General features: G+C 43.4%; 5 protein-coding genes and 2 long non-coding RNA genes across 13 annotated transcripts in view; 4 read left to right on the top strand and 3 right to left on the bottom strand.

Moving 5' to 3' along the window:
• The first annotated feature begins 43,129 nt into the window (after nt 1-43,129).
• Nucleotides 43,130-44,326, top strand: LOC135527005 (suppressor of cytokine signaling 4-like). The gene has a single exon (XM_064955675.1). It carries the CDS (start codon nt 43,130-43,132, stop codon nt 44,324-44,326), a length of 1,197 nt encoding a protein of 398 aa, XP_064811747.1.
• Nucleotides 44,327-84,650: 40,324 nt separating this feature from the next.
• LOC135526134 (GTP cyclohydrolase 1) lies at nt 84,651-141,145 on the top strand. The gene is made up of 6 exons (XM_064954255.1): nt 84,651-85,186; nt 99,778-99,887; nt 112,767-112,822; nt 137,489-137,520; nt 137,894-137,978; nt 138,470-141,145. The coding sequence occupies exons 1-6, from the start codon at nt 84,820-84,822 to the stop codon at nt 138,594-138,596; spliced, it is 777 nt and encodes a 258-aa protein (XP_064810327.1). The 5' UTR covers nt 84,651-84,819; the 3' UTR covers nt 138,597-141,145.
• On the top strand, nt 122,513-123,774 carry LOC135526133 (uncharacterized). Its single transcript, XR_010453250.1, has 2 exons — nt 122,513-123,337; nt 123,442-123,774. It is a non-coding gene; the product is annotated as an uncharacterized LOC135526133 (long non-coding RNA).
• Nucleotides 141,146-142,167: 1,022 nt separating the features above from the next.
• Nucleotides 142,168-223,827, bottom strand: LOC135526132 (protein Smaug homolog 1-like). 5 transcript variants are annotated; one of them, XM_064954249.1, is made up of 15 exons: nt 222,919-223,827; nt 219,422-219,687; nt 219,085-219,334; nt 179,890-180,471; nt 167,897-168,226; nt 166,300-166,410; nt 164,860-164,969; nt 164,262-164,348; nt 162,998-163,244; nt 162,250-162,335; nt 161,935-162,053; nt 156,115-156,322; nt 152,973-153,099; nt 149,769-149,852; nt 142,168-148,028 (listed from the first exon to the last, which is right to left on the bottom strand). In XM_064954249.1, exons 3-15 carry the CDS (start codon nt 219,278-219,280, stop codon nt 148,000-148,002), a joined length of 2,316 nt encoding a protein of 771 aa, XP_064810321.1. In that variant the 5' UTR covers nt 219,281-219,334; nt 219,422-219,687; nt 222,919-223,827; the 3' UTR covers nt 142,168-147,999. The 5 variants fall into 5 exon arrangements, with proteins under 5 accessions (XP_064810321.1, XP_064810323.1, XP_064810324.1 ...); XM_064954251.1 differs by having other exon boundaries at nt 219,085-219,283; XM_064954252.1 differs by lacking the exon at nt 166,300-166,410 and having other exon boundaries at nt 219,085-219,687.
• A 10,349-nt stretch (nt 223,828-234,176) lies between these two features.
• Nucleotides 234,177-241,123, bottom strand: LOC135526131 (uncharacterized). The gene is made up of 2 exons (XR_010453249.1): nt 240,940-241,123; nt 234,177-236,904 (listed from the first exon to the last, which is right to left on the bottom strand). It is a non-coding gene; the product is annotated as an uncharacterized LOC135526131 (long non-coding RNA).
• Nucleotides 241,124-241,475: 352 nt separating this feature from the next.
• Nucleotides 241,476-258,014, top strand: ero1a (endoplasmic reticulum oxidoreductase 1 alpha). The gene is made up of 16 exons (XM_064954248.1): nt 241,476-241,757; nt 247,994-248,113; nt 248,209-248,292; nt 248,790-248,834; nt 250,204-250,274; nt 251,918-251,991; nt 252,268-252,388; nt 252,597-252,643; nt 252,819-252,827; nt 252,930-252,956; nt 253,331-253,423; nt 254,161-254,407; nt 255,096-255,165; nt 255,293-255,379; nt 255,574-255,710; nt 255,888-258,014. Exons 1-16 carry the CDS (start codon nt 241,668-241,670, stop codon nt 255,946-255,948), a joined length of 1,383 nt encoding a protein of 460 aa, XP_064810320.1. The 5' UTR covers nt 241,476-241,667; the 3' UTR covers nt 255,949-258,014.
• A 10,091-nt stretch (nt 258,015-268,105) lies between these two features.
• The window catches only part of LOC135526128 (G protein-coupled receptor 137Ba-like), a 70,549-nt gene continuing 50,296 nt past the window's right edge, over nt 268,106-288,358 (bottom strand). Inside the window, exons 4-7 of one of the 3 annotated variants that reach the window (XM_064954245.1) lie at nt 284,814-284,963; nt 281,866-281,991; nt 272,936-273,060; nt 268,106-271,157 (exon numbers count right to left, since the gene is read on the bottom strand). In XM_064954245.1, the coding sequence (XP_064810317.1) occupies nt 270,908-271,157; nt 272,936-273,060; nt 281,866-281,991; nt 284,814-284,963 (651 nt within the window). In that variant the 3' untranslated portion in view covers nt 268,106-270,907. The remainder of the gene's footprint in view (nt 271,158-272,935; nt 273,061-281,865; nt 281,992-284,813; nt 284,964-288,358) is intronic. The other 2 variants (XM_064954246.1, XM_064954247.1) reach the window with 2 other exon arrangements.

The following is a 288,358-nucleotide window of genomic DNA, read 5'->3' as shown; positions in this document are numbered from 1 at the left end:
GTGAGATCTTGCATGGAGCCCCAGAACAAGGGTGATTGACCGTCATCTTAAACTTCTTCCATTTTCTAATAATTGCGCCAACAGTTGTTGCCTTCTCACCAAGCTGCTTGCCTAATGTCCTGTAGCCCATCCCAGCCTTGTGCAGGTCTACAATTTTATCCCTGATGTCCTTACACAGCTCTCTGGTCTTGGCCATTGTGGAGAAGTTGGAGTCTGTTTGGTTGAGTGTGTGGACAGGTGTCTTTAATACAGGTAACGAGTGGAGAACAGGTGTAGTTAATACAGGTAATGAGTGGAGAACAGGAGGGTTTCTTAAAGAAAAACTAACAGGTCTGTGAGAAGAATTCTTACTGGTTAGTAGGCGATCAAATACTTATGCCATGCAATAAAATACAAATTAATTACTTAAAAATCATACAATGTGATTTTCTAGATTTTTGTTTTAGATTCCGTCTCCCACAGTTCAAGTGTACCTATGATAAAAATTACAGACCTCTACATGCCTAAGTAGGAAAACCTGCAAAATCGGCAGTGTATCAGATACTGGTTTTCCCCACTGTAGGTACTACATAATGCCAGACAAAGAAAAACAAAATGGTCAAACATTTATGTTTTTTGATTGGAGTGACTGTATAATATAGTGCAATTGGGCAGGTCTGTGCAAGTTCTGTAATAAATACATCACATAAGTGGACTTGCAGTGGTTACTCAAGGAGAACTTTGGGTAGCATTGCACTACAGAATAGGCTGTCTCTTATGGTGTGGACAATTATTTTTTTATGATATTGGGAAAAATGAATTCTCAAAAACATTTAACAGCTACAATTATTGTAAGCCTGTAGTCGGTAAATAGTTGTTACAACTGAAGACTTTGGGTGGAGAATCAGGACATGCATCCAGATTTGCTCCCAGACAGCAAATCGTGTGGAGAGACGGCAGGAGAGTAGAATAAAACAAATAATTGTCAGGAGAAGGTAAGGAAAGTGTATTTAAAGACAAAGTAATTCATAATTAGACTGATATACCCTCGGCTATATTAGCCACGATTTACCGTTCTTTGTGCAGCTTCAAATGTCGAAGAAAGTTGGAAATTGTTGCGCCTCCGTCTAATTTTCTTCCCGCATGTTGCAATCCATTTTCTGTTGATACAGAGTCATCTTTATATCCGAAAATAATAATTTTGGGTATCATCTTTCCAAGGGCTCCATCTGAATTCACCCGCCGACGTTCCTCTGCACTGCCAGGCACAGCTTTTTCTCAGCTGGCACAATTGGATTGGCTGCTATCCGATTCAAACTGTAATCCGGTAAATGAAGAGTTGATGCGCCACACACTTTTTTTAATAGCATCAGTTTTAATATTTGGGCTTGGGGAGGGCATCAAGTCAGGTTGAGTCAAAAGGCTCTAGTCCAAGTTAAGTCACAAGTTATTGGTGTTAAAGTCAAAGTCGAGTTGCAAGTCATCGTATTTGTGACTCGAGTCCGACTCGAGTCCAAGTCATGTGAGGAGTCCACACCTCTGCTAATCACTGATCATAATCTTGATGTGATTGGCCTGACTGAAACATGGCTTAAGTCTGATGAATTTACTGTTTTAAATGAGGCCTCACCTCCTGGTTACACTAGTGACCATATCCCCCGCGCATCCCGCAAAAGGAGGAGGTGCTGCTAACATTTACGATAGCAAATTTACAAATAAATAAAAATGACTGCGTTCCTGAAGACAAACAATGTATATGAAACGCTTCAGTCTGGTTTTAGACCCCATCATAGCATCATAGCACTGAGACTGCAATTGTGAAGGTGGTAAATGAGTCTGTTACATCTGGAGTATTTCTCCTGTCTCATCCTGTGTCCTGTGTGAATTTAATCTCTCTCCCCTATGACCATGTCTCAGGACTACCTGACCTGATGACTCCTTGCTTTCCCCAGTCCACCTAGTCGTGTAGCTGCTCCAGTTTAAACTATTTTGCTTGCGGCTATTGAACCGTGACCTGTTCACTGGACGTGCTACCTTGTCCCAGACCTGCTGTTTTCAACTCTCTAGAGACAGCAGGAGTGGTAGAGATACTCTGAATGATCAGCTATGACAAGCCAACTGACATTTACTCCCGAGGTGCTGACCTGTTGCACCATCTATAACCACTGATTATTATGATTTGACCCTGCTGGTCATCTATGAACTTTTTAACATCTTGGCCATGTTCTGTTGTAATCTCCACCTGGCACAGCCAGAAGAGGACTGGCCTCCTCTCATAGCCTGGTTCTTCTCTAGGTTTCTTCCTAGGTTCCGGCCATCCTAGGGAGTTTTTCCTAGCTACCGTGCTTCTTCACCTGCATTGCTTGCGGTTTGGTGTTTTAGGCTGGCTTTCTGTCCAGCACTTTGTGACAGTATGATATAAGAAGGACTTTATAAATAAATTTGATTGATATCTTACACACTGTCAAATGTAACGGAGTGTGTTAAATGGTTGTTGTTCATACAAGGACACGTACATAGCTGGACATGACCGCCTCAATGACCAAATAGCCATTGAGGTGAGAAATGTAGCCTCACCAACTGCAAACACACCTCCATAAACATTCTTGTGTAAGCGGAAGTTGGTTGGATGATGATTATATGGTTTCCTCTGTACCAAATATTGTTATTGGGGGGAGTAGGTTGCTCATTTCACTGCTAAATGCACCAGGCCTTTGCTGACAAGGAACTGAAATACCATAACCTCATATCACACTTGGACAGCCTTGGATATACAGTACCAGTCAACATTTTGTACACACCTACTCATTTAAGGGTTTTTCCTTTATTTATTTTTTCATTGTAGAATAATAGTGAAGACATCAAAACTATGAAATAACCCTTACACATGTAGTGGAATCATGTCGTAACCAAAAAAGTGTTTAACAAATCAAAATATATTTTATATTTGAGATTCTTCAAAGTGGCCCTTTACCTTGAAGACAGCGTTGCACGCTCTTGGCACTCTCTCAACCAGCTTCATGAGGTAGTCACCTGGAATGCATTTCAATTAACAGGTGAGCCTTGTTAAAAGTTCATTTGTGGAATTTCTTTCCTTCTTAATGCATTTGAGCCAATCAGTTGTGACAAGGTGGGGGTGGAATACAGAAGATAGTCCTAGTTGGTAAAATACCAAGTCCATATTATGGCAAGAACTGCTCAAATAAGCAAAGAAAAAGGACAGTCCATCATGAAGGTCAGTCAAGTTTCCTCAAGTGCAGTTGCAAAAACCAAGTGCTATTATGAAACTGGTTCTCATGAGGACCATCACAGGAAAGGAAGACCTAGAGTTACCTCTGCTGCAGAGCATAAGTTCATTGGAGTTAACTGCACCTCAGATTGCAGCCCAAATAAATGCTTCACAGAGTTCAAATAACAGACACATCTCAACATCAACTGTTCAGAGGAGACTGCATGAATCAGGCCTTTGTGGTCAAATTCCTGCAAAGAAACCACTACCAAAGGACACCAATAAGAAGAAGAGATTTGCTTGGGCCAAGAAACACGAGCAATGGACATTAGACCGGTAGAAATCTGTCCATTGTTCTGAAGAGTCCAAAGTTGAGGTTTTTGGTTCCAACCGCTATGTCTCTGTGAGACGCAGAGTAGGTGAACGGATGATCTCCACACGTGTGCTGCTTTTCCTTCACTCGGTCCAACTCATCCCAAACCATCTCAATTGGGTTGAGTTTGGGTGATAATGGAGGCCAGGTCATCTGATGCAGCATTCCATTACTCTCCTTATTGGTCAAATAGCCCTAACACAGCCTGAAGTTACGATTGGGCATTGTCCTGTTGAAAAACAAATGATAGTCCCACTAAGCGCAAACTGTGATGGTGACACGGTCAGTGATTTATTTAGAATTCAAGGCACACTTAACCAGCATGTCTACCACAATATTCTGCAGCGATACGCCATTCCATCTGGTTTGCGCTTAGTGGGACTAACATTTGTTTTTCAACAGGACAATGACCCAACCCCCCTCCAGGCTGTGTAAGGGCTATTTGACCAAGAAGGAGAGTGATGGAATGCTGCATTAGATGGCCTCCATAATCACCCGACATCAACCCAATTGAGATGGTTGGGGATGAGTTGGACCGAGTGAAGGAAAAGCAGCATGTGTGGAGATCATCCGTTCACCTACTCTGCGTCTCACAGAGACATAGCGGTTGGAACCAAAAACCTCAACTTTGGACTCTTCAGAACAATGGACAGATTTCTACCGGAGGGAAGGAAAAGCAGCCACCAAGTGGTCAGCATACAGTGTGTGGGAACTCCTTCTAAACTATTGGAAAAGTATTCCTCATGAAGCTGGATGAGAGAATGCCAAGAGTGTGCAAAGCTGTCATCAAGGCAAAGAAAGGCTGGCTACTTTGAAGAATCTAAAATATTTTATGATTTGTATAACACTTTTTTGGTTACAACATGACTCCCGTGGTCATGTGGTTTGGTAAGAAGAATGCCTCTCTCCCCACCGGTGTGATTACCACCTGAGGGTTTAGAGCTTGAGGTAGTCACCTCATACAAGTACTTGGACAGAGTACCATCTAGCCATACTCCCTTCTCTCAGCACATATCAAAACTGCAGTCTAAGGTTATATCTTGGTTTTCTCTATCGTAAATGCTCCTCTTTCACCCCAGCTGCCAAACTAACCCTGATTCAGATGACTATCCTACCCATGCTAGACGAAAGAGACGTACAGTGCCTTGCGAAAGTATTCGGCCCCCTTGAACTTTGCGACCTATTGCCACATTTCAGGCTTCAAACATAAAGATATAAAACTGTATTTTTTTGTGAAGAATCAACAAGTGGGACACAATCATGAAGTGGAACGACATGTATTGGATATTTCAAACTTTTTTAACAAATCAAAAACTGAAAAATTGGGCGTGCAAAGTTATTCAGCCCCTTTACTTTCAGTGCAGCAAACTCTCTCCAGAAGTTCAGTGGGGATCTCTGAATGATCCAATGTTGACCTAAATGACTAATGATGATAAATACAATCCACCTGTGTGTAATCAAGTCTCCGTATAAATGCACCTGCACTGTGATAGTCTCAGAGGTTCGTTAAAAGCGCAGAGAGCATCATGAAGAACAAGGAACACACCAGGCAGGTCCGAGATACTGTTGTGAAGAAGTTTAAAGCCGGATTTGGATACAAAAAGATTTCCCAAGCTTTAAACATCCCAAGGAGCACTGTGCAAGCGATAATATTGAAATGGAAGGAGTATCAGACCACTGAAAATCTACCAAGACCTGGCCGTCCTTCTAAACTTTCAGCTCATACAAGGAGAAGACTGATCAGAGATGCAGCCAAGAGGCCCATGATCACTCTGGATGAACTGCAGAGATCTACAGCTGAGGTGGGAGACTCTGTCAATAGGACAACAATCATTCGTATATTGCACAAATCTGGCCTTTATGGAAGAGTGGCAAGAAGAAAGCCATTTCTTAAAGATATCCATAAAAAGTGTCGTTTAAAGTTTGCCACAAGCCACCTGGGAGACACACCAAACATGTGGAAGAAGGTGCTCTGGTCAGATGAAACCAAAATTGAACTTTTTGGCAACAATGCAAATGTTATGATTGGCGTAAAAGCAACACAGCTCATCACCCTGAACACACCATACCCACTGTCAAACATGGTGGTGGCAGCATCATGGTTTGGGCCTGCTTTTCTTCAGCAGGGACAGGGAAGATGGTTAAAATTGATGGGAAGATGGATGGAGCCAAATACAGTACCATTCTGGAAGAAAACCTGATGGAGTCTGCAAAAGACCTGAGACTGGGACGGAGATTGATCCAAAACATAAAGCAAAATCTACAATGGAATGGTTCAAAAATAAACATATCCAGGTGTTAGAATGGCCAAGTCAAAGTCCAGACCTGAATCCAATTGAGAATCTGTGGAAAGAACTGAAAACTGCTGTTCACAAATGCTCTCCATCCAACCTCACTGAGCTCGAGCTGTTTTGCAAGGAGGAATGGGAAAAAATGTCAGTCTCTCGATGTGCAAAACTGATAGAGACATACCCCAAGCGACTTACAGCTGTAATCGCAGCAAAAGGTGGCGCTACAAAGTATTAACTTAAAGGGGCTGAATAATTTTGCACACCCAATTTTTCAGTTTTTGATTTGTTAAAAAAGTTTGAAATATCCAATAAATGTCATTCCACTTCATGTTTGTGTCCCACTTGTTGTTGATTCTTCACAAAAAAATACAGTTTTATATCTTTATGTTTGAAGCCTGAAATGTGGCAAAAGGTCGCAAAGTTCAAGGGGGCCGAATACTTTCGCAAGGCACTGTAATTTATACCAATAAAGGTGCTTGAGCAGCTAGATTTTCTCTGCCATTCAGCCATGCTACCAATGCTCCTTATAGGACACATCACTGCACTCTATACTCTTCTGTAAACTGGTAATCTCCGTATACCTGTTGCAAGACCCACTGGTTGATGCTTATTCATAAAACCTTTTTAGGCCTCACTCCCCCCTATCTGACATGTGGAAGAATCACGTGTAAAAATGTACACTAAGTAATTAGAACGCTTGAATGTTATACTTTCAAACGCATTAAATTGTGCCACTGCACACGTTTTGAACGCTGGTGTAGTAACTGGCACAATTTCATGCGTTTGAAAGTACGACCAAAGAGTTGTAATAAATAAACCAAGATAGACCTGTCGTTTCCAATGGGAATACATGAGTCATAGTGGGAAGAACAAGCGAGGAGGTGGGCACAAGCTCGCGAGATCATATTGGCATGTTCTAGCCTACATCTGCATATTTCCGTTAGAGAACGCCTACTCTGTGAAGTGAACGTGTGCAATTACTCAATTCGCCTTTGCACTCCTTCTAAACAACGTCATTTAAAAAAATTAAAAATAAACATATTTAGCAAAGGGTCAAGTCTACAAAACTTAGTCCACTCTGTTCATAGCAGATTCTAGTTTTGGGAACAAAAAACTGTATTGAGATAAAAATGTTCCATCAACGAGAAACCGTGCAGAATCTCGGTCAGAATCCATCTCCTTCCCTCTTCTCCCACTGCTGGCCAGTGGACTTCGTCTTGGAAATGCCAAGCAGATGCTTCAAATGTATACATCCGGTGAAAGATCTGTGGTACCACGTTCTAGCCCCTCCCACATCAATTTCCATGAGTTTCACTTTTGTTTGACTTCCGGCCTGTCGCGATGAATTGCTTACTTTGTGCACGAGATGTTGCTAAATATGGATCAAATTGTAAAAATGTGTAAATGCATTCACATAATTTAGGTTGAAGGTTGAACCAATGCAATATATATTTTATTGGCTTGCTAAATGAACTGCTTTTCCTGAAAATGTCTCTGATAAAGTTGTTAGTTGTTCTTATGCAATATCCAGGACATGTTACAGCCATAACATCATAATCAAGTAGTCAAGCATCTTTAGATCAGCGAGGAGGAGGAGGAAAACCCATAGAACAATAAGTACTAGTTAGTTATTATATCAGATATATATATATATTGGCTTGCTAAATGTGTTGCCTTTACTGAAAATATCTGATAAAGCTATACTCTGAAAAAAAGGTGCTATCTAGAACCTAAAAGGGTTCTTCGGCTATCCCCATAGAAAAACCTTTTGAACAACTTGTTGGTTCCGGGTAGAACCCTTTTGGTTCCAAGTAGAACCAATTTGTAGAGCCAAGCTTAATGCTATTAGAAACTGTTTACCAATGTAATTACAACAGTAAACATGTAATATTGACTCATACACGTGGTATACGTTCTGATATACCATGGCTTTCAGCCAATCAGCATTCAAGGCTTATAAACCATTATATAATTTCTTTATCTATTTTTACGGAGTCGCTATCTGTCTCATGTTGTAATGATCATCAGCATGAACAAGATTGAATTCTGTTGAATTGTCAACTGGACTAAATTCTTAGTACGAAGATGGTGCTGTTCAGAATGACAAGTTTACAACTGTTGGTGTTCACAGGAATCTCCAAATGCTAAGATTAAGGAGCGGGAGGAAAACAGACAGCTTCTTTCTATCACACCTTCACCAAGTCATACAATGTTTGCTTCATGAAAAATCTTCTGAAATAAATACAGAGATATTTTTGTTCATTCTGTTTCTAATGTTTATGCTGGATGTGAGTAATTTAGCACGTCTATAGTATAAGGTATTGTTTTGAAATGTTTATTAAATATCTATTCAGTCAACTCATTATTTTATTTCACCTGTTGTGACTAGGGGGCAGTATTTTCATTTTTGAAAAAAAAAAACGTTCCCATAGTAAACAGGATATTTTGTCAGGACAAGATGCTAGAAAATGCATATGGACAGCTTAGGATAGAAAACACTCCAACGTTTCCAAAACTGTAAAAATATTGTCTGTGAGTATAACAGAACTGATGTTGCTCCCCTTGGTGGCCGGGGTGGAGGTCAGGCCCCCTCTCTGGGAGTGTAGCTGCCCCTACTGGGTCGGCCCCAGCACTCTCCGGCCCTCTCCCCCAATTTCCTGCTGCAGGGAGCAGGCTGGATGTAGTGGCGTCCCCTGGTGGCCACAGGCAGTGGTTGGCCCCAAACAAGCATTCTAATCACCTGAAAATGCACCCTGGACAGGTGTAAAGAACACATGTAAAAATGACCAAACAAGTTTTTGTAAATGCACTCTGGACCATGGCGGAGTTAGTGCCTACAAAAAGAGGTCATTACTACTTCGCTCTATAGCTTAGACAAGGATCTGGCTGGATGTAAGGGGTCTGGCCCCCCTCCCTGGGTGAGTCTTAGCCCTCCCTGGCCCCCTCCCCCATGTCCCTGGGGAAAGGAGCTGGATGTAGTGTCGCCCCCTCTTCAGGGCATCGGCATCTATAAAAAAGAAAGGAAATGACCTGTAAGTATAATGTAAAACAACATTTTATAGGTTGAATGATGCGTTTCCAACGGATCCCATTCCTCACTTGAATCCCATGTAAAGTGATGTGCGTGACAATATGTCGTCTTGTTTGTCTCCCTACCAGCAGACTCGGTTTCTCTGATGGACTGTCTCCACCTTCCACCACCGTGCGCCAAATACTCAAAATGTGAATCTTTAAGGCTGACACCCTGAGCCGGTGTGACTGGACAGTAAAGGAGTCAGTCTCAAATGTGAAAACTGTTCAAGGGTGTGTAGACTTTCACTAGGCTCTGTATACCGATTGCTTCTTGAAGAAAGGTTATACATGCTTGTTGAGCTGAGTTTAACTGTTGTTCCGCATCAGAACAAAACATAGGCATGTTTAACTGAAAACAAACACTGTATAGCGACAAAACATTGTATAGCGACAAAACATGGTTCAAATAATTTTTATATAATGGATGGCCATTATTGCATCCATACCGCCCATATATTTATGGTCAGTGCTAACTGGGATCCTTGGGACGTCCTTACCCTAAACCATAACCCTAACCGTAACAAAATCCCTTACCTAACCTTAAACATTTTAAATGTCCACTTCAATGGGGTAGGGACGTCCAAAGGAACTGGAATAGCACGGACCATATGTTTTTATTATCTGAGAGCTGTAGCCATGAATACTGGGCAGGGGACACAAAATAAGAGAGACATGTGTGAGAGACAGACAGTGGCCTGACCATAGAATTATAGAATATTATTATGACATAGCCTGACAATAGGTCACAGAAAATAACTATTTTCTGAGGGAAATTAATCTGAGGCCTTTGCGGCCCCAAGTTGCCCATCCCTGACCCAGAGTCCTGAAATGTTGTGCATAGTTCCCTCTTCTCACAAGGAACACATTTGCTTCAAGGAACCACAAGGTCTGCCATTATGTATTTTCCATTTAGCATTTTCTTTTTAAACATTTAAAATATATCTCCTCTGGAACCACAGGGCCAATCTGGATGAAACTTGATACTTGGCATCTATGGACCAAGGTCTTTCAATGCAATATTTTTCAGACTAGTATGTCAGACAACTGACCAATGGGGACGTGGTCTGGCACATAAATGCATATTTGTAATGTAACCAAACGTGGTACACATGTTCCAAACCCTATCCAGACTCAACACATGCAAACACATTCAGATTGACCATACGGTGGCGCTCTTGATCTGTTTGACTCAGTGTTGAAATTGAAAACCTCTGTGGTTATTGTTTTGTGTTATTTTGATGTTCTTCCTTATTGTGTGGTGTCAAAATCTGACTGAATTGTTGTAACTTCTTTTGCTATTTTTTTCTCCTGTTATTCAAAAGGTGCTGTCAGGACAAACACTTTAACATGCAAGGCTACAGATGGAGAGAGACGTTTTAAGGTGGCTGAAGCTTGCAACAGAGACGGAGGAATAAAGGAGAGGACCGAACACAGCAAGGAAAGGGCAGATAGACCCAGAGAGACATAGATACATGTAAAGGATAAACACTGACTTGTAACTTATCTGGAAATCATGGATGACTTGGTACTGCCCGAGAGTATTAGTTGCAGATAATGTACAGAGCAGAGGTGTTTATCCCGCTTATACCACTGTTGCCAAAGAAAACAAGCACACATTTACTGGTCAACATTTTCATTGCAATGAAGTAAATTCATACCATTTCATCCTTCCACTATACCTGGTTGTTAGTGTCTATTGGTTAGGTTGCTAGAAAAGCAGACTTGTTGTTCATTCTATTTGTTTGATAGCTCTGCAGGCTGGTTAAGTTCTTATCCCTAGCTTCCTAGCTAGCATGCTCTACCATACCTTGGCTGAGATAGTCTTGAATCACATCGTTGTGTCAGTCATACAGAGTAACATTGTTTCTGAATTTTCTTTTTTACATAATTGGATAATAGCTTCACTTGTTCTTCTCGTCATGGAAGCCTTACTTCATATTATTCTGATATTTTTCAGTGTGAATACCAATAGATTCAGTTTCCCCAAACAAGAATGTGGGAGTTGTTGAGAAAGGTTTTCTTCTATTGGTTCTACAGACAGATTAGTCTTCTCTTCTCAGCAGTAGATGTTCCAAACGGTACATTTTCCCCACGATTGTATTTTGAAATTTGCAAAATGCAAACAGACAGCTGCAACAAACCCTTCTATGAATTATAATTTGTCTATGGCCATACTGCAACAAGCTGTAGGCCTATATGTGGTGTGCCTGCTGGCCGCCTGTCTCTCCACCCACTCATTCCAATACGTTCTGCAGTGTATGATGCGTCAAAGAGTGGCATATGGCATCTAAACCATTTTATATTGATATACCATTGTAGCTTATGTATCCTTGGTGTTAGAGATCAGACTTTAGAGCCTGCGGTATATCATCCACTACTATATAATGGTTTCTAAAGAAATCACTAAAATAAAGATCCTTTCAAAAATATTTTCTGTATCTGGGCATTGGTGTCCTGACTATGTTTCCGTGTCACCCAGGTCCAAGGCTGCTGTGTAAGCGGCAGCATGGACACACAGTTACTGGAAATTCTCTAATCTCCTCCTATTGATTTTTCGGGAGCCTTCTGAACATTTACAGGAATAAAAGAGACACACAACCCTTTTAAAAAAAATGATTTTTCACGAGAGGTCAGGAGAAAGGAGGAGGATGTGAGGAGGCAGATACTGTAAATCCACGATGGGGAGGGGGGGGGGGGGAATCAAAGATGGGAAAGGCCCTCTGATTCCCAGTCTCTGGAGTTGTTATTGACGGCACTGGATCGGATGGGCAATGTGTTAGGCCAAGGAAGGATATGTGCAAGTGCTACTAGTCTAGTGGTTAGTGCTGGGCCAGTAACCAAAAGGTTGCTGGATTGAATCCCCGAGCTGACAAGGTAAAAATCTGTCGTTCTGCCCCTGATGGTGGTGAGGGTAGGCAACAACATCTCCACCCCGCTGATCCTCAACACTGGGGCCCCACAAGGGTGCGTTCTGAGCCCTCTCCTGTACTCCCTGTTCACCCACGACTGCGCGGCCACGCACGCCTCCAACTCAATCATCAAGTTTGCGGACGACACAACAGTGGTAGGCTTGATTACCAACAACAACGAGACGGCCTACAGGGAGGAGGTGAGGGCCCTCAGAGTGTGGTGTCAGGACAATAACCTCACACTCAACGTCAACAAAACTAAGAAGATAATTGTGGACTTCAGGAAACAGCAGAGGGAACACCCCCCTATCCACATCGATGGAACAGTAGTGGAGAGGGTAGTAAGTTTTAAGTTCCTCGACATACACATCACAGACAAACTGAATTGGTCCACTCACACAGACAGCATCGTGAAGAAGGCGCAGCAGCGCCTCTTCAACCTCAGGAGGCTGAAGAAATTCGGCTTGTCACCAAAAGCACTCACAAACTTCTACAGATGCACAATCGAGAGCATCCTGGCAGGCTGTATCACCGCCTGGTACGGCAACTGCTCCGCCCACAACCGTAAGGCTCTCCAGAGGGTAGTAAGGTCTGCACAACGCATCACCGGGGGCAAACTACCTGCCCTCCAGGACACCTACACCACCCGATGTTACAGGAAGGCCATAAAGATCATCAAGGACAACACCCACCCGAGCCACTGCCTGTTCACCCCGCTATCATCCAGAAGGCGAGGTCAGTACAGGTGCATCAAAGCGGGGACCGAGAGACTGAAAAACAGCTTCTATCTCAAGGCCATCAGACTGTTAAACAGAACCACTAACATTGAGTGGCTGCTGCCAACACACTGACTCAACTCCAGCCACTTTAATAATGGGAATTGATGGGAAATTATGTAAAATATATCACTAGCCACTTTAAAAAATGCTACCTAATATAATGTTTACATACCCTACATTATTCATCTCATATGTATACGTATATACTGTAATCTATATCATCTACTGCATCCTTATGTAATACATGTATCACTAGCCACTTTAACTATGCCACTTTGTTTACATACTCATCTCATATGTATATACTGTACTCGATACCATCTACTGTATCTTGCCTATGCGGCTCTGCACCATCACTCATTCATATCTTTATGTACATATTCTTTATCCCCTTACATTGTGTATAAGAAATTAGTTTTGGAATTGTTAGTTAGATTACTTGTTGGTTATTACTGCATTGTCGGAACTAGAAGCACAAGCATTTCGCTACACTCGCATTAACATCTGCTAACCATGTGTATGTGACAAATAAAATTTGATTTGATTTGAACAAGGCAATTAACCCACTGTTCCCCGGGCGCTGAAGATGTGGATGTTGATTATGGCAGCCCCCTGCATCTCTCTGATTCAGAGGGGTTGGGTTAAATGCAGAAGACACATTTCAGTAGAATGAATTCAGTTGTACAACTGACTAGGCTTTCCCCTAGATCTGCATTTTTGAGCTTGAGGATCTTTGGAAAAGTATAGTTTAGATGACTGATGGAGGCGCTGTGTTGAAGCCACCGTACCTCCATCTTGGCTCTCCCCCACCATTGTAAAAAATATTTTGGAAACTTTAGAAATGCATTTATTAATGTCTACATTTGTTTTTGCCACATTTATTATATTACAGACACCTTAATGCATAATTTTAAATTATGTTAGCTAAACATAAAAATATTTCCCTTAAAGTATAATTTTTGGAGGACTACTACTGAGTAGTGCCAATCTGGCCGACCGGTGGCTTCAAAGCCTCTCAATTGCCAATATATTTTAAGTTAGGTTTAATTTTTAAGGAAAAGTTATTCACCAAATAAAACAAGTGATAAACAACTATACAGATAAACATAAATAATACAATTAAAAACGGTGTGCTGGTGTGATTGGAAGCCCAAGGGCGTATATGAAAACCACACCACAAAAAACGATATACATTACATAAGTCAAAAAATCTAAAGGTGTGTTAAAAGGGATAACAAAACCTACTAATTATAAATGTATACATTAATTGATCAGAAATCACACACAAAAAGATACTGTTTATATTTGTTTTGTTGAAATGTGAGTGTGTGAGAGTTAGGCTATATGAAGGAGATTACTGAGTAGTTTGGTTCATCAGGCTGCCTCCAGTCTTCACTTGACGATATTGGTTTTGACAATGTGAAGATAAGAATTCCAGAGTATTGTGAGGTGCGGCAGTGGGGAGGAAATGAAGAGGGGGATACCTACTGTAGTCAGTTGTACGACTGAATGTATTCAACTGAAATGTGTCTTCCGTATTTAACCCAACCCCTCTGAATCAGAGAGGTGCGGGGGGAGGCTGCCTTAAAGGTGAAGGTTATCGCAGTGTCTTGCGTTACATTACATAGATGGATTTCAGAATTAACCTGGAAGAATCCATTGAAGAGTTTAGGTAAACTGTCTGGGAGCTATGAGTATTTGTAGATGAAAGTGCATAATTGGGGTACCTTCATTTCGTAAATAGGCAAGATAATGAGTTACGTAAACAAAGGTGCAGATGGAGCCAGATCATTAGAGGAGGTGGCTAGTCTTGCAAATGTATTTTGTATGATGAGTAATTTGTGTAGGTAGGAGGCTTATGAACTGGCCGAGACAATATTACAGTAAATGAGATATGGGTACATTAAGCAAATTTCATCACGTTGCTGCAGACAAATTCAATATGATCTTTCCAGGATGACTTTTCATTAATCAGAACTCAGAGGAATCGAGTTCATGTGACCATTTCTAGGTAAGTCAGCTAAGAACAAATAGTTATTTACAATGACACCTCCAGGCTATGTATGGGCTATTTTACTAAGAAAGAGAGTGATGGAGTGCTGCATCAGATTACCTGTCCTCCACAATCCATAAAACCTCAACCAAATTGAGATGGTTTGGGATGAGTCGGACCGCAGAGTGAAGGAAAAGCAACCAACAAGTGCTCAGCATATGTGGGAACACAATCAAGACTGTTGGAAAAGCATTTCCATTTGAAAAATAAAATAAAAACCTTTGAATGAGTAGGTGTTCTAAAACATTTGACTGGTAGTGTAGGTTAGAGGCTCAGTCATCGAGGAAAACACTGATTTTACCAAAAAGCACCAATCTCATCAGGACCTGCTGCTGATATCTTTAAGTTACCAATTACCTCCATCACCAGGAGGATCAAACTGAAGGAAAGAAGGGAAATGTCCCTTAAATGTAATCCAAAGGATTTCCATCAGTTGTCTCTATTTTCTTTGACAGAGGAACCCACATTCACAAAAAAAGCTATTAAATTCACATGAAATAACATCAGGATCACTATAGGTCTTATTTCCAACAATACATTGAGATGGGATAGTTGTAGATGCCTTTTTCTTATTCAACAGTTGACTGATGATTTTCCACGTTGACTTTATATTATTGAAGGATTCTTGGAATTTGTTAGTAAAATATATTTTTGGGGATATCTGAAGTAGGTGAGTCAATTTGTTCTTGTACTTTTTGTAATCAACATCTTAAAGCGCTCACAATTACTTTAGTTAAATATTCTACATTTAATGCTACTAATCATTCCCATCTGTTCATTTCCAGCTGTCAAGTGTCAAATTGGAAAGTGGTTAGAAATGTTAGTATAAAGTATACCTGTATTAGCCACATTTTTCAAAGAATTTGTACACATATGATCAATAAGGGTGTCAGATGAACTGGTCACTCTGTGGGCTTATATATGAGGGAATACAGATGAACTGGTCACTCTGTGGGCTTATAGATGACGGGATACAGATGAACTGGTCACTCTGTGGGCTTATAGATGAGGGAATACAGATGAACTGGTCACTCTGTGGGCTTATAGATGACGGGATACGGATGAACTGGTCACTCTGTGGGCTTATATATGAGGGAATACAGATGAACTGGTCACTCTGTGGGCTTATAGATGACAGGATACAGATGAACTGGTCACTCTGTGGGCTTATAGATGACGGGGTACAGATGAACTGGTCACTCTGTGGGCTTATAGATGACGGGATACGGATGAACTGGTCACTCTGTGGGCTTATAGATGAGGGAATACAGATGAACTGGTCACTCTGTGGGCTTATAGATGACAGGATACAGATGAACTGGTCACTCTGTGGGCTTATAGATGACGGGATACAGATGAACTGGTCACTCTGTGGGCTTATAGATGAGGGGATACAGATGAACTGGTCACTCTGTGGGCTTATAGATGACGGGATACAGATGAACTGGTCACTCTGTGGGCTTATAGATGACGGGATACAGATGAACTGGTCACTCTGTGGGCTTATAGATGACGGGATACAGAGGAACTGGTCACTCTGTGGGCTTATAGATGACGGGATACAGATGAACTGGTCACTCTGTGGGCTTATAGATGACGGGATACAGATGAACTGGTCACTCTGTGGGCTTATAGATGACGGGATACAGATGAACTGGTCACTCTGTGGGCTTATAGATGACGGAAATGCAGATAGCTGGGAGTATAAAGTATTCAGAAAGTCATATGTCAGTGAGTAGTTCTCACTTTTAAATAAGTTTGTCGTAATCACCCAATAGAAAACACATTTGATCTTCATTATTAATCAAATCCAAGGTTGATGCAAGGATATCAATGAAACTATCAATGTCAGAATCGGATGGCCGATAGATGGATCCAATTACAACTTTTTGACCACAAATTTTTTTTATATCAAAAGGGATTCAACATCAATGTTATCAGATGTAAGTGCGAGGTCCTCTCTTAGAAATAATTGAAACTGTAAAAGGACAATCCTCCTCCCACTCTTGATGTTCTACAGTGGTGAACAGCATTGTAAGGAGACATCATAAAGCAAGGTAGACTCTTCAGTCAACCATGTTTCTGAATGGACAACAATGGAAAATTCATGTTTGAGGGAAGACCGATAATGAACAAGGTGGTCATGATTTTTAGGAAGATTCTGAACATTCAAACGAAAGGTAAAAAAAAATAAGCATGTCTTGGAATTAAACTGCTATACACAGGTTGTTAAAATTCTTTACATTGTAGTATTCACAAGTGATAGAATTATCTCTGGTAAATTTCAGGAAATTTGAATCTGTATCAACACAATCATTGTATTCATAGTTCTCTTCCTTAATATCTAATGGTTTAAAGGCATACTCAGGAAGTAGGGGTTCTGAGGGTGATGCAGCACCCCCTGAAAAATCAGATTTTTATTTATATTTAAAAAGAATATTAATTGCATTATTTATTTGTATTTTATTTTACGAAAGTAGTGCACTGGGCATTTTCTAGTATAAACGGACCGATATAGAAGTCTGTAGTACGGACAAAAGTACATTTTCAGTATCTCTGCTTTGGGAAAAAAGGTAGTTGTTTAATTAATAGATGGAATTGTAAGAGTTGTTTCTCTGTGATTGTCATTCTAATGAAATTCAGAAATAACAAAAGCCTGTCCTCAAACATTTACATCAAAAGGTGCAAAGTTATGTCCATCATCATGAAGAAAAACAATGCACAGTAATTGAGTACATTAAGACATCAAGTGGTTTGAAATAATGTGATGTGATGATGTGGCACAGTTGGTAGAGCATGGCAGTTGCATTGCTAGGGTTGTGGGTTCAATTCCCACGGGGGACCAGGATTCTTACTTTGAAGAATATAAAATATATTTTGAATCGTTTAACACTTTTGGTTACTACATGATTTCATGTGTTATTTCATAGTATTGATTGTCTTCACTATTATTCTACAATGTAGAAAATAGTAAAAATAAAGAAAAACCCTTGAATGAGAAGGTGTGTCCAAACTTTTGACTGGTACTGTGTACATATATCACAGGAGGATGGTGGCAACTTAATTGGGGAAGACGGGCTCGAGGTAATGGTTGGAGCGAAATAATCTCAGCAAAAAAAGAAACGTCCCTTTTTCAGGACCCTGTCTTTCAAAGATAATTAGTAAAAATCCAAATAACTTCACAGATCTTCATTGTAAAGGGTTTAAACACTGTTTCCCATGCTTGTTCAAATCAAAATCAAATCAAATGTATTTGTCACATACACATGGTTAGCAGATGTTAATGCGAGTGTTGCGAAATGCTTGTGCTTCTAGTTCTGACAATGCAGTAATAACCAACGAGTAATCTAACCTAACAATTCCAAAACTACTACCTTATACACACACAAGTGTAAAGGGATAAAGAATATGTACATAAAGATATATGAATGTGTGATGGTACAGAATGGCATAGGCAAGATGCAGTAGATGGTATCGAGTACAGTATATACATATGAAATTAGTAATGTAGGGTATGTAAACAAAGTGGCAGAGTTAAAGTGGCTAGTGATACATGTATTACATGAAGATGCAGTAGATGATATAGAGTACAGTATATACATATGAGATGAGTAATGTAGGGTATGTAAACATTATATTAAGTAGCATTGTTTAAATTGGCTAGTGATCCTCACTGAACTTCTGGAGAGAGTTTTCTGCACTGAAAGTAAAGGGGCTGAATAATTTTGCACGCCCAATTTTTCAGTTTTTGCTTTGTTAAAAAAGTTTGAAATATCCAATAAATGTCGTTCCACTTCATGATTGTGTCCCACTTGTTGTTGATTCTTCACAAAAAAAATACAGTTTTATATCTTTATGTTTGAAGCCTGAAATGTGTCAGAAGGTCGCAAAGTTCAAGGGGGGCGAATAATATTATTTTCCCATCAATTTCCATCAATTTCCATTATTAAAGTGGCTGGGGTTGAGTCAGTGTGTTGGCAGCAGCCACTCAATGTTAGTGGTGGCTGTTTAACAGTCTGATGGCCTTGAGATAGAAGCTGTTTTTCAGTCTCTCGGTCCCTGCTTTGATGCACCTGTACTGACCTCGCCTTCTGGATGATAGCGGGATGAACAGGCAGTGGCTCGGGTGGTTGTTGTCCTTGGATGATCTTTATGGCCTTCCTGTGACATTGGGTGGTGTAGGTGTCCTGGAGGGCAGGTAGTTTGTGTAGTTTGCGTTGTGCAGACATCACTACCCTCTGTAGAGCCTTACGGTTGTGGGCGGAGCAGTTGCCGTACCAGGCGGTGATACAGCCCAACAGGATGCTCTCAATTGTGCATCTGTAGAAGTTTGTGAGTGCTTTTGGTGACAAGCCAAATTTCGTATACTACCCTCTGCTGTTTCCTGAAGTCCACAATCATCTCCTTTGTTTTGTTGATGTTGAGTGTGAAGTTATTTTCCTGACACCACACTCCGAGGGCCCTCACCTCCTCCCTGTAGGCCATCTCGTCGTTGTTGGTAATCAAGCCTACCACTGTAGTGTCGTCTGCAAACTTGATGAATGAGTTGGAGGCGTGCATGGCCACGCAGTCGTGGGTGAACAGGGAGTACAGGAGAGGGCTCAGAACGCACCCTTGTGGGGCCCCAGTGTTGAGGATCAGTGGGGATCAACATCTCCATGTTGTTACCTACCCTCACCACCTGGGGGCAGGCCCGTCAGGAAGTCCATTACCCAGTTGCACAGGGCGGGGTCTCGAGCTTGATGACGAGTTTGGAGGGTACTATATGGTGTTAAATGCTGAGTTGTCGTCGAAGAAACTGCATTCTCACATAGGTATTCCTCTTGTCCAGATGGGTTAGGGCAGTGTGTAGTGTGGTTGCAATTGCGCCGTTTGTGGACCTATTTGGGCGGTAAGAAAATTGGAGTGGGTCTAGGGTATCAGGTAGGGTGGAGGTGATATGGTCCTTGACTAGTCTATCAAAGTACTTCATGGTGTCGGAAGCGAGTGCTACGGGGCGGTAGTCGTTTAGCTCAGTTATCTTAGCTTTCTTGGGAACAGGGACAATGGTGGCCCTCTTGAAGCATGTGGGAACATCAGACTGGGATAAGGATTGATTGAATATGTCCGTAAACACACCAGCCAGCTGGTCTGCGCGTGCTCTGAGGACGCGGCTGGGGATGCCTTCTGGGCCTGCAGCCTTGCGAGGGTTAACACGTTTAAATGTAAACATACCTTAGGTCAGTTAGGGTCACCACTTTATTTTAAGAATGTGAAATGTCAGAATAATAGTAGAGAGAATTATTTATTTCAGCTTTTATTTCTTTCATCACAGAAGTTTAAATACACTCAATTAGTATTTGGTAGCAGTGCCTTTAAATTGATTCACTTGGGTCTAACATTTCAGGTTGCCTTCCACAGGCTTCCCACAATAAGTTGGGTGAATTTTGGCCCATTACGCCTGACATAGCTGGTGTAACTGAGTCAGGTTTGTTGGCATCCTTGCTCGCACACGCTTTTTCAGTTCTGCCCACACATCTTCTATAGGCTCGAGGTCAGGGCTTTGTGATGGCCACTCCAACACCTTAACTTTGTTGTCCTTAAGCCATTTTGCCACAACTTTGGAAATATGCTTGGGGTCATTGTCCATTTGGTAGACCAATTTGCGTCCAAGCTTCCTGACTGATGTCTTGAGATGTTGCTTCAATATATCCCCATAATTTTCCTACCTCCATGATGCCATCAATTTTGTGAAGTGCACCAGTCCCTCCGGGAGCAAAGCACCCCCACAGCATGATGCTGCCACCCCCGTGCTACAAAAAGTATGATCTTTGTCCCCATGTGCAGTTGCAAACCGTAGTCTGGCTTTTTCTTCCTTGCTGAGCGGCCTTTCAGGTTATGTCAAGATACAGTGGGGAGAACAAGTATTTGATACACTGCTGATTTTGCAGGTTTTCCTATTTACAAAGCATGTAGAGGTCTGTAATTTTTATCATAGGTACACTTCAACTGTGAGATACGGAATCTAAAACAAAAATACAGAAAATCATATTGTATAATTTTTAAGTAATTAATTAGCATTTTATTGCATGACATAAGTATTTGATACATCAGAAAAGCAGAACTTAATATTTGGTACAGAAACCTTTGTTTGCAATTACAGAGATCATACGTTTCCTGTAGTTCTTGACCAGGTTTGCATACACTGCAGCAGGGACTTTGGCCCACTCCTCCATACAGACCTTCTCCTGATCCTTCAGGGTTCGGGGCTGTCGCTGGGAAATACAGACTTTCAGCTCCCTCCAAAGATTTTCTATTGGGTTCAGGTCTGGAGACTGGCTAAGCCACTCCAGGACCTTGAGATGCTTCTTACGGAGCCACTCCTTAGTTGCCCTGGCTGTGTTTCGGGTCGACCCATCTTCAATGCTCTTACTGAGGGAGGGAGGTTGTTGGCCAAGATCTCGCGATACATGGCCCCATCCATCCTCCCCTCAATATGGTGCAGTTGTCCTGTCCCCTTTGCAGAAAAGCATCCCCAAAGAATGATGTTTCCACCTCTATGCATCACGGTGGTTGGGGTGGTGATCTTGGGGTTGTACTCATCCTTCTTCCTCCAAACACAGCGAGTGGAGTTTAGACCAAAAAGCTATATTTTTGTCTCATCAGACCACATGACCTTCTCCCATTCCTCCTCTGGATCATCCAGATGGTCATTGGCAAACTTCAGACGGACCTGGACATGCACTGGCTTGAGCCGGGGGACCTTGCGTGCACTGAAGAATTTTAACCCATGACGGCGTAGTGTGTTACTAATGGTTTTCTTTGAGACTGTGGTCCTAGCCCTCTTCAGGTCATTGACCAGGTCCTGCCGTGTAGTTCTGGGCTGATCCCTCACCTTCCTCATGATCATTGATGCCCCACGAGGTGAGATCTTGCATGGAGCCCCAGACCGAGGGTGATTGACCGTCATCTTGAACTTCTTCCATTTTCTAATAACAGTTGTTGCCTTCTCACCGAGCTGCTTGCCTATTGTCCTGTAGCCCATCCCAGCCTTGTGCAGGTCCACAATTTTATCCCTGATGTCCTTACACAGCTCTCTGGTCTTGGCCATTGTGGAGAGGTTGGAGTCTGTTTGATTGAGTGTGTGGACAGGTGTCTTTTATACAGGTAACGAGTTCAAACAGGTGCAGTTAATACAGGTAATAAGTGGTTAAAGAAAAACTAACAGGTCTGTAAGAGCCGGAATTCTTACTGGTTGGTAGGTGATCAAATACTTATGTCATGCAATAAAATGCAAATGAATTACTTAAAAATCATACAATGTGATTTTTTGGATTTTTGTTTTAGATTCCGTCTCTCACAGTTGAGGTGTACCTATGATAAAAATTACAGACCTCTACATGCTTTGAAAGTAGGAAAACTGGCAAAATCCACAGTGTATCAAATACTTGTTCTCCACACTGTATGTCTCGTTTTACTGTGGATATAGATACTTCGTACTGGTTTCCTCCAGCATCTTCACAAGATCCTTTGCTGTTGTTCTGGGATTGATTTTCACTTTTTCTCTAGGAGACAGAACAAATCTCCTTCTTGAACGGTATGACAGCTGCGTGGTCCTATGGTGTTTATACTTGCGTACTATTGCTTGTACAGATGTATGTGGTACCTTCAGGCGTTTGGAAATTGCTCCCAAGGATGAACCAGACTTGTGAAAGTCTACAATTTTTCTTCTGAGGTCTTGGCTGATTTCTTTTGATTTTCACATGTCGTCAGAAATAAGAAATAAAAGCTGAAATAAATCACTCTCTACTACTATTCTGACATTTCACATCCTTAAACTAAAGTGGTGATCCTAATGGACCTAAGACAGGGCATTTTACTAGGATTAAATGTCAGGAATTGTGAAAAACTGAGTTTAAATGTACTTGGTTAAAGTGTATGTAAACTTCCGACTTAAACTGTACATCCACAGGTACACCTGCAATTGACTCAAATTATGTCAATTAGCCTATCAGAAGCTTCTAAAGCAACAACATAATTTTCTGGAATTTTCCAAGCTGTTTAAAGGCAGTCAACTTAGTGTATGTAAACTTCTGACCCACTGGAATTGTGATACAGTGAATTATAAGTGAAATAATCTGTCTATAAACTATTGTTGGAAAAATGACTTGTGTCATGCTCAAAGTAGATATCTTAACCGACTTGTTTGTTTACAAGAAATTTGTGGAGTGGTTGAAAAACCAGTTTTAATGACTGAAACCTAAGTGTATTGTCACGCCCTGGCCATAGTTTACTTTGTATGTTTCTATGTTTTGATTGGTCAGGGTGTGATCTGAGTGGGCATTCTATGTTGGATGTCTTGTTTGTCTATTTCTGTGTTTGGCCTGATATGGTTCTCAATCAGGGGCAGGTTTTAGTCATTGTCTCTGATTGGGAACCATATTTAGGTAGCCTGGGTTTCACTGTGTGTTTGTGGGTGATTGTTCCTGTCTCTGTGTTTTGCACCAGATAGGGCTGTTTTCGGTTTTCGTAGGTTTATTATTTTGTTATTTTATCGTGTATAGTTTCCGTATTTAATAAAATGAATCAAAACTACTCTGCATTTTGGTCTGCTCCTCCTTCCCACAACGAAAGCCTTGACAGAATCACTCACCACAACAGGACCAAGCGGCGTGGTAACAGGCAACAGCAGGAGCAACAAAAGAAGGAATGGACATGGGAGGACGAATTAGACGGAGAAGGACCCTGGGCTCAGCCTGGAGAATATCGCCGTCCCAAGGAAGAACTGGAGGTGGTGAAAGCGGAGAGGCGCCGGTATGAGGAGGCCGCACGGTGAAGCGGATGGAAGCCCGAGAGTCAGCCCCAAAAATTTCTTGGGGGGGCTCAGGGAGAGTGTGGTAGAGTCAGGAGTAAGACCTGAGCTCACTCTCCCTGTTTATCGTGAGGAGCCAAGGAGGAGACCAGAACCAGAGCCGGTGTTGGAGGTGAGCGAAACAGAGACTGTGAAGGAGTTAATGGGGAAATTGGAGGAGAGAGTAATGAGGGAGTTGCTTTGTTGGTGCTTTAAATATGGAATTCACCCAATGGAGCGTGTCGGGGATTTGATGGCACCTGGGTCAGCGCTCCATACTCGTCTTGAGGTGCGTGCTAGTCGGCTGGTGAAGTTGGTGCCAGCCTCACGAACCAGGCCTCATGTGCACCTCCCTAGCCTTGCATGTCCTGTGCCAGCACTGCTCTCAAGATCTCCAGTACGCCTTCACGGTCTAGCCCATCCTGTGCCACCTCCACACACCAGCCCTCCGATGGCAGCTCCCTGCACCAGGCTTCCAGTGCATGTCCTTGGCCCAGTACCACCAGTGCCAGCACCACGCATCAGGTCTACAGTGTGCTTCGCCTCTCCAGCGCTGCTGGAGCCTTCCTCCTCTCCTGCGCTGCCGGAGTCTCCCGCCTGTTCAGCGCTGCCCGAGCCTTTCTCCTCTCCTGCGCTGCTGGAGTCTCCCGCCTGTTCAGCGCAGTCAGAGCCTTCCTCCTCTCCTGCGCTGCTGGAGTCTCCCGCCTGTTTAGCGCTGCCAGAGCCTTCCGCCTCTACAGCGTTGCCGGAGTCTCCTGCCTGTTTAGCGCAGCCAGAGCTGCCAGCCTGCATGGATCAGCCAGTGCTGTCAGTCTGCATGGAGCAGCCAGTGCTGTCAGTCTGCATGGAGCAGCCGGAGCTGTCAGTCTGCATGGAGCAGCCGGAGCTGCCAGTCTGCATGGAGCAGCCGGAGCTGCCAGTCTGCATGGAGCTGCCAGTCTGCATGGAGCTGCCAGTCTGCATGGAGCTGCTAGACTGCATGGAGCTGTCAGTCTGCAAGGAGCTGCCAGTGCTGTCAGTCTGCATGGAGCAGCCAGTGCTGTCAGTCTGCATGGAGCAGCCGGAGATGTCAGTCTGCATGGAGCAGCCGGAGCTGCCAGTCTGCATGCAGCAGCCGGAGCTGCCAGTCTGCATGGAGCTGCCAGTCTGCATGGAGCTGCCAGTCTGCATGAAGCTGCTAGACTGCATGGAGCTGTCAGTCTGCAAGGAGCTGCCAGTCTGCAAGGAGCTGCCAGAGCTGCCAGTCTGCATGGAGCAGCCAGCTGCCAGTCTGCAAGAAGCAGCCAGAGCTGCCAATCTGCATGGAGCAGCCAGAGCCATCAGTCTGCCAGGTTCCGCCAGTCAGCCAGACTCTTCCAGATCCGCCAGTCAGCCAGACTCTTCCAGATCCGCCAGTCAGCCAGACTCTTCCAGATCCGCCAGTCAGCCAGACTCTTCCAGATCCGCCAGTCAACCAGACTCTTCCAGATCCGCCAGTCAACCAGACTTTTCCAGATCCGCCAGTCAACCAGACTCTTCCAGATCCGCCAGTCAACCAGACTCTTCCAGATCCGCCAGTCAACCAGACTCTTCCAGATCCGCCAGACAACCAGACTCTTCCATATCCGCCAGACTCTTCCATATCCGCCAGACTCTTCCAGATCCGCCAGTCAGCCAGACTCTTCCAGATCCGCCAGATCCGCCAGACTCTTCCAGATCCGCCAGTCAGCCAGACTCTTCCAGATCTGCCAGTCAGCCAGGATCTTCCAGATCCGCCAGTCAGGAAGACTCTTCCAGATCCGCCAGTCAGCCAGACTCTTCCAGATCCGCCAGTCAGCCAGACTCTTCCAGATCCGCCAGTCAGCCAGACTCTTCCAGATCCGCCAGTCAACCAGACTCTTCCAGATCTGCCAGTCAGCCAGGATCTGCCAGAGCCTTTCTCCTCTCCTGCGCTGCCAGGGTCTCCCGCCTGTCCGGCACTGCTGCCGGGGTCTCCCGCCTGTCCGGCGCTGCTGCCGGAGTCTGAAGAGCCCCTCTGTCTTGAGCTGCCCCTCTGTCCCGAGCTGCCCCTCTGTCCCGTGTTGTTAAGTAGGGTTGCCGTGGCTGGGAGGTCACGGAAGCGGACAAGGTGGGGGAAGACTGCGGTGAAGTGGGGGCCACGTCCAGCACCAGAGCCGCCACCGCGGACAGATGCCCACCCAGACCCTCCCCGATAGGTTCAGGTTTTGCGGTCGGAGTCCGCACCTTGGGGGGGGGGGTACTGTCACGCCCTGGCCATAGTTTACTTTGTATGTTTCTATGTTTTGATTGGTCAGGGTGTGATCTGAGTGGGCATTCTATGTTGGATGTCTTCTTTGTCTATTTCTGTGTTTGGCCTGATATGGTTCTCAATCAGGGGCAGGTGTTAGTCATTGTCTCTGATTGGGAACCATATTTAGGTAGCCTGGGTTTCACTGTGTTTGTGGGTGATTGTTCCTGTCTCTGTGTTTTGCACCAGATAGGGCTGTGTTCGGTTTTCGTAGGTTTGTTATTTTGTTAGTTTATCGTGTATAGTTTCCGTATTTAATAAAATGAATCAAAACTACTCTGCATCTTGGTCCGCTCCTCCTTCCCACAACGAAAGCCGTGACATGTATGTAAACTTCCGACTTCAACTGTATTTCTAGCAGACCTGGGTTCAAATAGGGCTTGTCTGCTTTCAAATATTTACAGTAAGTTATGCTTTATTTAACATGCACAGCACAATGGAACCTCTGGAATAGTTCCAAAAGTGCAAATCATGACCATTTGACACTCAATCAACCGCTTAAAGTGTTTTTGTCACGACTTCCACCGAAGTCGGTCCCTCTCCTTGATCGGGCGGCGTTCGGCGGTCAGCGTCACCGGCCTTCTAGCCATTGCCAATCCACTCTTCATTTTCCATTTGTTTTGTCCTCGTCTTACACACCTGGTTTAATTCCTCCAATTACTTGTTCATTATTTAACCCTCTGTTCCCCCATGTTTTTTTTGTGAGTGATTGTTTTTTTGTAATACGGCCCGCTATTGTGGGCTCGAATTATTGCGTTGTATTTGTGAATATTTGAGAGAATTACGTTTACTCATATCTGCTGTCCTGCGCCTGACTCCTCTACACCAGCTACACACAGGCAATACTACAATTTTGAAAGAAACCAAATATAGTTTGTGATCCCAGGTCTTTCTCTCAATATACGGTATGGTCTTACACTAATTTAAAGTCATTGAGGATAGCGCGAAAACGTCAGACTGTGTCAAAGCATTTGTGGTTCTCCTTTGTGAGAGCAAGCAGGACTCGACAGGTGTTGTCCGGTACATTCGGCCACCCCAGCTAATAGAGAATCCCTGCTGAGACATTGAAGCCAATCACAGGTATGACATTCCTGGGTTCAAACACAGGCCTAATTGAATTCCAGGAAATACATTCTAGGAAGCAAAGGAAATAACATCTTGTTTGCGTGATAGTGTCGGCCATTGGAACATTGCCACATTCTTAGCTGCACAATAAACTGGTGAACTGTAAAGCAAGTGAACTGCAACGCAAGAGTCAGGAATTCACTGAATGACACCAACCACTCCACAATCAATCTCTTGAACAGAACACTATCCCTAAAAAAATACTGTATTATTAGACAAGACACTGCTCAAACAATGACTCATCATGCACAGTCCTCCTAACCATAGCATTATAATGACTCCTAACAACTAACAGTGCATCATGTCAGTCCGACCATTTATGCCATAACACTGTCGAGAGCATCTTGGTTGCAAAAAGCAGTGGCTGCAGTTTGGCCCCTGCTGTGACAGATAAGAGCAAAAAGAGAGAGAGAGAGGGATACAGAGAGAGAGGCAGAGCGAGCTGAGCCAAGATCAATGCAGCCAGAGACTTCCTCTCTGATTCAATTTAGCTCTCAGTGCAATTCACAAGGCAAGGCCAAACACTGCCTATCCCCTACTTCCTCCCTCTCACTCCTTCTCCCCATTGCCTCATGAATGGCAGCCCAGTGATAACATCACCACGCAGAGTAGTAGTGCATGTGAATTGTGAATGGAAAGGTACGTTAGGGACTGTGGTTGAAACAGACATCTCGGATTCTGCAACATTTTACAGGTTTACTTTACCCACATAATGCATTATTATGTGGTTATAATGCATTGTAAGAATGTTCACAAGTATGCATTATAATGTGATTTTATAATCTCATAATGATCCTGACTAAATAATAGCCAACTAAAGTCTGTTTAAAATTTGCTACAACTAACTATAAGACAGGAGGGAGGTGTTAGAAAACTTCAGAAGAGGCAAAAGCTAAAGGCTCATGAAATAAAACCTCTTATAAATCCCTCCCTCCCTCCCCATTCATCTACTCAGGCACATCAATTATTTATAGAGGTCGTTGTTAGTTGTGCTGTTCATCCGAATCAGATCGATTCCACTGTAATATGGGAGCCCCCCTGTCCCTGGTCTGGTCCCTGTGCTACACTGCTATGATGAACTGTGCCCGCTTAGTGGGCATAGTAATGGGCATACTGGGTTTCCACTTTCCAAACAACTTCCTGAGCAAAGCTATTGTATCCTGGTGAGATGAAGAGATACAGCCATGTTTTACACGCCTGGCGAATTGCATTAACACTTAAGCTGATTCACACTAGTGGAAAGTGGATATATCATTTAATTATTCTGTTTTGCTATTGTTTTATGTATCCAGGAAATGGTGCACCGCAAAAATATTTAGACATACTATAGTGCCTTTTCAGTCTGGGACCCCTAAGCCATATGATAAAAACATGCAGTAACATTCTGCAGTACAATATGTTCATTCCTCTCTTTCTTCCATCTATCAAACACATTTTAATGCATGCTGTCAATTAAAATATAGTTCATGTCCTCATGGTCTCTGGTTCGTGTTACTAGAATCAATCCAAACATTTTGATCAAATAATTATTCATTTCTTATGAGACATGGCAGACCTTTTGAGACTGTCGAAGAATCGTGACACAGACAGCGTATTAAGAACAGAGCGATATACATTCTCAAATTCCTTGACAGTGACACGACCTATATCGGCATTTTTTCGTGTTCTATTATGTTCATCGCTTCCTGTTTCAGTCACAGGGTCTTCCCGCTCTGCCACATCCCCCGTTGTGTTGTGCTGATCTCCAGTGTCACCTTGACGGGGCTTGTGTATGTGTGCGTGTGTGTCTGTCTATCTGTCTGTCTATGTTTCATGATTACCTACTCATGGTGTGATTGTGATAACATACAGGAAGTCAAGTCCTTTTGTTCACCTGACCTACAATACCTCACAATCAAATGCCACCCGTATTACCTCCCAAGAAAATTATCTTCGGTTATAATCACAACCGTGTATATTCCCACTCAAGCCAATATCACGACGGCACTCAAAGAACTTCACTGGACTTTATGCAAACTGCAACCACATATCATGAGGCTGCATTTATTGTAGTTGGGGATTTTAACAAAGCAAATTTGAGAAAAACGCTACCGAAGTGCTATCAACACATTGACTGTGGTTCTCGCGCAGCTCAAACACTCGACCACTGCTGTCGGCAAATCTGATCACAACTCCATTTTGCTCCTCGCTTCTTTACAGGCAGAAACTCAAACAGGAAGTACCTGTGCTAAGGACTATTCAACGCTGGTCTGACCAATCGGAATCCACGCTTCAAGATTGTTTTGATCACGCAGACTGGGATATGTTCCGGGTAGCCTCCGAGAATAACATTGACGAATACACTGATACGGCGACTGAGTTTATCAGGAAGTGTATAGGCGATGTCGTGCCCACTGTGACTAGTAAAACCTATCCTAACCAGAAACCGTGGATAGATGTCAGCATTCGCGCAAAACTGAAAGAGCTTTTAACCATGGCAAGGTGACTGGGAATATGGCCGAATACAAACAGTGTAGTTATTCCCCCCTTAATGCAATCAAACAGGCAAAACGTCAGTATAGAGATTCAATTCAATGGCTCAGACACGTATGTGGCAAGGTCCACAGACAATCATGGACAACAAAAGGAAAACCAGCCACGTCACGGTCACCAACGTCTTGCTTCTGGACAAGCTAAACACATTCTTCGCCACTTTGAGGATAACACAGTGCCACCGATGTGGCCCTCTACTAAGGACTGTGGGCTCTCCTTCTCTATGGCCGACATGAGTAAAACATTTAAGAGTGTTAACCCTCGCAAGGCTACCGACCCAGACGGCATTCCTAGCCGTGTCCTCACAGCATGTGCAGACCAGCTGGCTGGAGTGTTTACGGACACATTCAATCTCTCCCTATCCCAGTCTGCTGTCCCCACATGCTTCAAGATGTCCACCATTGTTCCTGTTCCTAAGAAAGCAAAGGTAACTGAACTAAATTACTATCGCCCTGTAGCACTCACTTCTGTCATCATCATGTGCTTTGAGAGACTAGTCAAGGATCATATCACCTCTACCTTACCGGACACCCTAGACCCACTTCAATTTGCTTACTGCCCCAATAGATCCACAGACAATGCAATCGTCATCGTACTGCACACTTCCCTATCCTATCTGGACAAGAGGAATACCTACGTAAGAATGCTGTTAATTGACTATAGCTCAGCATTCAACACCGTAGTACCCTCCAAGCTCATCATTAAGCTCGAAGCCCAGGGTCTGAACCCCGCCCTGTGCAACTGGGTCCTGGACTTCTTTTCGGGCCGCCCCCAGGTGGTGAAGGTAGGAAACAACACCTCCACTTCGCTGATCCTGGGGCCCTACAGGGATAGGTGCTCAGCCCCTTCCTATATACTTCCCGTTCACCCATGACCCATGATTTAATCATCAAGTTTGCAGACGACACAACAGTAGTAGGCCTGATTACCAACAATGATGAGACAGCCTACAGGGAGGAGGTGAGGGCACTGAGAGTGTGGTGCCAGGATAATAGCCTCTCACCCAACGTCAACAAAACAAAGGAGTTGATCGTGGACTTCAGGAATTAGCAGAGGGAGCACCCCCCTATCCACATCGACGGTACCACAGTGGAGAAGGTGGAAAGTGTCAAGTTCCTCGGCGCAACAGCGCCTCTTCAACCTCAGGAGACTGAAGAAATTTGTCTTGGCACCTAAAACCCTTAAACTTTACAGATGCACAATTGAGAGCATCGGGTCAGGCAGTATTACAACCTGGTACGGCAAATGCACCGCCCACAACCGCAGGGCTCTCCAGAGGGTGGTGCAGTCTGCCCAACGCATCACAGGGGGCAAACTAACTGCCCTCCAGGACATCTACAGCACCCGATGTCACAGGAAGGCCAAAAAGCTCATCAAGGACAACAACCAGTCTGTTCACCCCGCTATTTGTATTTGCCAAGGCAGCTGCTACTCATCCTGGGGTCCAAACACACCAAAGCACCCACATTACATATAAAACAAAAGATAAAACAGTGGACTATGTTTGTACTGAATGAGCTAAAGATAAAACAGTACATCACATAACATCCCTACACCACCACATGTCCACAACACAAAATGTTCAATACCACCATACAACAATATCACAATGTGTGCGTATGCATGTGTCTGTACCTTTGTGTGTGTCTCTTCACAGTTCCCGTTGTTCCATGAAGTGTATTTTTGTGTATTTTTTAAATTCTGCTATCATCAAGAAGGCGAGGTCAGTACAGGTGCATCAAAGCTGGGACCGAAAGACTGAAAAACAGCTTCTATCTCAAGGTCATCGGACTGTTAAATAGCCATCACTAGCACATTAGAGGCTACTGCCCTATAGACATAGACTTGAAATCATCATTGGCCACTTTAATAATGGAACACTAGTCACTTTAATAACGTTTACATATTTGTCATTACTCATCTCATATGTATATACTGTATTCTATTATATTCTACTGTATCTTAGTCTATGCCGCTCTGACATTGCTCGCCCAAATATTTATGTACTCTTAATTCCATTCCTCTACTATAGATTTGTGTGCATTGTTCTGAAATTGTCAGATATTACTTGTTATATATTACTGCACTGTTGGAGATACTGTAAAAACACAACCATTTCGCTGCACCCACAATAACATCTGCTGAACACGTGTATGTGAAAAATAAAATTTGATTTGATTAGAGTGTACCTGTGTGCTTGTGTGTGTGTGTGCGTGTGTGTATAACTGGGGATGTAGTGTGTGGTTCAATCAACACCGGTAGTGCTGCTACCCCCACACACACACACTATTGAGCTGTTTCAATTGATGGGGGTCAGTACAGAGGACTAAGTCAAGCCTTTCCATCAGTGGGAGGGGTGGAGGAGAACAAATATTTCAGAGGAACCGGGTGGTAAAGGTTGTATGGGTGTGGTTAAGGGTGTGTGAGTCTGATGTAGCTATGAATGGTATCAAAATATAATGCTAAAATAAAACCTTTAACTTGACAAATGCCAGGCATCCTCATGATTGAATGAACTGCTGTGAAAAGACTACCAGGGAAGAGCATCATATTCAACAGACTTCCTGAAATAGGACAAAAAGGATAAGTGTCATGGCCATATAAGGAGGACACATGAGAGGAGTCATCCTAGTAGTTCATCATCACTGATCATTTGACTCAGTAACCAACTACTAACTGGTTTGATTACTAATTTGCTCGGTTGGTGGTCAGCTGAAATCTACGCCCCCCAGTGCGTAATTAATTGAACATTTTTTACTACTTGAAGAGATGTATTACTCTATGTGGACTTCATAACGACGCTCATCAAATATTAACCTGCTGTTTCATAGCAGGAGTGTCACACACACACACACACACACACACACACACACACACACACACACACACACACACACACACACACACACACACACACACACACACACACACACACACACACACACACACACACACACACACACACACACACGAGTATTTGGATACTCAATGGTTCCACTTTAATGAATAATACATACAGTACAATATGTCATCCTCTGCTTAATAGGCAGGACCTCTTGTTAAACATGGACATGACATCACCTCATTAATGACAACAAAGGAAGGGCACTTATTGTATTAGTCCCTTTTAACCCTTTAAGTCCAGCAGGATGTCCAGCCTTCAAATGCTTCTTTTGATATCTGATACCACAAGTTTCGTGGACTAACAGTGGGAAAACTGGGAATGCCATATGGATCACACGCACAGACCTGCATTCAAATACTATTGACATCTTTCAATGTTTGCCATTTTGCGACTTTTGTATTGGTTCCATTGCAACAGGCAAGCTTAATCAAGCACAGATAAAGTATTTGAAATGTTTTCAGATAGTATATGAACCCAAGTCTGTGTAGTAGCAGAGGTTTCTATGTCAAAATGACTTGTCTTCTAACTTGGAGCCACTCGAAAATCGAAGCTTACAAACCTGTCGGAAGACTCTTATTGATTATTCAATCAATAAATCATGTGCTCGATGCAATCTAAAAGCCAGGCCGTTTCCTGTCTAACTAGATTGAAAGGATAAACAGACAGAGGCTATTATTGTTGCCTAATTATCTTGAGGATGTCGGTAATGTGTGGGTGGGCTTACCATCAGGTGGCATTGAGAACAATATTGGCCTACAGTAATCTCTTTAAAGGTAATTATTTAAATATATTTATATTTTTTACATTTAACCTTTATTTAACTAGGCAAGTCAGTTAAGAACAAATTCTTATTTACAATGACGGCCTACACTGGCCGACGCTGGGCCAATTGTGCGCCGCCCTATAATGAATGAGTGTCAGTTTATTTAAATGATCATAAACCAATCATAAACCGATTCTAAGATACCAGATTGGACCTTTAAATATAATGGTCTATATAGGCCTAATGCACACAGGCTCTGCTTTCTGAAATAAATAGGCTAGATTAATCAAATTCAAGGCGAAATTCAATCACTTAAAAATATCATCAGCAGTGTCGGGCAGGAAACATAGGACTATCAAGTAAAATAATAGCATATTGGTTGTGCGTCTTTACACTTATGCGCTGTAGTCTATTACACGCCTACTATATGCTACTGAGTAGAAGATGCAACTTTCTCACTCTCACAACCATCCCCGACAAATGAGGAAACGATCAAATCCCAAGAGGATTTGTCTATAAAGAGAGCGGAACTAGTCTACACATGAGATGGGGTCTGGACAGAAGACCGAATGCAAATGGCAAGACTATAATAGAATTTGGCAACATGGACATGGAGATTACGTTGTCTCTCTAAAACGATTTTTAAAAGGTAAGACCATCTCTAGACAAAAGTAATCAAAAGTTAAATGATTTGTAAGATTTAGAAATAAAACGAGGTGTCGGCAACTCAATGTTATTTTAAACAATATAAAACAAGGTTTCCATTTCTTTTTTTTGTGGCTATAGGCTAACGCTTTTCAGAGCAAATTACTTTATACATTGTACAACTGTATAGTAAGTGTAATTTTTTATAATTGATTTGATATAAATCTGTGGGGCACTCACTCTCAAACATCATGACTTGTCTTGACTCTGAAATTACACTGCCTTTGTCTGGTCCTCCCCTTATACATTCTAGGGCAGTGGTCACTAACCTTTTCTGAGTCTAGATCACTTTCGCAGTCAAAAAGTAAGCTGAAATCTACTGCTCAGATTTTTTGTGTGTTTTTTTTTACATTAACCTGACAAACAGTTTTGTAGGAATGAGGTTTGGGCAGTTGGCCTAATACATTATCACAACATATTGGCTATATGATTGGCCTGCCAATATTGTTAATCAGACCATATTATATTTAAAAACTCGAGCTTTGATAACACAATTCATCAGTTGGTTTAGCACTTGTGGAGCATGAATTTCAATAATTAGCTTTTTTTATTTTACTGGACTGATGGTACCTGCATCTGACAGTCAACGAGGTCAAATCACGAAGTCAGTGATCTTCAGGACGAAAAATCGGAGCTCTAGAAAGATGCCCGAGTTTCCGACTTGGAGTTGATGACTGTTGGATGACTGTTCAAAACGATTTTTCTCAACCGCCTCTCACCGTCCATGCTCTCTCCTTCCTTTCCTCCGGTGAGACTGACCAGAGAGAGGGGACACCGTCTTCCACCTGATGGCGAAGCTCGAGTCACACCGCATCTGCGTCATGCACAAATTCATGTTGTTCCTATGACCAGAGAAAGTTAAATATTTCTTAATATTAGCTGCTAATAATAATAAAAACGCAGGGCTATCGATACTTGGCTACTCATTCATTGCGGCTGCAGGCCGAGCAGAAGTACGGAAAAGCGAGTTTTGTAAAAGTGTTGAATAAAAATAGTGACAGTGCTAAATATAAACTGAAACATGAACTCATTCATAAAAACTGCAGCTCTTTGCTGTATTCGTTGACAGTCTCTCCGTGCTCATGGTTTTACAAGTTATTAAATATTACGTAGGCTAGTAGCCTACTTGGCTGTGGCCAGGGTCATGGAAGCTCGGTAGCCACTAGCCACGGTGATTTGAGCTATCCGATTGAGCAGCGCTGTAAGATGCACTCGATTTAGTCACAGAATTGCCGGTTCGCCGGGTAGGCAGAGTTTGTCTCAAGTGCATCTACTGTTATAAACTCAACACGATGTCAATAAAGGAGAGCAAGCCTTTATCATTCGTTGGCTTTTCTACATAAATATTTGGTGATCGACTTGGAATGCCTTGAAGATCGAACGGTTTGCGACCCCTGTGCTAGGGCATACTTAGGTAGAAGGCAAGAGTAGCAATAGTATGTCTTCCCAAACTGATTATTTTAAAAAAAGAAAATATATATATACTTAAATATATTATTTCAGTATTTAGAAGTATGTATGTGATAAATATACTTTAGTATATTTAAATGATCTAAATTGGAAGAATTTGAAATACATTTAATGCATTTAATGTCAACTTTAATGGTGTTTTATTAGCATTTAAGTATATTAAATGTATTTACAATTATCTAAATTGGGACACTTTTTTCTTCAATCAATCAATCAATCATTCAATCAAATATATTTAAAAAGCCTTTTTTACATCAGCAGATGTCACAAAGTGCTTATACAGAAAGCCAGCCTAAAACCCCAACCTGCAAGCAATGCATTGTGACATCATTGCATTGCATCATTGCATTGTGGCTAGGAAAAACTGCCTAGAAAGGCTGGAAGGAACCTATGAAGGAACCTAGGAAAGAACCTAGGAAGGAACCAGGCTCTAAGGGATGGCCAGTCTTCTTCTGTTGTCTGGGGTGGTGATTATAAAACCTATAAGATTATAAGTACCTGGCCATTAAGGCCAGATTGTTCTTCAAGATGTTCAAATGTTTATAGACGACCAGCAGGGTCAAACAATAACCACAGTGGTTGTGAAGGGTCCAACAGGTCCACACATCAGGATTAAATGTCAGTTGGCTTTTCATAGCCGAGCATTCAGACAAAGTTTTTTATAACTAAACCAAGATAGACCACAGCTTGACATGAAAAGCCAACTGTTTTTATTTTTTATTTCACCTTTATTTAACCAGGTAGGCCAGTTGAGAACAAGTTCTCATTTACAACTGGGACCTGGCCAAGATAAAGCAAAACAGTGTGACACAAACAACAGAGTTACACATGGGATAAAAACAACTTACAGTCAGTCACACAATAGAAAAGTCAATACAGGGTGTGCAAATGTAGTAAGATTAGGGAGGTAAGGCAATGAATAGGCCATAGTGGCGAAATAATTACAATTTAGCAATTAAACACTGGAGCGATAGATGTGCAGAAGATGAATCTGCAAGTAGAGATTCTGGGGTGCAATAGACCAAAAAAATAAATAACAATATGGGGACGAGGTAGTTGTGTGGGCTATTTATAGATAGTGTACAGAACTATTTTCTATTTCTGACGCAGATCACGCTGAAAGTCCTGCCTCTCCCATCTCCCCATTGGTAGAAGCAGGTATTCACGTGCCATCTCCTCATTGGTTATACCAATGTGGATGATTGAAAGACAAACTGTTTTGCCTGCTGTCTTGGTAATACTATGAAAGTTTAGATGGCAATCACCATATAAATTCAAAGATGAAAAAGCCTGGAAGGAGGAGAGATGACTAGAAACGATTCGGTTGTCTGTTTTATGTGTGGATTAATTGGCAGAGTAGAGGAGCTTGTGCATTTCAGGTAAAATAACAACTCAATGTTTATATCCCAGGTCAAATTAGCTAGCAACAGCAAGCTAGCTAAATAGGACAAATGAGCTAGCAAGTGCAAGCTAACTAGCTACATTGCCATACATGTTTAATGCTTTTCGACCTGTCCCCAAATTAATGTAATTGGTTCAGAGTTTGTTTTGATATTTTAAACTGCATGTCGTGATCGCGTTTGGTGTAGGGGGACAAAATAAATGTGTGCACGATGGAGCACGCGCGCAGCCGGTTTGGGTTCCGTGTTAGACCCGACGATGTATTTCTATGTACGACTTTAGCTAGCCGTTGCCATGACATCACAGATAGAATAATGAGACAGATATTTCACCGGATGTATAAATGTGAAGCATCCGCTTGGCGTTTCCACTCACTCCCAAATATGGTAGTGGGAGGAAGCCCACAATACAGTTTTCTGTTCCCAAAACTATCATATGTTATGAACAAAATGGACTAAGTTTTATAGACTTTGCCCTTTGCAACAAAAACAAATTAAATCACGTTGTTTAGACAGAGTGCAAAGGCTAATTAATTTATTGCACACGCACACTTACTCCACAGAGAAGGCATTCCCCAACGGAAATATGCATGCTTGAACGGGTCAATATGATCTCGCTTGCTCATGCGTGGAAATGCCCATCTCCATGCTTGGAAATGGCAACTATGACTCATTTGTTCCCATTGGAAACGACAGGCTGTGGTCTATCTTGGTTTAGTTATAAAAATATTTATAAAATATTTGATGACATCGCCTACAAGTGTGATCGAGGATTTCTATTGGAGAAGCAGTTTTAGCCTATCTTAATACTGTACTGTATTTGATCATATTATAAGTCAAAACTTAATCTGCAGAAAAGGATGCTGGGTAATGCAAAAAAAATTGTACACACTTTTAAGGAAGTATACTTAGAATATTAGATCTACATGAGTGCAAGTCTCACCATGGCACGGACCGTGGCGATACGTTGGCACATGAGAATTATTAGATAATGGCAAATATTTGTCAATTTTTGCATTCTATCCATGCTGGCTTTTGTGGGCTACATGAGACATGAAACAGATAGGTGGGAGGGGATACTGGCTTCGCCAATTTATTAATGTGCAATTTGCCTAAATGGATAATGGAAACACTTCACTACTTCATTTTTATTCGACACTAGGTTTTTGCAACAAAAACATTTTCTTACTTTCAGCTGTTTTAATTGGCAAAAGACAGTGAAAACTAACCGTAGTAGTCAAAAAATCACTGTACAAGCTAACGGGATCATAGCTAATAGGAATTCAGAAACTACTTTGAAACACATTATTGGCACTGAAACTATACTTATAGTGTAATTGATCACTCACAAAGCAGAGTTTAAAAAAAATTTAATCTATGTTTCAATTTAATTACAACGCCAAGTGTATTTGTAATTAAAATACTAAATTACAATTAAGTAGACTTTCAAGTGTAATGTGTTTAAAGGTCAACTGCCCCTTAGAACCAACTTATCTGGTTTTAAACAGCCTATGTGGCATTGATATTTGAACCTTTATTTAACTAGGCAAGTCAGTTAATTAAGAACAAATTCTTATTTACAATGACAGCCTACACCACCTAAACCCGGACGAAACTGGGCCAATTGTGGGATTCCCTATGGGATTCCCGATCACAGCCAGTTGTGATACAGTCTGGATTCAAACCAAGGTGTCTGTAGTGACACTTCTAGCACTGAGATGCAGTGCCTTAGACGGCTGTGCAACTCAGGAGCCCATGCCATATGTGCCAGAAACATTCATTCCAGTATCAACATTTACTACAATGCATAAATAGGATAATTTTGGTCATAAAGTCAGTCTTAGCTAACACTGAGTCTTCTATTTGAGTTAGTCATGATTTACTGGAGGGTTGTGTATAGATTAAGATCATGCCAACTTGCCAAGTGCCCAGTAACACGAGCTGCACTGATTGCCCTCTATCAGCTGCACCCGCTCTATCCAATAGCAGTCAGAACCTCCAGACCTTCCCATTACACAGAGCCTCAGACTTGTTTACACAATACAACACATTACAAGTGGAGTGGCCACTTGCTGATGTGTTTGATAGTGTATTACTCAATCCACCACTCTTTCGGGTAACATTAGAATTGAGAAGATCAGAGCATACTTGTATCCGAACTGCAACCCAAGCGACCTGTTTTGTAATATGATTTACTATAAAACACTGCTAGACAGACACACACTCTGGTAACAGATAGTGAGAAAGTTGTAAAAAACAAAACAGCACCAAAGCAATACATGTTGCCACTTGTCAGTGACTTGATAAACTCATTGTGGCCTGGCTGCTCAATGTGCCTGCTAGCTTGTGTCCATAGCCACAAGATGTAGGGATGCTGAAGGTGCTGCAGCACCCCCTTAAAAATCGGAATAATAATTTAAAAAATATATTTTTTAAATCAAATGTAGTGCACCGGGCCTTTAATAGTCCTGTATCAGGGACCAATATAGCCATTTACATTTACATTTAAGTCATTTAGCAGACGCTCTTATCCAGAGCGACTTACAAATTGCCAGCGGACAAACATATTTGTCCAGCTCCAACGATAATCTTATTCTCCATTTCTTTTAACCAATCATCAGTCATCTAAGTCAGTGACGTACAAGTTGAGTGACATTTTATGTATGCATGCTGAAAGTCAGGAGTTAATTTGTTCTCTGTTCTATGTATTTGGTCAAACACAATCCTCTCCATCAGTTTACTAAGAACAGGCAGCAAACTGATTGGGTGGCTGTTAGAGCCAGCAAAAGGATGCTTTACTATTTTTAGGCAGTGGAATTACTTTAGCTTCCTTCCACGCCTGTGGACACTCACTCCTTTAGACTTTGGTTAAATATATAGCAAATAGGGGTGGCAATTCAGTCTGCTAACATTCTCATTATACCATGGAATTGTTGAATACTTGTTTCTGATTGGCTTGAAGGGCATTCTAGAGTGTGCACTATATTTGCACGGTAGAATTCAATGGCTATAGTTCATGTTCCATGTCTCAGCTGCTTTTGAAAGCAAAAGTCGAATTGAAAACATTATTGGCGTTGTTGAATTTTCATAACGGGAAACTAGGACTGATGGTTTGGTTAGCTAAACTACCAAGTCTGTTTGTTTGGTTATCACGGCAACTACTGTAGCTAACTAGTACACTTGCTAGCTACTTCGGTGTATGTTGAACAAATTTGTACAGGTAGGTAGGGGTAAGGTGACTATGCATAGATGGGGGGGGGGTCATTGTAAATAATCCTGTGTAAATAAATAATCCTGTAGTCCCCCCAGGAGGGGACTAAGCACACACCCCTGAGGGGCCCCGTGTTGAGGATCAGCGAGGCAGATTTGTTGTTGCCTACTCTTACCACCTGGGTCCTACCCATCAGAAAGTTCAGGATCCAGTTGCAGAAGGAAGTGTTTAGTCCCAGGGTCCTTAGCTTAGTGATGAGCTTTGAGGGCACTGTGATGTTGAGAGTTGAGCTGTAGTCAATTAACAGTATTCTCATATACAGTTGAAGTCGGAATTTTACATACACTTAGGTTGGAATCATTAAAACTAATTTTTCAACCACTAAAGAAATTTCTTGTTAACAAACTATAGTTTTGGCAAGTCGGTTAGGACATCTACTTTGTGCATAACACAAGTAATTTTTCCAACAATTGTTTACAGACAGATTATTTCACTTATAATTCACTGTATCACAATTCCAGTGGGTCAGATGTTTACATACACTAAGTTGACTGTGCCTTTAAACAGCTTGGACATTTCCAGAAAATGTCATGGCTTTAGAAGCTTCTGATAGGCTAATTGACATCTTTTGAGTCAATTGGCGGTGTACCTCTGGATGTATTTCAAGGCCTAACATCAAACTCAGTGCCTCTTTGCTTGACATCATGGGAAAATCAAAAGAAATCAGCCAAGACCTCAGAAAAAAAATTGTAATACCGCCACAAGTCTGGTTTATCCTTGGGAGCAATTTCCAAACACTTGAAGGTACCACGTTCATCTGTACAAACAATAGTACGCAAGTATAAACACCATGGGTCCACACAGCCGTCACACCGCTCAGGAAGGAGAACGTACTTTGGTGTGAAAAGTGCGAAAATGGACAATGACCCCAAGAATACTTCCAAAGTTGTGGCAAAATGGCTTAAGGACAACAAAGTCAAGGTATTGGAGTGGCCATCACAAAGCCTTGACCTCAACCCTATAGAGAATTTGTGGGCAGAACTGAAAAAACGTGTGTGAGCAAGGAGGCCTACAAACCTGACTAAGTTACACCAGCTCTGTCAGGAGCAATGGGCCAAAATTCACCCAGTTTATTGTGGGAAGCTTGTGGAAGGCTACCTGAAACGTTTGACGCAAGTTAAACAATTATAAGGCAATGCTACCAAATACTAATTGCGTGTATTCTGACCTACTGGGAACTTCTGAACCACTGGGAGTGTGATGAAAGAAATACAAGCTGAAATAAGTAATTCTCTCTACTATTATTCTGACATTTCACATTCTTAAAATAAAGTGGTGATCCTAACTGACCCAAGACAGGGATTTTTTACAAGGATTAAATGTCAGGAATTGTGAAAAATGTATTTGGCTAAGGTGTACGTAAACGTCCGACTTCAACTGTAAGTGTTCCTTTTGTCCAGGTGGGAAAGGGCAGTGTGGAGTGTAATTGAGATTGCATCATCTGTTGGGTCTTTATGCAAATTGGAGTGGGTTTCCGGGATGATGGTGTTGATGTGAGCCATGACCAGACTTTCATGGCTGCTGACGGTAGCTACGGGGCGGTAGTCATTTAGGCCGGTTACCTTCACTTTCTTGGGCACAGGGACTATGGTGGTCTGTTTTAAAAATGTTGGTATGACAAACTCAGACAGGGAGAGGTTGAAAATTGTAATTGTAATTTACAGTTCAAGTTGGAAGTTTACATACACCTTTGCCAAATACATACTGGAATTGTGATACAGTGAATTGTGTGAAATATCTGTGTGTAAACAATTGTTGGAAAAATTACTTGTAACATGCACAAAGTAGATGTCCTAAATTACTTGCCAAAACTATAGTTTGTTAACAAGAAATTTGTGGAGTGGTTGAAAAACGAGTTTAAATGACTCCAACCGAAGTGTATGTAAACTTCCGACTTCAACTGTAACTTGCCTGGTAGGCTTGTGTCAATGGGCAGCTCTCGGCTGTGCTTCCCTTTGTAGTCCCTAATAACTTTGCAAGCCCTGACACATCCGACGAGCGTTGGAGCCGGTGCCGTAGGATTCAATCTTCGTACTGTATTGACGCTCTGCCTGTTTGTTGGTTAGTCTGAGGGCATAGCAGGATTTCTTATAAGCGTCCAGATTAGTGTCCTGCTCCTTGAAAGCGGCAACTCTAACCTTGCGGATGTTGCCTGTAACCCATGGCTTTTGGTTGGTATACGTACGTACGGTCAATGTGGGAACGTCGTCGTCAATGCACTTATTGATGAAGCCGGTGACTGAGGTGGTATACTCCTCAATGCCATTGGATGAATCCCAGAACATATTCCAGCCTGTGCTATTAGAACAGTCTTGTAGCGTAGCATCCCCATCATCTGACCACTTCCGCATTGAGCGAGTCACTGGTACTTCCTGCTTTAGTTTTTGCTTTTAAGCAGGAATCAGGAGGATGGAATTATGGTCAGATTTTCCAAATGGAGGGCGAGGGAGAGCTTTGTACGCGTCTCTGTGTGTAGAGTAAAGATGGTCTAGAGATTATTTTCCTCTGATTGCACATGTGACATGCTGGTAGAAATTAGGTAAAATTAATTTAGGTTTGCCTGCATTAAAGTCCCCGTTCACTTACAGTTCGTTTCTTAACAGGTGTATGTTTGTCAACAATTGGAGCAAAGCTCTGCAGCATTTGTGAATATTTGATCAGTACAAGTGGATGTCACAGATAGAACACTATTGGTATGCACTCTAGTAGGTTGCGTGATAGCCTGGGTGATATTACAGGCATTAGTCACAGTTAGAAGCAACCTCTTGAGAGGAAAGCTAGTTGTTAACCAGTCAATCTTCAGGTCACCCAGAAAATAGACCTTTCTGTTACCATCAGACACCTTATCAAGCATTGCACACTTGTTAGCACTTGGTGGCCTATAGCAGCACTCCAAAAGAAGAGGCTTTAGATGAGGCAGGTGCACCTGCAACCACAACACCTCAAAAACATTTGACATGAGATCCTCTCTAAACTTTAGAGGAATATCTAATCTAACATAATAAACTTTCTACCTGTACTGTTTGAAATTGGATTTCAAAGCTTTTGTTGATAACCATCCCATTGTTTCATCAGTGAATGTTACTTTATCCACATATTGACTTGGTTCTCTGTCTATTAATGTAGCACAGAGCTGTATGAAGAAGAGGGAAGGCCATGTCTGAGAAGAAATCCCGAAGTTCGGACATCTGTCCCAAATGCGGCATCCGCAGCTGGAGTGCCGATGGCTACGTGTGGAGCTGCAAGAAACGCTCCCGGAGTTCTCGAAACGATCCGGGCCTTCGGGGTCCGGAGGGGGTAGGGCCGATGGAGGAGCAAGGAGCGCGTTCCACCTCATGTCCGCGGAGACGGAGAGAGAGGAAGTGTAGCTGTACCGTAATGGGGGAAGTCGACATAGATGTCCACGGTCGGAAAGTCCTTTCTAGGCGCTCTCTCCGGCAGAAGTTCCAGGATGCAGTGGGTCAGTGTTTCCCTCTCCGCACTGACCATCGCCACCACCACCACGGCTGCCCAACGGGAGCCTACCAGGGGGCCTTTTCTGTGCTCCTCTGGTCCAAGCGTCCGATCCATGTCACGGAGCTCATGCATGACAAGTGCCCCTTCTCGTCCAAGTCAGAGCTGGCCCACTGCTGGCACCTCATCAAGAAGCATGCCACCCACCCCAGCGCCATTGTAGGCCTAGAGGTTGCCCAAGCCGCCAAGGCTGCACAGGCTGCTGGCAAAGAACCAGTCCTGTCCACTTCCACATCCCCGCCTTCGACACCTCTTTCATGGGAGGGCATCTGCTTGAGTAGGCCCCTGAGCCTTGAGGACTGGGACCTCTCCCATCCTCATGGCAGAGCAGCCTATGGTGGCAGCCATACAGATTACATCCTCGTCCCTGACCTACTGCAGATCAACAACAGCCCATGTTACTGGGGCGTTCTGGACCGCTTCCAGGCAGAGGAGCTCCTGGAAGGCCAGCCCGAGGGCACCTTCCTCCTCCGTGACTCGGCCCAGGACAAGTTCCTCTTCTCCGTCAGCTTCCGTCGCTATAGCCGCTCCCTCCATGCGCGTATCGAGCAGAACGGCAAGCGCTTCAGCTTCGATGGCCGTGATCCGTGCATGTACCGGGACCCGAGCGTGACGGGCCTGCTCCGGCACTACAGCGACCCAGCCACATGCCTCTTCTTCGAGCCCCTCCTGTCCCGCCCTCTGGCCCGGACCTTCCCATTCACCCTGCAGCACCTGTGTCGCGCAGTGATCTGTAGCTGCACTACGTACCAGGGCATCAAGATCCTTCCACTGCCTCATCAGCTCAGGGACTATCTTAGGCAGTACCACTACAAGTGCAATGGGGCTTGTGCAGTGTAAAACAATGACAATTTCTGACTTCATAATTATAGTCCCATGGGTTACTACTCTTCAATATTGACCATGTTTCATTGGTTTTTAGAGACTTGTGAAGACCCTGACCGCTACAGTGCCTTCAGAAAGTATTCACACCCATAGACTTTTTACACTTTTGTTGTGCTAAAATTGAGATTTTGTGTCACTGGCCTACACACAATATCAAGTAATGTCAAAGTGGAATTATGTTTTTAGAAATGTTTACAAATGAATTAAAAATGAAAAGCTGAAATGTCTTGAGTCAATAAGTATTCAACCCCTGGCAAGCCTAAATAAGTTCAGGAGAAACAATTTGCTTAACAACTCACATAATAAGTTCCATGGACTCACTGTGTGTGGTAATAGTGTTTAACATGATTTTTGAATGACTACCTCATCTCTGTACCCCACACATACAGTACAATTATCTTTAAGGTCCCTCAGTCGAGCAGTACATTTCAAACACAAATTCAACCACAAAGACCAGGGAGATTTTCCAATGCCTTGCAAAGAAGGGCACCTATTGGTAGATGGGTAAAAAAAAGCAGACATTGAATATCCCTTTGAGCAGTAAGAAATTCTTAATTAAACTTTGGATGGTGTATCAATACATCCAGTCACTACGAAGATACAGGCATCCTTCCTAACCTAGTTACCGGAGAGGAAGGAAACCGCTCAGGTATTTCACCATGTGGCCAATAGTGACTTTAAAACAGTTACAGAGTTTAATGGCTGTGATAGGAGAAAACTGAGGATGGATCAACAATATTGTAGTTACTCCACAATACTAACCTAAATGACAGAGTGAAATGTAGGAAGCCTGTAAAGAATAAAAATGTTCCAAAACATGCATCCTGTTTGCAACAAGGCACTAAAGTAAAACTGCACAAAATGTGGTAAAGCAATTAACTTTATGTCCTGAATAAAAAGTGTTATGTTTGGGGAAAACCCAACACAACACATCACTGAGTACCACTCTTCATATTTTCAAGCATGGTCATGGTTAAATCGTGTTATCGGCAAGGAGTAGGGATTTTCTTACCAAGATGACATTGAATGTTCCTATGTGGCCTAGTTACAGTTTTGGCTTAAATCGTCTTGAAAATCTATGGCAAGACTTGAAAATGGCTGTCTAACAATGAACAACAACCACTTTGACAGAGCTTGACGAATGTTAAAGATAAAATAAAAGTATTCTACAATCCAGGTGTACAAAGCTCTTAGAGACGTACCCAGAAAGACTTACAGCTTTAATAGCTGCCAATGGTGATTCAAACATGTATTGACTCAGGGTGTGAATACCTCTGTAAATTTGATATTTTAGGATTTGATTGCATGTTACAGTGAATGATTGTAGTCGTAAGTATTGTAAATGCTATGAGGAACTGCGTATCTGGTTTGAAAGCGATCTCTTCTAGATAATGTAGCCTAACTTCCCGATACAATAATTCTTGCCTCCTCACAGTGACTGCTGTAGATGTGGAGTATGATAACACACAGAAACACTTTAGTGTATTTTATTATGTACATTTACACATATAATGCAATATGTGAGGACTGTTTATAAAAGTAGTTTCATGGCCTAAATGTGGTCCTCGTTTTTATACAGAACTTCCATTTTCAGGCTCATTGCTGGAGGATGCAGAGGGATGCAGTCTTATCTGACGCCACAAGATGGCGATATAAATGCACTGTTCATACTCAAGGTATGGTTTACTCATGCATTGCAAGTGGGTTAAGGCATCCTAATCATACAATACCGTACTTTACAGTCTCTCTTAGTACAGCATATTGATGACCGGTATTCACCTCCTGGTATTCGTGTCTTAGTGGCTGACACAGTTTAGTTTCTAAAGTCTGTCTGTCTTGGTTGACACAACATTTCATGTTGTTTTTCAGCCCCAGCATAGTACATACAATGGATACTGTTTCATATTAGCCCTGTATAGAGAGCACGAATACCCCAGTGATATATTGAGTCATGGTCTTCATAATATTGCTTCCTCAAAATGCTAAAATTGTCAACCACCGAAGCAGCCTTTATTTAATATCAGTCACTGCATGGATACTGCAGGCTACTTCTCAATACAAACAATCAATGCTCCATCATCATACCTATTTTTTGTGACATTCTATTTTGCAGAACTAACTCTTTTTGTTTTCCCAAGTTGAGAACCTGTTGTCACATCAACAAAACGAATATCCTCGGTCTTGTAGAAAAGCACTTCTGTCTTCACACTTAATCATGCCCTTACCTCTTTCACTGATCTCTAAGACAATTTAATGGTTTGGAAATATTTGCCTTTCAAGTGTGGGGAAACAATTCCTAGTGCTCTCTACAAATGGCACCTTTAAATGTTATCTCTATCCAGAGATTTGGAAAGATAAGAAATAAATGGTACTGTATATTCTCCCTCTCTATCCTAATTCATGTCATTTGTTTATTTAGGGGTAATTTATCTTACACACTCTTAAGTGTTGTAGTTCTGCAACTGAAGGTTGATGGGAGATTAAACAGTAGTAGTATAGTAGACTATTGTTCAAAGCTGATCAACATGTGATGCATGAAATAGTTAGGGGTAGCATCCCTATTTTCCACCCTTATCCCTAAGCACACTTCCCGCCAGGGATTTAACAATGGTGGAAACTCCCTCCAGCCAATACTTATACAAATCTAGGGTTGCTACCCAATCCAGCTGGTCATTCATTCTATCGGTTCCATTGCTAGACACGCGACTCAGTTGTTCAGACTTTTTGTTCTGTATCTATAGACGCGACCCAGTCATTCATTCTAAATTTTCCATTGCCATACTGGCTACCAACGTTCTTATCCCTTGCTTGCTAGCTAGCCAACTACGGCTAACTTAGTCTATGTTTTCTTCCATGCACTGTGCTCTCCCCAAGGCCAAACAATCAACACTTCTTATTATTAGTTCAATGGATTGTGGTCAGTAACCCCATATGAGGTTATTGTGTAGGTAGGCCTACTGTTACAATACTATTTAACATAATCTATCAGCAAGTAGCCAAGCCTGCAATTACAAGAAAATATATTAAGCAAATCAATGAAGCCAATAGTGGGTTCAGCTATATTGTTATTGAAACAATGTAGGCTTGATGACCTTTTTAACCAATAAGAAAGATGTCAAATGACTTAGTCTAAAATGTGTATTTGCTTCAGTAGGCTAAGTGACTGAAATGCATCAGAAAGGTATTGGACATTTCAGGGAAGCTCATCAGGCTATAGGCCTAATGTGTGTGTGTGTGTGTGTGTGTGTGTGTGTGTGTGTGTGTGTGTGTGTGTGTGTGTGTGTGTGTGTGTGTGTGTGTGTGTGTGTGTGTGTGTGTGTGTGTGTGTGTGAAGAAGAAATGCATTCCTTTCAATTGCTAAAATGATCATAAGCACTCAGCTCAATTTAGCAAACATTTTCCAAACTAATTGTACTCAAATATCCAAACGGAGATTCAGTGAAAACAAAAATCTGACAATGGTTGATTTATCAAGACACGTTTCCATGCTCTTCTGAAAGCTGCACAATGACGCTGTCCTAATCAAAACGGTGCTGGAATTATCAGTTGACCACACATGGCAATTGCTTTTATTATTATTTTTTTATTATTTATTATGACCTGTGTTGTAGTGGGGGTTTTTTTGCCTACCGGAGCAACATTTTTTATTGTTATTATGTCATCATTTCTGAATGAAAGTTGGTACCGACATGTTTCCTTATGTATAAAATCTTTTTAGAATATACACTACCGATCAAAAGTTTGGGGTCAGTTAGAAATGTTTTTGAAAGAAAAGCATTTTTTTGTCCTTAAAATAACATCAAATTGACAGGAATATGTACAGTGTAGACATTGTTAATGTATTAAAAAAAAATATATTTTTTAACCTTTATTTAACTAGACAAGTCAGTTAAGAACAAATTCTTATTTTCAATGACGGCCTAGAAACAGTGGGTTAACTACCTGTTCAGGGGCAGAACAACAGATTTATACCTTGTCAGCTCAGGGGTTTGAACTTGCAACCTTCCGGTTACTAGTCCAACACTCTAACCACTAGGCTACCCTGCCGCCCATGACGATTGTAGCTGGAAACCGGAAGATTTTTTTATGGAATATCTACATAGGCGTACAGAGGCCCTTTATCAGCAACCATCACTCCTGTGTTCCAATGGCATGTTGTGTTAGCTAATCCAAGTTTATCATTTCAAAAGGCTAATTGATCATTAGAAAACCCTTTTGCAATTATGTTAGCACAGCTGAAAACTGTTGTTCTGATTAAAGAAGCAATAAAACTGGCCTTCTTTAGACTAGTTGAGTATGTGGAGCATCAGCATTTGTGGGTTTGATTACAGGCTCAAAATGGCCAGAAACAAATAACTTTCCTCTGAAACTCATCAGTCTATTCTTGTTCTGAGAAATTAAGGCTATTCCATGTGAGAAATTGCCAAGAAACTGAAGATCTCGTGCAACGCTGTGTGCTACTCCCTTCACAGAACAGCTCAAACTGGCTCAATCCAGAATAGAAAGAGGAGTGGGAGGCCCCGTTGCACAACTGAGCAAGAGGACAATTACATTAGAGTGTCTAGTTTGAGAAACAGACGCCTCGAAGTCCTCAGCTGACAGCTTCATTAAGTAGTACCTGCAAAACACCAGTCTCAACGTCAACAGTGAAGAGGCGACTCCAGGATGCTGGCCTTCTAGGCAGAGTTGCAAAGAAAAAGCCATATCTCAGACTGGACAATAAAAATAAAACATTAAGATGGGCAAAAGAGCATAGACACTGGACAGAGGAACTCTGCCTAGAAGGCCAGCATCCCGGAGTCGCCTCTTCACTGTCACCTTGCGCACAGATCGTGCATGCTGCGACGGACGCAGAGACGTCAGGAACTACAGTAGGCCACCAAAAGCGTTGTTGCACAAAGGCCAGGGTCCAACGGGAGCCTGGGTGGCAGGCGAGCTTGGAGGAGTGGGCCTACTCCAGGACCGAAGAGCGGACAGCGTCAGGAACAAATATCTGGTTTTCTTGGTACCCTACCCCCAGGGTTCGGCTGGGAAATCTGCACCGTATGAACCTGCTTCCATATTCCCCAGCTGAGTGCCATCGCCAGGTACGAGGTGGGGAGGATGGTCTCGGGTTCCGGGGGTGTAGCCGCAGGGCTATAGCGGCGTGACGGAGCATCCGGCTTGACATTCTTGGATCCCAGTCAGTATGAGAGGGAGAAGTTGAAACGGGTGAAAAGCAGGGCCAACCTAGCTTGCTTGGAATTGAGATGCTTGGTGGTGCAGAGATATTCCAGGTTCTTGTGGTCTGTTCACACAATGAACAGATGTTCAAATCAAATCAAATCAAATTGTATTTGTCACACACACATGGTTAGCAGATGTTAATGCGAGTGTAGCGAAATGCTCGTGCCTCTCTTTCCGACAATGCAGTAATAACCAACAAGTAATCTAACTAACAATTCCAAAACTACTGTCTTATACACACAAGTGTAAGGGGATAAAGAATATGTACATAAAGATATATGAATGAGTGATGGTACAGAGCAGCATAGGCAAGATACAGTAGCTGGTATCGAGTACAGTATATACATATGAGATGAGTATGTAAACAAAGTGGCAGAGTTAAAGTGGCTAGTGATACATGTATTACATAAAGATGCAGTAGATGATATAGAGTACAGTATATACGTATACATATGAGATGAATAATGTAGGGTATGTAAACATTATATTAGGTAGCATTGTTTAAAGTGGCTAGTGATATATTTTACATAATTTCACATCAATTCCCATTATTAAAGTGGCTGGAGTTGAGTCAGTGTGTGTTGGCAGCAGCCACTCAATGTTAGTGGTTGCTGTTTAACAGTCTGATGGCCTTGAGATAGAAGTTGTTTTTCAGTCTCTCGGTCCCAGCTTTGATGCACCTGTACTGACCTCGCCATATGGATGATAGCGGGGTGAACAGGCAGTGGCTCGGGTGGTTGTTGTCCTTGATGATCTTTATGGCCTTCCTGTAACATCGGGTGGTGTAGGTGTCCTGGAGGGCAGGTAGTTTGCCCCCGGTGATGCATTGTGCAGACCTCACTACCCTCTGGAGAGCCTTACGGTTGTGGGCGGAGCAGTTGCCGTACCAGGCGGTGATACAGCCCGCCAGCATGCTCTCGATTGTGCATCTGTAGAAGTTTGTGAGTGCTTTTGGTGACAAGCCGAATTTCCTCAGCCTCCTAGGGTTGAAGAGGCGCGGCTGCGCCTTCTTCACGATGCTGTCTGTGTGGGTGGACCAATTCAGTTTGTCTGTGATGTGTACGCCGAGGAACTTAAAACTTACTACCCTCTCCACTACTGTTCCATCGATGTGGATAGAGGGGTGTTCCCTCTGCTGTTTCCTGAAGTCCACAATCATCTCCTTCGTTTTGACGCTGAGTGTGAGGTTATTTTCCTGACACCACACTCCGAGGGCCCTCACCTCCTACCTGTAGGCCGTTTCGTCGTTGTTGGTATTCAAGCCTACCACTGTTGTGTCGTCCGCAAACTTGATGATTGAGTTGTAGGCGTGCGTGGCCATGCAGTCGTGGGTGAAGAGGGAGTATAGGAGAGGGCTCAGAGCGCATCCTTGTGGGGCCCCAGTGCTGAGGATCAGCGGGGTGGAGATGTTGTTGCCTACCCGCACCACCTGGGGGCGGCCCGTCATGATGTCCAGCACCCAGTTGCACAGGGCGGGGTCGAGACCCAGGGTCTCAAGCTTGATGACGAGCTTGGAGGGTGCAATGGTGTTTAATGCCGAGCTGTAGTCGATGAACAGCATTCTCACATAGGTATTCCTCTTGTCCAGATGGGTTAGGGCAGTTTGCAGTGTGGTTGAGATTGCATCGTCTGTGGACCTATTTGGGTGGTAAGCAAATTGGAGTGGGTCTAGGGTGTCAGGTAGGGTGGAGGTGATATGGTCCTTGACTAGTCTATCAAAGCACTTCATGATGACGGAAGTGAGTGCTACGGGGCTGTAGTCGTTTAGCTCAGTTACCTTAGCTTCCTTGGGAACAGGAACAATGGTGGCCCTCTTGAAGCATGTGGGAACAGCAGACTGGGATAGGGATTGATTGAATATGTCCGTAAACACACCAGTCAGCTGGTCTGCGCATGCTCCGAGGGCACGGCTGGGGATGCCGTCTGGGCCTGCAGCCTTGCGAGGGTGAACACGTTTAAATGTTTTACTCACCTCGGTTGCAGTGAAGGAGAGTCCGCATGTTTTGGTTGCAGGCCGTGTCAGTGGCACTGTATTGTCCTCAAAGCGGGCAAAAAAGTTATTTAGTCTGCCTGGGTCAAGACATCCTGGTCCGTGACGGGGCTGGTTTTCTTTTTGTAATCCGTGATTGACTGTAGACCCTGCCACATACCTCTTGTGTCTGAGCCGTTGAATTGAGATTCTACTTTGTCTCTATACTGACGCTTAGCTTGTTTGATTGCCTTGCGGAGGGAAATGCTACACTGTTTGTATTCGGTCATGTTTCCGGTCACCTTGCCCTGATTAAAAGCAGTGGTTCGCGCTTTCAGTTTCACGCGAATGCTACCATCAATCCACGGTTTCTGGTTTGGGAATGTTTTAATCGTTGCTATGGGAACGACATCTTCAACGCACGTTCTAATGAACTCGCACACCGAATCAGCGTATTCGTCAATGTTGTTGTCTGACGCAATACGAACCATATCCCAGTCCACGTGATGGAAGCAGTCTTGGAGTGTGGAATCAGATTGGTCAGACCAGCATTGGACAGACCTCAGCGTGGTAGCTTCTTGGTTTAGTTTCTGTCTGTAGGCAGGGATCAACAAAGAGGAGTCGTGGTCAGCTTTTCCGAAAGGAGGGTGGGGCAGGGCCTTATATGCATAGCGGAAGTTAGATTAGCAATAATCCAAGGTTTTGCCAGCCCTGGTTGCGCAATCGATATGCTGATACAATTTAGGGAGTCTTGTTTTCAGATTAGCCTTGTTAAAATCCCCAGCTACAATGAATGCAGCCTCAGGATGTGTGGATTCCAGTTTGCAAAGAGTCAAATAAAGATTGTTCAGAGCCATCGATGTGTCTGCTTGTGGGGGAATATATACGGCTGTGATTATAATAGAAGAGAATTCCCTTGGTAGATAAGGCGGTCGACATTTGATTGTGAGGAATTCTAAATCATGTGAACAGAAGGATTTGAGTTCTTGTATGTTTTTGTGATTACATACCCTAAGGGAACATTTCGACATTTTCCGTATGGTTAGTGAGAAAGTCCATATTGCAAATGTACCGTCCCTTACTAGACGTCCGAAAAAAAATTAACATTCGGGGACGGCGTCGGGCCGAGCGGCAGGGCCAGACCTACCGGGAAGTCATCAAATGAACTTTGTCGGACATTCGGTTTTCGTTTTATAAAATAATCAAATTTTGGTCATTTTTCCGCTATGCCGGAAAATCCCACAAGAGGGCATAAGCAATCATACTGCAATTTGACAAAACATCACGAATCACGACGGGCCATATCTCGAAAACTGAAAATATTTCGAAGCCGAAACTTGGTGAGCATAGGTTTGGCATAATGGGCAGTTGGCCCCAAACAAGATGGCGTCTAGGCCTCAACGGTTTTTGAGTTATGGCCATTTTTCTGGGATTAAAGGTCCAAAATGAAAATAGAGAAATTATTTTTTCACTTCACGTCAAAGTCAAGGAGCCTCCGGTGTCAATAAAAAAAAAAATCAGCCATTTATCTATCGTCATTTAAGAGAAATCGTACGATGACAGATTTGTGATGTTCAAATATAGGTGTTTTTTTTTCAACAGTTACAGATCCAGTTGCAGGGTGTTCATACGAATATTTTTAAAGTGTGCTGCGGAGCTCTGCGAGATTTCTGTGATTTTCTATGATTTTCTGAAATAACACACACTCACTAAACCCTCCGTAAATAACTCAGTTCTTAACGTAGACTTAAAACTCAGGATTCTGTAAAGGCATACCCCAATGAGGATATGAGTTTATTTATAGCTTCCTGTGCCAACAGGAAGTGCCTTAAATGGTGTCATAGTGGCTGTATCCAAGGGTTAAAAAGGTCAGATCTTTTCAAAACTTCATATGTGATTAGGCAACCCTCCTGAACTGTAAAATCAGTCATTTCTCCCAACAGATGTCAAAGAAAAGCTCTCACACACACACACACAGCAAGGATGGAGTGACAAAGCGCGGTGTTTAAAGACACAGAGAGCAGGCAATGGCATAAACATAATCCCAAGGCCGTGCCGAGTTCAACGAGATATCCCGCTTGACCGTAGCTCGCTCGGTCTAAGCGCAGCGACCATGAGAAAAGTAGGCCCAATATGAAGCCTGCACCAGAACGTCATTTGATTTTGGGTGACAGCGGCGGAACCGTTAGGTTTAGAAGGACAATTCAAACACAGGACTGTTCCTAAGGTCTTCCCGATCTGTGCAAGCCTAACCTTGACCGTGTGACATTAACCCTTCACGGTTAAAAGAAGGTGTTTACATAAAAACAGTTTGCATTAACTTCTCTCCCCATAGGAATACATTGCCTGCTCCACTAAATTCAACCTGGAGTCTATATGGGTTATGAATGCCTTATGAACCTGTCTTCGGTACCAGTCCATCAGGCCACTATAAGGTCTACCTGTGTCGATTCTAGGCTTCCTGGGCCAACCGGAAGTGCTTAAAATCACCCTAAAAGTGTATATCCATACCCTGCCTGCAATTTGATGGAAATAGTGCATTGAACCCTGTGTAAATCAGTCAATTCTTAACGTAAAGACTTAAAACTCAGTATTCTGTAAAAGCATAGACCAATGAGGATGTGTGTTGAGTTATAGCTTCCTGTGTTAACCGGAAGTGCCATAATTGGTGTCTCAGGGGCTGTTTGGAAGGGTTAAAAAAATCAGATCTGTCCAAAACTTCATATGTGTGATTAGGCAACCCCCATGAACTGTAAATCAGTCATTTTTCCCATAAAAATTCAAAGGAAAACTAAATCACACAGATACACAACTTGGATGGAGGGACGTATTGGGGTGCGTAGAGACTGACAGTGCCTCCAATAGTTAGCTTTGTTCGAGCTAAAAAAGAACCGTCAGACCTAGAGTTCCGAAACTTTAGAAACCTGTTCTAGACCTCAGGTCGATAGTGCGTGGTGAGTTAGGTGGCACTAGAAGGTTCTCGGACCGAGAAACAGCCTCGTACATTTGCAATGACTTCAATTCATTTTGACCATTACTAAAATGGCGACATTTAGAAAAGTCTCAGAGACACAAGACTAGGTGCATTGAAACCGGCTCGGTCCATAGACACGGACCCCAACGTTTCTGTCCAATAGCTCATTCAAGGACCCCATAGCAAGGCATGGAAAAAAGTGGATTTTCAGCACCAATTAGGGTTTTACTCGGACACCAAATGACCTATCGAGCCGAAACTCGGGATTCGGGGTCGCCTCAAATAGGACTACACATAATGTCCGAACTGGACCCGCAGCTAGAAAGTAACTATGTGTTTTATGTTTTTTTTATGGTTTGAACCGAAGGCGTTGTGAATTTTGGGCCAGCTCTGAAGTATGTGATACTTGGCTCCTAAATGAGTTGGGAAAAGTGGGTTTGGTGTCAGTTTGTATCAGTTTGGTGTCAGAATGATATCAAATTGACTGATGGACACTGACTTGCTAGTTGACTTTTGTGCATTTGCAACATGTTTAAGCGGAGAGGGACCATCAACAAAATGGCATTCTGAAATCAACACAAAAAATGGCATCACCATAGTGTCCAGACTGTGCCGAGTTCAACGAGACGCCCCGCTTGACCGTAGCTCGCTCGGTCTGAGCGCAGCGACCATGAGAAAAGTAGGCCCAAAATGAAGCCTTCACCACGTCATTTGATTTTGGGTGACAGCGGCGGAACTGTTAGGTTTAGAAGGACAATTCAAACACAGGAATGTTCCTAAGGTCCTCCCGATCTGTGCAAGCCTAACCTTGACCGTGTGACATTAACCCTTCACAGTTAAAAGAAGGTGTTTACATAAAAACAGTTTGCATTAACTTCTCTCCCCATAGGAATACATTGCCTGCTCCCCTAAATTCAACCTGGAGTCTATATGGGCTATGAATTCTGTATGAACCTGTCTTTGGGAACCAGTCCATCAGGCCACTATAAGGTCTACCTGTGTCGATTCTAAGCTTCCTGGACCAACCGGAAGTGGTTAAAATCGCCCTAAAAGTGTATACCCATAACCTGCCTGCAGTTTGATAGACATAGTGCATTCAACCCTGTGTAAATCAGTCAGTTTTTATGGTAAAGACTTAAAACTCAGGATTCTGTAATAGAATACCCCAATGAGGATGTGTGTTGAGTTATAGCTTCCCGTGCCAACCGAAAGTGCCATAATTTGTGTCTCATGGGCTGTTTCGAGGGGTTAAAAAAATCAGATCTTTCCAAAACTTCATATATGTGATTAGGCAACCCCGATGAACTGTAAATCAGTCATTTTCCCATAAAATTTCAAAGGAAAACTAGATCACACACACACACAGCTTGGAAGTAGGGACCCATTGGGGTGCGTAGAGACAAACACTCCCTGCATTAGTTAACCTTGTTGGAACTTTTAAAGAACCGTCAGACCTAGAGTTCCGAAACTTTAGAATCCTGTTCTAGACCTCAGGTCGATAGTGCGTGGTGAGTTACGGCGCTCTAGAAGGTTCTCGGACCGAGAAACAGCCTCGAACATTTGCAATGACTTCAATTCATTTTGACCATTACGAAAATGGCGACATTTAGAAATGTCCCAGAGTCACAAGAGTAGGTGCATTGTGACCGTCTCGGCCCATAGAGACAGAACCCAACGTTTCTGTCCGATAGCTCATTCAAGGACCCCGTAGCAAGTAATTGAAAAAAGTGGATTTTCAGCACCAATTAGGGTTTTACTCGGACACCAAATGACCTATCGAGCCGAAACTTGGGATTTGGGGTCGCCTCAGCTAGGCCTACACATAACACAAGAAATGGACCCGCAGCTAGAACGTAACTACGTGTTTTATGTTTTTTTTATGGTTTAAACCGAAGGCGTTCTGAATTTTGGGCCAGCTCTGAAGTTTGTGATACTTGGCTCCTAAACGAGTTGGGAAAAGTGGGTTTGGTGTCAGTTTGTATCAGTTTGGTGTCAGAATGATATCAAATTGACTGATGGACGGTGACTTGCAGGTGACTCTTGTCCATTTGCAATATGTTTAAGCAGTGAGGTACCATCACCAAAAGTGACATTCTGAAATCAACCCAAACGAGCGATGGAGAGGTACCAGAATCACTGCCCAGCCATCCCGAGTTCATCGGGCCAGTCAATTTGGCATTCCTGCACGATTTTTATAGCATGACAAATTGGTGATGGTGAATGCCCAGTTAACCATATTGCAAATGCACAGTGACTTTGCAAGAGTGAGAAAACATCACCAAATGGACATTCTGAAATCAACCCTAACGAGCGATGGAGAGGTACCAGAATCACTGCCCAGCCATCCCGAGTTCATCGGGCCAGTCAATTTGGCATTCCTGCACGAATTTTCAGTGACTTTGCAAAAGTGAGAAAACATTTGCAATATGTTTTAACAGTGAGGTACCATCACCAAAAGTGACATTCTGAAATCAACCCAAACGAGCGATGGAGAGGTACCAGAATCACTGCCCAGCCATCCCGAGTTCATCGGGCCAGTCAGTTTAGCATTCCTGCACGATTTTTATAGCATGACAAATTCGGGATGGTGAATGCCCATGAAGTTAACCATATTGCAAATGCACAGTGACTTTGCAAAAGTGAGAAAACATAAACAAATGGACATGATGAAATCAACACCACGAGTGATTGAAAGGAACAACAATCACTGCCCGGCCATCCCGAGTTCATCAGGCCAGTCAATTTTGCATTTCTGCAGGATTTTTGAGCATGTCAAATTTCTTATGACATTTGGCCCCCACAAAACATATGCCTTATGCACAAGTAAAAAAAATAAAAAAAATAATGATAATAAAATATGACTAAAGTATGTTGATACAGTTCTTATACGTGTGTAATTGACACAAAATTCTAAAGAATTTCGAAAAACGGTCCAGAAAGCACTTTTTTAGGGGTGTGTGAAGTTTTGTATGAAATTTTGCAATTTTTCACTTTTGACTTCCTATGAAATCATGTTCCAAATGGAGAAAACATATGCCTAAAGCACAAGTAAAAAAAAATAAAAAATTATGATAATAAAATATGACTAAAGTATGTTGATACAGTTCTTATACGTGTGTAATTGACACAAAATTCTAAAGAATTTCGAAAAACGTTCCAGAAAGCACTTTTTTAGGGGTGTGTGAAGTTTTTTATTAAATTTTGCAATTATTGACTTTTGACTTCTGACTTCCTATGAAATCATATTGCAAATGGAGAAAACACATGCAATAATGCGCAGGTAAAAAAAAAAAATTATGATAATAAAATTGGACAAAAGTATATTCATACAGTTCTTACACATGTGTAATTGACAAAAAAAAAGCGAAAGAATTTCGAAAAACGGTCCAGAAAGCACTTTTTTAAGGGGTGATAAGTTTTTGACAAAAAATTCATTCTTTCAAAATTTGGCTTTTGGATGTTGACTTGGGGTCCATTTGCTATATGAAAAACCAAGGTGGAGCGCACACGCCACCTGTTGGATTTTTGAAGTGTTACAACTGGCAATTGCCATATGGCATTTGCAAAACATTTTGCATGAATCAACGCCAATTTGGGTGGTATTGTCCATTGTGTACATGGTTTGTACTATGCCAATGGTTTCCCATTAATTTTTGTCCATTTGAGGGGGGAATTCCCTTACACCACGTCTCGTTAGCCATAACGCATACGCCCCCGCCCTTCTTCTTACCAGAAAGATGTTTGGTTCTGTCGGCGCGATGCGTGGAGAAACCAGCTGGCTGCACCGCCTCCGATAGCGTCTCTCCAGTGAGCCATGTTTCCGTGAAGCAAAGAACGTTACAGTCTCTGATGTCCCTCTGGAATGCTACCCTTGCTCGGATTTCATCAACCTTGTTGTCAAGAGACTGGACATTGGCGAGAAGTATACTAGGGAGTGGGGCACGATGTGCCCGTCTCCGGAGTCTGACCAGAAGACCGCTTCGTTTCCCTCTTTTACGAAGTCGTTTTTTTGGGTCGCCGGCTGGGATCCATTCCGTTGTCCTGGGTGAAAGGCAGAACACAGGATCCGCTTCGCAAAAGTCATATTCTTGGTCGTACTGATGGTGAGTTGACGCTGCTCTTATATTCAATAGTTCTTCTCGACTGTATGTAATGAAACCTAAGATGATCTGGGGTGCTAATGTAAGAAATAACACGTAAAAAAAACAGAAAACTGCATAGTTTCCTAGGAACGCGAAGCGAGGCGGCCATCTCTGTCGGCGACGGAAGTTACTAATGTTCCGCCCCCTCCAGCCAGTGCCGCCACTCTTCCAATGCCATCTTCACTGCAAGAAGCTCACGATTTTCCACATCATAGTTCCTCTCCGTGGCTATGGGAGAAGAAGGTGCAGGGATGTAACTTGAAGTCCAGGGAAGAATGTTGTGCCAGGACAGCCCCCACTCCGACATCCAAAGCATCTGCCTCCACCACAGACTGGTGGGGCAGGTCAGGATGAACCAAGATGGAAGTTGTGGTGAAACGGTGTTCGAGATCCTGGAACTCCCGGGCAACAGCTGGGAGCCATGTGAACGGAAACTTGGGAGAGGTGGGTGCAGACAGGGCGGAAGACAGGGTGCTATATCCCTGGATAAAGCGGCAATAAAAGTTGGCGAATCTCAGGAAACATTGCAGTTGCACTCTTAATGTAGGCTGGAGCTAATCCACCACTGCTCTCACCTTCCCGGAATTCATCTGTACACTCCCTGCAGTGATGATGTAACCCAGGAAGGGGAATTTGCACTTCTCTGGCTTAAAAAAAAAGTATCCGCACCAGGTGATAGGCGTTCTGTAGGTCCAGCTTGGAGAACACGGTGGCCCCCTGGAGCAGCTCGAAGGCCGAGGAGATGTGTGGCAGCGGGTAGTGGTTCTTTACCATGATGTCGTTGAGGCCCCAGTAGTCGATGCACGGGCACAGGGTTTTGTCCTTTGTCCTGCGGGGGAGGAAACCCTGCAGCTAGGGAGTCCTTAATGTAGGACTTAATGTAGGACCTTAGTCTCTGGACCCGACAGAGAGTACAGTTGTCCCCGGGACGGAGTGATGCCTAGGAGAAGGTCTATCCCGCAGTCATAAGGTCTGTGCGGCAGAAGCAAAGTGGCCCAGGCCTTACTGAACACCTGGAGGTCCTGGTACTCTGCGGGAATGGCAGAGCGGTCCGGGGCAACTTCTGAGCCCTCAAGAAAAACTCCCGGAGCAAGCTGTGCTGATCTCAGGCAATGAGCATGTTAGAACGGGCTCCAGCCCATGATGGCACCAGCAGACCAGTCAATAAGGGGATTGTGTCGCTGGAGCCAAGAGAATCCCAATACCACGAGAACTTGAGAAAACTTAATAAGCAGGAATTGGATCGTCTCGCTGTGGTTCTGACATACATAGGTTGATGGGGATGGTATTGTGGGTGACCTAGCCTATAGAGCGTCCATCCTGCGTTCTAACATCCTTGGGAATGGGATGCCCAGCTTGGAGTAGGGATTCCCAGCTCAGACGCCAGGGTAGCGTCCATGAAGCTCTCATCGGTCCCAGAGTCGATGAGTACCCAGAGAGATTTCGACTGGTTCCTCAACAGCAAGATGACATGAAAAGGGTTGTGAGTAAGGGGAGAGGAAAAGTTCTCCATATGGTCCACCAGAGTACTCACTCTTACCGGTGAGCCTGGTCTTTTAGTGGACAGGTGGCCACGAAATGACCAGTAGTCTCGCAATACAGGCAACTCTTCGTGGAAAGCCTGTACAGCCGTTCAGCTGGGGACAGCCTAGCTCTGCCTAGTTGCATCGGCTCGGGATGAGGTGAATTGGCAGACTTAGAAGACTCTCGGGGAACTCGGGTAGCCTCAGGTTCTCTCTGCAACAGAGCCATCAAGGACTTCCGGGATGTCTTGGAGGTGAGATGGAAGCTTTGGGCGGGCAAGTGAAATCGAACCTCCTTTCCTTCCTTCACTCCTGTAGTCACTCATCGATCCGAATGGTCAAGGCGATGAGTGAGTCGAGAACCGTCGGTAGTTCCCGGGCTGCAAGCTCTTCCTTCACTTCCTCCGATACTCCGTGCAGGAACATGTCGAACAGCGCTTCCGGGTTGCAGGCACTCTCAGCTGCCAACGTGCAGAAATCCATCGCATAGTCTGCCACACTGCGTGAGTCTTGCCAAAGCTGGAGTAACTTCCAGGCAGCCTCTCTCCCAGGCATCAGAAACTTTCTTCACCTCCGCCACGAACTCATCCAGACTGAAGCATACGGCCGAATGTTGTACCCATACTGCCGTAGCCCAGGTGAGAGGGTGAAGATATACACTATCTTAGAATCCAAGGGGAAGGAGGAGGGCTGCAGCTCGATGATGAGGGAACACAGAGAGAAACGCTTGACAGGTACCCGACTCTCCATCAAAGCATTCCGGGAGAGGTAAGCAGGGTTCCCGGCCGGGGAGGCTGGGAAGGCGGCACTGCTAACAGCCGGGTTACTGAGGGACTGGGAGGTTACCGTTGTGATAGGCTGCCTAACAGACAACCCGTGGAATTGCTCTAGCAATGTGTTCAACTCTCAGTCATGGTGTTCAGCCAAGGTCTGGAACCCTTCCATAAGACCACGAAGCAACTCCTTGTGCCTTCCAATGGAGGCTCCTTGGGAGGAGATGGCATTGCGGAGCTGGTCCAAGTCATGGCCAGTTCGTACTCTCACATTTCAGGAGAAGACCCAGATGCAGACAGTGTCGAAGTAACAAAAATGTATTACCAGTACAGGGGGCAGGCAAAACGACAGTTTAAGGACAGGTTGAGGTCAGTAATCCAGATCAGAGTCCATAAGGTACAGAACCGCAGGCAGTCTCGGAGTCAGGGCAGCAGGGGTCAATAATCCAGGGTGGTGTGACAAGGTACAGAATGGCATGCAGGCTCAGCGTCTGGGAAGGCAGAATGGTCAAAACCGGGAAAACTAGAAAAAGACAGGAGCAAGGGGAAAACCGCTGGTAGGCTTGACAAACTGGCAACAGACAAACAGAGAACACAGGTATAAATACACTGGGGATAATGGGGAAGATGGGCGACACCAGGAGGGTGTGGAGACAGAAAGACAGGTGAAACAGATCAGGGTGTGACAATTGGAGATTGATTGCATGATTACCGTGCCCATAACCACCCTTAACCACTATGTGAAGTTCATCTTAACTTTATAGGCAGATAAAATACGTTTTCATGCTTTTTTACGTCGTGGTGGTATAACGCGATATCATCCAAGTTTACTTTGATATGATGTTATTATTTCAATATTTGTGCATAAAGGCATTTCCACCGCCAGACACAAGAAGATTCCACCATGTTGAACAAATAAATCCACAGCTCTATGTTATTTTTACCATGATTGAACCAGGTTATTAAGTCATTAACCCCCTAGAGTCGATGTCCGCGCCCCCACAGAAATCTAATTAGCAAAATAAAAACATCTATCAGTTTAAGATAGAGATTATCTGTTTTTTTTTGCATTGGATGGGTCTTACACTTCCGCATCGGCGGTGAAAGGTGACAGAGCTAGTGCGGTGTTTGTCAGACCATGAGACATCCCGAAAATTGGTCCAAAATCGTCTGTAGTGTCCGAACAGTTTGGCCTACGAACTATTACTATTAACTAGTATTTCTGTCTGTAATAAAGCCCCCTTGCGGGGAAAACTATGAAATGACACATGTGGAATCATGTAGTGACCAAAAAAGTGTTAAACAAATCAAAATATAGATTCTTCAAAGTTGCCACCTTTTGCCTTGATAACAGCTTTGTACACTCTTGGCATTCTCTCAACCAGCTTCACCTGGAATGCTTTTCCAACAGTCTTGAAGGAGTTCACACATATGCTGAGCATTGTTGGCTGCTTTTCCTTCACGCTGCGGTCCAACTCATCCCAAACCATGTCAATTGGGTTGAGGTTGGCTGATTGTGGAGGCCAGGTCATCTGATGCAGCACTCCATCACTCTCCTCCTTGGTCAAATAGCCCTTACACAGCCTTTAGGAGTGTTGGGTCATTGTTCTGTTGAAAAACAAATGATAGTTCCACTAAGCACAAACCAGGTGGGATGGCGTATTGCTGCGGAATGCTGTGGTAGCCATGCTGGTTAAGTGTGCTTTGAATTCTAAATAAATCACAGACAGTGTCACTAGTAAACACCCCCACACCATCACACCTCCTCCATGCTTCAGGGTGGGAACCACACATGCAGAGATCATCTGTTCAACCAACTCTGCGTCTCACAAAGACACGGTGGTTGGAACCAAAAATCTCAAATTTGGACTCATCAGACAAAAGGACAGATTTCGACCAGTCTAAAGTCCATTGCTCGTGTTTCTTGGCCCAAGCAAGTTTCTTCTTATTATTGTTGTCCTTTAGTAGTGGTTTCTCTGCTGCAGTACGACCATGAAAGGCCTGATTCTCAGTCTCCTCTGAACAGTTGATGTTGAGATGTGTCTGTTACTTGCTTATTCCAATTATTGATTAACATAGACCTGAGTGTTAGAACTGTTAAGGCCACATGGATTGATGAAGAATTGAAAAACTGCATGGTTGAAAGAGATGGGGCAAAACTAGTGGCTAAGAAGTCTGCCTGCACATCTGACTGGCTGACTTACTGCAAATTGAGAAATGATGTGACTAAACTGAATAAAAAGAAAAAGAAACTGTATTATGAAGCCAAACTCAATGATCTAAAGAATGATGGAAAAAAAAACTTTGGGGTACTTTAAATTAAATTATGGGTAGAAAGACAAAATTAGGCAGGAAATGCCAACAATGAACACTGAGCCATCATATTCATGCATAAAAAATAGTTAATGAAAGAAAAGCATTGCGAGTTTGAATTTTGTGAAGTTAGTGTGCCGGTTCTACGCTTGAAAAAAATGTGTAATAATGTCAAACCTCCTGGCATTGACAACTTAGATGGAAAGCTACTGAGGAAACAAATTTTTTTTTGAAACAGAAAACATCGCTCTCTTCACTGTCATCCTTCTCTTCTTGTTCATCTGCCACCACCCCTTCATTTCTCTCTCTCCTCAGTCAGGTTCATTCCAATTTGTCTGGGAGACCGGGAGTTACAGATGAGATCAAGTCCCCATCAGTCAGCTTCCTTGTATCACTCTCCGTCAATCTCTCGTTCTCTTTCGTCCTTCCATTCACACTCTCTCATTTAAAGTTAACAGGGCTATTCAACTATTGGCTCTCGTCCCTCAACAAATACATTTTTTTATACTACATTGTAGTTAATTGATCAATTAATGTCACATTCTCCTGATGAAATGGAGAGAAAGAAAAACAGCAGGACTGTGGCCCTTGACGGCTAGTAATAGAAAATGAAGAGGTTGTGAATAATTTGATAATTTCTCCATGTCTTTCTCTTCTTACCTCCAGGTGTATCCCATGTAAAGGGTCCAGGTACCCCACACACACCCCAGGCCTGCCGTGGCCATCTTGCCCTTCAAGCTGCCCCTCTGTCAGACCACTACAGAGAAAGGACAGATGGAGGTCAGTAAGGCTAAGGGCCAACATATACAGTACATGTCACGATCGTTGTCGCCGTGGAAGTGACCGGACCAAGGTGCAGCGTGGTGAGCGTTTATTTTTCTTTATTATAAATGTCGCCAACAAAACAAGAAACAACAAAAACGAACGTGAAGCTTACAAGGGCTATACAGGTCACTTACAAAGACAACTACCCACAAAATACAAAAGGAAAAAAGGCTACCTAAGTATGATTCCCAATCAGAGACAACGATGATTGAGAACCATACCCGGCCAAAACATAGAAACACAGAACATAGAGTTTCCCACCCGAGACACACTCTGAGCAACCAAACATAAAGAATAAAAAGATCTCTACGGTCAGGTGCAGACTCCGGCCGCAAACCTGACACTATAGGGGAGGGTTCGGGTGGGCATCTACCTCGGTGGCGGCTCCGGTGCGGGACGCAGTCCCGCTCCACCTCTGGCTCCCCCCACTTTGGTGGCACCTCTGGTGCGGGGAACCTCGTCCGTGCCATGGATCCTCACTGCAGGCTCCGGGCTATGGATCATCACTGGAGGCTTTGTGCTATGGATCATCACTGGAGGCTTTGTGCCATGGATCATCACTGGAGGCTTCGTGCCATGGATCATCACTGGAGGCTTCGGGCCATGGATCATCACTGGAGGCTACGAACGTGGAGCCGGATCCGGTCTCACCAGACTGAGGAGACGTATGGGAAGCCTGGTGCGTGGAGCTGCCACAGGGCTTACCAGGCTGGGGAGACATACTGGAGACCTGGTACGTGGAACCGGAACAGGTCTCACCGGACTGGGGAGATGCCCTGGAAACCTGGTGCGTGGAGCTGCCACAGGGCTTACCAGGCTGAGGAGACATACTGGAGGCCTGGTACGTGGAACCGAACAGGTCTCACCGGACTGGGGAGGTGCACTGGAAGCCTGGTGCGTGGAGCAGGCACCGGATACACTGGGCCGTGGAGGCGCACTGGAGGTCTCAAGCGTAGAACCGGCAGAACTTGTCCTGGCTGGATGGTTACTTTCGCCCGGGAAATGCGGGGCGCTGGCACAGGACGCACTGGGCTGTGCAGACGCACCGGAGACACAGTGCGCAGAGCCGGCGCAGGATATCCTGGGCCGAAGAGACGCACTGGAGGCCAGGCGCCATCCGTCCTGGCTGGATGCCCACTCTAGCCCATCCAATGTGGAAAGCTGGAATGTAACGCACTGGGTTGTGCACGCGCACTGGAGACACCGTGCGCTTTACTGCATAACACGGTGTCTGACCAGTACCACGCTCCGTCAACCTCCCCGCGTGCGGGAGTGGCTTCCCGGTCTTCCTTGCCAGCCTTGAACCCTTGTATAGTAGCCTTTCCTCTAATTCCTCGTATCCTCACCGTTCCGCTCTAGCTGCTTCTATCTGCTCCCACGGCAGGCGATCCTTTCCAGCCAGGATCTCCTCCCACGTCCATGATTCTTTTCCTTCCAGAATGTCTTCCCATGTCCACTCTGTCTGCTCCTCCCAGCCACGCCGCTTGGTCCGTTTGTGGTGGGGAGTACTGTCACGATCGTCGTCGTCGTGGAAATGACCGGACCAAGGTGCAGCGTGGTGAGAGTACATTTTTTAAAACTTTAAACTTTAAACTTTAAACTTTCTGTCCATATAAGACATGTCAATGTCCCGGAAAGTTGGCTGTTGTATAAAACGTCATTTTAGTCACATTAGCGCACATTAGCAACAACCGTCCCGGTTTAGGGACACCCATTCCATAGAGTAACACTATAACTGCTAGGCCTCGCTGGACTCATCTTCAAGGTAATGAGCAGTCATTCTGACTGCAAGATTCAAACAGTGTTATTAGTACATTTTATATATCACAAAGAATATAATTTGGTTGTGCTTGTGAAGGTCTAAGGTATAATTAAAATAAAAATTCTAAGAGAAAAAACATTTGTTTATGTTACTGTAGGTGTACAGTGCATTCAGAAAGTATTCACACCCCTTTACTTTTTCCACCTATTGTTGTGTTAAAGCCTGAATTTATTGAGCTCTTGTGTCACTGGCCTACACACAATACCCCATAATGTCGAAGTGGAATTATTGTTTTTTGAAAACATTTCACCATGAGGCCATTGGTGACTTTGAAACAATAATAGAGTTTAATGGCTGCGATCGGAGAAATCTGAGGATAGATCAACAACATTGTGGTTTCTAACCTAATTGACAGAGTGAAAAGATGAAAGCCTGTACAGAATAGTATTCCAAAACATGCATTCTGTTTGCAACAAGGCACTAAAGTAATACTGCAAAAAATGTGGCAAAGCAATTAACTTTTTATCCTGAAGATAAAGTGTTATGTTTGGTGCAAATCCAACACATTACTGAGTACCACTCTCCATATTTTCATGGCTGCATCATGTTATGGGTATGCTTGTCATCGTTAAGGACTGGGGAGTTTTTCAGGATAAAAAATCAATTAAATGGCAAAATCCCAGACACTGGGAGATGAATTCACCTTTCAGCAGGATAGTAACCTAAAACATAAGGCCAAATCTACACTGGAGTTGCTTACCAAGAATACAGTGAATGTTCCTGAGTGGCATAGTTAGAGTTAAGACTTAAATCTGCTTGAAAATCTATGGCAAAACTTGAAAATGGATTTTGTCACTGGGCTTCCTCTGTCAGATGGCAACACCACCATCCTGACGGTGGTAGATAGGTTCTCCATTGCTACCCATTTCATCCTTCTTCCTAAGTTACCTTCAGCCAAGGAGACGGCCAACTCATGATACAGCACGTCTTCCGAATCCATGGACTCTGATCGACATTGTCTCGGATCGGTGTCCTCAGTTTTCTTCCCGATTCTGGACCCTTACCAGGTCGTCGGCCAGCCTCTCATCTGGGTTTCATCACCAATCCAACGGCCAGTCGGAGTGAGCCAATGAAGACATGGAGACGGCACTCCGGTGTCTCATTGCTAGGAACCCCACAACCTGGAGTCAGCAACTGGTCTGGGTGGAATATGCCAGGAACACTCTCCCCTGCTCGGCCATTGGACTCTCCCCCTTCGAATGCTTCATGGGGTATCAGCTTTCGCTCTTCCCAGAGTAAGAAGTTGAGGTCAACAAACCTTCAGCCCAGATGTTCGTCCGCCGCTGTTGGCGTACCTGGAAAAGAGCTCGGGCAGCTCTTCTCAAGACCATCACCAGGTATCGTCGACAAGCGGGTCACCACCGGACTCCGGCTCCCCGCTATCATATCGGTCAGAGGGTATGGTTGCACACTCGGGACCTGCCCCTCCGGGTGGAATCACACAAACTTTCCCACCATTTCAATGGTCCTTACCCCATTTCTAGAGTCCTTAGTCCCATTGCTGTCCACCTGCTGTTGCCCCGTACCTTCTGTGTTCATCTTACGTTTCATGTGTCCAGGATTAAGCCCTTGTCTCACAGTCTTGTCTTCTGTCTCTAGGCCCATCCCTCCCCCCAAGTCATTGATTGTCAGCCAGCGTACATGGTGAGATGCATCCTGAGGGTTCGACCACGGGGCAGGGGTTTCCAGTACCTGGTTGACTGGGAGGGTTATGGCCCGGAGGAGAGGTGCTGGGTTCCCCTAAAGACACCCTCATCGCCAATTTTCACCGTCAACACCCTGGTAAGCAAGGTATGCGTCCAGGTAGGACGCCAGGTAGTACTGTCACGCCCTGATCTGTTTCACCTGTTTTTGTGATTGTCTCCAACCGCCTCCAGGTGTCACCTGTTTTCCTCATTAGTCCCTGAGTACTTATTCCTGTGTTCCCTGTTTGTCTGTTGCCAGTTTGTCTGGTCAAGTCTGTTTTCGTTCTCCCGGTTTTGACCCGTTCCTGCCTCTACTCTGAACCCGCCTGTCTGACCATTCAGCCTGTCCTGACTTAGAGCCTGCCTACCACCCTGTACCTCCTGGACTGACGTTATGATATTTTGCCTGTCCCCGACCATTCTATTGCCTGCCCCTTGGATTATAATACAGTTGAAAGTCGTAAGTTTACATACACCTTAGCCAAATACATTTATACTCAGTTTTTCACAATTCCTGACATTTAATCCAAGAAAGAAATTCCCTGTCTTAGGTCAGTTAGAAACACCACTTTATTTTAAGAATGTGAAATGTCAGAATAACAGTAGAGAGAATTATTTATTTCAGCTTTTATTTCTTTCATAACATTCCCAGTGGTTCAGAATACACTCAATTAGTATTTGGTAGCATTGCCTTTAAATTGTTTAACTTGGGTCAAACGTTTCAGGTAGCCTTCCACAAGCTTCCCACAATAAGGTGGGTGAATTTTGGCCCATTCCTCCTGACAGAGCTGGTGTAACTGAGTCAGGTTTCTAGGCCTCCTTGCTTGCACACACTTTTTCAGTTCTGTTCACAAATTTTCTATAGGATTGAGGTCAGGGCTTCCAATACATTGACTTTGTTGTCCTTAAGCCATTTTGCCAAGTATGCTTGTGGTTATTGTCCAATTGGAACCCATTTGCGTCCAAGCTTTAACTTCCTGATTGATGTCTTGAGATCTTCAATATATCTACATAACTTCCCCTGCCTCATGATGCCATCTATTTTGTGAAGTGCACCAGTTCCTCCTGCAGCAAAGCACCCCCACAACATGATGCTGCCACTCCTGTGCTTCACGGTTGGGATGGTGTTCTTCGGCTTGCAAGCCTCCCCCTTTTTCCTTCAAACATAACTCAAAAGGCACTCGCACATCTGAGCAATCTTATTTGCAGGTGCATGGCAACAATTGAACAAGATGAAGGAAAAAGGAAACAGCACACACCACACACACTCCTCCAAACATAACGATGGTCATTATGACCAAACAGTTATATTTTTGTTTCATCAGACCAGAGGACATTTCTCCAAAACGTACGATCTTTGTCCCCATGTGCAGTTGCAAACCATAGTCTTGCTTTTTTATGGCGGTTTTGGAGCAGTGGCTTCTTCCTTGCTGAGCGGCCTTTCAGGTTATGTAGATATAGGACTCGTTTTACTGTAGATATACATACATTTGTACCTGTTTCCTCCAGCATCTTCACAAGGTCCTTTGCTGTTGATCTGGGATTGATTGGCACTTTTCGCAACAATGTATGTTCATCTCTAGGAGACAGAACGCGTCTCCTTCCTGAGCGGTATGATGGCTGCGTGGTCCCATGGTGTTTATACTTGCTTACTATTGTTTGTACAGATGAACGTGGTACCTTCAAGGATTTGGAATTTGCTCCCAGGGATGAACCATACTCGTGGAGGTGAACCATTCTCGTGGGGATGAACCATACTCGTGGCATACACTTGGCTGATTTCTTTTGATTTTTCCCATGATGTCAAGCAAAGAGGCACTGAGTTTGAAGGTAGGCCTTGAAATACATCTATAGGTACACCTCCAATTGACTTAAATGAGAAGCTTTAGAATCAGAAGCTTCTATTGCCATGACATCATTTTATGGAATCCAAGCTGTTTAACGGCACAGTCAACTTAGTGTTTGTAAACTTTTGACCGACTGGAATAATGATACAGTGCATTTTAAGTGAAATAATCTGTCTGTAAACAATTGTTGGAAAAATTACTTATGTCATGCACAAAGTAGATGTCCTGACCGACTTGCCAAAACTATAGTTTGTTAACAAGAAATTTGTGGAAAGGTTGAAAAACAAGTTTTCATTGACTCCAACCTAAGTGTATGTAAACTTCCGACTTCAACTGCATGTAAATGATATGTATGTATTTCATTTTAAATTAATTTGCAAACATTTCTAAACATGTTTTCACTGTCATTATGGGGTATTGTGTGTGGATGAGTGAGGAACAACATCTATTTAATCCATTTTGAATTTTGGCTGTAACATCAACAAAATGTGGAGTAAGTCAAGGGGTATGAATAATTTCTGAAGGCAGTGTATGAATTGGTTGAAACTTTCTTAGCAGCTTGTTTGGATTGCAGTAGTATACTTGTTTGAACATTAGAACCAATGCAGTGAGTGTGCACATAGGCATGGCTGACAGGGTTCGTCATGGTCAGTTCCGAAAGAACAGAAAATGAAAATATGTTCTGATTTGACAAATTCAGATACTGAACACCACCCTGATGATATAAATCTATATACACTGACAACTTTAAACGCACCATGTAATGTGTTGGTTTCATGAGCTGAAATAAAAGATCCCCGAAATTGTCCATAAGCACAAAAACCTTATTTCTCTCAAATGTTGTTCACAAATTAGTTGACTTCCCTGTTAGTGAGCATTTCTCCTTTGCGAAGATAATCCATCCACCTGGCAGGTGTGCAATATCAAGAAGCTGATGAAACTGCATGATCATTACACAGTTGCACTTTGTGCTGGGGACAAAAGGCCACTCCAAAATGTGCAGTTTTGTGACACAACCCAATGCCACAGATGTCTCAAGTTTTGAGGGAGAGTGCAATTGGCATGCTGACTGCAGGAATGCCCTCATGAGCGGTTTCCAGATAATTTAATGTTAATTTCTCTAAAATAAGCCGCCTCCGTCATTTTAGAGAATTTGGCAGTACTTCCAACCGGCCACACAATCGCAGAGCACATGTATGGCGTTGTGTGGGCAAGCGGTTTGCTGATGTCAACATCATGAACGGAGTGCCCCATGGTGGCGTTGGGGCTTATTGTATGGGCAGGCATAAGCTACGGACAACGAACACAGTTGCATTTTATCTATCATCCTTTAAAAACAAGAAATGGACAATGACGGGGGTAAGGGGGGATACCTCGTCATTTTTTGCGTCATCATTGCATGCGATCATCATTCTCAAAGCCGCTGTTTTACTTGTAAGATCACTTTAGCACCTCCCTAAAAACCCGATTAAAATTTGGCACAAACCTTCAAATAGGTATGTAATGACACAGCCTGCAAAGTAAACACTTCTAAGGTAAGATAAATAGGGGAGAGTAGGTTAAGTTGAGACACCCTTGTTTCTGGAAAACCACAGACAAAATGTATAATTTGACAAAATATTTAGGAAGATGTCATCATTTCATGGAGCCTATAAAGGAAGAAGCTATGTGGAAAAAGTGGTAAGCAAGTTGGGTCAAGAAATGTCAAATTAATTTAGCTGGACAGGCTTTCAATAATGCTATATAACTCCTGACACCAATGTAGTTAATTAAGGGGTACCCTGACCAGGACTCAGACTGTGGTCCCTGTGACTGTCATTCCAAAACCATTATTAGGGTGTTAGGGGTAAAAAAAAAAAAAAAAGCTTCTCATGAACACAGAACACTTAATTTCATTAGGATAGTACTTACTATTGCTTAGATCTTATTTTCAAGTGATTGGAAAAGGTCAAAAAGGTTGAGGACAGCTCAATGGTAATCCCTTGTCAATAAGGCACCAAATCACTTGTTTGGAAGAATAATAGGACCCGCCTTTAAGAATAATAGTGAAGACATCAGAACTATGAAATAACACATATGGAATCATGTCGTAAACAAAAGCGTTGGCAAAGTAGCCACCCTTTGCCTTGATGACAAGGCAGCTTCATGAGGTAGTCACCTGGAATGCATTTCAAGTAACAGGTGTGCTTTATTAAAAGTTAATTTCTTAATGAAGGAAATAACCTACCTTGTCACAACACAACTGAGACAATCAGCTAGAAAGATGTGTCGGCATCAAGTAATTGTCTCTGGCCCCCTCCCAGTTAGGGGGAGTTATGAGCTCTACAGCAGAGTCTCGGGCCCCCTCCCAGTTAGGGGGAGTGATGAGCTCTACAGCAGTCTCATAACTCAATAGCTGGTTGAAAACTGTTTTCTGCCCCTCCATAAAAGATAGAATTTGTAGATATTTGGCCCTCTTTCTGGGAATCACCCACAAACAGGACCAAGCCTGGCCTGTTGAGGAGTGACGGACTCCATCCTAGCTGGAGGGGTGCTCTCATCTTATCTACAAACATAGACAGGGCTCTAACTCCCCTAGCTCCACAATGAGAGAGTGTGCAGGCCAGGCAGCAGGCTGTTAGCCAGCTTAGTGGAGCCTGCCACTAGCACAGTCAGTGTAGTCAGCTCAGCTATCCCCATTGAGAACGTGTCTGGGCCTCGATCTAGGTTGGGCAAAACTAAACATGGTGGTGTTCGCCTTAGCAATCTCACTGGAGTAAAGAACTCCTCCATTCCTGAAAGAGATTGTGATATCTCACATCTGAAAATATGGCTACTTAATGTTAGATCCCTCACTTCCAGGGCAGTTATATAGTCAATGAACTAATCACTGATCATAATCTTGATGTGATTGGCCTGACTGAAACATGGCTTAAGCCTGATGAATTTACTGTGTTAAATGAGGCCTCACCTCCTGGTTACACTAGTGACCATATCCCCCGCGCATCCCGCAAAAGGCGGAGGTGTTGCTAACATTTACGATAGAAAATTTCAATTTACAAAAAACCCCAGACGTTTTCGTCTTTTGAGCTTCTAGTCATGAAATCTATGCAACCTACTGAATCACTTTATAGCTACTGTTTACAGGCCTCCTGGGCCATATACAGCGTTCCTCACCGTAGTCCCTGAATTCCTATCGGATTTCTTATAAGCACCCTGGTTAGAGTGCTGCTCCTCAAAAGCGGCAGCTCTACCCTTTATTTCAGTGCAGATATTGTCAGTAATCCATGGCTTCTGGTTGGGGTATGTACGTACGGTCACTGTGGGGACGACTTCATCGATGCACTTATTGATGAAGCCAGTGACTGAGGTGGTGTACTCCTCAATGCCATTGGAAGAATCCCAGAACATATTCCAGTCTGTGCTTGCAAAACAGTCCTGTAGCTTAGCATCTGCGTCATCTGACCACTTCTTTATTGACCGAGTCACTGGTGCTTCCTGCTTTAGTTCTGTCTTGTAAGCAGAAATCAGGAGGATAAAATTATGGTCAGATTTGCCAAATGGAGGGCGAGGGAGAGCTTTGTACGCGTCTCTGTGTGTGGAGTAAAGGTGGCATAGAGTTTTTTCCCCCTGGTTTCACATTTAACATGCTGGTAGAAATTAGGTCAAATGGATTTGAGTCTCCCTGCATTTCCCGGCTACTAGGAGCGTCGCCTCTGGATAGGCATTTTCCTGTTTGCTTATGGCCTTATACAGTTCATTGAGTGCAGACTCAGTGCCAGCATGGTTTTGTGGTGGCAAATAGACAGCTATGAAAAATATAGATGAAAACTCTCTTGGTATATCGTGTGGTCTACAGTTTATCAGGAGATACTATACCTCAGGCGAGCAGAACCTTGAGACTTCCTTAATATTCGATTTTGTGCACCAACTGTTGTTTACAAATATACATAGACTGACACCCCTTGTCTTACCGGAGGCAGCTGTTCTATCTTGCCGATGCAGCGTAAAACCCACCAGCTGGATTTGATCCATGTCGTCATTCAGCCACAACGGTGAAACACTAGATATTACAATTTTTAATGTCCCGTTGGTTGGATATTCGTGATCGTAGCTCGCGTCTTTTGTCATCCAATGATTGTACGTTGGTTAATAGGACTGAAGGTAGAGCAGGGGTGGGCAATTCCATTCCTTGAGGGTCTGATTGGTGACACAGTTTTGCCCCAGCCCCAGCTAACACATCGGACTCCAATAATCACCTAATTATGATCTTCAGCATAGAATGCAATTTGATTAGTCAGCTGTGTTTGCTAGGGATGGGGGAAAAGTGACACCAGTCAAGCCAATTGAGGACTGGAGTTGTTCACCCCTGTGGTAGAGGCAGATTACCCACTCGCCGTTGGATCCTTACAAGGCACCCTGACCTACGTCCACGATATCTCCTTCACTTTGTCCTGCGAATGACGGGGATGTTGGCCTTGTCGGGTGTCAGAAGTAAACCCTTCGCGTCCGACTCATTAAACAAAAATCTTTCTCCAGTATGAGGGGAGTAATCACTGTCCTGATATCCAGAAGATCCTTTCGGTCATAAGAGATGGTGGTTACAAATAATGCAACAACAAAAAAACACACAATAGCACAATTGGTTAAGAGCCTGTAAAACGGCAGCCATCTCCTCCGGCACCATCTGATGTTTAGCAACATGCACAACCATGAAGCAAAACAGATGGAGTTGGCTTTGAATCAAAGAATTGTTTATGACATGTTAACTTTATTTCCTCTCCAAGTCTATTGAAAACATAAATACCTTTGCATCATGAGCACTTGTTGCCTCTCATGCATCGTTAGTTGTTGATTAGCTAGCTAGCAAATTTTTGCCTCGACATGACATGACACCTCGAAACAAGACTTGTTATCAATAACAAGCTATAACGATCTGAAATAAAGCCAACGTCGATTCCCCACATGGCTGCTTCTTGTCATTATTGCTAGCTATCTGACCGTCCAGAATCATAACACACGGATGCGTGCGCTTTGTTTTTGTGACCTTGTCAGCTAACCCATCTGTTGGACACCTCAGTAAAGCTGAGGGCCAGTGCTATTTTTACCTTCTGCAAGTCCGTGCAGAGATATTTTGTTTGTGTTGGCCAACGGTCTCTTCCTCTTATGTGCAATAAGTCAAAAGATATTCACCGGGATATATTTTTGTGGTAGATCTGACTGGCTATTGCCTAGTTTGCCTTCAATTTTGGATTCTGCCCTGCCCAACTGCCCTACTGACAATCACGGATATAAAAAATCTAAAAGATAATGATATGTCTAGAGGCACTTTCACAGGCCAGTACTTGGGCATCAGCAGCCATCCCCACCTCCCCTGGCCCCCTGGCCACATACCCGACCCTCTGAAACCCCAGTATATTCTAAACTGATATTAAAAGACTTGCCTTTACCATTGTGATAGAGTAACCTGCGAAAACACACTCTGCATTCACGTCTGTGTTTGTGCCCCTGTGTTGAGCTCCCGTTCGTGACCCTGCACACCCCAAGCCACTTAGCGGAAGGGTGGATGACACTCCACACAGCCTAAAGGAGGGGAAGAAGGGATGAGACAGAAAGGGAGGCTTTATTTGTCTGTTGCTTGGGAACCCAGTGTGTTGTGTTGTGGGCACAGTGCCTTGATCTTATGATAATGATCACTTAAGGGTGTGTGTGTGTGTGTGTGTTTGTGTGTGGTTGTAAATTAGCCAGGAAATATACAGCAGGCGACCTGGGGCACATTTTAAGGCTTGTATTCACTATTCAGTGAGTCGGGTGAAGAATAGTAATTGTAGGTTGTGAGAATGGGGAGATTGGGTCCTGCCGCTCCGCTTGATGACTCATTACAGCTCCATTTACTACAGGGCTAGGTCTCAAATGGCACCCTTTGTCTCTGCCCAGAGAGCAACACAAGGAGAAAAGGCTGCTGAATGAGAAGTGGTCCTGTCTGTCAATAGTGATTACACATAACAGGATGCAATTTAAAACTGCATGGCTGACTCGCTGACCGTGTGTTTGTGCGTTGCGCTTGGTTGTCTTGCTGTGTACAAAACAAATGTCACATTTGGTTTGGAATTAAGTGCCATTTAAGACGGTTTTGTGAAGAGGAATATTGACAATTTTTCTATTGCATCTGTATTATGATTTTCAGATGTTTCCTCCCCTCTTTTTTGTTTAGTCCAGGACAGAGTGGGCGAAAGGACAGTCTGGAGACACGGCAGATCTGAAAAAACGAAAGAGTGGAGAAGCGGAGGACAGCGGACACGAGAACGGACCTTGCGAGGCAGAGAACAGTGCCAAACAGAAAAAGCCTCTAGACACCTCAGCCAACCTCTCATCATTCGCCTTCAACACAAATTAAATATAAGGCTATATCATGGACCGATTTGTACAATTTGCTCCCTATGTCTGTTTAGTTAGGGTCATAGGTCACAGTGAAATTATTCTCATTTGTGAGGTGTTTTCACGTTGTCATTGTGGGGTGTTGTGTGTGGATTGATGAGGAAGGTTTTTTATTTGGTCTGTTTTGGAGTGGGGTTGGGTGCTTTCCGAGTGCATAGCATATATTCATGTCTGTCAAGTTATTGTTTAATGCCAAACGTAATTCAATTGCATTGTTATATCGTGACAGGAAACAATAAAAGCTATAATTACTCCCAAAAATATAATTTGTGGACTGGTGCTGAGTATGAGAACTTTTAAGATGTATTTGGTATAATATGTTATCATAATATGTAGTCTCACAGGTGTCTAGAAATGCTCATTAGAACTGTTTGGTATGCCTGTTATGCAGCCATCGTCGTCGATGTATAATTATTTTTCCGATATATTCCCTGGGGTTGGAGGAATTTCATAGATGACATCAAAGTGAAATATCTCGAGCACTTGAAATAGCTGTGAAAATGTCATCGTTTTTAGCTTGTATTGTTTGTCAACAAAAAAAATGATATATTTACTGTGCTTGTATTGTACATAAAACCAGTCATAAAACCTTTGAGTGTTAATTTCAGTATCATAACAACCTTCATAATGGCCCACCCAATTAGGCTGGCTGTAACATGTGCGCTGGGAGTTGGGAAGCAAGTTCAGGGAGTGAATCATTTAATAAATAAATGAAAACATAATACAAAACAAGAAACACAAACAACGCACAGACATGAAACTCAGTCAATAACACCTGAGGAAAGAACCAAGGGGAGTGACCGATATAGGGAAGATAATCAAGGAGGTGATGGAGTCCATGTGAGTGTCATGAGGCGCAGTTGCGCGAGACGAGGGTGACAGGTGTGCCGGGATTATCAGCAGCCTGATGACCTAGAGGCCAGAGAGGGAGTATACGTGACAGTACCCCCTCCCCGACACGCAGCTCCAGCCACAGGACGCCGTCAAAAGGAACAAACCCAGGGATCAGGAACAGACCGGTCACCCCCTGCTGATGCGCGAAAACCTGTCATGCCAGCTGAGGTACAGGAACCTGTCGAGTCAGCTGAGGCGTGGGAACTTGGCAGATCGGTTGAGGCAGGGGAGCCTGGCAATCTGACTGAGGCAGGAGAACCTGGCGAGCCAGTGGAAGCAGGGGAGCCTGGCGATCCGGCAGAGGCATGAAAGCCCAACGAGCTGGCTGAGTCAGGGGAGCCTGGCAATCCGGGTGAGGCATGAGAGCGTGGCGATCCGGCTGAGGCATGAAAGCCCAATGAGCTGGCTGAGTCAGGGGAGCCTGGCAATCCGGCTGAGGCATGAGAGCCTGTAGCAGTTCCCGGACAAGACGTCATTACTCTAAAATAAATAAAAACACTCCCTGATGCTTCCCTTAGGTGAGGTGTAATTCTGTAATTCTGCTAGGAGTCGGGAAGCAAGTTCAGGGAGTAAATCATTTAATTAATAAATGAAAATATAATATAAAACAAGAAACACGAACAACGCACAGACATGAAACTGAAACAGAGTCAGATGCTGACCTAGAGGCTGGAGACGGAGTATACGTGACACTGGCTGTTGTTTGTATTGTCTCTGACTAATCATAAATGTTCATAACTTCAATAGGAGGTTCCTGGGATCTAATTGGTTATATCACAATATGGTCCCCACTTCCCCACACACATACAGTACTTCAAATTGTATTTGTCACATGCTACAAATACAACAGGTTGTACACTACCATGAAATGCTTACTTCTGAGCCTTTCCCAACAATTTAGAGTTAAAACGTTTTAAAAAATTGCTAATATTAAAAAAAAAATAGTAACAAATAACAACATGCAATAACATACATGTTACTGGAGCATTATTTCAGTGATGCCTGTAGTCATGGTAATAAAACAGAACAAATGACCAATTTGTATTTATTTAATCCTTTTCCTATTTATTAATCCTAATCCTAATTGTTTTCTCGCACTGCTTCTTTAAAACCAGCCATTTTACTGTTTTAAGCCATTCCCAATTCCCCCACCTGGGAAGTGCTTCATGACAGCATCTGTTGGGGGAAAGCAGCAAATATTGACATTTTAGTAATTTAGCAGACAGACTTGTCCAGAGCGACTGACAAATGAAAATGTAAGCACTCACTACTGTAAGATAAAGGGCAGTTAGGGGTTGGGGTCATAAATAAAAAATAAAGTATGGAAAAACTTGTGAAAATTCAGATTCAGTTTAATAAGAAATCCTTGACCTTTAATTCCCTATTTACAATGATTGATTTGTAAATTCAATTAAGGGATAGTTAACTTTTTTAAAGCTTATAGCCAGTCTGCTGGTTCCTTGCTCTGAAAGTAGTCTATGGGCCAGGAGAAACTGCAATCCATGGTTTAGGTTTGCTAAAATAGCCACTATTAACTTGAGGGGATTTTGCCACTAACATTGAACTTTGTCTAATTGCCCCTACCACCCACAGTGGTTTTGTTAGTCATCTGACTATACGTTTTTAAAAAAGTGAACTAACCCTGTTTTGGGGTATTCATTTTTAAAGGGATACTGAGAGTCAGATGAACTCACGAATACCATTTGAATGAATACCAGACTCAGCGTGCAGTTTGGAGATGAATGAAGTCAACATGCCATGAGTCATAATATTATTTTTTAAATATCATGTCAAATCTGTCAAATGCTCATTTACAATCGGTGAACAAAAACCTACTCACCAGTTATTGCGGCCACTTTTTCAGGATCCAATCTTTATTTTTTCTCCTTATCATCTCCTCTTTGCCACCTAGAATTGTTTAAATTAATGAAGTGTCATAAATACTCATCCAAAGTCATAATGACACAGCCAGATATGTACAATTTAGTTAGGTCTGAAGATATGCAAAGCTTTCATCAAGGCAAAGGGTGGCTACTATGAAGAATCTCAAATAACATATTGATTTGTTTAACACTTTTCTTTTTTTGTCTTCACTATTATTCTACAATGTAGAAAATAGTCAAAATAAAGAAAAATCCTGTAATGAGTAGGTGTCCAATCTTTTGACTGGTACAGTACCACAGCCATTGTCGCATAGAATTAGAAGGAGAAGAACGGACATTCCCATCCGAAACAGTGTACCAGCAAGTAACCCCTTTTCACAGGCAACGCATCTCCGACACAATGCCTGTTATCCTTATAGTATGTGCATTCAGAGATGAGACCTCCCAAAAATTATCCAGTGTTATTGGATCTTCTTCAAACTATTGAGCCTGAGAACGCTCCTCACACCCAAGGCAGAGCCCCATACTAGCCATGATCTAAGGGCCTATACCCCTTCTAGTAATTCTAAGGTCTATACGAATCTCTGTATATACACCAATCAGATTGTTTTTCAGCAACGTCGACATCTAAAGCATGGTTTTGCAAACTCGGTTCTGGGGCCCCCTCGCTGGGTGCACCTCCCAAGAGAACTCTCTTCGGTTATAGTCACAGCCGACTATATTCCGCCTGAAGCCGATACCACGACGGACCTCAAGGAACTACACTGGACTTTGTGCAAACTGGAAACCACATCTCCAGAGGCCGCATTGATTGTAGCTGGGGATTTTAACAAGTCAGATTTGAGGAAAATGCTACCGAAGTTCTATCAGATTGCCTGCAGTACTCACGCTTCATAAACTCTCGATCATTGTCACTCTCCTTTCTGGAATGGCTACACGGCACTCCCCCACCCTCCCTTTCATAAATTCATGTCACGACTCCATCCTGCGCCTCCCTTCCCATAGGCAGAAACTTAAAAAAACAGGAAGTACCCATCAGGAGGTGTATAGGGGATGTTCTAATTGACTGTTAAAACTTGCCCAAACCAAAAACCATGGCAACCTTCAGCAAACCTGAGAGTGCAAACCATCGCATTTAACCACAGCAAGGTGACTCAGAATAGGGTCGAATTCAAACAGTGTAGTCATTCACTCCATAAGGCAATCAAACAGGCAAAGCATTAGTACAGAGACTAAGTGGATTCGCAATTCAACGGCTCAGACACGAGACCTATGTGGCAGGGTCTACAGACAATCACAGACTACAAAGGAAAAACCAGCCACGTCGTGGATACCGACGTCTTGCTCCTGGACAAGCTAAATACCTTCTTTGCCCGCTTTGAGTATAACACAGTGCCATCGGCGCAGCCCACTCCCAAGGACTGTGGGCTCTCATTCTCCGTGGCCGACATGACTGTCATACAGAAAATGTTCCCCAGAAAGTTTCCAGACATGAGCCCAGCGCGTGATCGGGAGCACGCCTTTCTTGGTTTCTCCTTTTCTATTGACGAAGCTTTTGTCCTGTTGAAATTTTTATCATTTATGACAAACTACCTGAGGATTGATTTAAACATAGTTTGACATGTTTCTACAAACTTTTATTGTACTTTTTTGGTTTTGTCTGGATGTTGAGAGTGCGCTTTGTGCCTTTGGATTACTGAACTAAAACGCACCAACAAGAGAGGTTTTTGGACAAAGAGGGACATTATCAAACAAAACAAACATTTGTGTAACATGGAATCCTGGGAGTGCCACCAGATGAAGATCAAAGGCAAGTGATTACTTTAATCACCATTTCTGACTTTTGTGAGTCCTCCTTGGCTGGAAAATTTCTGTATGGTGTTTTGAGGCTAGGCGCTGTCCTAACATAATCACATGGTGTGCTTTCGCTGTAAAGCCTTTTTGAAATCTGACACTGGTTGGATTACCAAGAAGTTTCTTTAAAATGGTGTATAATACTTGTATGTTTGAGGAATTTTAATTATGGGATTTCTGTTTAAATTTGGCGCCCTGCAATTTCACTGGCTGTTGTCGAGGTGGGATGCTAGTGTCCCAATGATACCAGAGAGGTTAAGGAGCAACCAGGCATCCTCTGACGGGATGATGTCAATATCTTTCCAGGACACCTGGGCCAGGTCGATTAGAAAGGCCTGCTCGCTGAAGGGTTTTAGGGAGCATTTGACAGTATTGAGGGGTGGTCGTTTGATCGCGGACCCATTATGGATGCAGGCAATGATGCAATGATCGCTGATATCCTGGATGAAGAAAGCAGAGGTGTATTTAGAGGGCAAGTTGGTCAGGATGATATCTAAGCGGGTGCCCATGGTTACAGATTTGGGGTTGTACCTGGTAGGTTCCTTGATAATTTGTGAGATTGAGGGCATCTAGCTTAGATTGTAGGGTGGATGGGGTGTTAAGCATACCTCAGTTTAGGTCACATAACAGTACAAACTCTGAAGATATGTGAATTGATTGACCCCCCCACCCTATGGTGTCCATGGCACAGCTGGGGGCTGGGTCTATAACAAGTGGCAACAGTATCACGGCGAGACCCAAATGCAGACACAGGAGGCAGAGGTTTAGAGTCTTACAATGTTTAATCGAAAGGGGGTAGGTAAGAGAATGGTCGTGGACAGGCCATCTGATCTGGCCAAAAGCAGATCAGAGTCCACTAGGTACAGAGTGGCAGACAGGCTCATGGTCAAGGCAGGTAAAGTCCAGAAACGGGCAATGGTCAAAACCAGGAGGACTAGAAAAAGGAGAATGCAAACAGCAGGAGAACGGGATAACCACTGATTGACTTGGAAATATGCAGAACGAACTGGCACAGAGAAACAGGAAACAGGGATAAATACACTGGGGAAAAAATAACAACACCTGGAGGGGTTGAAGACAATCACAAGGACAGGTGAAACAGATCAGGGCATGACAAACAGTGAGATTCTTGTTTCTGGAAAGGTGGATTATTGAAAGTAGAAGCTCAAATTGTTTGGGCACAGACCTGGATAGGACAGAACTCTGCAGGCTCTCTGCAGTAGATTGCAACTCCGCCCCCTTTGGCAGTTTTATCTTGTCGGAAAATGTTGTAGCTGGGGATGGAAATGTCAGGATTTTTGGTGGCCTTCCTAAGGCAGGGTTCAGAAACTCCGTGGGATGTTCAAAGTTTCAGATATTTCTTTACAACCCAACCCTGATCTGTACTTCTCTACAACTTCGTCCCTGACCTGTTTGGAGGGCTCCTTGGTCTTCATGGTGCCGCTTGCTTGGTGGTGCCTCTTGCTTAGAGGTGTTGCAGACTCTGGGGCCTTTTAGAACAGGTGTATATATATACTGAGATCATGTGACACATCATTTGACACTTAGATTGCACACAGGTGGACTTTATTTAACTAATTATGTGACTTCTGAAGGTAATTGGTTGTACCAGATCTTATTCATGGGCTTCATAGCAAAGGGTGTGAATACATATGCACTCACCACTTTTCCAGTTTTTGTTTTGTAGAATTTTTAGAAACAAGTTATTTTTTTCATTTCACTTCACCAATTTGGATTATTTTGTGCATGTCCATTACATGAAATCGAAATAAAAATCCATTTAAATTACAGGTTGTAACGCAACAAAATAGGAAAAACTCCAAGGGGGATGAATACTTTTGCAAGGCACTGTATATGTTTGCTGATTCAAGTGAGCTAGTGTATTCAAAACCGCTGTGGTATTATTTATGATTTCCTGACTTCACACCTGAATGCCTATACATTAACTTGTATAAAAAAAGAGGATGAAGGGAAGCGCTGCTAAGGTACACAATAGTAGATTTTGGGAAACAGAAGGTGCTGTTTGGTATAAGGGGTAAATTTGTCATCAAAAAGAAAGGAGGACCAATGCAGTCTTAATATGATTAATTAAAATGTCTTTATTTGTATGGCATGTTCAATGGAAACAAAGTTTTAAAACTCTGGCGCGTTTTGGCTGCATGGCTTTTGTCAGGGAGTACAAAGAAATTATAATGCAATATCCTCTTTTGAACAGCTTTTTCCAATCAGACCTGATTTGAAGAGGGGGTGGTTACAGAAGTCATTGGACAATACCTAGGAAGCGATACTATACACATTAAAAAGTGAAGTACTGTAGATATGTTATCAAAAAAGTCAACTCAAAGCTAGAAGCATCAGAACACCTAGAAAGGTAGTTCTAACCTTAAATATGACTGGGAAAAGTGACAAGAATAAAAAAGCAATCTATTCCATAGTATACTAGAACACAACAAACATGGACAACAACAGTCCAAACATAGCTGAGGGCAATAGAGCAAAATGTCCACTAGATGACAGCAAATGGACCTATCACGACCCTTAAACCAGGGTACTTAGTAACCTGTAGTTTGTAAATCCAAAAACGTTCCCTTTGGTTTAGCTGTTGAAGATGGTCCCCTTTTCTAATTGAGACCGGAACATGATCAATACCCATAGCTTGTAGGGAGGCAGGGTTGTCATAGTGTAAGAACTTGTAGTGCCTTGCCATGGGGTAGTCTTCATTGCCTACCTGTATGGCATACTTGTGTTCTGCTAAGCGGTCTTGAAGGCATCTTTGTCCATCCAATGTAGAACACCTTGCACTGTGGACATTCCATGTGACGTACTGACTTCAAACAAGGTTCAGAATGTACACTCAGTTGACCTACACATTGCACACACTTTAGTTTGTCCATTTCCATCTCACGTGTTTTTACATGAATGTATCTAACTGTCTCATTTCAATAGGTCCTTGGTCATGTGACCTACTGACTTCAAACAAGGTTCAAAATGTACACTCAGTGGGCCTACACATCACACACCCTTTGTTTGTCCATTTTCATCTCACACAATTTTACAAGAATTTTCTATATTTTTCAATAGCTCCTTGGTCATGTGACCTACTGACCTCAAGGGTCCGAATGTCCACTGACTACCCTTCTATATTGCATACCCTTTGGTTTGTACCCTTCCCCCGGGATCTGTAACTTGTGGAATAGACACTGGCTGGAATGTACTTTAACCAATCAGCATTCAGGATTAGACCCACCCCTTGTTTAATTGGCATTAGAAACTGTGTGGTTCGAACCCTGAATGATGATTGGCTGCAACATTGTTTTTACTGTTCTAATTATGTTGGTAACCAGTTTATAATAACAATAAGGCACCATGGGGGTTTGTGGTATATGGCCAATATACCACGGCTAAGGGCTGTATCCAGGCATTGCGTCGTGCATGAGAACATCCCTTAGCCATGGTATATTGGCCGTATACCACATCCACTCGTACCTTATTACGTAAATAATAACAGGCTTGTTTTTCAATGGAAATTGGTGGTGTTTTTTGGTCAAATTTGTCCTGTGTTATGTGTTAAATGATGCAATGTGATTGCACACATTTGCATTTAAACATGTCGGGGTATTTTTGCTGGAAAATGTTGGCCCAGTCACTTTTACTTATTCCCAACAACACAGCAATTTCTTCCTACACCTCTGCCTTCGTAAATATATTTATTGATCTGTTGTACAACAGAGCTGCTTGTCACCCTAAAAACACAAATTCGTTTGCACCTTTTGTCAGAGTGCAACAACTAAATTGTGTGGTAGCCTGTGATTCACTGTGGTTTCTTAACTATTAGTCAATTCTGATTATTTTTAGAAAAACACACTGCAATATTGAAATATACACAATTTCCAAAGATTGACGTGTGAATCGTTGACAGTGTTGTTTATTATATGAATACATGATGGCTTATATTTTACTTTGTGAATATCATGGCTACCTGTGGCATGGGAATATGGGAATATTCGGATCCATACAGAATTCGAGCAGTGCATGTTCTCCATCTGTTTACCACTGACAGAACGTGACGTACTCAAAATGCTCGACCAATAGAAATGCACAAGGATTATATATTTATAAAGCCAGTGGGTACTACCAACGTGTGCTTGTTTCAAATAATTTTACACGTTCAGCTGCTGGCAGGGGTACTCGGTAGGTGCGCCCTAAACAAAGCTGAGTTTGCGAGGCGAGAACACTGGAAAGTGCATCTTCCAATACGGAGAAAAGGTGAACGTGAAGGGACCTCTCGTCAATTCTGAACTATGGAGCGCTCAAAACAGAGTCACGACAATCAAGCTGACAGTAGACCGACTACAAACGAAAGTTCTCTAAACGGACACTTTGACGGCTTGGTAAAAAAAGACACCCGGAATGTGGGATGTCAAGGGACGGGGACCGCCGGTGAGTCGAGTTCGCATACAGGGTCGTCAGTCGTGGAAAACTGGAAGCATGAGCGCACCCGAAGTATAGAAGACAACGAGATGAGCTTGCCTAGTCTGGCAGCTGCTTATACCACTATTATCCGGGGACTCGGCGAAGACCCGCAAAGACAGGGACTTCTCAAAACTCCCTGGAGAGCCGCAACTGCGATGCAGTTCTTCACCAAGGGATACCAGGAGAAAATAATAGGTGAGTCAGTTCGGAATGCCCTTTGTCTAAACTAAAATATTGTCAACAATCTTCTATGTTGTCAAAAAAGTGACAACTCACCTTCTAATTTACCTGAGTTTTACATGTGGTATTTAGATTTGGTTACCTACCTCTCATCTAAGACCTATGCAATATGCACATATGACATTTATGGTGCTGATCTGACCATTACCCATCTATATACAGTACCAGTCAAAAGTATGGACACACCTTCTCATTCCTGTGTTTTTCTGTATTTGTACTATTTTCTACATTGTAGAATAATAGTGAAGACATCAAACCTAGGAAATAACACATATGGAATCATGTCGTAACCAATTTAAAAAAAAACAAATAGCCACCCTTTGCCTTGATGGCAGCTTCTCTCAATCAGCTTCATGAATGCATTTCAATTAACAGATGTGCCAAGTTAAAAGTTAATTTGTGGAATGTCTTTCCTTCTTAATGCGTTTGAGCCAATCAGTTGGGGAGGGAGGGATATTATACAGAAGGGAGGGTTATTATACAAAAGATAGCCCTACTGGGTAAAAAACCAAGTCCATATTATGGCAAGAACAGCTTAAATAAGCAAAGAGAATCGACAATCCCATCATTACTTTAAGACATGAAGGTCAGTCAATCCGGAAAATGTCAAGAACTTTGTTTTTGCGACTGCACTTGAAGACATGTTCAGTCAAGTGCTATGATGATGCTGTCTCTCATGAGGACCGCCACAGGAAAGGAAGACCCAGAGTTACCTCTGCTGCAGAGGATAAGTTCATTAGAGTTACCAGCCTCAGAAATTGCAGCCCAAATAAATGCTTCAGAGTTCAAGTAACAACACATCTCAACATCAACTGTTCAGAGGAGACTGCGTGAATCAGGCCTTCATGGTCGAATTGCTGCAAAGAACCCACTACTAAAAGACATCAATAATAATAAGAAGTCACTTGCTTGGACCAAGAAACACGAGCAATGGACATTAGACCGGTGGAAATCTGTCCTTAGGTCTGAGTCCAAATTTGAGATTTTTGGTTCCAACCACCATGTCTTTGTGAGACGTGGAGTAGGTGAACGGATGATCTCCGCATGTGTGGTTTCCACCGTGAAGTATGGAGGAGTAGGTGTGATGGTGTGGAGTAGAGGTCGACCGATTAATCGGAATGGCTGATTAATTAGGGCCGATTTCAAGTTGTCATAACAATCGGAAATCTGTATTTTTGGACTCCGATTTTGCCAATTAAAAAAAAATAGAGGCAAGTCAGTTAAGAACACATTCTTATTTTCAATGACGGCCTAGGAACGGTGGGTTAACTGCCTGTTCAGGGGCAGAATGACAGATTTTTACCTTGTCAGCTCAGGGATTCAATCTTGCAACCTTATGGTTAGCTAGTCAAACGCTCTAACCACCTGCCTCACGAGGAGCCTGCCTGTTACGCGAATGCTGTAAGAAGCCAAGGTAAGTTGCTAGCTAGCATAAACTTATCTTATAAAAAACAATCAATCAATCATAATTACATTTACATTTAAGTCATTTAGCAGACGCTCTTATCCAGAGCGACTTACAAATTGGTGAATTCACCTTCTGACATCCAGTGGAACAGCCACTTTACAATAGTGCATCTAAATCATTTAAGGGGGGGGGGTGAGAAGGATTACTTTATCCTATCCTAGGTATTCCTTGAATCACTAGTTATAACTACACATGGTTGATGATATTAGTAGTTTATCTAGCGTGTCCTGCGTTGCATATAATCGATGCGGTGCTCATTCGCGAAAAAGGGCTTTCTGTTCAGGTTTTCTTCCGTCGAAGGAGAGGAGGACCAAAATGCAGCGTGGTTATTTCGATACATCTTTAATAAAGAATATAACAAACAATATAAAACAATAAACATAACGTGAAAAACTAAACAGCCCTATCTGGTGCAAACAAACACAGAGACAGGAACAATCACCCACAAAACACTCAAAGAATATGGCTGCCTAAATATGGTTCCCAATCAGAGACAATGATAAACACCTACATCTGATTGAGAACCACTCTAGGCAACCATAGACTTACCTAGACAACTCTACTATACAACAATCCCAAAACCTACAAAAACCCCAAGACAAAACACACCACATAAATAACCCATGTCGCACCCTGGCCTGAACCAAAATAATAAAGAAAACACAAAATACTAAGACCAGGGCGTGACAGAACCCCCCCCAAGGTGCGGACTCCCGGCCGCACACCTAAACCTATAGGGGAGGGTCCGGGTGAGCGTCTGTCCACGGTGGCGGCTCCAGCACGGGACGTGGACCCCACTCCAACAAAGTCTTAGTCCTCTTAATTTGCGTCCTTAGATTGGCGACCCTCACCGCCAACCTTGGCCTAGTAAACCTAACCAAGGGCCCCACTGGACTTAGGGGAAGCTCCGGATTGAGGGACAGCTCGGGACTGAGGGGTAGCTCGGGACAGAGGGGTAGCTCGGGACTGAGAGGAAGCTCAGGAAGGTTGATGGCTCTGGCAGATCCTGGCTGACTGGTGGTTCTGGCAGATCCTGGCTGACTGGCGGTTCTGACAGATCCTGGCACCCTTGCGGCTCTGGCAGATCCTGGCTGACTGGCGGTTCTGGCAGATCCTGGCTGACTGGCGGCTCTGGCAGATCCTGGCTGACTGGCGGCTCTGGCAGATCCTGGCTGACTGGCGGATCCTGGCTGAATGGCGGATCCTGGCTGAATGGCGGATCCTGGCTGACTGGCGGATCCTGGCTGAATGGCGGATTCTGGCTGAATGGCGGCTCTGGCTGCTCCATGCTGACTGGTGGCTCTGGCTGCTCCATGCAGACTGGCGGCTCTGGCTGCTCCATGCAGACTGGCGGCTCTGGCTGCTCCATGCAGACTGGCGGCTCTGGCTGCTCCATGTAGACTGGCGGCTCTGGCTGCTTCTTGCAGACTGGCGGCTCTGTCTGCTCCTTGCAGACTGGCGGCTCTGGCTGCTCCTTGCAGACTGGCGGCTCTGGCTGCTCCTTGCAGACTGGCGGCTCTGGCTGCTCCTTGCAGACTGGCGGCTCTGGCTGCTCCTTGCAGACTGGCGGCTCTGGCTGCTCCTTGCAGACTGGCGGCTCTGGCTGCTCCTTGCAGACTGGCGGCTCTGGCTGCTCCTTGCAGACTGGCGGCTCTGGCTGCTCCTTGCAGACTGGCGGCTCTGGCTGCTCCTTGCAGACTGGCGGCTCTGGCTGCTCCTTGCAGACTGGCGGCGCTGGACAGGCGGGAGACTCTGGCAGCGCTGAACAGGCGGAAGAGTCCTGCAGCGCTGTAGAGGAGGAAGGCTCTGGCAGCGCTGGAAAGGCGGGAGACTCCGGCAGCGCTGGCGAGGAGGAAGGCTCCGGCAGCACTGGACAGGAGGAAGGCTCAGGCAGCGCTGGACAGGCGAGGCGCACTGTAGGCCTGATGCGTGGTGCTAGCACTGGTGGTACTGGGCCGAGGACAAGCAGAGGAAGCCTGGTGCGGGGACGTAGTACTGGATAGACCGGACCGTGCAGGCGCACTGGAGCTCTTGAGCACCGAGCCTGCCCAACCTTACCTGGTTGAATGCTCCCGGTCGCCCTGCCAGTGCGGCGAGGTGGAATAGCCCGCACTGGGCTATGCAGGCGAACTGGGGACACCGTGCCCAAGGCTGGTGCCATGTAAGCCGGCCCAAGGAGACGCACTGGAGACCAGATGTGTAGAGCCGGCTTCATGACACTTGGCTCGATGCCCACTCTAGCCCGGCCGATACGAGGAGCTGGTATGTACCGCACTGGGCTATGCGTTTTGTTTTGGAAATTATAGTTTCTGGATTCAACCATATTAATGACCTAAGGCTCGTATTTCTGTGTGTTATTATGTGGAGGGTGCTTTGCTGGTGACACTGTCAGTGATTTATTTAGAGTTCAAGGCACAGTTAATCAGCATCCCAACTTGGGATGGCTTAGTGAGACGATCACTTGTTTTTCAACAGGACAATGACCCAAAACACCTCCAGGCTGTGTAAGTGCTATTTGACCAAGAAGGAGAGTGATGGAGTGCTGCATTAGATGACCTGGCCTCCACAATCAGCCTACCTCAACCCAATTGAGATGGTTTTTGGATGAGTCAGACTGCAGAGTGAAGGAAAAGCAGCCAACAAGTACTCAGCATACAGCATACAAATCTGTCGTTCTGCCCCTGAACAGACAGTTAACCCACTGTTCCTAGGCCGTCATTGAAAATAAGAATTTGTTCTTAACTGACTTGCCTAGTAAAATAAAGGTAAAATAAATAAAAAAATATGTCAGAACTCCTTCAAGATTGTTGGAAAAGCATTCCAGGTGAAGCTGGTTGAGAGAATGCCAAGAGTGTGTAAAGCTGTCATCAAGGCAAAGGGTTTCTACTTTGAATAATCTAAATTATATTTTGATTTATTTAACACCTTTTTGGTTACTACTTGATTCCTTATGTGTTATTTCATGGTGTTGATGCCTTCACAATTATTCTACAATGTGGAAAATAGTAAATATAAAGAAAAACCCTTGAATGAGTAGGTGTGTCCAAACTTTTCGCTGGTACCTTATATAAACACTCACAGGACAACTTTATACATTCAATTAAATGTGTTGTTTTTGTGAAGCTATACAATAATCAGTATTAGAGCTACTGATTCATATTTAGTGCTGAGCTGTACAAAATAGTAAATAATTATTGCCACTGGAGAGACCGCATTCACTGAAATAATAATAATAATAATAAGAAGAAATATTAAATTGACCAATGTGATTTAGGCAGTCAAGTAGAAAAAGAGTACATCAAGAAGGAAGGATGCACAATGTATTATGTTCATCATACATTTATAGACAAGTAACCTAACCCTACTAGAAATATGGTGTTGTATCTCAGATTCTCAATTGATGTACTTTCCCCCGATCCATCTGTAAAATCTCCCTTTCTACACAATACCCCCATCCCTCCATAAATCACGTGCACATCCAGGCTCAACAAATCCCCTGACCAGACCATATTGGTTCTCTTTTCCACGGTTGGGACTGTTTTAGTGGTGGAGCTGGGGATCTGCCCCTCACAATATTAGCACCCCTCACCCTAGCCTCCTCCTCCTCCTCCCCCTCTCATCTGGAGTTGGTTTCATGTGGAGCACTTTGAGGCTCTGTGTATAACATTTTGAGAGAGCGAGACACACACAAGGAATGTGTTAGTTGCTCTCTGGCTCTCCGGAGCATACAGACATGCATCTGGAATTGCTTGAGAATGCTTGGAACCTGCCTGGTTTACATGTATGTACTCAATGTTCTTTCCCCCCAGTTTGAGGTATGTGTGGTTTGGGAACATGAGGGGACGAACCAAACTCTAAACCCTGCAAAAAGTGAAGAGTCATGATGATATAATGTGTGTGTTCAGCACAGACCTCAGTGGTGGTCTTCTCCCCCTTTTTGGATTGGCTCTTATTTTGTACCACCCCTTTGTTTAAACGTGCAATGCGGGACTAGCACATGCCGTGTGTGTGTGCCGTCCGTGTGTATGTGTGTGTGCATATGTGTCTTCAATAGGGACGGGACTATACCAGTATAGCGATACGGGTTAGTATCATGGCAGGGAAACAAAACAGTTGTAATGGGGAAACAAACCTCATTATCTTGTCATCCAGAGTCACATTTATTTGTTTTCCAAGCACTCAATATTTTACATATAGCAGGTTTTTAAAGGAGCGAAGACTTTGGTCTGCTTCTTGTCACTTTTTTTTGTCATTTAATTTTTTTTTGCGATACTGGTATCGTCCCGGCCCTAGTCTTCATGTGTGCTCATATGATTGACTCATTGTGTGCCCAGGGAATACAGGAAGTGAGTTTGAATGATGCAGGACTGGATCTTCTTACTCCAACAGTGGACTCTCACTTAGTCACAGAATTTCCATTAAAATCCCTTTTTGCTGACCAAGACTTTGTCATTTCCATGTCCTAATAAAAACATTCACTCATGTTTGATGTGCAAGACAGACTGTGCCAAAAAGGGTGTGTAAAGGAATGAAAATCAATCCCTATGATGCTCTCTGTTCTTATTGTTTTCATATAGTGCATTATACAGTTTGGTTTATAAGGTCTGGTCATAATGCCCTATGAATCTAGTTGCTAATTCATTGTTTATTTATATGCTATTGGGTAGTTATTAGCACATATGTCATGCATGAAGACGAGCTCGTAAGGTGTTATAAATGTGCTTATAATACATTGTGAAGTGGGTATTCATAGGAAGTGTTACTGTTCATATTTGTATATGATCCTATGCACTTATAATGCATTATGAAGATGGTATTCATGTGTTAGGGTTAATGTTTATGTATGATGCTATCGCTTATAAAGCATTATTTAGGAATTATTCGTAGGAAGTGTTACCGTTCGTGTATGATGCTATCAACACACATGACCTTCCAAGAAAAATCTGAATGACAGATCCTTCAGAACTGCATTTGAACAGAGGCCTGTAAGCAATATGCATGATCTCTCCTTTCACCAAATTAGGAGGTATCCTTCCATGTCGACTCGTCTTTTATAAAGAAAGAAAAGCCCACCCTAGGAGCCGTTCATTGAGATTGATGGAGGAGTGGGAGGATGTGTAATACTGTCATTATCTCAGTCACTTGGGAAGACTGGCCTCAGACTTTAATGTCGTCATTAGGTGTTGAAGGAGCAGGGGGATGGGGGTTGAGAGAGAGTGGGGGACGAGGGAGAGAAAGGGATAGAGAGGAGAGAGCAAAGACTGGGAAAGGGAGAGACTGTGAAATGGGTAGGGAGAGGAGAGAAGAGGATGAGCGTGAGAGAGCTGAGTATGAGCCAACACGGCCACCAGCCCTCTCAATCCCTCTGCCTGACATTGAACAATTTGAGGTGTAACCATAGAGACTCATTGTGTGTATGAGGTTGTTTGTGTTGGTGTCATAATGTTTGTGATTGTGTGTGTTTGTCTGAGATGACTTGGGGAGATGCTGATTTGATTTTCTGTTTTTTTCCTGTGTGTGTGTGTGTGTGTGTGTGTGTGTGTGCATCAGAATAGTGGTGGCTGCATCATGTTATGCTTATAATTGTTAAGGACTGGAGAGTTTTTCAGGATACAAAATCAATATAATGGAGCTAAGCACAGGCAAAATCCTAGAGGAAAACCTGGTTCAATCTGGTTTCCACCAGGCACTGGGAGATGAATTCACCTTTCAGCAGGACTATAACCGAAAGGACAAATCTACACTGGAGTGGCTTACAAAGAAGACAGTGAACGATCCTGAGTGGCCGAGTTAGAATTTTGACTTAAATCTACTTGAAAATCTATGGCAAGACCTGAAAATGGTTGTCTAGCAATCATCAACAACACATTTGACAGAGCTTGAAGAATGGTAATAAAATAATCAGCATATGTTCCACAATCCAGGTGTAGAAAGCTCTTTGAGACTTAGAGAAAGACTCACAGCTGTCATTGCTGCCAAAGGTGCTTCTACACAGTATTGACGGGGGTATGAATACTTATGTAAATGAGATATTTCTGTATTTCATGTTCAATAAATTTGCAAAAATGTTTAAAAATATATATATTTTCACTTTGTCGTTATGGGGTATTGTGTGTAGATGGGTGAGATTTTCTATTTATTTAAACCATTTTGAATTCAGGCTGTAACACAAAAAAATGTAAAATAAGTCAAGGTATATGAATACTTTCTGAAGGCATAGTCTAAACATGCATAGTCCGTCATCTAAACTTGGTTAGATGGTGATGACTGACTTATCACACCCTACGACGTATGGAGAAGCTATTACCTTTTAATTTTGTTGTTGTTAGCCATGATTTCATCATCATGGCACCCAAACCTGGCAGCTGCTGCTCATTCAGGCAACAAGACGACAACACTGCAATAACCCCGCAGGGCCAGAAGCAACAAGTCAGATAGTTGGCTTACCACAGAAACGTTCCTCCCACCCCAACCTCCGTAGATGGGCGGCCAGGAAATTAAAAACCTCAGTCAGGGAGAAAGGAGGGCGCGTCCCCACAAACCGATATAACCGTTAGATTTGAACAATTATATGAGCTCCGCTACGAGGGAAAACAAAACAAAGATTGGTAGGCCTATATGGGGTCGTGACTCGAGACATAATTACAGTGTTTGCCAGAGAGAAACAACAGGCATACATTGCCTTGAAAATGTATTTGCCCCCTTTCTGATGTTCTCTATTTTTGCATATTTCTGACACTGAATGTTATCAGATCTTCAACCAAAACCTAATATTAGATAATTGGAACCCGTGTGAACAAATAAGACAATGTTGAGATTTATTTAAATGATGTAACACCAAATGCCACTGTGTGAAAAAGCAATTGTCCCCTTGTCACGATCGTCGTAAGAAGCGGACCAAAATGCAGCTTGGTATGTGTTCATGATGATACTTTAAAGAAAGCACCAAATACAAAACAATAAACAAATAACGACCGTGAAGCTATAATAAGAACTGTGCTGACACAAGCAACTAACATAGACATCCACCCGCAACCCACAATGACAAAACAGGCTACCTAAATATGGTTCCCAATCAGAGACAACGACTAACACCTGCCTCTGATTGAGAACCATATCAGGCCAAACACAGAAACAGACAAACTAGACATACATCATAGAATGCCCACTCAGATCACACCCTGACCAAACAAAACCTATAAACATACAAAGCAAACTAAGGTCATGGCGTGACAGTACCCCCCCCCCCCCTCCAAGGGGCGGACTCCGGCCGCAAAACCTGAACCTATAGGGGAGGGTCTGGGTGGGCATCTGTCCGTGGTGGCGGCTCTGGCGCTTGACCCCACTCCATCACAGTCTTAGTCCACTTCTGTGGCCTCCTAGGAACGGCGACCCTCGCCACCGACCTTGGACTGGCAACCCTACTAAAGGGCCCCACTGGACTGAGGGGCAGCTCCGGACTGAGGAGCAGCTCTGGACTGGCTGACGGCTCTGGCAGGTCCTGGCTGACTGACGGCTCTGGCAGGTCCTGGCTGACTGACTGCTCTGGCAGGTCCTGGCTGACTGACGGCTCTGGCAGGTCCTGGCGGCTCAGGACAGACTGGCGGCTCTAGCAGCTCAGGACAGACGGGCGGCTCTAGCAGCTCTGGACAGACGGGCGGCTCTAGCAGCTCTGGACAGACGGGAGACTCTAGCAGCTCTGGACAGACGGGAGACTCTAGCAGCTCTGGACAGACGGGAGACTCTAGAAGCTCTGGACAGACTGGAGACTAGCAGCTCTGGACAGATGGGAGACTCTGGCAGCTCTGGACAGACGGGAGATTCTGGCAGCTCTGGACAGACGGGAGACTCTGGCAGCTCTGGACAGATGGGAGACTCTAGCAGCTCTGGACAGATGGGAGAGACTGGCAGTTCTGGACAGACGGGAGACTCTGGCAGCTCTGGACAGACGGGAGACTCTAGCAGCTCTGGACAGATGGGAGACTCTTGCAGCGCTGGAGAGGAGGAAGGCTCTGGCAGCACTGGAGAGGAGGAAGCACCTGTAGGCAGAAGACGGAGAGACAGCCTGGTGCGGGGGGGCTGCCACCGGAGGGCTGGTGCGTGGAGGTGGCACTGGATAGACCGGACCGTGCAGGCACACTGGAGCTCTTGAGCACCGAGCCTGCCCAACCTTACCTGGTTGAATGCTCCCCGTAGCCCGACCAGTGCGGCGAGGTGGAATAGGACGCACTGGGCTGTGCTGGTGAACCGGGGACACCATGCGTAAGGCTGGCTATGCACCCGCACCGGGGACACCGTGCGCTCCACAGCATAACACTGTGCCTGCCCGGTCTCTCTGGCTCTCCGGTAAGCACAGGAAGTTGGCGCAGGTCTCCTACCTGGCTTCGCCACACTCCCTGTGTGCCCCCCAATACATTTTTGGGGATGCCTCTCGGGCTTCCTACCGCACCGCCGTACTGACTCCATTCGCCGGTATCCCTCCTCACACTCCAGAGAATCCCAGGCGGGCTCCTGTCTACCTGTCTATCCCCTCCCAAGTAGTGACACAGTCCAGATCTCGCTCCCATGTACAGAAATCCTGACATCGCTGCTGCTGCTGCTGCCCATTACCACGCCGCTTGGTCCTTTTGTGGTGGGTGATTCTGTCACGATCGTAGTAAGAAGCGGACCAAAATGCATCGTGGTATGGGTTCATGATGATACTTTAATTAAAGAAAGCACTGAACACTGAATACAAAACAATAAACGAATAACGGCCGTGAAGCTATAATAAGAACTGTGCTGACACAAGCAACTAACATAGACAATCACCCACAACCCACAATGACAACGACTAACACCTGCCTCTGATTGAGAACCATATCAGGCCAAACACAGAAACAGACAAACTAGACATACAACATAGAATGCCCACTCAGATCACACCCTGACCAAACAAAACCTGTAAACATACAAATCAAACTAAGGTCAGGGCGTGACACCCCTTACACTCAATAACTGGTTGTGCCACCTTTAGCTGCAATGACTGCAACCAAACGCTTCCTGTAGTTGTTGATCAGTCTCTCACATCCCTGTGGAGGAATTTTGGCCCACTCTTCCATGCAACACTGCTTTCACTCAGCGACATTTGTGGGTTTTTGAGCATGAACCACTCGTTTCAGGAAGTCCAACATCTCAGTTGGATTTAGATCTAGACATTGACTTGGCCATACCAGAACCTTGAATTTGTTGCTTTTCAGCCATTGTAATTTAGACTTTCTTGTGTGTTTTGGTCATTGTCTTGCTGCATGTCCCAGCTGGCGTCAGCTTCAGCTCACGGATGGATGGTCTGACATTCTCCCTGGATGGTGTTGGAAGTGGTGTTGGAGGGCCAATAGGAGGTAATCTTATCTCTGATAAAGAAGAAAACATTTTTTAAATCCCAATGCCCCAGGATATTACCCTGTGTATGGTGCCGTTTTTCGGATGGGATGTTAAACGGATGTCCTAACTCTCTGTGGTCACTAAAGATCCCATGGCACTTGTAGGGGTGTTAACCCCGGTGTCATGGCTTAATTCCCAATCTGGCCCTTATACCATCATGGCCACCTAATCATCCCCAGCTTTCAAATCTCTTATTCCCCAACATGGGTACAATTGGGGGTTTTGCCTTGTGAAAGCCTAACACTGTAAGACCGTATTTTATAACTTCGCCAGTCATCTTGGCAGTAGAACAAGCTTTCAAATCATTCCCACCTGATCCTGATTGCGATTTATAATAGACCGTTTTGGATTGCGTAATTGTGTGATTGCATGGGTTGTGTTCCAAATGAAACAACTACAAGTGTAGTTGCTCTAGTTCCTCAATAGCACAGCTAGGATAGTTCAAAATAAGTATATTTTATAGTTGAAGACTTTTCTTTGACTCACACTTTGGAGAGGTGTGTGGCCACTTGGGGACACCAGTTAGTCCTCTCACTCAAACCCTTGTAAAGGTTTTGGTCTTCTGTTGCACCTACTCCACATCTTCCAGGAATAGTCTTATCATAGTACTGAATATATCCAGAGTATTTTCAGATTTCTTTATCAACAAATGCTTCAAAAAGTACATTAAATGTAAAATGCACATAAAATCAACAGTGTAATGTTTGGATTCAGTCTTGTCAGGTGAACTGTTTTTGTACTCACTTTTTGGTCTAATAATTCCCCATTATCTCCAAACTGTTCCCTTTTCAAATGCTACCATGGTTATGCATATGCTTTTCATATTTCTTCTGTAAGAACAATTTCAATTTAGCCCTATCCATATGGGCCAATTCCCACGAGTGTAAAGGGTTAAAGAAGTTCTTCGGGGCTATACGCTGACTGAAAAATAGAGGTGGACACAAAGATATTAAGGAGCACAATAAAAAAAATATTTGCAATATTCATTTCTTAATTTTTCTAGGCACCACTGGTGCTCCTAAACTAAAATTCCAGGTCGCATATTAAAATATCTAGGAACATATGCGAGTAAAATGGTCATACTGTAGAGCTCTGTTCTGCATGGAAGTGTGGGCCAAAATTCTTCCACAGTGATGTGAGAGACTGAGTAACAACTTCAGGAAGCGTTTGATTGCAGTCATTGCACCTACAGATGTCGGATCTTAACTTCATCACTCTTTTGTCACAGAGAATTTTCTTGCTGCATCAGGAAATTTCCTGAAAAAGAGCAGTTATTTTTTTCTCTATGCGGGGGGCTGTTGAGTAATTGGGATCGGGGCTTGCTATCCAAATAATTTTGTCTCTCGGTCACTCAAATGGTAGGCAATACTGTATGTCCTATTTCTGCAACATTCAAATGTATAAGTAAGATTATTGATTTTTATTTTAGCGTGTATTGATGGTTTAACGAGACATCAGCTGGTGATAATATAATGTTATTAATGTCCCTTGTTATTTGATTATATTCCAATTGGCTAAATTCGGTAGTCTACCCCGATGAAGGGTGAAAGGTGTGAAAACTGATAATAGGCATCTGTGTACCCATGGCTGAGTTGATGAGCTGATTTGGTCCCTCAGTTGATTGACAGATTTAGGCCTACTGTAAAACAAACTCGCCCCCCCCCCCCAGTGTGGATGCTCGTCCACATTTGATAGTTAGGCTACAGTATGTATAATTTGTCAATATAGTTTTGGTCTTTGGCGTGATTGAAAGCCGGCTGCGGGGCCAGATGGATTACCAGGATGTGTGCTCTGGGCATGTGCTGACAAATTGGCAGGTGTCTTCACTGACATTTTCAACATGTCCCTGATTGAGTCTGTAATACCAACATGCTTCAAGCAGACCACTATAGTCCCTGTGCATAAGAACACAAAGGCAACCTGCCTAAATGACTACAGACCCGTAGCACTCACGTACGGCTCACATCAACACCATTATCCCAGAAACCCTAGTCCCACTCCAATTTGCATACCGCCCAAACAGATCCACAGATGATGCAATCTCTATTGCACTCCACACCTGGACAAAAGGAACACCTATGTGAGAATGCTGTTCATTGACTACAGCTCAGCGTTCAATACCATAGTACCCTATCTGCATTGTGTCCCACCACCCTCCAACCCCTCTTTTTACGCTTCTCCTACTCTATGTTCATCATATATACATAGTCACTTTAACGATACCTACTACCTCAATAAGCCTGACCAACAGGTGTCTGTATATAGCCTTGTTACTCTTTTTTTTCAAATGTCTTTTTACAGTTTTATTTCTTTACTTACCTATTGTTCACCTAACACCTTTTTTGCATTTCACTGTAAGGTCTACACCTGTTGTATTCGGCGCGTGTGACAAATAAACTTTGATTTGATTTGAATGACGGGGATGAGGACCTTGTCGGGCATCTGAAGTAAATCCTTCCCGTCCGACTCGTTGAAGAAAAGGTATTACTCCGGTACGGGGTGAGTAATCGCTGTCCTGATATCTAGAAGCTCTTTTTCGTCATTAGACACGGTCACAGAAACATTATGTACAAAATAAGTTACAAATAACGAAAAAAAAACATACAAAATAGCACAATTGGAATAACACATGGAATCATGTCGTAACCCAAAAAGTGTTTAACAAATCAAAATATATTTGGGATTTTAGATTCGTCAAAGTAGACACCCTTTGTTTTGATGACTGCTTTGCAGACTGTTGGCATTCTTTGTTGGCATTCTCTCAACCAGCTTCACCTGGAATGCTTTTCCAACAGTCTTGAAGGAGTTCCCACATATGTTGGGGACTTGTTGGCTGCTTTTCCTTCACCCTGCAGTCCATCTCATCCCAAACCATCTCAATTGTGTTGAGGTCGGGTGATTGTGGAGGCCAGGCCATCTGATGCAGCACTCCATCACTCTTCTTCTTGGTCAAATAGCCCTGTTGAAAAACAAATGACAGTCCCACTAAGCGCAAACCAGATGAGATGGTGTATCACTGCAGAATGCTGTTGTAGCCATGCTGGTTAAGTGTGCCTTGAATTCTAAATAAATCACTGACAGTGTCACCAGCAAAGCACCATCACACTTCTTCCTCCTCCATGTTTCACAGTGGAAACCCCACATGCAGAGATCATCCGTTCACCTATTCTGCGTCTCACAAAGACACAGCAGTTGGAACCAAAAATTTGGACTCATCAGACTAAAGGACATATATGTTCAGATATTCAAATTTCCCCCTGCGACAAAGGTTGGCACAACCAGTTATTGAGTGTAAGGGGGCAATTACTTTTTCACACTGCGGCATTGGGTGTTGCGTAACTTTGTTTATTAAGTAAATTAAAGCAATATCAATATGTTGTGTTATTTGTTAACTCAGGTTCCCTTCATCTAATATTAGGTTTTGGTTGAAGATCTGATAACATTTAGTGTCAGAAGTATATGCAAAAATAGAAAATCAGAAAGGTGGCAAATACTTTATCACGGTACTGTATGTCATATGGGATTGATGGAGAGTGATTAAATTGGGGGGGCTGCCTCATTTGAGTGTCTCGTCAAGGGTCTCGGAGCTTTATGGCGCCGACTCGATGGCCCTCGCACTCATCCGTCTCGCTCTCATTTTCTTTTGCTTCCGCAGATGTGCTGAACGATGCCATCTTCGACGAGGACCACGATGAGATGGTTATCGTGAAGGACATCGACATGTTCTCCATGTGCGAGCACCACCTGGTGCCCATCTTTGGCAGGGTAATATCACACACACACACACACACACACACACACACACACACACACACACACACACACACACACACACACACACACACACACACACACACACACACACACACCCCTATGCCCCTATCAGCACCACACCAGTCCAAAGGTGTACAATTTAATCACCAGTTATGGAGAATCTCTTCCAGAGGTGAGACCAAGTCATTGTTTTACAAGTCACAAGTAAGTCTCAAGTCTTAGCGCTCAAGTCAAGTCTCAAGTCCTAAACTTTGAGTTTTGAGTCCGAAACAAGTCATGATGTGCTCTTCACCAAATGTAATACCATTTCATATTTTTAACAAGAGTAATAGTATATTACATTTACGCAAACCATGAATGCTTTAAAAAATAGCTATATATTTATTACTTTCCAAATAAACGTTATATTCCCATGGAACTACATGGTTAGCCATGAGAAAGATACACCCCCCCCCAACCCAAAATAGTGGTTGACTATCGAGGATTGTTATGGGGCGCAATCGGGCGATGTAGGCTTGTACACAATCACCCAACCTTAACACACACACTCTGTGTGGTTACAGTAGGCTAACATATGTCAATGGTTTTAGGAACAGCAGTAACATCAGGCAGGATTTAGGCTACCAAATGCCTAGCCAGTTGTAGCTCAATCTTGAGTGCAATGATCACGTTCCCGCACTGACTGACTGTGTGGAGGCTCATTGATTTTAACGTACGTTAGCCTACATGATACACCAGTAAAGTAATAAAATATATAGCTGTCGACTATGTTAGCCACGACTTATCATTCTTTGTGCAGCTTCAAATGTCGAACAAAGTTGGAAATTGTTGCGCCTCCGTCTGTCATTTTCTTCCTGCATGTTTTGCAAGTTGCAATCCGTTTTTTGTTGATACAGCGTAGTGTTTATATCCGAAAATAATAATTTGGGGTATCATCTTTCAGACGATCCTCTGCACTGCCACGCACAACTTTTTCTCAGCTGGCACAATTTGATTGACCTCTGTCCGATTCAAACTGTAATCCGTTAAATGAAGAGTTGATGCACTGCACACTTTTTTTTAATAGCATCAGTTTTAATATTTGGGATTGGGGAGGGCATCAAGTCAGGTCGAGTCATAAGGCTCAAGTCCAAGTCAAGTCACGAGTCATTGGTGTTAAAGTCAAAGTCGAGTTGCAAATCATCATATTTGTGACTCGAGTCTGACTTGAGTCCAAGTCATGTGACTCGAGTCCACAACTCTGATCTCTTCTACTTTGGATTCATCACACATAACCCAGTAGGTACATTACTCAGTGGGAGACATTTGGCACATTACATTATTTTCTGATCACAGTTTTTATGTATCTCTTTGGTAATATTTTCACGTGTGTGGTACATTTTCATTTGTTTTTGTACTCTTAGTACAAAACTCCAAACTGGTCACACTTATAATGTAAGGAGAACATTGGTTTAATCACCAAAACACAACATAATGATATCTTTTCAATGTAGTCGTTTTAAATACCAGTTAATCCAACAACAAACAATGTAAGATATGTCTTTCAAATCGCCCTTAGAAGTGCTGAAAGTGGGCCTCCCGAGTGGCGTAGCGGTCTAAGACACTGCAGTGCTCGAGGCGTCACTACAGATTCAGGTTCAAACCCAGGCTGTGTCGCAGCCGGCCGCGACAGGAAAGACCCACGAGGCGACAATACTGTAAATTACAATAGATTACACACATAGGCAATACACTTATTAGGCAATACACTTACATTACCAAGAAAATTACCAAGTATAATTTCCATAATATCTATACAATGTGTGATCAATGAAGACATCCTCTAAAATCATTCTTGCAAAAAATGTAATTTTTCTTTTTCAGATATAATTGAAACATAGGTATACTGTCTGTAATCAAATCAAATAAATTAAAATTAATGAAAATAAAACAATGTTCAGCACGCATTCATTTGCATCAAGCCTGTCTTAATCATTTGGCCATAAATTCTCATCCCCTTCACCTTGACAGGCCTGATCAATTTCATTGAGTATCACAATGAGGTGTGCAGCGTTTTAGGATCCAAGTAATGGCCTACGTCCTACCACACCATCTTCAGAGATAGCTGGGCACATGCGTTTCCCCCAAGTTGTCCTTGCACTTGGACGGTCGCCTGTACGCCAATGACGCTGAGTTTTGGCCAGGTTGAAGCCCACTTCGTCAACAAAGATATGCTTGTTATGGTTCACAGCAGTATCAAGCACCATCACCCTCTAAAAATATATTTTGGTTAGTTATTTTTACAGTAGTTCCAACATGAAATTGTGAAGTAGCATGTGCATTAAATAGTTACTGTAGTACAGTATATAGTGTGGTACCTGAAAATACTCGGCCTGCAGTTGTTTCACCCGGTTGTTGTTTCTCTCAAAGGGCATCAGGTAAATGTGTTTCATAGATACCTGGTTCCTCTTCAAAAGGCGTGTGACTGTTGGTAGGCTGATGGATGCCACATTGGCAAAGGTGTCATCTTTCTCTTCAATGACCTGCTTTATTTCAGACAGCCGTATGTCATTCCTGGCCCTTACCATTTCCACCACTGCCCACTCCTGCTGATCGGTCAGCACACAGTCACGGCCACCACCATGGGGTCTTCTGTCAATACTGAGGGTAGAACAGATATACTGTCAATATATCATACTGTGAGAATACTGTGAAATGTTTTTTGAATTTACATGCATTACAATATGTCATTTAGTGTATATGTAATGGTAACGCATAGTGCATATCCTGTAGATTTATCTTTTTTTTCTCTCATGATCGAATTGACAATTGATTGGGGTAACTAATCTGGCAGCCTCTGCTATGGTAAGGTCTCTGTTTATTAGTCCCAACAGTTCCAAGCCGTCTGCCTCGCTCTCTCTGATGTCCACCTCTTTGACAGTGCCCATGCCTACTTCTTTGACCTTTTTGATGGGGCCCATGCCCACCTCTTTGATGGGGCCCATGCCCACCTCTTTGATGGGGCCCATGCCCACCTCTTTGATGGGGCCCATGCCCACCTCTTTGATGGGGCCATGCCCACCTCTTTGATGGGGCCATGCCCACCTCTTTGATGGGGCCCATGCCCACCTCTTTGACATCTTTGATGGGGCCCATGCCCACCTCTTTGATGCGGCCCATGCCCACCTCTTTGTGACCTCTTTGATGGTGTCCATTCTCAAAATCCATATATAGTAGACAAACCAGTTTAAAATCTATTGTGAAAGGCAATTACTTTATATGAAAGGTGTTTATAGATGTAGGTTGGTGAAAACGTTACTGTGTGATTTTGTGTGTTGTACTTGTGAAAGTAGTACCAAAGCGATAAAAAAACTAAAAGAAGACGTCTTATAACAAGATTACAACCTCACGTTCTCTGCTACAACCAGATAAAAATATATTTTGAATTCCTTTTACAACCAGTAAACAACCTGACCATGATGTCAAAAAAGTCCTTTGAACCTGTTTTTCCTGCTGGGTAATACTGTATGTTAAATCACTGAAAGAAGGCTCAAGGTCAAAGTCACCCTGTGTTGTACTCCACTAGCTTCGAATAGTCCCTGCAATATGCAACTGTTCAGGGAAGCCAGGAACCAATATACACACAGTCAGTTAGGAAAGCAAAGGCTAGCTTTTTCAAACAGAAATTTGCATCCTTCAGCACCAATTCCAAAAAGTTTTGGGACACTGTAAAGTCTATGGAGAATAAAAGTACCTCCTCACAGCTGACCACTGCACTGAGACTAGGAAACACCCTCACCACTGAAATATCCATGATAGTCGAGAATTTCAAAAAGCATTTCTCGATGCCCCCCCCCCCCCCCCACACTTCTCCTTCACCCAAATTCAAACAGCTGATGTTCTGAAAGAGCTGCTGATCCCAACAAATCAGCTGGGCTAAACACTCTGGACCCTCTCTTCCTAAAATTATCCGCCGCCCTTGTTGCAGCCCCTATTACCAGTCTGTTCAACCTCTCTTTCGTATCGTCTGAGATTCCTAAAGATTGGAAAGCGGCCGCTGTCATCCCCCATATTCTTATCGGAAGACTCAGCAGCCTTGGTTTCTCAAATGACTGCCTCGCCTGGTTCACTAGCTACTTCTCAGATAGAGTTCATTGTGTCAAATCGGAGGGTCTGTGGTCCGGACCTCATGCAGTCTCTATGGGGGTGCCACATGGTTCAATTCTCAGGCAGACTCTTTTCTATGTATATCAATGATTTCGCTCTTGCTGCGGGTGATTTTTTTTCATCCACCTCTACGCAGACGACACCATTCTGTATACATCTGGCCCTTCTTTGGACACTGTGTTAACAAACCTCCAAATGTGCTTCAACGCCATACAATACTTCTTCCGTGGCCTCCAACTGCTTTTAAATGCTAGTAAAATGAAATGCATACTCTTCAACCGATCGCTGCCTCCACCTGCCCGCCCGACTAGCATCACTAATCTGGACGGTTCTGACTTAGAATATGTGGACAACTATAAATACCTAGGTGTCTGGTTAGACTGTAAACTCTCCTTCCAGAGATGCACATTAAGCATCTCCAATCCATAGTTAAATCTAGAATTGGCTTCCTATTTGCAACAACGCCTCCTTCACTCATGCTGCCAAACATACCATCCTACCTATCCTTGATGTCGGCGATGTCATTTACAAAATAGCCTCCAACACTCTCATCAGCAAATTGGATGCAGTCTATCACAGTGCCATCCGTTTTGCCACCAAAGCCCCATATGCTACCCACCACTGCGACCTGTATGCTCTCATTGGCTGGTCCTCGCTACATATTTGTCGCCAAACCCACTGGCTCCAGGTCATCTACAAGTCTTTGCTAGGTAAAGCTCCGCCTTATCTCAGCTCAGCTCACTCCCACCCGTAGCACGCGCTCCAACAGGTATATTTCACTGGTCATCCCCAAAGCCAACACCTAGTTTGGCCGCCTTTCCTTCCAGTTCTCTGTTGCCAATGACTGGAACAAATTGCAAAAATCACTGAAGTTGGAGACTTATATCTCCCTCACTAACTTTAAGCGACAGCTGTCAGAGCAACTTACTGATCGCTACAGCTGTACACAGCCCATCTGTAAATATCTTTTGCACAACAGTATTTTTACTTGCACATCCTCATCTATCACTTCAGTGTTACTGCTAAATTGTAATTACTTCGGCGCTATTGTCCTATTTATTGCCTTACTTCATTTGCACACACTGTATACAGATTTTTCTATTGTGTTATTGACTGTACGTTTGTTTATCTCATGTGTAACTCTGTGTTGTCTTTGTCGCACTGCTTTGCTTTATCTTGGCCAGGTTGCAGTTGTAAATTAGAACTTACCTGGTTAAATAAAGGTGAAATGAAAAAAATGAAAAATTGGCCACAGATAAAATGACGTCAAATCACGTTATATCTACCGTAGCTTAACTAGCAAGGTAGACAAGCAGTCATCATTATGAATCACGTGGACAATCTACTGGCAAATGCATTTCTATCCTTGTCATATGAAGAGAAATGATAGATAAAAATTATCGGTGCCATTGGACATAAACATTACACAAGAAGTTTCAAATTGCAAATTCAACAATGAGTGGTTTGGAAGGAATCATTGGCTAACTGCAAGCTTTGTAAAGCAATCACTCGCCGGCTATTCAGTGGAGTGAGTGTGTGGTCCAAGCCTGGGTTTAAGGGTCTCTTTTTCAAACGTAAATGGATACATTGAACACCATGTGCATTGGCCATGCTGTCAATCCAGCATGACTTCTGTCACGTTCATAACAACTGGAAATTCAGAATGAGGAAATATCAGACTTCAGGGAGTTCAAGACAACTGGGAACTGGGGGGGGAAAAACGAGCTCCGACTGGGGAAAATAAGTTTAGAACAGTCATCCAACTCGGAATTCCAAGTCGGGAACTCCACTAGGCCTATTAATTTTTTTTTTTAAAGTTCCCAGTTGTGTTCAAAGCATTCCAGAGACGGGGCGGCAGTGTAGCCTAGTGGTTAGAGCGTTGGACTAGCAACCGGAAGGTTGCGAGTTCGAACCCCCGAGCTGACAAGGTACAAATCTGTCGTTCTGCCCCTGAACAGGCAGTTAACCCACTGTTCCCAGGCAGTCATTGAAAATAAGAATTTGTTCTTAACTGACTTGCCTGGTTAAATAAAGGTAAAAAAAAGCCTGCCTTTGATTACAAAGTTTGATGACAAAATTTGCCTACAAGGACTGCTGGGCCACCTTCCTGTTCAAGTGAGCACAGCACATCAAGGTGAGTCCAAAAATGTATTGTAGGCTGCTGCACAAATTGTAATTTTCCAGGGAGATATGTATCCTGTAGCAAGGAAAGTAATACTAAGTGTATGTTGTGTAGTAAGCTGTTAGTAGCCCATGTGCCTCACCCTAATTATTTGGGCCTTTGCCCCCTCATAATGTAGCCCACTGTTCTGACTTGGTGGTGCCTGTTTTAGAGAAATGTAATCATTGAATATTGTAAGCTTTCATTGTCTGCTTATATGCCCCCTTTATTTATCCTACGGTTCTGAATTCTGTCGATGTACATTTCAAAAGTACTGAAAAAGTTGTTATATTGACTACGTTCGTCCTAGCTCGCTCATTAATGTTTAATTATGCCATAGTTTGTACGTCTCAATTGTCAGTAGAAACCACATTTGTTTAAGCAAGTCAGCCATATCAGCTATGTTTTTTAAAAAGGCTGTAAATGAGGCTGAATTAACTGTTTCGCTGCCAGACAAGGCTCCACTGATAGCCAGGTATAGCAGTGGTAAGGATTCACTCTATGGTGCTGAAAAGACAGCTTTATGTAGGCCCTAACAGTTTGTGGGCACCGTTTATCACTGTTATAGTGCAATTAAATGTATTGTTTAGTGTTGTGTTGTATAGTGGCTTTGCTGGCATGCATCCAAACATTTTTGGGGGAGTTTTCCTCACCAAGATTTGAATGCTAAAATTGCCACTGATGATGCCACAATTGTGAGAGGAGTAATCTACTGATAAAGGCTTTCTTTGTCCACTGATGAGCCTGTAATTGAGCCCGGCTGTGATTAAACTACTGGTAAATAAAAATGTCCCGCAGCACTGACCAAGGATGTGTTCCAAATAGCACCCTATTGCACTACTTTTGACCAGGGCCCATAGGACTCTAAGAAAATGTAATGGACTATATTGGGAAAAGGGTGACATTTGGAACGCCACACAAATCAGATGAAATCCCATTAGCAGAGATTCAAGTGAGACACGCTTGCCTCTGGAAATTCTCCTGTTTGACATTTAGTACCGTAGACCTAGCATTCTGCCCTCTATTCTCCCCTCATCTTGCCCTGCAGGTGTTTGCCATTTAAGACAAAGAGGGAGGCAATTTATACTTTCACATCCCTTTCACGCCTGCAAAAGGGCCATGATGATAGAGGGAGCAAGCGTTGCACATACACACAAAGAGACACACACACAGACCGTGACTTTTTCTCTTTGTGCTGTGTGTGTGTGTTTGTTTGTCAGCAGCTGGCTGTCAGAAGGCCACTTTGTTTCCGTTCATCTCCTTCCCCCGCTGATAGCTCCCTGTCGTCGTCACAAGCGCTAGTCGCCTCTTATCCACGCACTCATCTATTTCCCTGCACGTCTATCCATGCTGCCCGCTGAGTGCTATAATGACTCACCGATTTCTCCCCGCCAACTGAAATATGGAGCCGTTTGGTGCTCTCTTTTTTTTCATTTTCGTCACGCCTCCAGTCAGTCAGTTGTCCTTTAATAACGCTTTTAGTGTTTGACACCACCTCGCGACAACTTGATATTGTTTTTCATTGTGTTTGGCTTTAATGTATACCTTTACACCGCATACATTTGAAAAACCACGAAACCCATCTCCGAACCCTACTTTTAATCAAACTTGAATCCCGTCTTTTCGAAGTGAAGTGAAAGTGTTGTTTTATTTACCCAGTTCAGAAATTTGCTTTTTAAACGTGCAGCAGTGAGCCGAAAGGAAGAAGCTGAAGAGCTTGGACAAAGATAGTTAAATGACGCCGTCTTTATCACAACCAACCAGAAAGAGAGAGGGGGAGGGGGACAGGAGAGGAGGATAAATCCTTGTATGCATGCCCTTTCTCTCAGCCTGTTTCATCAAATTGCTGCTGACATTTGAATGGAGGATGGAGGGTGAGGGGTGCCACTTAGCCTCCCAGTCATACGCAGAAGCAGGCTCAACCAGCTGGATGGGGAGGAGAGTCTAGATCTCGATCCGCTTCTAATCTTTTATCTGCTGCTTATTTATCCAGGGGCAGACGTGACTCCCTTACCTCCCCTGTACTCCTCCGATGGCCTTTAGATAATGTTGCCTTTTGTCTTGGCGTCTTATGATTCATGTCTTTACCACGCCTGTCATGGTGAAACACAAATGTTTAGCTTGCCTACTTCATACTGTATGATGCAGTGGCGGTCAGTGCCGTTTATGATGAGGGAGGATTATTTTATTTTTTCATGAGCAAAGCCTTATTTCTATTACAGCATGTTGGATGACTGCCATATTACATTCACCCAGTTCAATGTAACATCGATAGGTTTAGGCTACTACATGATACTCCATGATACTACATGATACATGATACACCTCATCGGCAGACTCAATAGCCTTGCTTTCTCAAATGATTGCCTCGCCTGGTTCACCAACTACTTCTCTGATAGAGTTCAGTGTGTCAAATCGGAGGGTCTGCTGTCCGGACCTCTGGCAGTCTCTATGGGGGTGCCACAGGGTTCAATTCTTGGACCGACTCTCTTCTCTGTATACATCAATGAGGTCGCTCTTGCTGCTGGTGAGTCTCTGATCCACCTCTACGCAGACGACACCATTCTGTATACTTCTGGCCCTTCTTTGGACACTGTGTTAACAACCCTCCAGGCAAGCTTCAATGCCATACAACTCTCCTTCCGTGGCCTCCAATTGCTCTTAAATACAAGTAAAACTAAATGCATGCTCTTCAACCGATCGCTACCCGCTCCTACCCGCCTGTCCAACATCACTACTCTGGACGGCTCTGATTTAGAATACGTGGACAACTACAAATACTTAGGTGTCTGGTTAGACTGTAAACTCTCCTTCCAGACCCATATCAAATATCTCCAATCCAAAGTTAAATCTAGAATTGGCTTCCTATTTTGCAACAAAGCATCCTTCACTTATGCTGCCAAACATACCCTTGTAAAACTGACCATCCTACCAATCCTCGACTTTGGCGATGTCATTTACAAAATAGCCTCCAATACCCTACTCAACAAATTGGATGCAGTCTATCACAGTGCAATTCATTTTGTCACCAAACCCACCATTGCGACCTGTACGCTCTCGTTGGCTGGCCCTCGCTTCATACTCGCCAAACCCACTGGCTCCATGTCATCTACAAGACCCTGCTAGGTAAAGTCCCCCCTTATCTCAGCTCGCTGGTCACCATAGCATCTCCCACCTGTAGCACACGCTCCAGCAGGTATATCTCTCTAGTCACCCCCAAAACCAATTCTTTCTTTGGCCGCCTCTCCTTGCAGTTCTCTGCTGCCAACGACTCGAACGAACTACAAAAAGCACTGAAACTGGAAACACTTATCTCCCTCACTAGCTTTAAGCACCAATTGTCAGAGCAGCTCACAGATTACTGCACCTGTACATAGCCCACCTATATTTTAGCCCAAACAACTACCTCTTTCCCTACTGTATTTAATTTATTTATTTTGCTCCTTTGCACCCCATTATTTTTATTTCTACTTTGCACATTCTTCCATTGCAAATCTACCATTCCAGTGTTTTACTTGCTATATTGTATTTACTTTGCCACCATGGCCTTTGTTTGCCTTTACCTCCCTTATCTCACCTCATTTGCTCACATCGTATATAGACTTGTTTATACTGTATTATTGACTGTATGTTTGTTTTGCTCCATGTGTAACTCTGTGTCGTTGTATGTGTCGAACTGCTTTGCTTTATCTTGGCCAGGTCGCAATTGTAAATGAGAACTTGTTCTCAACTTGCCTACCTGGTTAAATAAAGGTGAAATAAAATAAAAATAAATAAATACGCTAATTTCCCCTATAACCATCATGAGGTTGAACCTAGCCTATGAATGAAAGTTTACAACGTAGGTGCACACAGGTTGAGAGAAGAATTTGAGATGACAGACAGTGACACATGGACATACCGTGACACAAGTCAGTACCGCCTTGCACACTTGCCTGCACCTAGCTTATCTAGGGTGTAATCATTAGTCCAACAGTATATTGGACAAATTCAAGTATTTCTATCCATGTTTCGTTTGCTTCCTTTTTAAGATTTTTTTGTTGTTGACAGAATCAGCGGTTGTTTTCATTCTAGCCTCTATTCACTCTCCTCTCACCTTTTCCCTTGGTTTGTGGACTTGAATGAACAACACATCAGCTGTATGTGACCAGGTGAAAAAACCTTTCCAAGCCCAAACCATGTCATAACCTCTACACACAGCCTACATTGTCCCCATATTAGCTAAAGTAACGTTCTAGTCAACATAGCTAATAGAACTAATGTGCTAGTAAACCTGCTACAATCATGCAGTAACGTTAGTGTATAGTCAGTAAGCAGATAGACCGACGGGCCCCGGTGGCAATAAATTAGTTAAACCAAAAGCTTACCTTGACTTGGAAGAGTTCCAGTGTTGTGTTGGATAGTCATAGCCAGCTAGCTAACATAGCATCCCTCTGTTTGAATGTTTGGGCGTTTGAGTAACTAAACTAGCCAGCTGCATTGGCTAGATAAGTAAGTGAAACTGAAAGTTTGTCATTTTTTAAATCTTTCTCTCTCTCTCTCTCTTGCTTCTCCTTCATTTTTGAAGCAATTAATTTGTTGAAAACTGTTCAACTATTGTCTTTCTCTCTCTCTTTGAGTGAACTACTCACCACATGTTATGCACTGCAGCGCTAGCTAGCTGTAGCTTATGCTTTCAGTACTAGATTAATTCTCTGATCCTTTCATTGGGTGGACAACATGTCAGTTCATGCTGCAAGAGCTATAATAGGTTGGAGAACGTCCTCTGGAAGTTGTCATAATTACTGTGTAAGTCTATGAAAGAGGGTGAGAACCAAGAGCCTCCTAGGTTTTATATTGAAGTCAATGTACCAAGAGGAGAACGGAAGCCAGCTGTCCTCCGGCTACACCATGGTGCTACCCTACAGAGTGCTGTTGAGGCTACTGTAGACCTTTATTGCGAAACAGTGTGTTTTAATCAATTATTTGGTGACATGTGAATATATTTAGTATAGTTTTATCTAAATAGGATAACTTTTTCAATGTTTTTTACAATTTTCATTTATATGTAATTCACTGAGTAGGATGGTCCTCCCCTTCCTCCTCCGAGGAGCCTCCACTGGTGTGATGGGTCCCCAATATAATACATTTTTTTTGTGTAATGAGTAACCTTGCCTGAGACCTGAAGGCTTGTGTTGCCTAGGCTTTAGCCTAGCGAGCTAACACAGTCAACCACTGAGATTCATTGAGTGTACAAAACATTAAGAAGACCTGATCTTTCTATGACATAGACTGACCAGGTGAATTGAGGTGAAAGTTATAATCCCCTATTGATTTCCCTTGGTAAATCCACTTCAATCAGTGTACATGAAGGGAGGAGACAGGTTTATGAAGCCTTGAGACAATTAAGACATGAATTGTGTATGTGTGCCATTCAGAGGGTGAATGGTCAAGACAAAAGATTGGAAGATTGGAAGGTTGGAAGCATTGGAGTCAACATGGGCCAGCATCCCTGTGGAATGCTTTCGGCACTTTGAAGAGTTCATGCTGCGACAATTTGAGTCTGTTCTGGGGACAAAATGGGGGGTGCAACTCAATATTAGGAAGTTGTTCCTCGACTTCGGCGATGTCATCTACAAAATTGCTTCCAACACTCTTCTCAGCAAACTGGATGCAGTTTATCACAGTGCCATCCGTTTTGTCACTAAAGCACCTTATACTACCCACCACTGCGACTTGTATGCTCTAGTCGGCTGGCCCTCGCTACATATTCGTCGCAAGACCCACTGGCTCCAGGTCGTCTACAAGGCCATGCTAGGTAAAGCTCCGCCTTATCTCAGTTCACTGGTCACGATGGCAACACCCATCCGTAGCACGCGCTCCAGCAGGTGTATCTCACTGATCATCCCTAAAGCCAACACCTCATTCGGCTGCCTTTCATTCCAGTACTCTGCTGCCTGTGACTGGAACGAATTGCAAAAATCGCTGAAGTTGGAGACCTTTATCTCCCTCACCAACTTCAAACATCAGCTATCTGAGCAGCTAACCGATCGCTGCAGCTGTGCCAAATCTATTGGTAAATAGCCCACCCATTTTCACCTACCTCATCCCCACAGTTTTTATTTATTTACTTTTCTGCTCTTTTGCACACCAATATCTCTACCTGTACATGATCATTTATCAATCCAGTGTTAATCTGCAATATTGTAATTATTCGCCTACCTCCTCATGCCTTTTGCACACATTGTATATAGACTCCCCTTTTTTTTCTACTGTGTTATTGACTTGTTAATTGTTTACTCCATGTGTAACTCTGTGTTGTCTGTTCACACTGCTATGCTTTATCTTGGCCAGGTCGCAGTTGTAAATGAGAACTTGTTCTCAACTAGCCTACCTGGTTAAATAAAGGTGAAAAAAAATGGTTTGTACACTGAGTGTATACTGTACATTGACATACCAGGTAGGTCTGTCTGGGGATTGCAGAATTTGGGGCAACATGATTTGCTGTCTGTGGTTGTGGATATGCTATAGTAAGGATCTTGGACATCACTAATGACAGACATGGTCTCTCTTTTCTCCCCCAGGTCCACATAGGCTATCTCCCCAATAAAAGGGTGCTGGGCCTCAGCAAGCTGGCCAGGTAAGATAGTATGGACAGTTTAACAGTTTGTTTGCTATTGTTGCCAAAGATATAACAAAACATTTAATGGATCAGCACTCCGCACACAAAAAGATTTCGCAAAAAACGTACTTAATTTTTCGTTTTTCTAAATAATGTTGACTGGTTCAGGGATAGCATAACCAAATGTTTCGACTTAATAAGGATCCGCTCCCTTTTTTCAATTTTCGTCTTAATTGACATACCCAAATCTAACTGCCTGTAGCACTGGACCTGAAGCAAGGATATGCATATTATTGATACCATTTGAAATGAAACACTTTGAAGTTTGTGGAAATCTGAAATTAATTTTGGAGAATATAAAACATTGGTAAAAGATCATTTGTTTTTGTAGTTTTTTTTGTACTATCATTTTTGAAATGCAAGAGAAAGGCCATAATGAATTATTCTAGCCCAGGCACCATTTAAACTTTGGCCACTAGATGGCAGCAGTGTATGTGCAAAGTTTTAGACTGATCCAATGAACTATTGCATATCTATTAAAAATGTTGTATCCATACTGCCCAAATGTGCCTAAATGGTTTATTCATACATTTTCAAGTTCATAATTGTGCACTCTCCTCAAACAATAGCATGGTATTATTTCACTGTAATAGCTACTGTAAATTGGAAAGTGCAGTTAGATTAACAAGAATTTAAGCTTGCTGCCCATATCAGAAATGTCTGTGTCCTGAATTTTTTTTTGTTTCTTACAACCTCATGCTAATTACATTAGCCTTCGTTAGCTCAACCATCCCGAGGTCAGACACCGATCCTGTAGAGGCTTTAATATCCTTCTTCAGTGTGTAGGTATCGTTAGCTATTTAAATTCTTGTCAATATACCAGGGAACCGATCAAGGTTCCGAATTCATATGACAAAAACATAATAACAGGAAGGTTGAATATTGTGATATTGGAGGGATTGGGATTACCTAGACTCGTGCAGTATCATCATGTGTGAATACGTAATCTGTTCTTTGTGAGTCCTTCAAACAGTACAGTACGGTCACTTATTAAATAATTGGAACTAGAACACTTAGCAATGATGAGTCTGAACTAAGAACCTGACTCATGTTGTAACTTGGAGTAAGCTGGTCCTGGGTTTAGTGGGTTAGCGGTACATTAGCTTCTACAATGTAGCATTCAGATAACATAGTTTTAGCATAGCGCTAGTGTTTACGGTAGGGCTGTTTAAGTGGAGAGGCTGCTCATGGTGGAGCTGTAAGCTGATTAGGAGTGTGTAAGTGACAAGTGAGGACTCTGATCCCACCTGACCCCAATACCTGAGCCCCTTTCACTAACACCTATTCTTACTTCCCTTCCCTGGCCTGGAGTCTCACTCACGGACATCTCACCAGGCACGCACGCAGACAGTTACGCATGCAAACTTTAAGCACATGGTCTTATACACTCTGGTAGCACACAAGCTGATACTACAGTGCTTACACAAACACACAGACCACACACACCACATAACACAATATATATCCAAAACCACAAAGATACCTCCAAGTGATGTGATTTACAATACCTGTATAGTGGAGTAATATTTGTATATAATGTATTCAAACCCCTTGACTTTTTCTACATTTTGTTGTGTTACAGCCTGCATTTTTACTTGGTTAAATTTAGATTTTGTGTCACTGTCCTACACACAATACCCCATAATGTCAAAATGGAATGTTTACAAATTCATTCAAATGTAATAGGTGAAATGTCTTGAGTCAATAATTATTAAACCCCTTTGTTATGGCAAGCCTAAATAAGTTCAGGTGTAAACATGTGCTTAACAAGTCACATAATACTGCACACAGAGTGAGTCCAGGCAACGTAAGTGCTTTTTTAATTACTGCCTCATCTCTGTACCCCACACATGCAATTATCTGGAAGGTCCCTCAGTCGATCAGTGAATTTCAAACACAGATTCAACCATAAAGACCAGGGAGGTTTTCCAATGCCTCACAAAGAAGGGTACCTCCTGGTACATGGGTAAAAATAATAAATCAGACATCGAATATCCCATTAAGCATGCTGAAGCTATTAATTACACGTTGGCTGATGTATCAATACACCCATACACCTTTCCAACTAAGATATTTTTCTACTAACTAAAGCATCCCGCCAACTTTTTGCCTACTTTTGCCAGCGACAAAGCCTCTATTTTTATTTCTGCCAACCGCCCTAGTCATGATTGTGGTAAAGTTCTGCGAACGGCTTCGTATGAAATGTAGCTGTAATGCTGATGCGGCATTGGCACGCACTACACTCTTGAAAGTTGCTAGGCAGTGCCCGTTACTACTATCCTCCTGCCAGTTGTAAACTTTGCGAGTGTAATGATTGTCGTCGGGAGAAGGAGCAGAGGACCAAAGTGCAGCGTGGTACGTATTCATAATAATTTGAATAAAGATGAATACTGAACAAGAAACAACAAACAAACAGTTCTGTAAGATGCAACAAAAACACTAAACAGAAAATAACTACCCACAAATCATAGTGGGAAAACAGGCTGCCTAAGTATTGTTCTCAATCAGAGACAACGATAAATAGCTGCCTCTGGTTGGGAACCATAACAGGCCAAACACAGAAATACAAAAACATAGAACAACACATAGAATGCCCACCTCAACTTACGTCCTGACCAAACTAAAATAGAGACATCAAAAAAGGAACTACGGTCAGGACGTGACAGAGAGGCATGTCACTTCACCCATCTCTTTGCATAGCCCACCCAACATGCACTGTTTTCTTAACCACAACAGGGTGGACCCATAAATAAATTATTAATAAATATCACCAAATGACGTAAATATTGGAATAGAGTAGGCTAATGCAATTGAAGGCATCAAACGGTTGCTTACTGAAACTCCAAAAGTCATCCAATTGTCATGATTCATTTGAAGCAGTAGCTTACCAGCATGTGTTCATCTATTTCAGCACCGTTTCACACTGCTTTGAGACAAGCGTGGGGACTCGTCTTGATAAATCAACCAATGTCAGATTTTTGTTTTCATTGGATCTCCATTTGGATATTGGTTAGGCTACATTTAGGCTGGGGAAATGTTAGCTAAATTGAAGTGAGTACTGCTAATGGTCCTCCTTACTTGGCTCATGTATTATCACTGATCAGAACATTTTGCCAGCATGTTATGTAGTTTAGCAAGTGGATTGTTTTGCTCTTCACTCTCAGTCCCTGAGTAGCCTAGGTCTACTTCCAACCAAAAGCCTGTTACTCATATTAATCAATCAATGTGATTTTGTTTCACTGAATCTCCGTTTGTATATTTGGTTAACCTCTTGAAACTCTGGGGGCGCTATTTCATTTTTGGATGAAAAACGTTCCCGTTTTAAACAAGATATTTTGTCACAAAAAGATGCTCGACTATGCATATAATTGATAGCTTTGGAAAGAAAACACTCTGGCGTTTCCAGAACTGCAAAGATATTGTCTGTGAGTGCCCCAGAACAGGAGCTACAGGCAAAACCAAGATGAAACGGCAACCAGGAAATGAGCAGGATTTTTGAGTCTCTGTTTTCCATTGTCTCCTTATATGGCTGTGAATGCGACAGGAATGAGCCTGCCCTATCTATCGTTTCCCCAAGGTGTCTGCAGCATTGTGACGCATTTGTAGGCATATCATTGGAAGATTGACCATAAGAGACTACATTTGCCAGGTGTCCGCCCGGTGTCCTCCGTCGAAATTGGTGCGTCATTTTCAGCTGCTGGTATTTTTCCATGGGATTCTGAGACGAAAGCAGGCTTCCACGAACGGCATATCAATGAAGAGATATGTGAAAAACACCTTGAGGATTGATTCTAAACAACGTTTGCCATGTTTCGGTCGATATTATGGAGTTAATTTGGAAAAAGTTTGACGTTTTGGTGACTGAATTTTCGGTTCGTTTCGGTAGCCAAATGTGATGTACAAAACGGAGCGATTTCTCCTACACAAAGATTCTTTCAGGAAAAACTGAACATTTTCTATGTAACTGAGAGTCTCCTCATTGAAAACATCAGAAGTTCTTCAAAGGTAAATGATTTTATTTATTTGGTTATCTGTTTTTTGTGAAAATGTTGCGTGCTAAATGCTACGCAAAATGCTAAGCTAGCTTGCAATACTCTTACACAAATGCTTGATTTGCTATGGTTCAAAAGCATATTTTGAAAATCTGAGAAGACAGTGTTGTTAAGAAAAGGCTAAGCTTGAGAGCAGGCATATTATTTTCATTTCATTTGCGATTTTCAGAAATCGTTAACGTTATGCTAATGAGCCTGAGGCTGTATTCACGATCCCGGATACGGGATGTGTAGTATCAAGAAGTTTAATTCTCTGGCTAGGCAAATAAGTGGAGGTGGTATAGCTTATCTAATTTGTTTGCTCATTTATCACTGATCAGAAAGATTTTCCATGCAACAATGTTGCCTAAATCAAGTGTACAGTTGAAGTCGGAAGTTTACATACACTTAGGTTGGAGTCATTAAAACTTGTTTTTCAACCGCTTCACAAATATCTTTTCAACAAAACTATAGTTTTGGCAAGTCGGTTAGGACATCTACTTTGTGCATGACACAAAGATAGCCTAATTGACATCATGTGAATCAATTGGAGGTGTACATGTTGATGTATTTCAAGGCCTACCTTGAAACTCAGTGCCTCCTTGCTTGACATCATGGGAAAATCAAAAGAAATCAGCCAAGACCTTTAAAAAAATTGTAGACCTCCATAAGTCTGGTTCATCCTTGGGAGCAATTTCCAAACGCCTGAAGGTACCACGTTCATCTGTACAAACAATAGTATGCAAATATAAACACCGTGGAACCACACAGCCGTCATCCCGCTCAGGAAGGAGACGCGTTCTGTCTCCTAGAGATGAATGTACTTGGTGCGAAAAGTGCAAATCAATCCCAGAACAACAGCAAAGGACCTTGTGAAGATGCTGGAGGAAACAGGTACAAAAGTATCTATATCCACAGTAAAACGAGTCCTATATCGACATAACCTGAAAGGCCGCTCGGCAAGGAAGAAGCCACTGCTCCAAAACCGCCATAAAAAATATATAAAAGTAAATAACCAGCCATTCCGTTCCCAATCCGATCTCTGTCTTTGTGCTCGTGGGTGTGTGTGTGTGGTGTCTGGTGTGTGTGTGCTCGCGCATGTTAGACTATATTGTGAGCTAACTTCTATATAGTATCGCTACTTCAATCATAGATGGTATGAGGATTACAAATGGGTGGAATATTCTACAGTATTTCAAAGTGCTTTGTGCTTTGCCTGCTGCCACTTTCAACATCCAGGAAACCATGGTGGAGAGAAGGCAGCATTTACCCATGATGGTTACCAGAACTGGAAGCAGGCAACAAGTTCATTCAAGACACACAATGCTAGTGTGGAGCATAAATATGCAATGACAGCGTGGAATGTGTGGCCTATTCAGAAAGGGTCTGGCTCAACAACATGCAAAGCTCTAAGTGATGGACATTCGAAAATAGTCAGAGAAAGCAGTTCGACACATACAACAACACAGAGTTACACGTGGAATAAACAAACATACAATCAATAATACAGTAGAAAACCAATATACCCCATGTGCAAATGAGGTAGGATAAGAGAGGTAAGGCAATAAATAGGCCATGGTGGCGAAGTAATTACAATATAGCAATTAAGACTGGAATGGTAGGGTGTGCAGAAGATGAAAGTAGAGATACTGGGGTGCAAAGGAGCAAGATGAATAAATAAATAAATACAGTATGGGGATGAGGTAGATAGATGGTCTATTTATAGATGAGCTATGTACAGGTGTAGTGATCTGTGAGCTGCTCTGACAGCTGGTGCTTAAAGCTGTCACGGTTCATGAATCCACTGCCTCCGTCTCTCTCTCTCTCTCTCTCTCTCCAGTGTTTGTGTGGGCGTGGTTTCCCAATCTCGGCCTGATTGTCTGCGCCAGCTGGAACCACTTATCTTCCCTTTATATGTTCTGTTACCAGTGTTTCTTGTTGTCAGATCGTTGTTTCTTCTCTGAGGTTGTGTCGTGTGTCCGTGCTCTTCTCTTGTGTGGATTATCTGCTGTGCTCCTTCCTACTCATCTGGACACACTCCCCTGGTTTTCTCAGCACGTTATGATCGGAAGATGCGCCCGAGTTCCTGGGTCGGATTCCTTCTGAGTACAGTCTGTCTGTCATGTTGCTGCTGTGAACTACATTCATTAAAACCATCGTTGCTTGCATCTTGCATCCGCCTCTGTGTTGTAACAGAACGATCTGACCAGACCATGGATGCAGCGAGTTCAACGAGTCTGACCGAATTCCTTTCCCGCAGTATCACGAGAATGGATCAACAAGAGGAGAACATCTCCAGCACAGGTCGTGCAGTACAAGCCCTTTCGACGCAGGTATCCCAGCTGACCCAACAATTGCAACATCTGAGGGGTTCCGCTGCGCCACCTACACCGGCAGTTCAACCCGCCCCGCCAGAGCCGGATTCCCAGCTAGAGCCACGGCTACCGACACCAGAGGGTTATTCAGGTGATCCTGACTATTGCAGAGCCTTTCTTACGAGATGTTCCATGCATTTCTCGTTGCAGCCACGGACCTTCAACCGTGAACAGTCTAAGGTAGCATTCGTACTCACACTGCTATCAGGCAAAGCGTCTCTCTGGGGAACGGCGGTGTGGGCGAACCAGGACCCATGCTGCACCTCTTTCCAGACACTCTCCGAGGAGATGAGAAGGGTCTTCGATCGGGCCGTGGCGGGTAGGGAGACGGCCAGACTACTCGCTGACCTTCGCCAAGGAGACCATTCAGTATCGGAATACTCCATCCAATTCCGCACTCTGGCCGCTGAGTGTCAGTGGAACGAGGAGGCGCAGTGGGACATGTTCCTGCATGGGCTGGAGGACCGGATCCAGAAGGAGATTTATGTTCTGGACCTTCCCAGGAGTTTAAATGGACTAGTGGAACTAGCCCTGAGGGTCGACGCTCGTCTGAGTCGTATTGGCCGCCGAGCATGCCCTAACAGACCGTATAACGACACGGAGGGCTGGCATGCCAGCGTCGGGAACACGGCCAGTTCAGCCTCCGCTCACGAACCCATGCAGCTGGGGAGAGCTCGCCTCTCCCGGGAAGAGAGGGAGAGGCGGAGATCCCAAGGACTCTGTCTCTACTGTGGTAGAGCGGGCCACTTTATCCACTCCTGCCCGGTAAAAGATCAGGCCCGGTAGTAAACATGAGGCTACTATCGGGTGGTGTCACCACAGAGAAGACCTCATCATCTACTCTCCTCCCGGTAAGACTAAGATGGGCCACCCACACGCACGACACCCAAGCCTTACTGGACTCAGGAGCAGAGGGTAATTTCATGGACTTCAAGCTCGCTCACAAACTCCAGATCCCTATCACCTCACTCACGCACAAGATATCCGTCAACGCTCTCAATGGTCAAGAACTCCCCAACATTTCTCACACCACTGAACCTATCACACTCATCACTTCTGGCAATCACACTGAGACACTATCATTCCTACTCATGGACTCACCCCTTGCACCATTAGTTCTCGGCCACCCTTGGCTCACCCAACACAACCCCAGAGTTGACTGGGGTCATAACTCTATATCCATGTGGAGTAACAAGTGTCTTGAGTCCTGTTTAGTGTCTGCTTGTTCGTCTGTGTCTGATTCTGTGTTTCTAGAGGAGGCAGTGGATTTGTCTAACGTGCCCGTTGAATACCTCGACCTGAAGGAGGTGTTCAGTAAGTCCCGTGCTGCTTCCCTTCCTCCGCATCGTCCCTATGACTGTGCAATAGAATTATTGCCAGGTGAGTCTCCGCCTAAAGGCAAGTTATATTCACTTTCTGTTCCTGAGAGGGAGGCTATGGAGAGATACATCTCTGGTTCTCTGGCATCTAAATTCATTCGTCCTTCCTCTTCTCCAGCGGGGGCGGGGTTCTTCTTTGTGGGGAAGAAGGACGGATCTCTGCGTCCTTGCATTGATTACCGTGGGTTGAATAACATCACAGTGAAGAATACCTATCCCTTACCGTTGATGTCCTCCGCCTTTGAAAGGTTACAGGGAGCATCCGTGTTCACTAAGTTGGATTTACGTAATGCATATCATTTGGTTCGCATAAGGGAGGGGGACGAATGGAAGACCGCGTTTAACACCCCCAGAGGGCACTTCGAATATTTGGTCATGCCTTTTGGGCTATCCAACTCCCCAGCGGTTTTCCAGGCACTCGTCAATGACGTGCTGAGAGATATGATTGATCAGTTCATATATGTTTACCTGGATGACATACTGATTTTTTCTTCTTCTCTCCAGGAACACGCTCAACACGTCAGACGAGTGCTTCAGAGGTTGCTGGAGAATGGACTTTTTGTCAAGGCGGAGAAATGCATTTTTCATGCACAATCCGTTCCATTCCTAGGTTACATCGTCTCGACTGAAGGTATTCGCATGGATCCCGACAAGGTTAAGGCTGTGGTGGATTGGCCAAGCCCAGATTCCCGTAAGGCCCTACAGAGGTTTCTGGGATTCGCCAATTTCTACCGGCGTTTCGTTCGCAACTTTAGCCAGATAGTCGCTCCTCTTACCGCCTTAACCTCTCCCAGAGTGACGTTCAGGTGGTCCGATACAGCCGAGGCTGCATTCGCCAAACTCAAGAGCCGCTTTGTTTCGGCTCCTATCCTCATAGCTCCCGATCCCTCGCGTCAGTTCGTGGTGGAGGTGGACGCTTCAGAGGTGGGGGTAGGTGCGGTACTTTCCCAACGTTCCTCTTCTGACGACAAGATGCACCCTTGCGCGTTCCTTTCCCATCGGTTATCACCTGCGGAACGCAACTACGACATTGGCAACAGAGAGTTGTTGGCAGTGAAGTTAGCACTGGAGGAGTGGCGCCATTGGTTAGAGGGTTCGGGGGTACCTTTTATAGTTTGGACCGATCACAAGAATTTGGAGTATATCAGAACCGCCAAGCGACTCAACTCCAGGCAGGCGCGGTGGGCACTCTTTTTCGGACGTTTTGACTTCTCTCTCTCGTATCGCCCGGGTTCCAAGAATGTCAAACCCGATTCCCTTTCTCGCATTTTTGACCATTCCGAACGCCCATCCACTCCCGAGTGCATCCTACCCGGGACCCTAGTGGTCTCCACACTCACATGGGAGGTTGAATCGAGGGTCAAAACGGCCTTAGAGGGGGTCACGCCTCCGCCCGGTTGCCCGCCTAATCGGTTGTTTGTGCCGGAGGGGTGTCGGTCCGATGTTATTCGGTGGGGGCACTGCTCCAACGTAGCGTGTCATCCAGGAGTCAGCCGCACTAGCTTTTGGTTAAGCAACGCTTTTGGTGGCCATTGATGGCTCGTGACATTCACAGTTTTGTCTTGGCCTGCTCGGTTTGTGCCACTGGGAAGACTTCTAATCGACCCCCAGATGGGTTACTCCAACCGCTGTCGGTCCCTTCGAGACCCTGGTCCCACATCGCGCTAGATTTTGTTACCGGCCTCCCGCCCTCCCAGGGCAAGACGGTTGTTTTGACCGTGGTGGACCGGTTCTCGAAGGCGGCTCATTTTATTCCCTTGCCTAAATTACCATCTGCCAAGGAGACAGCGGTAACTGTCGTGGATCACGTCTTTCGCTTACATGGCCTGCCGATGGACGTAGTTTCTGACCGGGGCCCCAATTTGTGTCCAAGTTTTGGCAAGAGTTTTGTAGGTTACTGGGAGCGAGTGTCAGCCTGTCTTCAGGGTTTCATCCCCAGAGCAACGGTCAAACGGAGAGGGCCAACCAAGATTTGGAGAGAGTGTTGCGATGTTTGGTTTCTAAGAATCCCTCTTCCTGGAGTCAACAACTCTCTATGGTTGAGTACGCTCACAATTCGTTGCCAGTGGCAGCCACGGGTCTCTCTCCGTTTGAGTGTAGTTTAGGTTACCAGCCACCTATCTTTCCCAGTACGGAGTCCGAGGTCACTGTTCCCTCCGCTCACGCTTTCATCCAGAGGTGCCGTCACGCATGGAGCAGAGCCCGTGAGACTCTTCTCCGGGTGGGGCGCGCACCAAGGCTAAGGCCGATCGCCACCGGTCGAAGCCTCCGGTATACGTCGTTGGCCAAAGAGTGTGGCTTTCTACTAAGAACATTCCACTCCGATCCGTTTCGAACAAGCTTGCCCCCAAATTTATCGGCCCGTTCAGAGTCACCAGGATCATTAGTCCGGTGGCGGTCCGGCTCAAGCTTCCTCCGGCGTATAGGAGAATTCATCCTACCTTTCATGTGTCTAAAATAAAACCTGTGTTTCAGGCACGCATTAACCCGCCGGTCCCGGTTCCCCCGCCGCCACGACTTGTTGATGGGGAGACCACCTTTTCTGTCAATCGTATTTTGGACTCTAGAAGGAGGGGACGCGGATTCCAGTACCTGGTGGACTGGGAGGGTTACGGCCCGGAGGAGAGAAGTTGGGTACCTGCTAGGGACATTCTGGATCACTCCCTTATCGATGATTTCAATCGACAGGTAAATTCGCCTGGGAACGCCAAGAGGCGTTCCTAGGGGGGGGGGGGTATTGTCACGGTTCATGAATCCACTGCCTCCGTCTCTCTCTCTCTCTCTCTCTCCAGTGTTTGTGTGGGCGTGGTTTCCCAATCTCGGCCTGATTGTCTGCGCCAGCTGGAACCACTTATCTTCCCTTTATATGTTCTGTTACCAGTATTTCTTGTTGTCAGATCGTTGTTTCTTCTCTGAGGTTGTGTCGTGTGTCCGTGCTCTTCTCTTGTGTGGATTATCTGCTGTGCTCCTTCCTACTCATCTGGACACACTCCCCTGGTTTTCTCAGCACGTTATGATCGGAAGATGCGCCCGAGTTCCTGGGTCGGATTCCTTCTGAGTACAGTCTGTCTGTCATGTTGCTGCTGTGAACTACATTCATTAAAACCATCGTTGCTTGCATCTTGCATCCGCCTCTGTGTTGTAACAAAAGCTAGTGAGGGAGGTAAGTGTCTCCAGCTTCAGAGATTTTAGCAGTTCGTTCAAGTCATTGGCAGCAGAGAACTGGAAGGAGAGGCGGCCAAATGAGGAACTGGCTTTGGGGGTGACCAATGAGATATACCTGCTGGAGCGTGTGCTACGGGTGGGTGCTGCTATGGTGACCAGTGAGCTGAGATAAGGCGGGGCTTTACCTAGCAGAGACTTGTAGATGACCTGGAGCCAGTGGGTTTGGGGACGAGCGCGAGTGCCAGTCAACGAGAGCATACAGGTCGCAGTGGTGGGTAGTATATTGGGCTTTGGTGACAAAACGGATGCCACTGTGATAGACTGCATCCAATTGGCTGAGTAGAGTGTTGGAGGCTATTTTGTAAATTACACCGCCAAAGTCGAGGATCGGTAGGATGGTCAGTTTTACGAGGGTATGTTTGGCAGCATGAGTGAAGGATGCTTTGATGTGAAATAGGAAGCCAATTCTAGATTTAATTTTGGATTTGAGATGTTTAATGTGAGCCTGGAAGGAGTGTTTACAGTCTAACCAGACACCTAGGTATTTCTAATTGTCCACATATTCTAAGTCAGAACCGTCCAGGGTAGTGATGCTGGACGGGCGGGCAGGTGCGGGTCGTGAATGGTTGAAGAGCATGCATTTAGTTTTACTTGCATTTAAGAGCAGTTGGAGACCACGGAAGGAGAGTTGTATGGCATTTGAAGCTCATCTGGGGGTTAGTTAACACAGTGTCCTAAGAAGGGCCAGAGTTATACAGAATAGTGTCGTCTACGTAGATGTGGATCAGAGAATCACCAGCAGCGAGAGCGACATCATCGATGTATACAGAGAAGAGAGTCTTCCCGAGAATTGAACCCTGTGGCACCCCCATAGAGACTGCCAGAAGTCTGGACAACAGGCCCTCCGATTTGACACACTGAACTGAGAAGTAGTTGGTGAACCAAGTGAGGCAATCGTTTGAGAAACCTCAGCTGTTGAGTCTGCCAATAAGAATGTTGTGATTGACAGAGTCGAAAGCCTTAGCCAGGTTGATGAATATGGCTGCACAGTAATGTCTCTTATCAATGACGGTGATGGTATCGTTTAGGACCTTGAGCGTGGCTGAGGTGCACCCCTTACCAGCTCGGAAACCAGATTGCATAGCGGAGAAGGTACGGTGAGATTCGAAATGGTCGGTAATCTGTTTAACTTGGCTTTCAAAGACCTTAGAAAGGCAGGGTAGAATAGATATAGATCTGTAGCAGTTCGAGTCTAGAGTGTCTCCACCTTTGAAGAGGGGGATGACCGCGGCAGCTTTCCAATCAGACGATACGAAAGAGAGGTTGAACAGGCTAGTAATAGGGGTTGCAACAATTTCGGCAGATCATTTTAGAAAGAGAGGGTCCAGATTGTCTAGGCCGGCTGATTTGTCGGGGTCCAGATTTAGCAGCTCTTTCAGAACATCAGCTATCTGGATTTGGGTGAAGCAGAAGTGGGGGAAGTTTGGGCGAGTTGCTGTGAGGAGCGCTGTGCAGTTGACTGGGGTTGGGGTAGCCAGGTGGAAAGCACGGCCAGCCGTAGAAAAATGCTTATTGAAATTCTCAATTATTGTGGTAGTGAAAGTGTTTCCTAGCCTCAGTGCATTGGGCAGCAGGGAAGAGGTGCTCTTATTCTCCATGGACTTTACAGTGTCCCAGAACCTTTTTGATTTACTACTACAGGATGCAAATTTCAGTTAAAAAAGTTAGTATCAGCTTTCCTAACTGCCTGTGTTTCACAGAGAGGAGACAGACAGTAGAAAGTGACATGACTGTCAACAAGGCAAACTTCCTTGAACTTTTACAGGTCATAGGCAAATTCGAAAAAACAGTTGCACAGAAAATCGCAGATAATCCTAGAAATGCTAAATACACACATCATGCATGATATTCAGAATGAAATACTGGGCAAACCCTCAACTTTACAACCTTGCCTGCCTGTCCATATAAGCAGAAAGAACCAAGGCCCTGGATGTCCAGTAGATTATAGACTCATGTGCACTGAACCACAACAACATCGTCCTTCTATAAAACAACACTTGGTGAGTAACTGAAAGGTTCTTTTATTTATTGACAGAGTGTGCCTGTCCGGTCGTGGGAACATTATTCAATCTCGCTGATCTGGATCTAAATGGAACAAGAAGACGCATGCATATTGTCGGCCTACAATTATTTTTGCAATGTAAATATGATCACTAAGATTGTGATGATAGCCAGCTCGTTTTACACCATGTGTACACAGTTGACAGGCATAGGGTAAATACACTTCTCGTTGTGGCTGCACTGTGGATCTTATTCCTTTCATTTCTGACATTAGACATTTCATCTGTAACATTATAACCAATGCACAGCAGGATGCATGTATATCGTCGGCCTACGAGTTATTTTTGTTTGCAGTAGAAATATAATCACTAAGATTGGGCATGGTTGCCAGTTCGTTTTACAAGTGTGTGTGCAGTTAACAGGCATAGGCTAAATGCATTGCACTTCTCGTTGTGGCTGCACTTTGGATATTATTCATTTCAATTCTGACGTAGCCATTTCAGCCGAAACATTATTACCGATGCACAGTTGTCTGATTATGCATATGGAATAAATGCACTTGTAAATAGTCATGAAAATGTACTATTTACTTAGCACCCCCACGTATTGGTCAAGTCCCACCGTATCACCCGGAGAGAGAGAACCCTGGCGCCGTGCCTGGAGTGTAATGTTTACTGTTAATTTTTGTTTATTTCAGTTTGGTTTATTATCTACTCCACTTGCTTTGGAAATGTTAACATGTGTTTCCCATGCCAATAAAGCCCCTTGAATTGAATTGATACTCTCAATGTAAGACCCTGTAGGCTATGCCTGCTCCCTAACAAAGCAGAGCAGGATCGAAAAAGTATGGGCTTGCCTTGGGCTCTGTTTCAAAATATAACTTTTTTTATATGACAGCGGTTCCACACGTTGCCGTGACGCAAGTTGTGTGGGAAAAATATAATTTGTATTTTATTCTGTTATGTTTCATTATATTCTTAGAATACTATAAAATATACAGTGCCTTTTGAAAGTATTCGGCCCCCTTGAACTTTGCAACCTTTTGCCACATTTCAGGCTTCAAACATAAAGATATAAAACTGTATTTTTTTGTGAAGAATCAACAACAAGTGGGACACAATCATGAAGTGGAACGACATTTATTGGATATTTCAAACTTTTTTAACAAATCAAAAACTGAAAAATTGGACGTGCAAAATTATTCAGCCCCCTTAAGTTAATACTTTGTAGCGCCACCTTTTGCTGCGATTTCAGCTGTAAGTCGCTTGGGGTATGTCTCTATCAGTTTTGCACATCGAGAGACTGAAATTTTTTCCCATTCGTCCTTGCAAAACAGCTCGAGCTCAGTGAGGTTGGATGGAGAGCATTTGTGAACAGCAATTTTCAGTTCTTTCCACAGATTCTTGATTGGATTCAGGTCTGGACTTTGACTTGGCCATTCTAACATATGTTTATTTTTGAACCATTCCATTGTAGATTTCGCTTTATGTTTTGGATCATTGTCTTGTTGGAAGACAAATCTCCGTCTCAGTCTCAGGTCTATTGCAGACTCCATCATGTTTTCTTCCAGAATGTCCTGTATTTGGCTCCATCCATCTTCCCATCAATTTTAACCATCTTCCCTGTCCCTGCTGAAGAAAAGCAGGCCCAAACCATGATGCTGCCACCACCATGTTTGACAGTGGGGATGGTGTGATCAGGGTGATGAGCTGTGTTGCTTTTAGGCCAAACATAACGTTTTGCATTGTTGCCAAAAAGTTCAATTTTGGTTTCATCTGACCAGAGCACCTTCTTCCACATGTTTGGTGTCTCTCCCAGGTGGCTTGTGGCAAACTTTAAACAACACTTTTTATGGATATCTTTAAGAAATGGCTTTCTTCTTGCCACTCTTCCATAAAGGCCAGATTTGTGCAATATACGACTGATTGTTGTCCTATGGACAGAGTTTCCCACCCCAGCTGTAGATCTCTGCAGTTCATCCAGAGTGATCATGGGCCTCTTGGTTGCATCTCTGATCAGTCTTCTCCTTGTATGAGCTGAAAGTTTAGAGGGACAGCCAGGTCTTGGTAGATTTGCAGTGGTCTGATACTCCTTCCATTTCAATATTATCGCTTGCACAGTGCTCCTTGGGATGTTTAAAGCTTGGGAAATCTTTTTGTATCCAAATCCGGCTTTAAACTTCTTCACAACAGTATCTCGGACCTGCCTGGTGTGTTCCTTGTTCTTCATGATGCTCTCTGCGCTTTTAACGGACCTCTGAGACTATCACAGTGCAGGTGCATTTATACGGAGACTTGATTACACACAGGTGGATTGTATTTATTATCCTTAGTCATTTAGGTCAACATTGGATCATTCAGAGATCCTCACTGAACTTCTGGAGAGAGTTTGCTGCACTGAAAGTAAAGGGGCTGAATAATTTTGCACGCTCAATTTTTCAGTTTTTGATTTGTTAAAAATATCCAATAAATGTCGTTCCACTTCATGATTGTGTCCCAGATGTTGTTGATTCTTCACAAAAAAATACAGTTTTATATATTTATGTTTGAAGCCTGAAATGTGGCAAAAGGTCGCAAAGTTCAAGGGGGCCGAATACTTTCGCAAAGGCACTGTATGTGTGTTTAACTGTGGTCAGGGTAGCCTAAGTGTGTCTTGTCTGTTTAATGAACATAATAACTATTGATTTCATGTGCATGATGCTGCCATGTAGCATATAGGCTGTACAGGCCAATAACATAATTCAACTCACAATATGCCAGTCTATTCTTTTGAAAATAGATTTTATTAGTCTTATAATGTTTCTGAGGACCTGCCTAAAACCAATGAATAATGGGTTTATTTGTGATTCAATGGATCTATTAAAATAGAAGCCTTCCCACATTGCCCCACGTCTGCTCCCACTCCTGCACTTGCTGGCATGTGCACAGCACAAAAGGCTTATCCCGGTAAGAATGTGGTAAAAATATATATTTTTTTACAAGCCAAATACAGTAAACTCTGCCTGTAAAGGTACCAGTCACTACAAAGATACAGGTGTCCTTCCTAACTCCGTTGCCAGAGAGCGAGGAAACCGCTTAGCGATTTCACCATGAGGCCAATGGTGACTTTTAAACAGTAAGTGTTTAATGGCTGTGATAGGAGAAACCTGAGGTTGGATCAACAATATTGTAGTTCCTCCATAATACTAGCCTAATTGACAGAGTGAAAAGAAGGAAACCTGTACAGAATTAAAAATATTCCAAAACATGCATCCTTGTTGCAATAAGGCAGAAAAGTAATACTGCAACAAATGTGGCAAAGCATATTCACTTTTTGTACTGAATACAAAGTGTATGTTTGGGCAAATCCAATACAACACATTACTGAGTACCACTCTTCATTTTCAAGCATAGTGGTGGCTACATCATGTTATGGGTATGCTTGAAAACCTTAAGGACTGGGTAGTTCAGGATAAAAAATAAACGGAATGGAGCTAAGCACTGGCAAAATCCTAAAGGAAAAACTGGTTCAGTCAGCTTTCCACTAGACACTGGAAGATGAATGAATTCAACTTTCAGCAGGACAATAACCTAAAACACAAGGCCAAATCTACACTGGAGTTGCTAACCAAGAAAACAAACAGTGGATGTTCCTGAGTAGCTGATTTACAGTTTTGACCTAAATCTGCTTGAAAATATATGTGAAGACCTGAAAATGGTTGTCTAGCAATGATCAACAAGCAATTTCACAGAGCTTGAGGAATTTTAAAAAGAATAATGGGCAAATGTTGTACAATCCAGGTGTGCAAAGTTTTTAGAGAATTACCATAAAAAGACTCACAGCTGTAATCTCTGCCAAAGATGGTTCTAACATGTATTGACTCAGGGGGTTGAATACTTATCTAATCAAGATATATTACATTTATTTATTTATGTTGGAATTTTTCTTCCACTTTGATATTAGTGTTTTGTGTTGATTGCTGGCAAAAATGACACCTAAATCAATTTTAAACACACAAAATGTGGAATAACTCGAGGTGTGAATACTTTCTGAAGGTACTGTATGTATATACCTCACATGCGACCCATGATAAGACTATGCAATCAGCCTATTAAAATGTTTATGGGAGAGAGAAAGAATGTGAGTGTATTTTACCAGTACATGTCAGGAACGAAAAAGAGAAAGAGACAAGGAATCTGAGAACCCTTTAGAACATCTGACTAGTTGACCAATAGCATTACTGTTGAGTTAACTTCTAATCAGTTATCAGACCTACAGTATGTAAAGACAACAGAAGCACTCCTTCTCGTTCATCTGCTTTGTTTGTAACTTTTTGTTACTCTTTTTGTACATAATGTTGCCGCTACCGTCTCTTATGACTGAAAATAACTTCTAGACATCAGGACTGCGATTACTCACCACGGACAGGCAGAATCCTTTTTCTTCTTTCACGACTCTGACGAGCTCGAGGCAAAGGATATACGGCTTCTTCGGGAACAGGCCCCGACCCCCAGTGATCTGCGTGAAGAGGAAAAAGAGAGGCCGGAGAGCGGGCTGCCTTTGACAAGTCGGAGGCGATAGAATAAACCCCCACTCCCCTCAATTCTGCTAGCAAACATGCAATCTTTGTACATTAAAATGGACAAGTTATTGGGAAGATTAAACTACCAACGGGACATTAAAAACTGTAACATCTTATGCTTCACGGAGTCGTGGCTGAGCAACGACAATATCAACATACAGGTGGCTGGTTATTCGATGTACCGGCAAGATAGAACAGCGGTGTCTGGTAAGACAAGGGTTGGCATTCTGTCTTTTTGTAAACAACAGCTGGTGCACAATATCTAAGGAAGTCTCAAGCAATTGCTCACCTGAGGTAGAGTTTCTCATGATAAACTGCAGACCACACTACCTACCGAAAGAGTTTTATTTTTTTTCTTTCTAGCCGTTTACATACCACCACAGGCAGAGGCTGGCACTAAGATTGAGTGCCAGCCTCTGCCTGTGGCAGAGCATTGAATGAGCTGTATTCCGCCATAAGCGAACAAGATAACGCTCACCCAGAGGCGGCGCTCCTAGTAGAAACGGAATGCAGGGAAACTTAAATCAGTTTTACCAAACCTGGACCACCTAGAGTCCACACACAGAGATGCATACAAAGCTCTCCCTCTCCATCCATTTGGTAAATCTGACCATAAATCCATCATCCTGATTCCTGATTACAAGAAAACATTTAAACAGAAAGCACCAGTGATTAGATCAATATTAAAGTGGTCAGATGAAGCAGATGCTAAGCTACAGGACTGTTTTGCTAGCACAGACTGGAATATGTTCCGGGATTCCTCTAATAGCATTGAGGAGTACACCACATCTGTCATGGGCTTCATCAATAATTGCATCAATGACGTCATCCCCACAGTGACCATACGTACATACACCAACCAGAAGTCATGGATTATAGGCAGCATCCACACTGAGTTAATTAAATACTTCTATGCTCGTTTTGAGGCAAATAACACTGAAACATGCATGAAAGCACCAGCTGTACTGAGTAAGACCTTTAGACAGGTCAACATTCACAAGGCCGCAGGGCCAGACGGATTACCAGGACATGTACTGCGAGCATGCGCTGACCAACTAGCAAGTGTCTTCACTGACATTTTCAACCTCTCCCTGTCTGAGCCTTTAATACCAACATGTTTTAACTTCTTGCGTCGAGCAATCCCGGATCCGGGATTCTATTTATAGCCTCAAGCTCATTAGCATAACGCAACGTTAACTATTCATGAAAATCGCAAATGAAATGATATAAATATATTTGCTCTCAAGCTTAGACTTTTGTTAACAACACTGTCATCACAGATTTTCAAAATATGCTTTTCAACCATAGCTAAACAAGCATTTGTGTAAGAGTATTGATAGCTAGCATAGCTATAAGCCTAGAATTCAGCCAGCAACATTTTCACAAAAACAAGAAAATCATTCAAATAAAATCATTTACCTTTGAAGAACTTCAGATGTTTTCAATGAGGAGACTCTCAGTTAGATAGCGAATGTTCAGTTTTTCAAAAAAATATTATTTGTGTAGGACAAATCGCTCCGTTTTGTTCACGTTTGGCTATGAAAAAAACCTGTATCCAGTTATAGCCTCAAGCTCATTAGCATAACGTAACGTTAACTATTTATGAAAATCGCAAATGAAATGAAATGAATGTGCTGGCTCTCAAGCTTAGCCTTTTCTTAACAACACTGTCATCTCAGATTTTCAAAATATGCTTTTGAACCATAGCAAAACAAGCATTTGTGTACGAGTATTGATAGCTAGCGTAGCATTTAGCGGGCAACATTTGCACAAAAACCAGAAAAGGATTCAAATAAAATTATTTACCTTTGAAGAACTTCGGATGTTTTCAATGAGGAGACTCAGTTACATAGCAAATGTTCAGTTTTTCCTGAAAGATTCTTTGTGTAGGAGAAATCGCTCCGTTTTGTACATCACGTTTGGGTACCAAAAAACCCCGAAAATTCAGTCATCAAAACGGTGATCTGTTTTCCAAATTAACTCCATAATATCGACTGAAACACGGCAAACGCTGTTTAGAATCAATCCTCAATGTGTTTTTCACATATCTCTTCATTGATATATCGTTCGTGGATGTCTCCTTTCTTCGGTGAATCGCTTGGAAAAAGACGTGCAGTTGAAGATGACGCACCAATTTCGACGGAGGACACCGGGCGGACACCTGGCAAATGTAGTCTCTTATGGTCAATCTTCCAATGATATGCCTACAAATACGTCACAATACTGCAGACACCTTGGGGAAACGATAGATTGGGCAGGCTCATTCCTTGCGCATTCACAGCCATATAAGGAGACAATGAAAAACAGAGCCTCAAAAATCCTGCTCATTTCCTGGTTGAAGTTTCATCTTGGTTTTGCCTGTAGCATCTGTTCTGGGGTACTCACAGACAATATCTTTGCAGTTCTGGAAACGCCAGAGTGTTTTCTTTCCAAAGCTATCAATTATATGCATAGTCGAGCATCTTTTTGTGACAAAATATTGCGCTTAAAACGGGCACGTCTTTTTATCCAAAAATGAAATAGCGCCCCCATAGATGTAACAGGTTAAGCAGACCACCATAGAGCCTGTGCCCAAAAACACTAAGGTAAACTGCATAAATGACTACTGACCCGTAGCACTCATGTCTGTAGCCATAAAGTGCTTTGAAAGGCTGGTCATGGCTCACACCAACACCATCATCCCAGAAACCCTAGACCCACTCCAATTTGTATACCACCCCAACAGATCCACAGATGATGCAGTCTCTATTACACTCCACACTGGCCTTTCCCACCTGGACAAAAGGAACACCTATGTGAGAATGCTATTCATACGTTCAATACCATAGTGCCCTCAAAGCTCATCAATAAGCTAAGGACCCTGTGACTAAACACCTCCCTCTGCAACTGGATCCTGGACTTCCTTACGGGCCGCCCTCAGGTGGTAAGGGTAGGTAACAACACATCGGCCACGCTGATCCTCAACGCAGGGGCCCCTCAGGGGTGCGTGCTCAGCCCCTTCCTGTACTCCCTGTTCACTCATGACTGCACAGCCAGGCACGACTCCAACACCATCATTAAATTTGCCGATGACAGAACAGTGGTAGGCCTGATCACCGACAACAACGAGACAGCCTATTATAGGGAGGTGGTCAGAGACCTGGCCGTGTGGTGCCAGGACAACAACCTCTCCCTCAACGTGATCAAGACAAAGGATATGATTGTGGACTACAGGAAAAAGGGGACCGAGCACACCCCCATTCTCATCGAGGCTGCAGTGGAGCAGGTTGAGAGATTCAAGTTCCTTGGTGTCCACATCACCAACAAACTAACATGGTCCAAGCACAACATGACAGTTGTGAAGTGTGCACGACAAAACCTATTCCCCCCCAGGAGACTGAAAAGATTTGGCATGGGTCCTCAGATCCTCAAAAGGTTCTACAGCTGCACCATCGAGTGCATCACTGCCTAGTATGGCAACTGATTGGCCTCCGACTACAAGGCACTACAGACGGTAGTGCGAATGGCCCAATACATCACTGGGGCGAAGCTTCTTGCCATCCAGGACCTATATACCAGGTGGTGTCTGAGGAAGGCCCTAAAATGGTCAAAGACTCCAGACACTCACATTATTGTGTGATAATATCATAATTTAATACAATTATGAAACTATTCAGATCTTTGTAACACGTTGTTACTAAACTCTGCTTCAAACGGTCTCAAAGAATGTGGTATCTTAGTCTGTGGTTCAAGAAAGAAGTTAGCATTCACTCTTAGTGCTCTCTCTACTACCACACGGCAAGCGGTACTGGAGCACCAATTCTAGGTCCAAGAGGCTTCTATAACAGCTTCGCCATAAGACTCCTGAACATCTAGTCAAATGGCTACCCAGACTATTTGCATTACCCCCCATCTGCACACCACTGCCACTCTGTTGTCATCTATGCATAGTCACTTTAATTTACTCTACCTACAGATGTGGCCAAAGGTTTTGAGAATGACACAAATATTAATTTTCACAAAGTCTGCTGCCTCAGTTTGTATGATGGCAATTTGCAAATACTCCAGAATGTTATGAAGAGTGATCCGATGAATTGCAATTAATAGCAAAGTCCCTATTTCCCATGCAAATGAACTGAATCCCCCAAAAACATTTCCACTGCATTTCAGCCCTGCCACAAATGGACCAGCTGACATCATGTCAGTGATTGTCTCGTTAACACAGTTGTGAGTGTTGACAAGGACAAGGCTGGATAAGAGCGTCTGCTAAATGACTTAAATGTAAATGTAAATGTGGAGTTCACTCTGTCATGCTGATTCAGTTTGAATAACAGACTGGAAGCTTCAAAAGGAGGGTGGTGCTTGGAATCATTGTTCTTCCTCTGTCAACCATGGTTACCTGCAAGGAAACACATGCCGTCATCATTGCTTTGCACAAAAAAGTGCTTCACAGGCAAGGATATTGCTGCCAGCAAGATTGCACCTAAATCAACCATTTATCGGATCATCAAGAACTTCAAGGAGAGCGGTTCATTTGTTGTGAAGAAGGCTTTAGGGCACCCAAGAAAGTCCAGCAAGCACCAGGTCCGTCTCCTAAAGTTGATTCAGCTGCGGGATCGGGGCACCACCAGTACAGCGCTTGCTCAGGAATGGCAGCAGGCAGTTGTGAGTGCATCTGCATGCACAGTGAGGCAAAGACTTTTGGAAGATGGCCTGGTGTCAAGAAGGGCAGCAAAGAAGCCACTTCTCTCCAGGAAAAACATCAGGGACAGACTGATATTCTGCAGAAGGTACAGGGATTGGACTGCTGAGGACTGGGGTAAAGTCCTTTTCTCTGATGAACCCCCTTTCCGATTGTTTGGGGCATCCGGAAAAAAGCTTGTCCGGAGAAGACAAGGTGAGCGCTACCATCAGTCCTGTGTCAAGCCAACATTAAAGCATCCTGAGACCATTCATGTGTGGGGTTCTTTCTCAGCCAAGGGAGTGGGTTCACTCACAATTTTGCCTAAGAACACAGCCATGAATAAAGAATGGTACCAACACATCCTCCGAGAGCAACATTTCCCAACCATCCAGGAACAATTTGGTGACGAACAATGCATTTTCCAGTATGATGGAGCACCTTGCCATAAGGCAAAAGTGATAACTAACATCTGAGTTGTTTGGATTCAAAATTGGAGTTGTTGACCAGTAGCATTACTGTTGACTTAATTTCCAATCAGATGTCAGACCTACAGGGTATAAAGACAGCAGAACCTCTGCTTCTTAGTGGTGAGACGAAGGGGGTTGGTGAGATTATGCAGAGAAGACTGACTTCCTAAGACAACACTAGGGAATTATTGCATACAGTGTAAAGAGTCACTTTGGGGGTTGGGCTGTTCTACACCTGCAGTACTTTTTTTTGTAGAGTACACTTGAGGTATCAGCCTCTATGAAGTGAACTCAGAGTTTGGCTTTGCATCCCCCCCAAAAAACCAATGAGCTTCTTTGAGATGGATGCAACACCTTTATACCTTCATATCGATGCATCTGCCCATTTGAAAGTCTTCGTAATCCTCTTGTTCTGTGGCATTTTGCTGCGCAGAGTGACAGAGCTACAGCGATAGGAGAGGTCATGTTTGGAAAAGAGCATTGGTTCAAAATGGAAGGGATGTCAGACTATAATGAGTCTAGTATGACCCGCTGCTCTCCTACTCACATTGACTCACTGGTGGTTGGAACGTGCAGCTGGTTATCAGTATTAGTAGCTAAGTTTCGATCCAATTGGCGAAAGATTTTCATGCAAATATAAAAAAATCTACATAAAAACAATACGCGCATTTTCCCACCAGAGATGTTTTCATCAAATTGACTTGTTGCAGATAAAAGGCTGTGCGTGATGATGTGGCGCACATAAAAAGAAAAAGGGAAAAAGTAAGAATAATGTCTGCACTCACTACTGTAAGTCAATCTGGATAAGAGTGTCTGCTAAATGACTAAAATGTTAAAAAATATAACAATAACTTTTGCTGTTAAATAGCCATGTACTGAATAAAAAATTGAATATATTCGGTACTTTTTGTCGCAAAAAAAAGTTGTACTGTATAGCAATTGTGCCTACTCAGGTTTTGGCACATGTGCTCCAGCCAACAGCTTCATCACAGATACAGTGGGGTGTAGCCTACATGATGAGATTATTATGGACAAAAGAGCAAGATTATTTTTATTTGTCAAACGGCAGCCAAGCATCAATCATGTCATCAGAATAAGACCCTTGATAGTTATTGGAAATGAGCATCACGCTCATCACTGTGCACTTTCAACCCCCAGTGAAGTATTTCATCTGTAGCCTAAAACGGCATATTTTCCTGAGTCATAGTATGAGGACCACACATACATACCATCTCATGACTCCAAGTTTACGTCAATATAATGGTTATTGTATCAATATTGGCTCATAAATATCATTTTACAGACACAAAAAGATCCCACCATGTCTAATGTATTTTGTTTTGTCGACATTTGGAAAGTTTACCGACAGGCGTGTGGTGAATGTTGACTTGGGGCTTATTTAAATCAAAGACTAATTGCAGAATATTTTCAATAAAATGTCAAAAGCAGTTTTTACCACCATATACATAAAAAAATCAAAGTTATTATTGTATCTGAAAAATATGGGTTCTGAAGAAACACTGTAGCAGATAAACTCCAATTGTAGATAGATCATCCAATTTCACAGTCATTGTGTATGCAAAAATTCTGCATAATCATTGCTGTGATGAATTGGATGTCTACTCTTTAAACACACAAATTACAACAGCATTACCAACCCACTTGTAAAAGTGTAATCTCTTAGGAACTTCAACCTGTCCGAACCAGTACAAAACAACCTATTTGACTGACACTGTAAAATGCGACCTCTGTTGTGAAGAGCTCCCATGTCTCTCTCAAGTCTCCACTCTGTCCCTGAAGAATGTGTAATCCCTCTTTGTCTATGTAAGCCTCTCTGTGCCTCTCATTGTAAATCCTGCCACTTGGGTTTTCCCATGTAATGGAAGTATTTCATCCTGCCTTTCCCCCTCATCTCTCCCCAGGATTGTTGAAATCTACAGCCGTCGACTGCAAGGTACTTCCATACTTTTTAATAATCAATTTATACACTTGATAGTTGACGGACAATAAAATGAGCTGCACCTAGAGCTTTTGTGTATTTGTATTGTTGTTTCATGTAACACTTTACATTAAGTTGTTCTTATACCTGTACACTTACACTGTAATTACTACATTAACATCATTTGAGTAATTCCATTAAAATTCTATTACTTTTTGGAGATGGTCAGTTGGTTGACTGGTAACAGTGTTGTTGTTGGAACCTAGAACAAACCTTACCAATAACCTGCCATGAACCTACCATGTCATAGGTGATGATGTCAGAGGTTTGACTTTGCTCTTTGATGTTCTCTGACTTGGACCTTGTTTATCTGTCTGTTCTCTTTCAGTTCAAGAGCGGTTGACCAAACAAATCGCTGTGGCGATCACTGAAGCTCTGCAGCCTGCTGGGGTGGGCGTCGTCATCGAGGCAACGTATGTCTCTTTCTCCCTTTTTGGTTTTTACACTCACCGCTGATACTAACAGGCCATACAGACAGACATTAAAGATACACTATGGAATTTGAGTTGTTAATCGTTTGTCAATTTTTTTCTGGAATGTAGGCTGGATGGTGCATACACACAAATTAATATTAATACATAATCTCACAAATCCTTAGGAATACAATATGCTTTTGCTCACAATGTGTGCTCTTTCTGTTCAATATGTTCATTTCTGGACAATATTTCTGTCCATTTAGGTGTACCCCATTAGGTAATTTTAAAAACTTTAAAAACTTTTTAAAATGACACTCATGACAGTCAAAACACAAACACGCACAAATGAAACCAAAGATAAAGGGAGAGGCCACATCTGGACAATCTTCAGTGTGTCATTAACTGAACATTTCCCATACACCCAAATCTAATAACTATAACAGTCATGGATAATGATGCCTTTCTTCCTCCCTTCTTCCTGCATGCAGTCACATGTGCATGGTGATGAGGGGGGTGCAGAAGATGAACAGCAAGACTGTGACCAGCACCATGCTGGGGGTGTTCCGGGAGGACCCGAAGACACGGGACGAGTTCCTCACCCTAATCAGGAACTGAGAGGGACGGCTGGCCCACAAACCTGCTGCCCAGCCCAGCGCAGACCCCTCTCCCTGTCGCCTGCCTGGAGCTAGAGCAGTCCACACAGCAGTTTTGGTACGAAGCCTGGAGTCCGGGCTTGCAGAGTGTATGTGAGTTGTGTGTATGTGTGTGTCTATCCCTCCACCCCCTTCCAAATAATCACACACATCACATGGTCGCATGACATAGCTGTCTTGTGTGTGTACATGACAGTCTTACTAAACGGTGTCTGTCAGCTGGCTTAACCTAAACATTAATAGTTTGGATCAATGATTAGTGTTTCTTATGGTTACTTAATTTAAAGGACTTTGATCCTGTTAAAAACATTATTTTTTTTGTAACTTTTCATTAGATTGAACCTCCAAGTACGGTAAAGATACTTACACCTACGTAGAAACATCCTAACATTAAAATCAATATCTTTATCCAAAGTAAGCTATGCCCAGTAGGACCATATGTCAGTTTGACTTTTTAATTTATTTTATTGAACCTTTATTTCACTTGGCAAGTCAGTTAAGAACAAATTCTTATTTACAATGACGGCCTAGCAAAAGGCAAAAGACCTCCTGCGGAGACGGGGGCTTGGATTAAAATAATAATAAGACAAAACACACATCACGACAAGAGACAACACAACACTACATGAGCCAAACCTATTCAAAAGTGCCAAGTGCCCATTTCACATGGCATCATATTCCTGCTCAAGCCAAATACTCGCTTTCAAATTTGGTAGCCACTACTTTAAATACAGTATACTGCACCCTGCAACTTCAGGGAACTAACAATAATGGCTTTCTGAGGGTTAACTGAATAAATCCTATACAGGATCGGTGTCCCCCCGGGGAACGGTTGAGCTGACGTAGGCTAATGTGATTCGTATGAGGTTGTAAGTAACAAGAACATATCTGATATGGGCAGAAAGCTTAAATTATTGTTAATCTAACCGCACTGTCCAATTTACAGTAGCTATTACAGTGAAAGAATACCATGCTATTGTTTGAGGAGATTGCACAGTTATGAACTTGAAAACATATTAATAAACCAATTAGGCACATTTGAGCAGACTTGACACAACATTTTGAACAGAAATGCAATGGTTCACTGAATCAGTCTAAAACTTTGCACATACACTGCTGCCATGTATTGGCCAAAATCTAAATTGTGCCTAGATATATATTGGCCTTTTTATTGCATTTTAAAGATGATGGAACAAAAACATGTTTTTTTCTTTGTATTATCTTTTACCAGATCTAATGTGTTATATTCTCATACATGAATTTCACATTTCCACAAACTTCAAAGTGTTTCCTTTCAAATGGTATCAATAATATGCATATTCTTGCTTCAGGCCCTGAGCTACAGGCAGTCAGATTTGGGTATGTCATTTTAGGCGGAAATTGAACAAAAAGGGTCCGATCCTTAATGAACTGTGGTGTTCAAATTATGTGAGGTAATGTCACTGTTAGTTTTGCATTTGTTCTATAACCAAAGGACCAAGGTTTCCAAGGGTGCAGTTAAAGTGACTGGATGATAACTGGCTAGTGCAATGAAGGATGACCAGACGGGACTAAAAAGTGTCCATTTTAGGTCACCCTGTCTTAATATGGACACCCTAGATTATTCGCTAATAGTCTCACTCACTATTGTAGTTATTTGTTGAAAATGTCACAATAGTACAGATTCACAGACGTGTGACTGATAGTCTGCTTTCTCTGTATCCCCCAAGTGGGCATTTCACCATTCAGAGAGGATTTCTATTGGGCACCCCTTTGTATCTCTCTGTAAGTTGTAATGGCCTATGTGCGTGTGTATTTGTTTGTGTGTGTTGAAGGCCAGCCCAGTATATATTCTGCTGTCCTGCCTTACTGATTTTTCACTTGATAAGTAGAGTTCACTTCCGACAATGAATTTGAAGAGACTAGACGCAAAGGAATCGGCTGTCTCCACTCATCTCTTGGAAAAGAAACATGTTTTACTCTCTTACCCTTCTAATGTCAATTCTGTTACACTTCTAAATATCTACGTATGTCTGTGTATAAATGTTTCAGAATTGTAGTTACCTTTTTAAATGTTAAAAATATTCTGCAGTTTAGAGTACAGTACATCCCTCTTTGCTACGTCACATATATTGTATGTATGCAATTTCATGTATTATCTTAGCAAATTAGGGATATTAAAATATAGTAACCTACATGAAAATGACGTACAGTGTAAGGATAAATAGGTTTAGTAGCAAGGAACATGTATGCTGATGAGCGCTATACTTTTTTATTTATTGGAAATATATAACACTCATATTGAAATGGGGAGGTTTTAACCAATGCGATTTGATCATTGGGGTACTGTGTGTGTGTTTGGAGTAGATGAGCGCTATAGTCAGTCAGACAGCTCCTGCATCATCTCTGTGGCCGCCTTTAGGAGGATTTGTTCTTTGGGTTCCTTCACTACTGTCGTTTACATTACACTTCTTACTGTGTTCATTTGAAAGAGTTTAACAAAGCAAAATAAATCTGTGTGTGAACTAGGAACATGGGTACTGTGCTCTTATTTGTAAAGCCCCGTTTATACCTGGTGGTGACATGCCTGTCCTGATCTTGTCCACATTCTGATTGGGCTCATTTTTAGACCGGTCTAAATAATTAAAATAACTGGTTGTGATCACAGGATGCTAGCATAATATAACCGGTACTTAATGCTGTGTTAGTAACCAAGTGGGAATTTACAAAATACGACTGGGAAAAATCCACTGGAATAGCCCTCCAACTGATAATTTACTAATGGGGAACTCATCTATCATCCTGTGCTCCCACATGCTGACCTCACCTACTAAGGAAATCACCTCTTACACAAGTTTCGGCAGTTAAATGCAACAAAACATTATTTATGAAAAGCAATATCTATCAGTCAGTTAAGAACAAATTCGTATTTACAATGACGGCCTACCCCGGCCATTTGTGCATCGCCCTATGGGCCTGGCTCCCAAGTGGGTGGACCTATGCCCACCCATGGCTGCATCCCTGCCATGTGAAATCCATAGATTAGGACCTAATGAATTTATTTCAATTGACTGAAATCCTTATATCAACTGTCACTCACTAAAATCTTTGAGCATATTGTGTTTATTTTTGTTCAGTATAGCAATATGGTTTTTGAACACAAATTCTAAGTTCCTGTCAAAACCACTACGCAGATGTCGGCTACAGCGGATCTGATTGAGTAGAGCCCTTAGTTTATGGTTTATGCAGCTTGTTGGCCATTAGCCAATCAGCGTTTCTCAACGAGTTCAAAGCACACGTATGCATCCAATTCGTAAATTCCCACCTCCCACTTGGTTACGAACACAGCATAAGACAGACACCCAGATAAATTAACATTGGAACCCGTCTCTTGGCAACAGGCTTTATGAATGTGCTTCAGTTCCTCTGATTCGTGGAATTTTTGGATGAGCAGCCAGTAGAATCTTCTCCTGCTATGGTGTGACCTCCCAGAATGCAAGACGTATCACTTTCATTAGAAATTGAATTGAGTAAAAAAATTACAATTATCCAGACAATTTTACAAGTTATTCTTTAATCTTTTTTTTGTCTGTGGTTATCACAAAGACGTCAAGCATTTTAACACAGACCCCACAAAACATTCAGTATCTTTCACGCACACACTTCACAGCTCTCCCATTCTGACTACATGGCAATTTACACAGGAGTCTCCATAGGTCCATGTAGAACAGGACAGATGACCATCTACACTTCCTCTCACTAGCCAAACCCTGCCCGACGCAAGTAGCCAAGTTACAGGAACACAGAACCTGAGACAGGCTTTTGGCCGGGCATCAGGGCCGAATAACAGCAGCCTCCATTGGACCGGGCCATGTCATGTCTCAGCATTTCTGGCACATTTGACAAGATGTATTTTACAGTTACAGCATGATGTGCAAGCACACTCTCTCGCACACAACATATACATATGTTTGTTGTACAGACAGGTACAATTCATAACTTCATATCAGCATTGAAAAGTACCTACAGAGTACAGAAACCCCCAAAAATCTGCTGACAACACAAGGCCAGCCAGAAGAAGACAAGTGTTCCATATTGTTTTTGTCTGAAAACTTGACACCAACAAGACAAGTTTCAAAGTGTCCTAGAGGAGCTCGTATGCAGTTTGGAGGATGCCACCATGTAACTGTCAACATAGCTCTAACTGGGTTGCTTCATGTAATAATATTACAGTTTAACGTCCATAGAAAATTATTTACATTTGGGGTATATGTCTAGAGTACAAAAAAGGCACTGCCATTTGTTATTCAAAATATGACTTCCCAGCCTTGTGCATGCATTTCTAAAATTACTCCCCACCCCCCCTTTCTTTTCTTGTTTTTTTTTGGGGCTTTTGAGTTTTATTCTTAAACATAAACTTTTTTTTTTAAATATATATGTAAGCCTGCAGTCAATACAGGATATTGGCTCTTCGATAAAAAAAAAAAAAAAGTACAGTAACGTGGTAGAAACTTTGTTACAGTATGGATGATTTCGAGTTCACCCCCCCCCTCCCCCCCCAAAAAAACTAATCTCGGCATCGAATAATTAAGTGATATTTAACTAATGTGCAGAGTCTATGACAAAAAAAAGAAAGCATCAAGTCTTCATTTACACTAAATTTTTTTTAATATATTTGGAATATTATCATCTAACTGTTAATACTGCAGTGTGTTCAGCAGCTCTCTCATCTCAGAGGGGAGGAGCCCTATAGAGTTTGGATGCACTTTGGTAAATAAAAAAATAAACCCTTTGAGGAGTCGAAGTCTGATCCACAGCTGCAGCAATATATGAACGACACCGACTCCTCTTCTGTTTACTGCCTCATCACTCTCTCATAGGCACATACTGTAGCGTACACTACATATAAACACACAACCTCATGGGCACTAGTGAGTGTGTACATCCCCACCCTAGCATGCTCTATCCCCTGCCCTGCAGTTGTTGCCAATCTTATGGATGGGCTACTTCGCTTAGCCTTCCACTGTGATGTCATCAAGAACCACACAGGTGGTGGTTAGCTTAGTAGGCACTGGTTGACCATTCCCATATGGCGAGCCCTGAACCTTTAATACGCATAGCAAAAGTCTATTAGCTGACAAAGTAGGAAGTGCCTTATCCCACACAAATAACCCCAGATGAACCACGTCTCTTGGCAATGTGTCAAAAGGGTTGTCACCCTCTATCCAGTTTGTTTTGCTGGTGGCTGGATCAAAAAGTGAACTTTGCGAACAGAGCATCGAGGGGGTAAACATTTCTATCAAAGAGCACACGCAGTATTCAGTCATTTGGCCAACCAGGATATGATAAGCATTCACAAAGCGTCAGAAAAAACACAAATCCCAAGACACTTGTTGCGTGTCTATCCTCCACTATCAAAAACAGCAATTTGCGATTATAATGTAGTTCAAAACAAAAATAACTATTATTTGAGATGTGCTTATGGTCACCAGCCATCGTAAGTTAATACATATGGTACTTTAAATAATACATCTAAATGAACACAATAAATCAACTCTGCAACAGTAATAGAAAAAAATAAAAAATAAATAATGATTTGAATCTGCTAATAATAGTATTGATTTATATGGCAGTGGCAAGTGGCTCTAACTACCATGTACTGTGTATGCACTGATGCACATTGCATCGGTGTAACAATACATATTGTAATGCTGCCACTAAATATTTTCCAAAGCCACGCCACAAAAGGGTCAATGCCAATTCATGCATTATGCACCATTCGCCGTCCCAGTTAAGGCCATGCGTTTTTAGTGAGCGCACTTCCTGAAGCAGTGACGTATGGCTGACTGAAAAGGCTGGTGACATTTTGTCATTAACAGTTTATAGGTTTGATTAGGTGAGGTTGTCAGTTGTCAACCCTACCTTTTGACAATATGGTTCAGTCCAAGAACTTCAGTTCAATGTGCACTAGGGGAGTGGGCTGTAGTTCTTGTGGCAGAGAAGGGGGGGGGGGGGGGTTCTCCGCCGGCGAGAAAGGGTGCATTTGGCATGAAGCTTGTTTCATTTCACGACTCGAGTTCACCTCCCTTTCTCTGAACTGCAAAACACTGAACTTTCCCTTTCCAAACCCTTTGCTTCTCCCCACTGATGAAGGTCTATGGCACATACTTGGCATTTCTATTGCTGCACCTATTGGAATTGTTATTGATGGATTAGCTGTAGTAAAATATCACGGCACCAAGTGCAGAACAAGAAAACAAGACTCTTTTTAAGAATAAAAAAATACAAAATAACCCTCACAAAAACACGATTTTGAATCGCTCCAAATTGATTCCAACTTGGGAAAAACCAACCAGGATGTCCATTCAGGCAAAAAACATCAGCATGACCTTCCATGCACAAAAAACCCATACAGAGCCAAACTGTTATAAACTAAACTTTTAAGAGCTTATTTTAACATTAACCTACCCTCGGTCATGCAGATAACAACGAACAGAGGATACATAGAAAAACTAAAAAAACAACAAGAAATCAAAGTGCCTGGATGTCGGTAACTGCTTTTGGCCACCAGGTGGAGGTAAGTACTAAAAAAAAGAGCAATCTCGGGGAGTAAAACTACTTTTAAACCCTTGCTATGCTGCTTGAGGGAAAGGAAACCTCCGCAGCAACCTTCTCATTCACTATGGCTACTTCCTGATTCTCCTCTGTGTACATCACTGGTTAGCATTCTCTCCTTCCTCCTTGATTCGTCTCTTACTTCCTAGTAAGATTGGAAGCGTATAGCATAAAACATGCAGCGCTATATCATCTACCCTGGACTGAAAACAAACAAGTAATCCTCATTCTAGTTCACAACAAAACCCATTGAAAATACTCCAGACCCACACTGACGAGCTCTAATTATAGACTAGGTCACACAACATTGTACACCTGTTACAGGAACTTTGCTCCAGACAAAGCCCAAGCAAATGAACAGCAACTTTCAATGCATAGTCTGCAGGTACAAAGGCCAAAATAAAAACAATTAAAAATATATATATATACACACATACATACACACTACCGTTCAAAAGTTTGGGGTCACGTAGAAATGTCCTTGTTTTTGAAAGAAAAGCACATTTCTTGTCCATTAAAATAAAATCAATTTGATCAGAAATACAGTGCAGACATTGTTAATGTTGTAAATGACTATTGTAGCTGGAAACACCTCACAAGTTCTCAACTGACAGCTTCTTTAAATAGTACCCACAAAACCCCAGTGAAGAGGCGACTCTGGGATGCTGGCCTTCTAGGCAGAGTTGAAGAAAAAGCCATATCTCAGGCTGGCCAATAAAAAGAATAGATTAAGATGGGCAAAAGAACAGACACTGGACAGAGGAACTTTGCCTAGAAGGCCAGCATCCCGGAGTCGCCTCTTCACTGATGACGTTGAGACCGGTGTTTGTGGGTACTATTTAATGAAGCTGCCAGTTGAGGACTTGTGAGGCGTCTGTTTCTCAAACTAGACACTAATGTTCTTGCTCAGTTGTGCATCGGGGCCCCCACTCCTTTATCTATTCTGGTTAGAGCCAGTTTGAGCTGTTCTGTGACGGGAGTAATACACAGCGTTGTATGAGATTTTCAGTTTCTTGGCAATTTCTCACATGGAATAGCCTTCATTTCTCAGAACAAGAATAGACCAAAGAATTTCAGAAGAAAGGTCTTTGTTTTTGGCCATTTTGAGCCTGTAATCGAACCCACAAATGCTGATGCTCCAGATACTCAACTAGTCTAAAGGCCAGTTTCATTGCTTCTTTAATCAGGACAACAGTTTTCAGCTGTGCTAACAAATTGCAAAATGGTTTTTTCTAATGACCAATTAGCCTTTTAAAATGATAAACTTGGATTAGCTAACACAACGTGCCATTGAACAGGAGTGATGGTTGCTGATAATAGGCCTCTGTACGCCTATGTAGATATTCCATTAAAAATCAGCTTTTTCCAGCTACAATAGTCATTTACAACATTATCATCATCATCTACATAGTTTTGTATATAGATATATATAGGTATATATATAGATAAACATAGATATATATACACATATATACACACACACGTGTGTGTGTATATATAATATGTCATTGGCTGGTGTATAAGATGAGTTTACCCTGAACTTTACCACAACTCTGCGAGGCTATTTTCTTTTGTCTCGTTTCAAATCAAAGTCCCTGCCCCTGACATGAATCCATCATCGCTAAAGTCCTCTTCTCCTTCCAAATCACTTGGCAGAGACCATCCTGTGTTTCTCCACTTTCATTTCCCCTCCTCCCATCTCTCCTCGTGTCTCTCTTTTCCTTCAATACACCTCCGCCACATCCCTTTCTCTTTTTAGCGTTCTCATTTTCACACACGTTGGCTCTTGGTAAAGGAACAAAAGCAAAAACAAACAAACAATGAATAAGTCCGTGGTAATAATGATAGCTACTTTGGGATGTTAGTCTATAAAGCGACTAGTACGGGTAGTATGTCACTGCTTTCCAAAAAGTTATAAAAAAAATTCAAGAGATAACATTCATACCTGAAATGTATAAATGTTTCGGTACCCTTGATAGTAGCATCTTGTGTAAACAATACATGTATAAATGCTTTTTTTCTGTCACCTATACAGAGCACAGGGTTCTCCCAAGCCTTTTGAAAAATGGCCTCCCTAAAACTCTCCCAAACAGTGGGAGGAAAAGCCAAGGCTTCTCTCACAAAGTGTCCCACATTGTTTACTTGGCTTGTTTGTTTTTGGCTCAGTGACACCGGGAGAAATTCTGACTGGTGTGAACTGCTGTGTGGATTGTGTTACTGGTCTATAACTGGGACTGGGGGTGAGGGTAGAGAAGGGAACAGAGTCTGAAACTCTGTAGCATGATGTACTACAATACCCATAATGCACAGCCCCCCCATTTCAACAGAGCCATTCGGTTGTTGGCTGAGGCCGACCCCAATGATGCTACAGTATATCTCCCATAGCCCGGCAGAGGGCACTCCTCAGACACTGTTGTGTGTAGTTATACTGGGTGCGACACTGTGAGGAGGGGAGTCTGTACTGCCCTATCTGTCACTGAAGCCCAGATTCTTATGAGGGTGCTGGGGCATAGCTGTGTTTTGTCGAGATGGTAACATGCCAATTTGCTGCTGTGTTAGCAGTTTTTCACAGTCTGACTAATCGTGCCGTGATTTGGAGCTCGCCCACCTCCCCAGTTGACCTCTCCCATTGGCTGTGGGGGTGCCTGATGGGCAGGTGGGGTGTGTGTGTGTGTGTGTGTGTGTGGGGGGGTGGGGTGGGGGGGCTTTGGGTGTTCGGCGAGCCTCCTGGGACCAGCTCAGTCTCTCCTGGTCTCCTTCAGGTCCTCCTCTCAGATGGTGGAAGTGCGGTCGACTCCATCTAGACACACAGAATCGAGGGACATGGGACAAACCATCACATAGGAATGAGAATAACACAACTGGACAAATATAGATGGAATGTTTCAAAGACATAAAACAACTGTTGCATCTTGCTTGGCTGGACAAACGGAGAGGACCAAATGTTTGTCCCGGGTTGTGTCCCAAATAGCACCCTATAACGTAAATAGTGCACTACTTTTGACCAGGTCAATGGTCAAAGGTTTTGCACTATAATGACAATAGGGGGCCATTTGGGACATGGTCCCAGTGGTTCAGACAGAGTAAGAGATGAGTCAGCTGAAAACCCTGCATTACTACATTCATCGGAGGTATGTGCTTTGCCGTACTGTAGCACTAGTTGAGCTGGGTGTACATCCTGGATGTGCTTCTACATAGCAAATGTGTGTGTGACCAGCAGTACCGGAAACCAGAGGCAGTCATTGCGGGAGGTTAGAGACCCACGATGGACTTTCTTTGGGTCTTCGGGCTTTAGAAATGCAGTAAATATCATAATGCACCCTATAGACCAGGGTGCATTACCTACAAGCGGTTTCATAAAGACTTCCTGTGTGGCCCAGGGTCTCATGACATGGGTTGCATCCCAAATGGCACCCTATATAGTACATTGCACTGGTCAAAAGTAATGCACTATAAAAGGAATAGACTTCCATTAAAGTCATATATAGACACAGTTTCAAATGCACCCCTAGCCCTTACACTCGGCGCAAGTAAGCAAAATGCTAATTACTTTCCCTCTGATAGGCTAGAAGAAACTTTCACCGTATTGGATATACATCCTTTCAGATCTACAGAACAGCCTAGAAGGTTTGGGGCTGGAAGCATGCCAATTAGGGAAATTACATGGCAACTTCCTGTCAAATTGGTCAAAATAAGAGAGAGAGTTTGATCATTATTAGAGCTGGACGTGGTATTGCTGTATTTGAGCATGCCAGAGCTTTCTATTGGACATCACTTACTCTATTTGTAAAGAACGGCTCAGGGGCATTCCATTCACCATGAGTACTTTCCTTCTAATTTCTATTCTGTCCATTCAGTATGTTTCAGAGAGGAGAAGGGGCGTAGGGGTACAGCAGAGAGGAAGGGTCCTGTCGGAGACTGGCATTCCTCAGCTTCCCATCTCTACTCTGGGGCTGTGTGTGTGGGCGTGTCCAGTCCACGCAAAAATATACACACACACACACAGCGCTGCTTGTCCACCCCAGCTCCGTGCCGAGCACTGAGGGCTACTGTCTCTGCGCTGGTGAGGCCGGGGAGAGGAAAAAAAAACAGCCCCTTTATTCAAAGCTAAACTCCACTTATAATGGGAACGGTTACTGCGTTTATCCATCTCCCTTCCCGTCTCCTCCTCTCCTCTCAATACATGTGGATTCATTGTGAAGTCACACCCTGGCTACAGGCAAACGATGGTTCAAATATTATTTGATTAGCTGGAATTCCAAAGTTGTCTGTTTTTTTCTGTGCATGTGTATATGCTGTGTAAACAAAGTAGTAAAATACTGGAGTGTAGTGAAGGAGTGTGTGTGTGTGTGTGTGTGTGAGAGAGAGAAAGAGCGACAGAGAAAGTGTGTGTGAATCTCTATGTTTGTCTGTGTGCGAGCGCACGTTTTTATAAACCAAGGGGTACAGTAGATTTATACAGTAGTGTGTGTCTGTGAGTATTAACAAAGTCCAGTAGTAACTGGAGTGTATGTGTTCATGGTAGTTGTGGTGCTCTAACCTCCCAGAGCGTGCTCCGTCATACTCAGACACAAAGACTCCAGCCGGTTGTTGATGTCTGGTTCAGTCACCGGCACCTGGAGATCTGGAGATCATCACAACGTTACAACAACATACACACAACCAACTACCTGAAGTACAACACAATAGACACACAATCAACTACCTGGAGAACACAACATTAAAACAACATACACACAACCGACTACCTGGAGAACACCACCACAGTGTTAAAACAACATACACACAACCAACTACCTGGAGAACACCACCACAATGTTACAACAGCATACACACAACCAACTACCTGGAGAACACCACCACAACAGCATACACACAACCAACTACCTGGAGAACACCACCACAACATTACAACAACATACACACAACCAACTACCTGGAGAACACCACAACAACGTTACAACAACATATACACAACCAACTGCTTGGAGAACACCACCACAATGTTACAACAGCATACACACAACCAATTACCTGGAGAACACCACCACAACGTTACAACAACATACACACAACTAACTACTTGGAGAACACCACCACAATGTTACAACAGCATACACACAACCAACTACCTGGAGAACACCACCACAACAGCATACACACAACCAACTACCTGGAGAACACCACCACAACAGCATACACACAACCAACTACCTGGAGAACACCACCACAACATTACAACAACATATACACAACCAACTACCTGGAGAACACCACCACAATGTTACAACAACATACACAAAACCAACTACCTGGAGAACACCACCACAATGTTACAACAACATACACACAACCAACTACCTGGAGAACACCACCACAACAGCATACACACAACCAACTACCTGGAGAACACCACCACAACATTACAACAACATACACACAACCAACTACCTGGAGAACACCACAACAACGTTAAAACACACACAACCAACTACCTGGAGTACAACACCACAATGTTACAACAACCAGCGTTCACACAATTTACCACGGAGGGGTATACTACAAACAGAATCAATGAGTTAGCCAGATAACTTTGATCAACTATTGAATTTCTAGTTCATTAAGAAAGTGGAAAAACTTGACTGGCCTGCAGAGCCCTGACCTCAACCCCATCGAACACCTTTGGGATTAATTGGAACGCCGACTGCGAGCCAGGCCTAATTGCCCTACATCAGTGCCCGACTTCACTAATACTCTTGTGGCTGAATGGAAGCAAGTCCCTGCCGCAATGTTCCAACATCTAGTGGAAAGCCTTCCCAGAAGAGTGGAGGCTGTTATAGCAGCAAAGGGGGACCAACTCCATATTAATGCTGATTTTGGAATGAGATGTTCGACGATCAGGTGTCCACATACTCAAAAACAAATGTAAGCAATATTGAAAATATGATGTTTTAGTGAAATGTTATATCTGTTTGGGCTTCTTGTGCAGTCTACAAATTATTTGTAATTATGTTCCGGTCCCCTGACCATCCAGTCAATAATAAATCGTCCCGCGGCTGAATGGAGTGGTTGATCCCTGATCTAAAGGTCTCAATCCTATAATACCTTAACCTTTCCTGACATCACCACCCCAGTTAACAACGGACAAGAGGAGGGAATTATTGTGGGATCCAAACCCCTGTGTCATAACAATCACCTCCACTCAACCACACCGCTTGTGCCGTTCTTAATCTGATTACACTACACCGCCAATTAACAAACTGTTTCCACATTACACCCTATCAATACAATACCCAGTCACTTGGGTTAGTCGCACCAGGGTGGTTTGGCATGTGTGTGGTGTGTCTACTTCTCAAGTCTAAAGTCACCTGTTCCGCCACAAGGGGGACCCCCAACCTCCCAAAAAACCTTAGAAGTGACATAGGGTCAAATGCTTACTTGCTAGCTGAGCAGCCCCCTTACTTCAACTGTGAGCTCCTATCACAGGGGGATATCTAGGCTAATGGTCTTTAGCTGCTACTGCCTGCCTTGCCCAGGGTGGCTGTAAAAATCCCTTAGGGGTATAGAGAAGAGCGGAGTTAGGCACTCGCCGCCCCTCGGCTAGACAGACAGAACAGTCTGCCACCGGCTATTTTTAGGTGTCAAATCCTGTCCCCCTCCACACACACACTCGTGTGCTCACATGCTTGTGCGCATTTTGTTGTGTATAATTTAAAGAAGAATCAAATAATCAATAATTTAAAGAAGGGAGAGATGGAGGGTGAGAGAGAGGGAGTCCTTGCTCGGCGAGGCCGAGACAGAGCGAGAGGCAGAGAGAGAACGCGAGGCAGAGAGAGAACGCGAGGCAGAGAGAGAACGCGAGGCAGAGAGAGAACGCGAGGCAGAGAGAGAACGCGAGGCAGAGAGAGAACGCGAGGCAGAGAGAGAACGCGAGGCAGAGAGAGAACGCGAGGCAGAGAGAGAACGCGAGGCAGAGAGAGAACGCGAGGCAGAGAGAGAACGCGAGGCAGAGAGAGAACGAGAGACAGGCCACAGCGAGTGTGCGAGAGAGAAGGGAATGTGTGCCAGGGCACCCCAGCCACCCTGCACAAAGAGACTCATTGTAACAGTCCGCTGACTCTTCCCTCTCTCCGTCCTTCCCTTCCTCCTTCTCTGTCACATACTGCTGCATTCCCTCTTACCCCCTGAAACTACCCTCCCCCTTCTCCATTCTAAAAAAGTGGGGGATACACTTTGGTTCACCATGAAAGACAGGCCGGAGGAGGAAGTCCCCGCTGTCACATTGATGTCCATTTTTGTCCTGCGGCTACAGCATCCAACCGTTACCGAGCAGAGCATTGACTTGAATGGGAATGTCTGTTCTGGTTATTGTATTTTTATGAGCCTGGCCAGCATTAGGGGTAATGGGACCAGTGTATCAGATGCTGTAATGCCACACACACACACACACACACACACAGCACAACAGTCTTGGGTAAAGCTCCCTGCAATACACCATCATCCTCAACACACTGCATTTAACGCACCAGGAACAACATCTCTCTCCTCTTAACAAAGAGGAAGGTACTGAGGATGCTAGGCTGCTAAGAGTTTATGGAGACAGATGGAGAAGGAGGGAAAGAAGAAGACAAAAGTGTAAGTTAAAAAAAAAAGAGGGACAGGGTAAGATAGAGAGCAACGGAAAGAGAGAACGAGTTACCTTGTACAGTAGGGTAATGTGTAACTGTGTGTAGGTTTCTCTTACCAGACTGCTGGAACATGACCATGGTGTGTGGCGTGGTGTGGACAGGCAGGGAGCGGGTCCTCTGCACTGAGCTGTGTGTTCGGCTTGGCATGCTGTTACTGCCCCCGGGGTTGGCGAACCAAAGACCCTGTTGGACAAACTGATAGTCAGACAGGCAGCCACAACAGACAGGTAGGCTGGAGACTCTGGATCATTACATACCAAGACTCACACACACGCCAGTATATCTTTGGATCATTATAAAAACTGGCACAACAATTCAAATGGGTGCCACAAATCTAACCACGAACAGACATTTCTGGAAATATGTTAACAGTGGCAGCTCATCCACTAAGGCGTTAGGGGCTGGCTGTGCCCCATTTCTGATTGGTCAAAAATAAAATAAATACCACACACACACACACACACACACACACACACACACACACACACACATACATAAATACATATATATATATATACACACAAAACTAGTGTGGTTAATTTGTGTACATTTTACAGTTTCAAATATGTCCAAAACAAACAGTTGGTTACCTATAGTCTGCAACAGTGAACTGCTGCGCAGTCATTGGATTGCATAGCCAGCTATTACATTGAGAAGACTGCAATGAACTTGTAAAATAAATCATAACAGTCATTGGAAACCAGGGACCTGAACCAGCCGTTCACATACAGGGGCGGCAGGTAGCCTCGTGGTTAGAGCGTTGGACTAGTAACCGAAAGGTAGAACAAGGCAGTTAACCCACTGTTCCCTGGTAGGCAGTCATTGAAAATAAGAATTTGTTCTTAACTGACTTGCCTGGTTTAAATACATTAAAAAATACAGTCAAAGACCGTGGGGAACCTTCTTGCAGATCTGGTAGGATAAAAAAAAGTCTCTGTGCCTCCCCCGCATGGACACTAGCTACTGGCAAGTGGACACTAGCCACTGGCAAGCTAGTATACAGGTAGATAGACTTGTTCAGCATGCCAGCTAGCAAGCTAACTAAAGTTACCGGCGAACTCATTATACTTGTGACATTATGCTATCTAGCTGTCCCCCGTTAGAGAATAAATATGAACTTGTTCTTGTTGCATTTTCCCTGTGCTTTTGTTAACGATGCACTCGTGTGTTGATTGTGCGCTGCTCGTTCAAAACATATATATATTTTGGTTATTAAAATAGCGCCCGCCCCGGGTATTTAGCCAATCAGCGGCCGCCACTGTATGTTAAATGCCCCTAAGACACCACAGTAATATGACATACAGTTCTGAACAACGTTGGCGATACTTGAAATGCCCCACACCTTGGCATCCAGGGAATTGTAGTTTCAGATCCGTAGACAAACTACAGAGTTATGGTGGTATAAATATTAATTTATATTGATTTAATGCTCATACACACACTTGACTGCAGAATGGTACCGCGGTAGCACTGGTAGTATACAGCTTAAATGTTGTGCAATGTACATTTTGGTTCAACTCTGATGAAAATGGACTCGCATACATTTTCCTAAAATCTGTTTAATTGGGACTTTATCACGTAACTAACTGCACACCCGGGGGTGTGGATTTATAAGTGTGTAAAAACTGGGGAGGGCATCCCAGAAGTGTTACCTCTCTAGCCTATAAGTCCTGAGCCATTATACAGTCAACATTTGATTTTTCTCTCCCCGTTTAGCCTCAAACTACTGACACTCTTTAACTGCACGGATTCCTCTCTAACCTGCCTATTATACATTCAACCTTCTCTCTTTCTTTCTCCTGCTCTCTCTCCCCTAACCGCTCTCCCTACTCCCTCTGTCCGTCTTGCTTCCCCCCTTCCCCGGCCCTCCCGTACAGAGGGCCAGCGAAAAAAAGGAAATGCCTGAGCACTGTTCTCACTGCCTCTGACGAGCTCATTCTCTCTCGCTCTCCCTCCCTCCCGGTCACCCATCCCCCTTCACCACCAACTCCCTAACTATGACTCACCCTCGCTCTCTCCTTTCTTTTAATACACACCTTTCGATCCTGTCCAAACAAACTGTCCGACAGAGAGAGTGTGCGAAATGTGGAGGAAGTGGTTTGGAATTTCCTCCCATTGTAAGGATGCCTAGAAAAATGCTGAATGGGAGCGGAGCAGACATGTGGAGTGCCAGGTTAATCACTGCTGCCGACAAGAGGACCGTTCCACTCAGCAGCAGTGATGTAGGGCCTGTGGAACGCCACTTCACCCGACACTTTGCTGTTGCGTTTTCCCCCCTAATGGTTGTGTGTTTCTATGACTGTTTTTTTTACAACTCTGTATTTCACAGGGAGGGATCATTCGTGACAGATGCTGAAAGAGGGAAAATGTGGCTAGTTTTGGACTACTTCTCTGTGTGGTGGGACGATTCCAGACACGTGATCAAGTAGTGGTTCTCGCACTCTTTCCTTTCTCCAGTTATTATATTACCCCCTAATGTACATTTAAGCAGTAAGGCCAGAGGGGAAAGAAGATACCTACTCGGTTGTCCAACTGAATGTATTCAACTGAAATATGTCTTCCACATTTATTCCAACCCCTCTGAATCAGAGAGGTGTGGGAGGGCTGCCTTAATCGACATCCACGTCTTAGGCGCCCGGGGAACAGTGGGTTAACTGCCTTGCTCAGGGGAAGAACGACAAATTTCTACCTTGTCAGCTCAGTGATTAGATCCAGCAACCTTTCAGTTATTGGCACAACGCTCCTACCCACCAGGCTACCTGCCGCCCCTAGGTGTGGTATATGGCCAATATACCACGGCTAAGGGCTGTTCTTACCCACAACGCATTGTGGTAACCAGTTTATAATAGCAATAGGGCACCTCAGGGTTTGTGGTATATGGCCAATATACATAACAATATAATATACCAAATAATAATATAACAAATCCACATGAATGCCCAAAATGGAGATACGTGCGCTTAATTCAGACCTCACGCATTGATGCCAATCGGAGACTTGAGCACGCCACTATGTGGGCAGGGCCTAGATAGACGGGGCTAGGAGAACGTTAGATCGGGGTGTCCCCAACTGTCATCCAAGCCCAAAGGGAGACTGACATCACCAAATAAATAAAACATCTACATCAATTGCCTGGGCAATGGGTGGAGGCCAAGTGCCTATTGGCCAGGAGAAAGTTAAAGTCAGAAGTGTCTCCACCTGTCGTCCCTGCTTGAGGCCAGTGGGGGTGCTGCTGGCGCTGTGTGGCGTGGGTCCCAGCAGGCCCAGCCTGGCGCCGGGCAGGCTCCGAGAGGGCATCTGGAACTGGCGCAGGCTGCGACGGGCCGCCGACACACTGCTGCTGCCCCCCACGCAGCCCGCCGTGGGGAGAGAATTGGACTGGCTGAAGCCACGGCTACTGCTGCTGCTGCATGGGGGGAGAGAGATAATGCTTTGATCATCATTTGACCTTTTTCCCAATTATTTGGAGACCGTTAGGAATCAAAGAAGGTAAAATATTTTGTGACAACAGCGTGTCACACTCCCTCTGTGTGTCTGTGTGTGTGTCACCCTCTCTCTCTGTGTGTGTGTCACCCTCTCTCTCTCTCTGTGCGTGTGTCACCCTCTGTGTGTGTGTGTGTCACTGTGTGTGTGTGTCACCCTCTCTGTCTGTGTGTGTCACCCTCTCTCTCTGTGTGTGTGTGTCACCCTCTCTCTCTCTGTGTGTGTGTGTCACCCTCTCTCTCTCTGTGTGTGTGTCACCCTCTCTCTCTCTCTGTGTGTGTGTGTCACCCTCTCTCTGTGTGTGTGTGTGTGTGTCACCCTCTCTCTCTCTCTGTGTGTCACCCTCTCTCTCTGTGTGTGTCACCCTCTCTCTCTGTGTGTGTGTGTGTCACCCTCTCTCTCTCTCTCTCTCTCTCTGTGTGTCACCCTCTCTCTCTCTCTGTGTGTGTGTCACCCTCTCTCTCTCTGTGTGTGTGTCACCCTCTCTCTCTCTGTGTGTGTGTGTCACCCTCTCTCTGTGTGTGTGTGTGTGTGTCACCCTCTCTCTCTCTCTGTGTGTCACCCTCTCTCTCTGTGTGTGTCACCCTCTCTCTCTGTGTGTGTGTGTGTCACCCTCTCTCTCTCTCTCTCTCTCTGTGTGTCACCCTCTCTCTCTCTCTGTGTGTGTGTCACCCTCTCTCTCTCTGTGTGTGTGTCACCCTCTCTCTCTGTGTGTGTGTGTGTCACCCTCTCTCTCTCTGTGTGTGTGTGTCACCCTCTCTCTCTCTGTGTGTGTGTGTCACCCTCTCTCTCTCTCTGTGTGTGTGTCACCCTCTCTCCCTCTCTGTGTGTGTGTCACCCTCTCTCCCTCTCTGTGTGTGTGTCACCCTCTCTCCCTCTCTGTGTGTGTGTCACCCTCTCTCCCTCTCTGTGTGTGTGTCACCCTCTCTCTCTCTCTGTGTGTGTGTCACCCTCTCTCTCTGTGTGTGTGTGTGTCACCCTCTCTCTCTCTCTCTCTGTGCGTGTGTGTGTGTCACCCTCTCTCTCTCTCTCTGTGTGTGTCACCCTCTCTCTCTCTCTCTGTGTGTGTGTCACCCTCTCTCTCTCTCTGTGTGTGTGTGTCACCCTCTCTCTCTCTCTGTGTGTGTGTCACCCTCTCTCTCTCTCTGTGTGTGTGTCACCCTCTCTCTCTCTCTGTGTGTGTGTCACCCTCTCTCTCTCTCTCTCTGTGTGTGTGTCACCCTCTCTCTCTCTCTCTCTCTGTGTGTGTGTCACCCTCTCTCCCTCTCTGTGTGTGTGTCACCCCCTCTCTCTCTCTGTGTGTGTGTCACCCCCCCTCTCTCTCTCTGTGTGTGTCACCCCCCCTCTCTCTCTCTGTGTGTATGTGTCACCCTCTCTCTCTCTCTCTGTGTGTATGTGTCACCCTCTCTCTCTCTCTCTGTGTGTATGTGTCACCCCCTCTCTCTCTCTGTGTGTATGTGTGTCACCCTCTCTCTCTCTCTGTGTGTGTGTGTCACCCTCTCTCTGTGTGTGTGTGTCACCCTCTCTCTGTGTGTGTGTGTCACCCTCTCTCTGTGTGTGTGTGTCACCCTCTCTCTGTGTGTGTGTGTCACCCTCTCTGTGTGTGTGTGTGTCACCTTCTCTCTGTGTGTGTGTGTCACCCTCTCTCTGTGTGTGTGTGTCACCCTCTCTCTGTGTGTGTGTGTCACCCTCTCTCTGTGTGTGTGTGTGTGTCACCCTCTCTCTGTGTGTGTGTGTGTGTCACCCTCTCTCTGTGTGTGTGTCACCCTCTCTCTGTGTGTGTGTGTGTGTCACCCTCTCTCTGTGTGTGTGTGTGTGTCACCCTCTCTCTGTGTGTGTGTGTCACCCTCTCTCTGTGTGTGTGTGTGTGTCACCCTCTCTCTGTGTGTGTGTGTGTCACCCTCTCTGTGTGTGTGTGTGTGTCACCCTCTCTCTCTGTGTGTGTGTGTGTCACCCTCTCTCTGTGTGTGTGTGTGTGTCACCCTCTCTCTCTGTGTGTGTGTGTGTGTCACCCTCTCTCTCTGTGTGTGTGTGTGTCACCCTCTCTCTCTCTCTCTCTCTCTCTCTCTCTGTGTGTCACCCTCTCTCTCTCTCTGTGTGTGTCACCCTCTCTCTCTCTGTGTGTGTCACCCTCTCTTTCTCTGTGTGTGTGTGTGTCACCCTCTCTCTCTCTCTCTCTCTGTGTGTCACCCTCTCTCTCTCTGTGTGTGTCACCCTCTCTCTCTCTGTGTGTGTGTCACCCTCTCTCTGTGTGTGTGTCACCCTCTCTCTGTGTGTGTGTCACCCTCTCTCTCTCTCTCTGTGTGTGTGTGTCACCCTCTCTCTCGCTCTCTGTGTGTGTCACCCTCTCTCTCTCTCTCTCTGTGTGTGTCACCCTCTCTCTCTCTCTCTCTCTCTCTGTGTGTGTGTCACCCTCTCTCTCTCTCTCTGTGTGTGTGTGTCACCCCCTCTCTCTCTCTGTGTGTGTGTGTGTCACCCTCTCTCTCTCTCTCTGTGTGTCACCCTCTCTCTCTCTCTGTGTGTCACCCTCTCTCTCTCTGTGTGTGTGTCACCCTCTCTCTCTCTGTGTGTGTGTGTCACCCTCTCTCTCTCTCTGTGTGTGTCACCCTCTCTCTCTCTCTGTGTGTGTGTGTCACCCTCTCTCTCTCTGTGTGTGTGTGTCACCCTCTCTCTCTCTGTGTGTGTGTGTGTGTCACCCTCTCTCTCGCTCTGTGTGTGTGTCACCCTCTCTCTCTCTCTCTCTCTGTGTGTCACCCTCTCTCTCTCTCTCTGTGTGTGTGTCACCCTCTCTCTCTCTGTGTGTGTGTGTCACCCTCTCTCTCTCTCTGTGTGTGTCACCCTCTCTCTCTCTCTGTGTGTGTCACCCTCTCTCTCTCTCTGTGTGTGTGTGTCACCCTCTCTCTCTCTCTCTCTCTGTGTGTGTGTCACCCTCTCTCTCGCTCTGTGTGTGTGTCACCCTCTCTCTCTCTCTGTGTGTGTGTCACCCTCTCTCTCTCTCTGTGTGTGTGTCACCCTCTCTCTCTCTCTGTGTGTGTGTGTCACCCCCTCTCTCTCTCTCTGTGTGTGTGTCACCCTCTCTCTCTCTCTCTCTCTCTCTCTCTCTGTGTGTGTGTCACCCTCTCTCTCTCTCTCTCTGTGTGTGTCACCCTCTCTCTCTCTCTGTGTGTGTGTCACCCTCTCTCTCTCTGTGTGTGTGTCACCCTCTCTCTCTGTGTGTGTGTCACCCTCTCTCTCTCCCTCTCTGTGTGTGTGTAACCCTCTCTCCTCTCTCTGTGTGTGTCACCCTCTCTCTCTCTCTCTCTCTCTCTCTGTGTGTGTCACCCTCTCTCTCTCTCTCTCTCTCTGTGTGTGTGTGTCACCCCCTCTCTCTCTCTCTGTGTGTGTGTCACCCTCTCTCTCTCTCTGTGTGTCACCCTCTCTCTCTCTCTGTGTGTGTCACCCTCTCTCTCTCTGTGTGTGTGTCACCCTCTCTCTCTCTGTGTGTGTGTCACCCTCTCTCTCTCTCTGTGTGTGTCACCCTCTCTCTCTCTGTGTGTGTGTCACCCTCTCTCTCTCTGTGTGTGTGTGTCACCCTCTCTCTCTCTCTCTGTGTGTGTGTGTCACCCTCTCTCTCGCTCTGTGTGTGTGTCACCCTCTCTCTCTCTCTCTCTCTCTCTGTGTGTGTCACCCTCTCTCTCTCTCTGTGTGTGTGTCACCCTCTCTCTCTGTGTGTGTGTCACCCTCTCTCTCTCTCTCTGTGTGTGTGTGTCACCCTCTCTCTCTCTCTCTCTGTGTGTGTGTCACCCTCTCTCTCTCTGTGTGTGTGTCACCCTCTCTCTCTCTCTGTGTGTGTGTCACCCTCTCTCTCTCTCTGTGTGTGTGTGTCACCCTCTCTCTGTGTGTGTGTGTCACCCTCTCTCTCTCTCCCTCTCTGTGTGTGTGTAACCCTCTCTCCCTCTCTGTGTGTGTGTCACCCTCTCTCCCTCTCTGTGTGTGTCACCCTCTCTCCCTCTCTGTGTGTGCGTGTCACCCTCTCTCTCTCTGTGTGTGCGTGTCACCCTCTCTCTCTCTCTCTGTGTGTGCGTGTCACCCTCTCTCTCTCTCTCTCTCTCTCTCTCTCTGTGTGTGTGCGTGTCACCCTCTCTCTCTCTCTCTGTGTGTGCGTGTCACCCTCTCTCTCTCTCTGTGTGCGCGTCACCCTCTCTCTCTCTGTGTGTGCGCGTCACCCTCTCTCTCTCTGTGTGTGCGCGTCACCCTCTCTCTCTCTGTGTGTGCGTCACCCCTCTCTCTCTCTCTGTGTGTGCGCGTCACCCTCTCTCTCTCTGTGTGTGCGCGTCACCCTCTCTCTCTCTCTGTGTGCGTCACCCTCTCTCTCTCTGTGTGCGCGTCACCCTCTCTCTCTCTGTGTGTGCGCGTCACCCTCTCTCTCTCTGTGTGTGCGCGTCACCCTCTCTCTCTCTGTGTGTGCGCGTCACCCTCTCTCTCTCTGTGTGTGCGCGTCACCCTCTCTCTCTCTGTGTGTGCGCGTCACCCTCTCTCTCTCTGTGTGTGCGCGTCACCCTCTCTCTCGCTGTGTGTGCGCGCGTCACCCTCTCTCTCGCTGTGTGTGCGCGTCACCCTCTCCCTCTCTCTCGCTGTGTGTGCGCGTCACCCTCTCTCTCTGTCCGTGTGTGTGCGCGTCACCCTCTCTCTCTGTCCGTGTGTGTGTGCGCGCGTCACCCTCTCTCTCTGTCCCTGTGGGTGCGCGCGTCACCCGCTCTCTCTGTCCCTGTGTGTGCGCGCGTCACCCTCTCTCTCTGTCCCTGTGTGTGCGCGCGTCACCCTCTCTCTCTGTCCCTGTGTGTGCGCGCGTCACCCTCTCTCTGTCCCTGTGTGTGCGCGTCACCCTCTCTCTGTCCCTGTGTGTGCGCGTCACCCTCTCTCTCTGTCCCTGTGTGTGCGCGCCACCCTCTCTCTCTGTCCGTGTGTGTGCGCGCGTCACCCTCTCTCTCTGTCCGTGTGTGTGCGCGTCACCCTCTCTGTCCGTGTGTGTGCGCGTCACCCTCTCTCTCTGTCCGTGTGTGTGCGCGTCACCCTCTCTCTCTGTCCGTGTGTGTGCGCGCGTCACCCTCTCTCTCTGTCCGTGTGTGCGTCACCCTCTCTCTCTGTCCGTGTGTGCGTCACCCTCTCTCTCTGTCCGTGTGTGCGTCACCCTCTCTCTCTGTGTGTGCGTCACCCTCTCTCTCTGTGTGTGCGTCACCCTCTCTCTCTGTGTGTGCGTCACCCTCGCTCTCTGTGTGTGCGTCACCATCTCTCTCTGTGTGTGCGTCACCATCTCTCTCTGTGTGTGCGTCACCATCTCTCTCTGTTTGTGTGTGTCACCATCTCTCTCTGTTTGTGTGTGTCACCATCTCTCTCTGTTTGTGTGTGTCACCATCTCTCTCTGTTTGTGTGTGTGCGCGCCACCCTCTCTCTCTGTTCGTGTGTGTGCGCGCATGTGTTTCACTTTTTCTCTCTCTGCGACCGCCTCACCCTCTCTCTCTGTGCCTATGTGTGTGCGCGCGGTCTATAACCTACCTCCTCTGTGCCCGGTAGCCGGCCATGTCCAAGAGGGTCTTCCTGGGGAAGGAGCGGATCAGCTTCTGCACCTGTTGTTTCCAGGACAACAGTCGCTTCTTCTGAGTCTCTGTGAATGCCTGCGGTTGGGGAGGAGGGTGAGAGGGGGAAGGAGGGGTTGCAGGGCCAAAGAGAAGGAGAGAGCATGACTCAGGGTTTTGCAGTCAGAACATAGAGACGCTCTAATGGGATACATTTCACCCTGGAGCTAAATAAGGGTCCGAAGAAGTGTATAAAGAAAAGTCTTGTCAGTCAGGTGTGTCTGCGCGTGTATACCTCGTGAAGAAGGCACTTGTCAATGAGCTGCAGGTAGGAGTTGATGTTCTCTTCGTCGGGCCTGGACACCAGGAGCTGTGTGCAAACTGGAGAGAGAAAGAGAGGAGAGAGTGAGGCAGGGGGACTTTGATGACACAGCGGGGGTTTGAGCGAAGAGGAAAGCTCAGGGGAAACCTGGCCCCACTGATTTCCATCTTCCACATTTGTTCTGATATGGCCACTGTTTGCTCAGCACATAACACTGACATGGTAATGGAGAGGAAGGGAAGTCAAGAAACCAAAAGGCTCCCTACTAGAATGTTCCTTATACCACCCTTAAAAAGGGGCAATTTCCTCCAAATGTTTTTCATTAGTCCACTTTTGATGCAGTCCCAAAAAGTGTGAATATCAGCATTAAAGTTTTCAAGATATATCGCTTTCAGTCTCCCGATGCCCAAAATGAAGTAAACGCAAAAAGCCTATAATGTTGTCTTTTGCGTCATCAGACACAGGCTTTCTGTCAGGCTAGCTCTGACGCTCTCATGTGCAAAATAATGATATTTTGACACCACATCGATGGTGGACTGGTGAGCAAGATATGAAAATAGTTTAAAATTTAAATACCCCTTTTATTTTGACCACATTGTGATCCCAGGTGTTCGGTTTCTTTCAGTGCAGTCTCTCAGCAGCACCTACAGCAAATGTGTTGTGCGTAGGACAACTTTACGTCAACTTCACTTCCCAACCTACGGGACTAGATCCTCTGTACCTTTGCCCATGACGCGGGTGAACTGGCCGGGGATGTCCCCCTCGGCGATGAGTGTGGTCCCCGTCTCCCCCTCCCCTCCTCCCGGGGCGGCACTGCTCTTCACCTCTGGGCTCAACAGGGGCCTGTGTGCGGTCGAGGAGGGCGAGCTGGGGGACGACTCATCGCTGGCCACCGCCTTGATGGGCGTCAGGATCATCTGGTGGAGCTCGGCGAGAGGGCCACGCAGGTTACCGCCCTCCAACACATCCTGGGAGAGGGAGAGAGTGAGGGGGAAAAAGAATACAAGAAAGTGATAGAGAAAGTTAAGAGAGTGACAAGAGAATAAAGGAATGAGAAAGGAAAGAGAGGTCACAAAGATGAGGGAAAAGAGAGGAGTGAAAAGAAAGGAGAAGGTAGGTATAGCAGGGAGGAAGTCAAATCAGCATGATTCATATGAAGGCGCTTCTTTAACATCGAAGACACACATCAGTGGCTGGTACGCGTGGAAGCCTGCAAGATGCTAAATGTGTTTATGCTAATTAACGGTCAATTACCCTGAGACCGGCAGTCTTTTGCATGACATTAACCTGGCATACAAAATATCATGACCACCACAGCCCTAGATGATACCAAAACAGTTCCGGACCGTTACAGTAAGGAGGCAAATATGCATATTCCTATTCAGAGGAGAAGCATTCTAGAAGTCTATGTCGGAGTCCTCTCTACACCAGCAGCTGTCAGGTGGGCGACGGGATACCAGCAATGAGATGACGAGGGAAAGTGGTTCTAAAAATACATGCACGTTTCGCTCCTATCCTGTCTGCTTCTCAAAATGAAAGGAGAGCTTCCAAGGGCCCTCACTTGGACATCTTCCTAGTATTGTTTTCACCAATCTTTCCCACTACGTGCAGAGGGAAGGAAGAAGTCGAACAGAGGAAAAAAAGAACGAGCAACTGTCCTAACTTCAGCTGACTGACCCTTTAGAAAGGAAGTCAAAAGCTGACCCCATTTGTCCGCCTATTCCGCTCAATCCCGATCGCAAAAATCAACCCCTAGACCCTACGCACTCACAGATCTGAGAGGGTTTGACTGGTGTAAGCAATATGGTAACCGCGCAACTTGTTCATAACGATATTGCTTATACTGTACCTATCAAATCCTCTTAGATTGCCACAAGTGCACAGGGTGTAGGGTTTAGAGGTTGATTTGGGATTGGGCCTCCAGACATTGTAGAAGCTTTGTGACAATTCACTCAACCTAAAAGTTGACAACTTGCACCGCTGACCTTCTCTAGGCAACGCAGCATTTTCTGACGCTCCTTCAGCTTCTGAATGCTGATCACTATCTTGTGCCGTGCCCCTTTGGTGACATTCTGCAGAAGAAAAACACAACGACATGTTAAATACACAGTGAAACTAATAATGAATAACTCAAAGTGTTGAAACTGAAAATGTCTATCATTTTACTTAAAGCCTGCGGTTATAATTTTTATTTGACCTTTATTTCTATCTAGGCAAGTCAGTTAACACATTCTTATTTTTTAATGACGGCCTAGGAACAGTGGGTTAACTGCCTGTTCAGAGGCAGAACGACAGATTTGTACCTTGTCAGCTCGGGGATTTGAACTTGCAACCTTTCAGTTACTAGTCCAACGCTCTAACCACTAGGCTACCCTGCCGCCCCAATGATTTTTAACTTGTTATAAGAACGAATGAGCCGTTATAATGTCTTATTTGTAACGTTTAAAATACTGGTTCATGTCTATCAGCTCTTTGAAGGCAGTGACTTTCAATGCCCTAACATTTGCTGTTGCATTCCTAGTACATTTACCTTAGGTATTCCCATAGTTAGAATAAGCCATCTATGCTCTGGTTACTACTGACCTGTGATTCCAGCTGCTGTTCGGTCAGTGACATCATCTCGTCATAAGTCATGGTGGAGAAGAGCGCCGCATATTTGTGGAGACGGAGGCTTTTCAACCAGGCTGGCACATCTGTAGGCACACACACACACACGTCAGACCAATGTCACATGTCTAGGGCACAGCTGGAGTAAGTCAGGGACCTATGACATCACAGATGGGGTAGTGTCCTCCTTTCTGGTAATCCCTCTCACCATTAAAACTGGCCTAATGGCTCAGGGGTGTCCGAAATGGAACCCTATTCCCTATTAAATACTTTATTTTAGACCAGGGCCCATAGAGCTCTGGTCAAAAGTAGTGCACTATATAATGTGGCATTTTGGAACCCTGCAACTCTAACCTTTCCTGTCAAGGCTGTGACGTAAACATTGATACAAGACACCACCTCATATTTTGGTCGCCATCTGAGAGAGTTTTGGTTCTATGACCATTAGCTGACTAGAAGCGTAAAAAGGAAAATTATACCGCTCGCTATGGTTGTTATGTGGTGAGAGTGCAAATGTCAATTCACTTAGCGGTCTTTCACTTTACTGCTTTAAAAAAATCATGTTTCATTGCCACTTCATAATTGGTATCATTGAATTTTAACAGTGTACTTCACAACTGGATGTAAACGATAGGCTCTAAACAAAGAATAAAATGGCCTTTCTTTCAAAATCTTTGACCCTAAGCCAAGACGTACAAATCTAGAAACCGCCACTGTTAGCAGGAGGGACCGTTCAGGACCCGTATTCAGAGTGTCTTGGCGTAGGAGTGCTGATATACGATCAGTTTGCGTTTTATATCGTAATGAATAAGAGTATACGGACAGGACGACGGACCTGATCCTTAAATCAGCACTCCTACGCTGAGACACGTCTGGAATATAGGTGATGGATGGAACGCTTTGGGGAACTAATGTTTATATTGTTAACGCTTAGCAATGCTTAGTAATCTCTACTCAAAGAACTCTGGTGGGAGTTGACTGTAAATATACTGGTGTTTTTTTTTATTAACCCCCCCCCCCCCAACAACCACAAACAGGCGAGTCATCTCACTCTTCCTGTAGATAGCTACGGTGAAGTTAAGTTCAGGGTCATGTTCATTAGGCACCCAATGGAAGGAAATGGACCGAAACAGGGAGGGAACTACCTGGACTACAAAACACAAAATGTTCCATTTCAGTTGTAAAACATTTTCAAACATTGTGTGCCCTAATGAACATGACCCAGAAGACGACTTGGACGCTCTGACAGTTATCTTTCGAGAATTTTACTTGTCAGAGGGGGATGTGGTGCCAAGAAACGTTACTGTACTGTATGCAGGCAGGCAGGGACTGTTTTTGAATATCAGTCTGGATAAGGGGCATTTGCTGAACTAATACGTGTCAATGGTAGTGAGGGTCAAGCAGTGATTCCCCTACCATTGTAAAGCTGGGGCAGGCCCCCCTGCCCAACTCTGTTGGTCCCCAGAGGGCCTGGATGTTGCTTTGGGGGCCTTTGCGCCACGCCTGGACAATAATCTAAGGGAAAGACTGGGGTAAAGAAGTGGGGAAACTTGTGAAAATGCTTCAGCCGGCATCAACTATAAAGCCCCCGACTGATGTTAAGTGATCAGGTCACACACACCATTTATGGAGTGATATTAATTCCAACATACATTTGATCTGAATTCATTCATTTTGAATTTGTATTCATAAATTGAATCAACTTGTGCAACGCAAAGTAAAAAAATATTGAATTCAAATTCAGAATACAAATTCTAAAATGATTAAATCCGGATAACATTTCTGTTGGCACTAATATCACCCCATACACCTTTCCTCAAAACCAAATAACCAAACAATTCACACAACTATCCCAATGAAAAACCAACATCGGCTTAAAACGAAAGTTAAGGCTATCACTCAACCAAAACCCATCATTTCATGATATCACGTACATTTGTCTTCAGGGTTATATGGGGTATATGAACCAGATGTCACTGTATGTCTGTGTCAGGTCCTGAGACTGAGCATGCGACAGGGTCTAAAAGAAAGCCACCCCTGAAAGATGTCACCGGAGACTGACTGGAGCATGTTTGCTTGTGTCCTGTCTGTGCCCCGCCGTTGCTACTGTAGTCAAGACTTATCCAAGCCCTTAACATGAGCGGCAGTGGTGCATAACAACTGAAAATACCATGCGACAGGTGTCTTGTTTCCTGTTTCCACGTTCACTCAAATATGTGCACAGACAAGACATCAGAGATAGGTCTAATAAGTGACGAAACCATAGAATGTGATATTTTGAAGTATGTACAAAAAAATAAAAAATCCACAAAGTACCATTGATGTGACCAATGTTGTGCTTTTCTGTAGGCTACATTCAGAATTATGTGACAACAGATGGGATGTTCATTTCTATGAAAGGGAAGCTGGGGGAAGGGGTGGCTTGTGAACACCTGGAGAAAAGCAAGTTGCTTGTTTGATCACTACACTATAAATTGAGAATTGATATTCCCCCATAATGTTTTCCAGGAACTCCTTTCAAACCATATGTTTGCTGTGTGAGGGACAGAAAAGAAGAGCAAGGAGGGAGATGTGGTTTCTCGCAGGGTGAAGCGATCTGTTTTGTTTGGACAGTTTGTGTTTCTTTTGTGAAAGAACACTCATGACCCTTGGTAACCTCTGGATCAATTGTTGATTGATTAGTTTGGTTGCCCCTCCCCCTCCCTCAATTACACCTCTTCAACATTAACCTCCTCAGACCAGGACAAAAGCTCTGTTGGACTGACACTGTGTCTGATATTTAGAATTTTGAACATTTTAAATCAATGACCAGATCACTACACTACAAATCTAACTGCCAAAAGCAGGGTGGGGGGGGCAGCATTGGTCACCTCAAAACAAACAATCGATAAGGGACATGCTGAAGTGAACACCCTCCACTCTCCTAGTCCCCAGCCCCCATGGCTGCCTCCTCCATGCTACTCTGTCCACTGTGCCTAAGCTACGCATGACAGCGGTGGAGTACCGAACTCACCCCTCATGCAGCTGCCCTCCTCGTGGAATGTGCTGCTGCGGTGCAAGCCTCCTCCATCCTCCAGGTGCTCACTGCCGCCGCTGCCCGACGACGCTACGCTGCTCTGAGGGGAGAGGGGAGCGTGGTGAGGGTCGGTGGGGGCCAGCCCCAGCCCTCCTCCTCCCCGGGGACCGCGTAGGTCCTCCTGGGAGATCCAACCATGACCCAGGCCCAGGGCTTGGCCGCCCGACAAGGAGGAGGAACTGGCCAAGGAGCAGCCGCTCATCGGGGGGGTGAGGGACACCGAGCGCTTCAGGGGACTGTGCTGCCCGCCGCCACCGCCGGACAGGACTGCAAGATACACACAAGAGACAGAGGGAGGCCCAGACTGTTAGAAAGGGGCTCAGCGGTCTGTTTACCATGATACTACTATGACAACACACTGTGTTAGCTAGAGAACTAGTAGGGACATATGGACAGATGGGCATGGTGAGGCCCAGACCAGACATGAGCCTTAGCCCCCTGCTCAACTTTGATACGGTAATCAATGTAGTGATGACAACACCCATTCACAATACACGGTTCTCCAGCCAGAAGTCTCTGTCTGCACCAGAAGGAAGTAGGCTAGTGGTGATGGAGCTCTAGTTAGAAGTGAAAGCAGCTTTTCAGTCAGAGCGTCTGGATTATGGAACACACAGCCAATCAGTGTGAGAGAGTACAGTACCGTTGCTAGCTTTCAGGAACGCCTGAAAAAGTGGCTAAAGGCAAACCAGTCATGTGAACATGAAGACACTTCGACTCAAGATTTCAGATACTGTAGGACCAAGAGACATTTAAACACTGATGTAATATTATAATTACATAGTCTATTGTTGTGTGTGTGTGTGTGTGAGAGATATACAGTTGAAGTCAGAAGTTTACATACATTTAAACTCAGTTTTTCACAATTCCTGACATTTAATCCTAGTAAAAATTCCCTATCTAAGGTCAGTTAGGATCACCACTTTATTTTAAGAATGTGAAATGTCAGAAAAATAGTAGAGAGAATGATTTATTTCAGCTTTTATTTATTTCATCACATTCCCAGTGGGTCAGAAGTTTACATACACTCAATTAGTATTTGGTAGCATTGCCTTTAAATGGTTTAACTTGGGTCAAACATTACGGTAGCGCGTCCACAAGCTTCCCACAATAAGTTGGGTGAATTTTGGTCCATTCCTCCTGACAGAGCTGGTGTAAATGAGTCAGGTTTGTAGGCTTCCTTGCTCGCACACGCTTTTTCAGTTCTGCCCACAAACTTTCTATAGGATTGAGGTCAAGACTTTGTGATGGCCACTCCAATACCTTGACTTTGTTGTCCTTAAGCCATTTTGCCACAACTTTGGAAGTATGCTTGCGGTCATTGTCCATTTGGAAGACCCATTTGCGACTAAGCTTTAACTTCCTGACTGATGTCTTGAGATGTTGCTTCAATATATCTACCTACTTTTCCTGCCTCATGATGCCATCTATTTTGTGAAGTGCACCAGGCCCTCCTGCAGCAAAGCACCCCACAACATGATGCGGCTACCCCCGTGCTTCACATTTGGGATGGTGTTCTTCGGCTTGGAAGCCTCCCCCTTTTTCCTCCAAACAAAACAATGGTCATTATGTCCAAACAGTTCAATTTTTGCTTCATCAGACCAGAGGACATTTCTCCAAAAACTATGATCTTTGTGCCTATGTGCAGTTGCAAACTGTAGTCTGGCTTTTTTATGGCGGTTTTGGAGCAGTGGCTTCTTCCTTGCTGAGCGGCCTTTCAGGTTATGTCGATATAGGACTCATTTTTACTGTGGATATAGATACATTTGTACCTGTTTCCTCCAGCATCTTCACAAAGCAGATGTCCTAACCGACTTGCCAAAACTATAGTTTGTTAACAATACATTTGTGGATTGGTTGAAAAACTAGTTATAATGACTCCAACCTCAGTGTATGTAAACTTCCGACTTCAACTGTGTGTGTGATATATATATATATATATAGATATATGAGAGAGAGAAAGATACAAAATGATGTGAAAACCCCTTTCAAATTAGTGGATTCGTTGCTGACAGGTGTATATATAAAAAATAAAATTGAGCGAGCACACAGCCATGCAAGTGACTTTCAACGTGGCACAATTGTAGGTTGCCAACATCAAATTTCTGCCCTGCTTGAGCTGCCCCGGTCAACTGTAAGTGCTGTTATTGTGAGGTGGAAATGTCTAAGAGCAACAACGGCTCAGCAGCAAGGAGGCCACACAAGCGCACAGAAAGGGACTGCCGAGTGCTGAGGCGTTTAGCGCGTAAAACTATGTTCTCGGGTGCAACACTCACTACCGAGTTCTAAACTGCCTCTGGAAGCAACTTCAACACAAGAACTGTTCGTTGGGAGCTTCATGAAATGGATGTACATGACCGAGAAGCCACACACAAGCCTAAGATCACCATGCGCAACACCAAGCGTCAGCTAGAATGGTGTAAAGCTCGCCATCATTGGACTCTCTGGATTATTGAATCACGCTTCACCATCTGGCAGTCCGACGGACAAATCTGGGTTTGGCGGATGCCATGAGAACGCTACCTGCCCGAATGCATAGTGCCAACTGTTAAGTTTGGTGGAGGAGGAATAATAGCTAGGCCCCTTAGTTCCAGTGAAGGGAAATCTTAATGCTATAAGCATTCACTGACATTGTGGACGATTCTGTGCTTCCAACTTTGTGGCAACAGTTTGGGGAAGGCCCTTTCCTGTTTCAACATGACAATGCCCCCGCACACAAAGCGAGGTCCATACAGAAATGGTTTGTCGAGATCGGTGTGGAAGAACTTGACTGGCCTGCATAGAGCCCTGACCTCTACCCCGTTGAAAACCTTTGGGATGAATTGGAACGCCGACTGCGAGCCAGGCCTAATTGCCCAACATCAGTGCTCGACCTCACTACTGCTTGTTTTATACATAGATATTTTAATAGTGTGTTACATTGTAGCATTGTATTGATGTACTGATGTTGATGGTTCTCCGCCCAGGGACTACAGATTAACTTTTGCTATAGCTAAATCTGGTGCAATGGCATGTTGTACATGGTCCCTGACAAATAAACAAAAAAATAAGCATGCTGCATACTCAAAGTTGTGTGGTTAGGGGGCTAGCTACTGCGGGTGGGGTGGTGGTGGCGTAGGGTGTTGTATTACGAGAATTAGAATCCCGCTTCAAGTCGACACAGCCTGCCTTGTGTTCAAACGGTTGTCTACCTTCTAACAACATTTCTGTAGTTAAGACAGAGACCTAGAGAATCACTCCCGATTAAAACAAACGTTCCCTCCTAAAAACTGATCCGAGGGCAGCTGGCTTTGAAACTTCAGCTTTTGCATTTAATAAACTGTTCCCAGGCCAGCCTCTGTGGAACTTCATGGCAAAGGGGCGGCAGGTAGCCTAGTGGTTAGAGTGTTGGGCCAGTAACCGGAAGGTTGCTTGACTGAATCCCCGAACTGACAAGGTAAAAATCTGTTGTTCTGTTCCTAGGCCGTCATTGTAAATAAGAATTTGTCCTTAACTGACTTGCCTAGTAAAATAAAAAAAAATAGAAGCCAGGTCACACAAAACCTGTCCCATTTGTGAGTGAGATAGATATATATATATATCACATATCTTCTAGAAGAAGCTAGATGATGTACAGGAGAGCACTTTGTGCCGCCCGCCAGTCTCTTTCTCTCCCTATATACGGCACCACTAACTGTGTTGGCCTGGCTATGTATAGGACTTCACGGGCTGATTTAAAATAGGTTCCCAGCTAACATTACATGCTCCAGTCCCTAAATATTAGCCATTTTCCTTACATACAGACTCTCCACAAAGGCTACCCTACATGGGTAAGGGATGGGGCTAGGGAGGTACAGTGCGGTGAAAGATGGGGAGGAATGATTTTATGTGAAAATTATTATACCAAAATGTGAGGACAACAATTCACCTGACAAGACTGAATCCAAACATTACTCTGTTGATTTTACATGTATTTTACATTTACTGTACTTTTCACCGCATTTGTTGATAACTATATCTGAAAATACTCTGGATACCATGACAAGAATATTCCTGGAAAATGTGACTCGTTTCAGGAAACTAGTCATGTGTCGCACGTCACTACTTCACATGAAAGGTATTTGAAAGCGTTTTTTTGTGTGGCAGAAATGCCTTTTGGTACATGTGAACTTTCACGTGCCTTAATAACAAACTTGTAATGCCATTTGTAAATACGGATACAATTATTAACTTACAAGCCTAGTTGGTTTAGCCACAGAAAAAGTCAGAAACCTTCACGCTATCAATAATTGGCTAAGATAATAGATGGGTTGGACTGCAAGACACACACACTGGATTGGCCTGCCATGTAGCATGCTTCTGTCTATAACATGAGCTGCTCAGCGTGAGTAGACAATCCATTCAACTGCAGCTTTTTTGAAAGATATCACGAAGAACTGCAATGAAGAAGTTGATCGAGTTTTGAAATTAGCGGAATGCCCGGTGGAAGCAGAGTATGATAGCTAAGGAAATTCTGGCTTTTAATTGCAAATATGGGGTGGGAGTCGAAAAGAGAAAATACAGAAGGCTGTTGTATAAAATGGATTACATCTTCAAACTAAGGGCAACCATGGCATCCGTGACAGAGAGGGAGAAGCGTTCATCCATGTATACGGGTAAGAGTCTAGCTAGCTACATTTTCAGATCTTACATGTTTCTAATTTTGTCAGAAAATAATTTATTGCAAGTTATAGCGTACAGTTAGCTAGCCAGGTAACGTTAGCCGGCTGACACACTTGCTAACGTTACGTGTATAATCTGTGCAGTAATATTATTTGTATCTCAGAAAGCAATTTGCATTGGTAGTTATAGCCTAACGTTAGCTAGCTAACATTGAACCTTGTTGGTTAACTTTAGTTTTCCGCAGATTCATGCATAGTAGTAACATTGTAAATTGGGATTATGGTTCATTTTTTAGCTAGCTAGCTACATGTCTAAACAAGGCGGCACTATGCAAGTAACCATTTCAATGTACTATTTACACCTTCTGTAACCTGGGCATGTGACAAATAAACGTAGACTATATTTGACGACAACTGTCTTCTGCTTTAGAGTGTCTCCCCCTTTGAAGTGGGGGATTACCGCGGTAGCTTTCCAATCTTTGGGAATCTCAGACGATACAAAAGAGAGGTTGAACAGAATAGAAAGGGAGGGTCCAGAATAAAAAGGGAGGGTCCAGATTGTCTAGCCCAACTGATTTGTAGGGGTCCAGATTTTGCAGCTCTTTCAGGACATCAGCTATCCTGATTTGGGTGAAGGAGAAATGCGTGAGGCTTGGGCAAGTTGCTGTGGGGAGTGCAGGGCTGTTAACCTGGGTAGGGGTAGCCAGGTGGAAAGCATGGCCAGATGTAGAAAATTGCATGTTGAAATTCTCAATTATCGTGGATTTATCGGTGGTGACAGTGTTTCCTAGCCTCAGTGCAGTGGGCAGCTGGGAGGAGGTGCTCTTATTCTCCATGGACTTTACAGTGTCCCAGAACATTTTGGAGTTTGCTACAGGATGCACATTTCTGCTTGAAAAAGCTAACCTTAGCGTTCCTAACTGCCTGTGTATATTGGTTCCTAACTTCCCTGAAAAGTTGCATATCACAGGGGCTATTCGATGCTAATGCATAAAGCCACAGGATGTTTTGTGCTGGTCAAGGGCAGTCAGGTCTGCAAAGAACCAAGGGCTATATCTGTTCCTGGTTGTACATTTTTTGAAAGGGGCATGCTTATTTAAGACGGTGAGGAGGGCATTTTTAAAGAATGACCAGGCATCCTCTACTGGCAGGATGATATCCTTCCAGGATACCCGGGCCAGTTTGATTAGAAAGGCCTGCTCGCAGAAGTGTTTTAGGGAGCGTTAGACAGAGATGAGGGGTGTGCCCGTGTTTACGGATTTGGGGTTGTACCTGGTGGGTTCATTGATCATTTGTGTGAGATTGAGGGCATCAAGCTTAGATCGTAGGATGGCCAGGGTGTTAAGCAAGTCTCAGTTTAGGTCACCTAGCAGCACGAGCTCTGAAGATGGATTGGGGGGAGGGGGAAATCAGTTCACATATGGTGTCCAGGGCACAGCTGGGGGCAGAGGGTGATCTATAGCAAGCAGCAACGGAGAGAGACTTGTTTCTGGAAAGGTGGATTTTTAAAAGTAGAAACTCGCATTGTTTAGGCACAGACCTAGATAGTATGACAGAACTCTGCATGCTCTCTCTGTAGTAGATTGCAACACTGCCCCCTTTGGCAGATCTATCTGGTTGGAAGATGTAGTCAGGGATGGAAATTTCAGGGTTTTTGGTAGTCTTCCTGAGCCAGGATTCAGACACGGCTAGGGCATCCGGGTTGGCAGAGTGTGCTAGGGCAGTAAATAAAACAAACTTAGGGAGGAGGCTTCTAATGTTAACATGCATGAAACCAAGGCTTTTACGGTTACAGAAGTCAACAAAAGATGGCGCCTGGGAGTGGAGCTAGGCACTGCAGGGCCTGGATTAACCTCCACATCACCAGAGGAACAAAGTAGGAGAAAGATAAGGGTACGGCTAAAGGCTAAAAGAACTGGTTGGCGAGTACGTTCGGAACAGAGTAAAAGGAGCAGATTTCTGGGCACGGTAGAGTAGATTTAAGGCATAATGTACAGACAAAGGTATGGTAGGATGTGAATAAAGTGGGGGTAAACATGTGTATAGAGTGACAATGAAAGAGATATTGCCTCTAGAAATATCATTTAAACCAGGTGATGTCATCGCATGTATGGTAGGTGGAACTAAAGTGTTAATTAAGGCGTATTGAGCAGGGCTACAGGCTCTACAGTGAAATAAGGCAATATTCACTAACCAAAACAGCAATGGACTAGCCATATTGACGTTAGCGGGAGGCATGCGTAGCCGAGTCCAGTGAGTGTCTTCAGGCAGCTAGCAAGTTAGCAGAGAGACCTTGGAGGGATGTTGCGATGAACGAAAGTTTGTTGTGCCCCCCCGTGCTATTACGTTGGCAGACAGATCAGCAGGGCTCCGTGTGGAAAAACCAGGCCAATTGGCAAAATAGGTATGGTGGCCAAAGCATTTGTCCGATGAGCCTCTTAAACTAACAGTCCGATGTGCTCTGGACAGCTTGCATGCCGCGGTTAGCAGGCTAACAGATGGGCATTCAGGGGACGATGCGACGGCGGAGCCAGTTGAGAAAACCCCCTCAGGCAAATCAAGTCATTGGTCCAGTTGTGATGGGTTGCCGGGGGTCCGGGTCAGTTGGCAAAATAGGTATTGTAGCCCAGGGAGTGGCTGATGGGCTTCTTTGGCTAGCTGGGAGATAGGCCTGGCAGGGCTAGCTCCAGGCTAATTGGTTCTTGCTTCGGGACATGGACGTTAGCCAGGAGCGGCCACTCGGATAGCAGCTAGCTACCTGTGATGATCCATGTGAAGAATTTTCTTTTAAAAAAAGGTTCAGAGCTTGCGGTAGGAATTCGGAGATATGGAGAAAAATACGTCCGATTCGCTCTGGTTTGAGTTGCGTTGGGCAGTTGTGCGTGCTAGAGGTAGCTGATGACCGCTAGCAGTGGCTAGCTGACTACTAGCTAGTTAGCTGACTCGCTTCTGTTGGGGTTCCGGTTCAGAAGACGGATCAGCAGTTAGTAGTTACTGTCTTGTCTCATCGCTACAACTCCCGTACGGGCTCGGGAGAGACAAAGATCGAGAGCCATGCGCCCTCCGAAACACAACCCAACCAAGCCGCACTGCTTCTTAACAGCGCGCACCCAACCCGGAAGCCAGCCGCACCAATGTGTCCGAGGAAACACCGTACACCTAGCGACCTGGTCAGTGTACACTGCGCCTGGCCCTCCACAGGAGTCGCTAGTGCACGATGAGACAAGGATATCCCTACCAGCCAAACCATCCCTAACCCGGACGACGCTAGGCCAATTGTGCGTCGCCCCATGGACCTCCCGGTCGCGACAGAGCCATAGACCACTGCGCCACACATTTTGCATCTCCTGGCTTCCACCTAAGCCACTGATGCTGACATTTGGAAAAACTACATTTTTAAAAGTATAATAAATCCATGTAATATAGCCTACACCTTTACAACAAATCCATTGTTTATTTTAGACAGGTGTAAATAAAATCAACCATGTTTGAAAATATCCAGACTTCTGGGACTGCTCAAAGACGGGACTGGTAACCCTCAGATTGCGTCTCTAACCTGCTCACATTAAACAAGCGTCGATGAAGACCGCGCACCCGGAGTAGTCAACGACATGGGTATTTTGTCTCCGATTCAAAAAGTTGTCTGGGACAGGTAAATAAGGGCCAAAATCATGTTGTGTACACCTGGCTTAATGTACAGTTGTGGCCAAAAGATTTGAGAATGACACAAATATACATTTTCAAAGTCTGCTGCCTCAGTTTGTATGATGGCAATTTGCATATACTCCAGAATGTTATGAAGAGTGATCAGATGAATTGCAAAGTCCCCCTTTGCCATGCAAAGGAACTGAATCCCCCAAAAACATTTCCACTGCATTTCAGCCCTGCCACAAAAGGACCAGCTGACATGTCAGTGACTCTCTCGTTAACTCAGGTGTGAGTGTTGACGAGGACAAGGCTGGAGATCACTCTGTCATGCTGATTGAGTTCGAATAACAGACTGGAAGTTTCAAAAGGAGGGTGGTGCTTGGAAACATTGTTCTTCCTCTGTCAACCATGGTTACCTGCAAGGAAACACGTGCCGTCATCATTGTTTTGCACAAAAAGGGCTTCACAGGCAAGGATATTGCTGCCAGTAAGATTGCGCCTAAATCAACCATTTATTGGATCATCAAGAACTTCAAGGAGAGCGGTTCAATTCTTGTGAAGAAGGCTTCAGGGCGCCCAAGAAAGTCCAGCAAGCGCCAGGACCATCTCCTAAAGTTGATTCAGCTGCGGGATCGGGGCACCACCAGTACAGAGCTTGCTCAGGAATGGCAGCAGGCAGGTGTGAGTGCATCTGCACGCACAGTGAGGCAAAGCCTTTTGGAGGATGACCTGGTGTCAAGAAGGGCAGCAAAGAAGCCACTTCTCTCCAGGAAAAACATTAGGGACAGACTGATATTCTGCAAAAGGTACAGGGATTGGACTGCTGAGGACTAGGGTACATTTTCGCTGATGAATCCCCTTTCCGATTGTTTGGGGCATCTGGAAAAAAGCTTGTCCGGAGAAGACAAGGTGAGCACTACCATCAGTCCTGTGTCATGCCAACAGTAAAGCATCCTGAGACCATTCATGTGTGGGGTTGCTTTTCAGCCAAGGGAGTAGGTTCACTCACAATTTTGCCTAAGAACACAGCCATGAATAAAGAATGGTACCAACACATCCTCCGCTTTTTCCAGCATGAGCACCTTGCCATAAGGAAAAAGTGATAATTAAGTGGCTCGGGGAACAAAACATTGATATTTTTGGGTCCATGGCCAGGAAACTCCCCAGACCTTAATCCCATTGAGAACTTGTGGTCAATCCTCAATAGGCAGGTGGACAAACAAAAACCCACAAATTCTGACAAACTCCAAGCATTGATTATGCAAGAATGGGCTGCCATCAGTCAGGATGTGGCCCAGAAGTTAATTGACAGCATGCCAGAGCGGATTGCAGAGGTCTTGAAAAAGAAGGGCCAACACTGCAAATATTGACTCTTTGCATCAACTTCATGTATTTGTCAATAAAAGCCTTTGACACTTGAAATGCTTGTAATTATACTTCAGTATTCCATAGTAACATCTGACAAAAATATCTAAAGACACGGAGGCAGCAGACTTTGTGAAAATTAATATTTGTGTCATTCTCAAAACCTTTGGCCACGACAGTACATACTAACATACATATGAACGTATGGAGACAGATCCATAGTCCCTCCCACCCAATTTCATTGTGGGGGAAGAATAATTTTTGGGGTCCAGTCTCCAAATTAAGGAATATTTCTAGTCAAACTTTCAAGCTTAAAAGCCCCTATCTAACTTGGCAAGTCAGTTAACAAATTCTTATTTACAATGACAGCCTACTCCGGCCAAACACTCCCCTAACCTGGACAACGCTTGGCCAATTGTGCGCTGCCCCAGGATCGAACCAGGGTCTGTAGTGACGCCTCTAGCACTGAGCTGCAGTGCCTTAGACCACTGCGCCACTAGGGAGCCACAAAAATACTTATCAGATCTAGATGGGGATTCCTAAACACTTCTTGGGTAGTCTAGAACAGTCCAATGACTTCACTGGTTGAAATGGTTGAATATAAAATCAAACTAGAGAAAATTACTTAATGTGGGTATAAGCTAAAATTCTTTCTAACCTAACCACTTTGGCTGACAGTAAATTTACTTGCGTTGGGGTGAGGATTACTAGGGCCACATTCAGTAAGCAAACGTTGTGGATTGTTGCAAATAGAAATGTCATGAATAGAGCGGACATGATTCTACATATCAGGCATGTTTGTTGTACGTGAGATATCTCTATCTGAACGTTCTACAAAGTTGTGCCCAACCCAAATTGTTTTCAGCAATTTAGACATCCTGGCTGATTGGCTGGCTAATCCCACAGGGACCTACCATTGGCTAAAAGAAGGGCAACTCTCGGTTAGAGTTGTGAAATCGTTCCATTGTGCGATGGACATACTGCTGAAACTCCCAAGCCTAGTCAAAAATAAAAGAGGATCTTGTGCTTGGCCCAGAGCTTTAAATGTGTCCTTATTTATATCCTCAGCTGTCTCCTTCATTGGAGAAAAAAAAATACCAATGCATTCTTCAGCTGGAAATATCCTGCTCTAACCACAGATATGTTCAATCTGACTGGCTTTGGGGTGCTGGAGCACAGTAGGGCCTACACACCCACCTACCGCTTTAGACTTCCACACAGCGGGCAGACATTTTTCTTTCCTTTGTCAGTGGCTACTGGCTGGCTGGGTTGGTTTGTTTGGAGTCTGTTTACCTATGTGACGGCCTGACCTCATCTAGAATGTTCTCGTACTAAAAATCGAATCAAATTTGATTTTGTCATGTGCTTAGTAAACAATAGGTGTAGACTAACGCAGAGAGAAAAAGTTGTCAAAAAAGAATAACATGAGAAGCTAGGGAAGAATAACCTGGATGATGACAGATAATGGCACCTTCAGACCTATAGTATTGGGTTAGGGTCAGGCTTGGGTTTAAGTCCTATTAGAAATCGTTGCAGATAAAAATATCACAAATAGAGCTGACACGATTCCTTATTCTCCATATCAGAGAGGCATGATATTTCTATCTGAACATTCATTCAACTACTTCAGAAGTCACAAAACTGCAAAACCCGGCCACCTGGCACTCCAAACAGGATAAAGAAAAAACAAAGAGTATTAGAAATATTTCAAATGGTATTTTAGCCCAGGTCTGGTCAAACGGGAAGACCCTTCATTTGAAACGGTTGCTAATACACTAAAGAGGTGTAAAATGTAATTGTAAATCTCACTAAACTATAATTTCGAACAGTCTGGAGTTGAGTTAAATCCCTTTAATAAAGACCACCCTCTTGTCAGTAGCATTCAGGAACCCTGATTAAGCACATGCAACTGCTGAGCATGCTGCTAAGAGAGTCTTCAAATACAAAAACAACCATAAGTGGTGGAGAAGGCCACGGCTCGACACGGCTTCCTTTCCTCGTCTCCTTTCATTCACCACAACTGACGGTGAAAAGCCTGGGTAGCTTTTCAAACTTAACGACTTGCTCTTTGCAGGATAAGCCAGATTGCTACTGTAATGCAAACAGGGTGTAAACAGGGCTTTATGAATTCAATTTGATTGATTGATTGGACTGCTTTCAGATCAGTGCTGATCCAGAAAGAAAGTAAACCAGGAGAAGACACGAGGAAAGGAAGCTATGTCAGACTTTTGGGACGTAACCTACAAAAAGCAGGAAATCAAAAAAGAAAGAGCCACTCACTGCTGCCGCCTGTGCCAACAGTGTTGATACTCCCAGGCACCGAGGAGGACGGGTAGAGTGCCAGGTGCCCGCCATTCTCACACCCTCCATGCCCATGCTGCTGTTGGTGCCAACCACTGCCCAATCCCGAGTCCCTGGACCCCTGCCAGCCGTTGAGCCTATCATCCGAGCCGTAGCGCTGGTGGTGGTACAGCTGACCCAGGTGGCTCCCTGAGGAACTCCAACTGGACCCCGACAAAGAGTGTGTCGAGGGGGGTGTCTGATGGAGTGAGGCCGGGGCAGGGGGTGGCCGTTCCAACGAGTCACCCCGGGCAGCGGCGCGCTCCTCCAGGTGGTTGAGCCAGAGGGCGAGGGCGGCGCGGTCGTCCAGCGAGGTGGCCGGGTGGATGAGGGCGTAGGAGAGGAGCTGCCGTGACTCTTCGAGGTGGCGGCCATGGTCGATGGTGTGCGCCAGGATGCGGGGGAGGAGGCGCATGTACTCGCCCTTGGCTTCAACGTTGCCCGGCTTGAGCAGGGGCAGGTGGGTGAGGACCAGGGAGATGACGCGCTCCTTGGGCTCGCCCTGCCACTGGCTGATCACCACTGGGGGAGGAAGAGAGGAGGGGAGTGGAGAGAAAAAAAAGAGAGAGGAAGGGTTAGTACAAAAATCTACAGTACACCATAACCGTGGCTTATTCAGGATGGTGCAACACTTTGCATATAGCAATGTGTGTGAGACAATCCTTTATCCAGCAAGTCAGAACATCAATTCTGTTCCACACAATATATTTCGGTAGAAATGTTCAGTAATTGCCTTCGCACTGGGCTGAGTGAAGCCCGGGATAGACCCATTGTGTTTGTATTAGCTTGTTCTCTCTAAGGAAAGAGGCAGGGTGGATTTGGCCTTCGGTTCGACAGGACTCCAGGCAAAGCCACTCTCTCTTCACATTCCAACAGATTCTCAACTTATCCCCAACATATTATGGGAGCTGGAAGAAAACTAAGTACTTCAGGTATTCCCAAACAATTATGTTGTGGGAGCTCTTGCTTGTAGGAAATCCAGATGCCTTCACCACCCTTAAACAGGACTTGACAGGAACATAAAATAATCAATAACCTGTTTACAACCACACATGGTGGTGGGCAGACGGAGAAAGCAAGGGGTGGATGGAAGAACGAGAGGCGATAAAGGACAAGATCGATTACGAGGGGTCGCTTTTTATTTTCCTCTTTTGTTAAAATTGCCACGTTCAAATTCTTTAAAAGTGCATCTCCTCCTTCCTCTAAGTAATCACGGGTTAGAAATGAATGGACAGGTGAAAGCCATGTGGAGTTCCAATCATGCCTAAATCAGTGATAACATAAAGGAAGAATTGACAATAAAATGAATATCTATAAGTCTAGAGTGGGTGGGTAGGTAGTTAGTTGAGCCCTAGGCAGTGTGGTTGCTATACCTATCCTGTGAGGTCGTGGAGCCTATTGTTGTCTCAGCACTGCAGCCGTGAGAAGCAAGCGTCTCAGAAACATTGCGTCATTCCTATCAGATTGGGACAGAGGCTATACATACGTCCAGGTCGAAGCTGTGGGGCTCAGGCCTGACCGCCACCGAGAATAGAAGAGACTGTATTGTAAGAGTAGAGGATACTGCAGTCAGCCCAGGGGTTAACTTCCTGTTTAGGGATCGGGATGTGTGCATGTTTGTGTGACCCTTTACGTCATTGGTCAAACATAACAGGCCGGGCAGATGTAGGCTACTGTAGTCCTCATCTCCAATTCTGATAAATGACGAGAGGGAATAGATAAATACTAAATATATATCTATATCTAAATAATAAATGATAGTATTATTCTACAGTACACAGTATTCTCCAGAGGTCACAGCTTTGTCACAGAAACAAAGGTTCTGTCCCAAATGGCACTCGATTCCCTATATAGTGTATTACTTTTGACTAGGGCCCATAGGTCAAAAGTAGAGCACTATATAGGGAGTAGAGTGCCATTTGGGACACGTCCTGAGTACAGAGGCTTGTTTAGGAACGAGGCAAGGCTAATTCCTTGTTTAGAAAGCACACAGATGTCACCTAATGGGGACCACAGGCGGACAGCTCTGTGGCTGGCCTATGTTTAAGTGTCCCCTTCAGTAGCTAGGGCTTTTTTTTGGCACTGCCATTTTTAAAGTTCACGCGTCCTGACGGCAAGAGAGAGAGGAGGTCGAAAGGGAGAGAGGAGGAAGAAGACAGAGGGAAAGAGGAGAAAGGGAGGCAGTGTAAGGAAAGGAGAGTGTGCGAGAGAAAAAGAGAGCAACAAAATAGTGGGAAAGAGAGAGGGCGTGAGCGTGAGAGGACGATGGGATCTTTTCAATCAGAACACATGTACGCTACAACCATGCCCAGGGATAAAACACTCAAACCTGAGTCTACACTGCTTGCTTCAGGACCAAGTAAAGATGATATTTATTTTTTATTTTATTTTTTATTTCACCTTTATTTAACCGGGTAGGCTAGTTGAGAACAAGTTCTCATTTACAACTGCGACCTGGCCAAGATAAAGCATAGCAGTGTGAACAGAAAACACAGAGTTACACATGGAGTAAACAATAAACAAGTCAATAACCCAGTAGAAAAAAAGAGTCTATATACATTGTGGGCAAAAGGCATGAGGAGGTAGGCAAAGAATTACAATTTAGCAGATTAACACTGGAGTGATAAATGATCAGAAGGTCATGTGCAGGTAGAGATACTGGTATGCAAAAGAGCCGAAAAGTACATAAATAAAACAGTGTGGGGATGAGGTAGGTAAATTGGGTGGGCTATTTACCGATGGACTATGTACAGCTGCAGCGATCGGTTAGTTGCTCAGATAGCAGATGTTTAAAGTTGGTGAGGGAGATAAGTCTCCAACTTCCAATGATTTTTGCAATTCGTTCCAGTCACAGGCAGCAGAGAACTGTAAGGAAAGGCGGCCAAATTAGGTATTGGCTTTAGGGATGATCAGTGAGATACACCTGCTGGAGCACGTGCTACGGGTGGGTGTTGCCATCGTGACCTGTGAACTGAGATGAGGCATAGCTTTACCTAGCATGGACTTGTAGATGACCTGGAGCCAGTGGGTCTGGCGACGAATATGTAGCAAGGGCCAGCCGACAAGAGCATACAGGTCGCAGTGGTGGGTGGTATAAAGGTGCTTTAGTAACAAAACGGATGGCACTGTGATAAACTGCATCCAGTTTGCTGAGTAGAGTGTTGGAAGCTATTTTGTAGACGACATCGCCGAAGTCGAGGATCGGTAGGATAGTCAGTTTTACTAGGGTAAGTTTGGCGGCGTGAGTGAAGGAGGCTTTGTTGCGAAATAGAAAGCCAATTTGATTTTGGATTGGAGATGTTTGATATAAGTCTGGAAGGAGAGTTTACAGTCTAGCCAGACACCGAGATGTCCACATATTCTAGGTCGGAACCATCCAGGGTGGTGATGCTAGTCATGCGTGCGGGTGCAGGCAGCGAACGGTTGAAAAGCATGCATTTGGTTTTACTAGCATTTAAGAGCAGTTGGAGGCCACGGAAGGAGAGTTGTACGGCATTGAAGCTTGTCTGGAGGTTAGTTAACACAGTGTCCAAAGAAGGGCCAGAAGTATACAGAATGGTGTTGTCTGCGTAGAGGTGGATCAGGGAATCACCCGCAGCAAGAGCAACATCATTGATATATACAGAGAAAAGAGTCGGCCCGAGAATTGAACTCTGTGGCACCACCATAGAGACTGCCAGAGGACTGGACAACATACCCACCGATTTGACACACTGAACTCTGTCTGCAAAGTAGTTGGTGAACCAGGCAAGGCAGTCATTAGAAAAACCGAGGCTACAGAGTCTGCCGATAAGAATATGGTGATTGACAGAGTCGAAATATAGGGATGTTATCTCTGGAAGAAGGAGCACCAGCATGTATTCAAGACCATCTACAGTATCTGCAGGTGTCAACAAAAGGGCAGAGGGCGGCAAGTAGTCTAGTGGTTAGAGTGTTGGACTAGTAACCGAAAGGTTGCTGGATCAAATCCCGCGCTGCCATGGTAACAATCTGTCGTTCTGCCCCTGAACAAGCAGCTGACCCACTGTTCCCCGGTAGGCCGTCATTGTAAATAATAATTTGTTCTGAACTGACTTGCCTAGTTAAATAAAAGGTTACATTTTAAAAATATATAAATAACCAGGGAATGAGAAGATGTAGGTGTATTTTCCCATAGAGTGGTGCCCCAGTGCTGTACCTACTAAAGGCCCGGTTTATCTCGTAATCAAGTCCTCATGACCCCCTGTAATTCCCCTCACTTGAGTGCGCACTTGACTTGGCCTGAGCTCCCCTATCCCTTTATTGCTTTCACTATCCACTGACTCTCCAATCCTACGGTCGCTCTATCAGTCTACTATGCCCCTCCACTCCCTCTCTTTTCATCCTTCTTTACTTGGCCTTCCTCTCCCTCCACCTTCCCTTTCTCATCCACTCCCCCCTCCCTCGCTTTCTCTCTCTCTCTAAGGGGTTAGTTATGCATGAGAGCAGCAGGCAGCTAACACAATAGCCTACTCATCTCTGGGATTCTCACTTCCTCACTCCCCCCTCTCCCCCTTCACTTCCTCCCTGCATTCACATACAGATGATACCCAAAAACAGCTTGAGACCACAAGTCTTCCTCCCTCTAAGTGTTACTTTTATTCATCTATTCCTTGCCTGTCCGGGAAGAAGAGCAACATTGATCACACTTTATTGAAATGGGATTATCTTACGTGCATCTTTGAATGGGTATCCATTCATCTTGTGCTGTGAGACACACACACAATCAACAATGTAGAATACAAAAGTCCTGAGTGCGCTCGCACACTCTCCTCGTCTCCTCTCCTGCATCTACACTGATCTGAAAACACAGGACAGGTGAAAAGCAATATGGAAACCTCCCTCTGGGAATTTTCTTACACATCATCATTACAGCTACAGTACAAAGGTAAGAAGACGAGACTCAAATACCACTAGAGATGCACCCCCGGGGGTTGGAAAGAACAAGAGTCAACAACAGCTGGACGAGTCTCAGTGGATGAGAAAGCTTCCTTTACAAAAGACGGTGAAATAAGGAGAAAGAGAAACCTGCCCACATTGCCTGTCAAGAGGTCAGTTTACAGCGTTCAGAGGTCAAAGTGTGGTCACTAGGCTCGGGAAACAAGCCACGAGTGAACCCAGAGGAATGCAAAAGAGGGAGAGTTTTGAAGTCTGTGGCAGACTTCTCTTCTGCTTTCCTCCTCCCTCTATCCCCACCCTCGCTGACCCCTCAGGGTAGTGTTAACCTCATCCAAGTCCAGCAGAAAAAGGGAGAGAGAAGAAAAAATAAATTAGAAAGCAGAGCAGACACTGTTGAGGGGCTGTAGAAGTAGAAAGGAAACAGTGAGATGCCGCTCCTTACCTCCCCTCACTGGGCCTGAGTCATCGCTCCCTCAGTCTCTCCCATTCCTAGTCATTTTTGTCTCTCCCGCTGAAAGATGTCAGTCTCTGAGTTTCTCACTCTCGAATAGCTCCCTCTGTCCTTCCCAACTTAACTCTGAGGGTATGGTGACTGGCCTTAACAGAGGGAGAGGTAATTTCTGGGAATGTGTCGATCACATTCACAGTATCTCCAAGCCCCCCCCGTCCAGTCAAAGGATTACCCTACTTCAGTCAGCTGAACTTGGGCCTGTTCTCTCAACTAGACAATGCAGTGTTGCCTGGTGAACTCCACGTGGCACCCCGGCCCAGCAAACAAAACACTTTTTCCGCTGTCGCAGAGGGTGTGGCTTTCTAAAATTCCTGCATTGGGCCATATTTGGTTTCTTTCTCTTCAGAAAGAAACCACATTTTCTCCCCAAAATACGATAAAAGAATTGCAATACAAAAATGATGCTAAATGAACATAGGGGAAACACTGGGAACAGGGTGTCATTTGGACCAGCAGCCAAGGCACACATCAAAAAGGGTGCATCCTTCGCTCAGTGTATCAATACAGCCGTGTTTTTCCACTTGGGTCACTTTGCAGAGGCATGTGGTTCTCGCACTTCCTGAGCTCAGCCCAACTGTCTCCCTGCAAGTCTGGTGCCACAAACCCCACGGATGATACAGAAGAGACAGTTATCAACCATAGAAATAAAAATCAGGGTTAGAGGTTCCAAGCTCTTTCTTTGGATTAGATTCCTATGAAACCAAGCCCTCATACAGGTCACCACAGGAAGGAAAAGGTTTGTCATCACCACCAACACCGTAGATCATTTTACTTGCCGGCAGAGTAGAAATGACAAAGAGACAGACAACTCTAAACAAAATAGACTCTTCAAGCCCACTCCAAAATAAATGGATGCCTATTCCAAAATAAATGGATGCCTATAGATAGGGAGGTCTCTGCTTTAAGAAGGATTACAAAAATGAACTTAGGGGTTTTCAAATGGTCGTCATGGCAGTGGTAAGCCAGGTTGTAGGCTAGGCTACGTCATAACAAAACAAAAAAAAACATCCGGCAATGTATGACAGTCTGACCTGGCTTCACCATCTCAATGTCTAACTTCGCTCAAGCTGCCTGAGCTGTGGCAAATGACACCTCTTGCAGTGGTTGGCTGTCCTTCATAGACAAACCACAGCTTTGGTTTGTGAACTCACACAGAGACAGACACAGGGCACACACATGAGAAAGACACAGGGAGAGGTATAACATCGAGAGAGAGAGAGAGGTGGTCACTGGGTCCATGCCAAACCCATTACATAGCCAACTAAATGTTCACAGGAAGTGTCCCCTTTGAATTAAATCAAACTTTGAGACATCAAATGACAGAGGGTTGGATGCAAATCCAGCAGCTCGGGAAGCATAACTTCTGTACAGATACAAGACAGACAACCACTTCTTCATCTATTGTCCATCCAGGTGTAGGAATTATGTCGAGTCACTGTGGAAAATTAGTTACACAAGTGATTTTTATAATTGGCTGAGATGACACACACACACACAGGGAGAGACTGTCAGACACATGATTCCCCTTGTTCTAAAAATAGTTCTGGTCAACATCACACACAGTCCCAACAACGCCGGGCGGGAGAGAGATAACACCCTATTTATACGAGACCAGAAGAGCACATCAACCCGAAAAACACCCAGCCAGCCACCACACATTGCGTGCACACCAAACACTCCATACGGCCCCCAAAAATGCCATTATTAGCCCGCCACTCCCCCACCACAATGCTTTGGGCCACCATCCACCCAGCGCTGCCTGTTTTCCATCTGAAGTTTACCTCATGGCTGAGTTTAGAGCCAGGTTTATGGGGCCTAACCCTACCGTCCTGTATTTATCCTGTCAGCAAAACAAACAGGTCCCGGGGCCCTCTCCGTGCCCGCCACACTACCGGGGGCATTTTTAGAGTGTTGAGTCAATAGGGGGTGACTCGTTCCATTCAACACAGCGTATTCCTGTAACATTTGCCTTCACAATGTTGAGGTTTAGCCTTTAGCTGCAGTTACACTACATGGCCAAAAGTATATGGACAAACCTTCAAATTAACGGATTCTGTTTTTTTCAGCCACACCCGTTGCTGACAGGTGTATAAAACCGAGCACACCACCAGGCAATCTCCACAGACAAACATAAGTAACAGAATGCCCCGTACCGAAGAGCTCAGTGACTTTCAACGTGGCACTGTCATAGGATGCCACTTTTACAACTCTGGGATTCTCACTTCCTCCCTCCCTCCTCTCCCCCTTCACTTCCTCCCTGTATTCACATATAGATGACATCCAAAAACAGCTTGAGACCACAAGTCTTCCTCCCTCTAAATGTCACTTTTATTAATCTATTCCTTGCCTGTCCGGGAAGAAGAGCGACATTGATCACACTTTATTGAAATGGGATTATGTTACGTGCATCTTTGAACGGGTATCCATTCATCTTGTGCTGTGAGACACACACACAATCAACAATGTAGAATACAAAAGTCCTGAGTGCACTCGCACGCTGACATACTATCCTCGTCTCCTCTCCTGCATCTACACTGATCTGAAAACACAAGACAGGTGAAAAGCAATATGGAAACCGCCCTCTGGGAATTTGCTTACACATCATCATTACAGTTACAGTACAAAAGGTAAGAAGACGAGACTCAAATACCACTAGAGATGCACCCCCGGGGGTTGGAAAGAACAAGAGTCAACAACAGCTGGACGGGTCTCAGTTTAGCTTTTAGCTGCAGTTACACTACATGGCCAAAAGTATATGGACAAACTTTCATATTAATGGATTCTTCTTTTTCAGCCACACCCGTTGCTGACAGGTGTATAAAATAGAGCACACCGCCAGGCAATCTCCATAGACAAACATTAGTAGCAGAATGGCCCGTACCGAAGAGCTCAGTGACTTTCAACGTGGCACGGTCATAGAATGTCACTTTTCCAACAAGTCAGTTCGTCGGATTTTTGCCCTGCTCGAGCTGCCCCGGGTCAACTGTAAGTGCGGTTATTGTGAAGTGGAAACGTCTAGGACTAAACAACAGCTCAACGGCAAAGTGGTAGGCCTCACAAGCTCACAGAACAGGACCGCCGAGTGCTGAAGCATGTAAAAATCGTCTGTCCTCGGTTGCAACACTCACTACAGAGTTCCACACTGCCTCTGGAAGCAACATCGTGAAAGAATGGTTCGTCTGCAGCTTCATGAAATGAGTTTCAATGGCCGAGCAGCCGTACACAAGCCTAAGACCACCATGCGCAACGCCAAGTGTCGGCTGGAGTGGTGTAAAGCTCACCACCATTGGACTCTGGAGCAGCTATCATGCTTCACCATCTGGGTTTGGCGGATGCCAGGAGAACGCAACCTGCCCCAATGCATAGTGCCAACTGCAAAGTTTAGTGCAGGAGGAATAATGGTCTGGGGCTGTTTTTCATAGTTCGGGCAAGGCCTTTTAGTTCCAATGATGGGAAATCTTAATGCTACAGCATACAATGACATTGTAAATGATTCTGTGCTTCCAACTTTGTGGCAATAGTTTGAGGAAAGCCCTTTCCTGTTTCAGCATGACAATGCCCCCGTGCACAAAGCGAGGTCCATACAAAAATGGTTTGTTTCGGTGTGGAAGAACTTGACTGGCTTGCATAGAGCCCTGAACTCAACCCAATCAAACCCCTTTGGGATGATTTGGAACACCGATTGCGAGCCAGGCCTAATCGCCCAACATCAGTGGCCAACATCACTAATGCTCTTGTGGCTGAAAGGAAGCAAGTCACTGCAGCAATGTTCCAACATCTAGTGGAAAACCTTCCCAGGAGAGTGGAGGCTGTTATAGCAGCAAGGGGGGGACCAACTCCATATTAATGCCAATGATTTTGGAATGAGATGTTTGACGAGACAGTTGTCCACATACTTTTGTCATGTAGAGTAGCTTCCTCAGAAAAGCTTGCTCAAAAGACTAACAGGAGGAGTTTGGAAGTTTAATCGAGCCAACAGACTGAGAGAAAGGGGGAAAAGCAATGGATAGTGGCCCAGAAAGAAAAATAGTCCTAATCATTTGGTGGGTGCTTATATATTTGTCCTATTTCACAAAACATTATTATTATTTTTTTCATATACCAACTCTGCCTGAGGACCCTCGCAGAGTGGGGTCACGGCCAAATGGGTTGGTCTGTACTTTTACCCACACAGAGAAAAAAACAAACAATACTGTGTTGGGCCATGGCAAGAGACCCACTGCGCCACCTACACCCACGACCAACAACTCAACAGGATTTTCCAGGAGTGGAAAAGTAACAGGACGAAGGAAGGTAAAACTTACAAAATGTCAACTTTGGAAAAGGCAATTCAGAATGAGACGAAAGACCAAGAAGGGGGGTTGGAAGCCTTCTACAAAAGAAGGAAAGAAAGACGAGAGGGGGGAATGAAAGAAGAAAATAGGGAAAAAGGTTTCCCACCCATATCCCTCCCTTCCCGAATGGACTCTCCAGCTCAGCAGTGAGGAATGCGCTGGCATACCACAGGTCCTAGCTGAAGAATGCAGTTTCCGAGCGGGGCCAGGGCTGATGCTACATCCCCCAAACCGGAGCTGATTAGACAGAGGTTCTCTTTTAAATCCCCCCCCCCCACACATACACTTGCTCCAGCCCTCTGTAGCCCCAGCCCCTACCATAACAAACAACCAGAACAACTTATAATATGTTCCACAGAATGGAGAGGGAGAGAAAGAAGAAAAGTGGGGGAGAGAGAGAGTAGGCTGTGGGGAAGGAAAAAAATGGAGGTACTACCCGTGTCCCAATACAAATAGAAGGCTTTCTCTCATTCTCCACCATTGACACATGTACCTGAAAAGACTGGATAAGTCACTACAATCTAACTTCCACCGGAAAGTTTGTTCCATATCAGTGGTTGTTGGGAGGAAAAGGGACAAGGGAGGGAAACTAACATACACCAGTATGTAGGGACAAAGCCAATGTACAGTACCAGTCAAAAGTTTGGACACACCTACTCATTCAAGGGTTTTTCTTTATTTTTTACCATTTTCTACGTTGTAGAGTAATAGTGAAGACATCAAAATGATGAAATAACACATATGGAATCATGTAGTAAGCTATGGCTATCCCTCAAAGTCCTTCTGTAGGGTTATTTAGTTCAGCTATCATCCAGCTGTGAGCCCCTGATGGTTCAGTTCGAGAGAGACAGAGAGAGAGAGAGAGAGAGAGAGCGGAGAGGAGACACCAGCGCAAATGGACTGGGCTGACTCCGTTTCTAAGTATAGCAGCAGACAGGGCTGGCTTCCCGAAAGTATACTGAGCTGACACGCTAACTTGGGGGTGAGGTTTCTCCTAAGACAAACCAGGGCTGAGGGAGGGAGGCAGGGAGAGACTGTGTGTGTAGGAGTGAGCTCATCGTAGGCCTTCCACCTGGCCCACCCTCTCCACAAGCGGTGGCGGTACGCTACAGGGCTGGGTCGACAGGCACCCACAGGCCCAAAACCCAGAGACTTGCATCGACTCGGATCCGGGTGAAAGGTGAGGTAGGAGAATGTGTGGGTGTGTGTGTGAGAGAGAGATAGGAGACGTGAAGAGGGCAAAAAAAGACAATGAAAGAGGTTTAAAAAAAAGGGCCAGAGCGAAATAGGAAGCAGGAGGGATGGAAAGAGTGAACAACAAAGAAAGAAAAAAAGTGAGCGAAAGAAAGAGGAAGAGAGAGTAAAACAGAGCGAGAAAAGACTTAAAGACCTGGCCTGCAGCACTTCTAAAGAGCCAGCCAGCTCGGCAGGAAGAACTGTACTTTAGTGACCAGGATCCCTTGCTAGGCTAATCTGAAGGCTTCAGCCCCTGACTGACCCACTGACACAGAGGTAATGAGCAGACAGACAGGGCCCTGTCTCGAGCTCACACAGAGAGGAGAGGGAAGGAAAAAGGAGGGGGAGAGAGGGAGGAGTGTGAGACCATGTGTGAAAGAGGAAGACATCGTGAGACAGAATAGGAAGAGAATTGTTTGTACTATTTTATAGTAAGAACAATACAATTTAACATGGCTGAATAAAATAGAAAGGATATTATTCCCCAAACGATTTCCAAGGGGGTGCGCATTCTGTGTTGAGCGGTTAACAAAAGAAACAGGTCCTCCTTTATGCTTAATTTAGAGTTATTTATGCAATTTTAGTTATGTTTTGATTACTAATACATTCTAAGGCTGCATGATGTGACTAAGAATCATGCTAGCCCCCCAAAATATGTTTTTCTCCGATCACGGATAATTACAAAAAAAAAAAAAACAGTCATAATCGTCTCCAGAGAATTGCCCATTTCTGTTACGATACTCGTTTAGCCCGACGACTCGGCACACCTCTTGTAGCTACCATAGCATATTTTCCAGCTTTAGCTAGTCAAGGTTAGCGTTCTAGTAAAATTGTGAGTTATTTGTGCTTGTCATTCGTGCCTGCATGATTCTTCATCATGTCAGTCAGTCAAGTGGTGTTACGTGGTCTAAATAACTCAACTGGCTAGTCTGCCTGTCTGTAAAGAGAAGTGTTCAGATTGGATAGAGTGATATAAATAAATAAATAAATATAAATATATATAAATATATATATTTATTTATTTCTGTCCACTCGCTTCATAATTTCATCCGATTGCTGCTGCCTCTTCTTAGCCTGCTACTATGATAGATCAAATAGCAAACTTGTCTTCCTGCTGTATAGGTTAGGACAGACACATTGGGGAAGCTACCATAGCATATTTGCCAGCTGTAGCTGGCAAATTGTACTAGAACGCTAGCTAGTTTTCTAATAAAAAAAAACAGATTGCATCGAAAGTCTATTCTGTAGATGGTAAGTAGCTAGCTAGCCTAGTTGGTAGGCCCAACTAGCGAAATCATCCAGCAGAATTAATTTATTCAGAAAAAGAAAACTAATTGCATGGAAAAGTTACTTTCTCTCTCCTGTGTTGATGTTTTTGACTTACAACACTTTGTCGCTAAAGAAACAATCTTTGCTGTCTGGATTTTGCACACTGACCTTCTCGACCCCGTTCTTTGTGCGCTGTTACATGACATCAGTGTCAACACGTGGGCACGTTTGAGGTTGTCCTTATTTAGAGCGTAGATAATGGCATGATGCCTTAATTCCTGGGATAAATAAATAATTGCACATCCCATCCAAAAGTGAGAATGTTCCTCAACAGTGAAACCCTTGTAAGGTTACATGATTCAACCAAGCTTAATAGGCTTGAAATGACAAGCATGAATAACTCACAATTTTACTTTTTATTGTGTCAACTTTATTATTATTATTGATGGTTAAGTTAATTGACTCATTGTAAAATGCACCGTTTAATGATTTAACAATTTAAAAAGTAATTATTTGATGTTAACCATTTATGAACCCATTTTTGCTATTGGGCATGGGCATCAGACTCCAGAGCCCTTTATTGCAGAGTTGTGTCAATGAGGTGGTATGTTTTCAATTTGCCAAAACGTATGTGCTTTGGGCAGGCTGAAATATGGTTCGTTGGGATGCTATCAGAAACTTTAACATTTGTAACAAGCATGGTATCAGTTACACATTCGCTGTTACACCCCAGTAATTACAGAATGCAATTAGCGTAACTATGAATTAGAACTACGACACTTGTTCCAGAGTAACTACATATTTAACTACACTGCAATAAGGCCCCCTTAAAATTAAGAGTTACCAGGATCAAGTCAACTTAACTCCTATCTGCAAGTGCATGTGTGTTTCCCTCAAAGTTTAATTTATATTTATGACCTCCAATCCTGTTCCGAGCATTGGAAATAGAAGCGTAGCCGCGCAGGAGCTAACTATCTATTGAGCTCAGCTGGAAGGACAACAAATTGGGAAACACCTGCTTCTGTCACTAGCCCCAGATCCAGCAGGCCAGCGTCCTCTGTCTGTGTGTGTGCACGTGTTCTCTGTGTGTGCGTTTGTGGACACTTATTATTGAGCCAGTGACGATGAGCTACACGCTTTCAGGACACTCTACTTCCTCTTCTACGAGGAAGAGGAAACGCATCACTGCTACTGAAAAGTACACAAAAGTGTGCTATATTCCTTTCTCCTTTAACGTTTCTGACAAGTGCTTTCCAGGGAGTGACAATGCACATGAGGATATGCACATGTCCCTACCGAGACTTGTATCGGAGGTGTATTAAAAATAATTTAATTGATAGCAAACCAACCTGCTTCATCAGACAGACATGGTATGTATCAAGTATTGTAGCAATAAAGCACAAAGTAACTATTCCATTCCTAATGACATCAAGTCAATTTCTAGAAGTAATTGAGTCGTTCATTGATATCCTTACCATCTCAACGGAAACCCAAGTCAACACATACCCTCCTCTGCTCTCCCATCACCCCTGGCAATGAGGAGGAGGTGGGTCTAGAACTGAGCACTATTACCCAGACAAGTCTGGAAGGTGGCTGTAAAAGCAATGAGAACAGGGGGAGCCGGCTGCATTCAGTGACTGCAATTCCAGTCTACCTGTTGGAAACGGCTGCTGTGGCTGTAGTGGACTACTTTGTTGTGTGGCTCAGAATGTCGCAGTCCTAGCTATGCCCGGAATGCGAGCCTCAAGTCCAGCCCAATTGGAGAAGCCCCAGAGCTCTATTTAAGGAAATGGCTGGGGCCCATTCCGCCCCCACTCTCGACCCAGACTCATTTGGAGAGGTATGATAATTATTTTCCTCTCTGGATGAAAGCTTGATTTCCGTACCTGCTGAGAACGGAGGGAGAAAAAAAAGAGAAAGTAGTTGGATACTTCCGCATAGGTTAGATACCCACACAGGTCAAGCACGCGCGCACTCGCATGCATACATTCTTTTCCCACAGATGTGCCCTCTCAAGGGCTGGCTAATGTGGCATTACCAGGATGGGTCAACCAGGAGCAAAAAGGAATAGAACCCCCAAAATGACCCAGTCAAGACGTCAGTTGAATGGCAAGGCTATATGACGCACAGCAATGTACTGTATAGTGTAGTAGTATAATACTGTAATAATAGTGGAACTGGCACTTCACAGCACACCACTGGACAGCGCAGTGGGCTCAAACAGGGGTGAACCAGTGAATGTCTATGTAAACTCAGCAAAAAAAAAGAAACGTCCTCAATATCAACTGCATTTATTTTCAGCAAACTTAACATGTGTAAATATTTGTATGAACATAAGATTCAACAACAGACATAAACTGAACAAGTTCCACAGACATGGAATAATGTGTTCCTGAACAAACGGGGTCAAAATCAAAAGTAATAGTCAGTATCTGGTGTGGCCACCAGGTGCATTAAGTACTGCAGTGCATCTCCTCCTCATTGACTGCACCAGATTTGACAGTTCTTGCTGTGAGATGTTACCCCACTCTTCCAACAAAGCACTTCGAGTTCCCAGACATTTCCGGTGGGAATGGCCCTAGCCCTCACCCTCCGATCCAACAGGTCCCAGAGACGCTCAATGGGATTGAGATCCGGGCTCGTCGCTGGCCATGGCAGAACACTGACATTCCTGTCTTGCAGGAAATCACGCACAGAACAAGCAGTATCGTTGGTGGCATTGTCATGCTGGAGGGTCATGTCAGGATGAGCCGGCAGGAAGGGTACCACATGAGGGAGGATGTCTTCCCTGTAACGCACAGCGTTGAGATGGCCTACAATGACAACAAGCTCAGTCCAATGATGCTTTGACAAACCGCCCCAGACCATAACGGACCCTCCATCTCCAGAGTACAGGCCTCGGTGTAACGCTCATTCCTTCGACGATAAATGCGAATCTGACCATCACCTCTGGTGAGACAAAACCGCGACTCGTCAGTTTTTGCCAGTCCTGTCTGGTCCAGCGACGGTGAGTTTGTGCCCATAGGTGACGCTGTTGCCGGTGATGTCTGGTGAGGACTTGCCTTACTACAACAGGCCGACAAGCCCTCAGTCCAGCCTCTCTCAGCCTATTGCGGACAGTCTCAGCACTGATGGAGGGATTGTTCGTTACTGGTGTAACTCGGGCAGTTGTTGTTGCCATCCTGTACCTGTCCCGCAGGTGTGATGTTTGTATGTACCTATCCTGTGCAGATGTTGTTACACGTGGTCTGCCAGCTGTCCGTCCTGTCTCCCTGTAGCGCTGTCTTAGGTGTCTCACAGTACGGACATTGCAATTTATTGCCCTGGCCACATCTGCAGTACTCATGCCTCCTTGCAGGATGCCTAAGGCATGTTCACATAGATGACAGGGAGCCTGGGCATCTTTCTTTTGGTGTTTTTCCTATGTTTTCATAACTGTGACCTTAATTGCCTACCGTCTGTAAGCTGTTAGTGTCTTAACGACCACACCACAGGTGCATGTTCATTAATTGTTTTTGGTTCATTGAACAAACATGAGAAAGTGTTTAAACCCTTTTCAATGAAGAGCTGTGAAGTTATTTGGATTTTTACAAATTATCATTGAAAGACAGGGTCCTGAAAAAGGGACGTTTCTTTTTTTATTAGTTTAGAACTGTAGAGTGGCACATATCAGACCAACCACACAGAAATACAGTGAGAAGTGTGTAAAGCACAGAGCAACGGTGAGCATGCTGTAACAGAACACTGCAGTGACCAAATCAGTTGAACTGCATTCGTGTGCATGTGCATGTCTGTGTGTAGCTGTGTGTGAGTCTAATAGAGTCCACTCAGTGCAGATTCCAGCAGGAATGTGAGGTTGAGAGTTCCTGCACACTGCACAGACCTGAAAACATGGCATGAACCCAGGAACCAGCCTGAGCATAGGACAAATCTACAGTACAATATGGCCATTCACTGTTCACTGCGGACAAAGGAACAGTCAAAGACAAGACCGTTCATTGGTCAGTCTGGTACCATTGTCATCGCCTGGGTACAGTACCACTACCTGACTTTTTTTTGTTGGCTATAACAGAATACTTTTTAAGTCAACTCTAACTTTATGGATGTTAGTTGCAGGAAAGCCTCTCAGAACATGAGCTGCTATCCAAGTGGCTACTCCTGGCTAACGTCTCTGTCCCGAAGCAAGCATAAATTAGCCTGGAGCTAGCCTATGATAGGCTCATCCCCCAGCTAGCTGAAGAGGTCCATCAGCCACTTCTCTGGGCTACAATATCTATTTTGCCAATTGGCCTGGATCCCTTTTACTGCCAATACGGAGCCCCACCAATCCTTCACGACTGGTCTACTGACGTAATCCGCCCAAGGGGGTTTTCAACAGGCTCCTCTGTCGCGACTTCGCCTGAATGCCTATCTGCTAGCCACAGCCCGCTAGCTATCTAGAGCATACCTGACTGTTAGCTGAAGATGTCCATCAGCCAATTTTCTTGGGCTAAAATACAATTTGACAATTGGCCTGGACCCTTTTATTACACGGAGCCCTGCCGGTCCATCACGACCGGTCTGCCGGCGTAACCGGCCGAGGGGGCTACAATTGACTCCTCCATCGTGACGTCCCCCTAAGGCCCTTCTGCTAGCCCTGGCCCGCTAGTCTGAATCGCCGTGTCTCCAGCCCTCCTAGCTTCTCACTAGACCCCATGATCACTTGGCTACACATGCCTCTCTCTAATGTCAAAATGCCTTGTCCATTGCTGTTTTGGATAGTGATTGTCTAATTTCACTGCAGAGCCTCCAGCCCTGCTCAACATACCTTAGCTAACCCTTTTGTTCCACCTCTCACACATGCGGTGAGCTCACGTGGTTTAAATGGTGTCTCTAGAGACAATACCTCTCTCATCGTCACTCAATGCCTAGGTTTACCTCCACATCCTACCATACCCTTGTCTGTACATTATGCCTTGAATCTATTCTTCTCTGACCAGAAACCTGCTCCTTTTACTCTCTGTTCCAAACGCACAAGACGACCAGCTCTTTTAGCCTTTAGCCGTACCCTTATACTACTCCTCCTCCTCTGTTCCTCTGGTGATGTAGAGATTAATCCAGGACCTGCAGTGCCTAGCTCCACTCCCATTCCCAGGTGCTATCATTTGTTGACTTCTGTAACCTTAAAAGCTTTGGTTTCATGCATGTTAACATTAGAAGCCTCCTCCCGAAGTTTGTTTTATTCACTGCTTTTGCACACTCTGCCACACCCGGATGTCCTAGCTAAGTCTGAATCCTGGCTTAAGAAGGCCACCGAAAACCCAGAAATTTCAATCCCTAACTATAACATTTTCCGACAAGAGAACTGCCAAAAGGGGGCGGAGTTACAATCTACTGCAGAGATAGCCTGCAGAGTTCTGTCTTACTATCCAGGTCTGTGCCTAAACAATTTGAGATTTTAAAAATCCACCTTTTCAGAAACAAGTCTCTCACCGTTGCCGCTTGCTATAGACCCCAAGCTGTGCCCTGGACACCATATGTGAAATGATTGCCGCCCATCTATCGTCAGAGCTCGTATTGTTAGGCGACCTAAACTGGGACATGCTTAACACCCCGGCCGTCCTACAATCTAAGCTAGATGCCCTCAATCTCACAGAAATGATCAAATGAACCTACCAGGTACAACCCCAAATCTGTAAACCGGGGCCCACTCATAGATGTCATCCTAACACACCTGCCCTCCAAATATACCTCTATGGTCTTCAACCAGGATCTCAGCGATCACTACCTCATTGCCTGCGTCAGTAATAGGTCTGCGGAAAATGACCACCCCTTATCGCTGTCTAACACTCCCTAAAACACTTCAGCGAGAAGGCTTTTCATATCGACCTGGACCGGGTATTCTGGAAGGATATTGACCTCATTCCGTCAGTAGCGGATGCCTGGCTATTCTTCAAAGGTGCTTTCCTCACCATCTTAAATAAGAATGCCCCATTCAAAAGAAAATTGAACAAGGAACAACCCTTGGTTCACTCCAGACCTGAATGCCCCTGACAAGCACAAAAACATCCTGTGGCGTACTGCATTAGCATCGAATAGCCCCCGCGATATGAAACCTTTCAGGGAAGTTAGGAACCAATATACACAAGCAGTTAGGAAAGCAAAGTCTAGCTTTTTCAAACAGAAATTTGCATCCTGTACCAAACTCAAAAACGTTCTGGGACAATAAAGTCCATGGAGAATAAGAGAACCTCCTCCCAGCTTCCCACTGTACTGAGATAAGGAAACACTGTCACCACCGATAAATCCACAATAAATGATAATTTCAACAAGTAATTTTCCACGGCTGGCCATGCTTTCCACTGGCTACCCCTACCCCGGTCAACAGGCCTGCACCCCACACAGCAACTTTCCCAAGCCTCCCCATGTCTCCTTCACCCAAATCCAGATAGCTGATGTTCAGATAAAGATCTGAACAATCTAAAAACCTATAAATCTGTTGGGCTAGACAATCTGGACCCTCTCTTTCTAAAATGATCCGCCACAATTGTTGCAACCCCTATTACTAGCCTGTTCAACCTCTTTTTCGTATCGTCTGAGATTCCCAAAGATTGGAAAGCTGCCGCGGTCATCCCCCTCTTCAAAGGGGGTGACACTCTAGACCCAAACTGCTACAGATCTATATCTATCCTACCCTGTCTTTCTAAGGACTTCGAAAGCCAAGTTAACAAAACAGATTACCAACCATTTCAAATCCCACCGTACCTTCTCTGATATGTAATCTGGTTTCCGAGCTGGTCATGGGTGCACCTCAGCCACGCTGAAGGTTCTAAACAATATCATAACCGCCATCGATAAGAGACAATACCTAGCAGCTGTATTCATCGACCTGGTCAAGGTTTTCGACTCTGTCAATCACCGCATTATCGGCAGACTCAACAGCCTTGGTTTCTCAAATGACTGCCTCGCCTGGTTCACCAACTACTTCTCAGATAGAGTTCAGTGTGTCAAATTGGAGGGCCCTGTTATCCAGACCTCTGGTAGTCTCTATGGGTGTGCAGCCTCTGGCAGTCTATGGGTTAATTTATGGGCTCTTTTCTCTGTATACATCAATGATGTCGCTCTTGCTGCTGGTGATTCTCTGATCCACCTCTACACAGACGACACCATTCTGTATACCTCTGGCCCTTATTTGGACACTGTGTGAACTAACCTCCAGATGATCTTCAATGCCATACAACTCTCATTCCGTGGCCTCCAACTGCTCTTAAATGCAAGTAAAACTGAATGCATGCACTTCAACCGATCGCTGCCCGCACCTGCCCGCCCGTCCAGCATCACTACTCTGGACGGTTCGGACTTAGGTATTTGGAGTTGTCCACATATTCTAGGTGTCTGGTTAGTTTATAAACTCTCCTTCCAGACTCACATTAAGCATCTCCAATCCAAAGTGAAATCTAGAATCGGCTTCCTATTTCGCAAACAAAGCATCCTTCACTCATGCTGCCAAACATACCCTCGTAAAACTGACTATCCTACTGATCCTTGACTCCGGCGATGTCGTTTACAAAATAGCCTCCAACACTGCATTCAATTTGCTTAGTGGAGTCTATCATAGTGCCATCCGTTTTGTCACCAAAGCCCCATATACTATCCACCACTGCGACCTTTATGCTCTCGTTGGCTGGCCCTCCTCATTTCATATTCGTCGCCAAACCCACTGGCTCCAGGTCATCTATAAGTCTTACTAGGTAAAGCCCCTCCTTATCTCAGCTCACTGGTCACCATAGCAGCAACCAGTCGTAGCACACGCTCCAGCAGGTATGTCTCACTGGTCACCCCCAAAGCCAATTCCTCCTTTGGTCGTCTTTCCTTCCAGTTCTCTGCTACCAATGACTGGAAAGAATTGCAAAAATAACTGAAGCTGGAGACTCATATCTCTCTCTCTAACTTTAAGCACCAGCTGTCAGAGCAGCTCACTGCACCTGTACCATAGCCCATCCAACTACCTCATTCGATACTGTTATTTCTTTGCTCTTTTGTACCCCAGTATCTCTACTTGCACATTCATCTTCTGCACATCTTTCACTCGTGTTTAATTGCTAAACTGTAATTATTTCACCACTATGGCCTATTTATTTGCCTTACCTCATTTGCACACACTGTATATAGACTTTTCTATTGTGTTATTGACTGTACGTTTGTTTATTCCACGTGTAACTCTATTGTTTGGGTCACTCTGCTTTGTTTTCTCTTGGCCAGGTCGCAGTTGTAAATGAGAACTTGTTCTCAACTGGCCTACCTGGTTAAATAAAGGTGAAAAAAATACATTTAAAAAATGTGGGGAAGGAAGGTTGTGTGTGTCAGGGCGGGAAGTGCTCCCAGTATAGTTCCTGAGCAGGCCTGGCAGAGTGGCGAGTATGTGTGACGACAAAGGAAGCATCCGGCCGAGACCACATGACGGCAGCACTCAGTGGCCCATTGAGGAGAAAAAAACAACTCTACACACAAGTCTGCCCTCTTCTCCCTCAGTCTCCAACAAGAAACTACAGGCCTCAGATTAATTGCACAGTCATAGGCTACTATAAAAGGTAAATATTAGCATAACCAAGAGCGAATACATTCAGTTAGGTGCTTGTCATTCACAGGACAGTCATATTCGCCAAAGGTAAAATACACAACCTAGTTGCAGTTTGTAAAGAGCCTTTGATCTTGCAGCAGTACTAGTGGCCGTTGAGAATACATTAACAGAGCAAAAGGGTACTTTAAAAAAAAATTTGAACACTGCAAACAGACTAGTCACTCGACAATCAGGTAGACCCTAACAAGTGTCACCTTTCAGCATAACGCTCCCGGACAGACACACACCTCTAAGACCCGAACACTGGTTCGTTCAAGAGACTGGAGGAGTGAGGTCAATCCCAGCCCACCAGTGTTTCCGCTGCAGTCATTTAACTGTGGCGTTGTGCCACGCAAGGCAAAATCATTGCTGCTACGGAAAATAAATATGGAACATACAGTTTGAAGATGCTAGAACAATCCACATTTACTTTTCCTCTGAAAACAAAACAAGTAATGAATAGAAAACTCAGACAACCTCATAATAGAATAGTGTTCTATGATATATATATATATCTCATAGAACACTATTCTATTATGAGGTTGTCTGAGTTTTCTATTCATTACTTGTTTTGTTTTCAGAGGAAAAGTAAATGTGGATTGTATATATATATACACATATACATATACATATATACACACACATATTCCTCCCGAGGTGCATTCAAGTTACGATTGCCATAGGGAGGGAAACATGCATTCTGACAAGCTGTTAATGCACAACAACTCTTGCAACAGCGAGGAAAACAGCCGTTTTGGTGTTTGTTAGAAAGAGGGGGATCCCAGCATTCCATTCCTACTTTATTAATTTCTCAACTCCTAAATCTGCATGAAATGCACCATATCAAACATAGAGTTTTAGCAGTGACATGGTTAAACATATTACTGCTCTTCAATTAGCTGTGAGTGCATAGGGGAGAGTGGGGCTAAATGTAAACAGGTGAATTGTAGGGTAATTTAGGGGTAAAACACCAATCTACCTCAATTTATTTGGAGTGATTTAAATTGTGATGGGTCATGACATTTTTTTTTAGCAAGAGTAGTGGCAAAGGTAGTGCTTGAGGTAAAAATGGTGACATGAAGTGGTTTTAGTGAGAAGTACATGCAGGGGCCATATTATCCCAGATCACAGGTTACCTCAAGTTACCCTAATACGTTGGGATACATTATATTCAGTGTTTATGTAATTAATTTATTGGGACATAACATTCATCAATAGGATGCTAACTAGTTAAAATATTACATTTGGGATCAAGCTAATAATTACCCCAATAGGGTAAATGCAGATAGGTAACCTTCAGCCTTTATTTATAGCCACAATGCTGCATAAGTTGGGCTTACAGGTGATCATGCTTATTGCATACCTGATAATATGGTCCATGCATAGAATACATGCATGGTCCAAATACGTAAAAATGTTAACAATAGCTTACCAAAATGTTATTGGGCTCATTTCTGGAGGTGGAAATTAGATTTTTGATGGTGTCAGCACATTCATTCATTTTGGAGGAGGAATATGTCCTTTTAAAAGTCTGTGAACTGATCTTCTCAGTCCTTCTTCCCAGAGCTCCAGAACAAGGGGTAGAGGACCCCCCCTCAAATTTGGACCAAATTTGGATCATTCGACCAAAGGACAGATTTCCAACGGTCTGATGTCCATTGCTCGTGTTTCTTGGCCCAAACAAGTCTCTTCTTCTTCTTCTTGACATATTTTAGTAGTGGTTTCTTTGCAGCAATTCAACCATGAAGGCCTGATACCCAACAGTCTCCTCTGAACAGTTGATAATGAGATGTGTCTGTTATTTGAACTCCGTGAAGCATTATTTGGGCTGCAATACGAGGTGCAGTTAAATCTAATGGACTTGTCCTCTGTAGCAGAGGTAACTCTGGGTCTTCCTTTCATGTGGCGGTCCGCATGAGAGCCAGTTTCATTATAGCGTTTGATGGTTTTTGTGACTGCACTTGAAGAAACCTTAAAAGTTCTTGAAATGTTCCGTATTGACTGACCTTCATCTCTTAAAGTAATGATGGACTGTCGCTGCTCTTTGCATATTTGAACTGTTCTTGCCATAATATAGACTTGGTCTTTTACCAAATAGGGCTATCTTCAGTATAAATACCCCTCCCTTGTCACAACACAACTGATTGGCTCAAACACATTAAGAAGGAAAGACATTTCACAAATTTAATTTTAACATGGCACACCTGTTAATTGAAATGCATTCCAGGTAACTACCTCATGAAGCTGGTTGAGAGAATGTCAAGAGTGTGCAAAGCTGTCATCAAGGCAAAGGGTGGAAGCTTTGAATAATCTCCAATATATATCTCCACTTTTTTGGTTACTATATGGTGTTATTTGATCATTTTGATGTCTTCTACAATGTAGAACATAGTAAAAAAAAAAAAAAAAAAAGTGTCCAAACATTTGACTGGTACTGTACATCAATGGCTCTATTGTCTCCATCACATACAGTATGCTACATAAAGGCTGTTATATCGGCCTGTAGCGGACAGTCAGTCCTGTCCCAGGCCAACCCCATGCTTGGTGCTCTGTGTTTCCAGCTTGTCCTCTTGATGTCTCAGCAGTGCTTGCAGTGAGTGCACACATAGTTAGTTGGGTTCTGGATGGCGCCCAAGCCAAGCCCAGCTTCTGTATACAATGAAACGCACTGTTTAATGCCACCAAGAATGTCCAGCTGCCTCAGGAGAAAGGGCAGGGCTTGGGGCTATATGGGGAAACATCAAATGCTCTGTGTCTGCTGCTTATTCATCAATGGGTGTAGCCAATGTGTTTCACCTGTCGGACAGAGGGTGGAGACTGAACGATATTACATGCGGAGTCTCAGACACCAAGTGCTGATACGTTCACACCTTCAGTCAAACCACACAGCTGCTATAAACGGTTAGAGCGACCGATAGAATCAAGGTTTCAGCAGTCATTGCATAGATGGGGCACCCCTTCCGTTGTTCCATTGGTCTCAACCTAGAAGCTGTGTTCCAGCATATAGCGGTTTAATTTCAACAGGTTTGGGTCGAAACAAATCAAATATACGGGGAGGGAGATCAAATAGCTCCATTTGGCAGCATATGGTCTACAATATCTTAACACACCCCTCCATGCAGAATGCTCAACAGAAATTAGTTTCCCAAAATCCATACCAGTCCACTGGTAACGCATCAAAATAGTCCAAAGCACTAAGCACTGCTTCACTTGGAACAACATTTGGATGCATAAACCATGCAATAAAACTCCTGTTTCTGTAGCATGAGGCAGTTTAAGGTACAACTACACCCCCTGGACAGGACTGCTAGTTTATCGCAGGGCCTTACCCTTAAGCTCTCCCCTGAATGCCAAGCAGAGACGCATCAGGTTCTTAGTCAGTGTCTCCTGACCCCTCCTGTCTCAGCCTCCAGTATTTATGCTGCAGTAGTTTGTGTCATGGGGCTAGGGTCAGTCTGTTATATCTGGAGTACTTGTACTATCTGTCCTGTGTGAATTTAAGTATGCTCTCTCTAATTCCCTCTTTCTCTAGGAGGACCTGAGCCCTAGGACCATACCTCAGGACTACCTGGCATGACGACTCCTTGCTGTCCCCAGTCCACCTGGCGGTGCTGCTGCTCCAGTTTCAACTGTTCTGTCTAAGGAACCCTGACCTGTTCACCGGATGTGCTACCTGTCCCAGACCTGCTGTTTTCAACTCTCCAGAGACAGCAGGAGCAGTAGAGATACTCTCAATGATCGGCTATGAAATGCCAACTGACATTTACTCCTGAGGTGCTGACTTGTTGCACCCTCGACAACTACTGTGATTATTATTATTTGACCATGCTGGTCATGTATGAACATTTGAACATCTTGGCCATGTTCTGTTATAATCTCCACTCGGCACAGCCAGAAGAGGACTGGCCACCCCTCATAGCCTTGTTCCTCGCTAGGTTTCTTCCTAGGTTTAGGCCTTTCTAGTGAGTTTTCCCTAGCCGCCGTGCTTCTACACCTGCATTGCTTGCCGTTTGGGGTTTTAGGCTGGGTTTCTGTACAGCACTTTGAGATATCAGCTGATGTAAGAAGGGCTATATAAATAAATTTGATTTGTAATGACTCGGCCGTGCGTGGATTGAACTCCCAATCTAAAAATCTTACCACAAGTTGGAATCAAGAAGTGAATGAATCATATGACAACAGACAAAATATTGATCCATGTGTAAACCTATTCCTCAAGTAGATAAATCAAAATCACATCTTTTGTACAAAAATGTTTCCAGGTCATGAAAACGGTGTCTGACTTGACGTCAGTACTTTCATTCAGGCTTGACTCACACTACAGTAACTTCAAAAAGTATCCATACCCCTTTACTTATTCCACATTTTGTGTTACAGAAGGAATTGAAAATTGATTATTTCTCTGACCTACACACAATATCCCATAATGACAGTGTTTTTAGAATAATTTATTGAAGATGAAATACAGAAATCTCATTTACACAAGTATTCACACCTGAGTCAATACTTTGTAGAAGCACCTTTGGTGACGATTACAGCTTTGAATCGTCTTGGCTGTATCAGCCTTTCACATCTGGATTTCAGGATTTTTTCAAATTCCTCCTTGTAGATTTTCTCAAGCTCCTTTAAGTTAGACGGGGAGCAGCAGTGAACAGCAATCTTCAGGTCTTTCCACAGATTTCAAAGCGATTCAAGAGATAGCTCTTTGCATGCCGGCCAAATATTTGCATTTTTGTCTCAATACACCACAGAATCTTTTGCATTATGCTCCCAGTCATTCACGTGCCTTTTTGCAAACTCCAGGTGTGCTGTCATGTGTCTTTTTCTCAGGACTTGGTGAAGTACTGTAGAAATGGTTGTCCTGGTAGGTTCTCCCATCTCAGCTAAAATAACTCTGTAATCTTGTCAGTTCTTAGTCACCTCCCCGACAATGTCCTTCTTGCCCAGTTTGGTTATACGGCCAGCTCTAGGCAGAGTCTGGGTAATTCCATTTGTTGGAAACTTTCAACATTTTAGAAATTATTTTATACCCTTCCCCAGATATATGCCTCACCACAATTATCTTGGAGATCTACAGACAGTTCCTTGAAGTTCATGGTGTAGTTTTTGCTCTGGCATGCACTGTCAACTGTGGGACCTTATATAGACAGGTGTGTTTCTAACTAAATGTCCAAAGAATTGAATTGGCTACAGGTGGACTCCAAGTTGTAGTGACATCAAGGATGATCCAAGGAAATCGGATGCACCCGAGTTCAATTTGGAGTGTCATAGTAAAGAGGTGTGTATACTTATGTAAATGAGATACAGTACTTGTATTTCATTTTCCAAAAATTTGAACAAATGTCATTATGGGGCTTTGTGTAGATGGGTGAGAATTCAGGCTTTAAACAACAAAATGGGGAATAATTGAAGGGGAATGAATACTTTGAGGGCATTAGTGGCAGTGTGGTTCCCAAGTCATTCGGAAGAGCAACAAAGAAGAGCTTCCTCAGTCACCATAACTTACTTTCTTTCGGTGAAGTCAAGGTTTTGGGCTGCCGTGAGAGTTGGGAAGGGGAAAAATGTGATGTTTGATTCCGACTGTTCAGAGATGAGACTAGAAGGGATTTTGTTTTGCAGGTCCTCTGACCCACCATTTCAGAGGTTCAGTATGAGTTCACAGAACATGGAGCCGAGTGGCCAGAAATAAACTGTTTGCTCATGAGTGGGTGCAATGAAATAGTTCGGCACCCAAACGTGAGACAAGCACACTCTTTTCTCCAGCTAGACGACTGGAAGGTGAGATGTATTTATTTTTCAGAAGAGCAGCTGGAGGAGGAGGAAGGTTAAGAGGAGGTTCCTCTTAGGCCGGGGAGAGCAAGTCTGGGGTGTTAGCCACTGTAGATCGGGGGTGTCTGGGAAAGTGGTGGTAATAGTAGTTTCTGGGGTTGGAGGTTCAGCTTCAAATTCCACTTCACCCACTACTACTATTTCACTAATCTCTAAAGTTATAGGTGGCTCCATCCTGGAGGACATATAGTTTACATATACATTGCCTTCCGAAAATATTCACACCCCTTGAATTTCACATTTTGTTCTGTTACAGTCAGGATTTAAAATTGATTAAATTGATGGCCAACACACAATCCCCATTATGTCAAAGTGGAATTATACTTTAGAATTGTTTCCTAACTATTTAAAACTATCAAGCTGAAAGGTCTTCAGTCAATAAGTATTCATTTGCATCGAATAGTCCCCGTGATATGCAACTTCTCAGGAAAGTTAGGAACCAATATATATATACAGGCAGTTAGGAAAGCAAAGGGTAGCTTTTTCAAACAGAAATTTGCATCCTGTAGCACAAATTCCCAAAAGTTTTGGGACACTGTAAAGTCCATGGAGAACAAGAGCACCTCCTCCTCGCTGCCCACTGCTCTGAGGCTAGGAAACACTCACCACCAATAAATCTTCGATAATCAAGAATAAGCATTTTTCTACGGCTGGCCAAGCTTTCCACCTGCTACCCCGGACAACAGCTCTGCACCCCACACAGCAACTTGCCAAAGCTCCACCCACTTCTCCTTCACTGAAATCCAGATGTTCTGACAGAGCTGCAAAATCTGGACCCCTACAAATCAGCTGGGCTAGACAATCTGGACCCTCTCTTTCTAAAAGGATCCGCCGCAATTGTTGCAACCCCTATTACTAGCCTGTTCAACCTCTCTTTCGTATCATCTGAGATACCCAAAGATTGGAAAGCTGCCACGGTCATCCCCCTCTTCAAAGGGGGAGACACTCTAGATCCAAACTGTTACAGATCTATATCTATCCTACCCTGCCTCTCTGAAGTCTTCGAAAGTCAAGTTAACAAAACAGCTCACCAACCATTTAGAATCCCACCGTACCTTCTCCGATATGCAATCTGGTTTCTGAGCTGGTCATGGGTGCACCTCAGCCACGCTCAAGGTCCTAAACAATATAACTGCCATCGATAAAAGACAGTACTGTGCAGCCATATTCATCGACTTGGCAAAGGCTTTCGACTCTGTCAATCACCACATTCTTATCGGCAGACTCAACAGTCTTGGTTTCTCAAATGACTGCATTGCCTAGCTTCCAACTGCTTTTAAAATGCTAGTAAAACGAAATGCATGCTCTTCAACCGATCGCAGCCTGCTCCCGCCCGACCTAGCATCAATACTCTGTACGGTTCCGAAATACGTATTTGTAGTTGTCAACATATTCTAGGTGTCTGGTTAGACTAAATCTTCTTCCAGACTCACATTAAGCATCTCCAATCCGAAATTAAATCTAGAATCGGATTCCTATTTCACAACAAAGCATTCTTCACTCATGCTTCTAAACATACCCTCGTAAAACTGACTATCCTACCGATCGTTGACTTTGGCGATGTCATTTACAAAATAGCCTCCAACACTCCACTAAGCAAATTGGATGCAGTCTATCATAGTGCCATCGGTTTTGTCACCAAAGCCCCATATACTACCCACCACTGCAACCTGTATGCTCTCGTTGGCTGGCCCTCGCTACATATGTTGCCAAACCCACTGGCTCCAGGTCATCTATAAGTCTTTGCTAGGTAAAGCCTCACCTTATCTCAGCTCACTGGTCACCATAGCAACACCCACCAGTAGCACCTGCTCCAGCAGGTATATTTCACTGGTCATCCCCAAAGCCAACTCCTCCTTTCCTTCCAGTTCTCTGCTGCTAATGACTGGAACGAATTACAAAAATCACTGAAGTTGGTGTCTTATAGCTCACTCACTAACTTTAAGCATCAGCTGTCAGAGCAGCTTACCGATCATTGCACCTGTACACAGCCCATCTGTAAATAGCCCACCCAACTGCAGCACCCCAGTATCTCTACTTGCACATTATCATCTACACACATATCACTCCAGTGTTATTGCTAAATTGTAATTATTTTGCCACTATGGCCTATTTATTTACTTACCTCCCTAATCTTACAACATTTGCACACACTGTATATTGCTTTTTCTATTGTGTTATTGACTGTACGTTTGTTTATTCCATGTTTAACTCGTGTTGTTGTTTGTGTCGCACTGCTTTGCTTCATCTTGGCCAGGTCATGGTTTTAAATGAGAACTTGTTCTCAACTGGCCTACCTAAATAAAGGTGAAATAAAAAATAAAATGCATAAATTCAACCACTTCCTTGTGGCAAGCCTAAATATGTTCAGGAGTAAAAATGTGCTTAACAAGTCACATAATAAGTTGCATGGACTGATTTTTGAATTACTACCTCATCTCTGTAACCCACACATGCAGATAACTGTAAGGTCCCTCAGTCAAAAACAGTGAGTTTCTGAACACAGACTAAACCACAAAGACCAGGGAGGTTTTCCAATGCCTCTCAAAGAAAGGCACCTATTGGTAGACGTTGAATAGCCCTCGGTCACTACAAAGATACATGCGTCCTTCCTAACTCATTTGCCGGAGAGGAAGGCAACTGCTCAGGGATTTTAAAACATTTACAAAGTAATGGCTGTGATAGCAGAAAACTTGATCAACAACATGATAGTTACTCCACAATACAAACCTAAAACAACAGCCTGTACAGAATACAAATATTCCAAATCATGAATCTTGTCTGCAATAAGACACTAAAGTAAAAGTGCTAAAAACTTGACAAAGAAATTAAGTTTGTCCTGAATACAAAGTGTTATGTTTGGGGCAAATCCAACACAACACATCAATGAGTACCACTTCATATGTTCATGCTGCATCATGTTATGGGTATGCTTGTCATAGGACTAAGGATATATATTTTTTAATCCTAGAGGATAACCTGGTTCACTCTGATTTCCAATAGACACTGGTAGACAAATTCACCTTTCAGCATGACAATAACCTAAGACACAAGGCCAAATATACACTGGAATTGCTTACCAAGATGTAATTGAATATTCCCGAGTGGCTTAGTTACAGTTTTTACTTAAATCGTCTTGAAAATCTATGGCAAGACTTGAAAATGGCTTTCTTGCAATAATCAACAACCAACCAGCTTGAACAATATATATAGTTTTTTATAAATGTGCAAATATTGTACAATCCAGATGTGCAAAGCTGTTACACTTTCCCAGAAAGATTCAGCTGTAATCGCTGCCAAAGCTGATTCTAACATGTATTGAATCAGGGGTGTGTGGTTACTTATGTAAATGAGATCTTCATATATTTAATTTTTAATACATTTGCTAACATTTCTAATAACATGTTTCACTTTGTCATCATGGGGTGTTGTGTGTAGATGGGTGAGAAACGTGTTATTTCATTTTAAATTCAGGCTGTAACAACAAAATGTGGAATAAGTCACAGGGTATGAATAATTTCTGAAGGCACTGTATTATATAAAAATTAATTTTATAAAAGTCCAATATGGTAACCAGAACTTCATGGTTTTGCAATAGTAATAATTTGATGCTGGTCACTAGTGCACTGACTTTTCAATACACTTTGCCCTGGTAGAAGAAAATGGCACACCACAAATACAACAAGATATTGAAGCTGTCCTAACATAACTCCCTATTATTTTTCCTTCATCATAATTTCCTAAACCATGACTTTTTTTATTCCATTTGGAAAGTCCTATTATATCCCCTGCGTTCATGCTCTTACTTCCCAACTATGTTCCATGTCCACATTCCTAGACAATATCCCCATCACCGGAACCCATTTACAACGTCAGCAAGGAATGCTGTTTTCCGTCCATGCTTTTTCCATCAGTGGTAGTAGGCCAAGTGAAGGCAGGGGGAGTATGACGTCTGAAATGAGGTGACCAACAGCAGATGATTATAGGCTACAACATGCAGTGAACCAAACAATTGGGAAAGGTGGTAAGCGATACGCCTGGTGCCAGGTCTGTTTGCGCCATCCCTTAGTTGGGATCACAATGACCACAGGAGTTGGCAAAACAGCACATACAGAACCAGGCAAAAAAAATAAAAAAAAGATCAGATATGACCACTTCCTGAAGAGTCCTTCTATAGGGACAGTGTGGTCCTCACAAAGGCTGCTCTGACAGCCAGGTCCTCCTAATGTTACAGCTCCCTGAGGTGACGATGCCATCATGTCTTTGCCACACTGAATTATCCTTGCCTCCACCACTTCTCAATGAGCAAGCGGCGCTACCAACACTTGGCCAATCTAGCTAGATGTCCCCTGCGGTACGACATTGGAGAATGTGTGCGATGGCACTGCAGACGTAATCTCAAATGTGACAGCCCTCCATTCTGTCCATAAAAGAAGATGCTCTTAGATAGAACTGGACAAGAGTGCCATTGCTTCTTAGTCCTGACCAACAAAGCACCTGTTCAGTTTGAAGTGGATATTCCTGGACATATAGATATAGATAGTAGCCTAATTATTAATAGGCTGAACATGACAGTGGAGGATAATAGGACGTGTAGGTGTTGCATCATCTCTTTTTCCAAGAGAAAACTAGGTTTGCTGTGCTTAAGACATATGGAGATGGTGAAAAAGGGAGAGATTCTGAGTATGAGAGAGGGAGAGGGAAGAGGGTTAGTAGAAATAGAAAGGAATAGAGAAACACACACATGCCTTTGCGGTGAGTGCCACAGAATAGCTGCCTGTACGTTAGCCACCCGCCCTTCCTGCCTCCCCTTTACCAGTCAGTACACAGTGAAAAACACTCCAATGAAGTCAGTCATTGATAACAGTAGCCCCCCTGTCCTCGCCCAAACCCACCCCCCTACCCTGTCCTGCTCTGCAGTCCGCCTCTGGGACAGAGGTGGGAGGGGGAAGAGAGGGGTAAACACTAGAGGTCTTTACGGGTCCAAAAAGTTGGACCTATTCCGAAATGGACCTGGGGCTTTCCCACCCGGACCCAATATGCATAAATATTTTTGTTAAATATAGGAGACCACTTCTGAACAGACCCGACGACAACTAGACTAGTTCAGTATAGACCTGGTTGGATCCAGACCCGGTCTGAGTCAATCCTAGCTAGGGAAGCAGCAGAGAAGTCATTTTTTAAGCTACTTTATTAACCAGAGCTGAAAAAGCGTGAGAGGAGGGAGAGAGAGGTGCCGCTCTAGCAGGCGGGAGAGGGGCCGTACTGTGAGCCAGTGACACAAGAAGGGTGTAATTGCAGACCACAATTTGGGGCGTTTTCTGATATAGGTGTTTCTTGATATCAAGTTATACTCATTGGTCTGTAGCAGTTTCTTGTGTGTCAGGGACAACAGTTAACAACAGTAGCATTGTAGCTAATCCTAACACTTTTCCCAACCTTAACCTCAGTCTCCTAACCTGCCTCGCCAATTCACATTACCTGCCACGCTAATTCACATTACCTGCCACGCTAGTTATCCTAACCTGCTATGTAAACAATTCATCTGTGTTGAGAAATCTTCAGCCTCATAACTTCGGATCTGACCAATGGCAGCTATCTATGGCCATTTTGTGATATCAGGGAACATCCATATCAAGAAATTGCCCCAAATTGTCATCTGCAATTTCACCACATTTGAGTGACACAGGAAGCAGGCAGGGAGAGACAGCAACCAACCAATCAGACTCGAGCTACAGTAGACTAATTGCTGCCATAGCTCGGTCATTTATCATATGACTACATAGTACCCGTCTTGACTGCATCAAACCGGGAGAAGCTAGTTATGCTAGCTCAGCTAATTGAGGATGTAGTGCATGCACTTTCTCATCCTACAGCTACAAATAAAGTAACAACTCCATTCAGAATATTAAGTAGCAGCCTAACTGTTGACTCTTGGTCGTTGTATATCCTTCTCCTTTAAACATATAATTCTATAACTTTAATTCCATCTTCCATTGATTTGATAGATCTTAAATTTTGCCACACACAGAGGCTCTATGACTGTAGCAGGTGGATCCGTGTGAAGACCTCTAGTAAACACCCCTCTTTTTCTCACCAATTTTAAGATATCCAGTTGGTAGATACGGTCTTGTCCCGTCGCTGCAATACCTGTACGGACTCGGGAGAAGCAACGGTCGAGAGCAGAGGTCGACCGATTAATCCGCATGGCCGATTTCAAGTTGTCATAACAATCAGTAATCTGCATTTTTGGACGCCGATTACATTGCATTCCACGAGGAAACTGCGTGGCAGGCTGACCACCTGTTACACGAGTGCAGCATGGAGCCAAGGTAAGTTGTTGGCTAGCATTAAACTTTTAAAAAATATCTTCAAATAAAATCACTAGTTAACTACACATGGTTGATGATATTACCAGGTTAACTAGCGGTGCCTGTTAATTTATCATCGAATCAAAGAGAGAATTATTCAACACGTCATAATTCCTATAATATCTACAACTTAAAACTTCTTAAATGGGAATATTGAACCACCAGCTATCATATGTTCTGAGCAAGGAACTTAAACGTTAGCTTTTTTACATGGCACATATTGCACTTTTACTTCTCCAACACTGTGCAGTTTGCATTATTTAAACCAAATTGAGCAATCTTCATGATTTATTTGAGACTAAATATTTTAACTTAATAGATAAATTAAATCTAAAGTGTTAATTGTTCATTCAGTATTGTTGTAATTGTCAAAGTGCCTTGCGAAAGTATTCGGGCCCCCTTGAACTTTGCGAACTTTTGCCACATTTCAGGCTTCAAACATAAAGATATAGAACTGTATTTTTTGTGTGAAGAATCAACAACAAGTGGGACACAATCATGAAGTGGAACGACATTTATTGGATATTTCAAACTTTTTTAACAAATCAAAAACTGAAAAATTGGGTGTTCAAAATTATTCAGCCCCTTTACTTTCAGTGCAGCAAACTCTCTCCAGAAGTTCAGTGAGGATCTCTGAATGATCCAATGTTGACCTAAATGACTAATGATGATAAATACAATCCACCTGTGTGTAATCAAGTCTCCGTATAAATGCACAATGTGATAGTCTCAGAGGTCCGTTAAAAGCGCAGAGAGCATCATGAAGAACAAGGAACACACCAGGCAGGTCCGAGATACTGTTGTGAAGAAGTTTAAAGCCGGATTTGGATACAAAAAGATTTCCCAAGCTTTAAACATCCCAAGGAGCACTGTGCAAGCGATAATATTGAAATGGAAGGAGTATCAGACCACTGAAAATCTACCAAGACCTGGCCGTCCCTCTAGACTTTCAGCTCATACAAGGAGAAGACTGATCAGAGATGCAACCAAGAGGCCCATGATCACTCTGGATGAACTGCAGAGATCTACAGCTGAGGTGGGAGACTCTGTCCATAGGACAACAATCAGTCGTATATTGCACAAATCTGGCCTTTATGGAAGAGTGGCAAGAAGAAAGCCATTTCTTAAAGATATCCATAAAAAGTGTCGTTTAAAGTTTGCCACAAGCCACCTGGGAGACACACCAAACATGTGGAAGAAGGTGCTCTGGTCAGATGAAACCAAAATCGAACTTTTTGGCAACAATGCAAAACGTTATGTTTGGCGTAAAAGCAACACAGCTCATCACCCTGAACACACCATCCCCACTGTCAAACATGGTGGTGGCAGCATCATGGCTTGGGCCTGCTTTTCTTCTGCAGGGACAGGGAAGATGGTTAAAATTGATGGGAAGGTGGATGGAGCCAAATACAGGACCATTCTGGAAGAAAACCTGATGGGAGTCTGCAAAAGACCTGAGACTGGGATGGAGATTTGTCTTCCAACAAGACAATGATCCAAAACACAAGGCAAAATCTACAATGGAATGGTTCAAAAATAAACATATCCAGGTGTTAGAATGGCCAAGTCAAAGTCCAGACCTGAATCCAATCGAGAATCTGTGGAAAGAACTGAAAACTGCTGTTCACAAATGCTCTCCATCCAACCTCACTGAGCTCGAGCTGTTTTGCAAGGAGGAATGGGAAAAGATTTCAGTCTCTCGATGTGCAAAACTGATAGAGACATACCCCAAGCGACTTACAGCTGTAATTGCAGCAAAAGGTGGCGCTACAAAGTATTAACTTTAGGGGGCTGAATAATTTTGCACGCCCAATTTTTCAGTTTTTGATTTGTTAAAAAAGTTTGAAATATCCAATAAATGTCGTTCCACTTCATGATTGTGTACCACTTGTTGTTGATTCTTCACAAAAAAAATACAGTTTTATATCTTTATGTTTGAAGCCTGAAATGTGGCAAAAGGTTGCAAAGTTCAAGGGGGCCAAATACTTTCGCAAGGCACTGTATATATATATATATAAATAAAAGTGACAAAAAAAACCTGGCTGATTAATCGGTATCGGCTTTTTTTGGGGTCCTCCCAAAAAAAAAAAATCGGTATCGGCATTGAAAAATCATAAATCGGTCGACCTCTAGTCGAGAGACATTCGTCTTCAGAAACACGACCTGCCAAGCCGCACTGCTTCTTGACACAATGCCATCTTAACCCGGAAGCCAGGCGCACCAATGTGTCGGAGGAAACACCGTACAACTGGTGACCGTGTCAGCATGCATGCGCCCAGCCCGTCACAGAAGTCGCTAGAGCGCGATGGGACAAGGACTTCTAGGCCGGCCAAACCCTCCCATAACGCGGACGACGCTGGACCAATTGTACTTCACCTCATTGTTCTCCCGGTCACGGCCAGCTGCAACATAGCCTGGGATCAAACCCGGATCTGTAGTGAAACCTCAAGCACTGCAGTGCCTTAGACCGCTGCCCCACTCGGTCAGCCTAAACACCCCTGTTTAGACAGGACAATGCTCAGCCACTTCAAACTTGATTCGATTGCCCCTCCCAGGTTTGGCCTAAAGATTTATTTTATATCGGGGTGGAGATGTTACATACCCCAAACAGCCATGTTTGAAAATAAGAAATACTAGATTGAGATTAAATGAGTTGCACTGACCTTCAACTTTCAGATTCGATCAGCACAGCAGTAGGTCTGATAATGCTCTTATGTAGAAACCCAATGAGATACATATATACGCACATACATACACTAACGTTTAAAAAAGTTGAGTCTCTTAGAAATGTCCATTTTTTTTAAGAAAATTACATTTAAAATAACATAAATTGATTAGAAATACAGTGTAGACATTATTAATGTTGTAAATGACTATTGTAGCTGAAAACTGCAGACTTTTTATGGAATATCTTCATAGATCTACAGAGGCACATTATCAGCAACCATCACTCCTGTGTTCCAATGGCACGTTGTGTTAGCTAATCCAAGTTTATAATTTTAAAAGGCTAATTGAGCAATAGAAAACTTCTTGGTAATTATTTTAGCACAGCTGAAAACTGTTGTCCTGATTAAAGAAGCAATAAAACTGTCCTTCTTTAGACCCAGTTGAGTATCTGGTGCATCAGCATTTGTGGGTTTGATTACAGGCTCAAAATCGCCTCTTCACTGTTGACGTTGAGACTGGTGTTTTGAAGTTACTATTTAATGAGCTTCCAGTTGATGACTTCAGGCATCCGTTTCTCAAACTAGACACTAATGTAATTGTCCTCTTGCTCAGTTGTGCATCGGGGCCTCCCACTCTTTCCATTGTGATTAGAGCTAGTTTGCGCTGCTCTGTGAAGGGAGTAGTACACAGCGTTGTATGAGATATTCAGTTTATTGGCAATTTCTCACATGGAATAGCCTTAATTTCTCAGAACAAGATTATACTGACAAGTTTCAGAAGAAAGGGCTTTGTTTCTAGCCATTTTGAGCCTGTAATCAAACCCACAAATGCTGATGCTCCAGATACTCAACGAGTCTGAAGGCCAGTTTTATTGCTTCTTTAATCAGGACAACAGTTTTCAGCTGTGCTAACATAATTGCAAAAGGGTTTTATAATGAGGAATTAGCCTTTTAAAATGATGAACTTGGATTAGCTAACACAACATACCATTGGAACACAGGAGTGATGGTTGCTGATAATGGGCCTCTGTATGTAGATATTCCATTAAAAAACAATCTGCCGTTTTCAGCTACAATAGTCATTTAAAACATTAACAATGTCTACACAGTATTTCTGATCAATTTGATGTTATTTAATGGACAAAAGTGTTTTTTCCTTCAAAAACAAGGACATTTCTAAGAGACCCAACTTTTAAACAGTAGTGTATGTGCTTATATCTTTCTCTATTTTAGGTGCTCAAAATAGCAAATCAAATTACTTCAACCTAGTCAAAATCCCAAATATCTCTGCCAAATCTGAAAAGGTGATATCATCGAGTGACTAAAATAAATCCCCCTCTCCCCAGTCTCTTTCTCACACACATACATATAGTCTTGACTTGATGCTGTGACAAGCAGAAAATAAGTTGCATCACTCTGTTCAGGGGAACAAGGCAGGCTCTTCACGCAGTGAAATAAGTAGGTCACTGTGGATTCCTTTCATTAGTACAGTACTTTCCAAATAGTTGCGCCTTTCCACTCAACTTGGAGCTTCCAGCTGCAAGTTAACCCTGTGAGGGACACAGGCTTCCATTTCTACCACAAAGATGGATATTTTCCAACTTTCTCACGACAATAAAAAATGGACAACAACCACAACAAGTGTTGAACTTACACATCTAAAATCTGTCTGAGCCAATAAGCTTATTAGGTTGAGATGATTTTAAAAATTGTTCCTTGCCATCCAGACTTCTGTGTCTGAAGAGATGACAATAAACATGACAATAGATACGATTCAAACAACTGGCATACACTTGATATCAGTGTAGACAGAGAGCAAAGACAGTCAGTAGTCATTACATTCCAGAAAGACTATGTATAGCCACATAATTGATCCATAGACAACATTGCAGCAGCACTGAAACAATGGTCCATTGCTGGGGGCATTGCCGACTGTCACTCTCAACTTGTTGAGCCAACGGAAGCAGGGTCGACCGCTGGCTGACAGGCGTAGCAAGACCTAGACAAATGGCTAAGTAGCTATAAACGGTGTTCCTATAGTCTTAGGTTGCATTTTTATTTGCTCATACATTCTCCTACAGGACTGCTAATCTGAATGGTTTTAATACAGTGGGTGAAAACAGCAATGAGAAAATATACCCAGTCCATTTACACATCAATTTTCATGACGTAAGAGAAACAAGGAAGGCAGATATTCAGAGGTACTGGGATGTACCCATTGAGCAGCCGATTTGCTACACTTCGTAGCATCAAGATCCATACAGTCACATTCATGTCCAGTTCACCACCACTGTACAAGTACTAGCCTGGTCCCAGATCTGTTCAGCATGATACTGACCATAAGAGTTGGCCAAACAGATATGAGACCAACCTACTATCAAAACAAGCTCGTTAAAGCAGTATGATCCCAAATGGAGCTAAACTATTCCTATAAACCCACGAGTTGATGATTTGAACCCATCCTCGCTGAGTCTTCTCTGCCTCCTCTGATCTCTGACAGTGAACACCCGACTAGGGCTTGGGAGTGACCCCCTTAAGGAGATATTTGGGGATCCAAAGAAGCCCTTTACCTATTTCCCCAGTATAAGATGTATCTAGTGGATACCATTTTTATGTCTCTATGTGCAGTTTGAAGAAAGCTACTAATTGCTTACTCGCGTCAGAGCAATGATTGGAAGTCTATGGCAACACAAGGTGTTGGTGAGGCTAAGAGGCAGCCACTGCCCACTATGAACTCTGATGGGAATCCCATGTTGCTGTGTGTGTGTGTGCATTTATGTGTGTGTGTGTGTGTGTGTGTAGGGGAAAATGATAACGTATCCATCTTAACAGACGGTTTCTCATCGATGTGTATTAAGGCAGTGCAGACAGACAGTGGTGGTACCAGCTATACAGCTGTAGACATCAGATCAGTACACACACACACACACACACACAGTGTTTTTTCTCATCATCACAGCACACCAGCCAGAGCTCACTCTATTTTTCATGAGTCAGTTTGGTTGCCAGGGTGTTTCCATAGCCACGTACCAGCCTGATGCAACAAACCAGCCCCCCCCCCCCAACTGATTTATCCCCACAGCAGAGCACTGGAGTCGTGTATGATCTGGTGTCCAATTCAAAGATGGTGCGAGGCCAGCTAGTGCAATGACCTCATCGTTGCCATGCCACAATACACTGACTGGGCAATGGGCACGGTTAACACTTCGCTGTCTGTAGAAGTGCGTAAGGCTGTTATAGGGAATGACATACCTTCAAATTTGTGTGTGTGTGTGTGTGTTTGTGAAGTGGCATCGGTACCAGAAGCACCAACCCTTCCCAAACGTCAACAGAGCAGAGCCATTGGTAATCATCAACTTCAATGGACAGTCAAGATGGAGATAATGTGTGTTGGTGTGCCTACCTGGGTTATTGGCCTCCCCCTCCAACACGTGGAGCTCGGTGCATTCGGCCAGGCTGTGCTCCAGACACAGCTGCAGGAAACGGGCCTGGGTCCGCGACACCCGCTTCAGCAGCGACAGCAGAGCCACCGTCTGCTCACACTCATTCCATCCCTTAAACCAGCTTCCCAGGACACCCACCTGGTCGCGAAACATCATGGTCTGGGGGACAGGCACGAAGCAGAATGGGGAAACCAGTTAGAGTGACCGCCCCTGGTGTCACAAGAGAATTAGGTTAACGGAGGTCTTGGTGCTGTGTTGGATCAACTTTGGTCAAAGCTTGTTTTGTGTTCCTCTCACTTTCTCGGGTTGGTTGTGCTCTTCCCTTTGCCTGTTTCTGTTGTTGATGTTGAGGAAACAGCAGTAGGTGTGCTCAGTTCAAGTGGCATATCATCATCCGGGCTTTTAGCATTGCAAGTGTAGCTTCAGCTTGAGGGGAGCAAGGTGCTCTCCTAGGTGCATCTGCCAAAGGGCGGGGGTTAACAGACGGGAGAGTCAGCTTTCTTCCTGCACTGTCACACCAGTGTTACCCTTGTTGCCATTTTCCACAGGGATCCCCCTTAGACCTGAAATTATGGAAATAAATGGTTGAGAGACATGGTCACACACGCTCACACGGCGTCCCAAAACCCATACAGCAGTCTTTACTGACCGTGAATACCAAACACTGAGGAAATGTGACAGTGCCCGTTGCTTCAGCAAACATTGTTCTCCGCAGACTTGAAATAGACGATTATTTAAAGAAACTGTTCTCCATTGAAAACCACAATATTAGTGACACCAATTCCTTACTGCAACAAAGCCTGTATGTATCATACTTTTCATCTAAAAGTAGTTGCGCTCTACCGTATAGATGCGAGGCTGTGGCATTCACCACCGGGACAAAAAAATATGATTGTCAGTAATTGGAGCAACATCCCGAATGGTATTTCTAAAGAGAAGGGTGCTGGTCCCTGATGTTTTAATGTTACAGACTGTTCAAAGTAGCTCTTGAAAACCCTTCTCCGTAGGCTTTTCAGTGGTTCGCGTCGCCCATTGTTTGCGAAACATATGAAAGATAAAGGGCATATCAGCAAAAAATTCTCTTTCAAATAAAAAGAAGCATCTGTAGCAGTTTTGCACAGAGACATACACTGTGTGTGGCCCCAAGTTGACGAACTACACTTCCTCCGCAGTTACGCTTAAGCCTGTCACATGCTTACATTTACATGCTTCCCAGTCAAAGCAGTTAGTGCATATATTAGGACACATTTTTGTGATGTTTTTGTTAGTTTCGGTGTTCGGAAGGTTTTTCCTTCGGGCTGTTCGAGCACATATTTTTTTGAGGCAAGTCAAAGTTCGTTAGCCGAAGTCTACTCCCCTTCATCAGTGATTGATCAACAGTACTTCTTCTAGTAGGTGTGGGAACATTAAGTGTTTATCATCATTCAACGAAAGATTCAAAAATACTGCACCAAACATCTTAGCTAGATGTAAAATTGCACAATTAAGGGTGTTTTCACACTTGGTCCCATTCAGACAATTGTTATGAACTCTGTGCGGTTCGCTTAATTTTTGGTGAATGGTTAACATTCCGAAAGGAACTCAGACCCCACAAAAGAGCTCCCGAAGCAAACAGAACTGAGACAATCTCGAGAGGTGGTCTGAGTTCCATTCTCTTGAATTCCATCGACCAGTTCTTTTTTTTAGGGCAATAAGAACACAAAGCTCCCCAGGATTCGCTTGTAATTACACACACCTTTGCCCCTGCCATAACCTCTCACATTGGTGCCACAAGAGACAACATTTTGATGTGCAGTTTTGCGGGAAAAACGCGTGCCATTTTTGGATATTGATTAGCGATTGTCAAAGACGCACAGAAATGACAAAATATGTGTCTAGTTTTTAGTTCCAATTATTTGTTTGCAATATCTGATCTATAAGAGAGCTTCGTAAGCTGTTTATTCGATTGTGGGGTTTGAATGTTGTGAGAAGACAACATATTTGGTAAGAATCACAAAATACTGTAGCATACAAAATCAATTATAGCTTTTAGGAGAGGTAGTAGCCTACATTGGCTGTACAATTTTCAATTACAGCATTATTTATTCTGCTATTTATTCTGTTACAAATAATATTTACATGTCTTCTGTATCTGCTGATTACAATTATTACATCGCATCATTCAACAAATTGCAAGGAGGCATATCTAGCTGTCCAAAAAACACATTTTGATGAAATGTCTTGTCCCAGAGTACATTGAGAGAATGTTGGAAAACGATCTTGGTTCCTTTCAAACATAGCAATTTGAATGCAAAGAGGACTCGGATCACAACGGGGGCGGCAGGTAGCCTAGTGGTTAGAGCGTTGGGCCAGTAAAGGTTACTAGATCGAATCCCAGAGCTGACAAGGTAAAAATATGTTGCTCTGCCCCTGAACATGGCAGTCAATGCTGTCAATGTAAATACGAATTTGTTCTTAACGGACTTGCCTTAAAAAAACAAAATGGGTTACGTGAACTGGAAGAAGAGTTGAGTCCTCATTCAAAGGCCAGTAATATTTCGCTTTTTTTATCCCAGAGGACTAAGATCGGTTCCTTTAAAACGGACTGTGTGAAAATACCTCAAGACCTCATTGGCAAAAACCTCAAAAGTGATGACAGATTTCTTGATTTATCTTAGCTCATTCAAACTATTTTGAGGAAGTGTTTATGGCTCAAGAGGGACAAACGGTTTTCTAATTTGATGGGCGAAGGTATTTTGGGAGTAGTCTCGGAGCAAACTGAACCCTTGTATGTGGACACCGTCACACACAGGTGTCAGGAGCAAGCTTAGGTAGCGGTCTTCCAGAAACAAGCGCTGTCACATGGAGATATGGCCGTGAGGGAACACTAACCCTATAAAAAAAAGGTGTGTAGTCATGTCACCATTTGAATTGAGAAATATTTCTCACCGATATAAAATTCATGTCCCTTTTCCCCCCAAAACTTTACCGCAAGTAATGTGTTTTAACGTTCAGAACAGTAGATCGAAGCCTATCAGCAAAAAGGCGCTAAAGGTAGTTAGCGTCTATGGATGAGTTATGTTCAAAGCATCGGTGTACTGTACTATATAATGAAGCATAAATGACTCAATTCCACCACACATGGTTTCGAAAATAGCCTGTAGACTGTATAATCTGTGGACTGCCAACTTCGACGCAAATAACCTCGCATGAAAAGACCGCATTCGTATTCAATGTCGTACCTTAAAATAAAGTCCCAGTGTCAGCACTAACGGGTCTCAAAAACGGCCACTTTGCATCATCAGCATTGGGGCAATCATAGCCCTACATAAGCACAGAGGATAGGCTCGATCATTTGTAAAATGTGGAGGTGATGCGATTCGGAGCGAGGAAAATTAATATTTGGCTCTACATTAAATAATTGAGTTCAAATGCGGAGTCTAGAACATTTCCAAAATGTGGCCGATGCATAGCTATGCTACACTGTATTTCTACATATATTCATACTAGTTTCCATAAACTCCTGAGATCAACAACCGCGCGTTAACCATTCCGACGCTTATTTAAACGCGTAAATATCAACCGTTAATGTCTACAAAATACATGTCCAGCTGGATACATTTGTATTCTCCGAGAGAAAAATTGTTATTGTATGACGTTTTTTTTAAGGTTGGTGCTTAGTAGCACATTTTCTATATTGCAGGTGTCCTACTGGACAGCCAGCAAGAGAGCAGCTCAAACAAGAGTCTCCGAAAATTCTCCAGAAGCTTGTTAAAAAGTTGCAAAGAAAATAGTTAAAACGTTAGGCTACTCACTTCTAGGCACAGTTGTATCGGTTGTGTTGGTCGCGGGACGGGGAGCGGTGCCCCTTCACTCCGGATCTGTGTGTTTTGCCATCTTGACTAACTATTCTCCCTACAGTTAGGCTCCTCTTGTTTTACCAGAGGCGAGTCTCAGCATTGCTTTCCATATGCGAATAATTAACACGAAGCATTACGTCAGGGGCTTGGCAGCACAAGGAAGAACACAAATAGAGAATGGAGTTAGGGACAGATCACGTAGCCTAACAGCAACCGAGACAACTGACAGGGACTAGCACATTTTTAGAAAAAAAAACAAGGTTTCCATAGCAAAGTAGACAATATCTAAACAAAAGTGACGATGTGTACTAATGTAAAACAGGGCGGGAGTTGCCTCAATTTGGCCCTTTCACTTATCTGTACAATACCTTCAACTACATTTGTACACATTAAATAATATCGTGTCCAAAAAAAGCCCAATACACGGTGATATTTTTTGTCGGGGTTGATCATTAAACAGTAGTTACTACACATACAGTATGAAGAGAGGTGATATCAATTAAAGAGGAGTGTCTCCCTATTCATGAAGTTCTTCATTGTAAATGTTTAGCTCTGATGTGTGCATTCCATCCAGCAGAGGGCCTCACCCTCCACCCTACCGTTTGGTTTAATTGAAAGCCAAAAAATATATTTCATACATTGTTTCAATGATAGTATCGAGTTACAGCAATGCAGAAGCTGATACAATGTGTCGAGTTACAGTAGCAGTGAGCAAAATAAAGACATTAAATGTTCTGGTCATACATTATATTTATCGGTCTCCTGAAATATCATTTATTTTTGTGTGTGTGTAAAACCTTGATGTTTTTAACCAGTTCCAGTCCCACACTGCCAGTTCTTTGATGGTTTGACTACATCCATCTATTCCTCATTCATTCATTTATTGATTTTACATGAGCACATGTTAAATTTGAACAAATAAACATTTTTGGGTTATGAATGGGGGAAAATAATCCTAAATAATCCTTCCATAGGGAAGGCTGATTTGACTGGTGAGGCCCACCACTTGTACAGATACATGAAATGCATTCTTGGGACATTGTTTGATAGCAGTGTCCTTTTTGGTCACACAATGCACCCTTACTGCCTTCAGCTGATTGTGCTCAATATTGACTAAAAGAAGTGGAGGGAGGGGAAGGAATAGACGTTTTACCAGTGGGGACGTGGACAGTTCTCTTGAATCAGTCAAAAGCTCAAGCCTTCACAAATTGGATTGATATCTGACAAGGTGACAATTGGCCTCCAGTTGACCTCTGCATTGAGATATTATAGCATGAAAACTATATCAACTTACATTTTTAGGGTCCTAAATTATGTGCTGTTTGTTGCTATTTGGCTATCTGCCAAACTTTTCGGTTTTTGGTAAATGTATTAAAATCAATGTCTTTTTTCCCCTCGCTCTACTTTTTTCCTTAAACTTTTTCCACCCCTGACGCTTTATCTGGCCATTGTTCTACAGGTCCTCAACCAACCAAAAAAGCTAAGTAGTAACATTAACACTGTGCCATCTAATTGCAGTTGCTGTATTCATAATATACAGGAGTACTATTGCCTTATGGTGAGGATAGCTGTGCTGCAAGCCCAGCTTCAGATGCAATCGTTATGCAAGGGCAATTTTAAGTGTAGAAAAGGATGAAACCGTGTCTGTGCCACCAGTAAGTACAGATAGTAGTATAAATCCCCCGCACAATCCCCGCAGCCGGACAATTTTCTCAACGCTTCTGGAAAGAAATTATGTCGGCATGCTCAACCAGTATCGCTCATTCAGCCGACAGAAACTTTAAACCGGGTCTCCTCATTAAGCAACGAGTCAGAGGCCAAGCCTTATCAGGTTACGGGGTCTGAGCCACCGAAGACTCCCACCATTAGCTCTGACAAATTGAAAACCCTAGTCAACAGCGACTCCATTACCTGCAATAGACTTAAAAATAATCATCCAACGATCATACACTGTTTACCAGGGGGCAGGGCCACCGACGTAAAGGTTCACCTGAAGATGATACTGTCTAAGGCTAAAACTGGCGAGTTTAGAGAGTATAGGGATATTGTTATTCACATCGGCACCAACAATGTTAGGATGAAACAGTCAGAGGTCACCAAGGGCAACATAGCTTCATTGTGTAAATCAGCTAGAAAGATGTCAGCATTGAGTATTTGTCTCTGGCCCCCTGCCAGTAAGGGGGAGTGATGAGCTCTACAGCAGTCTCACAACTCAATCGCTGGTTCTGCCACCCACCACCCGCCAACCCCTCTTTTACGCTACTGCTACTCTCTGTTCATCATATATGCATAGTCACTTTAACCATATCTACATGTACATACTACCTCAATCAGCCTGACTAACCGGTGTCTGTATGTAGCCTCACTACTGCATATAGCCTGTCTTTTTACAGTTGTTTTATTTCTTTACTTACCTATTGTTCACCTAACACCTTTTTTGCCCTATTGGTTAGAGCATGTAAGTAAGCATTTCACTGTAAGTTGACTGCCTGTTGTATTCGGCGCAAATGACAAATAAACTGGGCCTACATAAAGCTGTCCCAACAGCAGAGCTTTCTATTCAGCACCATGGAGTGATTCCTTACCACCACTACACTTGGCTATTTGCATTTTGGAGCTGCCTTACTCAACTAAAGAGACCATGTTTGTATGTGGCTTTATTAACTCAATGATATATATATATATTTAATTGTTTACAAAGTGATGTGACTGTTTTTTTGGCAAACAATGTTGGGCTCAAAACAGGTGACCTGAATTTCAGGTCACCACTGACTGATCATAATCTTGATGTGATTGGCCTGACTGAAACATGGCTCAAGCCTGATGAATGTTAAATTAGGCCTATCCTCCTAGTTACACTATTGACCGTAACCCGCAAAGCCGGAGGTGTTGCTAACATTTATGACAGCAAAGTTCGATAAAAAAATATTAAATAAAAATGTGTCTTCAATTTCTCTTCCAGAAAACTGGAACGGAAATGGCACTCCACCAAACTGGAAGTCTTCCGACTAGCTTGGAAAGACGGTACAGTGCAATATCGAAGAGCCCTCACTACAGCTCGATCATCCTATTTTTCTCCAACCTAATTTGAGGAGAATAGGAACAATCCAAAGTGTATTTGATACTGTCGCAAAGCTAAACTAAAAAGCAGCATTCAACGAGAGGATAGCTTTCACTTCAGCAGTGATAAATTAATTAACTTCTTCAATGAAAAGATCATGATCATTAGAAAGCAAATTAGACTCCTCTTTGAATCTGCACATTTCTCCAAAGTTCAGTTGTACTGAGTCTGCACAGAATTGCCAGGACCTAGGATCAATTGAGATACTCAAGTTTTTTAATCCTGTATCTCTTGACACATTCATGAAAATAATTTAAACCGTCAAGCTGCATATTGGACCCAATTCCAACTAAACTACTGAAAGAGCTACTTCCTGTGCTTGGCCCTCCTATGTTGAACATAATAAATGGCTCCCTATCCACCGGATGTGTACCAAACTCACTAAAAGTGGCAGTAATAAAGCCTCTCTTGAAAAAGCCAAACCTTAACCCAGAAAATGTTTTTTTTTAAACAATTGGCTGTATCGAATCTCCCATTCCTCTCATTTTTTTTGAAAAAGCTGTTGCGCAGCAACTCACTGCCTCCTCAAAGACATAATGTATATAAAATGCTTCAGTCTGGTTTTAGACCTCATAGCACTGACTGCACTCGAAGGTTAGAAATGACCTTTTAATGGTGTCAGACCAAGGCTCTGCATCTGTCCTCGTGCTCCTAGACCTAAGTGCTGCTTTTGACGCCATCGATCACCACATTCTTTAAGAGATTAGAAACCCTAATTGGTCTACATGGACAAATTCTTGCCTGGTTTAGATCTTATTTTTCTGAAAGATATCAGTTTGTCTCTGTGGATGGTTTGTCCTCTGACAAATCAATTGTAAGTTAATGTTTCTCAAGTTCCGTTTTAGGATCACTATTGTTTTCACTATATATTCTACCTCTTGGTGATGTCATTCAGAAACACATTGTCAACTTTCACTGCTATGCGGACAACACACAGGTGTACATTTCAATGAAACATGGTGAAGCCCCAAAATTGCCTACCCTGGAAGCCTGTGTTTCAGACATAAGGAAGTGGATGGCGGCAAATGCTTTACTTTTAAACTCGGATAAAACAGATGCTAGTTTTAGGTCCCAAGAAACAAAGATCTTCTGTTGAATCTGACAATTAATCTTGATGGTTGTACAGTCATCTCAAATAGAACTGAAGGACCTCGTTACTCTGGACCCTGATCTCTTGAGGAGCATAAAGAAAATTAAGGACAGATTTTTTCCATTTTATGAACATTGAAAAAATCTTTTAAAAAATGTCCAAAAAGCTGCAGAAAAGCTAATCCATGCTTTTGTCACTTCTAGATTAGACTACTGCAATGCTCTACTCTCCGGCTACCTGGATAAAGCACTAAATAAACTTCCGTTAGTGATAAACACTGCTGCTAGAATCCTGACGAGAACCAACAAATGTGATCATATTACTCCTGTCTATACTGGCTTCCTGTTAAGGCTTGGGCTGATGTCAAGGTTTTACTGCTAACCTACAAAGCATTACATGGGCTTGCTCCTACCCATCTCTCCGATTTGGTCCTGCCGTACATATCTACGAGGACCAAACGGTCACAAAATGCAGGCCTCCTTATTGTCCCTAGAATTTCTAAGCAAACAGCTGGAGGCAGGGCTTTCTCCTATAGAGCTCAATTTTTATGGAATGATCTGCCTATCCATGTGAGAGACGCAGACTCGGTCTCGAGCTTTAAGACTTTATTGAAGACTCATCTCTTCAGTAGGTCCTATGATTTATTGTAGTCTGGCCCAGGGGGTGCGAATGTGAATGGAAAGGCTCTGGAGCAACGAACCGCCCTTGCTGTCTCTGCCTGGCCGGCTCCCCTCCACTGGGATTCTCTGCCTCTGCCTCTATTACGGGGGCTGAGTCACTAGCTTACTAGTGGTCTTCCATGCCGTCTCTAGAAGGGGTGTATCATTTCAGTGGGTTGAGTCATAGATGTGATCTTCCTGTCTGATTTTGCACCCCCTCGGGCTCCTGCGGTGGAGATCTTCCGGAGCTATACTCAGCCTTGTCTCAGGGTAGTAAATTGGTGGTCTGTATCTCCCTAAGAGTCATGGGGGCTGTGCTTTGGCAAAGTGGGTGGGGTTATATCCTGCTAGGTTGGCCCTGTCTCGAGGTATCGTCAGCCACAGTTTCCCCCGATCCACCCGTCTCCAATATCTATCCTGCAATAGTCTGTGCCGTGGGGGCTAGGGTCAGTCTTATCTCTGTTGTAATTTTCCTGTCTTATCTGGTGTCCTGTGTGAATTTATGTATGCTCCCTCTCTCTCTCCCTCCCAGAGGACCTGAGCCCTAGGGTCATGCCTCAGGACTACCTGGCTTTGACTCCAAGCTATCCCAGTCCACCTTGTCGTGCTGCTGCTCCAGTTTCTACTGTTCTGCCTACAGCTAGGGAACCCTGACCTGTTCACCGTATGTGCTACCTTGTCCCGGACCTGCTGTTTTTCGACCTTCTCCTCCTCTCTACCACACTTGCAGTTTTTCTTAGCCACCGTGCTTCCAAATTTGCATTGCTTGCTGTTTGGGGTTTTAGACTGGGTTTCTGTACAGCACTTTGAGACATCAGCTGATGTAAAATGGCTTTATAAATACATTTGATTGATTGAGATTCATTTGAATTGAATACTTCTAGGATCATGGAATGCATTTGTTCAGATTTATACTAAAAAGGTATTTGTTGCAGGTTGCAGAGTTTATATATTTTTTCATTTAATGCAACGATATTGGTTGCTGAAAAGTATGTTTTGAATGATTAAAATGACAACTATTTACTCTAGTAAGCCTATGCAATCCCCAGGCCTGAACCTACGCCTGTTCTGTTTTTCTTTTCCCCAGTGCAGTTCATTTTGGAAGATATTTTTGGTGCCCAGTCCTTCAAAAAAGCATGCAAATAATATCCAGTAAAATTCTACTTCTACTTGAAATAATGATAGTAGTATTGCAATAGTTTGTGGTGGAAACAGGCTGTTTTCCTCAATGGATGAACTCCAGCAGGCCTGAGGTTTGGACGCCACCTTGTGGGTATTAAGGCGTCCGCATGCTTCTCATCCAAAACAGTTTATGGCGTGCATAGATTGACTACCTTTTGTCACTGTTTTGGTGTTATGCAAGCATTTTTTCGGGTGTTCGTGCACACAAGATATTTACCTGAGGCAAGCCGAACCTCGGTAGCCAAAGTCTACACCCCTTCGTCGGTGATTGGTCAGCAGTAGGGATTCTTCAATGAAGTGTTGGTTGTCATTGAACTAGAGACGATGACACATTGCAAAGGAGGTGCGATGACGCAAAAGCGTAAGAATGGCGGTAAGTTCAGACCGTCGACTCCAGAGTGTATACTGTACCTTCGTCTCCTAAATACAAACCAAGTAATTTTACTTTATGTCTTCTTGCTCTCTTGAGAATCTGGAAATGGAGTCGGTTGGCAGTGGTGAGCTCTCTGAGTTTGAGCCAGACCAGGATGAAGTGGGCCTACCTGCAGCGACCGGTGTGGTAAAGACTTCCAATGTTTGCCCTGTGAATCCTACCGGAGAAGATTTTGGAATGGTGGGAGTGAGATTTTTGGAAAGAGTGGATTGCTACTTTCTGGCCGACCCATACATTGTGTCAAGCTGGGTAAAGGGAAAACTGGGAATGGATACATACGTGAAAGTTTCGAGAAGTGGATTTGTTTATTTTTTGTGCATCCTCCACCCAGAGGAAACCTGTGGCGTGCTTTGCTCTCCAGAATGAACAGAGCGCCGCTCAAAGGGGTGCTCAGTGGGGTAGAGGTGGATCAAATTAAAAAATAATGTTCCTGGTGTTTGTGACGCAGGCCGTTTAGTGAGACGTGGACCCGGTGGCAATGGCAAGTCTGAGAATACCCTGTCTGTCTTATTGAGCTTTGACACAGAGTGTCTACCTGATTACTTTATATTTTCTATTCTGTCAGGGCATATGTTCCAAACCCGCTACTGTGCTTTACGTGGCAAGGATTCAGACCTGTTGCAGCAGTGTGTAGAAATGTGCAGGAGGGCATAGTCAGAGGGAGTGTACAGTTGGGATAGAGAATGCACTGTGTGTCAACTGTGGGGGTGCCCATGTAGCTGAACAAATTGTTCTTTACAATGGCTAAGTGGTATTTTGCATTGGTTACCCATTGAAGTTGTAATATTTAATGCATGCAATGGAAAGGGCTGTACATATCGTCAACAACCTCAGGATATCTGACATTGTTTAAACTCTTGTAGACCAAATTTATGAGAAGTTATACGTGCCGTATCGTCAATTGGACTAGGAAACCGAATGTCAATTGGACATTCGGTTTCCTAGTTTCCCAGGCCCAGAACAGAAGTTATTTCAACGACAAACAGCCACCTCAATCTGCAAAATGTAAACCTATCAATGGCATGAAGGCTACTCTAGAGAAAAATTATAACCGGATGACCCACATTGAAAAGTAAAATGGGGATCATGGCGAAACGCTAATACAACAAGACCAGGCTATTAACTACTTAATGGGCCAGTTAGAGGAATTGCAAAAGAAGGGAGAATTGTTGGAAAACCTTTTGCGTCATAATAATATATTCACATTTTGGGTGTCTCAACCAATGCAGAAAGAGGGCAGAAAATGTCTACATTTGTGGACCATATGTTGAGGGAGTTCTTGGAAATCGATGCTGCTACACCTTTGGTCATGGAGACAGCCCACAGAACAGCAAAAAAAATATGCCGACTAACACCGTACCCAAACCGGCTACGCGCCTATGTGCGCAAATTGATTTTGTTCCCCCACACCAAACGCGATCACGACACGCTGGTTGAAATATCAAAACAAACTCTGAACCAATTATATTAATTTGGGGACAGGTCGAAAAGCATTAAAACACTTATGGCAATTTAGCTAGCTTGCTAATTAGTCCTATATAGCTAGCTTTCTGTTGCTAGCTAATTTGTCCTGGGATATAACATTGAGTTGTTATTTTACATGAAATGCACAAGGTCCTTTACTCCGACAATTAATCCACACAAATGGTCAACCGAATAATTTCTAGTCATCTCTCCTCCTTCCAGGATTTTTCTTCTTTGGACTATATGGCATCTAACTTTCATTGTTACCACGATGACGGATCGAACTCAGTTCATCTTTCAATCACCCATGTGGGTATAACCAATGAGGAGATGGGAGAGGCAGGACTTGCACAACGTTCAGCGTCACAAATAGAACTGACTTCTATTTTAGGGCTTGGCAACGCAGATGCTCGTTGGTGCAATAATTAAATAACGTGTTTCAAATTATTTTGCAGCTCACGCGACGCAAGCAGTATGGTCATCATGTAAGTGGCAAATTGTTGGGCCCAGGAGTGAGAGCGAAGGGATCAAGGCCCAAGAAGTAACAGTAGCCTAAATCTACTGCGAAACATTGTCCAATCCACATTGACTACTGAAGCGACCCCTTCTTAAGGACTTGAAACTACCTGGATTTATGGTCATTATTGGGGCCCATTTGCACGTGAGCTAGCTAATTGCTCACAATGAGGGAATCTTATTTGGACAAATTTACCTACTTGAGCAGTAAGCCTAGGTTTACATGTACAGTTATGTACACAGCCTACACATAGTATATACAATAATGAAATCACCTGGTCCCAACATACATGTCAAGTCAAGAAAAGCCATTGTAACTTGTCCACACTGCAAACGGTAATTTAAAAACTTCCAAACACATTTATGAAGAAAGCATACACATTGTTTTGAAACCGTGTCGAAGGAATGATTTTTGGTATGCGAGTGCATTGATGTGAGAAATAGTGTGTTTGCAGTCAAATACATTTTCTGGTCGAGCAACACCCATACATGTTGTGAAAGAAACTTTGGCTAATTCAGTTCCAACTGTGTTCAAAACTGTTTATGCATGCTGAGGTATAAAAAGCTGTTAATGTACTTTTTCTTTACTTTCACATACACTGTGTTCAGAAACATTGCTCAGATCTTGTCCCCTGGACCTTGGAGGACCTTGTGTGGATGATCAGGTTAGATATTCCTTCAAATTATTCCACTGAACTGTACCATTTGATTGTCATTCCTTTATTGAAAATTGTACCTTGTTCACACCACAGGGCCTACCAAAGCAAGGTTTCTCAAACAACTGTGGGGTGTTTGTTTTGATGGTAAGATGCTGGCTATTCACTATATTATAAGTCCTATTTTCTGAAACATGCAGCAAATTAGGCAACGGTGGTGCCTAGTTTTCCTGCAGAACTTTCCCATGCCGTAAGTCTTGAACATTAAAACCTAATTTGCATTCTTAATCATTTTCACTATGGCCAGGCTGACCTGAGTATATGTTCATAGTGAATGTGTGCCATTCACTCACTAAGGTCTGAAGAAGAGCGGTTGAAAGATCGAAAAAGGCGGTGAAATCAAAACGCACTACAGGTAGGTGTCATGATGAGTGGTATAGTCTTAAACAAATGGTTAGACTTAACCCCCCCCCCTCTCCAATATATTTCAGGATGATGTAGATGTCCCCCCAAGAAGTCACATCGGCATCCAGCTCTGCAGGACCAGGTACTGTATAGGCTATTAGCTAAAGTAAGGTGCATTCCTGTACACACATCCCTAGAGGTTCCCTTACATTACTTAATGACCACAATCTGTTTTCTTTCGAGACGATACTGAAAATAAAATGCGCTGTGAACTGGGTAAGTAGTCTGTGTGTAATACAGAAGGCTTGTAGCATGGTGAACTGGGAGCTGTGAACTGGGTAAGTAGTATGTGTGTAATACTGAAGGCTTGTAGCATGGTGAACTGGGAGCTGTGAACTGGGTAAGTCGTCTGTGTGTAATACTGAAGGCTTGTAGCATGGTGAACTGGGAGCTGTGAACTGGGTAAGTAGTAGGTGTGTAATACTGAAGGCTTGTAGCATGGTGAACTGGGAGCTGGGTAAGAAGTCTGTGTGTAATACTGAATACTTGATGCATGGCAAGATATAATAGTTGCGATGACTTGTTGAGTAGTTATAGATATCACTGAAAACCCCTTTAGTAATAGTGGCTTTGTTTGCATGGTGGTATTGTGAAAGTGGGGTGTAATATGTCTTGATCACCCAATGAGGCACTACTCTTTATTTATTCTTCCTTTTTCTTCAAGGAAGCAGATGTTCTTCTAAGGGACACTTTAGAGGCAGCAAGGTGGTGCGAACGACAAACATTTAAAGGCACTGTTTCCCACGTGCTATTCAACCAGACCCATGCCATCTCCTTCTAGGTATTGTTCCTGTAGATACACTCCGTTTAAATTGATAGATTATTTAAGCTGCAGCAATGAAATGTGTAACAAAATGCTGGACAAATTAACATGCACCCTCAAAAGATGTGGTTAGGTCTATGCGGGGAACTTGCTGACATGGAGAGAATTACGTCAATCTTGCAGCAATCACACACCATCCAGAAAGCAAAGTCAGTACATGTGCATCAAAGCTGGGACAGAGAAATTGAAAAAGAGCTATCTCAAGACCATCACTGTTAAACAGCCATCACTAACACAGGGGCTGCTGCCTACAAACATGACATCATTGGCCACTTTAATGTTCACATCTCAACTGTATTTTATACAATTTATTGCATCTTACCTACACCGCTCAGTCATTGCTCATCCATATATTCCATTACTTAGGTGTATTAGGTAGTTGTGGAATTGTTAGATATTACTGCACTGTCAGAACTAGACGCATTTCGCTACTCGCAATAACATCTGCTAACAATGTGTATGTGACCAATAACATTTGATTTGAAGGTGTCTGGTCAGAGTTCTTGATATATCGTACTGGTCTTATTCTGTAATTTGAGGTTGTTTTTCTGTGGCTCTATCCAAATTGTATTAAGACTCTTGAAATATTTGCACTGTACAGCAAAAATGTACCCTTAACACGTGAATGTAATTACACTTTTTTTGAAGACAGCAAAGATGTGTATATGGTATACGCTCTTGAATAAAAATGTGGTAGAAAATAATTTACAGCTGTTTAAGTGGCTGATGTATTGTTCCATGAACAGACACTTATAACGGGTTGTATATTTAAACACATCTGCACAAAACAAATGGTAACTGGTCTTACAAATAAACAAGTAACAACTTTATTGAAATAAGTTTAGGGGAATACACTGTCATTCAAACCTGAAAACAAAGTGCAAGTTACATTGCCGTAAGGATCATAACATTATACAACATTCATCTCAGGGATATTGTAATCAAAATGGATTTGGAAAGACACGATAAGAATAAGGCATTTAATAATAATTGGCATTTACATGGCAGTTCATCCATTCCATTAGGCCTCAGAACAGAAAGAATTTAAAAGCCAAATATTATTTTAGTATTTACATTTCCAAGGCCATGAATCAACATGCAGGATGTATGGAATACAAGGGAACCCCTATATACATAGAATCACTTGAATAATGTTTACATACTGCTTTACTCACTTCATGTATACTGTATTCTATTCTAATGTATTTTAGTCGATGCCACACCGACATTTCTCGATCTAATATTTATATATTTCTTAATGCCATTCATCTATTTTTAGATTGTGCATTGTTGTGAATAATGTTTAGATACTACTGCACTGTTGGAGCTAGGAACACAAGCATTTTGCGACAATCTGCTAGAAATGTGTATGTGACCGATACAATTTAATTACATTAATATACACTGTGCCGTTAGAAAGTATTCAGACCCCTTACCCACATTGTTATGGTACAGCCTTGTTCTAAAATTGCTTAAATTGAGAGAAAATAATCCAAACACTACCCCATAATGACAAAGTAAAAACAGGATCAGAATTTTTTTCAAATGTATAAAAACATTAAACAGATGAAGTATTTATATAAGTATTCAGACCCTTTGTTATGATCCTCAATTTAGCTCAGGTATATCCTATTCCATTGATCATCCACGAGATGTTTCTACAACCTGATTGGAGTCCACCTGTGGTAAATGTAATTGACTGGACATGATTTGGAAAGGCACACACCTGTCTATTTAAGGTCCCACAGTTGACAGTGCATGTCAGAGCAAAAACCAAGCAATCAGGTCGAAGGAGTTGTCTGTAGAGCTCAGAGACGGGATTGTGTAGAGGCACAGATCTGGGGAAGGGTACCAAAAAATGTCTGCAGCATTGAAGATCCCCAAGAACACAGTGGCCTCCAGCATTCTTAAATGGAAGACGTTTTAAACCACCAATACTATTACTAGAGCTGTCCACCCGGGCCAAACTGTGGAATCGGGGGAGGGGCCTTGGTCAGGGAGGTGACCAAGAACCTGATGGTCACTGGCAGAGCTTCAGAGTCCCTCTGCGGAGATGGGAGAGCATTTACTGGAGGACAAACTTCTCTGCAGCACTCCACTAATCAGGCCTTTATGGTAGAGTGGCCAGGCGAAAGTCACTCCTCAGTAAGAACCACATGACAGCCCGCTTGGGATTTGCCAAAAGGCATCTAAAGGACTCAGACAATGAGAAACAAGCTTGTTGATGAAAACCTGCTCCAGAGCACTCTGGACCTCCAACTGGGGCGAAGGTTCACCTTCCAACAGAACAACGACCTATGCACACAGCTAAGACAACGCAGGAGTGGCTTCGGGACAAGTCTCAATGTCCTTGAGTGGACCAGCCAGAGCCTGGACTTGAACCTAATCAAACATCTCCGAGAGACCTGCAAATAGGTGTGCAGCAACACTTCCCATCCAACCAGACAGCTTGTGAGGATCTGCAGAGAAGGATGCAAGAAACTGCCCAAATACAGGTGTGCCATGCTTGTAGCGTTATACACAAGAAAGATCGAGGCTGTAATCGCTGACAAAGGTGATTCAACAAAATACTGAGTAAAGGGTCTGTATACTTATGTAAACACAATGTTTTGCACAAATTTATAAAAAATAGTTTTTGCTTTGTCATTGATGAGGGGAAAAAAACTATTTAATCAATATTAGAATAAGGCTGTAACAACAAAATGTGGAAAAAGTCAAGAGGTGTGAATACGAATCTACTGTATTTGTGCCAGATAGCCAATTACTACGGTAACAAGGCATGACAATTATACAGTAGGACTTGGCAAAACAGCATAATAGCAAAATGAGACGTTTTGATCTGAAGCACACTTTCTGGAAGAAAGGGTTCTTTGAAAGGCAAAAAGGGTTCTACATAGAACCATATCACCAGCATGCTCTATTGCAAGGGGACTTTCAGAATGGTTTGTTTTAATCTATTCTTACATGTACACTGATTAGTTGATACATCTTATGCTACACAAAGAACACACTTTTCTAAACTAATCCAATCTGTTAGTAGTTGGACTTATTGCACTTGTTACATGTAAATATTGTCAAAGAAATGAAATGTTAAAGGATAATAAGGCTGGTGGAACTGTTCAGAGATGGTTCTAGGAAGAACACTCCAAAGATCAAATGGTTCTCAGTAAAAAACACTTCATAGAACCATATACAGAGGCTTATATGAAGAACCCTACATAGAGGGTTCTAGGTAGAACCATTTTCAAAGGGTTCTGCTTAGCACCAAAAAGGGTTCCGCCCACTTTTTCCCCCCTCCCTTAAGATATTCACCTTCCTGTCCTGTTACCCTGGCCTATTGTAGTGCTCACCTTGGCTGTGAGTGTTTGCCCTGTGAGGTCTGGTTGTCCCTCAGACCTGTCTGGTTGTCCCTCAGACCTGTCTGCAGCCTCAGCAGGACGTTCTCCAGCCCGTGTCACCACAGGGACAGCTTCTATTGACTACCTGGTACACAGGTGACATGTCTACAGTGTCATCACAACGGTCCACCACACTGTCCCAAAGAGAGAGAGAGATAGGAAAGTATTTCAAGAAGTATAGTGTATATACAGTGCCTTTGGAAAGTATTCAGACTAGAGGTTGACCGATTAATCGGAATGGGCGATTAATTAGGGCCGATTTCAAGTTTTCATAACAATCGGAAATAGGTATTTTTGGGTGCCGATTTGCAGATATATATATTTTTATACCATTATTTAACTAGGCAAGTCAGTTAGGAACACATTCTTATTTTCATTGACGGCCTCGAAACGGTGGGTTAACTCTTGATACTCCTCATCCCGGATCCGGGATCGTGAATAAAGCCTCAGGCTCATTAGCATAACGCATCGTTAACGATTTCTGAAAATCGCAAATAAAATGAAAATAATGCGCCTGCTCTCAAGCTTAGCCTTTTCTTAACAACACTGTCATCTCAGATTTTCAAAATATGCTTTTGAACCATAGCAATTCACTAATTTGTGTAAGAGTATGCAAAGCTAGCTTAGCATTTTGAGTAGCATTTAGCACGCAACATTTTCACAAAAACCAGATAACCAAATAAATAAAATCATTTACCTTTGAAGAGCTTCGGATGTTTTCAATGAGGAGACTCTCAGTTACATAGCAAATGTTCAGTTTTTCCTGAAAGAATCTTTGTGTAGGAGAAATCGCTCCGTTTTGTACATCACATTTGGCTACCGAAACAAACCGAAAATTCAGTCACCTACAACGTCAAACTTTTTCCGAATTAACTCCATAATATCGACCGAAACATGGCAAACGTTGTTTGGAATCAATCCTCAAGGTGTTTTTTCACATATCTCTTCATTGATATATCTTTTGTGGAAGCCTGCTTTCTTCTCTGAATTCCATGGAAAAATACTTGCAGCTGAGGTTTGCGCACCAATTTCGGCGCAGGACACCGGGCGGACACCTGGTAAATGTGGTCTCTTATGGTCAATCTTCCAATGATATGCCTACAAATATGTCACAATGCTGCAGACACCTTGGGGAAACGACAGAAAGGGCAGGCTCATTCCTCTCGCATTCACAGCCATATAAGGAGACAAAGGAAAACGGAGCCTCAAAAATCCTGTTGATTTCCTGGATGCCGTTTCATCTTGGTTTTGCCTGTAGCTCACGTTCTAGGGCACGCACAGAGAATATCTTTGCAGTTCTGGAAATGTCAGAGTGTTTTCTTTCCAAGGCTATCAATTATATGCATAGTCGAGCATCTTTTTGTGACAAAATATCTTGTTTAAAACGGGAACGTTTTTCATCCAAAAATGAAATAGCACCCCCAGAGTTTCAAGAGGTTAACTGCCTTGTTCAAGGGCAGAACGACCGATTTCCACCAGCTCGGGGGATTCAATCTTGCAACCTTACAGTTAACTAGTCCAACGCAATAACGACCTGCCCCTCTCTTGTTGCACTCCACAAGGAGACTGCCTGTTACGCAAATGCAGTAAGCCAAGGTAAGTTGCTAGCTAGCATTAAACTTATCTTATAAAATACAATCATAATCACTAGTTAACTACAAATATTATCTAGCGTGTCCTGCGTTGCATATAATCTGACTGAGCATACAAGCATCTAAGTATCTGACTGAGCAGTGGTAGGCAGAAGCAGGCACATAAATTGATTCAAACAGCACTGTCGTGCGTTTTGCCAGCAGCTCTTCATTGCGTGTCAAGCATTGCGCTGTTTATGACTTCAAGCCTATCAACTCCCGAAATGAGGCTGGTGTAACCGAAGTGAAATGGCTAGCTAGTTAGCGCGCGCTAACCAGAGGGACTGAAGCTATACTGTTACACTGGCAATTCTAAAGTGCCTATAAGAAAATCAATAGTCAAAGGTTAATTAAATACAAATGGTATAGATGGCAATAGTACTATAATAACAACAACCTAAAACTTCTTACCTGGGAATATTGAAGACTCATGTTAAAAGAAACCACCAGCTTTCAAGCTAATGTTTCAGTCCCTTGCTCAGAACATGTTCTGAGCAAGGAACTGAAATGTTAGCTTTCTTACATAGCACATATTGCACGTTCCTCTCCAACACTGTTTTTGCATTATTTAAACCAAATTGAACATGTTTCATTATTTACTTGAGGCTAAATTGATTTTATTGAGTTAAATTATATTAAGTTAAAATAAGTGTTCATTCAGTATTGTTGTAATTGTCATTATAAATAAATCGGCCGATTAATCGGTATCGGCTTTTCTGGTCCTCCAATAAATCGGCATCGTTGTTAAAATCATAATCAAACCCATGGATTTTACACATTTTGTGACGTTAGGCTTTCTCTAAAATGGATTACATTTTATTTTTTCCTCAATCTAAACAATACCCCATAATCTCAAAGCCAAAAACAGGTTTAGAATTGTTTGCTCATTTATAAAAAATAAAATATATACTTAAAAAAAAAAAAATCACATTTACACAAGTATACAGACCCTTTACTCTGTAGTTTGTTTTAGCACCTTTGGCAGCGTTGACAGCCTTGAGCCATCTTGGGTATGACGTGACAAGCTTGGTACGCCTGTATCTGGGGATTTTATCCCATTCTTCTCTGTCTTGGATGTGACTTAGGGTCGTTGTCCTGTTAGAAGGAGCACCTTCACCCCAGTCTGAGGTCCTGAGCAGGTTTTCCTCAATTATGTCTGTACTTCACACCATTAAATCTTTCCCTCGACCCCGACTAGTCTCCCAGTCCCTGCCGCTGAAAAACATCCCCACAGCAAGATGTTGCCACCACCATGCTTCACCGTAGGAATGGTGCCAGGTTTCCTCCAGACATGACATTTGGCATTCAGGCAAAAATAGTTCAATATTGGTTTCTTCAGACCAGAGAATCTTGCCTCTCGTGGTCTGGGTCTTTAGGTGCCTTTTGGCAGCCTTCAAGCCAGCGGTCATGTGCCTTTTACTGAGGAGTGGCTTCCCATCTGGCCACTCTACCATTAAGACCTGATTGGTGGAGTGCTTTACAGAAGGTTGTCCTTCGGTAAGGCTCTCCCATCTCCACCGAGGAACTCTGTAGTTCTGTCAGAGTGACCATTGGGTTCTTGGTCACCTCCCTGACCAAGGCCCTTCTCCCACGATTACTCAGTTTGGACGGGCAGCCAGCTCTAGGAAGAGTCTTGGTGGTTCCAAACTTCTTCAATTTAAGAATGACGGAGGCCACTGTGTTCTTGGGGACCTTCAATGCTGAAGACATGTTTTGGTACCCTTCCCCTGACCTGTGCCTCAACACAATCCTGTCTCTGCGCTCTACAGACAATTCCTTTGAGCTCATGGCTTGGTTTTTGCTGACATGCACGGTCAACTTGTGGGACCTTACATAGTCAGGTGTGCGCCTTTCCAACTCATCTCTAATCAATTGAATGTACCACAGGTGGACTCCATGTTGTGGAAACATCTCGTGGATGATCAATGGAAACAGGACGCATCTGGGCTCAATGGAAACAAGACGCACCTGGGCTCCAGTCTCAAAGCAAATGGTCTGAATATTTTTTGCAAAAATGTCATAACTATTTTCGCTTTGTAATATGGGGTAATGTGTGTAGATTGTTTTAGGATTTATTTATTTTTAATCCATTTTAGAATAAGGCTGTAACGTAACAATGTGGGAAAAGTTGAGTTATTGAGCCCCTTGTTTGCGATAACTGGTTGGCCACCTAGTTCAGCTAGAAACACGAAGTGGCCTGGTCAATATCTAAAACAGCTAACTAGTCAAGCTAACTAAACATGATTTACGATAGACTTGAGTTGAGATTGCCTAGCTAGATGGTGAGAGCGAGCTAGCCACAATAGTCGAATTTAATGTAGATAGCTAGTTTACTTCGCTGCTATTGGCATACAGTTAGCTTGCTACCTAGCAATACCAACGAATTAAAATGCTGAGCCAACCAAAACAATTAAGCAATTTTAGCATTTTATCACAACATCCGACCTTTTCCATTCTGGCCCCCGGACTACACTAGCTCGACATTCGACCACATACGTACCCACTCAACCTTCCATAGCAGTTAGCGTTGAAACTCACATTATGTATTTCAAAGACGCTTGCGCAGATATTTCTACGTACAGTCGCCCACTCTCCTCCCCTGGCAGTCGGCGCTTCCGGTTCTCGCTACATGAGCGGTTTGATTATTCTAATAATCACTATATGGCTGTCAGTTGAATAGTAAGTCACAATTGACAATACGGAACATATAACGCCTACACAAATGGTCACGTAATGCACGTAGTCGAGTGAGGCAAGCACGCTTCCGGTTGCCTCACTCGACTACGTGAATTACGTGACCATTTGGTCCACAATAGTTTAAACAATGTCAGATAAACTGAGGTGCTGAATATATGTTCAGGTGAGCCTTTTCCATTGCATGGAGTGAATATTCAAACTTCCATGGATAACCAATGCTAAAACCGTCTACCAAACGCTGTCAATTGCTCATAACAGAGCGGAAGAGGTGGAGTGAGATATTTAATTCTAGCCAAAATCAACACAATGCGTTTCTAATGGGCTTATTTTTGGAACTTAACTTGTAGTGTGCCTTTCAGCCTTTGGGACAATGACTCCCATTGTTAGGGCGGAGACATGAGCGTCTCGTCATTATATAACACATATCTGCTTATGAGCATGGGAAATCTCTTGAATCATACATACCCTTACCTCGGTGTGACTGGAGCATTTTCCTCCGAATTAACGGCAACGTTTTGCTTCAATCTCTTAACGTTTAAAAGTGTTGAATTACAACTATTTGCAACTAAATGAAGCGGTATGTTTTTCTGGGTGTTCTTTCGATATATTACCTCCAGGTGTCAAGCTCGAGCTCTGCCGCGCACGGGTGTTTCTGCCAGGTAATCAATGCTCTTCGGCTACTAATATTTTGCTGCCGTCTACTAGACATTTCTATTGGTTTGATATTTGTTGCACTATGACGAATGCCTCGGAAACTTTTAGAACACATTCTGGGATATTTTCCATTTCTAGCCTACCCATTGATTCTTGAGGAATATAACTTATCAATGAGCTGGTACAACTGCTGTCTTACTATGTAATAACCTAAAATAGGTTATATGCCTCCATTAGGTTTTGTTGTTCAGAGTCTCTGTAAACAATGTTTAACTTTAAAATGTGACTCACCTGGATTCGGTCTTATGTAGCAACATTTGAAATTGGTTTGTTTACATTGGATAAAAGTAGAGACTCGGAGCTACAAAATGTATCATACAAAGCATTTTTCTTTTAGAAACAATGGGAACGTAATTGTGCTTTGTATGTTGATACACTTTTAAACTCACTTTTGAGAAAATGGCCTTAGAATATTTGGTACCTACTGGAGAGCTCTCCTTTGTCTACACCCATTCAGCATTGTTCACAACCTCTTAAGCCAGCCCCACCCATCTCTTTAAGGATTCACATGAGGTCATGTGCTAAACATTGTGTAGTGTAGGTAAGACTAAAAGTGGTAGTAGCCTACAATAAGAAAATATTCCAGGTAAACGGTGTCCAGATAAAAATATTAGATGACACTTACCCGGACACTCTTGTCTAAATTGATGGGTCATGTGAAAGAAATGCTATAACCCCCAGCCACATCCAGTGGTGGAAAAAGTACTAAATTGTCATACTTGAGTAAATGTATAAATCATTTGAAATTCCTTATTGAATCAGACTGCACAATTTTATTTTTGTATAAATTATTGACGGATATTCAGGGGCACACTCCAGCACTCAGACATAATTTACAAACTAAGCATTTGTGTTTAGTGAGTTTGCCAGATCAGATGCAGTACGGATGTTCTCTTGATAAGTGTGTGAATTAGACAATTTTTCCTGTCAAAAGAGTACTTTTGGGTGTCAGGGAAAATGTATGGTGTAAATAGTACATTATTATTTATTTAACCATTATGTAACTAGGCAAGTCAGTTAAGAACAAATTCTTATTTACAATGACGGCCTACCAAAAGGCCTCCTGCGGGGACCAGGGCGTGAGCACCGTCAACAGCACAAAGATCGAGAGACAACAATACATCACACAAAGCAGCCACAACTGTCAGTAAGAGTGTCCATGACTGAGTCTTTGAATTTTTTTATTTTATTTTTTATTTCACCTTTATTTAACCAGGTAGGCTAGTTGAGAGCAAGTTCTCATTTGCAACTGCGACCTGGCCAAGATAAAGCATAGCAATTCGACACATACAACAACACAGAGTTACACATGGATTAAACAAAACATAGTCAATAATACAGTAGAACAAAAGAAAACAAAAAGTATATTTACAGTGAGTGCAAATGAGGTAAGATAAGGGAGTTAAGGCAATAAATAGGCCATGGTGGCAAAGTAATTACAATATAGCAATTAAACACTAGAATGGTAGATGTGCAGAAGATGAATGTGCAAGTCGAGATACTGGGGTGCAAAGGAGCAAGATAAATACAGTATGGGGATGAGGTAGGTAGATAGCCCATCTGTAAACAGCCAATCTATGTACGGGTGCAGTGATCTGTGAGCTGCTCTGACAGCTGGCGCTTAAAGCTAGTGAGGGGGATATGAGTCTCCAGCTTCAGAGATTTTTGCAGTTCGTTCCAGTCATTGGCAACAGAGAACTGTGAGGAAAGACAACCAAAGGAGGAATTGGCTTTGGGGGTGACCAGTGAGATATACCTACTGGAGCGCGTGCTACGAGTGGGTGCTGCTATTGTGACCAGTGAGCTGAAATAAGGCAGGGCTTTACCTAGCAAAGATTTGTAGATAACCTGTAACCAGTGGGTTTGGCGACGTGTATGAAGCGAGGGCCAACCAATGAGAGCGTACAGAGCGCAATGGTGGGTAGTGTATGGGGTTTTGGTGACAGACCGGATCGCACTGTGATAGACTGCATCCAGTTTGTTGAGTAGAGTCTTGGAGGCTATTTTATAGATGACATCACCGAAGTCGAGGATCGGTAGGATGGTCAGTTTTACGAGGGTATGTTTGGCAACATGAGTGAAGGATGCTTTGTTGCGATATAGGAAGCTGATTCTAGATTGAATTTTGGATTGGAGATGCTTAATGTGAGTCTGGAAGGAGAGTTTACAGTCTAACCAGACACGTAGGTATTTGTAGTTGTCCATGTATTCTAAGTCTGAGCCGTCCAGAGTAGTGATGCTGGATGGGCGAGTAGGTGCGGGCAGTGATCGGATGAATAACATGCATTTAGTTTTACTTGCATTTAAGAGCAGTTGGAGGCCAAGGAAGGAGAATTGTATGGCATTGAAGGTCGTCTGGAGGTTAGTTAACTTCTTCAGTATAGGGGGCGCTCTTTTAATTTTTGGATAAAAATCGTTCCCGTTTTAAACAAGATATTTTGTCACGAAAAGATGCTCGACTATGCTTTGGAAAGAAAACACTCTGATGTTTCCAAAACTGCAAAGATATTATCTGTGAGTGCCACAGAACTGATGCTACAGGCGAAACCAAGATGAAATTTCAAACAGGAAATGGCCCAGATTTTGAGGGCGCTGTGTTCCAATGTCTCCTTATATGGCTGTGAATGCGCCAGGAATGAGCCTACACTTTCTGTCGTTTCCCCAAGGTGTCTGCAGCATTGTGACGTATTTGCAGGCATATCATTGGAAGATTGACCATAAGACTATATTTACCAGGTGCCCGCTTGGTGTCCTCCGTCGAAATTATTGCGTAATCTCCAGCTGCGTGCATTTTACCATTTGCTTCAGAGGAGAAAGTCAACTGCCACGAATGATTTATCATCGAATAGATATGTGAAAAACACCTTGAGGATTGATTCTAAACAACGTTTGCCATGTTTCTGTCGATATTATGGAGTTAATTTTGAAAAATGTTTGGCGTTGTAATGACTGAATTTTCTGGGGTTTTTCGTAGCCAAATGTGATGAACAAAACGGAGTGATTTCTCCTACACAAATAATCTTTTTGGAAAAACTAATCATTTGCTGTCTAACTGAGAGTCTCCTCAATGAAAACATCTGAAGTTCTTCAAAGGTAAATTATTTTATTTGAATTCTTTTCTTGTTTTTGCGAAAATGTTGCCTGCTGAATGCTAGGCTTAATGCTATGCTAGCTATCAATACTCTTACACAAATGCTTGTGTAAATATGGTTGATAAGCATATTTTGAAAATCTGAGATGACAGTGTTGTTAACAAAAGGCTAAGCTTGTGAGTGAATATATTTCTTTCATTGCATTTGCGATTTTCATGAATAGTTAACGTTACATTATGCTAATGAGCTTGAGGCTATGATTATGCTCCCGGATACGGGATTGCTCGACGCAAGAAGTTAACAGTGTCCAAAGAGGGGCCAGAAGTATACAGAATGGTGTCATCTGCGCAGAGGAGTATCAGAGAATCGCCAGCAGCAAGAGCAACATCATTGATGTATACAGAGAAGAGAGTCGGCCCGAGGATTGAATCCTGTGGCACCCCATAGAAACTGCCAGAGGCCTGGATAACAGGCCCTCCGATTTGACACACTGAACTCTGTCTGAGAAGTAGTTGGTAAACCAGGCGAGGCAATCATTTGAGAAACCAAGGCTGTCGAGTCTGCCAATAAGAATGTGGTGATTGACAGAATCGAAAGCCTTGGCCTGGTCGATGAATACGGCTGCACAGTAGTGTCTCTTATCGATGGCGGTTATGATGTCGTTTAGAACATTGAGCGTGGCTGAGGTGCACCCATGACCAGCTCTGAAACCAGATTGCATAGCGGAGAAGGTACGGTTGGATTCGAAATGGTTAGAAATCTGTTTTTTGACTTGGCTTTCGAAGACCTTAGAAAGACAGGGTAGGATAGATTTAGGTCTGTAGCAGTTTGGGTCTTGAGTGTCACCCCCTTTGAAGAGAGGGAAGACCGCGTCAGCTTTCCAATCTTTGGGAATCTCAGACGATACGAAAAAGAGGTTGAACAGGCTAGTAATAGGGGTTGCAACAATTTCGGCAGATCATTTTAGAAAGAGAGGGTCCAGATTGTCTAGCCTGGCTGATTTGTTGAGACCCAGATTTTGCAGCTCTTTCAGAACATCAGCTATCTGGATTTGGGTGAAGGAGAAATGGTGGGGGCTTTGGCGGGTTGCTGTGGAGGATGCCGGGCAGTTGACTGGGGTAGCTCCTTTTATAGTCACAAGATGCTACATCTCAGAACAATCTGAAACTCATCTCTCGGCATGTCCAGCCCACTCATTATCTCAGCCAATCATGGCTAACAGGAAGGTTCCTGACTTTTTCTTTGGCTAAACCAACAAGGCTCATAATTTTAAACAACTTTATTCATATTTACAGGTGGCATAAATGTTTGTTTTTAAGGAACATAAAAGTTCACATGTTCAAGAAGGCATTTCTGCCCAAAAACATTTTGATAAAACGATATTTTTTACTTTCAAATGGCTCTCCTGTGAAGTCGTGACTTGTGACATACGCCTAGTTTCCTGAATCGGGTCACATTTGTTTATGACTGGGATGGGCAACTGAACAATCAAGAGTTAACCTGTTGAAACTCCCCATCCCGGATCCGGGATCGTGACTAAAGCCTCAGGCTCATTAGCATAACGCAACGTTAACGATTTCTGAAAATCGCAAATAAAATTAAAATAATGCGCCTGCTCTCAAGCTTAGCCTTTTCTTAACAACACTGTCATCTCAGATTTTCAAAATATGCTTTTGAACCATAGCAATTGACTAATTTGTGTAAGAGTATGCTAAGCTAGCTTAGCATTTTGAGTAGCATTTAGCACGCAACATTTTCACAAAAACCAGATAACCAAATAAATAAAATCATTTACCTTTGAAGAGCTTCGGATGTTTTCAATGAGGAGACTCTCAGTTACATACCAAATGCGCAGTTTTTCCTGAAAGCGTCTGTGTGTAGGAGAAATCGTTCCGTTTTGTACATCACATTTGGCTACCGAAACGAACCGAAAATTCAGTCACCTACAACGTCAAACTTTTTCCGAATTAACTTCATAATATCGACCGAAACATGGCAAACGTTGTTTGGAATCAATCCTCAAGGTGTTTTTTCACATATCTCTTCATTGATATATCGTTTGTGGAAGCCTGCATTCTCCTCTGAATTCTGTGGAAAAATACTTGCAGCTGACTTTTGCGCACCAATTTCGGCGCAGGACACCGGGTGGACACCTGGTAAATGTGGTCTCTTATGGTCAATCTTCCAATGATATGCCTACAAATACGTCACAATGCTGCAGACACCTTGGGGAAACGACAGAAAGGGCAGACTTACTCCTCTCGCATTCACAGCCATATAAGGAGACAATGGAAAACAGAGCCTCAAAAATCCTGCTCATTTCCTGGATGCAGTCTCATCTTGGTTTTGCCTGAAGCTCACGTTCTAGGGCACGCACAGAAAATATCTTTGCAGTTCTGGACACGTCAGTGTTTTCTTTCGAAAGCTATCAATTATATGCATAGTCGAGCATCTTTTTGTGACAAAATATCTTGTTTAAAACGGGAACGTTTTTCATCCAAAAATGAAATTGCGCCCCTAGAGTTTCAACAGGTTAAAGGAAAACTCCACACAAAAAAACTATTTTGCATCATATGATGTTGCATTTTGCAAAATACATAATAAGGGGATAATTTCTGTATTTTGAAACTTAAATATCTTAAACTTTATTGCTGATAAGCTAAACATTTTGGGACTATGTCAATAATGGACTAATGAAACAAACGCCAAAATATAATTTTTGGGTAGAATTTTCCTTTGAAATAGTAGAATACACAAGGTGTAATTTTTTTAAATGTGGTTGTGCATCAGCAGTTTTTCCTCTTATTAGGTCAGTCACTGACAGTCACTCAATTATCCCATTTCAGGCAAAATGTTTTTAGATTGGTCTAGCCAGCTATCTAAGCTTGTAGTAATCATGATCGAATTACTGAATAGGAGGGCCCCCATTGCTTTTGTTAGTCACTCTCGATCAGATACATAAAAATGCAAACATTTCTCTCCACCCTATGGCAAACTGTTTTCAAATCAAAGTTTGAATTATGAATTATAGGCCCTACAGTTGAAGTAGGCTTACAGTTCATGAAGTACACTTTCTTTTGTAATCACAGGTGACCGGTAGCTTGGATGACTGCGCTTGTGATGTGGAGACAATTGATGCCTTCAACAATGAGCGACTCTTTCCCAAACTTCAGAAGCTGCTTGAGTCTGACTATTTCAGGTTTTATAAGGCAAGTCAGACTTCTCACACCTGTCACTTCATGTGTCCCAACTACAGTATATCATGATAAAATCTCTATCTCTAAATCTCTACGCCATTCTTTAGGTGAACCTGAATAAGCCATGTCCATTCTGGACAGACAATGGCCTCTGTGGGCAAAAGAACTGTGCCGTGATCCCATGTCCACCAGTGAGTATGTTTCTAACGTTGGCCAACCTCTGTCACTGATCAAATAAGGATTCATATAAGTTGAGTGCATAGCAATAGAACGGATCTACTGCTTATTAGACTTGCTTTCAATGAGAATGACGGCTCTATAACTCACACACATGTATGTATGTATGTATGTATGTATGTATGTATGTATGTATGTATGTAATGTAATGTAATGTAATGTAATGTAATGTCATGTAATGTCATGTAATGTATGTGTGTGAGTTATAGAGCCGTCATTCTCATTGAACGCAAGTCTAATAAGCAGTAGATCCGTTCTATTGCTATGCACTCAACTTGTATGTATGTATGTATGTATGTATGTATGTATGTATGTATGTATGTATGTATGTATGTATGTATGTATGTATGTATGTATGTATGTATGTATGTATGTATGTATGTATGTATGTGGTCGGGTCGCCCATAAAGCTATATAGGTGACCTTTTAAGATTGTACTCATGTTCCACAGAATGAGGTTCCAGAGGGAATCAAAACAAATGGCCATCACAATAAGGTAATATGATTAAGAACTTTATGAAGGGGAATTATTTGAAATGAGGGTCATATCACATAGCTGGGTGTACCTGTGGATGTATTTCAAGATCAACATTCAAACTCAGTGCCTCTTTGCTTGACATCATGGGTAAATCAAAAGAAATCAGCCAAGACCTCAGAAATAAAAAATTGTAGACCTCCACAAGTCTGGTTCATCCTTTGGAGCAATTTCCAAACGCCTGAAGGTACCACGTTCATCTGTACAAACAATAGTACACAAGTATAAACACCATGGGACCACACAGCCGTCACTCTGCTCAGGAAGGAGACGCGTTCTGTCTCCTAGAGATGAACATACTTTGGTGCGAAAAGTGCAAATCAATCCCAGAACAACAGCAAAGGACCTTGTGAAGATGCTGGAGGAAACCGATACAAAGTATCTACAGTATATCCACAGTAAAACGAGTCCTATATCGACATAACCTGAAAGGCCGCTCAGCAAGGAAGAGGCGACTGCTCCAAAACCACTATAAAAAAGCCAGACTACGGTTTTCAACTGCACACGGGGACAAAGATTGTACTTTTTGGAGAAATGTCATCAGGTCTGATGAAACAAAAATATAACTGTTTAGAGGAAAAAGGGGGAGGCATGGAAACTGAAGAACACAGTCCCAACCGTAAAGAATAGGGGTGGCAGCATCATGTTGTGGGGCTGATTTGCTGCAGGAGGGACTAGTGCACTTCACAAAATAGATGGCATCATGAGGAACAAAAATTGTGGATATATTGAAGCAACATCTCAAGACATCAGTTAAAGTTAAAGCTTGGTTGCAAATGGGTCTTCCAAATGGACAATGACCCCAAGCATACTTCCAAAGTTGTGGCAAAATGGCTTAAGGACAACAAAGTCAAGGTATTGGAGTGGCCATCACAAAGCCCTGACCTCAATCCTATAGAAGATTTGTGGGAAGAACTGAAAAAGCGTGTGCGAGCAAGGAGTCCTACAAAGCGGACTCAGTTACACCAGGTCTGTCAGGAGGAATTCACCCAACTTATTGTGGGAAGCTTGTGGAAGGCTACCCAAAACGTTTGACCCAAGTTAAACAATGTAAAGGCAATGCTACCAAATACTAATTGAGTGTATGTAAACTTTTAACCCACTGGGAATATGATGAAATAAATACCTTCTGAAATAAATCATTCTCTCTACTATTATTCTGACATTTCACTTTCTTAAAATAGTCATGAGCCCAACTGATCTAAGACAGGGATTTTTTACTAGGATTAAATGTCAGGAATTGTGAGAAACTGAGTTTAAATGTAATGTTAACTTCGGACTTCAACTGTAAATGTTCTAAAACAGTTGAACTATGTTTGTATGCGTGTAGTACTCGGCTGACGCAAACAACCAGGAGTGTGAGAAGGCTGAGACGCTTGGAGCAGTGGACAGCTCCCTCAGGTAAGGTACAAGTTCTATGCCAAGTCTGATGTAGCATTAGGCAGGATTAGGCGGCCGCCCATGGTGACAGATTGACGAGGGTGGCATTTTCTGAGCTAAACTGACGCACCTCCAACAACAAATAAAACCTCACATAATTCTTCCCTAAAACAATGACAATTTCTCTCAAAAAACATATGGGCTTTCAAGGTGAACACTGATGACACTCTGTGATAAACAGTGCCAACTTTGTCAAAGGCAGGGGCGCAAAATATTTTGCTTGTCCATTCCCAGCGTGCCACTCCAGGGTGCTGTTGGACAGACTAATCGCTGCGGCACCCTACCAACGTTTCATCAAAAACATAATCGAACATAAAATATGTAGCAGATATAATCTGTCCTATGTGTTTTTTTCTGTAGCCTACAGACTGGAGATAAAATGTATGAAAATGTGAATAAACGGACACTTTTTACATCATGCATCAGGTTTCTCGTTCAAATAGCCTAACCTAAATGGCGCTCATCAAATAAAAAATACGCTGGGCCTTACGAGTGGTGCAGCGGTCTAAGGCACTGCATCACAGTGCTTGAGGCATCAAAACAGACCTGGGTTCGATCCCAGGATGTGTCACAACCGGCCGTGACCGGAAGTCCCTTAGGGCAGCACACAATTGGCTCAGAGTTGTCTGGGTTGGGGGAGGGTTTGGCCAGGGGTTTTTACTTGCCGGGCGCCTGCAGGCTGACCTCCGGTCATCAGTTGAACGGTGTTTCCTCCGGCACATTGGTGCAGCTGGCTTCCTGGTTATGCCGGCGGGTGTTAAGAAGCGCTGTTTGGCGGTCATGTTTCGGAGGACGCATGACTCGACCTTCGTCTCTCTCTCGAGACCATTAGGGAGTTGCAGCTATGAGACAAGATCGTAATTGGATATTGCAAAATTGGGGTGAAAAGTGGGTAAAATACAACTAAAAAAAGAATAATAATGCGCTGACATGTTAACAATCAACATATTTTAAAACCAGGTCAAAGTAAAATTGACAATATGGAATGGACAATCAGGCTACTTACAACTGCTGTCCAGGAGTTTCATCCTGTGGGCAAATTGTCATGACCAGTGGGTTTCAAGTTTGTATCTGCACATTTTTGATGAGCAAAAAATAATCAACTTCTGCATTTCCTGCTGTGTAAACACATTGATTCTCAATACAAATACGCTCAGGATAACTCCTGATAAAGTTGGGTAGCTGATATTCAGAGCTTAAATAGTTATTGTGATTAGTCACAGTAATCAGAACTAATTAAGTCAATGCAACTGCCTGTTACAAATGGTAGTCCAACCACATGGATGGGCATTCATACAATTATATTGCGGGCCAACGCTGTAGGCCACACCCCAGTTAGCACAGACCGACATCGTTTTAACATAGATTCTGGACCAAATCTGACCCAATCATCTTTTCAACTTTCATTCAGAACCAAAACGTAACCTGATTTCAACATCTGGAAAATATGTATTTGATTGTTGGGACTATTGTAGTTTTGCAGAAAGCAGCTATTTGTTTTGTCTCTCCTAGGGCGGCAGAACGGCCAGGACCGGGCCTGATACTACTTCATCTCTTGTGTTGGATCAATAACTTGACATCTCTGTGGTTGTTTTTCTGTGCAGTAAGGAGACCAGACAGGCCCTCCTGGAATGGAACAAGCATGATGACGAGGCAGAGCGATTCTGTGTGATTGATGGTAAGTAAGCCAACCATGTTCTCTCTCTTGAAGGATTTTGTCGAAATTTAAATATTTTGAATGTTAAACTCGTCCAAATATCTGTGAAGGACAGCTAGACTTAACATTATTTGTGCCTGAGGCAACAGCCTTTTATTCAAGAGGGATGTTAAATCTTCTATCCTCTTTGCATCCTCTTGTGCTGTAGGCTACAGTATCCTGTAGTAGGCTGCAGTATGGTAGAATAGATGCAACAGACTCTTTATGAAGGTTCATTCATATGCTGTTTATTCTAAGATGAGGAGTCTCCTGATTCCCAGTACGTGGATCTACTGCTAAATCCGGAGCGCTTCACTGGATACAAGGGGCCCGAGGCCTGGCAAATCTGGAACAGCATCTATGAGGAGAACTGCTTCAAGTAAGACTTGGTTACACTTTATAATAACTTTCATGAATAAGTCATTATAAATGCTTTATGCACGTCATACATGCTTATGAGTTGAAATGCTTATAAATGTTCATAAATGCTTCCCTTGGATGTGAATCAGTTGCCACTTAAACAATGAAATGGCATTGCAATTTAGATTTTGGATGTTAACAGTAGGCTACAATATGATTTTCCTCAGACCATACACTGTGAAGCGACCTCTAAATCCTATGGCATCTTACAGTGGTAAGTCCACCTGATTTACCCACTGTAGTAATTCCATAATCTTTAAATGCAATAATTAGCTTTAAAGAATAAATTCAAATTGATCTAAGTGTCAAGAATATACAATATATATTTTGTATTGCAAGTTGCAACCAATGATTTTCATTGATCTTTTATTGTTTCTTTCCACCCACAGGAACTGATGGTAAGGATCATGTTTACAATTATAGTTATTTTGGACCATGGAATGTTTGTTCGTTGAGCTCAATGAGTATCCCATAAAATTAATAATCATATGTCTTTGCAGGGAAGACATTTTACAGTTGGCTGGATGGTAAGCAGTAAAGCACTTGTGACATTGACCAGGTATCCTAGCAGTTAGAGAGGTTCGAATCCCAGAGCCGACAAGGTAAAAAATCTGCCAATGTGCCACTGATCAAGGCACTTAACACTAATTACTCTGGATAAGAGTGTCTGCTAAATTACTAAAATGTAAATCAATGACGTCCACTCATTGTCCAATGAATATCTTGAAGCACAATGTTCTGATACATATTTACCCCTTTCACACTATTGTTCTGTGCCGAGCTGTCTTGGTTACCGTGCTAGAAAAGGACAATGAGAAAATAAAATATTGGAGCCAGCACAGGTTGCTAGGTTGACTGACCAATGAGCCTCCGTTGTCTATCATCCCCGACATCCTCCCAGGCCAGTGTGTGGAAAAGAGGGCTTTCTTTAGGCTCGTCTCTGGGCTCCACTCTAGCATCAACATACACCTGAGTGCCCGGTACCTCCTAGATGGTGAGTCTCTCTCTCTCTCTCACACACACACACACACACACACACACACACACACACACACACACACACACACACACACACACACACACACACACACACACACACACACACACACACACACAAAGAGGAAGCTGGTTGGTACACTACATGACCAAAAGTATGTGGACACCTGCTTGTTGAGAATCTCATTACAAAATCATGGGCATTAATATGGAGTTGGCCCCCCCCTTTGCTGCTATAACAGCCTCTACTCTTCTTGGAAGACTTTCCACTAGATGTTGGAACATTGCTGCTGGGACTTGCTTCCACAGCCACAAGAGCATTAGTGAGGTCGTGCACTGATGTTGGGCGATTAAACCTGGCTCGCAGTCGGTGTTCCAATTCATCCCAAAGATGTTTGATGGAGTTGCATGTTGCCCAGATTAACTGTTATGCCTATACCATATTTACTTTTCACCTCTTTATATCTGCAATGGGAATATGTATTACAATATGTCCATTGATGAGGGGTGTATCAAAGAACCTACACAGAAACATCTGCTAGCCCCAACCCCCTCCCCCTAGACAGATAGATCTGAGAGGATTGGACAAGATGTAAGCAAGCCTATCAGAGGGCAAGGTGGCAATATACTCATTAAATCAAATCCTCTCAGATCTCTACAAGTGTCCAGGGGGTATGGGCCAGTGGTTGTTTCTGGACAGGGCCAAAGTCTCACCTCCTTCCTCCTCCCTCTCAGACAACTGGTTCCAGAAGAAGTGGGGTCACAATGTCTCTGAGTTCCAACAACGTTTCGATGCCCAGCTGACCAACGGCGAGGGCCCAAAGAGGCTGCGCAACCTCTACTTCCTCTACCTGATCGAGCTGCGTGCCCTGGCCAAAGTCCTGCCTCTTCTCCAGCGCCCCTCCTTCCAGCTGTACACTGGCCAACCCACCCAGGACCGACAACACAAACGCGTGCTCCTAGAGCTCCTCCAGGTGGCCAAGTGAGTGTACTGCAGGAAAAGAATTACTGGGTCAATCCAATTATGTTAAACACTAAGCAGAATGTATAAATATGTATTTGGTCACGGTCCAGATGAATTAACAGTATATTGATACACCATGTCAAACAAACAAAGTCATACTATAGCAGGGTTCACCATCTGGTGGACCGAATTTTGCCTACGGATGGTTTTATTTGGCCCCCCAAGTTTCCAACATTGTTGTTGGACATAAAAGACTGTAAAAACAACAGGAAATCAGTTTCAAGTGATTTTCATTCAAGAAATCTGTTCCCAAGTGTTCTCACGCATAATCGAGACACATGATCATATACAAATGTAAGCAAGGTTTGAAATTATTGTTTTAGTCAAACATTATATCGGTTTGGCTTCTTGCTGTCAATTTGCAATCTAGAAATTATTTTCCGGCCCCCGAACATGTGCTCAAGAAAGAATCGGCCCGCAGCTGAATCTAGTTGATGATAAATGTACTATATTCATGCAGTCTGCATAAGCACTCCATATATGCTTCATAAATAATGTATATGCATATTACATCAAATCAAATGTATTTATATAGCCCTTCTTACATCAGCTGATATTTCAAAGTGCTGCATAAAAGCTGATGTACTCTAAAAGGTACCTGCTTGTGTTGTATCATCGCAGTGAAAAACTCTTTAACACCCCTCAGGTCTTTCCCTTTGCACTTTGACGAGACGTCTCTGTTTGCTGGGAATAAGGAGGAAGCTGCCAATCTTAAGGTAAGTATGCTGTAGGCCTACAGTATTGAACTCTATGGACGTTATGTAGTCATGTCTGTTGAACTACTAAACCACTATCTGTGCTTCTCTTTCTGTTGCAATTGCTCTTTCTTTTCATTGACATCAGGAGGATTTCAGGCTGACCTTCCGCAACATCTCCAGGATCATGGACTGTGTGGGCTGCTTTAAGTGCAGGCTCTGGGGCAAACTACAGGCGAGTGAACAGGAGAGTCCTCTTAACTCTTTGTGTGTGTGATATTTGACTGCTCAGACATTTTATTTTGGTGATACAAAGATCTACTTTAGTTAGTGAGGTAATATTGTATTGTAGACACCTTGACCAATGTAGAGGGATTGAGGTGACTTAGGTCGTTATGAATGCTAAGTATACACTCTCACTCCATGCAGACTCAGGGGTTAGGCACAGCCCTGAAGATTTTGTTTTCCGAGCGACAGATCGAGGCTCTGCCCAAATCCAGCAGCACCCGGCTCACTTTCCAGCTCAGTCGCCAAGAGATAGTGTCTCTCCTCAATGCCTTTGGAAGGTACAATAGTTCCTGGCATAGAATTAGATATACTAGAAAAGACATGCCAGTTCAAATCAACATGAAATCTATATGACCCCCACTTCTTTTAACTTTCAACCACTCTTAACTCTACTCAAACCCATTTCATACAGGAACTTCATTGTGTAAATAAAAGGTTTACATTTTGTTTTTCAGGATTTCAACCAGCATCAGAGAGTTGGAGAACTTCCGATCACTGCTGTCTAAGGTCCGGTAGCCTGAACCCACACGTCCCTACAGAGAGCCACATACCTACAAAAGAATAACCAGGCTGATTTAGAAATGATTCAAAATACAACAGCATCAGCATGTAGCTGGGGTATTTGGGGCTGCTGAAAGACACAAGTGAAAGTCCTGACAAGTGTCTTCTAAGGGATCTAACTAAACAAACAAAGGAACATGGGCCGTAGCCAATCCCCTTTGAGCCACTTGCCAATAAGGGTGTTTTCACACAGTTTTGATCTACAGTTCGAATCAGAGTTTGAGTATTTGTTACATCAAATAACACAGTTTAATTGCAGAATGTTGTGTTGGACTGCAACTTCTGGTATTCTTCAGTTCACGAAAAGAAATAGCTAGCCAGCTACTAAACCCTGCTGCCCAAAGCTAACGCTATAAGCAACCAGCTAGCTTCATGATGCTCGACCAGACCAGGTTGTGTTGTGAAGCTAGCCACAATAACGATTAGGCACAATAGTGGAATTTGCGGTTTGCCTTTTTGAAAGTGATGCAGAAGGTTACAATTGGTGGAATCCTGCCTTATTTAGACTAGATAATGTCAAACAAGGTTGGAATGTGAAGCAATGAAATGGGTTACCAGTCTACTTGGCGACACCCACAGAACATAACTGTGAAGAGTTTACACAAATATTAGCGTTGTAGCTCTTATCGCAGGACTGTGACTGAAATCACCTCCCCAGTCAGCCTATTGTGTGTATTGACATTCATAGACTGATACTCCATGTCATTGATCCACAGTCCATAGGTAAGCCTAGTGGTTACAGTGTTGGGCCAGTAACCGAATCCCTAAACTGCAAAGGTAAAAAATATGTTGTTCTGCCCCTGAACAAGGCAGTTAACCCACTGTTCCTAGGCCATCCTGACTTGCCGAGTTAAATAAAGGTTATATATATCTTTTTTATGCTGTACAGTGAAATAAGTATGCCCCTAATGCAATTCTAAAGTCTAACACATCCAGTGTGAATTAAACGGTTTATTGTCTTTTGTTTATTTTATATAACATTTCAACCTCGTTTAGCGTGATCTATTCAATTATGTCATAATTCTACTGTTTGTATTCATTTGCATCACTGTCAATTACACTTTTATTTTGAAGGCTAACCGCAAAGACCACTATTGTGGCTAGCTTCACATAGATGGGTCTGACCACAGTTAATCAAATAAGAACGGTTTTATAAATTAGGGTTATTTTAGATGACCCCAAGCTAGCTAGCTAACTCTAGCTACTGAAATAGATTGTCGTTTTTCCATGTCTTTGGGGAAGAACATTGTTTGCATCCATGAGCTAGCTAGCTTTTTTATGACCAGCACTGTAGGTGCGCGAGACAACTTTACCAGCATCATAGCATAAGTATCGATGAATCATTGTGACATGAGTGATAGTGTAATAACTACGTACAAAAATCATGAACGCGTTAAATGTACGTGACGTGCAGTTATATTCAGGTCCTGATTGGTCAACAAGCTTATTTGACACCTCAAATAGTATTATTTGACGTGTATCTTTTTATGACACGCAAAGACCCAAACGGTGTTCCATAGTATAGCCCGCTCCACTAATCTGCATCGGATGCGCTCATAAATGCGCTGCTACTCAGAGAATGTTTCAGAAATACAAAGTTATGATGCTGCGTGGATTTCATCAAATGGTCGCAGTCAAACAACCATTAATACTGCGCGACTCTGGTTAGTTTCCTGTGTTTGGTCTGGACTGCGTTCTCGCCTGCAGCGAACCGCACCACGGTACAAATTGAATTGGGAAAAACCGCTCCAAAACAATTGGGTGTGAAAGCCCCCTTAGATACTGTATTAGGTATAAAAAAAAACGTTGCACCGTTTTGCTTCCAGTACTTTTTCACAATGGGTTTATTGGTGAGTGGTTGACTACGTTATCCTCAAACATTTTTGCACACTACATATGTGAAACGCGTTGACAATTGATATGTGTACACTCCTCAGGGCTTTTCTATGTAAGGCAACTGAATGTAATGGGATGTTTTCTATGAGTGAAAAAATAAACATTGGTGTGTCCTACATAATCTACGTAAAGAGTGCCCACCCTTTGTGAGGAAAAATATAATACACACATGAAAGTGGCACACATCTCTTATTGCTGTAAGAGTAAGTAGCTTTGTCTGAGTCAGAAAGGCCCCTATCTCCTGTAGCAGCTTAATGAACAAGTACACCCACTGGTCCAGACACTAGTCTATTACGGGGCCTTATGCTGAGTACCAAGTAGAGAGCCATCAGGTCCTATTTCTTGAGACTCAGGGTAGCCTAGTGGTTAGAGAGTTGGACTAGTAAACGGAAGGTTGCAAGTTCAAACCCCCGAGCTGACAAGGTACAAATCTGTCGTTCTGCCCCTGAACAGGCAGTTAACCCACTGTTCCTAGGCCGTCATTGAAAATAAGAATTTGTTCTTAACTGACTTGCCTGGTTAAATAAAGGTAAAATAAAAATAAAAAAAACTCTGGGATGCTGGCCTTCTTGGCAGAGTTGCAAAGAAAAAGCCATATCTCAGACTGGCCAATAAAAAGAAAAGATTAAGATGGGCAAAAGAATACAGACACTGGACAGGGGAACTCTGTTTAGAAGGCCAGCATCCTGGAGTCATCTCTTCACTGTTGACGTTGAGACTGGTGTTTTGCGGGTACTGTTTAATGAAGCTGCCAGTTGAGGAATTGTGAGGCGTCTGTTTCTCAAACTAGATACTCTAATGTACTTGCCCTCTTGCTCAGTTGTGCACCGTGGCCTCCCACTCCTTTTTCTATTCTGGTTAGGTCCAGTTTACACTGTTCTTTGAAGGGAGTAGTACACAGCGTTATATGAGATCTTCAGTTTCTTGGCAATTTCTCGCATGGAATAGCCTTCATTTCTCAAACCAAGAATAGGCTGACGAGTTTCAGAAGAAAGGTCTTGTTTCTGGCCATTTTGAGCCTGTAATCGAACCCACAAATGCTGATGCTCCAGATACTCAACTAGTCTAAAGAAGCCCAGTTTTATTGCTTCTTTAATCAGGACAACAGTTTTCAGCTGTGCTAACAATTGCAAAAGGGTTTTCTAATGATCAATTAGCCTTTTAAAATTATAAACTTGGATTAGCTCACACAACATGCCATTGGAACACACGAGTGATGGTTGCTGATAATCTGTACACCTATGTAGATATTCCATTAAAACAATCTGCCATTTCCAGCTACAACAGTCATTTACAACATTAACAATGTCTGCACTGTATTTCTGATAAATTTGATGTTATTTTAAATGGACAAAAAATGTGCTTTTCTTTAAAAAAAACAAGGACATTTCTAAGGGAACCCAAACTTTTTAATGGGTGTGTGTGTGTGTGTTCCAAAATTATTGGGACAGTGGCACATTTGTGGTCGTTTTGACTGTACTCCAGCACTTTGGATATGAAGTGATACAATAAATAAGGATAAAGTGCAGACTTTCAGCTTTCATTTGAGAGTGTTTTGAAATTACAGTACTTTTTGTACATAGTCCCCCCCATGTTAGGGGACACAAGTATTGGGAGAAATTGTGTATTAATTGTGCATTTTTCTTCTTCCCCAAGATGGCATAGCAGTCAGACATCCTTTGTCCTCGTCTTGTCGTGTTCTGTGTATATGCATTGCTCAAAAAAATAAAGGGAACACTAAAATAACACATCCTAGATCTGAATGAATGAAATATTCTTATTAAATACTTTTTTCTTTACATAGTTGAATGTGATGATGTCCCAGATGTGCTCAATTGGATTCAGGTCTGGGGAACGGGCGGGCCAGTCCATAGCATCAATGCCTTCCTCTTGCAGGAACTGCTGATACACTCCAGCCACATGAGGTCTAGCATTGTCTTGCATTAGGAGGAACCCAGGGCCAACCGTACCAGCATATGGTCTCACAAGGGGTCTGAGGATCTCATCTCGGTACCTAATGGCAGTCAGGCTACCTCTGGCGAGCACATGGAGGGCTGTGTGGTCCCCCAAAGAAATGCCACCCGACACCATGACTGACCCAACGCCAAACCGGTCATGCTGGAGGATGTTGCAGGCAGCAGAACATTCTCCACGGCGTCTCCAGACTGTCACGTCTGTCAAGTGCTCAGTGTGAACCTGCTTTCATCTGTGAAGAGCACAGGGCGCCAGTGGCGAATTTGCCACTCTCTCTGGCAAATGAAAAACGTCCTGGACGGTGTTGGGCTGAAAGCACAACCCCCACCTGTGGACGTCGGGCCCTCATGGAGTCTGTTTCTGACCGTTTGAGCAGACACATGCACATTTGTGGCCTGCTGGAGGTCATTTTGCAGGGCTCTGGCAGTGCTCCTCCTGCTCCTCCTTGCACAAAGGCGGAGGTAGCGGTCCTGCTGCTGGGTTGTTGCCCTCCTATGGCCTCCTCCACGTCTCCTGATGTACTGGCCTGTCTCCATGCTCCGGACACTACGCTGACAGACACAGCAAACCTTTTTGCCACAGCTCGCATTGATGTGCCATCCTGGATGAGCTGCACTACCTGAGCCACTTGTGTGGGTTGTAGACTCTGTCTCATGCTACCACTAGAGTGAAAGCACCGCCAGCATTCAAAAGTGACCAAAACATCAGCCAGGAAGCATAGGAACTGAGAAGTGATCTGTGGTCACCACCTGCAGAACCACTCCTTTATTGGGGGTGTCTTGCTAATTGCCTATAATTTCCACCTGTTGTCTATTCCATTTGCACAACAGCATGTGAAATATATTGTCAATGAGTGTTGCTTCCTAGGTGGACAGTTTGATTTCACAGAAGTGTGATTGACTTGGTTACATTGTGTTGTTTAAGTGTTCCCTTTATTTTTCTGAGCAGTGTATATATATTTACATATTTTCTTCGCATATCTTTTTATATATATATTTTTTTCTAAAAATCTCAACTTCAAAACACTTTCCTGCAAACTGCTTCACCAATTTAAAAAAAAAAGTATTATTCACCTCACATCTGAAATCCACAATAGAAGCTAGCCAGAAGCTAGCTAGTTTACTGGCTAACGTTAGTATCCAGCGAACCACGGTTGGTGGTCATCAGCTATCCTTTAGCTCGAAATGCTTTCGGCAGTTTTTTACAACACAACTCAGACCAGAGCATACCGGACCTATTTTCTCACCATATCCCCGGATTTCTACCGCAAGCTCTGGACATTTACACCTGTATCTTGCAGCTTGCTAGCTGCTATCCGAGTGACTATTGGCTTACGTCAGTCCCAGAGCAAACATAAATTATTCCGGAACGAGCCAGCTGAAGAGTTCCATCAGTCACTCCTGGGCCACAATCGCTAATCCGGACCGGTTTTACTGCCGACACGGAGCCCCTTCACGACTGGACTACCGACGTTATCTGCCCGAGGGAGTTATCGAACTGGCCCCTCCATCGCAACGTTACCTGAACGCCCATCTGTGGCCCGCTAATCGTTAGCTGTCTTACCGGCTGCTATCTGAATAGGTCTATTAGACAATTTTCTTGGGTCACTATAACTATATCTATTTTGACAATTGGATTGGTCCCCTCTACCACACGGAACCCCACTAATTTACCGGCGGAAATGCACGAGGTGGCTAAAAACAGACCTCCATCCTCTGCCAGCTTGCTACCGATGGCCCGGTCAGCTGTCTGAATAGCCGTGACCCCAACCAACCTCACTACTCACTGGACCCTTACGATCACTCGGCTAAGCATGTCTCTCCTTAATGTCAATATGCCTTGTCCATTGCTGTTCTGGTTCGTGTTTATTGGCTTATTTCACTGTAGAGCCTCTAGCCCTGCTCATTATACCTTATCCAACCCTTCAGTTCCACCACCCACACATGCGATGACATCACCTGGTTTCAATGATGTTTCGAGTGACAATATCTCTCATCATCATTCAATGCCTTGGTTTACCTCCACTGTATTCACATCCTACCATACCGGTCTGTACATAATACCTTGAAGCTTTTTTATCGCCCCCAGAAACCTCCTATTACTCTCTGTTCCGGACGTCCTAGACTACCAATTCACATAGCTTTTAGTCGTACCGTTATCCTCCTCCTCCTCTGGTGATGTAGAGGCGAATCCAGGCCCTGCAGTGCCTAGCTCCACTCCTATTCCCCAGGCTCTCTCTTTTGATGACTTCTGTAACCGTAATAGCCTTGGTTTCATGCATGTTAACATTAGAAGCCTCCTCCCGAAGTTTGTTTTATTCACTGCTTTTAGCACACTCTGCCAACCCGGATGTCCTAGCCGTGTCTGAATCCTGGCTTAGGAAGACCACCAAAAACTTTGAAAATCTCCATCCCCAACTACAACATTTTCAGACAAGATAGAACGGCCAAAGAGGGCAGTGTTGCAATCTACTGCAGAGATAGCCTGCAGAGTTCTGTCCTACTATTCAGTTCTGTACCCAAACAATTTGAACTTTTAAAATTCCAAGTCTCTCACCATGATGTCGCTCTTGCTGCTGGTGAGTCTCTGATCCACCTCTACACAGACGACAACATTCTGTATACTTCTGGCCCTTCTTTGGACACTGTGTTACCAACCCTCCAGACGAGCTTCAATGCCATACAACTCTCCTTCCGTGGCCTCCAGCAGCTCAGAGATTACTGCACCTGTACATAGCCAATCTATAATTTAGCCCAAACAACTACCTCTTCCCCTTACTGTATTTATTTTGCTCCTTTGCACCCCATTTTTTTTATTTCTACTTTGCACATTCTTCCACTGCAAATCTACCATTCCATTGTTTTACTTGCTGTATTGTATTTACTTTGCCACCATGGCCTTTTTTGCCTTTACCTCCCTTATCTCACCACATTTGCTCACATCATATATAGACTTATTTTGCTACTGTATTATTGACTATATGTTTGTTTTACTCCATGTGTAACTCTGTGTTGTTGTATGTGTCGAACTGCTTTGCTTTATCTTGGCCAGGTCTCAATTGTAAATGAGAACTTGTTCTCAACTTGCCTACCTGGTTAAATAAAGGTGAAATAAAAAAATTAAAAATTCAAGTAGTAAAGGTTAAGTATTTGGTCCCATATTCCTAGCAGACAATGATTACATTAAGCATGTGACACTACAAACTTGTTGGATGCATTTGCAGTTTTGTGTTTTGATTATTTTGTGCCCAATAAATAGAAAATGAATGGTTAATAATATACTGTGTCATTTTGGAGTCACTTGTTTTGAAAATAAGAGAAGGTTTCTAAAAAGTTCTACATTTAGTGTGGATGCTACCATGATTACAGATAACCCTGAATGAATCGTGAATAATGATAGGTGAGAAAGTTACACACACAAGTGACACCATACTGTACATTAGTTACCATTCATTTATATTGGGCACAAAATAATCTGAAACACAAACAGCAAATGCATCCAACACATATATAGAGTCAAAAGCTTGATGTGGTCAATGGAATATGTGACCAAATACTTCAGCTTTTACTACTAACATGTGAATTTGTCCCAATGCACTTTAACCTCCCATAGTCATTGTATAATGTCAAGTCCAAGGTGCTGGAGTACAAAGCCAAAACTGAAGATGTGTCACTGTCCCAATACTTTTGGAGCTCACTGTACTTTACTAGCGCATTCACCAGTACAAACATTTCTTTTTCAGTACACAACCACTTTTTTATAATGCATTCCACTGCTAATCTGCTGTGGGTTTCGTCTGTTCAAAGTGATGCAAATGCTGGCTTTGATAACCCCTCACACTGACACACTTAGGAATCCTTGTGAATATTGGTAAAGGCAGAAGGTTGTTGATTATGGATAAACTGTGAATCAACATCAGCTGAATAACAAGTAACTCTGTGAAGTCAACTTGATCCCAAGTGTTACTGGATCAGAGAGGAATGGGAATACAATGGTGGATTGAAAGGCAGTCTGCTCTGTCAAAACACACAGGAGCTCGAGCCCGTATTCAATCAGTCAAGGAGTTCAGCCAAGACACAAAACCCTGATTTAGACATCCAGTCGTCCACAAAGGACAGAACTATGTGAGCGGTTAACGTTGGTCAGTACTTTACTTAGGAATGCAAACCGTTAACACCACACCGGTTATGGTTGGCACCATCAGAGAAAGTGGTCGATGTTATATTTATGGTTGATTTATCAGTCGCAGTGACAACCAGAGGCTTCTTGAGCCTTGAGAACTGGGTAGTCTTCATTAGGCACAGAAGAATGCACACGGAAACGGGATGAAACTACCTCGGCATCCAATAAGAAATGCTCATTTGTTTTTTCCTTTGCAAAACAATTTAAAACATCCATTAAATGTCCTAATTAACACAACCCTGCTTTGCTCTTTTTCTACGCATTGTGCTCTTGAATGCAGGCTCTCATTCTGTAGGGGACACCTGTTTTATACTGTTTTCAAATGAGGTCAGAAACGGGTGACCTCTGATAGATACCACAGCCATACAGTGGGGCAAAAAAGTATTTTGTCAGCCACCAATTGTGCAAGTTCTCCCACTTAAAAAGATGAGAGAGGCCTGTAATTTTCATCATAGATACACTTCAACTATCACAGACAAAATGAGAAGAAAAAAAAATCCAGAAAACCACATTGTAGGATTTTTAATGAATTTATTTGCAAATTATGGTGGAAAATATGTATTTGGTCAATAACAAAAGTTTCTCAATACTTTGTTATATACCCTTTGTTGGCGATGACAGAGGTCAAACATTTTCTGTAAGTCTTCACAAGGTTTTCACACACTGTTGCTGGTATTTTTAGCCCATTCCTCCTTGCAGATCTCTAGAGGAGTGATGTTTTGGGGCTGTTGCTGGGCAACACGGACTTTCAACTCACTCCATAGATTTTCTATGGGGTTGAGATCTAGAGACTGGCTAGGCCACTCCAGGAACTTAAAATGCTTCTTACGAAGCCACTCTTTCGTTGCCCGGGCGGTGTGTTTTGGATCAAATCATGCTGAAAGACCCAGCCACGTTTCATCTTCAATGCCATTGCTGATGGAAGGAGGTTTTCACTCAAAATCTCACGATACATGGCCCCATTCATTCTTTCCTTTACACAGATCAGTCGTCCTGGTCCCTTTGCAGAAAAACAGCCCTAAAGCATGATGTTTCCACCCCCATGCTTCACAGTAGGTATGGTTTTCTTTGGATGCAACTCAGCATTCTTTGTCCTCCAAACACGACGAGTTGAGTTTTTGCCAAAAAGTTATATTTTGGTTTCATCTGACCATATGACATTCTCCCAATCTTCTTCTGGATCATCCAAATGCTCTCGAACAAACTTCAGACGGGCCTGGACATGTACTGGCTTAAGCAGGGGGACATGTCTGGCACTGCAGGATTTGAGTCCCTGGCGGCGTAGTGTGTTACTGATGGTAGGCTTTGTTACTTTGGTCCCAGCACTCTGCAGGTCATTCACTAGGTCCCCCCGTGTGGTTCTGGGATTTTTGCTCACCGTTCTTGTGATCATTTTGACCCCACGGGGTGAGATCTTGAGTGGAGCCCCAGATCGAGGGAGATTATCAGTGGTCTTGTATGACTACCATTTCCTAATAATTGCTCCCACAGTTGATTTCTTCAAACCAAGCTGCTTACCTATTGCAGATTCAGTTTTCCCAGCCTGGTGCAGGTCTACAATTTTGTTTCTGGTGTCCTTTGACAGCTCTTTGGTCTTGGCCATAGTGGAGTTTGGAGTGTGACTGTTTGAGGTTGTGGACTGGTGTCTTTTATACTGATAACAAGTTCAAACAGGTGCCATTAATACAGGTAATGAGTGGAGGACAGAGGAGCCTCTTAAAGACGAAGTTACAGGTTTGTGAGAGCCAGAAATCTTGCTTGTTTGTAGGTGACCAAATACTTATTTTCCACCATAATTTGCAAATAAATTCATTAAAAATCCTACGTGAGTTTCTGGATTTTTTTTTCTCATTTTGTCAGTCACAGTTGAAGTGTACCTACAGTGCCTTGTGAAAGTATTCGGCCCCCTTGAACTTTGCGACCTTTTTCCACATTTCAGGCTTCAAACAAAGATATAAAACTGTATTTTTTTGTGAAGCATCAACAACATGTGGGACACAATCATGAAGTGGAACGACATTTATTGGATATTTCAAACTTTTTTAACAAATCAAAAACTGAACAATTGGGCGTGCAAAATTATTCAGCCCCCTTAAGTTAATACTTTGTAGCGCCACCTTTTGCTTCGATTACAGCTGTATGTTGCTTGGGGTATGTCTCTATCAGTTTTGCACATCGAGAGACTGAAATCTTTTCCCATTCCTCCTTGCAAAACAGCTCGAGCTCAGTGAGGTTGGATGGAGAGCATTTGTGAACAGCAGTTTTCAGTTCTTTCCACAGACTCTCGATTGGATTCAGGTCTGGACTTTGACTTGGCCATTCTAACACCTGGATATGTTTATTTTTGAACCATTCCATTGTAGATTTTGCTTTATGTTTTGGATCATTGTCTTGTTGGAAGACAAATCTCCGTCCCAGTCTCAGGTCTTTTGCAGACTCCATCAGGTTTTCTTCCAGAATGGTCCTGTATTTGGCTCCATCCATCTTCCCATCAATTTTAACCATCTTCCCTGTCCCTGCTGAAGAAAAGCAGGCCCAAATCATGATGCTGCCACCACCATGTTTGACAGTGGGTATGGTGTGTTCAGGGTGATGAGCTGTGTTGCTTTTACGCCAAACATAACGTTTTGCATTGTTGCCAAAAAGTTCAATTTTGGTTTCATCTGACTAGAGCACCTTCTTCCACATGTTTGGTGTGTCTCCCAGGTGGCTTGTGGCAAACCTTAAACAACACTTTTTATGGATATCTTTAAGAAATGGCTTTCTTCTTGCCACTCTTCCATAAAGGCCAGATTTGTGCAATATACGACTGATTGTTGTCCTATGGACAGAGTCTCCCACCTCAGCTGTAGATCTCTGCAGTTCATCCAGAGTGATCATGGGCCTCTTGGCTGCATCTCTGATCAGTCTTCTCCTTGTATGAGCTGAAAGTTTAGAGGGACGGCCAGGTCTTGGTAGATTTTCAGTGGTCTGATACTCCTTCCATTTCAATATTATCGCTTGCACAGTGCTCCTTGGGATGTTTAAAGCTTGGGAAATCTTTTTGTATCCAAATCCGGCTTTAAAACTTCTTCACAACAGTATCTCGGACCTGCCTGGTGTGTTCCTTGTTCTTCATGATGCTCTCTGCACTTTTAACGGACCTCTGAGACTATCACAGTGCAGGTGCATTTATACGGAGACTTGATTACACACAGGTGGATTGTATTTATCATCATTAGTCATTTAGGTCAACATTGGATCATTCAGAGATCCTCACTGAACTTCTGGAGAGAGTTTGCTGCACTGAAAGTAAAGGGGCTGAATAATTTTGCACGCCCCATTTTTCAGTTTTTGATTTGTTAAAAAAAGTTTGAAATATCCAATAAATGTCATTCCACTTCATGATTGTGTCCCACTTGTTGTTGATTCTTCACAAAAAAATACAGTTTTATTTCTTTATGTTTGAAGCCTGAAATGTGGCAAAAGGTCGCAAAGTTCAAGGGGGCCGAATACTTTCGCAAGGCACTGTATGATTAAAATTACAGGCCTCTCATCTTTTTAAGTGGGAGAACTTGCACAATTGTTGGCTGACTAAATACTTTTTTGCCCCACTGTGTTTAAACCAAGACCAATAGGCAAAGTAATTTATTGAAGAAATTGCCAAGAGTCTTTCCAGTCTCAAAGCAGTTTGGCCAACTAAAACCTGGTGGTAAAAAGTATTTGTGGAGAGAATCATGACATTTGCTGCTGCAGGGCTTTTTAAATGTCAAAAACATATCTTAGAAATATGTGAAGACAGCTCTCATTATACTGAATGCCATTTCACTCAGATCCTCAATACATTGACCAATAACCGAGAGGGCAAGGATCAAGTACTATGACCCCTTCACCTCTATCAAATCCTTTAACTGTTTGTTTGGGGATGGATTAACCAAGGTTGACCATCACCTCTGTCAAATCCTTTAACTGTTCGATTGGGGGTGGATTAACCAAGGTTGACCTTCACCTCTGTCAAATCCTTTAACTGTTTGATTGGGGGTGGATTAATCAAGGTTGACCTGAACATACACATACACAGTTATTTTTTTAAACAGTGCAGTAAAACTTTATTTTAACATGGTCGTGCTTGCATATACATCTTTAGTGATCTATGAAAGATGGGTAAACGAGTTATATTCATTGGCCACCAACAAAGAATAAGAGACAAATTATAATTATTATAAAAGGCTTAACATGCTCTTTGCGAGACAAGAACTGAGACGGCAATAGATTACACAAACAAAATAAGATCCATAAAAATACAATACTTTCAACTCCTACATTTGAATGCATTATCTCCCCAATTGTTGCTATTAAAGGATCATTTGAATTCATGCTGGATAGAATGCGTTATGCTCTTGGATATGAGGTTGAAAATCTAAACGTTTTCAGAGAACCTCTGTCAGTATTTTCCCATTGATTATAGCTGCCTGCTATCCTCTGCTTACTAACAGCTTTGCTGCAACAATCACACACGTATGCTACACATAAGCTAACAGCAACAATAAAATAACTTAGTTTGAGACTCCAAAGCAGGTTATGGGAAAGATTATTTATACCATGACACTAAGGAATCCACCTCTAAAATTATTACTTATTTTAAAAAATTTTTTAAAGAGCCTACTGGAATTGGCTTGTGGCCCAAGGAGAGTGAGAGAAAGCTCAACCTGAGGTTACACTTTCTCACTTTCAGTCCCACTGAACACTACCTGTATGAACTCCACAGCATCAAAGGTCAAAGGTGACAGCCCCAAACACAGATAGGTTGGAAAATAAAATAGAATGTACTGATATGATTGCATTCACCCACTGATTGTGTTTGTCAGCTGATATTCATGGAAGGTAAGAAATCAAGAAAATGTTAAAACAAATATAAAAATCACATTTTTAGACTGCAATTCCTCTTTCCCTCTCTGAACAAGTTCTTGCAAACAACACAAAACTCTGTTCAACAGAGAAAAACAACCAAGAGATGTCTTACCTCCTACCTATACCCTTAATGTGCATATAAGCAAATTTAGCAAACACATACTCACGAACACACAAACTTGCCCTGTACACCTGTACTAGTAGCCATGGAGTATAACAAAAACAAACATGGAATGTAGTTAAAATGGAAATAAGTAGGACATAAAGCTTAATCACTTTCGTTATATACATCATTTTGTGCTAGATGTTTTCCACAAGGAAAAAAATGAACAGTAACATTTAATGGCACATGTTCATGTGTCCCTGTATGATAGTGTAGCCTGGTCATAGATCTGTCTGTGCTGTCTCACTTATGGCCAATGGCTTGAATATGACCAGAGGATTTGGCAAGACAGCACAAACAGATCAGGGACTAATGATGGTGAGTTTGATGCCGTAAACTAGTACATGGATACAGCTACTGTATACTATTACAGTCAGGATAGAGAGGGTATATTTAAGCCTGTTTGTGCTGTCTGGTGACAATGACAATGGCAAGACAGCCCAACAGATCTGGACTCTGGTTAGGGCTTCGCAAGGAGTACTGTACTATAAAACATCCCTCCGCCGAACCACACTTGGTCCGTACATTCATTTTACTGGGTCCAGAGCAGAACATTCATGATGAAACATATTGTTCCCCCAAAGTCTATGCTCCATCAGGGGCCCATCGCCAAAATGGAGGCCCCCAGGAGCAGGTGTACCATCCTGGGATTGTCCCGCTAGGCATGCTGGAGGCTCGAGACTCGTTTTTTGGCCCAGCTCTCAATCTGTGCGCGCTTTGGCAAAAGTAGCCTTCCTCTTTCATACTGTCTTTGATAGCAGTGAAAGATTCAAATGCAGTGTTAACACTTCCCATGGTGTCCCAGTGCATGTTAGGTTTGAATACCGAGGGCATTGCACATGATTATAGCCTCGGTGTTGGTTTGGAAGGGCATCGTCATGGATGGCTCATTGCACAGGTATCAACTAGTGTTCTACAGGGAAGTGAGACAGGGTCTCGGGAACACACAGGAACACCCTGATAGTCAGATTTGATTAGGAGCCGAGTCTATATTCAAGACAGGATCTTGTCCTCAGAATGTGAAATTAGGGGACTTTTTAAAGTGCAAATGTCACCTCCTGACTCATGGAGGGGAGTCTATGTGCAAAGGTGTGGCGGGGAGAACTGCCCACTAGACTGAACCAAAATAGGCAAGGGATGAGGGGGACATACGTGCTGGTCCACGCACTTGTCTGGTCTCTGACAGTGATAGAGGACTTACTAGTCTGATGTCCGACAAACATACAGTATGTGTGTGTGGAAAAGCTGAGATGCACAATCCTTTCCCATACAGACACTTCCTTATTTTCCTCTACAAACTCTCCCCAGTTTCAGGAATAGTAGAATGGTCCAGGACTATTGAACTAGAAACATTGGAAAACTTTTTAAATAACTGGAATATCACTGAGCTGACTACTCCCTAACCACCGCTGACCTCAAATGACCTCCCCTCATCTGGTCCCATCTGACCCCGGAAAACCCAACAAGCTGTGCAGGTAAGTAGCGTTGGTGGGGGAGGGGACAGGTCGATAGCTGGAATGAGGAAGTCACGCAGTGTCAGTCACAGGGTCACATCCTGTATGAACTCCACAGCACCAAAGGTCAAAGGTAAGCCCCAAACAAGATGGTTGGGAAAATAAAATAGAATGTACTTCAAATATGATTGCATTCGCCCACTGATTGTGTTTGTCAGCTGATAGTCATGAGGGGTAAGAAATCAAGAAAATAAAAGCTTTCCCAGGGTCATAGCCATGTAGCTGAAGGTCAGGACCGGCCCTTTCCTGAGTTAAATATTGTTTTCAGGGGTATCTACTGGGGCCGATGGGGTGGTTAGATCTGAGGAGTGCAGTAGTGATTTTGGGGTGTGAAATAGTAGTTATGGGGGGTGGCATTGTAGTTCTGGGGGGTGGAGTAGTAGTTATGGTGCTGGTCGGGCTGGATGTTTCCATAGGCTAAGAGGAGGGGGGCAGTGGAGGTTTGGGGGCCGTTGGGGAGTTGGGGGAACCCCGTCAGGCTGCCGTTCCTCTGGGTGGAGCCATACCAGCTGGGGCCCAATTGGGGCGTCGTGGACAAGACACTACTGTGGGATGGAAGAGACAAGGTTAACTCAGCATTGTATCACATCTGTATGGGAGATGAAGGATGTAACCAGTGTCTGTACAGGCGATATAGAATGGTTTTAGGTGACTGTATGCAGACAATATAGGATGCAATATAAATGACTGCGTACAGGGGATATATACTTAACAAAAATATGAATGCAAAATCAAGTTTGCAGATAACACAACAGTAGTAGGACTGATTACCAACAATGACGAGACAGCCTACAAGGAGGAGGTGAGGACCCTGGCTGAGTTGTGCCAGGAAAATAACCTCTCCCTCAATGTCAACAAAACGAAGGAGCTGATCGTGGACTTCAGGAGACAGCAGACGGAGCCCGTCCCCCACCATCCACATCGATGGGCCGCAGTGGAGAAGGTGAAAAGCTTCAAGTTCCTCGGCGTACACATCACTGACAATCTGAAATGGTCCACTCACACGGACAATGTGGTGAAGAAAGCGCAACAGCGCCTCTTCAACCTCAGGGGGCCGAATAAATTTGTCTTGGACCCTCCAAAACTTTTACAGATGCACAATTGGGCACACAACCTGCCCTCCAGGACACCTACAGCACCCGATGTCACAGGAAGGCCAAAAAGATCACAGAGACATGGCCTGGTTACCCTGCTATCATCCAGAAGGGTGAGGTCAGTACAGGTGCATCAAAGCTGTGACGAGAGACTGAAAAACTGTTTCTCTCTCAAAGCCATCAAACTGTTAAATAGCCATCACTAGCCGGCTTCCACCCGGTTACTCAACACTGCACCTTAGAGGCTACTGTCCTATGTACATGGAACAGTAGTCAATTTAATACTGTTTTACTAATTTCATATATATATATATATGCCACTCTGACATTGCTCGTCCTAATATTTATATATTTCTGAATTGTATTATTTTACTTTTAGATTTGTGTGTATTATGTGATACTACTGCACTGTCGGCGCTACGAACACAAGCATTTAGCTACACCCACAATAACATCTGTTAAATATGTGTATGTGACCAATACAACTTTATTTGTAACGTGTTGGTGCCATGTTTCATGCGCTGGAATAAAAATTCACTGAAATTTACCATACGCACAAAAATCTAATTTCTCTCACATTTTGTGCACAAATGTGTTTACATCCCTGTTAATGAGCATGATATCCTTTGTCAAGATAATCCATCCACCTGACAGGTGTGGCATATCAAGAAGCTGATTAACAGCATGTACATTACAGAGATGCACCTTGTGCTGGGGATAATAAAAGACCACTCTAAAATGTGCAGTTTTGTCACACAACACAATGCCACAGATGTCTCAAGTTCAGGGCTCATGCAATAGGCATGCTGACCGCATGATTGTCCAACAGAGATTTCATTTTCAATTCTGTATCATAAGCCATCTCCAATGTCATTTTAGAGAACTTGGCAGTACGTCAAACTGGCCTCACAACAGCAGACCACACAAGCCCAGGACCTCCACATCTGGCTTCTTCACCTGCGGGATCATCTGAGACCAGTCACCCAGACAGCTGATGAAACTGAGGCGTATTTCTGTCTGTCATAAAACCCTTTTGTGGGGAAAAACAAATTCTGATTGGCTAGGCCTGGTTCCCCAGTGGGTGGGACAGGCCCGCCCATGGCTGCACCCCTGCCCAGTAATGTGAAATCCATAAATGAGGGTCTAATTTATATATTTAAATTGACTGATTTCCTTATATGAACTGTAACTCAACAAAATCTTTAAACATTATTTTGAATGTTACCCACCTCGGTCGATCTGCTCTGGAGTTGATGCTCCTGGACAGGTCGTCATCGCTGTCGTACCTCCGGGGGTTGTCAAAGAAATAGGCCCTGGAACTGAAGCTGTGGCTGTTGATCATTCCTCCTGGTGCCTGGGGAAAAGGACACTCACAGTTTAATAAGTACTTTCGTACAAGAAAAACATGCCTTTATATGTACTTACCATAGTAATAACACTGGAAATATCCTTGTAAGTACATCATATAATGGGCCCAAATCGTTTCCTACTTCCACCGGTGATAAATTAATGTTTTCAAACTAGATGAGATAAGCTGATAACAACTTAAAATATAGGCTCCTTAAAAGCTCATGCTGTTTTAAGCTACCCTGTACCGAGGTAGGCAAACATTTGAGTAATGTGCATTCAAACGCATATATGATTCATGTGAGCTTCTTGATTGGCTGGTTTACACAAAGTCAATAGCCCTACTTCACTTTTACAACATAAAAACACCGCGTTGCACTCTGGGATCAGTAGGGATGTAAATTTGAAACGTCTGCACCCGAGGTAAACCCAGGTGAAACGTGGGGTCCGCAACCGACACAACAGTATGTCCAAAGTAAACTGCTGTGTACCGTACTGCCGGTGTTGTGCCGAAAAGCTCCCCCCTGCCAGAATCCCCCCTTTTTCGCGTGAACGCGCACGCACTCAGTTCTTCATTGCTGCGACTTGCTTGCTAGTTGAGATTTCTGATCAAGTTCGGTTGAATTTCATTTGATTTTGTCTATGTCTGATAGTGGGGATGCACTAGTAAAACCTGCAGTTTTCGGTGCGGCTATTTGTTTCAAGTGTATTGAGTTTATAAATAAATCTCTTTGCCAAAATCTGTCATCTCTCCCATGACTTATTCGACTAGTAGTTGTTCTGAAAAGTTTATTGCTTGCCTACATTTTGATCCTTCCATGTTTAATATAACACAAATATATTAATTACTAATTTCGGTTGCTTATCCTGACGTGAAGTTTGTTCTATAGAAAGTATTTGACTCTGATGTGTGCCACAGAAAGTATTTAACTCTAGCCACAAAATTAAGGAAATTATAAAGGGGGGAGGGATTTTCTTTTCTTGCCTGCCGAAATCCTCCCCCCCTGGTGACCTATCATCCCCTCTGATGTGTGCCACAGGAAGTATTAGACTAGAAGGAAGTGGTTATTCCAGCAATAATAAGCCATTTTCAGAGCCCTCGACTGTTCTCTCTACCCATCCCTCAATTCCCCATTTCATCGTGCTTTTCCCACTCATGGCTTTTCTTACACCTTAAGTTAAGAATGTAGGGTGAAGTAGTAATAATAATATAATAATAATAAATTAAATTGTACTCTCGGTGAAAAGAAAGTTAAAATATATAAGTCAACATGAGTGCATATCCATAATCACTGTAAACTGTTATAATAGACAAAAAGAAGAAAAACATAAATGTATAATAATATAATAAACATAACTGACTGAATGTGCCTCCATGAAGAATCCCCTCCCCAATAGGCCCTCAATAGAACACCCCCAGCACCACATCCCCATCAACCTCCCCCCACAAAAATGATAGAAATGATTAAAATAAATATATACCAAGATATATCTACACATACTCACACATGTACAGTACCATAAACATATTCAAGAGACACTCAACTTAACTCTCATCTCTTTTCCTACATCAGATATGCAGGTGACATTTCCACCTGGATGACAGCACATAATCAGCAAGACAGAGATGCTCTTCATCCGAGGGAATGCCTGCCCACTCTCAGATGTTAGATAATCCAAGAAGATCATGTCATTTACATTCCGGCCCTTGTCAGCTCCAAATTTGACTACTTCAACTCACACCCTGCTGGAATCCCTGCATTCTTGGATTATTAATCTCTATATTGTAATCAATAAAGTATTTCAAAATGCTGTACTTTTATTAACATACATGTTCAGATCATTCCTGAGAGAGAAGGGGTGTAATATCTCCAGATGGGCATGTGGTACCCTTCCTCACCCATGCCAACAAGATGTTACATCTTGTGGGGTCTTTGCCTTGAAAGTAAGTATGAGGGTATAAGTAATGTACAATTAACCTACTAAAAGTATACTGACGAAAAGGCAAAACAGAACTGTCAAATTATATTATAGCTGTGTCGTTGTATACTCGCGAATTAGAATCTTAAGTGTAACATAATTTTGTTGGGGAAAACTGAAATGCACATCAATTGTTTTAACCCAATTTGCTAAACGTGTGCAGGAGGAGTCAATTGTCTTTTCAAATACGGACAAAGATTTTAACATCATGTGAGAAGAAATAGCAGTCACTCTCCTCCAAAACACTGGTATGGTCAATTTCTTATTTAATATAATTGAAGATTTAAAAAAAAACATTTATATGATGACCTGAGCCGACTGTGCCACTTCTGTGGAGAGGTGGACAATAATGAGGAAGACACTAACTGGGTAATTGCTTGTTCACTTCTAAAAGGCATATTTTTAGGAGTACGAATTTGAAAAACAGTAATATTTCTAGTGGTAGTATCATTCGCTTTGTCTGATAATGAAATAATTATAATTCAAGAAAATGTATTTAATGTTTAAATATATTAACATTTTTCCTCATAAATTTCAGATTGGTTTTGACCGCCGCCCATGATGGTTCCACCAGTGCTGTATGAAAACCATCCAATTATTGGAGGATTATGTCTGTCAGGACGAGGTTAGGCTTGAGTTCCAGGCTACAGTATCACCTGGAAAACTTTCCATAAAAAGTGGACTAAATGTTCAGTCGAGCTGTTGCAGCTTTCCAATATTTGTTTATGCTATTTGTCTTTTTATATTCAATTTATTGTCATTTTATATCTTATTACGCAAAGATCGAAAATTATATTTCTTATTTAATGTTTGTTAACCAATTTAACTTAGTGATGTTTTTGTGTCATTTGTTGTGTGATAATATTTGTGTATCATTATTTTCTTAAACATTACAAAATGTTATTAAAATAAATGTTTATGTTTCTTTATACTCTAATTTTGCATTCTGTGGCACAGACTACTGGTCAACATGAGCTACCAAAATTATTCTGAAGTGTGCCAGGCCTTGCAGTCCAAAGATAGATAGGGGGAAGAATTTCGGCAGGCAAAAAAATGGCCAAGCCAAACCCCCCCTTCTAATTTTGTGGCTAGAGTCAAATACTTTCTGTGGCACACATCAGAGTCAAATCATTTCTATAGAACAAAAAATAATAATTAATGTGTGTTATATTAAACATAGAGGAGGGAGTAAATGGTAGGCAAGCAATAAACATTTCAGAACAACTACTAGTCGAAGACATGGGAGAGATGACACATTTTGGCAAAGCTATTAATTTATAGACTAATACACTGCAGACATTACTAGTGCCTCCCCCGCGATCAAACCGGCATAAAAAAAACAAATGAAAGGCAGCCTAACGTGAGGGGGGGTGGTTTCAGGGAGAATTGTGTCAGGGGGGAGCTTTTCAGCACAACACCTGCTAGACGCGACACAACGTTACATTTCACAGACTACCGACTGACCCAAAACAACAAGTAATCTGGAACACTTTAATTCGGAATGACAGACAAAAAAGTAGTAACGTTAAGTGGACATCTGTAGCCTGTATTTTGAGCAGGGTGCCAGGTCCTACGACCAGAATACCCCAACAATATTTCCCTGGTCCAAAGAATGGCCTGACATAATAGAAACACCCAACCTGACCTATCCCAATGCACAAAAGTCCCTGACTGAACACCAACTTGACACATCGACTGTAAAAGAACTTCAGAAGAAAGCAGACAAAGAGGACGATCTGAGGTAGTTTAACTGCTTGCTAGCTAAGCTAGCTTGATGCATGTTGCTGTTATGTCAACTAGCTAGTTAACATATCTTGTGTTCCTAACCAGTTTGCTTAAGATGCTCCTTTTGCAGACAACAAAATTATTAAAACACGTACCATGAAGAGGGTGTTTTTGCTTTATCCAACCCAGTACCTGAATGTGGATTGTGCTTGGCTTTATGATTGTGCTCTCTTACAACACACAGCTTAGCTAGATACAAATCAAACCAAAAAATGAAGAAGGCAGACACTGTTCAAAACCATATTTTCTTTATTTTTCCCACAAATGTTGAGTATTGACCAAGAACCGCGAGATAATGATTAGGTAACTAGCTAGGTACTCTGAAAATAACTAGACTATTCTAGTCCATATGTTACAATATGGTGACTTACCCCACTTTAGAGTAGTTCATGAGCGAAGAGAGGCTGTCATAATAGTGCCGTAAAGAAAAACTGTTTAGGGCAGGGATGTGCAGCCCCCATTTTGAAGGCCCTCGGATCAGTCTAGGTCTCAACTTACTTACAAGTAAGAAGAGTGCATTAGCAGTTTCTCTTGTTATATCAGTCGTTGATAGTCAGTCAATTAACCCATGTCAGCTAACATGTTTTACATTGTTAAGTCAGCTGTCCGCTAAACTATCTAAATTTGTTATCATGGTTGAATTACTATCCGGGTGGCCCCCCATTGACTTTGTTAGTCAGATATTATATTAAAAACTGCAAACATTTCTCTCCAGCCTATGGCCAAATTTGTAGATTTGCATGAAATGATCTGTAAAACAGTAAATATTCCTCTCCGCCCCAAGGCAAAATAAGAAGAACTGCAAAGACTTTACTTTAAAACGTTTTTTTTTAAATGTATCTCCGCTGTCAAGCGGGGGGCCACAACTGTTTTTCTACGAATTCATGAAGTCATGCTATCACACTTAAACTGGACAATGTGATGTGCAGGTCTCAGGTTTGATTCCAGTTTGGAGCAAGGATGAGATTGTCTATTTCACTTGCATTCATTCTTAAAAAAGTTGCTAAAACGGGGAATAGGAAAAGCACCAAGCCTCGTAGGCCTAATAACTTACCTCTATAATAACACATTGTGGTGTAGGTCATTTGTGTGCACATGCATCTACGTATATTATATTAATGGCCTAGTGTTATTGATTCTGAGAGAAGCAAGAATAATAATCTCTGTCTCTTTTAGGCTCCTCCTGGGTCTGTGCAGACTGCGAGGGAGGTGCTGGCAAAGCAGAACATTTGCCTTGTGACACCTAATTTTCTGCACCCCAGTGGGAAAAATGGGCATACCAAAGTTGGTAGAGTCGGTTGCCATTGCAAGGGTACGCAATCATGTCAAGAGGATTGGCGCAGGGTTAAGCTGTGGCATATACTTGGAAGGAAAGTCCCACTCACTTACTGGAAGCACATCAATAACATATTTCAACTGTGTGCTCTGCTAATACTATTCTGGCCTCCTCTTGTAGACTGAAGGTGTGGTGTGCATGATTTTACATCAATCAGTACTACGGTGTGTGGCATGTCTGGATATACCACTACCGAAGGTAGCTATAACCAAACACAATGATTTCACATCTCTACGGTCTCCCATACATAAAACAGAATCTTGTTTAACAATATTTTGCTGCAAACAGTTTAATTCATCATTGTTGTTGGAGAGACAGTAACCTGGTGGTGGATGAGGAGATCAAAACCTTCCTTAACAATCCGCAGGATCTCCCCGTCTTTCATAGGGCAGGTCACAAATAATACATACATATTACATTTACATTTAAGTCATTTAGCAGACGCTCTTATCCAGAGCGACTTACAAATTGGTGAATTCACCTTCTGACATCCAGTGGAACAGCCACTTACAATAGATATTCTGCTCAGAGATCTTTTAATGGGTTAACTGTTTTTAATCTGTACTGTGATATTTCTTGTGGAGATGTAACATTTGGATATTGACTGAAACATTCGTTACACTATATACATTTAGAAATATATGAATTGTTATAGATAATATAATAAATAGAAAATACATAAACAATTTACAATACTTGTCTGGTTCTCAATTCATTTTTGGACCAAGAGTGGACTTCCTAAGTACTTGGACAGTAAACTGATGTTAATCATCACTGCTGAATGCATTCAGGTTGACATTTTGCCTAAAATTGTGCTCAATGTGGAAGTTTAACAGTTTCTCTGTCAGTTTTCCCTCAAAAGATGGGATAAAACATCACCTTGACCACTAGCATATCCTCTACAGAATTTGTGAACACTGCAAACTCACACCACCTTCTCTGGGTTACTGCTATCTGCATCTGTACTTGATAGTAGTAGGATGTGTAGAGTGGTTTTGTATCATGCAAACAATGGTATCGACTTCATGCAGAGGAAATGACTGCTTACTGCCATTGACCTGAACTGCCTGCACTGGGGACCAGTGATGCCAATTTAGCAATTTTGTTGCTAGATTTAGCAACTTTTTTTTTCTCCAAACAGCACCGAGCAACAAATTTAGCTACTTTTAAAAATGTATTTCGAACTTTTAGCAACTTTTGAAAAGTGACTCAAACGCTAAAATGCACGCATTTCCCCCTCTAAATGACACAAAACTTTTCTCTGTCATACACTGAGTCACAAAACACGTGCCTGGCTCCAAAAGTGCATAGTGAGTGACGTCAGTAGCAGGCGCTCAGCTCGTGCACAGGCAGCAGCAGGCCAGCAGCAATTTCAGCCAATTGCAAATCACTGTTGGCTGACTGCAGCAGTAGTACGGATTCGACGAGCCAAACCCAATGAATATAGTTGGTCACGAACATTTGATCTTGAACAGAACTTACAACATCAATCAACATGTCTCAATCAAAATTGTATAGCCAGAAGTACAGAAAAGAGTGGGAATCTGTACCTGAACAAAAGTCAAATCATATTTTTTTCCGAGATGGCCAGTCAATTTGAGTTATTGTACTTTATTATACGTTATTGTGTATTCTACGCAGTTTTACGTTATCACGCAATGACATCACAACGGAATTTAGCAACAAATCAACCTACCTCTAGCAACTTACCCAGAAAATTAGTTGGCAACACTGCTGGGGAATCTGCAGGACTGGCTGCTAGATCAACAAACAAGCCGCATTCATAGTACACCCTTATTGCAGCTCCTTCCTCTTGTTTCTGTCTAACATACTTCTCGACTGTCTCATGCACCACTCCATACTTGATTGCTGGCACACTCTTTAACCGGGATGTCCTGATGTAAATGATGCTCCTGATTAACCCTTCTTAACTCTTCTCCTTTCCTGCACATCTCTTGGCTAAGCTTGTTGATATACTTATTTTCTTGTTCTGAAACCAAAGCCTGTTTGTTGCCTGGCCAATGATGTCGTTTTGAATCTGCTCCTTTTGAATCCCTTTTTTTTTTAAGGACACCACATGTCCGTGGTACATAAAGGTGTGGCTTGCATAATCTACTACACAGCTCTACTGTGTCCCTAGCTAAATTCCCAACCTGCCCCAATTTCAAATCATGGCCACCTAATTATCCCTCACATCCCTAATTGGCAAATATCTCTCCTAATCTCTCCACCTGATAGTTGATGTGTGGTGAGCATTCTGGCCCAAAATGGTTGCCGTGCATTGCCCAGGTGGGTGGCACACATTGGTAGTGTCCCGTGAGAGCTCCTGATCGACATGTGTACACATGGTGCATCGAGTTGGTTGGTAATAAACAATGATTCATTTAAGATTTCCACGACAATCCCTTTAAATAAATTACATCTTAAACTTCACCAGGAAGCAATTTGATGGGACAGGGTGAGATAGTAGTCTTACATAGAGTAGTCCGGTGTCATGGTGTTTTGTCTTAAAGATCCTCAAGGCCTCTGCTGTTTTGGTCATGTTAGGCCTTGGTCATTTACAGGCTTTGTACTGGCTGTACCCCTCCAATGCCCTTTTCATGATCACTGTATGTCTTTCTCCTAAAATAATGGAAATTAAGAGGACATTCTGACAATTATTTTGTATGATTAGCCTATATGTAGTTTGCTGGGATTTGAGTCGGCCCAATCAATATAACCATATTTACTGTATAGGAAAAATCACTGACACAGGTCAGGAGACTTACCTATTCTTACAGGTCTATGGCAGCAATGGCAGCTTGGGGGTGCTGTGTTGATGTGCTAATTGTATCCAGAAGACCAAACAGAAGTCTAGCCACATGATTGCATTTCTCACCTGGCCCAGCCACACAGGTACAGGGGGCCCTTGCCACTGGTCCTGTATTATGGATGACCAGTCCAGTTTGGTAGTTTTTTTTTCTTTCTTTAAACGAGGACTTTGCCCTGACATGAGTAGCATCCTGCACCTTGTTGAGTTCCACATCACTCACATGGCCTGAGCTAAATACATTGTACCCTTCTTGAGAGGCTTCTCCACCACAGGTAAAAACATTAACTCCTTCCCTCCCTGATTCCTATTGTTCTCTTTGTGAGGAAGTCCACTATTGAGCTGTAGGAGAATTCGTCTGGGATGTTCAACGTATTACCCCCCCCCAATTCTCTGCCTTTGGAGGGGGTGTACTGTCCTCACTCGGAAATACCAGATACAGAATACTTAGCTAGGTTATTTGCTATGGCGTGTGCTTAAGTGTATAACATTGGACCTGGGTATGACACAGAATTACATAATATTCAATTTGCTAAATTGTGTTGGACAAATGGTAGATAGAGTGAGAAGATAACCGTTCATTGGTAATGTTAGCTGGCAACAGTGAACTCAGCTAGATAATGTTAGCTAGCTACGCTACCAGCATAATCAACTAGCTAACCCTGTTACTAAACGTTTATTAGACTTGCTTTTCGACAACAAAATCCCACTACATTGCAACGTATGAGACACTTGTCATCATCATCTTCTATAACTGCTGTTGAAAGGGTGGCTCCCTTCAAGTCTTTTTCTCAAAGTCAGCGCAGACATGTCAGCTACCTATTGAATTGCACTGTTCACCTTTTGAATGCAATGCGTTGTTTACATTATGATGTAAAAGTGAAATAAGGCTATTGTCTTACTAGGTTCTGATTGGGCCTCTGTACCCTGAAGAAGACCACAACCAGACTGGTAGGCAGCAGCTCCCAGAAAAAGAGGATGATCCCAAAGATGATGTAGGCCTCTCCCCTGATCTTCTCGACGTCTGCCTGGAAGCACAACACACATCGATTAAGCATTCAGAGAAATGAAACAGACAAAACACACACACCAGAAAGATTAAAGACACACAGGCAACACAACCCGAAAGAGGCAGATGTTGGGGGACAACAAGACAACGACACTGACAGAGATTGACAGCATGTGTACAGAGGGATTTCCATGATGACAGGAGATTTACACAGACACAACGAGTAATTAGAGCATGGATAAAGACATGCAGACAAGTATGTCGACTGAGAACCAAATATACCTTAAGAGTATCCCTCAGATAATCACAAATACACACATTTACGCAATGTTGTATACTACAGCCTACTACTTGTAATTATATGATAAATTCAATCGAACCAAGATGGATAGATTAGACAGACAGACACACAGACCCCCCTCCCCAGATGGCCTATGGGAAAAAGAGAAACCTCCAGTACAGAGCCGTCTATTTCAGGGGTTGAGCTCAGATCTAGGTCACTTGCACCAGGCAGCCCTTGGCTGTGCTCCCCCTCCTTGCCTTGCCTGAATGAGTTATTTATAGACAAACAAAGACCTTTCCCCCATAGAGCCCATATCCTCCCAAATCCCCTCAAATGGATTGTTGCTGCAGCAGCCACAGAGCTCTCAGCCACTCAGCAAACAAAACTGGATAGGATAGCTCTGTCATCAAAGCATCCTGGACTGAGTGAAATCAACTTAGAAGGGAGACTGGAGAACAGTTGTAAAAATGGGATATATATACAGATTCACAGAGGGACCCATATACACATACTGTACATACAGTGCCTTCAGAAAGTCTTCACACCTTGACATGTTCCACACGTTGTTGTGTTACAGTCTGAATTTAGAATGGAGTCAATTGAGATTGTGTCACTGCCTACACACAATACCGCATAATGTCCAAAAGTGGAATTGTGTTTTTAGAAATGTTTACAAATTTATTAAAAATGAAAAGCTGAAATGTCTTGAGTCGATAAGTATTCAACCCCGTTGTTATGGCAAACCAATAAAAAAGTTTAGGAGTAAAAATGTGCTTAACAAGTCACATAATAAGTTGCATGGACTCACTCTGTGTGCAACAATAGTGCTTGCTCTGTACCGCACAGAGGTCCCTCAGTCGAGCAGGGAATTTCAAAAACAGATTCAACCACAAAGACCAGAGAGGTTTTCCAATGCCTCGCAAAAAAGGGCACCTATTGGTAGATGAGTAAATGAAAGCTGACAGTAAATATCCCTTTGAGCATGGTAAAGTTATTAATTACACTTTGGTTATTGCATCAATACACCAAGTCACTACAAAGATACAGGTGTCCTTCCTAACTCAGTTGCCGGAGACAAAGGAAACCACTCAGGGATTTCACCATGAGGCCAACGGTGACATTAAAATAGTTATAGTTTAATGGCTGTGATAGGAGAAAACTGAGGATGGATCAACAACATGGTAGTTACTCCACAATACTAACCTAAATGACAGATTGAAAAGAAGGAAGCCTGTACAGAGTAAAAATATTCCAAAACATGCATCCTGTTTGCAATAAGGCACTAAAGTAAAACTGCAAAATATTTGGCAAAGAAATTAACTTTATGTTCTGAATACAAAGCGTTATGTTTGGTGCAAATCCAACAGATCACTGAGTGCCACTCTTCATATTATCAAGCATGGTGGTGGCTGCATCATGTTATGTGTATGCTTGTCATCGGCAAGGACTATTTTAGGATAAAAATAAATGGAATAGAGCCAAGCACAACAGCACATCAAAATCCTAGAAGAACACTGGTTCAGTCTGCTTTTCAACAGACACTGAGCAGCAAATTCACCCTTCAGCAGGACAGGCCAAATATACACTGAAGTTGCTTGCCAAGATGACACCGAATGAAGTGGCTTAGTTACAGTTTTGACTTAAATCAGCTTGAAGATCTATGGCAAGACTTGAAAATGGCTGTCTAGTCATAATCCACAACCAACTTGACAGAGCTTGACGAATTTTAAATAGAATAAATGTGCAAATATAGTACAATCCAGGTGTTCAAAGTTCTTAGACACTTACCCAGAAAGAGTCACTGCTAAAGGTGCTAGGTGTGAATACGTATTTAATTTTCAATAAATTGTGCAAACATTTCTAAAAAAACATGTTGTTTTCACTGTCATTATGGGGTATTCTGTGTAGACGGGTGAGAAATCTATTGAATCCAATTTGAATTCAGGCTTAAACCAAATGTGGAGAGGTATAAATACTTTGAGTCATAAGTGCTTACAGTATTCACAGACACAAAACACACACACGCAGACAAACACACACAGAGCCATGTAAAGCCAGACACATTATATAAGCATGAACACACACAGACAAGCACACATATGCACATTGCACACACACGGACTCTTAAAATTGGGTATACAAGTGTACACAATTGAGAAACAGCATGTGTGTTGACACATGGAGATGTAAAAAAAAAAAAAAAAAAAAAAAAAATCAACCATGCAACTAAATGAAGAATGGATGTGACTGCCAGTTAGTTACATACATAGCCTAATCACACACACAGGGTGTTTTCAGACTAATCAGCAATATTATAGATGATTAATTATGTCAGACAGCAGTTGTATGTGTGTCTGTATGCGTGTGTTTGGCTGGCAGCACAGCACTGTGCGCTTTGGATATCTAGGACAGCAAGGTTCACTGACGGTTAAACAGTCCTGACACACACACACACCTAGTCCTGTCACAGTGACTTAACTGGAACTATCTTCATCATCACCATTTTATATGTATGTGTGTCTGCGTGCATGCTTGTGAGGGTGCGTGGGTTATCCTACCTGGTCAGAGACGTTGTACCAGCTGTAGTTGAAGGGGCTGGGCCGGTCCTCTGGAGAAAGAGCCACCACCACCAGGTTGTAGCAGGCCCTGGACATGTAGAGCAGGATGACTGCAGCCCCGATGGCTGTAGCCTGGCACACTGACGTACCCTACAGGGAGAGGTAGGAAGGAGGGAGAGGGGAGAAAGAGAGAGAAGTATAGTGAGTATTGTTCATGTACTGTATGTTACCCCTCTAGAGAAAAGTATGTACAGTTCCTTCAGAAAGTATTCCTACCACTTGACTTATTATTCCAAATATTGTTGTGTTACAGTTGCAATTCAAAATGTATTACTTTTTTTTGTATACCAATCTACATACAATAACCCATAATGACAAAGTGGAAAAAATGTTTTAGGAAATGTTTGCAAGTTTTTTTGAAAATTAAATACAGAAATATCTAATTTACATAAATATTTACACCCGAGTCAATACATTACATACCTTAAGGGAACTTTTTGACAATCACCGTATGGTTAGTGAGAAAGTCCCTATTGGAACTGTACGGTCCCTTACTAGACGTCCGAAAACATTTTTAAAATTCGGGGATGGCGTCGGGCCGAGCGGCAGGGCCAGACTTACCGGGAAGTCATCAAATGAACTTTGTCGGACATTCGGTTTTCGTTTTATAAAATAATCAAATTTTGGTCCGTTTTTCCGCTATGCCGGAAGATCCCACAAGAGGGCATAAGCAATCATATTGCTATTGGACAAAACATCCCGAATCACGACGGGCCATATCTCGAAAACTGAAAGTATTTCGAAGCCGAAACTTGGTGAGCGTAGGTTTGGCATAATGGGCAGATGGCCCCGAACAAGATGGCGTCTAGGCCTCAACGGTTTTTGAGTTATGGCCATATTTCTGGGATTAAAGGTCCAAAATGAAAATAGAGAAATGATTTTTTCACTTCACGTCAAAGTCAAGGAGCCTCCGGTGTCAATAAAAAAAAAATCAGCCATTTATCTATCGTCATTTAACCTCTTGAAACTCCCCATCCCGGATCCGGGATTGTGACTAAGCCTCAGGCTCATTAGCATAACGCAACGTTAACGATTTCTGAAAATCGCAAATAAAATTAAAATAATGCGTTTGCTCTCAAGCTTAGCCTTTTCTTAACAACACTGTCATCTCAGATTTTCAAAATATGCTTTTGAACCATAGAAATTGACTAATTTGTGTAAGAGTATGCAAAGCTAGCATAGCATTTTGTGTAGCATGTAGCACGCAACATTTTCACAAAAGCCAGATAACCAAATAAATAAAATCATTTACCTTTGAAGAGCTTCTGATGTTTTCAATGAGGAGACTCCCAGCCACATACCAAATGCGCAGTGTTTCCTGAAAGCGTCTGTGTGTAGGAGAAATCGTTCCGTTTTCTACATTGCGCCTGGCTACCGAAACGAACCGAAAATGCAGTCACCTACAACGTGAAACTTTTTCCGGATTAACTACATAATATCGACCGAAACATGGCAAACGTTGTTTGGAATCAATCCTCAAGGTGTTTTTTCACATATCTCTTCATTGACATGCAGTTCGTGGAAGCTTGCTTCTCTCTCTGTGCCCCATGGAAAAATACTGGCAGGTGACTTTTGCGCACCAATTTCGGCGCAGGACACCGGGCGGACACGTGGTAAATGTGGTCTCTTATGGTCAATCTTCCAACGATCTGCCTACAAATACGTCACAATGCTGCAGACACCTTGGGGAAACGACAGAAAGGGCAGACTCATTCCTCTTGCGTTCACAGCCATATAAGGAGATCATGAAAGACAGAGCCTCAAAAATCCTTGTCATTTCCTGGATGCCAAGTCATCTTGGTTTTGCCTGAAGCTCACGTTAAAGGGCACGCACAGAGAAGATATTTGTATTTCTGGACACGTCAGAGTGTTTTCTTTCGAACAGTAGCAATTATATGCATAGTCGAGCATCTTTTTGTGACAAAATATCTTGTTTAAAACGGGAACGTTTTTCTTCCAAAAATGAAATAGCGCCACCATAAGTGTAAGAGGTTAAGAGAAATCGTACGATGACCAGATTGTGATGTTCAGATATAGGTGTGTTTTTTTTTCAACGGTTACAGATCCAGTTGCAGGGTGTTCATACAAATATTTTTAAAGTGTGCTGCGGAGCTCTGCGACATTTCTGTGATTTTCTATGATTTTCTGAAATAACACACACTCACTAAACCCTCCGTAAATAACTCTAAACCCTCCGTAAAGACTTAAAACTCAGGATTCTGTAAAGGCATACCCCAATGAGGATATGAGTTTATTTATAGCTTCCTGTGCCAACAGGAAGTGCCTTAAATGGTGTCATAGTGGCTGTATCCAAGGGTTAAAAAGGTCAGATCTTTTCAAAACTTCATATGTGATTAGGCAACCCTCCTGAACTGTAAAATCACTCATTTCTCCCAACAGATGTCAAAGAAAAGCTCTCACACACACACACAGCAAGGATGGAGTGACAAAGCGCTGTGTTTAAAGACACAGAGAGCAGGCAATGGCATAAACATAATCCCAAGGCCGTGCCGAGTTCAACGAGATATCCCGCTTGGCCGTAGCTCGCTCGGTCTAAGCGCAGCGACCATGAGAAAAATAGGCCCACAATGAAGCCTGCACCACAATGTCATTTGATTTTGGGTGACAGCGGCGGAACCGTTAGGTTTAGAAAGACAATTCAACCACAGGAATGTTCCTAAGGTCCTCCCGATCTGTGCAAGCCTAACCTTGACTGTGTGGCATTAACCTTTCACAGTTAAAAGAAGGTGTTTACATAAAAACAGTGTGCATTGACTTCTCTCCCCATAGGAATACATTGCCTGCTCCACTAAATACAACCTGGAGTCTATATGGGTTATGAATGCTGTATGAACCTGTCTTCGGTACCAGTCCATCAGACCACTATAAGGTCTACCTGTGTCGATTCTAGGCTTCCTGGGCCAACCGGAAGTGCTTAAAATCACCCTAAAAGTGTATATCCATACACTGCCTGCAATTTGATGGAAATAGTGCATTGAACCCTGTGTAAATCAGTCAATTCTTAACTTAAAGACTTAAAACTCAGGATTCTGTAATGGAATACCCCAATGAGGATGTATGTTGAGTTACAGCTTCCTGTGCCAACCGGAAGTGCCATAATTGGTGTCTCATGGGCTGTTTGGAGGGGTTAAAAAATTCAGATCTTTCCAAAACTTCATATATATGATTAGGCAACCCCCATGAACTGTAAATCAGTCATATTTCCCATAAAAATTCAAAGGAAAACTAAATCACACAGATACACAACTTGGATGGAGGGACGTATCATTGGGGTGCGTAGAGACTGACAGTGCCTCCAATAGTTAGCTTTGAATGATATCAAATTGACTGATGGACGGTGACTTGCAGGTGACTCTTGTCCATTTGCAATATGTTTAAGCGGTGAGGTACCATCACCAAAAGCGACATTCTGAAATCAACCATAACGAGCAATGGAGAGGTACCAGTATCACTGCCCAGCCATC

This window comes from Oncorhynchus masou, chromosome 32, assembly GCF_036934945.1.
Source record: "Oncorhynchus masou masou isolate Uvic2021 chromosome 32, UVic_Omas_1.1, whole genome shotgun sequence".
NCBI lineage: Eukaryota > Metazoa > Chordata > Actinopteri > Salmoniformes > Salmonidae > Oncorhynchus > Oncorhynchus masou.
The sequence above is the reverse complement of the archived record's forward strand: the minus strand, read 5'-3'. Positions and strand labels throughout refer to the sequence as shown.

Coding starts and splice junctions, on each gene's coding strand:
- LOC135526132 (XM_064954249.1), bottom strand. CDS start 219,280: ATGATGTTTCGCGACCAGGTGGGTGTCCTGGGAAGCTGGTTTAAGGGA. Junction 162,336..162,997: donor CACCCGCGTCATGGGCAAAG/GTACAGAGGATC, acceptor TTCTCTCTCCAG/TTTGCACACAGCTCCTGGTG. Junction 162,054..162,249: donor ACAAGTGCCTTCTTCACGAG/GTATACACGCGC, acceptor CCCCAACCGCAG/GCATTCACAGAGACTCAGAA.
- LOC135526134 (XM_064954255.1), top strand. CDS start 84,820: ATGGAGCGCTCAAAACAGAGTCACGACAATCAAGCTGACAGTAGACCG. Junction 112,823..137,488: donor GGCCTCAGCAAGCTGGCCAG/GTAAGATAGTAT, acceptor ATCTCTCCCCAG/GATTGTTGAAATCTACAGCC. Junction 137,979..138,469: donor GGCGTCGTCATCGAGGCAAC/GTATGTCTCTTT, acceptor TCCTGCATGCAG/TCACATGTGCATGGTGATGA.
- LOC135527005 (XM_064955675.1), top strand. CDS start 43,130: ATGTCTGAGAAGAAATCCCGAAGTTCGGACATCTGTCCCAAATGCGGC.
- ero1a (XM_064954248.1), top strand. CDS start 241,668: ATGAAGCGGTATGTTTTTCTGGGTGTTCTTTCGATATATTACCTCCAG. Junction 250,275..251,917: donor GCAGTGGACAGCTCCCTCAG/GTAAGGTACAAG, acceptor TTTTCTGTGCAG/TAAGGAGACCAGACAGGCCC. Junction 253,424..254,160: donor TGCCCGGTACCTCCTAGATG/GTGAGTCTCTCT, acceptor CCTCCCTCTCAG/ACAACTGGTTCCAGAAGAAG.